General features: G+C 49.8%; 4 protein-coding genes across 14 annotated transcripts; 2 read left to right on the top strand and 2 right to left on the bottom strand.

Moving 5' to 3' along the window:
• The first annotated feature begins 39535 nt into the window (after positions 1-39535).
• Positions 39536-94489, top strand: LOC122386468 (potassium/sodium hyperpolarization-activated cyclic nucleotide-gated channel 3-like). Of its 7 annotated transcripts, none has more exons than XM_043375688.1 (13): positions 39536-39726; positions 42010-42783; positions 51053-51216; positions 51926-52062; positions 54647-54685; positions 56513-56650; positions 63149-63247; positions 66327-66476; positions 71722-71940; positions 82555-82701; positions 86589-86706; positions 88847-89120; positions 92547-94489. In XM_043375688.1, the coding sequence occupies exons 1-13, from the start codon at positions 39620-39622 to the stop codon at positions 92863-92865; spliced, it is 2685 nt and encodes an 894-aa protein (XP_043231623.1). In that variant the 5' UTR covers positions 39536-39619; the 3' UTR covers positions 92866-94489. The 7 variants fall into 7 exon arrangements, with proteins under 7 accessions (XP_043231623.1, XP_043231622.1, XP_043231625.1 ...); XM_043375687.1 differs by lacking the exon at positions 71722-71940 and adding an exon at positions 71451-71669; XM_043375690.1 differs by lacking the exons at positions 54647-54685; positions 71722-71940 and adding an exon at positions 71451-71669.
• Positions 94490-94748: 259 nt separating this feature from the next.
• LOC122386469 (mitochondrial inner membrane protease subunit 1-like) lies at positions 94749-96792 on the bottom strand. The gene is made up of 2 exons (XM_043375694.1): positions 96778-96792; positions 94749-95901 (listed from the first exon to the last, which is right to left on the bottom strand). Exon 2 carries the CDS (start codon positions 95779-95781, stop codon positions 95284-95286), a length of 498 nt encoding a protein of 165 aa, XP_043231629.1. The 5' UTR covers positions 95782-95901; positions 96778-96792; the 3' UTR covers positions 94749-95283.
• Positions 96793-99242: 2450 nt separating this feature from the next.
• On the top strand, positions 99243-111231 carry LOC122386467 (dual specificity protein phosphatase 12-like). Of its 3 annotated transcripts, none has more exons than XM_043375686.1 (9): positions 99243-99309; positions 105395-105523; positions 106175-106300; positions 106615-106711; positions 106891-106977; positions 107298-107446; positions 107746-107900; positions 109342-109471; positions 110029-111231. In XM_043375686.1, exons 2-9 carry the CDS (start codon positions 105487-105489, stop codon positions 110178-110180), a joined length of 933 nt encoding a protein of 310 aa, XP_043231621.1. In that variant the 5' UTR covers positions 99243-99309; positions 105395-105486; the 3' UTR covers positions 110181-111231. The 3 variants fall into 3 exon arrangements, with proteins under 3 accessions (XP_043231621.1, XP_043231620.1, XP_043231619.1); XM_043375685.1 differs by lacking the exon at positions 99243-99309 and adding an exon at positions 100490-100634; XM_043375684.1 differs by lacking the exon at positions 99243-99309 and adding an exon at positions 103628-105108.
• A 697-nt stretch (positions 111232-111928) lies between these two features.
• On the bottom strand, positions 111929-188739 carry LOC122386466 (homeobox protein extradenticle-like). 3 transcript variants are annotated; one of them, XM_043375682.1, is made up of 9 exons: positions 188336-188739; positions 185134-185222; positions 147574-147824; positions 141437-141627; positions 135725-135860; positions 123526-123628; positions 117171-117289; positions 115599-115660; positions 111929-112911 (listed from the first exon to the last, which is right to left on the bottom strand). In XM_043375682.1, exons 1-8 carry the CDS (start codon positions 188509-188511, stop codon positions 115622-115624), a joined length of 1104 nt encoding a protein of 367 aa, XP_043231617.1. In that variant the 5' UTR covers positions 188512-188739; the 3' UTR covers positions 111929-112911; positions 115599-115621. The 3 variants fall into 3 exon arrangements, with proteins under 3 accessions (XP_043231617.1, XP_043231618.1, XP_043231616.1); XM_043375683.1 differs by lacking the exons at positions 123526-123628; positions 135725-135860 and adding exons at positions 123659-123755; positions 135368-135503; XM_043375681.1 differs by lacking the exon at positions 135725-135860 and adding an exon at positions 135368-135503.
• Positions 188740-204517: the final 15778 nt, after the last annotated feature.

Below are 204517 nucleotides of genomic sequence, written 5' to 3'. Positions count from 1 at the left end.
CAAAACAATCGGATTGAAATACCAAATACCAACTTGGTATCGGTTTGGTATCGGTATACCAAAAAGTTGGTATCCGATTGACATCACTAGTTCTTACATCTAAAGGACAGGTCATCCGTCGCATTTTGCCATTTGCGTTTTAGACTTTGCGTTTTTCAGAGTAAACATAGGGGAAGTTGGGGGAACGCCGAATACTTTTTTTCTGACGCCCGTAGCACGCAAGGTAGACAACATAAGCTATTCTTGTTGGCGTCATTCGAGAGGCCAGTCTTTTGCCTCTCAAACATACCAGGCGCATTTGATGAATTCGCATACCGTTAAGCGCACAAACTAAAAATATCAAAGAAGTGACTTTTTCGGCGTTGCCCCGGACTGCGGGGAAAGCCGAAAATGGGAGAAATGATCTACGGGGAATGCCGACATTGATGTTTTGCCACTTTATCTCAAACTTTATCCAAAATTTATCAAAGCTGACACGCGTTTTAACCCTCGCCCGTAAACGGCGATCTGCCACCTTCGCCCATGCAGGGGGGGGGGGGGGTTGGTGCGACCCCCCCCCCTTGGCGTTTGAAAACGGAGCGTCGTAGAGCTTAGCGGAAAAGACCAACGGATTGCTCTCGCCGAGATCTCGCGATTGGTGGTATATTTTTTGGTCCTAGGTCAACATTTGACCTACTTTTGACCGGTCAAAGGTCAAATTTTCGGAAAAATAGACTTTTTTCAACTTTCCGCGGCGATTGCGGCAAAACGGTGGGAGATATCGACTTGAAACCTTCACTATCGTGTTCCTTGATCAATTCTCTATCGTTTGGTATGTATTTCGTTTCCCTAGCTCTAAAAATGGCGCGTTGGGAGCGCCGGAAGTCGGCAAGGTCACAGTCGGCGGCAGAAATTCGAAAAATCAAAATTTAAATTTTTGAAATCTGATTGTATTTTTGGATTTGGGAGGTCCATTTGCTCCCTATAGAAGCTAATTTTGCTGCATATTCCCATTGAGGTGACAAGAATTAGCAAAATAGTGGTTCGGGCGCTTTTCAAAAATAGTACCGGACGCTGTTCCTCTTGTGACGTCATAGCTCCGTGACCTGACCTGACCCGGTCAAGTTTCTTATACCATATGATAGCCAATACTTGCCCCAACATGCATGGGAAGTTTCATCACGATCCATCAACCGATGTCCGTACCACCGGCAGGAAACCTCGGGCGTTGGCACTCAGTTTGTGAAAATCCGGCCGGAGGCTGTTCCCTTTGTGACGTCATAACTCCGTGACCTGACATGACCCGGTCAAATTTTTTTTATCAAAAGATGCGCAAGGCTTGCCCCATAAGGTACCCAAAATTTGGCGGCGCTGCGCGCCGCCGTTTTTGCACTATTTCCGAAAAACCTCAGGGGGGGGGGTTGCACCAACCCCCCCCTACATGGGCGAGGGTTAAGAGCTTGAGGACGCTTGGTGCACACTGGAAGTTATAATTGTGTGATATAATTAGAAAATGCCAGGTAAATAATTCCTTATAGGTAACAGGCCGTTGTGTCGGTTGAAAGTGTAATTTGTGTGACTAAAAATTCGCGCTGCTATTCTACAGCAGTAAAGTCCACGTAGCGTGCTTTAACGTGCGTAATTGCACGTTTTCGGCATTACCCCAGCCAGCCATACCTTCATTTGCAGGCCCATAACTTTTCAACGTGCCGTATAAATTTCAAATAGGCAGCACACTTATGCAAAGACATGCTGAAGATTACTTGACCGAATTGGCCAGACAAACGGTAGCATAATGAGTAAGAAATGCAGCTTCAAAGGCGCATTGCAGTACAAGGAACGCGTACCTTGAAAACGCTCTTGGCGCCCTCACAGCCGAAGTATTCCGAACAGTGCTGCCAGATGGAGAAGGCTGTAATCCTTCATATCAGTTACAAAAATCCTCCAGATTCCTCCAAATCCTATTGGTAGATATAGAAAGGCGGTCTTGGACGCTGCGGGGGGCTATACCCCCAAAAAAGTTTCACCAAATTCTAAAAACTCATCGGATTTCGAATCTTTTCGCACTGCTGTGCAGTTTAAAAGATACTTTTTCTCATAAAAGTTGTTGAGTTTTCGTTTTATCTTAAAAAAACGAAAATTTTCGTCTATTTCGGGCGCTGCAGGGGGGCCGGGGGCATTTGCCCAAAATGTCCCCCTTAGATCCGCCAGTAGTTTGGTACCCTCCGTAGATTCATATAGCTACAGACTGAGTGAGACATTCTGCAGTCTCACGGTGATAAAGGACGTGATATATCCTAACGGGTAGGGTGACGCTGGGCAGGAAAATGCGTTTTTAGTCTTGAATGTGTTATATTTTTCCTTGAAATTGAATATAATAATCGGGCGACAAATCCTCCAGATTTTCCTCCAGAATCAAAAATCCTCCAAAAGCGAAATTTGTCCGCAAATAGAGTTAAAAATCCTCCAGATTTGCGGAAATCCTCCAAATCTGGCAGCACTGATTCCGAATGACGACTCGTAACAAACATGCGATAATTGTAGTCACTTAAGCTTCAGAGCATCACTGACAGGTGGCATCCATGTCTTACGGTTTTCGAAATATCTCGAATTTCGGCTTTGCCCCAACTCCGGCATTGCCCCAACTTCCCCTATGGTGCAACTTTACCCCACACACGTGGATTGCGTTGTTATTATGATTGCTAGCCTACTGCCTAGATAATGATAAATGGTTCAGTCCAATTTAACCCTCGCCCTGGCAGGGGGGGGGGTCGATGCGACCCCCCTAAGGTTTTTCGAAGATAGCGTAAAAACGGCGGCGCGCAGCGCCGCCAAATTTGGCACAGCCTATGGGGCAACCTTTTTACATATGACCTGAAAATTTCAGGTCCGGGTGACCTTGGGTCAGGTCACCAGGTCAGAAAAACCGGTACAAGGTCATGGTCAAATTTCAATTTTCTTTTTGCACCTGTCCTGCTCACAGTTTTGGACTGATTTCCTTCAAACTTTCAGGGTGTGCTAAGTTCACCGAGTTGTATAACATATAGTTCGGGTTTTTTGAGGTCACTGACCTGAGGTCAGTTAGAGGTCATTACGTCGTAATGTTAAGCCCATGGGAAAATACTAAATTCGGAAAATACTGGAGATATCCGCTTCGTTCTATCACTTTTGTGCTTTGAAACCACAGTTCTTAGCAGCAGGTCACTTGGTGCTTCTTTGTTTGGTGTACTTATCCATGGGTCAGGTCAAATGAGGTCAACTGAGGTCAAATGACGTTTTTGCCAATAACTTGGCACATAATGACGCTAGAGCTTAAAAAATGGTGTCATTGTGTTCCTGGTGATCAGCCGAATCGAATGATATGCGATATGATGCAATTTGGTTAACTTGAACTTAATTGATTAATTAAAGTTTACTTAAAAATTAAGAAAAACTTTAAGTACATGTAAGGAAGCTAACAAGTATATCATTCGACGTGCCTTGACGTGCTGAGTTTACTGGTGCTTTTCTTTTTGCTCTATCTTAATTAGATCAAAAGTTATAAGCGAAAAACTTTTGACCTGTTTTTAGCGAAATTTTTACATTTATACCCCCCAAAACCCCCCTAAATATTGACCTAAAGCAACCAAATTTGCACAGGGGCGAGAACTCCGGGGGGCCCACCTACCTACCAAATTTAGTGTTTCTAGGTGCCATAGGAGCCAATCGCGAGGGGGGGGGGGGTCGCATCGACCCCCCCCCCCCTGCCAGGCCGTGTTATGAAAAATGCCCTGCCATCATATTCGTGTACATATTCGTGTATTTCATATTCGTGTACGTCGTTTTGTTGGAAGTTTTGGATCCCTTGTGATTGAATTATATCATGTTAAAGAAACATGTTGACTGAAAACAGTTCCAAGTACCAGACATGTGCATGGATCCGAGAAAATGGATCTGGGATCTGATCCCACGGATCCTGATCTCGGATCCGTCGGGATCATAGATCCGGCTCTTTAATTTATCAAGAGATCCGTAGGGATCATAGATCCGCGTCTAGTATTTTTGCTTGAGATCCAGTGGATCATAGATCCTCATTTATTTTTGGTCAACACAGAAATCCCAAAAGATCACTCGTTGCGATTCACAAACGTTCTTATTTAGTGATTTTATGTGATAACACGTCATAATCCATAGTTTTATGGCACTTATTGACATAGAAACACTTGAAAACCTGGTTTCAAATGTTGTGCATGGTGGGATCCACTCAGATCATAGATCCATGTTCTTGGTTTATCGTCAGATCCTGTGAGATCATAGATCCAGGATAAATTTTTCACACCGGATTCGGTGGGATCATAGATCCGAGTCTGCAATTTGCCTCGAGATCCACTGAGATCATAGATCCATCACTCGGATCCATGCACATGTCTGCCAAGTACCCAGGAGGCTAAGGCTCCAGAGTCCTGAGCCCTGAGCAATATCAATTTGAATTTAGGAAATGTTGGTTGATAAACGCAAGTTGGTCTGGCTCACTTATCAGCAAGAAAAAGTAAAATTAAAAGAGCTTATTGGCCAAAAACAAGTTTGATACTATTGCAGGAGATAAATACTGAAGAGCACGCTGAGCAATATCAAGCCAGAAAATGCTGGCTGACGAACGCATATTGATGTATTGGTGTTAATATTGAATTATAACTTACAACAGCAAGATTAATTTGTGCTAACTAACAAGTGAAAAAAAATATAGAATGAATGAACTCAGGCAGCTTTACTTTGCAGAATGGTAATGTCGTAATGTGCATTACTCAGTGTCTGGCAAATGAAACACACAATCATTCCATTGCTACTGGAGGAGACAGCTTGCTGCTTGGATCACTAAATCAGCTGAATGTTTAATTTGATGTTCATCATTACTTTGCATTTCTTGAAAAAAAAAGATTTAAGAAGAATTGTCAATGTGACAAATACAATCCATGCAACGACTTGATTGTATGATGTGTTCATAGTCATTAGTGATTATTGGTCCAATATACAATAGCAAAGCTGTCAGCGTTTCTTTCTGTGGATGGCCAGAAATGACTCAGAACTTAGAAGTATTGGTTTTCTTCACAGGGCTGGGATAAAAAGTACTGAGGGTAATCTTCCAGCAAGGAACTTTATAGTTTATTTTTACTTGGTATGAGATATAGGCACAAGTAGGTAGGTACTTAGTCATATAGCTAGTAGTTGTGTAGGTTAGTTGGGTGCTCTTAGATCAGGTTGTTAGTTTTTAAATTGCCTAGTGTCCATAACAATGTGACCTGAGGGCTGAGCATACCTGACTAGCCTGACCTAACCTCAAGCATCACACATATTTGCAACCTACCCAAGACCTGCATAGCAGTAGCACTCAGTTATAGGTAGGTACTTACTCACCCTAGCTCCATATTCTCACCTGCTAACCTTCAACTTGCCAACAGTTAGCTCACCTTGCCAAGCCGTATCCAACTATCGAGGGAAACAATCAAATGAGGAACTGGCTCATTGGGTGGCTGGTGAGAGTCTGTGCGTGTCTCCTCACAGTGTCTCTTCTCTGAAGCTGCTCAGCACTACTGTATGCCATGTTAGATGCTCAGACAAATGTGGGAAATGATAACTAGGCTACTTTAGTGCTTTGTACATGCTCAAGACATCAACAAGTACAAATCCTGTGGGGTAAAGCTATGAGCTGGGTGAGTAATGAGTATGTTAGGTGAGTGTGTTGCTGGACTGTAATAAATATACAAACAAATACAGAGTCACAGACCACAGTTATATTCAATCTCCACATAAACATACAACAAAAACGCCCATAGCCTCACTCCGAGCACACAACAAATAGCTAAGCCTTGCAGTCACAAAAATGCTTTGATTTACAGGATAGGTATACAATATATCCTCTGTCCTTGGGGATCTTCCTGCCAAGTGAAGTAAGATGACTGAACTTCAGGATTGATCAACCTTTTCTTCTTAGCCACAGCTTATGTACGAGAAAGACTAAATGCTTGGTTGATTAACTGCCTTGAAAATTTTATGATCCATCTTCAATTCTGACATGAAGGCACAATGAAAGTAATTCCCCCTCCTCTTGGAATACACAAAACAAAATATGTAATATTGAATAACTTCTTAGTGGATGGACAACTGACAAGAGCAATTATCATAGCTTGAAGCTTCCCCTCAAGTTAACCTCTGGCACTGATGAACTACACTGACACCTCTGATCCAAGATAAACTTGAAATGTGTAAATCTGTCTAGTCAATCATGCAACGGATGAACTTGAGGTCAATATGATATTTTGCGATATACAACGTTACTTTGGAACACTTTGGAACCTTTTATTAGCTGCTTCATATTTTGTAACAAACGCGCAAAAACTGCAATATTACAGCACTATATGCTTTTGGACAAAATGCAATGGTAGTGAAAACTTAGCGCCGATGGTATTCATTCTTGGCCAAACGTAATCACAAAATGTTTTGTAGTAACTATTAAATTCCAGCTGAAAACAGTGTACGGGTTCAAAAAGAATCATTCCAATGGCGGTCCATTCTTGCGGTCCTGAAATCGCCACTATTTCCGGCCTCTCCAACGCAACTCGTTGTCCAGACGTAAATATGCTGTTTTTGTTTACAATTCCTAATGCAAGAATAGCAAATAAGTTTTTGTCTGATTACCTATTGATTATTGTTTTTAACATCATATTTAATTTTATTATTGATAAATTAAAACAATTAAGTCATTTTATATTAATACTTTGATAATTCACAGAATTAAAATATTTATTAAAGTTCTGTTGGTAGTAAAATGCAATCAAAGCAAGCAGAAAACTACAACTGCCGAAATTTATGCCCTCCGAGCTTTATGAAACCGCTCCCTCAGTGTGGTTGTAGTTTTGAGGGGTGAGAAATGCACCTAGGTGTAAATTACTACCAAACCTTTATGAAATCGGCCGCAGGGCGAGGGTTAAACGGGACGCAATTTGCAGATCCGTATGCAGACTTGGGCCGTCAAAATACGGATCAAAACATTAGCCGTTTTACGGTGAATACGAGCGCATGATGTCCAACGTTTTCGCCTCTATTCCTGCCATTCAAAATTTACATACAACAGAGCGCCGCACCCCACATCCTCTCGAACTTATTGGGCAGTACAAGTTATTCAGTACTTTGTCACCCGTAGGTATTCGCGCATTTCATTATTATCCCGCTGCCCTTCTCATTCAATCGTCGCACTTACTGGTTGATTCATTCACATATACAAACGGGTGTCTCTCGGGGATTTCACCACTGAAGCTGGAAAGCCGTCCTGGCTCGCACTATTCGAGCCGGCATCTGTTGCGTGCCCGTAGCCTGGGTTCCGCATGTACTGAGATCGCGCTACATCCTCAAGGGGGGCGGTCAATCATTCAGATAACAGTCAAAGCAAACATTCCACAATTCAGCACATGACCGATCTGCTTGTTTTCCGTTGAGGTTTATGAGTTGAAGGCGATCGACTAATCTTATGTCCAATGACAATGCCTGAAAAGGGATGAACTTGAGGACATTATTTGGTACCGCAATATCCAGGTAGACTTGTAATTGTTAAACTAGATCCGAGAAATATTCACGCATGCATTTAAACGGACTGCGTGAGAGTCCATCTCATGTGCAATATGCATTCTTCCACATATTAGATTGAAGGCTATGAAGAACTGTATAGAGCACCCTTGGACAGAAACCGTCGCACTCATATGACTGATTGTCAATGTTATTGTCTCTGCCAGTGATGTACGGCCCTCCAGGTATTAAGTGGTTGGTTGCCAACATCACAATAATCGATCTGCGTTGATGAATGCGTCTAATGGCTGTTGAAAACCACTGCCAAAATGTGTGCACGAACCCTCTTCTCATTTCTATTGAGTCATTTTACGGGAGTGTCTCTGTCATTTAAAGTTATTGCACCAAAAGCGCATAGGCTAACCAAACACTCTTTTGCTGGAGGGTCGTACGTCTACTTTACAGCAGACTGATCGGAGTTAGCAGCCTATAGTCTATGCAAAATGCAGTTATTTGCAATGTATGTAATTTGAAAATGCCGTCACTTGAGGTAAAATGTGACCATCCCTTGTGGAGCCACTACCACAGGAAGTGTTGTAATTTACTGGAGAATGGTGCACCTATGGTGTTACATATTTCATGCATCGTCAGAGGTCAATGGCTCAGAAAGGTCAGATCTGCCTAAGAGCAGATCATCTCTTGTTGAAACTCGGAGACACAATACCTGATAACTTTGTCGTCGCTTGCTGAGTCGAGTCGAGGCCCTTTGTTGGGGCTTAACACTGCCAGAGGCTTTGTGGACACAATAGTGGGGCTAGAAAGACATTCTAGCATAAGGGGCGACAGAGGCTGGGGTGGATAGCTGGTAGAATGACGCGAAGGGTGTCTGGCTGCAAGTCGCATTCTGTCTCTGGGCCAGCTTCGACCGTAGGCACATACCTATACAACGACAACGTGCTGACAGCCAGACAAAGTGAATGTGTGTTTCTCTTATTAACGTTTTAGTTCCTACGATACAAAACCGTGACACAGCCAAACTGGCCTCTAAGAGCCGACCTGAAAACGCCAGTCCAGTTTCAATCGGCCGTGAAGACGGCCTGGCCGTGGTCGATCCCCTGAGGCCAAAGCTCTGCTGACCGGGTCAGAAGGACGGGCCGGCCGGCGGCATCGTGCCTCCCGAAAATCAATGCCCGGCCAAAGAAGCGGGCGAGAGGAGGTGGCGCCACCTCGGCGTCGGCCCCTCCGGCGGCGCCCGTGCCCTGCCCCGCGAGTCGCCTCTGCTCGCTCAGCTCAGCCGCCCGTCCTCCCTGCGGAGACAGATAGCTGGACCGCACCGCCGCCATACGCGTCGATGGCTTATATCTGCACCTCACTGGCCATGGGGCCCCTACCGTGTATGGTCTAGTGGGGTTGAATTATGATTATTGTGATTATTCTGATTATTACATAGTTATGCTGGTTACGTGGTTTTACTAACGCCAGTTCTACGATTTGGTTATGTTGGGCCTTGCGGAGACGCTAATGCAACGGCTGATCTTGGTTTAGAATGAATAGAGCCATTCTGGCTCTATTCATTCTGGCTCTATTAGGGAACTGGCAATGGCAGTCATCTGATTGACAAATCAATGTAGCGTAGCCGATCAATGCAGATTCAATTGAAATTCCGGTGATCCAGACTGCATACCTTCGTGTCAGGTATCTTCGGGCCGTTTGGGGGGAGAGGTCACTTCTGACGTGAAAGGTCAGACGGTTGACAAAGACCAACATCATTGCCTTACGAGTCACGCCTCAGTGGAAGTCCAATGCCCTTTCTGTGACACGGACTGAGAGGCGTTGAACTTTACTACTGGGAACTGCTGCCTGTCTATGATGTAAGCATGTAAGGCATGGGATGTGAACAGGAGAAAAGCAATAATTCAATAGGCTGTGACACCCATACTTTGGAGGCGTACAAAGCAATATTATCCCAGTGATATGAGCGAAACCTTTCGACAAGTGTAGACGGGTGTGATACTAACGCCGCCAACGGAATAACTGGCGCAATTTTTTCAACATCTATTGATCTCTGCTGGATGATACAAATGGGAAGGCTCATTATAATTTATCACTTCGGATGCTAGCTGTTCACGATCAGACTTTGCCTTCAATTAAAACATATTTTAAACTGCATAGACGATTCCATACCTACATGCATATACAAATTACACAGACCTTGATTTTACTATTTGTCGGTTGGTAGATATCTCATCCATATTTCGGTTGTGAGTATTCTCAATTATGAAATAGTTGTCACGTTACTACCTTTTTAGATCATGCATTTCTTATTTCCAAGTCCCCAGTTGGAGTTGAAACACTCGAATAGACTTTGCAAACTTGTCACTTGAACTACGCTTCCTGGATGCCTGCTGGTTTTGTTGTCGAAGTTTGTGGTCGGCATCGAGCACGGCTATCGGTCTCCTGTGTCAGCTGATGTCGCCTCCGACGTCAGCTGATGTCGGATGTGACGTCAGCTGATGTCGCCTCTGACGTCAGCTAATGTCGGCTGTGACGTCAGATTCAGCCAGCCATTAGGACACACTCATGAATGGCTGAGAAACGGGCGCTTCTCAGAACCCAGCGGCCAGCCCGCAGTGGCTTTGGGCTGCCTCCGACCGGGCATGTGCTAGGTATTATAAAATGTTTACCGGTTTCGCCCTTTTACGTTACGTAATATGTATGTACGCAGATAATCTTTTCGCAGAAGTATGGGGTTTCGACTTCCGTTCCTATAGTTTAGTTACTTGCTTGCACCTATGATAGGTGCATGTTTATTGTTCACGTAACTGAACAGCTCTAAGCTCCAAAAGGTTAAAGGTACCCACATGATGTAATGCGAAAACAGACGCAGGTATGCCATTAGAAATATTCGTTCCCATTGCTTTTTGTCAGACCATAGACCTCTGTACACCTCCTCTGTGGTCTGACCACAGAGGTCTATGGTCAGACCATATCCCTGTACATTGTAAGTACGAGTTCGCTGAGCAGCTCGTCAGCTCGTGACTGCTGGGTGAGCCGCCGGGGCCGCCACGTTTACTGCAGTTCACGCTGGGGGCGGAGGGGGCCCCGTTAGCGGGCAGGGCAGGATCACTGGGCTCGTCGCCGGATATCGCTGGCTGGCCGCCGCTTCCGTGCCCTCGTGATCGGCTCCGACGCAGACGCTCCCCTGACCCTGCCCCGTCGCCGGCGACGGGCGGGGGCGGCGGGAGGCGGGCGGGGGCGGCGGGGCCACCGTTTCGGCGCGGCGGGCCGTCGGGGCGGGCCGGGCGGCAGTGGTCGAGTATTGATTGTCGGCCGGGCCGATTGCGTGAGCGCTAGACTCGACGGCAGCCTGCCGGCTGGCTGGCGGGTGGGCCAGTGGAGGCTGCCCGAGCTGCCGTCCAGTCAGCAGCGCAGTCAGCTTCAGACGGGCAGCTGCCGTACAGCAGCTCGTCGCTGAGCAAAGAGGACAGGCTCTATTTCATACCCGGATGCTGGTCCCGCGTGTATGTACTATCCGCCGTCCACCGAACCCCGTCCACAGTCAGCCATATACTATTCACTATCACCATCCACCGTCTACTGTCCTCCGTCCACTGTCCAGCGTCCATCGTCTACCGACTTCATCCACCGTCCACTATCCATCGCCCGTCGCCTATCCTCCACCCTTCTGTGTGCCTTGCTTTCTCCTTTCCTCCACCCTTCCGCGAGCCTTTCGTTCTTTCCTCCACCCTTCTGTGTCTGGGCCCAGTCATCTGCCCTCCCCTGGGGCTCCGTTTCGCCTCCCCGGACTCGGTGCGGGCGGGCGCAGTTGGCCGCTGTCAACAATCCGCTGCCATATTCCGAGTTCTGATTTATGCCGCAGCATTCTGGCGAGACTGCGCAGCGAGAAAGAAGACTCTTTATTGGGCGGCCGTGTCAGGGATCTTGTTAGTATAAACTGGAACGAAAATAGCGTGAAATCAGATGCGGAATGCGTTGGATTTCCATAATTTTATAGATGCTCCCCGAAAGAAGCCCTAAAAAGGCAGCAAGGGGAGCTGTTAACGTCAGCTTAGAGATAAACGTAACTTGTTGAACTGCAGTAACAAGTGGGCCGAAGAAGCATTTGTCAACTTTAGGTTTCGATGCTTCTGTAATCTTTGACAACAAAAGTACATTGATAACAGGAATGCTCTGCTGGCTGCGGCTGCAAAAAAGAAACTCCCCTGCAAATATGTGGCGAATGAGCGGGGTGGCGCTAATCCTCGCTTTTGCCGCATGTGTGCGCAGCATCGCTCAATCCCCACATACGTCATCAGTGATGACGCGGGGCTGTGGCGGCGGCGTGCGATAGCGCCGCCGTGGATCTGCGGCCGCCGCCCCGTCGGCACCGGCGCTGATCCGCCGTCTTATGGGGCGGATATCGGCGTCGTGTCATCCTATCCACGGTCACAGTCGGTGGCCGCTCCGATCGGTCACACGTGAATGGGAGGACACGGCGGGGATCGCGAGCGTGTGAGCTGTGGGTAGAGCTCCGTGCTGGGGATCAAAGCTGGGTGAGATGGTGAGAAATGCTGCACCTAGAGTCCTCTTGAGAAAGTTGGCATATGCACTTTAATAACGTCAGTTTCGCATTGAAACTTCTGCTAAGGTGTTGAAAGTTTTCCGGTCATCAACAAAAGTGGCGTGAAATTAAGCTTGAATGGAGCTGGAAGCCATATAAGAAGTACAAACTTAAATGTCCAACTTCCATATAAGTCCGGAATACCTCTGCATTCCGTGTGATCAGCTGCTGCGCCGGCAACGGTGCAGGCCGGCGGCCGGCCGCAGAGCTGTTGCGAGGCGCGGGCGTGCACCGAGCTGCTTTCCGAAGCAGTGACACGCTCCTGAGTGGAGGTCAGCCCGGGGCAGCGGGATGAAGCGTACCCCAGGGAGGGTACTGACGGTCCACCGGCTGGAAATTCAGCCGGCCAGCCCCATGTCGCCAGTTCCGGGTTCGCCACTGGCGACGGCTCATTCCCGTTTGCAGAGGTCACGGCGAAAGCCAATCTCGTCACTGGAATTGGTTTCGGATATGTTTTGGAAAATGTCGTACTCCGTGGTTTATAGGAGCTCAATAACTGTGTAATTGGGGTTCTATGGAATGTCTGTTCAATTTCGGTGAATCAATTCAATATATAATTCACACAAACTTTTTGAAATCACCTACGCTTATGTTCCATAGGTGTATGGTTGACCTGATAAGGAAAAATAGCGCAAGCACGCAGCTAGTTATTGTCGATGTAGGTAGGTATGTATGCAGTGTGGCCGATTGTTCGCAAAAGTTACCCATAAATTAGTGACCACTTGGCTTTTCTGCGTTGCAGTCATACAATGCATCACCTTCAATGAGACTGCCAACACGTAACGAGGACAAACGAGGCCGACGCTCGCTAGGGCCACGGTCGATGTATAAGCAATCTACATGCAATGTACATGACCTATTGACCGACTTTTGCCATGAATGACCTCGTGGTAGGATGATTTATGTCTGCAAATTATGTTTCATCAATGTCGAGCGTTGCCGACGCAATCGAGGTTGACAGGGCTACCCAAACGGTGCCACTGGTGCATAGCCACGCCGGGTGACTGTCGTGCACGAACGCATACCGTCACGTGCACATGACGTCACGCAATCACTGGCAACGTCACGTCGACACGCCACGGCGCGGCCCGATGTGGCTCGCAGTGCGTGAGAATCGGCAGTCGGCTGCGGCCGGCACGCCCGGCCTGGCCCTCCCACCATCGCGCCCCGGCGCCCGCGCTGCCCTCCCTCCCTCCCCCATCGCACCTGAGTTGCGGCCGGTCCGATCGACACCGATAGTCGCGGTCTGATTGAATGTGACCGCGGGCCGTCGTTTGCGGTCCGAGCACCTGCCAACCAATATTGGAACCGGTCGGTGATGGGGCGCGGCGCGAGCGATCGGCACCGTTTGACAGACTTCAGTCCATCTCGTCACCTGGGATTGGGTCGATACGGCCGTGCCAACGCGGCCGATACTGCATGGGCTGATTGGAGTTTTACGTTGGCGTTCACTTGAAGAAATAGATCAAGGATCTTATCGATTTATATGCGGTCATGATGCCTTGCATGTTTTGTTTGCTTATGTATCGCTCATAAGCACTCTCAAAAGTCATTTCAAAAATGAACGCAATTTTGAATTTGACATCGTTTACAACGGACCAACTCAACTAATAATTGAGTTGCTCTATCTTATTTGGAAAGTATTGCAACCAAGCCCATCGCAATCAACCAGCATTTTCTATTTTTCTGGAGACAAGTGTCTCGGTTGGTTGAATCGCCATATGGCATTGGATTCGTTAATTATTTATTAGGTAAACTTTGGAAAGGTTGTCAGAATCATTCTCTGGCTTATGGATGGCGCCGCCGAATCAGCCGGCTCTTGAAAAGCGGGGGCTGCCGGCTATGATTTAGGCTCGGGCCGCCATCACTATCGATTTGTTGCTCTATCGGGCGGCCGGCGACGACCGATGGCAGAGGCCTTCAATCGCCAAATGAGCCCGGCCGACAGCAAGAACGGCTCCCAGTACTTAGCGACTATTGGAATCAGCACATCCGCGGCACGGAACGGCGCAGAAGCTGAAACCAGCCGGCCGATATATGTAGCAGTGGGCGAGCCGATTGTCCGAGCTTGGAATGCGGATGCGGATGCATGGAAATGCTCAGATGAAGGCATATAATTATGTGTAAACTAAATAAAAGTGCAAACTGTAAGCCATTTAACAAATACTTTTGAGTGTCCATCTGCAACCTAAGTTGGCTTCACTAAATGAAGCTTGCTCCACATAAATACTCGTAAACATGAGTTGAGGCATCTCAATGCTCAGAACAACTCAGCCTGGTTGCCTCATACTTCTGAGACTCGACTCGTTTGAGTCCATCCGACCCGCGGGTCAGTCTCTGTGCCCCACGTGACCCCGGTCCGCCGCGGCACCACTGAGCCGCACCTGCCGTCGGCCCCAATCCGGCGCAATTACCCCACCCAACAGCCGTGTGGTTACCCAATTACGCCTCCGTCGACCTTCCGACGGCCTGGGGATGATGATGCATCGCGCTGAGGAAACACAGGGCCGTATGGTGACACTGTGCTGTGGTGTGACACTGTGCTGTGGGGGTGACACTGTGCTGTAGGGCAACACTGATGTGTGTGACACAGGGCTGTGGCGACATCTACAGTAGCATAATAATGTGATGCGGTACTGTGTGCGATAATGTGCTGCGGTTGATAGAGGGCCGTAGGGCATTGTGCTGTAGGTACTACACACACATCCGGTAGGAGTATACAATGCAACGGGGCCATTTGCGTGCGGGGTAAGTTACATTATGCAATATGCATTGCGTTTTAAAACTCATTGCTCATCGTACAATATTTATCCTCCTATCCGGATTTTTTTTTAATGAAGCTCGAATAGATATGCCCAATGGCTTGGGCGTTTCGAAAACAATCAAGGAGTCTTTCTTCTCAAAGATTGCCTGCTATCTGGCACTTACCACGATAATCGGTGGTATCGGCCTAGACCATTTTACTCCTGGTATGGAAGCCGACTGAAACACAATGCCTTCTATAGCCCCATAGAAGACAGAAGGCCTTCGTTAATGCCCCGGTTCATTTCAATTCAGCCGACTTGGGAGATACGGGCGAAGGCGACGTCCCAGCGCGGCGTTCCGCTGTATTATTAAAGGCAATCCATCAAGGAATCAGACCAAAGTTAGTAATTACGTCCATTGATATCGCCAGTTCTAGATGGATCGTCTACCACAGTGAATGTTCTACAGACATTCCATCGCCTGGCTGCACTCGGATTCACGACGACACGTATTTTTCTACCATCCACACAATCAAATTCCAGCGAGATGCGTCCGTCTCGCTTTTGTCTTCTGCTCGTCTGATTGCATAGATATTAGAATTGCAAAGCACGGTTGAGATGACCGTCCGCTGTGTTCCACTGAGCAGGGATGATCAACAACCAAAGCCCCCGGAGACCGAACATTGCCATAAACAGCTGCGCAAAACCGCAAAATTTAGGAGTTTTATTCACGCTGCCGTGCTAGCGGCCGATGCCCGTTTGCTGAGTAAAAGACAAATCAATTTTGAAGTTTTGTGATCACCCGTTCCTCTGGATAATCATGGTGAAAAGTTATCACGCTGCTCATTTCATCAGGCCAGTTTGTGCTCGAGTAAATTGGTGAAAATCCAAGATTATGTTGGTGGATTGACGAGCTGAAACCAGCGTTATCTTATGGAGGGGATTGACCTTTTAAAATTGCCTTAGAACCTACGTTTTAAATCAACTCGTAAAAGCCACTTTGTCTCGACGATGCCTGTATTGATTCCCACAAAAAGTCAATATATGGATTGGACCGTTTCAGCTCCATATTCGAGTCCTTTAGCATGAGTTTTTAAAACGGATTCGTTGGGCCAAAGTTACTGGTTTTTTATGGCGCCCAAGACTAACAAAGTATGTCGGATGTTACAACACCCATATTCCATTGCATTCTTACTGTCTTTACTACATCGAGACCTCTTGAACCAAACTACCTAGCTACGTAAAATCGAAAAACCGGTTTCAGAATAAGCTAATCTAACGGTGGTAAATTTGTTTGCAATAGCCCCATACATAATCCTACATGTGCTTGCTAAATTTTGCACGCAAATTGTTACATTTGAGGCTTGGACTGGGTGTGGGTATACCATGCAAAATAATCCAAGCATTGGTGCAAGCCACGTCTGCCACATCATTGGTGCAAGATTCGGTTATGCCATGTGTGACATCACTGTCTGCCACCGTCCTCGGCTACTTGCCTCCAATCCCACCCATTCTCTGTGAGGCATCGGGTCGGTTCTATTCTTATCCTGCTGAACATCGGGCTACAGAGGCAGTTATTCAGTGGTCGGAAGCTCATTAAATCGCCACCTAGGCCGAACCGACGTCATCGAAAAGGTTGCTACTGATTTATGGGGCGCCAGCAAAGACCCTGCCAATTCTTCTGAGAGCCGCCTGTTTAAATGACAATGATGTAAGATGCTGTTTAAGGGTTGCAAATCATAGGAATGCTGATAGCGTGGCGTAGCTAGAAGCGGTTGTGTTATGCTTCACGTTACCTTTAGATTTATATGAAAACTGAAGTGTATGCCGTGTAAACATGCTCATCTCTCGTTACATTCGGCAATGATATACACACGTGATGTCTCTCGTTGCTGTGTGATTTGTTCTCGATTGCCATGCTTCCCTCGCATTTCGTGTAAATGTTATGTTAGCTCGACAAACACGGACAAGTGCTATCAACCGGCCGGGCCGACACGTGTCAACGAACAAACCGGCGAGTTTGAACGGCGGTCCCGGCGTGGCTGCGTTTGTCCGGACCTGCAGACTTCAAATTACGTTTGCAATCGACGGGCCGGAGCCAGCGCGGCGGCTGTCCCGCTCTCTCTCTCTCTCTCTCTCTCACTCTCTTTTCTTCCCCCGCTCCGCTCACGTGGCTACTGACCCATGCAAGGTCAGACAAGCGGCCCGATGGACCAGCGACCAACGGAGGACATCTGCTTCACTGACTCTGTGCTTCTGCTCTGTTTAAGGTTGTCCCAAGACGACCCATCGGTTTACACCCATTTGCTGGAGAGGTAGGCAGGCGCCGACCGCCTCTGCACCTTCTCTCTTTCTCTGTGTGGCTCGCTTCGCGCTCTTCCTGCTCTCCCCACTGCGTCTCCCCGCCGCCACTGACGCGCTGTGTGCTGCACTGTGGATATGCTATCTCGGCTCAGCTTGGTCGGCTATAAAACTGAGACGGGGAGAAAACCTGCCGCTATCCGGGCAACATGTGGGCACACGCTGATGAAAAACAGCGCTGCGATTCGACGCCATCCAAACACGCTGACTCGGGCACCGCATGCTGGACACTGCTGGAGGAATTTTTAGCACTGGTGCACTTGATAATTCACAGAACGCTTTTGCATTCGTTTTCCCACGGCTTCAGCTTGCGCTTTATAAAACGGCCAGCCTCACGGGAGTAGCTGGTTGGAGTGAAGCGATTAAAGCCTTTGCACTTACTTTTTCGCCCCCTCAATTTTTCCCATTCTATGCTTCGGCTGAGCTAAGCAGCTCATTTAGCACATTTTCCTCATGCTTTGGGTGATCACAGCTGCTTACAGTTGGTCACAGTGTCATGGTGCATATGATGACACTGACACACAGCAGTTGATAGACCTTATCGCTCTGAGTTGCTCTGATCTATCACGATCTTCCAATCAGCACCATCACACATGCAACACCTCTTTGCTGATGTAGCACCATCGGATAGACAGTTGCAATGTGTCACAATGATAATGTGTGTTTAATGCATTCATATGTTCTTTTCAATCTCAAAACAAGCTTATCCTAATCGGTGATGACTTTTCCCGATCTGTGCTGACGGTCACCCTATCTTTTAACAACGGGGAGGGGGGGGGGGCTGCAATTGGGGCATGCCCTTCATGACGACCGTTTGGACGGCTGGGTGGGCGGTCTGCCTGGCCCGATGGGATGGGCTCAACACTGCATCTCACCATCACACCAGTCGGTGGTCGATCAAGCTTGCATGTCTACCTCCTATCTCCTCATCCCTCTGTCCTGAAATGGTCTCAATCGACCAAACGTTTCTGAGACTCTAACCCAACAAGCGCAATAGCGGTGAGCTTTTCATTCGTCGATCGTTTACATTTAGTTAAACTCGGTGGGGCCTGTGCCTATTCGTATTTAAGGTAATGTTTCCAGAAAAGTATCTGATTTTAACCCTCGCCGGCCGAGGGGGGGGGGCGGGTGCCGCCCCCCATAGGGTTTTTTCGCGATAGCTCCAAACACGCTGGCGATAGAGAGCTGAAACTTGGCATACCTGACCTTTGATCCAAGCCGCATCTTTTGACACCAACCGCATTTTTGGGTCAGGTCAGGTCACTGACCTATGACGTCATAAGTGAACCTCTGCACGGTCTTCAGATGTCGCAACTTCGCAACGCCCTCACTGCCAGAGGAGATGTCACAGGAAAATGAAACTTGCAGGATCTAGTATCCATTATGAGTCCCACAACTTGTATATCTCGGATTTTTCCTAAAGGTCATATGAGGTCAGGTCATTTTCGTGACCTCACCATTATAAGTCAATGGGGAAAAATTCAAATTGCTATTCTGGCGCCGGGAACGATCTCCAACTATCTCAAGCACACAGAATCGTGATTTGATGCACTCCTTGCAAGGTTAGATGCGTCACTTTTACAATGTTGACCTTGCGTGACGTCATTTATGACGTCATCAAGGTCATATTAGTTTTTCGTCAATAACTCTTGATCAAATTGAGCTAGCGAGTCGGGAAAGCCACCAATGGACTCAGGAAGACCTGCCGAATCGAATGATATGCGACACGACATCTTTCGACCAACTTCGTGACCTAGGGGTGCTGACCTGACCTTGACCTGAGGTCAACACCCCAAGTTGACCTGACCCGGACAAAAAGTATATCATTCGACGCGCCTGAGCGAGACGAACACGATGCTGCCAAAATCGGCGCTCTGCGGCCGTTTTTTGCGAAGTTATTCACCAAAAACTGAACCGTACCTTGGGGCACTTGACCTGACCTCAGAGGTCACCAGTTGACCTAGGACCTTAAAATCGGGTACCAATCTCTGCGTCTCGTAACGGCGCACACGCTCGTTTTTTCCGCGACGCGCTAGCTCCACCAGGGGCGAAACGGCGAGGGGGGGGGGGTCGTACCCGCCCCCCCCCCTCGGCCGGCGCGTATGTAGAAAACCAATAGGTCCGGCGAGGGTTAAAAAAGAAAACCACACTTCCGATGTTATTCTTAAAACCTACAAATTGTGTTATTTCTGTGTGAAGCACGCCAATTTATCTTCTCGGAAGTGGTTCTTTCGATAGGAACGTCTATTTACACTATCAAAATATCTTTCAAGATTTTTTTTTCACGCTATCGCTTTACGCATACGCGAGAACATGGAATGTGAGTTTGACCCTGTACGTCGCGTCGCGCAGCATAAGCTAGCAGTGCGACTGTAGTGCCCGTGTAATGCGGCACAGTATTCTTTCAGGCGCACACTGCGAGCGCCATCTATGAACTGGAACGCGCAGTACTCGCTGAACTGAGTGATAATGCAGACCTACGACCAGCCTTACACTGTACAATTTCCAGCGTGATGAGTGTTGATCCGCTGGAGCATTATCGGATCGTTTCACCTTCTGTTCGCTCCATATTTCAAGTGAGGCGTTACCGTGTTAGGTGTTGAATAATTGCCACACTACCCGTACTTCTATTGACGTCTTGCACTATTTCACGGTGTTTTACACTTAGCTTCCTATGAATTAGAAGAAAGATTTCAGAATTGGCACAGGTATAAACGCTTTTGCTTAAAAATACTTGATATGTGGCATTTACTTTGTCGATGATTTAGCTTTGGATACAATAGACCCTTTGGTGATAGACGGTTGTAGAATTGACGAATGATCATGGCAAAGACCGCATACTAAACGATTTCTTCAGCATCTAAATTGGAGTACAACTCCACCATTATATTTCATCAAGCGATCGACCTGGTTCTAGCCGCTACCTGGATGATCCATCAGCTGTGTGTGGTTTTGGAAGCAGCTGATAGAGGCAATGTAGTGGACGACGCTTTACGCCACCGGCTATCGATTGCTGGGGCCCGAGACTACCGACAAACGGTGTGGAACCTTTCGGACGAGCAGCAATATCAGTCTTCTGTCTGGCAAAGCACGAAACCCAGCTATAATTAGAGCGGTCGATGCTGTATCGCTAATCAGTTTGCATATCCCAAGGGCTGTCTAAATTGGAGCAGTGTCGCATCTGGGAATCGGATAAAAAAAGAAAGATCCCATGTTTCTAGAACTACATAGGGTGGCTGTTTTTCGCAGCCATCTAAAGTACTAGTGACTTTCAAACGATCAGCCATGCTGTTACGAAGGTCCAATTATCAGAAAAGTGACGCGCTGATTATAATCGGCAATATCTGGCGTCTAACCGATGTCCGGATGATTATGTCGATTGGGTGTGGAGTGATGCGAAGCTGAAGGGCAATGAAAAATAAGTGGTTTGTGAGCTAGGGAGCAATGCTCTTATTTCGTTCAGAAATGTGTGAAAATGAAAGAATTAAGCAGATTTCTCCAACTTCCAAGGCAGCGAAGGCCTATAGCATAAAAGAAGGAATATGATGACGATCGAACGATTTTAATGATTGATCGTGACATGGTTGGTTTGACATCTTGCCTTTTCTCGAGCGACTTAGTTGTGACCGACAAAAAAAGCTGGCGCTCCTATACCTAGCACCTCATTGCCACATGTAAGTACTTCGTCCACCGCTCTGCAGACCGGAGCAACGCTCGAAATTGCACGACCTAAATCTTGGGGGCTTTCCAGTAGGCTGCTTCATTTTCTCGTGAGGAATTAAAGGGAGGACATTTGTTTAATATTCACTGAATGATATCTGGCTCCACAAAAAGTTTCTCGTAAATTATTTCAGCATTATAGTAATGCGATCACTTTCCGTCTCAAGCTTGTGTCATAAATGGGACATGACATTGTTTCGTCGCGTTAGGTGCTGCCCTGTATATCCCATTCACGCCACCCCAGGGCGTTGTCCGTCACCCCCGGACACCACCCGGCGCGTGACCGCGGCACCTCGACGGGCCCATGCATATGCAGTGCGCGTGCCCGGCGCCGCCCTCAGCTCGCTACTGCACTGCCAATCAGTGGCATCTGTGCTCGACGACCGCCCCCGCCCCCGCCCCCGCCCCCGCCCGGCGAGGAACTCCGGCGCCGGGCGCGCCCGCCACCCCCACCCCCGCCCCCGCCTTCCACTGCCCGCCGCGCCGCCCAGACGTCCAGGGGCTGTAGCGGCGTAGCGCCATCTACATATCGCTCTAGGTCAGACAGTTGTCAACCTGAGGAGGGAGCAAATAGGTAAACACGGCAATCGATGCGACATAGTGTTCGACACAACACGTGTGCCTTGAAGCCAGACTTCTACATACAAATGTAGATGTAAATGGTTTGTACTAGGGTTACCCGCGTGCTCCGCAACGCGAAGAAGGGCTGTTTTTGACCCGTGGGTATTGGATTGGTCTGTGTCGATTTGGTTGGTATCCATTTCGTTCGATTGCTTTTTGACGGCCAAGCATTTTGTAATAAAACAAAAAAGATACATCGCATCGAGGTGCCCGTGTCGTATTATCATGCGTTCTACTTAAAGGAAATAGTTCACTTTCACGAAATTATTTTTTTTTTGCAACGATTTATTATTTTTTATGTTCAAAATAATCAGCAAAGAAAATAAAACCTTTTTATAACAAAAGATTTTTTTTTCTATATTTTGATATAGGAAGAACTTTTCAGTTTCTGTAAGGCACACGCGATCCAGTATGAAAAGAGCATGGGTCCCGAAAATTCTTCAGAAACAGAGAAATTATCGCAGCCACCGGCATTTGGGCGATCTGCTCGATCTGATAATGTTCCCCTGAATGTCCTAATTGATCAGTACGAGAATTTCTCTAGAGTTCTCGGGGTGCAGTTATTTTTTTACATCTTAGTTTTTGTTGCCGCGTTTTTAGACGTTTTTCGGCGCACTGTTGTTGAAGTTACACAGGCCTATTTTACAGCTATTTTTGATTCACAAAACTGCTGCAATTTTTGTCACTTTTTTTGCATATTGACATTTTGATGGAATTGGAATGCATTAAAAGATGTTTATCCTTAAATCTTGAATGCCAATATAATAACAATGTGAATCGAGCCACGCTCGTAACGAAATATTACGAATCAATGATAATAACAGTAACCGGCAGAAAATATGTAGTTACCGTGATCGTATAAGATAATACTATATATTCCGCGTGAAATTGACAGCAGATACTACAAGAATAATAGCCTAAACAAATATTGAAATAACTGAAAGCTCATAATACCCGCTTAGCACTGCTAACGCTGACCATTTTCTTCGAACATTAAATGCTTACCATACCCAAACATCTGAAGATAATGAACTTGAACCTCGAAAAGCGAGTTGTCCAGTTTCAGTCTCAGTTTGTGCGGTACTTGGATACATTCATTATCAGTGAATAAAATAAAAATTGTCCGGGGCATCATGCTGTGATTATATGAACCCGTTAATATGTATAAAATCTAGTTATTGGCCCAACGTAACGGCCACGGACCGTAGGTTGACGACCCCGAAATTTAGAGAAATGAAGTATAAGTTCAAGCAGTTTAAATAATGCTGGTGCTTGGAGTTGAATAGTGATGTAAACGTGACCACAGTCTACAAACACGATAACAAATATCGATTGCGCTTCGCTCAACCAGAGCCATGCTCGTTCTTGCTCATGAAACAGTGCATCCCCATTAAATGAAAAGTCTGAACGAATGCATTCAGGTTCCTACCTCTGAATCACCTTATATTGAGATCCGTTTTTTAACAAGAACACAAACGAGGCCCATCAATTTGTCAGTACTAAGGAAACAGCGTCTGACAAGTGACAACGCATCAAATGGCCAACTTCTGACACTATCTACCAATACGGTTACGGCAATAAAATTGCATTGCAAAATGCAAATAATATTGCGCCATTTCCAAGCGCAGCTTGAAACCTAGTGCGACCAGCTAGTGTCATTTTCACAACCAAGTGCAACCAGTTAGTGTCTCGAGACACATTCCAACTGCATAGATACCGCAGTAACCCATTAGGGGCGAAAGGAAACACATAACTTGTGTACGACCAGCGTTCTGTCAGCGTACGACGCATAAAGCAAACTGCTCAAACAACTGCGATCCCGAACAACACAACACAGAGCTCCGAGACGAATGGTTTACAAAAGTCTACGACTGACGACATCGAAACAGTACGTTCATCGGGACTAGTCACATGACACGCTCAACCCAGCTGGGTTATGGATACTAATTGCGCTTCAAATTGACCTCTGACGACTGACAGCCATTTACTTACGCCAGTCTGATGCATGAAACTGTACATTGAAACTCAAGCGGCAGCACATAGGTCTCCATCAAGGTGGTTATATACAACAGAGCACCTCGCTAAAACGAGCGCGAGCCGCACTGTCACACTGACAGTTAACACTGAGCCGCGAGTCGTGACAGTTGCACTGCGTCATATGCACGCAGATGTCGCACTCACGGCACCGTTGCTGGCACTGCACTGCGGGTGGACACGCGCGGTGCAGTAGCTCCACGGTGTGCGTCTCACCGGAGGGATTACCAGTCTCCGACCGGACAGTCCAGGCGGGAAGTGCGGTGTCTTCAATCATGACCGCCGTCCCCGTCTCCGCGGAGTGCCGCACGGCGGCGACGCGGCGGCGTCGGATCTTGAGCTGGTGGACAGTGGACACTGGACTCCTGCCACAGCTGCCAGCTTCAGCCCTTCAGCATCGTGTCATCAGCAAACTCCAGCAGAGCCCCAATGCAACTGGGAAAATAAAATTTATGCTGTTAAGCCAAATCAACCAAAACATTTCCTTGCACAGGATTCTCTTTGGCAGTTCAGCAAAATCTTCTGTGATATCCATGGCCGTGACCGTGACGTCACTTGTGAGGTGAATTATGAGGTGAAAGTTACTAAGAAACAGTTTTTTTTTTAACAGCTTCAATCCATGTTTGCCTGATTCCAAACTCAAGGCAACATCTCATAGCTTTGACAGCATGAAATTTCATATGAAACCATATTGAGGTTACAATTTCCATTATCTTGTCACAAACAGTGCACTTTAATATGGATAACTAACACCAAATCATCCAACCTTGTATCTTTATCTGGTGAAACTCAAGAAACCAATAAAGCAAACAATTTCTGAGCAAAACATTTAGGCATTTGACAAGCTCGACTACTGCCATGCAGCCTAATGCTCATTGATTACAGATTAAATGCCTACTTTTCAAATATAAATTCGGTAGTTCAATATATAATGAAATACCCAGCTCAATAGAGGCAATTATGATAATGACAGCATGTAAGCAAAGTAAAAATAAAATCAAATATTTCTTCTACAGAAAAAAAGCACTTGTACCCACTCAACTTAATTTTACTACATCACTTATTTGAATTATCAGTCATCACCAGACTTGTAAAAAAAACTTTCTAGATATTATGCCACAAAAAATAAACAAAGTACCTGAAATTGCACAATAAAGGCACCAGCCACTGGAGCGGTAGGTATGATGGGGTCTCGTAACTTGAACGTTCAGTCTGTAAGAGCATGCCTGACTTGACTTAACAGCTTTGAGGCATCACCTTTGCAGCAGCTCCTCCTATTCTTTTTTAACACAAAGTTAAACTATCATTACCATGCTATGATGATGAGGTGGCTGGTTTCGGGCGCATCAGCATGAAAAGTAGCAGCCTTTCTTTCATTCTATTTCCTTGTTTTCACATGCTCCACAAAACGTTTTTTTTCTTCCACGTTCCTTCTGTCATTATAAAAATAATAGGTATCATAACTGCTTCACGTCTTCTTTATATTCCAAGTATTGCTGCTGCAATTCATCACATCTCCCGTTAGTAAGCCATTGCCCTATGGCCGCTAAAGTAAATAAGTGGAATTCGCCAGAAATTGTCAAAATCGCGCCAAAATAGCAAACTAAGATGAGAAAAAATAACCGCACCCAGTTCTCGTAGATAATTTCTCTAGTTTCTGAAGAATTTTCGGGACCCATGCTCTTTTCATACTGGATGGAAATATATGCAAGGCACACATCCTCAACGCAAGACACCTTTTTCGGGACGAGAAATATAATATCTTTGCCTAGGGTGATCGTTGGGCTGTAAAAGCTCCTGATTTATGCTCGTCTCAGCCCAAGCTACGGAACTGCTATTCCAGTTCAAAACCCATGTTAAAAAGTGAACTATTTCCTTTAAGAATGATTCGAAAACTGGCATGAAGTCTTTTGAGGGCCATCGATGAATTTCGCTAAAAATGACAATGTAATGGTTTGGAACATTTACATTTTTAAGGATACTGTTGCTAATCATGCAAAAATGAAGAGTGAATATTGGACAGAATTGAATGCTCTTTCCAACGGTGCCATTTTCAATTGCCAAACGTATCAGGTTATGCAGCAAAACCCGTGTAATTAATAAAGTGGCACATCATCGACAAACACCATTTTCTCTAGCGATTTGTACCACCTTGGCGTCGATCAATTAGCTATTCACAATTTTTATATGAGAGGCGGTACCTTTCTCTTGCAAATAGGCGTTGATTCAACTCGCTCCATTTAACGGTCACCTAAAAATAAAATTAATTCCAAAATCCCTCAAAAACCGCAATTTTTCAAATAAAAGTGCCATCTCCGGTGCACGTGGCGCGTGCTATCCTCTGCATTGCACACCATTCAATAGCCCGTTCAATTCTGTACACGATGCTGTTTTCCCCGTGCCGGTCGGACCCCTGGTCACCAAGATATGGCACCGAGACCGGACCCGTGTCGGGCAAATTCGGCTGTTTTCGCCCGATTCCGCACGCCGATTTATACATGTAAAGTCTATGACGCGAATTTGCACTTTTTGAGCACGCGCCACGCGCCCCCTATCAATCCGATCGAGCCCAGACCCCTCAAAGGCACGTCGCGCATCCTTGATCTATAAGTTGTGCAAATTTCACCGCGCTAGGTGCAACGGTCTGGCCTGTAGTCCACGCAAAGCACGACCAAGTCGGGACCTCGGTAACGGACAGACGCACCCTCCTCAAATAGTAATATAGATTTGGTTTAGAAATTTGCTTTGAGCTGTTATTTTGAATTTGTAATAACATTTTCCCTAAAAATACGTTGAAAGTATTGAATATGCGATATCCATTCCTTTAGTGGACACTGTTGTTATCGTCATGATTCGATCGTAAATAGTTACCAGTCTCAAATTTGTAATTTTATTTTCATCTCATTGTAACATTTATCTATGTATAAGTCTGAGAGCGTAACGCGAGGATCTCTCGTCGTGTGACGGTGCCTGAACAACAGCACCTCTAACGCGAACCAGCCCTTCTCAGGCCACATCGACCGGTAAGTGGCATGTCTGTACCCACCGATAGTACGCGTGCCAGCGACATCGACAGTTAGCGCGACTGGTCGCCAGGGCAACCGGTGGACCGATGGCCCAGAACAGGTCCTCCCGCGCCTCCGGCTCAGCCCGCTTTTGTTAGTGCCGCTGTATCTGGCGCACGTACAAACCAACGTCGCATGGGGCAACTGCATGGGGTCCGCTAGCACCATAACATTTCTCATGTGCATTTGTAAACAGAGCGTCGACTATTTATAGACGCTGAACTATTGAAAATCTATAGATCCTGTGACGTCATCGCCCCAGTGGTGAACCAACGACCGAGGGCAGACATAGTCCGGAGGTATTAAGCATGCTTCCAACCTTCCTCGCTGCCTCTAGCACGGGACCCCGGGAGAGAAGAGTCCCTTCTGGCCCACGCGGCAGACCTCTCACGTTCAGTGCTGAGGCAGGAGGTAACTAACGGCAGACCGAGGGGTGCAAAAAGCGCCAGGATGTAGTTTTTGGACGATGTGACTCGAGGTGGCTCGAGTGGCTAGCTCAATCGCAGCCAGCCAGATATAGTTGGACAGACTGGCCAGACCGAGTGCGTAGGTGGTCGTTTTCCCTAACCCTTTTCTCTTTCTTCCTCACTCTCACTCTCTCTCTCTCCCTCTCCCCCCCTCTCTCTCTCTCTCCCTCTCCCCCCTCTCTCTCTCTCTCTCTCTCCCTTCCATCCCCCCCTCTCTCTCTCACACCATAGTCAGAGTGATGGAATCATTATAATACGGTGTCAGAGTGGAGCGGGTTTTATTGGCGGCCTGTGACCACTGGAGACAAATCTGGACAGTGGACAGCCTCCACAGTCACGTTCGTGTTTGAATGGGACCGACTGGACGACCGTTCGTGTCTTTGTGAATAGCTGAAAGATCCGCTTCAGCGGCACACATGACGTCAGACCCAAAGATCGTTCCAGTGTTGAAATGGACCCTGGACCAATACCAAGATGCTCCTATAACTATCAGGAAAAATTTATAACATCTTTAGCAACTTTTTAGGACAGCGGAGTATTGGTGGAAGGAGTTAAGTGAGAGTTCTTTAGGTGCATCATTTTACTCCGCGTTGGAGCGCCCCAAAAGATCACCGCTTCTGATCTTTCCAACTTGCTACCTATGACCATTCTTGCAAACTAGAGATCAGTTTCCTACATGCCTTAGACTTATCAGTCATCGCTGAAGTAATCAGCGCAAATGACTTGCTGTAAATAGTTCATGCTTATCAGTCATGAGCAGGTCGTCGTGCCTAGAAGTTCCACAAAGTAGCTAATGCGTTTGGTGATTTTCTTCAAGGTAGGCTATTACCACGAGCATATGATTAGTGGGCGGGTGCTTCAAAAATATTGGAAGCCAGATACGACGCCATTACGGTGTGCCCACCAAATAAATGGCCTTATTCTCGTGCGCGGAGCAGGCCTGGTACGTACCCACTAACGATCCGTTCTGTACTGGGGCCAAAACAGACCACCGTCGACCGCCATAGACCATATGAGTCCAGAGAATAAGTGTGAAATCAATAGTGATTTCCGGGGGACTGAGGCTGAGCCATCGGCCGGCGGTGAGCTCGGATGCAGCTGGGAGCGGGCCGTGCCATGCCAGCACGTGCCCCCTCCATATGGGCCACCGGGACGTCAGTCTGTCCCCACGGCCCCAAACTGTCTCTGCCTGAGGCGATCAGCGCCGAAAGGGCTTTTTGCCACGGCCGACGCACGGCGGATTGCATACGGTCCTGGCCAGAAATAGCTGCTATCGGGCGGCGCTATGGGCAGCGCCGGCATACTGGCCCCGATATTACGGCCGGAACAGGCACAATCGTATACGGCCCGGCACAATGTGCCGCTCCTTTCTGCATGGGAACTAAATGTTAGCATGGATCTATGGCGCCCGGAGTCTTTTATTGCTTATTTTGTTGGGTACGTTTATTTATTTTTCAAACCGAATCACCCAATGGTTGATGGGAGTGTCAAAACAAGAGGATGTGGGCCATACTGTCATGGGCTCGTGATCCCTGCCAGTAGAGATGGCGCCCTTCAGTCTCATGACAGCTGGATACAAGAGCATCTCTATTTTCAAGGATAAACATTGTTTATAGGCTACTCATATCTTTTCATCAATGGAAGAAACTCTATTAATCAATTATTTCTTTAGTTTTTAGAATGCAGACATGTCACTCGCCCTGAGTTTGCATCGCAAAAGAGGTTTATAGGAAGATAACAGTTCAATGATTAGATCGGCCTTTGAAATGCTAGCCTAAAATCGTGATCCATTTAAACATTATTTGTTTAATTTTAGCCGTAATGCATTCGTTGATTGTCTTCCGACTTTGCTACGTATAAACGTAAAGAAGCGAATAAAGCTGCAATAAGCTTAAGGACTCAACAAACCAGGGAAGCTCTGACCTGGAAACGTTACATTTTCTGCACCTCGCACAATCAGAAGCCGATTACCCAGTAAGATTTCAATGTTGCAGCTCTTGCGGCTTCTTATGTTTTCCTTTTTCAGCACGCTGGCATGTTCTTGGTGCACCGAGTACATTGTTTAGTTTTCCTCAGAACAAAGGTGCTTTCAAGTAGGTAGTGTTTCCAAGGTCAATTAGATGTGAAGCTACCAATCTCCTCATTAGTGCTCTTTACCTCATTAACCCTCGCCGGACCTATTGGTTTTCTACATACGCGCCGGCCGAGGGGGGGGGGGGGCGGGTACGACCCCCCCTCGCCGTTTCGCCCCTGGTGAAGCTAGCGCGTCGCGGAAAAAACGAGCGTATGCGCCGTTACGAGACGCAGAGATTGGTACCCGATTTTAAGGTCCTAGGTCAACCGGTGACCTCTGAGGTCAGGTCAAGTGCCCCAGGGTACGGTTCAGTTTTTGGTGAATAACTTCGCAAAAAACGGCCGCAGAGCGCCGTTTTTGGCAGCATCGTGTTCGCCTCGCTCAGGCGCGTCGAATGATATACTTTTTGTCCGGGTCAGGTCAACTTGGGGTGTTGACCTCAGGTCAAGGTCAGGTCAGCACCCCCAGGTCACGAAGTTGATCGAAAGAGGTGATGTTGCATATCATTCGATTCGGCAGGCCTTCCTGAGTCCATTGGTGCCTTTCCCGACTCGCTAGCTTAATTTGATCAAGAGTTATTGACGAAAAACTAATTTGACCTTGATGACGTCATAAATGACGTCACGCAAGGTCAAAATTGCAAAAGTGACGCATCTAACCTTGCAAGGAGTGCATCAAATCACGATTCTGTGTGCTTGAGATAGTTGGAGATCTTTCCCGGCGCCAGAATAGCAGTTTTCATTTTTCCCCATTGACTTATAATGGTGAGGTCACGAAAATGACCTGACCTCATATGACCTTTAGGAAAAATCCGAGATATACAAGTTCTGGGACTCATAATGGATACTAGATCCTGCAAGTTTCATTTCCCTGTGACATCTCCTCTGGCAGTGAGGGCGTTGCGAAGTTGCGACATCTGAAGACCGTGCAGAGGTTCACTTATGACGTCATAGGTCAGTGACCTGACCTGACCCAAAAATGCGGTTGGTGTCAAAAGATCCGGCTTGGATCAAAGGTCAGGTATGCCAAGTTTCAGCTCTCTATCGCCAGCGTGTTCGGAGCTATCGCGAAAAAACCCTATGGGGGGGGGGGCGGCACCCGCCCCCCCCCTCGGCCGGCGAGGGTTAAATAGTATTGTATTTCAAGAGTCGTAATGACATATAACCATTATTTCATTGCCGGGTGGCTTGTGAAAAAGTTGAGTCAATGGAAATAGTCTTGAAAGACCTACCTGGAATGATGCGTAATAATTTCATAAAATGTTATTCATCATAAAACTCACGCGGATATGTCTTTACTTTCACACTCCTTGAATTTCTTTTGCGATTCCCCTCCCCGTCAAAGTTCATTTTAATCAGAGGCTCTCCAATTCCATATCATTCACTTTACAGCCACATCTTGCTGCTGACTCTGCGAGCATAAGTTCCTCACTCGTCAGAAATTGACGTATACTTCACGTTCACATCTGGAGAATAGCAAGACGGGTGCGCGACCCGTGCGATTCTGTCTCAATACTTTGTGACCATTTTCCACTCGATCGTCAAGCGAAAACAAAAGGCTGTTTTGACTCTCTAACCTGAGCTATGTAAACTTCAGTTCATGTGCTTACACATTCGACAATGCAACATTGACCATTGCTCATAAGTGACCCATTTAGTGACTGTCAGAAATACGAGTAGTGGCTGTCAATAGGTATTTACTTACTCTATGTATCACGAAACAACCATTTGTACTAAGCATCATAGCTATTCCAAGCCCTTGACCTTCGTTATCACCTTTCCCGCCCACTCCCCCACCCTGACCAGTCCACCGAGTGCTCGTCTGACGGTCAGAGTCTGACCCTGACCGCGGGGCGGTCCCGGCAGGGTCGGTCCGGGCCTATCGATCGGCCAGTCCCGGCGGGCAGACGTCCGAGTCAGATGCGGCCTGGAAGGAGCGTCGTGAGCCCGCCACCAAAATCACCCCGCATTGATCAAAATAAACTAAACCGCTGGTACTGCGGGACTCCTTCGTGGCGGCACTGCGTCGTGGATGTCTCCGGTTCGCCACTGAACGTCCCTGTGCCGTAATCCGTGTATTGCAACTAGCAGGTAGTCATTAATAGCGAGGAGGCTGCAGCACCTAATTGCACTTAGGCAGGCGGTGAAAAAAGAGATCAGCTGCCAGTCGTGTGTACCTATATGAAGTCGCCTTTCTTTGAACTTTTGTTGCATGCTGCACCTTTGCTTGCACCAAGCATGTTGATGGTGCGGTATTCAGATCACCGTCTCTTTAGCTGATGCGCTCAATAGGTATTGCCAGCACTCTTCCAGACAACAAAATAACGTTCTGGTGATTTTATCACCCGAATTCCGAACTAGTAACAGTCCTTGCTACAAGGGTGAACGAATATTTGCGTAAAGGCATATGGCTCACTCAGATGCATCAGCACAGAAATGAACGGGCAGAAATGGCCCAAATGTGCCACAGTTAACTCCAGTCGCTGGCCCAAGGACCGTCTCACAACCTCTCGTCTGGATTAGGTATATGCAAATCTGAAACACCTCGTCATGTGAAGATTATCGTTTATGTAAAAATTGTCCTCAAGAGTCTCTGGCCACGAAAGTCATCGGAATTGATTTAAATCCAATCATTCCCTATACGCTCCATCGGTACTAAAATGACTGGCCTGAGAGCCTGTGAGCATTTATGATTTTCAATGCGTTGTAGCGCAGACTGGTAACAGTTCCAATTTTGAGTCATACGATTATGCGCACTCTGTAGTGGTATGTCAAACGCAGCGCAATATCATTATCTCATTTCGATCACTAGTGGTTTCCTTGTTAAACATCCTTAATTATTATCGAATGCAGGTAGATCGATTAATGCGCGAGTGCCATAGAGCCTTCGGCCGGGCTGAGTAGGTAAGTACCGCACTTCAGGACCTCGTCAGTGCCCGCTCGCAGGCCGCCAGTAAAGTTGCCGGATTCCAGGGCGGGGCCGATGCGTTCGCTAATCGTTAATCAGCCCACTCAAGTCGTAAAGCCGCGTGAGAGGCCGCCAGGCCGGCGCCTCGTGGGAGCCGAGTTTGGGAATCTCGCCAGAGGGCCGGGAAGTTGGCGGCGCTCGTCTCCGGCACGCCTGGTGCGCCCGGCGACCGGTGCCTGCCTTCCGCCGCGGCGGGGCGCGCGCCCATGGGCTCAGGTTCTGCCTCCTTGGCCGCGAGCGCCGGGAATCCAGTTAGGTGGGGCGGCTAAGTGTCCAGGTGCCGCCGACGAGAAAGGTCAGTGCCGTCGGCCGGTCAATGAGCTGCTCCTGATTGGCCACGTATGCGGAGAGAAATGGGCCACTGCGCTCTCAGGAAGGACTCGAGCTGGGAAATAAATGTGCTGCTTCGCGGTACATTAGGGACTGATTGCGCTGCATGGCTTGTTCATAGTCCAGTGTCCACCAAGGGAAGAAAAGCTGTGTTTCGTCTGAGAAGATTGTCTCTATTTTACTGGATCTGTGAGTGTTAGGCCCATGCATACACTCGTGGACAATGCTCCAAAGCCTGAGAGCATTGAAGATCCCCTACTACCGTAAGGGATCTTCTTCAAGTATTTACAAGTAAAAATAGTATGTTCCTAATATTTAGAACTAAGACACACGATGAAAACAATAAACTCACCTGCATCTCAATAATTTACAGGAAGCACCGAAATAGTGCGCCATAAACGCTTTCATGGGCTGTCTGCTTTTTTATGTCTCTGGAGCTCTTAGAAGAATAGTTCATGGGGCCACGGTGGTTACCAATGTATGGGACGATTTCCTTTCTGATCTGCTCTGAATTGATGAGCATTGGCACCACTCTTCTGGATTAGCTATAGGTACTCGTATCACAATATGACTGTTGAAAGTTTAAGATTTACATAATATGTTCATATAGTTAGTCAAACACTTCATTGGCATATAATCTTGGAATTTTCATTTCCTAACACGCATAGGCGTCGAAAGACATGCGGCGCCTCCCTACGTTTATTATTTTTTAAACAAATTTTGAGCGACAGAGTATTGTGCCATGTGCATTGTGCATACATCTTTCTTAAATTGTATCTGCTTGTGGCTATGTATTCTTTGAAATGGAAGGATAGAGCAACGCTTTATGTAACTCTAAAATATTCACAAAGCCGAATTTCGCAACGATTACAACTTAACCCTCGCCCGCACATGTGAGGGGTGGTTGCCACCCCCACCCCCCCAGGCAGTCTTTCTGCTCTGCACTCAACATTTTTAAAGCTAGAAGGCTGATTTTACGTATAGCTGCTCGTCTATCCTTTCTTGATGTTCACTGAAAATTTCAAGTTTCTGTGATTTTTGGTTTCGGAGATATGACCTTGTTTTTCAGGTCATGTCATGACCCAAATGGCCAATTCTCAACATCTTGCGTTTGCCATGGGCCTTGTGAGCTTTTGACACCCTGATTTCGGCCTTTTTGCCAGTCTTACCTCCCACCTATCATGGAACATGTTGCTCGACGATGTACAGGGGTCAAGGTCAGGGTCAAGGTCAACCTAGGTCATCTAAGATAATTGCGTTTTAGGCAAGCTGAATTTATTTTTTTGTGAAGTTTTTTGACTGCATTTTTGGTAAAAGCTTCTCAGATCATGATTTCATGTGATATGGACCCAAAAACAATCGGTGCACACATCAGTATACACACAGACACACACAGACATACAAACACATATAATTGACCTTGACCTAACTTGACCTGAAATGACCTCAGCAGCAAAATTCTGGTCGGATAGTGTGACAAAGAGGTTCTAGCTGGCTTGGCACCAGAAAACAGCATCGTCATCGGTATTTGATAAGCAGCGCACTTGATATCCAACGGTGACCCAAAACAGCAACATTTTTTAGTTTGACCTGACCTGGAAGGTCAATGACTGACCTGAGAAGGTAAAACTGGGTATCATTGGATTCGTCTCTTCCCAAAGAATCTTTTTGGTCCTTACTGCTAAGCTCTATCTCCAACAGGAACGAAATGGCGCGGGGGGGGGGTGGCAACCACCACCCCCCATGTGCGTTCTAGGATGGGAAAATGGCATGTGCGGGCGAGGGTTAATGAGGCACCGGTTTATATAGATACGAATTACCGAGAATTTCACATACCACGTTCTCTTTACAGTACCTGCTTCCACCAATGAACAATGCCCATATGTTCTTTGGTGCTTTGCTCCGAATGCTAAACTCCGAGGTGCCCTTTGAGCTTTGGGACCAGCAGACCAGTTGTGTTTATTTGTCTTTCTGACTCGACACCCACAGCGCTGCGTCACTGCTGGCTGCCCCACGCGGGCGGTGTCGGGGAATCTCCCCGATCACATTCCTACTGTGATTCCCTGCTTCCCTTCCCGGATAGGCAGACCAGCAGTAATTACCACACCATTTGCACCGGTTTCCCAGAAGGTCCTGATCAAGCACTGATAAACACTAATGCCTCCTAATCAGCCTAAGTAAAGCAAGAAAGAAGAATCTCAGTAGCAAGGATGGAATCAGGTACCACCCATAACGAGACTGAACATCAGTACTCCTTAGTTGTCTATCCCCATGATTGTCAAATGCTTGTACAAATTCATGAATTCTTATACCTCATGAAATCTCACCAAAGATCCAGGACGAAGCGAAATTCACTCACTTCAAAGCCCCAGTGTCTTCCCAACATCCGGCCTCAAAGGCAATAGAGCTGGATCTGCTCGTCACTAAACCAGAGGGCCTCCTCTGCCTGTCATGCGCCGGAGCCGTGCGTTCGGCAGCAGGTGCGCGTCTGACTCATGTCTGTCGAGCCCAGTGTCATTCCCAGGGTCAGTGCCGCGGCAGTAACCGGCGCTCCAACAGCAAACACGGCCGCGCTGCTTACCTCGGCGCGCCGGGCTGCGCGAAACAGCCGGCGGCCGTTTATTTAGGCGACTCGAGCCGGGTCAGGGGTCTGGCCGTGCCGTGCTCCCGTGGCGCGCTGCCGTGCCGTACCGCCGTGCCGTTCCGCCGTGCTGCGGAGCCGCGTGCAGCCGTGGCCGGCCTGACACATCCGGTGGGACATATCTGCCATTCCGCCAGCGGGCCGCGCTCCGACGACTGACGTCACGAAAAGTGGGCGGCGGCGGCGGCGGCGGCGGCGGAAAATATCGGGCGGCAGCGGCGGCAGCAGCGGGCTGATTTGAAGAGCGGACTTCCGGGCAGAGTCGGGAGGCAGAGCGGCCACGAGAGAAGGAGAGACGGAAGAAAACGAGAGCAAATGAGAGAGGCGGATATAGAAAGAGGAAGCGAGAGAGAGAGAGAGAGAGAGAGAGAGAGAGAGAGAGAGAGAGAGAGAGAGAGAGAGAGAGAGAGAGAGAGAGAGAGAGAGAGAGAGAGAGAAAGAGAGAGAGAGGATGAGAGAACGAAAAGTGATATAATGTTAAATATGAATGCAATGCAATGAAAAGATAGTGATGGTGAGAAGGCACCGAAGAAACTAAGTTAGAATCAGAAGATGAATGGAAGCTTGAGAACGATGGAATATCGGAGAGGAAAATGGCAAACGTGAGAGAAAGGCAGGGATTGAGAGAGAGGAGAGAGAGAGAAAGAGAGAGAGAGAGAGAAAGAGAAGAGAGAGAGAGAGAGAGGGGGAGAGGAGAGGAGAGGAGAGGAGAGGAGAGGAGAGGAGAGGAGAGGAGAGGAGAGGAGAGGGAGAAGACAAATGGATGAAAAGGTGTGAGGTGAGGCGCACGAGATAAGTCGTGCCACAGAATAAAAGAGCCTTCCCGGTGTCCGGTTGAGCGGGTTCATGGAAACGGGACGGCTGCGTGGGAGGAGCAATGGAGGATACGAGGGAACCCATTGGCCCCGGGGGAGAGGGAGAGGGAGGAAGGGCGTGGGCGGCACGTGTACCGGGCGTGATCGCGTTTCCGAGCGTGGAGGAAGAGAGGGAGGGAGGGGATGGGAGGGAGACTGCTCGTCGGCTGGCAGGGGTGTCCCAGGAACTCCAACGGATTACGTTGTAAAACAGGGAATCTCGGAAACAAACGGCTATTTGCTCTCCCCTCCCGCCTTCTATGTATCTCCCGTCACTCCTTCTCTTCCAGACTTTATCTCTCTTTCTCCCTTTCTTTCTCTCCCTCTCTCTCTCTCTCTCTCTCTCTCTCTCTCTCTCTTTCTCTCTGTCTCTCTATCTGTCCGTCTATCTTTCTATCTCTTCCCTTCTCTTTATTTTACTAATTCTTTCTCTAGTTCACCTTTCTTTGCTCTATTTTCTTCATCATTCTTATGCACTTTTCCTTTTATTTATATCATTTCACCTTTCCACATCTTGAGTTTTGATCTGCGACTTGTTTCGCTTGTGTACAGTTTTCTTGTTTTTTTTTTTCGGTACATATAGTTCACGCTTTCTTTTCATTCACGCTCATTCTCAGTCGCTTGTCCCTCCCACTTTCCCCATTTCATCTCTCCGTTTTCCCCTTTAACCCCGGCTCCCTCGCTCCACCTCCAATCCGACCATAACCTGGCCGGTGCCGACGGCCGGGCAGTCGGGCGCCACTCTCATCCACCGTGGTGGAGTGTCACGCGGGGTCGTATCAGGAGCGGTCGTCGGGTCGTATCAGCAGAGGTCGTCGAGTCGTATCGGGCGCAGTCGCCGGGCCGACCCAGACCCTGAACTCTTCACACGCCGCGCGCTGGGCGCAGTAAGGCCAGCTGGCGAACTGTTAAGGACACGATGGTAGCGTGCGAAGAGGTCATCTCACGGTCGGCAAAGTAATCATGGTAGTGGCCCCGTCATGACAGAGAAATTCGTTGATTGAATAGATCCTCCAAATATGGCACGCCAAAAAATATTTGTTTGTTTTTGCTATTGCAACGGTGGTTACTGTGTCACTATGAGGGATGGTGGCCATCTATAAGAAAGAACGAGCAAACGACAAAATGTGAGGGTGCATAGTGTAGGTAACATATAGTGAACCACTGAATCATGCAGAAGGCCAAGCTTCCCGCGCTTTCTTCATGGCAATGCCGGTCAGGAGAGCGTCCCCGACCTTTCAGTTTAACACTTGTGAAACTTTCTAAAAGTCTATCAGCCATGGCGATGATACCATCAAAGTCGCACGTCGCTACGAGAGGATGTCGACATAACTGTGAGTTCTCCACAACGAGACGGGACGACAGCCATCTGGATTACTTTTTGAAGATGGTATAAGGAACTATTACAACAGCAGAAGAGGCATGAAGATGAAGAGAGGAAAAGAGGCAAACAGGTAGAAGTGAGGGAAATTCTTGAGTATAGTTATTATGCAAGAATAAGGAGAAATTGCCCATGTGCATGCTCATACCTGATTCACAACCGTTTTCATATGCGAGGACATGAGTTGGAGAGAGAGAAAAAAGTGTGAATTTGGGAGAGAGAGAGAGAGAGAGAGAGAGAGAGAGAGAGAGAGAGAGAGAGAGAGAGAGAGAGAGAGAGAGAGAGAGAGAGAGGGAGAGATAGAGAAAAAAAGACATGCCACAGACGCTATGCCCCAAGTTCACCTCCCTCCCCCTCCCGCCTCACCGCCACCCCCACGCTTTCTCCGGCAGCCCGCTGGTGTCTGCCGCCCGGCCACCCCGATCGGGACAGCGCCGCGCCGACCTGAGATCCCGCAGCGACACCAGTCTGCCTCATTAGTGACCTGAGCTAGCACTGCGGCTGTCGTAATGATCCCTGGAGATGACAGTCGACGCCCCCCCCTCCCCACCACTCCCCCCCCCCGTCCTCGCGCTGAGCAGATTCCTGACACAGACAAGTCTGTGAGCTTAATTCAGGGTCAGCTTTAAGTTGGAAAGTTTCTTGATAAAGCGGTTTAGTGGTTCCGTGTAGGATCGTATCCTGATTTCTAAAGTCGAGTCGATGCTCGAGTTTTATTGTAGGACAGTGGCACGCATAACCGATATGCATGTTCTAAATTGTGACGCATTGACTTCGTTGTTGAACAAAGCATAGTTTTATTGTAAAAGTTGCAGATGAGTCATTCAACCTTTTATGTAAACAAACACTGTTAGCATGTTTTCGTAGCAAGAGGTTGAATTGGTGTCATGCCTCATGGAGCGCTCAAAAACAGCTCTCTTTACCATTGTAACTTATCCAGGAGGTCTCATTTTTTGGCAGAATAGCGCCCGGATGTAACCGCTACTGTAGAAAAGTTTTCATGGATGTCAGCCATGAAAGGGATGGGAAGACAAATAGTCCATTCGGAACGGGAGACCACGCTCCCTGACGACAGCAGCTCTCTTCTGAATGGCTGCCAGAATAGTGCAACATGCAAATGTAGTTCAGTAGCTATAATGTATTCACCTATGTTATCGGACCATCCTTTGCAAATTTTGCATTCATCGGCTTTCATATTTGAAGAAAATAAGCAGAGCAGAGTTGATTATTTTACGCATTTTGCATGATATTTGCAATTGCATACATACCTCCCAAGAGTGTGTTTTTTTAACCCCACTGGCCACTATCTACGCATCACCTAAACAATGTTGCGCAGATCGAAAAACTATTACGCATATTTCGAGCAAGTAGTTATTGCGGCAATGCCTTGACTTTCTTTTGGCGTATTTCATTATAATCTCAAGTCTATTGCAGTCTCTATGCAAATGATCTGACTTTAGCTGAAGTCGACGTCAGAGATGATATCGATGAAGAGCTTTTCTACATCCCCGCAGTTCTCGAAATGAGCCCATTCCCCGGCGGAATGGCCCTCATATTGCAAAAGGGCTGGTCCTTGTGCCGCTGGACCGCCGGAGTTGGCCAGTCGGTCTGCGTCTGAGCCATGGCCAGCGCTTCTCCCAGCCGCGGCTAGCCCGACTTCATCTTGCCTCCAAATCACCGTGGGCTCGTCTTACAGCTTCAGATGCCTTACTGCCGTCGAACCAGGGCTACCCTGTTTTTGAACTGTGGCTGGCCCATCCTTAAATCACAGTCTGACTGACTTTTAACTACGGCTTGACCGTTTTAGAGTAGACCGGTGCATTGAGACTTCAAACCGTTCCAGCATCCTTCCAAAGCGTTCTACACTGCTTGCAAGCCCTCCCATTCGGCCTGCGAGCCCGCCTATTCGGCCTGCGAGCCGCCGCGCCCAGTCTGCGGGCCCCGGTCCCCGGACAACCCTCTGTCAGCGCTGTCTGTGCCAGCTGGCAGGTGCATCAGCAGCACACCTGCCCCCGCCGACCCAGGCAGATAAACTCCGGCCGAGCGGCGGCCGATCGACGGCCGCGCGCGCTGCCTCTCCTCCCTGCTCTCCTCTCGTCTCGTCCGGTCGGTGGCGGTAGGCGGCCGGCGGCGGTCGGTGCAGCAGGTACCCACGGACCGGCGGCCGCGCTGGCCGTGCCCGCAGCTCCCAGTCTGTTCCCATGTGCACCCTGAGCCGGCCATGCAGACCGTGAGAGGGCCGGCAGAGGGGGCGGAGGAGCCGCCGGAAGCAGGAGAGGTGGAGGGACAGAGCGCCGAGCAGCCGCCGCCGCCGCAATCCCCGAACAGGTATGGAGAGTGTCAACTCGTCGTCGGCACAGACCCAGCGACCGATCCCCGATCCAAAGAAGTTTTGACTCGACCGCACCTGGCTGCAGTACCTAGTTGTCGCGATTCGGATCCATATAATAGGTACGGATAGGAGCGAAGTCCGCGGTGGTCGGCGGCTCTTGTAACATCCGGAATAAGGAAATTGTGATCCTTTTCGTCTCGTAATAAGTACTTAAAGTAAGCGTGTATTTCAGTTTGGTATTTTAGAAGTTTTTTTATTCGTTGACCAAGTTGTGAACTTCAGAAATTGTTCCAATGCGATTGGCTTGATATTGCTAATTGTTTGCTAATTTGTATTAGTTTTTCACTTTACGATATTTTTATTTTCTGACCCTTCTAGTAAAAGTGAATAAATTCTGGAAATACTAGATATGTCAAAACGGTATACATACCATTGATATTATGCAGCAATGCTATTCCATAGAGCTACATATGATGCGATAAAACTATAGTCAACGCATGTGAAAGCCTATTCAAATACATGGAAGCACGCTCGCATCAATCGCACGCACCTCCCGGCTCCCGATGCGGTTGATGCAGGCAGCGTTAAAATGTGTTTGAATAGGCTCTCGCATGCGATTTCCTGAATGCGGAAAGAGTCTGTTTCAGCGTTTAGATACCGACATGGAAGCATATATTGCATGATTCAAGCAATAAGAACTGATAATTACAACGGCAACGCTCTGCCATGACCGTCACAAGTTTGTCTGCTTCTCGGTAAAGATACGCTCACTTCGACCAAATAGCTACCGTCGGATACACCATCTGAGTATCTCTGCCCCATTGCAGTCAAAATATCGCTAACATATTCGCAGTATCATGGTTCAGCTACTGTGGAGGTTCGCGTTATTTTTAGTTGGACGCCGAGCTTCGTGCCGCGTCCCCCGCTGTATCTCGCTGGGCAGGTAGGCTGTGCCGCAGTACCGCCGCGTGCTGCGGAACAGCATACCGGCTGCATAACAATTGTCGGCATAGACTTGACCGCGTATGGGTGCACTCAGTGGTCTACTCGAGCGGGAAGCAAAACCATGAAAAGCTGTAAATGCTCAACGGTTAACTATCACTCAAACTGAATTAAATCGCCGTTCTACTTGCCTCTCATCTCGAGCCGCCTCCGTTTGCCTCTGTTTGTATTTTTGTGCATCTGTTTTTCGTGTGTCCCATTCCTCTCTCTCGTTTCCCCTCTCTTTGCTTTTCTATTTGTCTATCCCTTCCTTTTTCTTTCTCTTTCTCTCTTTCCCATCTTTTTCTGTTACACTCTCCATCGACCGATATTGACAAATGATATTATTCTCAGCCCTCATTTTGCGACTTTTGAGCATTGTATTTTACACCCAGACCTCCCACTTGGCTTATGTACTGTGTTCATTAAATCAAGTAAAAATATTTTGACGGGTTGCATGGTGTTCTGTTACCTGGCAAAACATCGTATCCCAACGGAGCTCCCGCAAATCGATTGATGTTTTCACGCTTTACGGTCATAAAGTTTTCTTTTTAGGGATGAGTAGCGGAAAAATGTTTTGCACTTCCGATTCAAATAAGGCCGGGAAACCTTCAAGCGCGTCCCAGACTCTTCATACGCTTACCTTGCCAGAGTAAACTTAAACTGTCGCTCTGATTTCATGTTGCTGCATTTGATTGTTATTTACCTATGTTTGACATTCAATGGATCCAGTTATACACTATTATGCATACCTATCTTTGACTTAATGTCATCAATCTCTTTGTCAGTCTTGATAGATCTGTGTTTGGTTGATAACACATCTAAGGAGTTTTTCCATCCTATGCCAGTATTATCGCCAACTCCTGGTCATTGCCAGTGAATAGTTTATGTAGGTACCTACAGTGTTAAAAGACATAGGCACGTCAGGTTTAAAATAAAAAACATTGCAAAGTTGAACGGGTGAGTGTGGTGTCCGGCAGAATCGGTGGCCGGCACCCGATGGACCTAGATATTCGGGTGGCTGCTCAGGGTGCGATCCGTCTCATGGGCTCTGACACAGACCAATGGCACGTCACCGCCGGTCACCGGCGCCGGCGCACATCCAACGCGCGCTGGCAGCCTGGCGCCACCCTAATGTCTCATCCCTAATGAATCCGCTCATTTTCCCCTCGCTATTTATCTGGTTTCCGATTGGCAAGAGACGAATGCCAAGCGGTGGCGATTGGTCGTTGGCGCTGCTCGGCGACCGGCCATTGGTGACCGAACGTCCCCCGTCGGGGCGCCTGCTCTGCCCACAGGGAGCGCGAGCAGGACTCGGAGCAGGAAGAGGCCGCGCCGGCGGCCGCCGCCCGGCCCGCGCCGCTCAAACGCGACCGCCGCCTGCCCAGTCTGCGGCTGGCCAACGGCCGACTCGGCGCGGCCAACGGCGCGAGCGGCGGCGGCAGCGGCGGCGGCGGCGGCGGCGGCAGCGGAGGGCTCACCGGCGCCGGCAGCGGCGGACTGGGCAGCGGTGGCATCGGCAGCCTCGGCAGCGGCGGCATAGGTAGCCTCGGCAGTGGCGGCATCGGCAGTCTCGGCAGCGGCGGCGGCGGCAGCCTGACGGGCGCCGTCGGCGGCGGAGCGTTCGACCCGTCGGCACCTCCCCCCGAAGGCGTCGATACTGCGCCGCGGCCCACGCTGCCCGCCGCCGAGGGCAACGGCGCCTCCGACTCGCTGGTGACGGCCGCGGACGACAGCGAACTTGTCAGTGACTATATCTCTCCCGAAATGAACTACCGTGAGCAGAAGGTGCGCATTCAGAGTCTGACGGACGAGGGTAGCCTGTACGGCACGCCGCGGGAGGAGGTGCAGCATGGCGTGCCTCTGGCCACAGTCTCGTCACCGCCCACGTCGCCGACGGCGCACTACGAGCCCAAACAGGGCTTCATCCGGTACCAGCTGTCGAACCTGTTCCAGCCCACCGACAACAAGCTGGCCATGAAGCTGTTCGGCTCGAAAAAGGCCCTCATGAAGGAGCGGATACGACAGAAGGCCGCAGGACACTGGATCATCCATCCGTGCTCCAACTTCAGGTCAGTCCAAATGCAACCGTAATTCACCCTCGTCATTTGTGATAATCTGAACACAAGACCATTGCTTTCATTGCATGTGTTTCTTCTGCAAATTTAGCCACGTTCAGACGCAGTTTTGGTACACCTCTAGTGTTAGCCAGATGACCTTATTGTGTGGTTAAAGTTTGTGTAACTGATAGATCATTTGTGCATTTAGAATTTGCTCATAATCGGAATGAACGTCTCATGAATTTCCTTAATCGTTGCAATCTGCATACTTATCACGCTTCATATACACTGAAGCCTATTGATTGCCGATATAATACCGTAAAGAGACCATTTCACTTTACAGTTTACTGTATTCAATCGGTTTTAATGAAAATCCGTTATCATTGATCAGTGTTGTCGTTGTTCACGAGACCGATTAATTGATGAGGAAGTATGCTAGGGACATACAAAGTAAACAATGTAACAAAAACGTGTTAGAAGTAAAATCGCTATGATATTTACATAAATACCATTGAGGATAGCTGCTTGGGATTATATTTGACTAGTTATTTAGTATCGATTGAAGCTGAACTGTTGTTGACCATGCCCCTATCCCGTGGTTTATGCTGGAAGGCTCATTTCGCGTTTCGCATTGGAGTGTTGTGTTTCATTTTGTAAAGCTCTGGTTAATTGGTATTCAAGCCAGATGCATTTCATCCTGACTCCATTCTAATTAGTGTTGCTGGTCCAAGCCTTTGCAGCCGCTCTAGAAATCGTTTTATTATCTGAAAGCCATAAACACGAGAGAAAACGTGCCCCTCAGTAAGTGATGGCGTTTTCCGAGCACAGTGCCTTTTCTGGTCAATGCTCTACATACATTTGTTGTGAAGTTTGTCGTGCTTCAACGGTAGCCACCTATGCAAGAAAACTATCTAATGAACCTAATTTCCAGTTGTTTATTACACACTGCGCACCACTTGCTCTTTTCATCGTCACCATTTAATAAAGATACGTTCGCCAATGCAGTACAACACCAACCAAGATCAGAGACGAGAATGGCCGAGAGCACATTATCATCGAAATCTCTGTGCGGCCGAACACTTCTGCCGCATATTCAGCCTGCCTTACCAAGCACTGCGGATCAAACAGAGGTCTTTGATGCCCATTAATATATTGTTGGTATGCTATGGTCATCGAGATTCCCGGGATGACTCGCAGCGGAGACCCTTTGACAGATAATGTATCAGCAGCGATCTTCTGCCCAGAACGCAGCATGAATATTGAACACCTGCTCTCAACTGCGCTGCGTCACACTCTAAGGAACTTGCGTGCCACTTCAATCGACCAGTGAGGCTGGTCCAGAATTTCTTATTCGGTAGTCCAGGTTTCAGACAGGATGATGCCTGTCATGGGCCTTTAAACGCAAGTGATGGCTTAGGCATTTGTTGGGGAGGCAGCTTTTACCGGGTCTACTCAGGCGGGTTTGCTTAGTAATTCTTGACAGTCTGCGCTTAGATCCTGGAAATTCATTTTTCTAAACAATTAGAACGGCAACCTGACTCGGAACGGGCGAAACTATTGCAAAAAATGCTGCATAGTTTAAAAGAATGCCGGAAGTCATTAATGAGGCTGGTTATACCTACGACTTCATCAATTCTTAAGTATGGTTGCAAAAATGCGCAAATTGACATATTGGCTCCTACTCCTACGCCTAGAATAAAAAAATCCTTGAGTGCTGTTTTGCACGTGGTGGGCAGTGTGCCTGCTGACCCTCAGTTGTGGTCGCGGCATCAGCCGGCGTTCAGAACGGTGCTAGTCGCCCGGGGTCATCACTCGTCCGCTCGTCTTGGAGCCGATACCGGAGATGGATGGCGACTCTCCCTTCTCTATGACGCACAAGGCTGCCGGCGCTATTTATTAGTTCTTCGGAGAGAAGGTGCACCTTCTTTCCACCTACGTCTTTTCCTCCTTCTCTCTCTTTCTCTCTCTCTCTCTCTCTCTCTCTCTCTCTCTCTCTCTCTCTCTCTCTCTCTCTCTCTCCTCTCTCTCCCTCTCTCTCCCCCCCCCTCTCTCTCTCTCTCTCTCTCTCTCTTTTCTTTTCTTTTCTTTCTTCTCGTCCTCAGACTTGCACACATTACTCATACATACACAACAATCATTCATTCATCTCTCGCCTCGCACATTCCATTTTTTCTTTCATTGCCTCTCATTTTACATCCCCTGCCAATCCCACGCGTATCCTTGCCTATGCTACACCTATCCTTACCCATCCCTTGCTCATCCCTCACCTACTCCTCCGACCCCCCCCTCTCTCTCTCTCTCTCCTCCTACTCCCTCTCCTCCTCCCCTTCTATCCATCGTCTTCTATGCCGCCTCGCCTCCGAGCCCTCTGAGGCCGGTGCCGTGCACTTGACCCGTCAGATAACGGTTCGAACAGGCCGGCCATTGTGGCAGCCACAAAGGCATCGCTGCCGCCGTCCAGAACGAGACCCGGATGGCTGGAGAGCTGGCCGTGGCAGGGACGACGTGGCAGGATGTGAAATTTTTGTAGAGCACGGTGCGAACGGATACAGTCGTCTGTCAGTCTAACAGTCGGTCTATATAGTGTCTCATTACAAAACTGTGGAGAACTGACGTAGCTTTGTGGCGTGCAGTCGTCTGACGGACAGGAGCAATCATTGTGGAGGGAGACTGCTGCCATGGGCTGCCTCGCATTTATTTAGAAGTAGCATTCCGATTTTGAATCAGTGTGGCCGTTGGACAGCGATGCCATCTTGAAATAGAGCATCATTTTTGCCAGAAAAGTATCGGTATGTAGTGGGCTTCCGCCATCGCTTTTGTGCATATGTCGAGCATTTCTTAAAATGCTATTTTCAGCAATGATGACATTATCTTTCATACAGCCGATGCATGTGACTTTTGGATGCGGGGAATATGTTCACCAATCGTGCTCGCCCATTCCAGCATATGTAAACGACAAGCGTGGTTCTGGCACACAAGAACACAACTGACCCTTTTGGGGACCCAATGATTTCCAGGGCTTCGAAGGCATTAGGACAATGCAGACCCTAATATAACCGTGAATGCTGACCATTGAATCTTGTCTGCTTGGCAAGTAACTAAATAATCGTCTCACAGCATAAAGACATAAAGACATAAATTTGCAGTACAACAAAGAGCCACTGGGGCCCATACTTGGTTGCACATTTGCACAGTCTGTCAAAATGCGTGCCACCTTTCCGCTTTTCTCCCTAACTTATGTGTGTGAAGTTGGCACAAAACAGCGACACATTGCAGGCATAAATCATACCTACACCACATTACACAGCATTTTGCCACTTCATCACTTCATCAATCATTTCGTCACAACTCTTCCCTGCCCCCCCCCCCCCCCAGCCACGCACTATCATCGCCAAATGTCTCACAAGTCCACTGCCATGCAAGGCATCTCCAAACAATTCGCATGTAAGCTCAACGGAACAGCATCAAACACCCGCAACAACATTCTGCACACATATTGCAACCTAATACCAGGCATAATTTTTGCTATGAATTCACGCACATCTTACATTGATCACATACACACATCAGTTGGCTAGTCCCACCTATATCTGTATACTATATCCCGCTCTGTAAAGTATTTGTCGAGGCTATGTTTAAATGTTTCGAGAGAGGTTGCACTTATTACGCTAGTTGGTAAACTGTTCCAATGACCTACCACTCTTCTACTGAAAAACGACTGCCTTAACTTTGTCCTGCTACGTTTAATGGCAAGCTTATATTGATGGCCCCTGCTTCTGCCCTCCAAATTGAAATCAAACATATCCTTAAGGTATCCTGTGGCTTGGCCATTTACGAATTTAAACACCTCGATCAAGTCTCCCCTAAGCCTTCTGTATTTGAGAGAAAATAGCTTAAGCGATTTTAATCTATCCTCATAATGCAGATCTTTCATACCATTTACCATCTTTGTCGCCCTTTTTTGCACTCTTTCCAAAAGCAAGCTATCTTTTTCATGCATTGGAGACCATGACTGAACGCAATATTCCAAATGAGGCCTAACGTATGCACAATAAAGCGTAAGCAAAACCTCTGCACTTTTGTACGAAACATTCCAGTTTTACAGCAGCAACATGACAGCACAAAATTTAGACCCACTTGAGTTTCATTTCCATCTGCCGCCTTTTCATTTTACCATCTCTCATTCTTTTCTGGTCTCGAATATGTCTGCAACGTCATTCGAATCTTGGCACGTTCAAAGTGAGGCCGATGCAAGTCGATCCTCTTGGGAGACGAGTCGAGTGTTTCAACGAATGTCGTACCAGGTGAAGTGTTCAGAAGCCCGTCCTCCAGTTTCGAGAGTGAACTGCATGCGTATATTCGACGGAGGTGAGAAGTCTCAAGGCGTTATTTTGTGAAATAAAGCTAATTCCAGGGCTTTATCATAGGGCGTGCCAGTTGGGCTGAAAAGTCGCCATAGGTTTATGTGCAATACTGCAACACTGCAGAGTGCAGATGTTGCCTAACCACCCCTGTGGCGCAGTTGGCAGGTGCGTTCACGTTTGGTGTGGGAGGTCCTTGGATCAAAGCTGACCTCTGGCAGCGTTTTCCTCGGCCGGCTCCTACCCAGGAGATGGCAGTAACTGGGGAGTGTTCGCTCGGTCGTGGGGATTAACGCTATGCCAACCAGTGCCCCCGGCCGCAGGTACACGGGCCTGATCCGCCTTTAAACAGATCCTTCGGTCCGGTGACATGTCCCGAGGGCACGGCCTCGCTCCATGTCCCGGAGCAGCCCTCTGACCTGCCGGGCCCGAGAAATCGGGATAGCCCCAGCGTGCGCACTAGTGCGGTGCCACCTGGGGCATGTGACAGGAAGCGTGCGGTCAAGGCTGTCCCGCGTAGCGGGTGCCGAAAACGATTCGTACCACTGCCGTGTATATAGTGTACTAACCCAGTATGAATGTGTGCTACTAACGACAAAAGCCCGAGTCGGGCACCAAAAATATTAAAAAAAAGAGTGCAGATGTTGCCCTTTTTTTGTATTTGTATGCGTAAAAATAAAGAAGTATGTGAATTGTGAAAGTAGGTACGATATAAGTCAAAATACAAAGTTATTATGAGAAGATAAATAGCTGTGGTACAATGCAGCACACAATTCAACATACATACTAAACAGCATATCGGGCTTTTGGCTACTGAATGACGACAGCTGTCTGACTAGCTGTCCCGCACTGAAGCTGATAGGACTGATTATTTCCCCTTGAATGATTACCGGGTCGGACCTCGCACTGCAGGACTGCTGGCCTGCTGACTCCCTGTTCAGCGCAGAGGCGGCCGGAAGCTGCGGCGGCCAGAGCAGGGGGAGGGGGCGCTGGGGCACGGGGTAATGAGCGGATGGCGTGCCGCCTGATCGAACCTCAGCTGACGACACCAGACACTAGCGAGTGGTAATCAATAGTGGCCAGCGGCGGCACTTAGCGCTACCGCCGCCGGCCGGTCTGCGCGCAGCGTCTTCGCAGGGGGAAGCCCCCGCTCACCCGCCCCAACCCATCAGAGCCAGCCGGGCGCCGGCCAGCGGGCTCATCAGTCCCAGGGCGGTCTGACCCGCGGCCAACGGACGACACTTGACCCACTGACCCGGCGCGCCGGCAAGGACACGCAGCCAGCGCTGATGGCCGCTCTGAGTCGGCCATAGCGCGGCGCAGGACAGTGCCGCCGAGCTGGAAGCACAGTTGTGTATTATCTGTCTGTCTAGTTTCTTTTTGGATAGACGGGCTCGGAAGTGAAGTCCCCGTGGTAAAGTCGTATTTAGTGAATGAATTAGCGACCTTGGGGCTGCGTTTGAAAATTCCATGAGATCCTGATAAATATTGAAGTCTCTTGATGTCGTGAGCAGCCAGCTGGGACAGCCTGCAAGGTCAAATCAGGTTGTCTGAAACAGCCGCCTTCTCGGAGCTCGCAGTCACCGAGGGCATCATAGAGTGAAACTGCGAAAGTAGCAGGACCGAGACGCAGTCGGTGAATAGTGCCTGGCACTCCAGCGGTGCGTGAGCCCCGGGACACAAATACACCGGGATATAGCGCCTGTTTCTCGTAAACCTATTAACGGCTGCTGCTTCCGCCTTTTGGCAACAGCATAAATATTAATGTTCATGTCTTGGCAGGAATGGAACATTTGCATAGTTCTTTAGCAACTGTAACAGGTAGACTTCTTTGATGTCAGATAGCATTAAAATAGAAATGTCTCGCTTTCACAACCGATTTGGAGTTGTAATGACACTATACCAGAGCAACGATTCGCTAAAATTGCTCATTTTGGGAAAATATGAAAATATGTGGGAGCTCAGTGACAAAGAGAGCTATGGAACATGTTCCGTGACTTTGTGCAGTAACCATGCTGCATCCTGTCATGTTCGATTTTTACAATCGAGTGTAGTCACATATGAAAGCGATTCATCCTTTGCCAGACCAACGCTAGCCGCTGCAGTGCAGTGATGGGCGTGGCCCCGCGTACCCCTGTCATCGCTGTCGCCGTATCATCCCATTCATCAAGACGACACCTGGACAGGCGACGGGGGCGGGGTCAGGTCACACAACCCACCGCCACCGCCGCCATGCACCACCGCCGCGGGCAGGGTCATTTTCCCCGCCGGCCCCTGCCCCGTCCAGTGGCCGCAGTGGGCGGCACCGGCTAATGGAGGCCGAACATGTTCCCTGGGAACAAACGACGGACCACCGCAGCCCGGCGCGCGCACCGAGGGCTCTACCTGAGAGAGCTCTGAGAACTGGCCGGTGCTCGTCACGGCCTTTTGTCACGGTTCTCCACGCACGAGGTATTGAACGAGCGGCACTCGCGGTACTCGATTTGTCCGTCACATACGAGTACGTCACATACGCCGGCAGTGCTTCCCAAATATCCAGCATCAACGGAATGGGTCGTCTATGAATGGCACTGCCGTAAAACACTGTACTGCACTATCATTACTGAAGTCCGGAAGCCATTCTCTCATGGCCCAAGGATCTGGGGCCAAAGTTCTAGGAACTCCGCGAGCGACTGGCGAGCTGCTGCCGGCATTAACGACAAAACGGCAATCAATCGGGTACTAGCGCTCGAGGTGGTGGCGTGTGATGGCGTTCGATCGGTCACATGGTGTGTCCGGATGTGTCAGAATGTGTCATAGTGTATCAGAGTGTGTCACAGTGTGTCAGGATGTGTCAGGATGTGTCACAGTCTGTCAGAGTGTGTCACAGTGAGTCAAAGTGTGTCACAGTGTGTCAGAGTGTGTCACAGTGAGTCAAAGTGTGTCACAGTGTGTCAGGGCGTGTCACAGTGTATCAAAGTGTGTCAGGGTGTGTCAGAGTGTGCCACAGTGTGCCAGGGTGTGTCACAATGAATCGGAATGTGTCAGAGTGTGTCAAGATGTGTCAGCGGGGCTGTGGGAATAAACGGGAGTGTCACGCATGTCATGACAATTGGCATGCAGTGGAAACGAGTATCGCAGGTGCTTCTGAAATGGCGAGCAATCAAACATGTACTTACATTCGTAAACGCGTGCTTTAAACCTCAAATATGCACCTTTGTTATCGTAATTCAAAATAGCCAAATGGAAGCAAAGACTACAATTCACGCAGCATTCGTTCACTTCTTGAACCATTGTCCCATTTGATGTAAGTACATTCAGACTCAGGCACCAAAAATGTCCAGTTTGTTGGCACATCTATCACCTGACGATGCTGCACTTGCAGTTGGCAACAGCACCTCCAAAAATGCGCTGCTTACCCACAAGTCTTCCTCAGAGATATTGCCCAGGTCAGGAATATTTTGGATGGGGTGAAGCTTCATATAACTCCTTAAAAAGATGCATTGGTAGTAGGGTGGAATTATCTACCGTCTTAGTCGTAAAAGTGAGGCAGATTGAACAGTGACAGTAAATCTTTAGCACGTACTGCTTTCCTCATCTCTGCTAATCATTCTCTCCTATCACGACGCAGTGAGAAAAATAATGGTCTTCATTAAACCAGCCGAGACTTCAGCAAGCTGTTACCCTTCACAGAATGGCCTCGTAACCATCTCTTATCTGAAATGATCTACGGACATTAAGAACCAAGAAGCCGCCAAAGAGCCCCCTACGCATCTCTTGAGTTGGATATCTAACTTGTAGAGGTAAAAAGGATAATTTCCATAATGAAATGATACATTGAAAGAGTCTACGAATTCGGTCAACAAACAACCGGGTCTACCCGCATTTGTTCGTCGCTAAGTGATATTCACGTGCCTGTAACACGTTTCCTCTCGTTTCAGGTTTTACTGGGACCTGTGTATGTTATTACTCCTGGTGGCAAACCTGATTATATTGCCCGTTGCGATCTCCTTCTTCAACGACGAATTGAGCTCACGATGGATAGCGTTCAACTGTTTGTCGGACACCATCTTTCTCATCGATATCATTGTAAACTTTAGAACAGGTGAGTGTCAATGACTTGTTACGCTGGTCATTTATCATATAAATAGCCAAGAAGTATTGCTTTGTGTTCAGCTATGGGGACGAGCAAAAGGCGTAAATGCAGCTTGTACAAATACGAGAACTATTTTAGTCTAAATACGACAGAGCGAATGATTTCACACTTTTGGTATTTGTTCGCTTTGAAGCCTTCATTAAGATATTAACTATGTATGCAACAAATCATATTTCGAATTTGTTGTATCTGTGACCAGTCAGTTCAGATTTATAACCTCCATGATTACTATAGCGTTAATAGTCGAGTTTACATTGCATTTTGACGAGGCTCTAGCTCATTTCTTTTGAGATAAAGTCGATGCAGTAATCTTTGCATATTTGGAGGGGATAATTCGGTAAATTGTAAGGCATCATTGGCATCTTTTGCAACATAACGGGTGGAGCTATTAGCTTGCAACAATCCCTATATAAACGGGGCTAATGAGAGGAATTAAAACAACCTTTCTATCTCATTAAGATAACACCCAATAAAGTGTTCGAAAACATTGGAAAATTGTGAATAAGTAAGTTTATTTGTGCCGAACAATAAACAGAAATCATGCAACTCATAAGTCAGCGCTAGTGTCATCCATCTTTTAAAGTTTTCTTTTCTTTTCGTTCTTGCTAAATAAATAGCTGAATATATATCTTTATTGAGACAATGCGCATTTTCGCAGGGATTATGCATCAAGACAATTCAGAGCAAGTGATTTTGGATCCCATCTTGATAGCAAGACATTATCTGCGTACGTGGTTCTTCCTCGACCTCATATCTTCCATACCACTCGACTATATTTTTCTCATCGTAAATCAAGTAAGTTGAGCTCCTTAGATGTCATCGTCATATGATCTTATGAAAGCGCTTTCCTTTTTCGTAGTGTCCCATAATATCTAACGTTGCATGATGAACCGGTGGACTTGTAATCATTGTAGCTCACTTTCATTAAGACTTAACTAATCGATTTAACGACAGGTCTTCACGACGGACGCGAAAATCTTTTCTTTAATTATGCGAAATTTTTCATTGTAACATCATAACATGCGTCTTTTTGTGCAAATAGTGTCCACATTTGTTCTCTAAGCTTGAGCTCATGAGGCATGCTAGAATATTTTGGCAAATCGATAAACGCACTACGTGGCTATTTTGCCTTATACATTCATCTTAAAGTCCAATTGGAGTGGTATAAATGAGAACATCTTTAACAGATCTTGACTACTTTTATGAAAGTTCCTTGCGTTATAAGCCTAATACGTTAAGTAAACAAGACCATTTTCCACAATCCAGCCGTGAGCCGAGTTCTCAAATTTTAACAACTCTTTTATTGTATATTTATTAAAAAAAACTGACCCTCAGGATTTCAAAATTTATTCCTGTGCTCGATACCCCACGCGAAATCATTACTTGTACTTGGCTGGCCCCAAGGGATGGGCTGCTGCGACTTTCTGAAATATTTCTAGGCAAGTCAATGAACAAAACAATTTCTTTATATATCTATCTCACGTGTTTAGTTTTCGTGGTTCCAACGCCTACTTCTCACGTAGATACCGAGGTCCACGCACGACTGCTCCAAATTTATCTGGTCGACCGGCGGCCCGATTGGTTTCCTGTTCGGGTGTCGCAGTCGGTGTGGTGCCGTGTCGCCGAGCGGCGGCGGCAGGGCTCGGCGTGGCGCGCGCGGCGCCGCCTCTGATTTGTTGACCCCGCAGGCCGGCCGGCCGGCCAGATTGATGAGGCCGCCTCCATCCCGGTCAGCCATTCGATTACGGCCACGGGCGCGGGGCACGCGCACAGCCACCCGTGTCCGGGCGACACGATCAGAGGGAGGGGGAGGGAGACGGCCGGCGCGCAGCACGCCACCGGATACGGAGATCTCTGGCCCCGGGAGACACGGGAGAGAGCGGCAGATCGAGCGCTAACAGCAGAGATTATCGAGCAACGAGCATATGTGAGGTGAATAGTTTATTAATTATTGTCAAAAGCCTGTTGTACCGGTGAAACGGGACCACGGCTTCCATCTGTGGACATGGTAAATGTTCAAAGAATTAAATGTTTTTGTTGCGAAGGCTCTGTACTTACATCATGCGCAGGTGGTTTTAGTCGCGGTGATCTGTGCGAAGACACAAAATCTGTAGTTGCAACAACGTTCAAACCACCTTGCAGTTGCTGGCGATTCTGCACGCTTATTCAATGCGCGGTGTGGTGTACATCACAAGAGGACGTGCTCTTTGATGTGGCTGGAACCGGGCCTCTGTTCGTTGTATCTTGAATAACGTCGATCGACGCTGCCGCCGTGAGAGGAAGCTTTACTATGGCCTATAACAGTAACAACGAATGTGATTTGCTGGGGATACAAGCACTTTAGTTGGTCTGGCGACACGTGCAAACTCAGACACACAGACGCACAGCAGCACACCGTGCTGGTGCTGGGAGCGTCTACACGGCACAGCGCCTCTGCCCGCCCTGCACAGAGAAGTCGGGTCGAGCCGCTCCCTCGCCGCGCCGGTGCAGGCGCCAGTGACCGATGGCTGCTCGGCCCCGCTATCTGGCCAGTTGTGATGATAATGAACACGCTGTGACACCGTTAGGCCTGATAATGATATTACTGTGCCGGTCCCAGTAATATTCGTGCGGTGAAGGGATACTTATACTCGAATGACGGAAGCTGCTGGGCGAAAGCGTATGCTTCTCATGCTGAGGTTTCGAGTCAAATTTACAGGAATCTCACGTTTGATAATTATTTTAGGAAGGAAATGGGAAAGGCGCCCGCTGATACTCCATCAACTAGATGATTTATGTATCGGCATTGCCCGGTTGTGTAGTTTGCTGTACCCTTCCGTAGAGCAGAAATGGTAACTGATCCGTAAGAGGAACCCTTACAATGGCCTATGGCTATGACCTAGACAACGAATGTGCTCTGCTGGCTTTATTTTGTTCACTGTTGCGCACCAGCGCAACTTAGCTGTGATCATCCGTCTTAAATGTTTCACCTTGTTAGCTTGATTTTCACATGCATCTAAGTGGCTCATATATGTAGCGCTGCAAATGTTCGTCAGCTCCACCTCCTCCCCCATTCACAGCCACACGTGCCGTTCCGTCCGCCATTGAACTCCTTTGGCATCCCTCGCCAGTAGGGTCGTCATTTGGATAACTTGAGCCATTCCCGCCGCCTGTCCCATCGATCTAAAGACGTGCCGGCGTCTCTCTGCCGGCGGCCGGTGAGATATAGCGCCGCACCGACCCCGCGGCCGGTGTCTGCCACTGGCCGGAGTCCGGACCCCAGACTCAAAGCCCGGCAGACAGAGGAGAGAGGTAGATGGAGAGATGAGAAGAGAGGAGAGGAGAGGAGAGTCGGCCAGTCGCGCCCCGTCACAAACGTCTCTGTTCTATTGTTCCCTAGATCTACAAGAACCGTGCCGCTGATGGCGAAGCCGACCAGGTCTGTGTCGAGAGTGGGCGACGACAGAGGTCGAGTCCGCGCCGCGTCCCTTCCCTCTTCCCGGGAATGCCTCCACGCCGCGTCCGCTTGCATGCTTCCTGTGCTCGCTGCTGCATGCCGCTCGCATGTGTAAAAAAAAAAAAATCAGCCAGCCAACGGTACTAATGCTGACACTACCAGCGAGTACGAAGGTAGGTTCACGGCATCTCAACGCTTTGTGTGTTCCACAATAGAGTCTAGTTAGATGTCGTGCTCACATCGTTTGCATTAGTTTTCATCCAGTTCCAGAGTATGTCCAACATGATCTTTTGGTGCCAATTTCGTTATTATGTACGGGCGTTTGATATGCTCTAGCCGTGTGAGAGTGGTATTGTGTCAGTTTGTGCCTAGATTAGGCAGGGTGCATAGTGTCCAACTGTGCTGGGCTGGCTCAACTTCCTTCAAGGGGATCTGAGCCACCCCAACTTGGGTCACCGTGTGTTGCATTTAAGGGCAGTTTTCATGCCATTGATGATTTGCATGATGGCTTGAAGAATTTACGATGATTCATCACTCTCAATCGCTGTGCAGGCTACGCTCTTGCTTGAGCAGTACATAAAACAATGCGAACGTTCAAACTCAGTTAATTTTTGCATAGTTGTTGCCTTACTTTGATATGGAACCATGCTCAGAACACCATGCTTAGCATGCAAAGGGTTCGTGTATGACAAGTTTCGAGCCCCTCCTAGAATTTGCTTATACTCACCGTGGCTTAAATTTAGAAATTGCTGGCTCACAAAAAAGAACCTGGAAACAGCTTTATATCACTCCAAAACTCTCACGCAGCTCTGACAAGCCCGAACAGACAAAATAACAGCAGTTATTTCAGGATTCATGGTTTGCCAGTGGTTGTCTTACAAGGATCAAAACAAAAATATCATGGACATAGGTATCTTTTAAAGTATCGTATCGTATCGTAAAGCATCTATTTTCTATGCAACAGTCGAAATGGAAATTACAATAAACCACTTTTATTGCACGTCCCAAAAATATCGCCACCAATATTTTCCTAAATCTGCATAGCATATTTTTTCTATTGAAGTCCAAAGACTTTTGCTGAGCCAATTGTATTACTTTTCGTCTCGAATTGTGTATGCCTATTCCAAATGCATTTATATTTTTTCGAAATTTGGCATTATGCACAGCACTGTTTGTGAATGTTGTTATGGCATAATGGCATGCAACTATACCCCATCCCCATGCAAGATCTCAAGGCTATCATGACTCAGCTTATTCCACTTTCTGATTAATTATTCTTGATAATAATTTGTGTCAAAAACCATCGATTGTTCTCATTTTATATCACATCATCCGACGGAACAGACACATTCATTTTCAGTGAAACTCATGAAAAGAATGTAGAACATAAAAGTTTGTTGGGATAACAGGTCAAAATTGCTTCAAAGCTATCGATTGACGCGTAAAATGTGGTCACACGTACCACGAAATGTAACATTTGGACATATTACTGTTTCAGTAAAAAAAAAACTGTTAGACATATATAGAGCTCCAGTACAAATGACACATTTTATGCCCATCATCAGTAGCCACCTCATAAAAGTGTGACCGCAGGGTGATTATGCTTTGGTTCGCCATAACCAAAATAAAACGTGCATAACGTCACAGCAGTATGGTCCTGCAAACGGACATCACAGTACATTGCAATACTGAGCCTATCACTTGACCTCTAGTTCACCACGCGACACTCCGCCGTCCGCGACATCATCCCCCAGCCGCAGGTCAGGTGTCAGAGGGCCACTAACCTGGCGTCAGTTCACGTCGTTTCAGGACTTCACGGAAAGCTTCCAGATCCTGCACGCCGGCCGCGCGCTGCGGATCCTCCGGCTGGCCAAGTTGCTCAGTCTGGTGCGGCTGCTGCGACTGTCGCGACTCGTGCGCTACGTTAGCCAGTGGGAGGAAGTGTATGTGAGTGTTACCACTTCCCCGACCGGCGTCCCCCTCGGTGCGGTAAATGGGTTGAGGGCTCCCGCGCGTCGCGCAGAAGAAATGGGCAGGTTTCTGTCAGGTCCTGTAGATCAATAGATATTGCGCCGTACTGGCGGGCAATGATTTCGGATTAGAAACGCAGATATGTAGACGTGGGTCAATGGGTTGTGTGTCCCCTCGGTAGTTTTTGTGTATGTCTCCTGTGTACACTAAATATCTCCTGCTTGGCTTCTTTAACTTGAGTTCTACACATCACGTATATTCAGTCATTTGGGTTAATTAAAATATGATTTCCAGTTCAGTTCATTTGCAGCCTCTCCTTTCTAACGGAAATCAGAAAATCAGAAGTTGTGCTCTAGAGTGGGAAACGTTTGCGTGATGCTAGTGTTATTATCTTCCTTTAATGTAAGGTGTCCGTTTAAGCAAGGGCCTTAAGTGACGGCTTTGCACCGTATTCCAAAACCCGGGATTATTCAGGTGACGTAACGAGCATATTAACATCGTGTAAATCGGGTCATTAACTCCGGTCTCTTTCTTTATGCCCCGGCAATCTTCTTTAATGCATGAGCATGCTAGCAAGGCGCTGGAGGGCTCGGCAGCCTACATTTTGTCCATAGCGGGAATTGTTACCAACCTCAGATTTTTTGGCGACGAAAGAAACAAAGAGCGAAGAAACGCTGCAGTTATTGCTATTGGCAGATGCTTGCCGAGTGTCGCAAAATGAGCTGGCGAAATGGTTTGGGCATGCGTTGGAACATTTTCACTTAGCGCGGATGTCACTTATGCATAGTTGTCCAGTCATTTACTTTCGAAAACCCAGCTACCTTACGGGTAAAGTCAAACATCATCAACCAGTTTATCGGACCTCAAAAACAAAGCAAAAGTGTGTCTCTTTCACTTTTGTCAGTTGAAACGAAGCTGAGATCTATCGCCACAGTGTGCAAAATAACAAATCAGTTTAGTTTAGTTATCTGCAGTTAAAAATAGGGTGAACTGATATTCCTTTTTATGTGTTGCCATTTTCTGCGGTAAACGAAATCAATTTCAACTGATGTCACGCTGAACCGTTTGAGCTACTTGACCTGAAAATGCTACTTGATTTTACGCTCGGCATAATGAATTAGGACGGACCCTGACATCACCGATAAACTTGCTTGCATCTTAGGATTCCTTTTCTTTAACAACGCTACCAACGCTTGCAAGGAATGGTATACATTTTGGTACAAAAAACAGAAGAGGTATAAAAAACTGCACAAAATAGTGACAACTAATTTGCTTCGACTTGAGTACGCAAACGATGCAAGAAAGTTATCGATTCGCCTAAAAAAGCCGCTGCTGATTTTCTGCTTGTTAGCTCCTTGCTTAGGTATGCACTATGCACTATGCAGTGCATCTGCCTCACAGGTTTCTGTTATTTTGGCAACGCTTCGATATTTTCCTCGTGGTCTTTAGTGAATACATCAAACGACATCCGCAAAATGTATGAGCTCCAGGGTTGTATACGACTCAATCAATAGCAATCAATTCAATCACGACAAATTTGGGAAACCAATCAAATCAATCAAGTCAGAGCAGTTTTCGGGAATTGATTCAATCGACTCAAACGCGACAATGAAAGGAATCAATCAACTCAATCAAACGACTCAAACCAAGATATACATTAGGTTTTTTGCCCCACCAACTTGGAAAAGTGTCCATAGCAGTCTGGTGTACCTACCTACCTACCTACCTACAGAAGAAACAAAAATATTGCCATTTAAAATTATAAATTGCCATGCCATTCAAAGTTTCTTTGTAATAAGGAAGGACAGTGGCGCAGCCAGGATTTCGTTTCGGGGGGGTCATCGCCTCCAAAGCGGGCCCCCTAGTGTGCGGGCCCCCCACCCATTTTTCAGAATCTTTCCATATTACATACGCATTCTGCTGAGCGGGCCCCCTTTACCTGTACGATAACCCTGAGCGAGTTTGAATCGGAAAATTTTGATAGAACAATAGCTCGGTAATCACCCAGTGTTCAATTTCTACGCGAATTGACCATGACAGAAATATGTTACTATGACGTATGAATTCGTATCTTTCGAGGGCGAAATGTGCCCCTTCCGCAATATGCATAGCATATATGCAAACGGAACTGTTGCCTGCTTCTGTCGGACAAGATTTAAGCAGTCCCATGTGCCTGTCCTAACTCCTAAGTCATCTATTGGCTGCTGTAGTAGATTGTGATTTATTCTTCTTCATTACGTGAATTCGCTCACAAGAAGTTTTAACCCTCGCCGGCACAGGGGAGGGGATGATGCAACCCCCTAAGGGTTTTCGCAAATAACTCGCGTAAGAAGCAGCCGATCACGACCAAACTTTCAGTACCCTCGCGTTGATCAGTTCTACCCTAACCTAGAAATTTCATGACCCTGACCCAAATGACCTTTGACCTGTGACCTACTTTCCGAGACCATGTTTGGCCAGAATCGCGATTCGGCGTATGCCGGCTCGCATTAGCCGCGCGTTTGCAGTCTTTCGTGGTTTCAAGCATTCAAACAACAGTGAGTTGATGCTGCTCCCATGCATTAGGGTGGATGTCAAGGTCACCTGAAGGTCAGGTCAGGTCATTCATTACCTATGATGACCTCGGTACTTTTTTCGAATTATACATGTTCCCAGGCTAGTTTTTGGAGCTGAATCCGAATTTAACAACCATTTGAACATTTACGAAGTAGTTTTGGTGCCTTCGTAACATGTTGCGAAGCTGCCAGAGGCGGCTGACACGTAGGTACTACGAATACCCGGCAGGACTGCTATTGGTTGACCTGACCTGACCTGACCCGACCTGGCCTAAATGCATACTCTTGCCTTGGGCCGGGTTTGTTGTGGCGTGGTGATGTGGTGACGTAGATTCTGTCTGCTATCGTGGTCCCGGCATGGTGTTACTTAGCGCGGGGTACGGGCCCGACCGTTGCGCCAAGTGCGCTGAAATTTGCGCAACTTATAGATCAAGGATGGGCAACGTGCCTTTGAGGGTCTCAGCTCGATCGGATCGATAGCGAGCACATGGCGCGTGCTCAAAAAGTGCAAATTCGCGTCATGGACTTTACATGTATAAATCGGCTTGCAAAATCGGGCGAAAATGGCTAAATATGCCAGACACTGGTCCGGTACCCATGCAGTATCTCGGTAACCGTGGGCCCAATCGGCACGGGGAACACAGTATCGTGTAGAGAATCGAAAGGACTATCGAATGGTGTGCGGTGCAGGGATGGCACGCGCCACGTGCACCCGTGAGGGCACTTATGCTGGAAAATTTACGTTTCGGACAGATTTGGGACTTAATGCTATTTTCGGGTGACTGTTTGACGGAGCGGGTTCAAACAACGCCTGTTGGCAAAAGAAAGGTACCGCCTCTCATGGAAAAATTGTGAACAGCTAATTGATCAAAAACAAGGTGCAGAACAAATCGCTGGAGAGAATGGTATTTGTTAATGACTTACTTAATTACATGGGTTTTACTGCATAACCTGGTACGTTTGACAGTTGAAAATGGCATAGTTGGAAAGAACATTTAATTTTGTCCAAAATCCAATCATCGCTTTTGCATGACGAGCAACAGTATTCTTAAAAATATAAATGTTGCAAACCTCTACAAAGTAATTCATCGATCGCTATCATTTTTCAATAACCTACGTCAACCTTTGTTATAAACTACACATGACATGTTCTATAGTAGAACGCATGCTTATCAGACACGAGCACCTCGATGCAATGGATATTTTTTCCCAAACCAAAATGCTTAGCCGTCAAAAAGCAATCAACCGAATTGGATACATAACCCACGGACACAAGACCAGCCAAACGCCCACCGATCGAAAATACCCCTTATTCGCTTTGTGGAGCAAGCGAGTCACCCTAGCGGGCCCCATTCAACCAGGGGCCCGGGCCCTATCCACACGGGGGCCCGAGCCACGTCCACCTGGGGCTCCGGGCCCCGTCCACCAGGGGGGCCGGGCCCCGTCCACTAGGGGGCCCGGGCCCCATTCATCCGGGGGCCGGGCCCCATTCACCCGGGGTCCGGCGTCCACCTGGGGCCCGGGGCCCGTTCTCCCGGGGGCCCGGGCCACATCCACCCGGGGGCCCGGACCCATCCACGGGGTCCCGGGCCCCATCCACCCAGGGGGCTCGGGCCCATTCTCCCAGGGGCCCGGGCCCGTTCTCCGGGAGGCCCGGGTCCGTTCTCCAATCTCCCGGGGGCCCGGGCCCCATCCAACCGGGGGTCCGGGCCCCGTCCACCCGGGGCCCGGGGCCCGTTCTCCCGGGGGCCCGGACCCATCCACGGGGGCCCGGGCCCTATCCACCAAGGAGGCCCGGGCCCGTTCTCCCGGGGGCCCGGGCCCCGTCCACCTGGGGCCCAGGCCGACCCCTCACCCGTGGTGTCCCAGTAGGCATTTCTCGAAGCGGGCTCGTCCGATTAGATTAGGGTCTCTCTCTCTCCTCCCTCCCTCCCTCCCTCTCTCTCTCTCTCTCTCTCTCTCTCTCTCTCTCTCTCTCTCTCTCTCTCTCTCTCCTTCTCTCGAGCGGGCCCCTGACAGAAATTTCGGGGGGGTCAGCTGACCCTCTGACCCCCCCTGGCTGCGCCACTGAGGAAGGATACCTAGTGATGGACAGGTGGATCATGATATTGAGGTTCAATGGGTAGAATTGGAGCAGAAGTTTCATTTAATGGGTGCAAAATAACCCAGTAGTTGACTTCAACAAACGCCCCTTAACCCAAACCACCACCTTTCACCTAAAAGTTGTCAATTTAATTTTGGCCATATTCCAGCTAAGTCATCAGGCCATCTACCCCATGTAAAGCCCCCGTCTGTCTCTTATGTGAGTTATGCGGAGCTCTTCTGAATTGAACCCTGAACATAATGAACCTAGCTAGGTTAGGGCCACACTGACACCATATTGATATGAAAGTGTTGAAAATGTGCTACAAATTTGACAACTTCATTAGGTATGCTTTATGAAGACAGCAGGAAAGCAGGTAGGTACCTACTTACCTGCCTAGATGTGTCACTGGCTACCAACAGTACCAACGAAGGTAGATAGGTTATATGTGAAGAATTCAAAACATTTTATTGCAATACAATTTGAAACTGTTAGGACTGGGGGATAGGGATGAGCATTAAAAATATATTTAAAAGGAAATGGAAAGACAGGGACTCTGGAACCACAGGATAAGTTAAGGACAAAGGAAGAAGAACAAGGAAAATTAAATGCCTTCTTCTTCTTCTTCGTGGATTAGGGCGCGTAGCCGTCAGGAAAATTAAATGCCGTTGGTGCGACTGCGAAAAAAAAAAAAACGTTTTGCCAAGAAGTATGCTAAGCTTTTATAAATCCTTATTTTACGTCTTTTGATTTTTTGGTAAGATGACGTCATTGATTATCATGTAGTATGGTAGATCATCATAAAATAAATCGGTTGTACAACACCAATTTCGTTTTAATTATTATTTCATTTGAAATAAAACCACTTAATAATATTCGGTAAAATATTTTAAGGAAAATGAAATATATTAAATATGTTATTTCTAGGCTCTCAGGAGAAAAGGATCAACAAACGTTCTGCTGCAAATTAAACAATGCAGCAAATCGAAAACGGCGCTTTTGTTTCAGTTATTTTTTGTAGGGGTTTCAGATATTTATAGAGTTCAGTGGGTTGTTTCTGAGGAGATGTGGAGATGTGAATTAGTAACTAATCACACTTTTTTAGTATATAGGGCCTTGCACTTTATCATCTGGATTAAAAAAAATTTCCTGCTGAGTGCAGAAAGGTAGGTGCATCGCCAGGTTCTATCACAGGATTGGAGCAGTTATTGCAGTTGAAAGTCAAAGTTGGCTGTTCATGTTTAGGCCCTGTTCTTTACTTGGCCATCTACCCCATATTGCAGTTGCGATGACAAGCAGTTTTCAGTGTAGTTTTGTGATCTTTGATGTCATCAATTGGTGTCATTATTTTTCGTCAACTAAAACTTATTTCAACTTTCCATTCAATCGACTCAATCATACGAGTCACTCTAATTTTCGGGAATCAAATCAGTCAACCAGTCGCTAAAGTCAAACGAGTCAGTCAACCAGTCATCTCGAAAAGTCAATCGACTCAATCCAATCAACTCAAAATACGCGTTGAATCAAATCAATCAATTCAATCGACTTGATTGGTATACAACCCTGATGAGCTCCAATGTCGCGTTTACGAGTACTGTTTGGCTTGGCAACCAAACACATTTGAATAAAAGATAAATAATTTTAACGTGATAGTTGTGCCGATATTTTCTTCAAAAAAGGCATCAATGAATATTGATTAGTAATGTTGTTGATTTGGCGTGTTTATGAATGTACCTTTGTGGCTTATAGCATCTGTATATGCAATGCGATTGACATTTCAACGATTCCAAAGATAATATCATAGTGTTTCTCACACAAGTATTGTTTGACCTATAGATATTACAGAAGCACCAAAAGCAAGCGCGTCAAAGACGAGACGCCAAGGCAGATGCTCCCAAAAGTAAAGCCAAGTTGAAATCTGGTGTGTTGGTGAAGGTAAAAGACCACTTTGGTTGCATGAGTCTTTTAACCTGCACGGCCTTGAATTTATTTACTTTATTTTGCAGTGTTCAATCGTAGAAATAGTGTAGTTTAGTTTTCAGACTTAGGTGGTGGAAAGAACACTGCATATACACACAGTGTATTGTGCAGGGCATCGATATTTTGCTAATGGCTACGAGTATATGCGTCGCTGAATTTATGAAAAGCGTAATTGACAATAGCATCTGTTTGCAGTACAAGTATTCCAGGTTTCAAACAAATACCGAACAAAATTGTTAAGAGATTTAAAAGTTTTTATTAAGGATGTATCATGATTTCCAGGAGCTTCAGGTTACTGGAAATGTTTCACATAACTTTAAACGTTTCTCCATTATATATTATCAGAAAAAAAGATTAATTATCCTGGAATCAGGAAATGAATGAAGAGACGAGGAGTGTGTGCATAATAAATGCTAAATCCTTTTTTCTGCAGCAGTGCTTCAATTTCCGCGTACCTATAGAGCGCTCCATTTTGGTGTATGCTTCGTGCGGAACTGTGGGGCGGCTTTTGCAGCACCTGCACGCGGCACTGTCAGTGGTTATGATGAGGAGCCGTTGGGTTGAGGCGCTGCGCTGCCGGCCCCGCTCGCCGGCGGTGCTTGCCGTAGTTGAGTGGCTGCCTCCGCGGGTCACTGGCGGTCCTGGCCGGCGGATCGCATGGCCCGCCCGCTCCGACCCGACCCTAGCATGCTGCGCGCGCCAGCATGCCCCATCCCTGCCAGCGTCTAGTTATAGGAAAGGAGTAGCCCAACTGACATCACGGAAACCCTGAACCACCAGAGGCGGACGCCACCCGATTTCCATTTGAAATCCTCTCGGAGGTCCTCTGATTATCCCAGCTTGCAGTTATATTTTCTTTTCTTTATTATTTTGTCATGGTTATGTTACATTTCGTATTGAGTTGATGCACATATTCTTACGTTGACGATAACCCTGGCGAAATTTCACGGAATGCTAGAATATCGTGTTTGTATAGACCGAAATCACAGCGCACTCACTTCACTAATTCGCACCTAACACCTATCAAGCACAGTGTAACACGCAACTAAACTGCATCCCAAAACCAAGGATATGGTCTTTCACTTACCGTCGCAGTCGGTGATACGGTAGCAATCGCTAATGCCAGGAGAAGAATATAGTTAAAGATGCATAGCGTACGATTATAAATAGAACTTATATACTCTTATATGAAAGTACCTAAGTTTCATAAGGATTATCCTAGCCAATGAAAAATAATCTATAAAAATTAGCCTATAAATTTAGCCTATACAAGCTATTTAGCCAACCGTTGCTCAGCCGGTAGAGCGTTGGATTCCGTGTATTTAAAGCACAGTCCCGGTTGCAAGAGTCCGGGGTTTGGGGCGAAATGGGCACTCGACGTCTATGGGACTCCTGACGGGTATGGTTGCGGTTGGTGGCAGGCCGTAGCCAGGTTAGGTCAGCGGGGGGGGGGGGGACCGGCCGTACGCGGCTACGTGCGCACATTAAACTTCAGACTATGCTGCCATAGGCCAGGAACAGCGCGATCGGAGGGTAGAGGGTAGGACCAACGCTACAAGCTCTGCTTAGCGGGCTTTTGTCAATATGATTCCTTCCATTCAAAAGTTTCTGAATAAACTACAAAAAAAAACTTATATTACTCATCAGCTAATGTGTTCGATACCTGATATTCTTTATCTTCCAGATGTAAATCAATCGATATTTGATCTCTGTGAATTTACAAATAGGTGAAGAAGGGCAAGTAAATATTTTTATTTATAACTAAAAAATGTTAATTTATAACCAAACTAAATCTAAATTGTGCTTTCCTAGGCCGGCAAATCTAGAAACCAGTTGCATTTTGATCGGCGAGCTACGCTAAACTATAGATTTCTCGTAAAGACACCCTCAATGCTATGCAATGATGGGCCACATTCCGGTCGAATTTCACAGATACTCACACATTAGGGGATTTACAAAATGGTTCTTACCCATCTGACAGTTATATGCACAAAGATTCTACTTATGAGTCGTCACTCGTCATTGGTAGAGCCCTGCCATCTGCATGTACCCCAGCTTGTCTTAGGGTTAGTAACCGTGCCTCGTGGGAACATGTGATACAATGAGACGTGTTGTCCATCCTCGTTTTTGTAAACTGTAAATCATGCGTCTTTTGTACAGTGTCATGCCAATGTTGTGTTTTGGATTATCAATCTATTGAATAGGAAAATACTGGTCTTGAAGGATTATTCCTAGTTTAAGTGTTAGGAATTCGAGTATTATTTGGTGAAATTTCGTCCACAAGACGCAAACACCTTACCAATCAAGAGTCTGAGTTTTTGCCGTGCTGAGCTTTTCTTGCAAGCAAAAAAAAAAAATCATAGCATTGTATCATTGTATTTTGCGCAATTGCCCACTGTTAAAGAAAAGGCACTACAATTGAATTGTAAAATCTCGTCCCTTCAGCCCCTATTCATAAAGTGGATGGGCACTGGGCAGGATGAGGTTGAAACAATTTTTCCCAGGCTTCTATGGCACTTCGATCCCGAAATTTTGAAAGAAATCGGTTAAAAAAAACTGTGTGCTTTGATGGTTGCGTAAATGTATGCTCCGAACGTGATTCTGATTATTCAACTGACGTTAGAATGTATGAGTTTTGAGTATGGGTTGCCAGCTACGAGTCATGCGGTATTGAGTTAGTTGAGATACTCCAGAAGACTGCAACTTGCTCAATAATAGTGCAAGGCAAGCTGAAGTTACTTTGCATGAATTTTTTAAACACTTAAACCTCTGCCTAAATTACTAGATATTTGGAAAAAACAAATGCGCTTCATAAACTATTCACACAAACCCTTGTAAACATGGTATTGTGCGGTTATTGTGCAGCGTCATGCTGAAGAATTCTCTAGAACACTTTGCGATGGACAAACCTGCCCCCGAGTTCCGATTCATTCATGACACTGTCCGTGACCCCCCTGGTGACATTCTTCAGGTCGCTGCAGCCCCGTCCCCGACCCCACCCGCACATCTTGACCGGCAGCTCGTGCCGTTGCAGTTCCTGAACATGGCGTCAGTGTTCATGCGCATCTTCAACTTGATCTCCATGATGCTGCTCATCGGACACTGGTCGGGCTGCCTGCAATTTCTGGTGCCGATGATGCAGGGCTTCCCGTCCAACTCGTGGGTGGCCATCAACGAGCTGCAGGTAAAACACAGTGCCAGAAGTCCCCTGTCACAGTTAATAGCCAATTACAGAAACTTAGCTGCACCACAATCACTCGCTAGCCAATGGTCTTTGTAGAGGAAATCGTAGGTAGACCTTTCGACTTTTGAGTTTTAGAGATCATATTTTTGCTTGTGTCACCGTGTGTCACCTTGAAATTACGAGTGGTTGTTTTGTGTGTCAAGTGATGTGTAATATTTTGTAGGATACACAAAGGTAGGACTATTTCAGCTTTCTTTGCTGAAACTTGCAAAGTCATACGCTTGTTTCTTTTGTTCTTTTGTACCATCCTAACGCATCAACTTGTCTATGACCCTGTCAAGGACAGTTTGAGTGAAAGCTCTCTGCGACACAGTACCGCAGTGCCGAAGTAAGCGCCCAATTCGACACGGGGCGATAGCAAGTGGTCGTCTCTTATCTAAACGAAGACTCATCCATCATCACCCACGATAAACTTCCATTCCCTTGAACATACAAAATGAGTGAGGAAGCGGGATTTGTGTTGGCTGTCAGGCACCTCGTTAGGCTAGCTGTGCTGTTTACAAATTCTAGTCCGTTGATGTTTTATCTTTGATGCGTAAATATTATTCATTTCCCACTTAGCATATGGTTTCAGTTACATACCAATCAGCTTTGACTGCATCGCAACACTACATAATTCCAACAGGCTCGGTTTTTGGCGCCCTGAGACAGCACATTAGACATCAATGCTCCGTTGTTTAGCCACGCAAGTTATCGATTTATAATAAATCTCGTCTCCGCTGTCATCAACGACCGCCAATCTCTGCACACAATATCTATATAGCTGTGTTCCACGGGCCTGCGCAAATCCAGACGCACGTGACGTTCAGACCTCCCTCCACCGTTCTGACACCGTCGAAGGACCGCCGCCGCCCAGACAGCGGCTCCTTGACGCGTCTAATGTAATCCGTCCATCGGTCGGCCGCCGCGCCGGAGCCGGACCCTGCGCAGAAGCTGGGACTTGCTGCGTGCCTGGAGAGGCTGCGCCGGTCCGGGCGGGGGCGGGGGCGGGGGCGGGGGCGGGCGCCGCTGCAGCCGCGGCCGTCTCCCTGTTTGGGCGGCTTGGGCGGCTGCCAGCGTGCTGGTGCCAGGTCGGCGGCTGTCTGTCGAACCATGGGCGTCGGCCGCCGGTCCGGTCATGGCTCAATACGAGCCGGATCGCCACAGTGGGTCGCCGGGACCGCCGACTGGTCCTCCTCAATGAGCGACGTGTGGATATCGCCGGTGTCACTAGTGTTCATTGAGAATGTCTGTTTAGTTTTGTTGTACGCATTCTACATTCTGCCTCATGTATCCATTTTAAACTTCTGTGAAGAACATCAAAATTGATCCCTTAAAAGTCGAAGATTTCAAAGAGAGAATAGAAATAAGAGAATAGCCGTCCGATTGCTGTCGCCCATAAGTCGTCGAGCTCCTTTTTGCCGCCGCACAAGAGCGGACCGAATCCCCGGCTAACCGACGAAATCGCCGACCAACGACGCGGCGTTCCATTCATTAATGGCTGACACAGCGTCGGAAGCCCTCCGGCTCTCCCTCCTCCCGTGAGGCTCACCCTCGGAGTTCTCGAGCAGTTATCCCTTCTTTCTATGAAAACCTCCCTCTGCCTCTGTCTAATTCTCCTCTCTCCCTCTCTCTCTCTCTCTCTCTCTCTCTCTCTCCCCCTCTCTCTCTCTCCTTCTCTCTCTCCCTCCCTCTCTCTATCTCTCTATATCTCTCTCTCTCGCTCCCTCCCTCCCTCCCTCTCTCCCTCCCTCCCTCCCTCCCTCCCCCCTCTCTCTCTCTCCCTCCCTCCCTCTCCCCCTCAGCGCCCCGTACGGTGCGGCGGGCTCGGCGGTGTCCGATGTCGGGTCGGCTCGTTAGTTGATACCGACACCTGATTAAAGCTGCCGACCAGGCAGCAATCGGCCCATCCCCGGCTGACGGATGGCGCTTGTTAATGAACTGTGGCGCTGCCTTTTGCACGCGTGTCGCACGCAGAAGACAAATGATACGGAATTCGGTGAGGTTAACAAAATGGATTCGTGTCCCCAGCTTTTTGCTCTAGCTTTGTCTCTTGTGGTAAAGTTAAAAGCGTTACATAATATGGATTTTAGTTTTGACGCATGAAGTACTCACTACTCACGTAAATAGACTTGCAATTTAGGTACTTCAATTTATGTGCTGAAATCATGTTATCCATTAGACCATGTGTTTCGGCTTTATGCAGGTATTTTGTTATTAATTGAAACATGATTAGCATCCTACCATTCTCTTTAGTGCCATGCTTGTCCTCATTCTATTATGGAAAATCCATCAGAGTGGCGTTAGTTGCTCGCCGCAACCACAGACAAGCACGGACGATCGATCCCTATATCCAGGGCAGGGCCACCTCTCCCCTCCCCTCCCATCCCGTCCCCACTGTCTCCGGCGGCATCGATCTGCACACAGATCAGTGTGTCGGACCGATTTCAAACGTGTGTAAAGTTCGCGGTGACTTGAATAATATACATCGGTCGATCAGCAGGTGGCATTAAAATAGGATTCGTATCATCAACTGAAACACAGGAGGGCTGAGGGACATTAAAGATGTGTCTCAAACTCGGTCGCGATTTCTGCAGGGAATTTAGCTTAAGAGCAGTCAGGCACTCCCCAGGAATAAAAAGATTTATAACGGAACTCGTTACCTGATAGCTGTCCTCAGCTGTTCAGGTTTCAGGCCCCATAATGCCACAAGAACGTCTTACGTCGATTGAGTATATTATGATTACAAGGAATTGTCAATCGCCTAGCAATCTGCTTAAGTATTTCAGTTGCATGCCTTGACCTTTAAAGGCTACTGGTTTTCCATTTAATGCAAGAACTGGACTTGAAAAGGCAAAGGATGTTTTTGCATTCCCACTGGAAACCAGACCAGAGAATGTAGGGGCTATGTGTTCAGAAGCAATGTAATTATCTGCTGTAATAATTTTATTTGCTTACTTTATCAAAGGAAATAGAACGTTGAACATGTAGTTGATAAGTGCACCAGCCAGGTTTCTTGCTATTTTGCATTTCGGAATAATATTTACGATATACCTAGTTAGTACCTACACAGCATGATATTTGTGAGTATGCACCATGCGTCAACGCTTGTTTTGCTCTGATTATCTTCATCAAGCTAGCACCAACTATGTAATTTTCTAATACCGTCACTTTTTATACTACCAATCATAGACCTCTGTATACCTACAAAAGACATTCTTGTCGCCTCTGCTCGGTTCCCTCGTCTCAGTCACACGGCAGTGGGGTACTAACTGGTGCCGACGGGCACCAGTCCGACATCGTGAGCAGGGGCGTCCCGACAGGCCGCGCTCCCATTCGTTCTGTGTGATTCCATCTGGCCAAACCGGCGACTGTGTTTGGGTGCTCGCTGAAGTCGGTCTCGGCCAGATAGCTGACAGTGGAGAATTGAAGATCAACGATCCCCACCGCCGCCACTGCGACTCCCAAATCAATACCATGTCTTGCCGTTGCCATAAATATTTACACAGTCCCTTTCGGTGTATAATCAAGTTTGATTTGTGTGTAAGCATATCGGCGAACTATGTGACAAGGCGAGTTAACTTTGTCTCTGTATTTTATGCGATAAATAGATCGGATGCAAGGTGGTAGATATAACTTATTTAGTTTTTGCGTCTGCTTTTTGGGACAAGAAGATCTTGGAATGCGGTGAATGCTCCTTGATTGTTTCTAGCGAAGATATGAAAAACTGGTTAATGCAGCATTCCTGGCTATTATTAAAAAATTGTCAGCATAAAAGCTCATCGCTGTCACAAACGTGAGCGTTGTTTTTTAATGTTTCAACAGAACATTTCGAACCCATATAAAGTAAGTATTGTATTTAATTATTTGCTTTCTGACTTAATTTACAGCACATAGCGTCTTAGAAAGTCGCCAATTGATGCCATTCAGGCCAGCACTGTCGTATCTTGTCGTAACCATCCGACACAACGCGGCCTTCGCCGCACGCCGCGGACATCAATATCTCACGTGGTGGCCAGATCATGAATCACGGCGCTGGCGAGGCGGGGGGGGGGGGAGGGGCGATCCCTGATCGTTGGGCGCCCGGCCCGGCGGCAGCTCCACACTGCTGACGAGCTGAGAGGGGTACGGGGAGGGGGAGGGGGCGGCCCGGCCGGCGCATCAGCGATCCACCTTCTGCTGACTGTCTCGGCCAGGGGCGACGGCAGCGGGCCGCCCTGGCCGACCGCCAACCAGATTAATATATCATTTTGTCCACGGCAAGATGTCACCGCCATGCCATTGGACGATATCGAACGGGCGCGCGCCGGCACGGAGAGGCAGAGATGGGGAGAGCGGAGAGCACTGTCCGGGGAGGGAGACGTCATCAGATGATGGTCTCCGCCGCATGACCCACAGACTCAGCGGAGGGACTCGGGGAGTCGGCCAACCATTCACAGATCCGACCGCGCACAGGGAGTAACCGTTCGCCTGATGTGTTATGTTTGGTTGAGAAGGTATTCACGGGAGAGGCGGCTGGGGATATATGCTGCACCGCAGCGCTTTGGTGTCGTGCGGTACAGTCTGCCTTCAGGCGACTATGGCAGAGACATCTGGCGACAGAACCGTACAATTACACGGCGCGCGGCGCAGCATCGCTGTCGCGCCTCTGCGGATGAAACGCAAACAAAAGGTTGCGCAAAATGCATCGTACAGTGTAAAAACTCAGGCATTGCAGGCTGCTCTTTACGCATTCAGTGTCACTGCTGACAAAAATAATATATTGTTCAGTGTACAAAATTAGAATCGCATTCATACATCTCACATATCACAATCATATCTAGCGTACCATATTTCACTCTACCATGTATCGTCTTTTTTGCCTTGCGTCCTGTAAACTGTGCTTATTAGTCATTTCGTCTGTCGTTTGACTGTGTAACCACGCTCTCTTCCCAGGAATCTGACTGGTTTGAGCAGTACTCGTGGGCCCTGTTCAAGGCCATGTCACACATGCTGTGTATTGGCTACGGCCGATTCCCGCCGCAGTCGCTGGCCGATCTGTGGATCACAATGCTCTCCATGATCTGCGGCGCCACGTGCTATGCGCTCTTCATCGGCCACACGACCAACCTGATCCAGTCGCTGGACTCATCTCGCCGCCACTACCGCGACAAGGTACACCGGCGCCACGTCCCGCTGACCTCGGTCCCTTTCTGCTCTCTTGCAGGGCGCCTATTGGCTGGAGCAGTACTCGTGGGCCCTGTTCAAGGCCATGTCGCACATGCTGTGTATAGGTTACGGCCGATTCCCGCCACAGTCGCTGACGGACATGTGGCTTACCATGCTGTCCATGATCAGCGGCGCCACGTGCTACGCCATGTTCCTGGGGCACGCCACCAGTCTCATTCAGAGTTTGGACTCGTCGCGCAGACAGTACCGAGAAAAGGTGGGGGCAGTCCCCGCATGTTGGCCACAGCGACCGAGCAGTCCGCGCGCTAGGCAGTGACCGCCGCGGCGCGCCTTAGGCAGCAGCCACTAGTCCCCTAGGCAGCCCGCAGCCGAGCCGCCGCGCCGACCTGTGTTCGTCCTCCACCTAGCCTGCGACCCTGCCGGCGCCGGCGCGACGCCAGGCGCGGCCGCGGTGGCTCTCAATCTCTCAGTGGGTGCACGGCCTACCTCCCGCCTGCTCGCTTTCTGGCCGAGTGTTGCTTAGCTCGTGCATGGCCGTAGGGTGCTGAGGCGCATGAACATTGAACAGGCAGTGGACTGGGTAGGGACGGGGCTCACCAGTTCCGCCAGCTCAAACTCCCCCGACCTTCCATCACCTGCACGCCTCCCCAGACATTTGGCTCCACCGCCCAGCGTGTGCCTCGGATTGCTAATAACTAAACTGGCTCGGAGTCCCTTTCTATCCGTGATAGCAGGGAGATCAAACGAATGGGCTTGCGTTTATGTTCTAACTTCTAACCCCACTCACTTGGGGTGCTCACGGACTTTTGTTTGGCCTACTACGTTGTTGCAAACTTCGGCGCCCCTTTTCTTGGTCATGCAACTCAATGTATCCGCAGGCCTTTGAGTCATGCCCATATTGAGCTTGCTGTATAGCTTTCGCCTGAACTTTTTTTTACTCAATCAAAGTTGGGCATCGTAATGTATTTTATGTATTTTTTCTTAGAAATGAGGGCGTACATGATAACCAACCTATGATAGATCGTCACCACAATTGTTACGGGTCGATTCCGTTCTAGTCACTGGTCTTGCTTGGTACATTTAGTCACATTCTTAGTATAGTTAAGCATGTCATCCATTCTAGCTAATATTCTTAAAATGGCGCAAATGGCACCGCATCTTTATTTCACTATGAATAGTGGTCAACTGAATCGCCATCGTCATAAGCAAAAATTTGATAAACTTTTCCACTTTCGCAAGTATAAAGTCATAAATGTCTTGGTAATTCATTGTTACGCTTTTTCTGAACTCAATATTGCTGTTGATGCTTGGCTTAATGTGGGCACCAGGCGATCACACCAGCACTTGGCCTTTAGCAATGTGTTTCAGTTGCGTATTCTATGCTTTCTTAGTCGCAACTTTTTACCATTTCCGCAACGTTCTAGTTCCTTTGCTCTTGATTGTTGTTACTTACTTTTACCTCCATCGATTTCTATTCCTTTTCCTTAGAACTGTTTTTTCTTCCTTAGGATGTGTTCTTTGGTCTCTCTGTCTGTCTCGTCACTCCCTGTCCTCTCTCTTGTGTGTTTTTTTTTACCCTAGCATGTCTATTTTACCATATATCCTCATTATTTTTCTCTTCTCGCTTTTCGTCGCTTCCTTTCATCTCTTTCTGATTCTCGAATTTGTACACTCAGGCGTAATCAGATCTATACGTCTTGTTTGAATCGCTGTTTGCAGATTTTCCTCATGCACGCTATCTAAACATCTACGCTGATTTTTCCGCTGTTTTATTGTATGTATGTCCCTAAAGCTTTTAGCTTATTTCACATCTCATTATTGTTATTATGTGGCCAACATGCGAGGAGAAGCCCCCGTCGGACCTTGTCACTCTTGCAGTCCTTCCAAAGACGACCCTCCCCAGACCATCGGCGCAGGAACACCGACCGTCAACCCCGTGGTACCGTCCCTCCCCGCCCCCTCCCTCCCTCCCTCCCTCCCCATCTGTGTGGTCTGAATTGTGTGGACTGTCTTGCTACATTAAAGTATCCGCTGCTAAGTGCTATCTAGACCTCCGCTAAAGAACCCATGACTGCGCTATGTGCTTATACATATAATGGTGTTAAACGTAAGTTGCAAGGTTTGCATTTCAATGAAAATGTGTTGCATTGAAAGTCACAAAATCGAGTATTTTCATTTAAAAACCAAGTTCCCAAGTGTACCTGTATATATTGTATAGACTAAATAGTTTATAAATAAGTAGATAAATATAACTGTCATCAATCTCAGATACAAGGGAATAGTTTTCTGAGCTGTTTAAGGGAATATAAGTGAATCGAAAAAGGAGAAAATGTTGATATGTTTTATATCTTAGTTCTTTTCATCTTTTATCTCATAAAAAACTTTTATGTCTTACCATTTTGTATGAATATGGGTATGCCGTTAAGTGAAAGCGTTTTCCGATATTTAGCGATTTTACAATTTATAGTTTTATATTTCTGTCATGTTATTAATCCTTTTTTAATGTAAACATATATTCATAATGACAAAATCACCATCTCACACATTTAATGATTCATATCTTCCCTTTCATAACACTGAAAACTATTCTTCTCTTCGTACTGATTGATGATAATGCCACATATGTATAATCGAGTATCGTTTGCCTTGACAGGGTGTATTGGGGTGTATACTGTTAATGCTGTCTTCTTGGCTCACCACTATATATTTATTGCATTCCAGTGCAAATATTTGATCATTTTCAGCAGCATATTTTAATGCCCGAAAGCTTTGCTAATGCGCACCAAAAACTTGTACCTATTTCTCCTAGCATAATTCAATTGGTAAATACCTAAAGCCAGTCTTTGGCGCATAGTCGCGCTCTTCATTCATTGCAACCTTATTCATTTTATGCCTACATGCAAAATGTTTGGATTCATACTGACAAGTAGTAGTATAAAGTTAATTCCTCAGTTATATTTATGTATTAACCCGCGCACCGACGGGGGGGCGGATATCCGCCCCCCCTGAGGTTTTTCGCGAATAGCGGGAAAACCGCGGCGCGTAGCGCCGCGAAATGTGGTATGACTATAACCTCATCAATTTTACACATGGTGTGCAAGTTTGAACTTCCTACCTTTTAAGGTCAGGTCACCAGGTCACTTTGAATGACCCAACCTCAAGTCACTTGTTTGCAACTTTGTCACCGTGCCACAGCTACAGTAGATGTCGGAGGCCTTTGAAAGTCGCAGGATGTTATTAGGTCATCAGTAGCTACAATTTGTATATCTCGGAATTTTGATATCGGTGACCTAAGGTCAGGTCAATTTCGCGACCTCCCCATTATAAGTCAATGGGGGAAAAATCAACTCCCTGTTTTTACCACTAAAACGGGTCGGAATGGCCCCATATACTTTACATGACTTCATATACGATCAACCTTCACTACCTTGAGGTCTGTTTTGCTGTTGGGCAGCTGTGAGGTCATGTGACGTCATCAAAGGTCACCAAAGGTTTTTGGCCAATAACTCCGTACAGGAACAAGATACAGACGCGTGGATGGTCTCATTGTGTTCAGCTCGTCAAGACGCATCGAATGATATACATGATGACCTCGAGGTCACGTGACCTGAGGTCAACCTTTGACCTTGACCTTTCGAGGTCAACATATATATCATTCGATGCGGATTGACGAGAGGATCACGATGATGCCCTTAGTTTGTTCCTATCTTGACTAATTCGAAAGTTATTCGAGAAAAACTCTCTCCATATCTAGCGCCGCCATTTTGACTTTTTCGACCCCTGTGATGTCATCTTTGACCTGACCTGAAAATGACTTTAGTAAAAATTGTAGATCTTGGCCGTGCGTATCCGATGCCGTTTACCGCTTGTCGCTATCTTGCTTCGTTCTCGAGATCTCAGGGGGCGGTCATCCGCCCCCCTCGTCGGTGCGAAGTTGGCGCAGACCCCCGTCGGTGCGCGGGTTAACAGACCAAAACGCGTTTCGAGTATATCTTTTTGAAAAAAGACCTACTGAAGACGATATTTTCGAAACTCGTTTTGGTCTGTTAATACGGTTAACCACATGCAAGTTATGCAATCTCTACCTTTGGGGGTTACAAACGCTGTGTGAAAGTAATTCAGTTCACATAAAGCCATTTGCGAGTAAAAATCCTGCCATTTCAGACTGATCTTTCAGCTCAACGTGGGACATATCTCGTCACTTTATACGACCGCACCCGTCCGATTTCAGCCGGTTATATACCCGCCGAAAACGGACGATTTGTCATCCGCTTTGGTCACAAATTGATTGCTCATGTCCGGAGCTCGATCCGTCAGATGTCGTTGGTGATAATATCACTGGCTTTATACACTGGCTTCTGCGACAGGGCCAGTCGAATCAACTAGCTGCAGGATTGTTTTTGCATCTCCAGCTCGGTTTCCATGGTTACCGAGGCGCGGTCGACGCGCGCGGCTGGTGGTTCGTTCTCGACGACCTCCGCTGGACGACAGCTGCTGGCCGGTCGACTGCCGCTGCCTCTCCCCCTACCCCCTCTGTGGCTGGGACCTCACCAAATTGTCTCTGCGACCTAATGGTTTTGTTTCCTGATGCGATTTTTAGCAAGTGGTGATTAGCCACCTGTATTAGGGTTTCTATTTTTCTGAATACCACATCACTCTGAAGAGCACCCATAAGTAGGAATGTGTGACTTGTGTTTTGATTCCAATGATATCTCCAAAACTTTTATCCATTTTTCAGTAAGGATCCCTAGAACAACTGGTTGATGCCTTTGGGAAAAGCTCACGTTAGGTAGGTAGTTAACTTTTTGTACCGAGCCATTTATCGGTATCTACTACATAAAACTTAAACCTTATCACATCAGGTCAGCTGCTACCGGGAGCCTGCTTGGCTGTGATAATGACCTCAACTTTCTTCGCGATTATTACCCGTTCCATCAATTATCAATGATCAGTATTTGTCTCACGATGACCACTGTACCTAAGTTTCTTCTCTGGAGTTTATACGTAAAATAATGTTTCTTGCTAATTCATTCGGAATCTTTTTGGTTATGTTTCGCCCGTAGAAACCATTCATGTCATCTATATGGTTTCGTCAAATGCTCACTTATCCGTAACTTATTAGGTGTAAGCTTCAGTTGCAGATTTTTTATGTTGCCAACTTGGCTCAGATGCCAAGAACTCCTTTGAAAGCAATCATTGTTGTCCTTCTGGATTTAGGTTCAATCGCCATTTGCTCGCATTTCGTTCGCTATAGCCCGACTAAGACGCGGCTCCCGATACAAAAAACGGCATTGACCGGAGCGGCAAGTCTCTTCCTGACAACGTCACTCCCGCTCGAACCTCCCCGGCCAGCCCACCCGCCCCCTGCTTCCCCCCCCCCCCCCGCGCCGGCAGAGGGGCGGGACGGTGCCGACGGCAGAGCGGCCGACCGCCCCAGTTAATGTGCCACCACCGCGGACATTATCGATGCCCGCCCCGTTGGCGGTGGCTATCTGCTTCTGGTAGCGGCCGGGACGAGAGACCGTGAATGGCCCGAGGGGCGGCCGCACCGCGCCGGCCCGCACCGCCGCCGGCCGCGCCGCGACGCTCGACGGCCGCCGCCACGCCCGCCGTACCATTTGCAGACCATTTCAGAGTCATTTACAGCCACTTTGGTGCCACGTGGGCCGCGAAAAATGCTCGGATATGGAGGTACTGGTGGCTGATAGACGCAGGCCGGCCCTGGTAGCGGGGCCTGCATACACCAGGCGAAATCTAAAGGCGGGACCGAGCGAAACTGAGGTGGGAAACTTTTAATCACCCATTGTTATCGGACATTGGCATCGGCAAAGCTGTCAACAAAAATAATTGTGGCGCTCGAGACCCTGCACTTATTCCGTTCTAATGAATACGTCACTCCAAGTTTGTTTTTACAACAAAACTTTGGTAATTAGCGACGCTCATTAATTATCACACGGAGGTCTTGGGTTCTTACTGGATATTGTTAAGCCGTGGGACAAAGTAGTGTACCGAAATCAGCCATGAAATGAAGCTGAATTAAAATCAAATAAAATTCAATTCAATCTACAGTCATTATTGGGACGCAAGGTACTTTAGCCTTTTTTAGGTGTCAAAGCATAGGGGAAGTTGGGGGAACGCCGAATACTTTTTTTCTGACGCCCGTAGCACGCAAGGTAGACAACATAAGCTATTCTTGTTGGCGTCATTCGAGAGGCCAGTCTTTTGTCTTTCAAACATGCCAAGCGCATTTGATGAATTCGCATACCGTTAAGCGCAAAAACTAAAAATATCAAAGAACTGACTTTTTCGGCGTTGCCCCGGACTGCGGGGAAAGCCGAAAATGGGATAAATGATCTACGAGGAATGCCGACATTGATGTTTTGCCAATTTATCTCAAACTTTATCCAAAATTCATCAAAGCTGACACGCGTTTTAAGAGCTTGAGGACGCTTGGTGCACACTGGAAGTTATAATTGTGTGATATAATAAGAAAATGCCAGGTAAATCATTCCTTATAGGTAACAGGCCGTTGTGCCGGCTGAAAGTGTAATTTGTTTGACTTAAAATACGCGTTGCTATTCTACAGCAGTAAAGTCCACGTAGCGTGCTTTAACCCGCGCGGGGCTGGGGGGGGGGGGGGTAAATTTTACCCCCCCTCGCGAATTTTTGCGATATCTCAAAAACGGCGGCGCGCAGCGCCGCCAAACTTTCAGTACCTTTTCTTACATCAATTTGACACGTTCCCTGAAAATTTGAGCGAAATCCGTCGGAAAATTTTTGAGAAATTGAAGTTTTAGTGACGTCATGTTCGCCATTTTCGCCTCAAAAACGGCAAAAGTTCAAACGCCGCTAACATCTTCATTTTTAAAGGAATCAAGACGTAACAAAAAGGTTATACGTAATTTTACTTTGTCTATCAAATGGCTATCTCGGTTTTTCGAAAATTTTGGATTTTGGCCTAAATTTTTTCAAAAAACTGACTTTTTTGGGAAAATCATTATAAAATCCAAAATTTTGAGTCTATCGAAAAAACCGGAATATATGTCAGAGAAGCGGTCTATGTACACCTACATACCAAATTTTAGAAGAATCGGTTCAAAAATGTGGGAGTTATTCAAAATTTTATGACGTCACGACACACAAAATTTTTTGAAAAATGACTTTTTTGGAAGTTCTAGACCTCGTACGGAAACAAAAATAGCACCATTCGATTCGCCGTGAAAAACTGCATCAGATAGACACCTTTGTAGGCCTTAACAACCAACTTCAAAATTCGACCTCACTTGACCTGACCTTGACCTGACCTCGACCTGAAATTCATCCAGAGGTGGTCCATATCACTTATTGAGTGTGCCTATTGAATTCTATGAGTAAAAAGACCCATAAAACATGTGTCGCACATGCCCTTTTCTATATTTTGTTTTTTGGTGACCTGACCTGACCTGACCTGACCTTTACCTTGACCTCTGAATGATATTGTATGCAACGAATATTGTCTTGGTAGCCTAAGAACACGTTTTGGGCGATCAGTCTCAGTCCATGACTCCATTCTTCGGCAACTACGGTGCAAGGCCGATACTGTAGAAACTTGCAATTTGTACCCTTGACCTGACCTTGACCTTGACCTCAAACTTTAAATTAAGTACATGTTTTTAGTAGTTCGTGATGAGAGCTTTCGATTGGCGTTTGAATTTTCCAAATCGGACCATTAGTTCGGGAGATAACAGGGGGGGGTAAAATTTACCCCCCCCCCCCAGCCCCGCGCGTTCGGCTGGAGACCCCAGCCCCGCGCGGGTTAACGTGCGTAATTGCACGTTTTCGGCATTACCCCAGCCAGCCATACTTTCATTTGCAGGCCCATAACTTTTAAACGTGCTGTATAAATTTCAAATAGGCAGCACACTTATGCAAAGACATGCTGAAGATTACTTGACCGAATTGGCCAGACAAACGGTAGCATAATGAGTAAGAAATGCAGCTTCAAAGGCGCATGTAGTACAAGGGAAACGTACCTTGAAAACGCTTTTGGCGCCCTCACAGCCGAAGTATTCCAAATGACGACTCGTAACAAACATGCGATAATTGTAGTCACTTAAGCTTCAGAGCATCACTGAGACGTGGCATCCATGTCGGACAGTTTTAGAAATATCTCGAATTTCGGCTTTGCCCCAACTCCGGCATTGCCCCAACTTCCTACAGAAACCTGAATGGCCGACTGCTAGAGCTGTGTAAGATAAAAGCCTCAACAAATAGTAGCGTATGGAATTGGATTTATTGCAATGAATTTGGCCCGTACCCTGCCGCGGGTGTTTGAACACCCCCTTGCAGTTTTCGCAAATATCTGAAAAACAGCGGCGCGAAGCACCGCCATTTTTTGCACAACTTCTGATGCATCTTTGATGCACAATTACACATGTTGTACAAATTTCAGACCCAAGTCGCTCAAGATCACGTCATCAGGTCACGTCAAGTGACCTTTCCTAAGGAAGTTCCAATGCTTGCAATAAGTATGTACACTGACTGACCGATTTATTTTTAACTTTCAAAGAATGGTAAGGGTGATAATAGCCGTTTTCACCATGGCCATCTGGTACACATTTGATGCAGATTAGATGAGGTGAGATGAGATACGGTAAGGATTTGGTCAAATTAGGTCCAGTGTATTTCTGTAGCTATCAGCTAGGGTTTCACTAATTGCTTGCATCCCTGCCTTGTCATATCATCAGACATAATCATCGATTACAACACTGAAATGAATTTAATATATGAAGATATTTGTTAACAAAAATATAAGATGCAGATTTGGTGAGAATTAGGTTGCATTCGCCAGATAGGCCGTCGTGAAAACAGCTAATATATATATAAAAGTAAAACCTTTCAAATCATAATTTTGATGTCGGTGACTTATAGTCAGGTCAATTTTGGGATCTGTCTATTATGTCATTGGGATACAATTTAACTGTGCTTCCTTTGGACGAGCGTTATACTACGCTCACTGAAACATCTGGTAACAGGGAAAAATAAAGTACTGAAATTAAAAAATGCACCCGTGACCCCTCTTTATACCCCTGAGGTCACCTCAGGTCACAAAAGGTCTTCAGCAGTTTTCGGCAATGACTTTTGATATACATGCTATGTAGGCATGCTAGAGCGATGAGGAGTGAGGACGTCTTAGTTCGGGTCAACGCTACGGATTTACTGATGTTCATCACGACCTTTATGGGTTATGTAATTACCTTGACCTGAGATCAAATTTTAACTTGACTTAAGGTCAAACTACATCGTAATCGACGCGTCTGGGAGAGGAGAACACGATGCCGTTAAATTTCTTTTTTTCGTGCGAATTTTGATTCAAAGGTTATTGCAGAAAAACAGTCCGCAAATGCGTCTATTTTGGCAGAGTATGCCCTTCGCATCTGGGATCTGCAGGCTAAACCGTTGATCTGAGGTCAAATTGGACAGCGTTGCTAAGATAGAGCGTTAAAAGGACTATCTAATGCCCCTTTTCGCGGTGCTATAGCTCTATTTCATATCGAAGTATGCGCCGATTTGCTTAAAATTGTTGCAGTTGGTGAACTTTGACCTTTGATGGCTTCTTGTGACTTGACATTTGACCGGGCCTAAAACATGATTGGAGTAATTTCGTCGTTATTTTTTACGTTCTATCGAACGTCGCCTACCTTGCGTTGCACGTGGCCCAGGAGCCTGTAAGATAGACCGTACAAACTATTTTTAGCTTTGTGGTTATTTGATTGCGGAAGAAGCCTTTTGACTCACATGCTACATGTATAACACATGTGTTGTCGTTTTGTTTTGTATTGTTAAGTCACCATTATAAGCAAGGAGGATTCTGCCAGCATATGTGGAGGTTGACGTTCGACAAGCGAAGTAATAAAAACTGTTTAATTCAGGTAAAAAGTGAAGTGTACTTTTGTATTGATTTCATGTCATTGTACTTTTTCAAGTGGTATACAGACGAAGTGTAGATATTGATAGTAAAACACGATGGAGAAAATTGTGAACACATAATTAGATTAGTCGCGATTTTTAGCAAAATGGTAGTGCTCTACCCATCCTTAGCCAATTCTGGACGTTTATGAGCTTTTAGAATAAGTATGTAGGTAATTATTTAGTTTCTTAGCCATATAAGATTAGGTAACTTATATGCAGCATAACTATAAACCATCTATCAGAGGTCTATTGTATTTAGTTCTCAGGACAGCAGGACATTAAAACGATTTTCATTTATTGTCAATGCCGGCTTGAAGCGCAATCTGATTAATGCTCACCCAAACCAGCGCTGTCTTTGGTGTAACATAACCTTAGCGACCTTTTTGGCGTTCTCCTTTTCCCTATTGAAGAACTGCTCCGAGATCACTTACTATCAGTTGTGATATGACAACCATTCCGGAAGTTTGCAACATGTGCATTCGCTCGGAGAACCATCACTAGAAAAAGTGACATCCGACGCGGGTGATTAAGGCCTTGGCGTTACGGTGGCATTTGCCACCGGATCAGCTCAGCGGGACCGTCTCCGGTTCGCATGTCAAACGTGGCGCCGATGTAGTGTGAAAATTGGCCTGCCGGTCGCCTTTTGTGAGCTTGGTTCAGCTACATAACTCGCCGGCGGCCGGCTGCATAGCTGGCCGATCGGCACCACAATGCCATTAGCGCCGGCTGACTGGCGTCTCCGGCTGGCACGGCGCCGTGTGTCGGGACGCTGTCTCGGCGCTGTTCCGGCCGGCCCCCTGCGCTGTCTCCGCCGCGGCGGGGGGCAGCCCTGCCGGAGGAGCGCCCCCGGCCGCGACAGGCCTGCCACCTGGCGGCGACCCTAGCAGCCCTCTGAGACCGGTCCCGTGTCCCGCCGCAGGTCAAACAGGTGGAGGAGTACATGGGCTACCGCAAGCTGCCTCGCGACCTTCGGCAGAGAATCGCCGAATACTTTGAGCACCGGTACCAGGGCAAGTTCTTCGACGAAGACATGATTCTCGGGGAGCTCTCAGAGCGGTTACGAGAGGTAAGTCAGAAACTCCAGAGCATTCAGTTCCCACTGGCGATAGAGCCATGGGCGTTTATTCGTTTCGCTTCGATTCTATAGATGTGTAACGTTGAGTAGTTCCTACTGCTGTATCTAATCTTTGGTCCGGCCGTTTCCATGTATAATCTCGTTTCTACTATCTCGCTCTCTTATTTGTTCGTACTGAGTGTGGTACGTTTCGTATGAATTGTGCCATTTTCGTTTTGCAGTACGTTTTCGCTCTTCCAGGAAGAAGCTGAGTGGCTATCGGGCAGATCGTGTCTTTGTGTAACTTTAAGGAAACCCTGATCTAAATTGACGATAAGCTTCAAATCGTTTTAATTATATTCTTTATTTTTTCATGACTACATATGCACATTTGGTACTAAATACCTATCTAGCACTGTTAGAGGGAACATTTTTTGAAACAGGGTTGAGCTATAACTGTCAGTCTTAGGTATCTCTCCAAAATGTTCATCTTATGACTGCTGAAATTCGTCCTTCCTCCTGACACCATCCTCCCATGTCTTGTGGACATCACAAATTTCACTGCCTAATTCTTTAGCATGTTTGCTGAATTATGCCGCTATCAAGACAACACCAAGCATTTTCGGCTTTCCCTGCTCCACTTCGTTATCAGTCAATTGGTCACTAGGCAACTGTAATCGTACAGTAGTCATTTAAAGATATACTTTTGATCGGTTACAATAGGTGTAGGCATAAATTATAGGTATAATAAACTAAAATACAAGCTATGAAGTCTTAAGATAGGTATCATACTTTTGTTGTTAATGTTCATGGTTATAGTGATTGTAAAAAGATGTTCAATTTATATCCATGCATTCCATACATCAAGCAGTATCTAGATTTGCACTACGCCAATGGTCAGGAAAGAAATTCTTGCTCTAATTGGCAAGACGACTTGCTGCAACAATTACTTTGTAAATTGCAAGACAAAGACCACAGCGGACAAGAAGACCACGCCTTATTGATTATTTCATCCACACAGAAAATAGCGGGGCGGTGCCGCTGCAGCCCTTCCGACTAACCAATCACCACCCGTGTGCCGCGCCCAGGAGGTATGCTTCCACAACTGCCGAAACCTGGTGGAATCCGTACCGTTCTTCATGAACGCGCACCAGACCTTTGTGGCCGAGGTGGTGACTAAGCTGAAATACGAGGTGTTCCAGCCAGGTGCGCGCCCGCCACCGACGCGCACGCCAGTCCCGCGCCCCTCTCTCTATCTATCTGCGCCCCCGCTCGACGCACAGTGTGGCCGAACACCAGTTTAGCGCGAATTTAATCCCAGCGCTGCTCGGATCCACTGAAAATGGTTCTCTGGTTCCAAAACTGACACTTACCCCTCGCCGGACTTATTGGTTTTCAAAATACGCGCCGGCCGAAGGGGGGGGGGGGGTTGGTACGACCCCCGTCGCTGTTTCGCCCCTGATGGAGCTAGAGCCCCGCGGAAAAAACGAGCGTGTGCGCCGTTACGAGACGCAGCGACTGGTATCCGATTTTAAGGTCTTAGGCCAACCTGTGACCTCTGAGGTCAGGTCAAGTGACCCAGGCGCGGATTCATTTTTTATTAATAACTTCGCGAAAAAAATGCCGCAGAGCCGCAATTTTGGCATCATCATGTTCGCCTCACTCAGGCGCGTCGAATGGTATACTTTTTGTTCGGCTGAAGTTAACTTAAGGTGTTGACCGTGGGTCAAGGTCAGGTCAGAGTCCTCCAGATCACGAAGTTGGTTGAAGGAGGTCATGTTGCATATCATTCGATTCAGCAAGTCTTCCTGAGTCCATTGGTGGCTTTCTCGACTCGCTAGCTCAATTTAATCGGGAGTTATTGACGAAAAACTCTTATTACCCTAGTGACGTCATAAATGACGTCACGTAAGACCAACAATGCATAGGTGAAGCATCGGACCTTGCAAGGAGTGCATGAAATCACGATTTCGTGTGCTTGAGATAGTTTATTAGGCTGGAGCCTGTCCGGCCGCGCCGCCCCCGACCTTGGTCAGGTCACATAGGGCGGCCGACTAGACATGTTCAAAGCTGAGTTGACGGCAAATAGGCAAAAACTGGCAGCTGAAACTTGCTCGCTTATGTTCAGAAAGGTGCGGAGAGTTCAGCCATGCCCTATTCGTCATATCCATTTTTATCCATTTTGACATTTGTCAACTTCTTTATTAAATACTATCGTGAGAACGATACACATGCAGGGCTCTTGTTCTAACTCATTAAACTCAAAAACCATTCATTGAAAAGCTACCATGATAGCAGAAACAGCTTCATCATGAATTGTGCTATCCGGTGATATGCTATTTTCTCATATATCTTCTCGAAACTTCCGTAAAATTTACGTTGAAAACTGGACATATTTATCAATACCATAGCCCGATTTTAGGAACCGGAGCGTGGGTCTACTTTCGGCAGGGATATAAGTCCTCAAATGGTAAAGTGGCTTAAAAATAAGGTTCTATCAGATAACTTCAGACAATTTCCTACCCACTGATAGGTATAAATAACAGTTTATCGAAAGTCGGGTTTTTGATTAAATTCGCGCTAATCTGGTATTCGGCAAGACCGTGCGACGGCCCGGCCGACTCAGCATGCTGCCAGCACCACGAGTTGCCGTCGGCCGCGGCGGGTCGCTCTCTCCGGACACCGCTTTCGTCGTACCCCTGTCACCCGCCCCCGTGAACCGGCTGACTGTACCCTGGTGTACTTTTCTGCAGCTCCCTCCGCCCACCCTCGCCACCGATTGACACGGGACCCGGCCCCATTAGGCCTGACGCCGCGCAGCCCGCACACCAATTGTTCTTTGTGTTTGAAGATTGTGGTTTTTGAATGTTGTTCAGTGATATCAGCACACAGCATAGGAAGGGGAGTCTAGGAAACGAGGAGGTAGCTGGTTGCTTTCAGGATGAAACTACCAAGCAAGAAACGTTTCTCAGGCTCTGAGCATTTCAGTCACCTTTCCTATCCCGTCCATTTTACTTTTAAAACGTTACAATTTTTTCATCAAATTCAACTATTTTACTATTCAATTGAACAAATTATTTAAATGGATTTATGAATGATGTCCGTCAAAGCAATACATCCATATCTTCTTATCCTTTACCACATGCCGAGATATCCCTTTAACATTAGCACGTGCATTTGGGAAATGACTTCGGCCCGCCTCGGCTAATGTTGAAGGTATTTGGGAAACGATTTGGCCCTAGGGCTTTTTGATTTTCCCAGACAAAGTTTTACTGAATATTCTGAGCGGAAGAACCAATTCCAAAGAAGATATTTACGAATTGTGTGTTCACTAACAGCATCAGCAAAAGTAAGTGACTGCGTGTTTACTTACTTTTGCTGTCAACGTACTTCAACTATAAACAAGGGTATCGTTCCAATGCCAATTTATTTATTGCTGCAGAACATGGTCAGAATAGTCATTATCACAACATAATGCACGCAAAAAACGAACACTTAAAATGCGCAAAGCATCTTAACGAGCCACAATGAAACATTTGATATTGTTCCAACTGGGATCCAAGACTCGTTTGATTCATGTGGTTACGGCATGTGGTAAATCTCTTCCCAACCTTGGGCTGTGAAAATGCAGTTTTATTCACCTCGGTTTTTGGCTACGGACCTCGTGCCTACCGGCACTCGGTCCTCCGCACAAAAACCTCGGTGAATAAAACGCATTTTCCCAGCCCCGGTCGGGAATATATATTCACAACCTTTGCACAGTTGTACTCCGAAGCCATGATTTTAGAATGGTAAGTTTCTGACACCACGGTATACCCGGCAGCCGCATCCCTGGCCCGAATCCTCCCAGCTCCAGCACCTCTCTCAGCGCCATGTTTAACGCCCTCTCCTTCGGCCAGGATGTCATCAACTATAACTGTCGAGCGCTGGTCGCGTCGGTGCCCTTCTTTGCCAACGCCGACCCGCAGTTTGTCACTGACGTGGTGACCAAGCTGGCGTACGAAGTGTTCCAGCCAGGTCAGAGCGGCTTGTTTGGCTGCGGGGCCGACTGCTAACCGCTTGGTAGCCGTTCGAGACTGGTCGACTAGCGGCCGGCCCGCGGGCCGCTGGTGTGGGCCCGCGCGCCGTGTGTGTCTTGTCTAGAGTAGTCGGCCAGCAAACGCGCCGAAGCATGGCTCGGAACGAATTGGCGCCCGGCGCGCCACGTCCATCTTGGTGGGTGGCTGTGGGTGCTGTAGATAAGAGGAGGACGCTGGTGTACAGAGAAAGCCGTGTAGAAGGTTCGGTGAAGTTGGGCGTCAGAGGAATGGGCACCGCATTTGCCGTGCTGGGTTTCGGTAGATGTTTTTCGTCTAATTGTCGGGTTAATGTAAGTACTTTATTAGTATGCCAAATCTCGAATTTGTTTTAAAGTCATATTTGACGCTTAAAGTTTGGTAAAACTCCGGACAGGTTACGAATTTTCAGATCGGTACACACGGGTCAGCTCAGCAGCTGAACACTAGATACACCAACGACTGAATAACTCTGAACCTTGGGCTATATTACAGCGGAAGGTAGGACATATTTCGCGGTTAATGGGACAGTTTTACTGGTGGAACGCTTTGCGCGGAAAATATATAAGGCTTTAATATATAGCCAGATGTCTGATGACTGCGCGATATGTCACTGCCAGGCCGTATATAAAACCGAAGCCAGCAGCCCACTGTCTGAACAAACGTAGCGTATCAAAATTTTGAGATAGACTTACGGTTCTAGGTGGCAAATGAATTATGCCCTAAACTGATTTTCTGTCGGGGATTACAAAGGTGATATTCTTAGCATCCATTGAAGTAATGTTATTGTAGGATAAAGAAAGTAATTGTGGGAACAAGACTTGTTACTAAGTAAGCATCGTTCTTCCCTAGCGTAAGGGTGAGGTGTACAAATAAAGCGACAAGAAAAGGGAAAATGAGGCATCGAAAGAATTTCGCTCGATTTTTGGCTTTCGTGTGGTTTCATTTATATGTTAAGTTTTACCGCCCTCTCGCCCCCTGATGGACATCGTACCAGATCAACTAATAGTTGGAAGAGTCATTAAAATCTAGCAATAACTCATCGCTAGCTTACCTGAGTGAAGCATACTCTGAATTCGGATAATGGCATGAGGGAACTGCGAAATGAACGAGCTATCAACAGCTTTTTATTGCTCTCACCTCAGTAGGTGAAGGCCATATCAGTATTGATTGAGATGACAAAGATGAAAGCATATGTACTATGTAGGTGACGCATAGATGCATGGGGTTTGCACTGTCCAGCTCACTGCATTGGGCCTGATTTCTTGAAGCGTGTGTCCATTGCAGGTGCACATGCTCAGTCAGATTACGGTGAATCCGCATGCTCAATATCAACTGCACGCTGTGTGTGACGGTCTCCAAAGTCGTTCTGTTTCCATAGTAACAATTGTATACAAGGATGCAATGTAATTTTGCTGTGGCTCCAGGCCTTGTTGAACGGTATGTTTCAGTGTACAATTTTAACTCCATCACTCAGCTTTGAGAAGCTAGTTGATAAAGCCAGATGATGCATTGCATTGATGCAATGCAGTTTGTCGATTACATCGTATGCAGACGTTTTTGGAGTTAATCGGCATGCCAGTTAACTTTACTTCGATGCACGTGCACGACATAAAGGCATGATTGCCCATGAACGGAAAAAATGATAATTGCTCGTTTATGAATGCCTCTACTGTCAATGATATGAAGCCCATGTTCACTATTGTGACCAGCACATTATGTTGCGCCTGTTGCTGTCCAGGGATGCATTTTAGACGAGTAGGCATTTCTCCCGCTTGTAATTAGCACGTTTTCCTTGTCTTCGGGCGAGGCGGGTCCCATCAGTGGCCTGTTGCTTTGAGGGAACCAGATGATGGGTCGTAGTGTATAACTCGTGATGAGTTTAACATAAAAGTAAAGGATTTTAGCCTGAAAGAAACACCTAGCAATGGAAACAAAGGATCAAACGAATTATACGTACTTGCTGTCCATTCTACTTCATGCAGCTATTTCGACAATGCAATTAAACGGTTCAAGCTGGACGGAAGAGTTACCCGAATGACCTTGGTAAGACTATCATCTAGAAACGCGCTCCATCTCACCTCTGCGCCGACCCTCTTCAGGTGACATCATCATCAAGGAGGGCACCATCGGCAACAAGATGTACTTCATCCAGGAGGGGATAGTGGACATCACCATCAACGGTGAGGTGGCCACCTCCCTCAGCGACGGCTCCTACTTTGGCGAGATCTGCCTGCTGACCAACGCGCGCCGCGTGGCCAGCGTCAGGGCCGAGACGTACTGCAACCTCTTCTCCCTGTCCGTGGAGCACTTCAACGCCGTGCTCGACAGCTATCCGCTGATGCGACGCACCATGGAGAGCGTAGCTGCCGAAAGGTGAGAAATGAACGAACTTGATGGCTTACCTGACCTGACCTGAAGCCTACCCTTCAACTTCTCACCAGGTCTGACCTGACCGGATGTTGTCGTTACTCAGTCCGAACAAAGTCTGGTAAAATTCATTGTTTGTTTTGTTTGTTTTGTTTTGTTTTGTTGGGTTAGGCCCTTTCGGTCGACAAGACCATTGCAGAGCCGGAAGGATGATAGGAATTAGGGGGAGACATTGGTCTGGGCAGGCACCCTAGTGAGTCGCCGGGGCTGAGCCCGTCCAGAGGACAGGCCACCCAGCCCCAAGGCACTCACTGCACCCGGCTACGGGGTGCGCTCCCTCAGGAGCAGCGGTGCCGCTCCAAGGGAGCAGCCCGCATGAGATAAAGATGCCTGTCCAGCCCGGAGAGGGGTTGCGGGGTGGAGGAGAAGGATTTCAGTATCCTGAGGATAGAAGCACGGAACGGTGAAAATCCATGAATAACGAACCAATTTATATACGAAAGTTTGGCAATCGTAATTTTGTAATTCTACAACACAATCGATGCAGCCGTCGACCTTTTTAATTATATGCAAGAGAGAACATCCAATTTGGCTGATCACCAGCCGGGACAACTTTACGTGATCTTATAATTGATTAGAAAGAACGTTAACCCTATTAGTGGCAGGCTCCTGGTATACCCCTATTAGTGGCAGGGGGGCTGTTTACGACCCCCCCCCCTTGATATCTCGAGATCTAACGGGCCGATTTTCAAAATTCAAACGGCATTCGATTTCGCTCAACGTGATCTACATTTCTAAAAAATAAAAATTAAAAAATGTCAACAGGGGGGGGGGGGGGGTAGAGGGGGGTAAAAACGGGCAAATTGCAGATACATTTTAGACTGTTTATCACGGCCAGGTTTCTGAACCAATCCTAACGCAACTTTTGCCGATCGATAGAGAATGAACCAGGAATTCACATGGATCCTAAAAATATGCATTTTCAAAATTCATAGGCGGATACAGATCATTGAGATTGGGGGTACACAAAAAGTATAGTAAATAAGGTTTTTGTTGGTACTGTTTCTAAAAAGGGTGGTAATGGTCTTGTTATGTTACAATTTTCTTATGAGAGAACGGCTACAATTGTATTGGTCATGCATAGGCGGTGTCAGGGCACCTATGTTGGGAGGTAAAACATAACCCCCCTTTTTGGACGCCTGGATCCGCCTATTATAGCAAAAACGTGTCAAAAGAGGATGCACAATAACTGTATATGTTATCACATGATACCTTTCATTCACTGTTCGTAAAACTGGTGCAGCATCGTGATCTTCGCCCAAATGACTCGCTTCACGAATAGGACCCCCAATTCCCAGTGCTCTGGAGCCGCCCCTGGTAAAGTTATGAACTTGAAATTTTCAGGGAATAAGCCCAATTTAGTTTTAGGAAAAGTCAGAAACTTTCAGCATCGTAGCTTCAGCGGTTTCGGAGATATTCCCGAAAAACCTGAGGGGTGGATAAAAACAACCCCCCCTGCCACTAATAGGGTTAAGATACCCACTAATGAGAATAAAAAAAATGTCGTTTCCATGAGACCATTCCATTGCACCATTCTATCACACAATTTCCGTCACATCTTTTCCAGTCCCATAGTTCCCATGCATAGTTTCCAGGATAAGTCATTGGTTACAGAGCACTGCCTATTACAAGTATCTAAATACGTTAAGTTTACGTTTTACCATGCCCCGTAAAGAAAGCTGATGGAAGTATGAAATTCGCTGCATAAAGCTCATTCTTTTTTTTCGAAAGAATTATGTCATTTCTCAAGAAGCTGCCAGGCTCAGAGACGGTAGGATGTGACCGAAAAAGAGCACCGTTTTGGTGATAAATGACACAGCTGTTTGTGAGGGCTTTTCTGGTAGAATTATTAAGGTGATATGGGTTCCGGTGCTACCGTTATCATTTCTGCTTGAGCTCTCTTACATTAAGGGGAAACGCGTGCTCCGCTCAGCGGATCATTTATCTCATCTGCACTGGTTTTGACGTGCCCAAAGGCTTTGATTTCAAGTATTATCAGTCCTGTGAATGAATACATGAATAATCTTCGTATAGGTATAGCCAGATCATGCCAATTTACATTTGAAATATTTGTGAAGCAATTACCCACTTATTAGTTATTACTATTATGAATACAGTAATTTATCTTATAATAACCCATTAAAGTCGTAAAACGGTGCTGTCATTGGGAAGCCGCGGCGAGGAATGCCATGATTCGAACGTGACAAAATCTGACGTAGGCACATGCCAGATTGTTGAAAACATCTGACATGTGTCAATTTCCCGGAATTCCGATCAGGTTGTTTGGGATTAAAAATATGTGACAAGCTTTGGTTATCAGTAGGTATGGTCTTAAAAATGCCCAATCAAAATCGCTAAAAAGGGAACATCTCATAGTAGGCATGAAAACAATGCAGCGTCGTCATTCTTGATGTGTACGGCTTTCGATGAAAATCCAGCCGCTAGATGGCACTAGTAGAAGCGCCTGCAGATAGACTGCACCGCCGAGCAGAACCAGTAGAACGGCTGGTCGCAGGCGGCCGACAGCCATCCGTCCTTGCTTTCCTCCAGGTCAACAAACCTCATCCTCATCCACACTATACCTTGTCCAGGCTGACGCCCACCCCGTGGTGAGGGCGTCAGATCCTTTATAGGATTCCACACATCCTCTCTCCGGGGTGACATTTTGAGGGGCAGGCCGGGCTGTCCCAACGGGACATTCCCGTCCCACCTTGACGGTCTCGCCGATGACCACTGCAGTCCGGGCGCCCTAACTCTCCACGGTCTCTACCACAGGCCACTGCGGTGAACCGCTGATTGTCAGCTAAGTTCAATGTCTCAGCCCTTTCACATCATCTGTCGTGATCCTACCCTACCGAACGAGGTAGGTTTCCCTCCCGTCAAAACTCGCTTATGTAAGTCCAGCAAAAGCGGCGGACGATATTCTAGAAACGTAGGAACGTAGAGGCATTTAGAGGCGTTAATTAAAAGACCAGCAAAACTGAACAATATTGTCCATTGAATCGTTCTTTTCATAAAAGTCTCGTTTCATTATTCAATCTTCTTTTCATTTCAAATTATGTCTCAGCATCTCTACTAAATCGTCAGAGACCAACAATCTGTGTGCTCTTATTTCTTCGTCTTCTCCATTTAAAGCACACTGTGCGCCCGATTCTCTTCGCTGTCTCACGTAACTCACTCTGCTCGGACAGTTGTGAGTCGGGTGTAATCAAATTAATTTCTTCCACCCGGAAAACACACAATAGAACGCGATAAAAACACCAACCTCTGGTCGTCTGCACCTTGAATTATCCAGTATCACTAACCACTTCTAATCGCCGGAGCTTTAGAGACTAGCCACCATAATATTGACAAACCCTTGTCTTTCCACAGGCTAAATAAGATCGGCAAGAACCCGAGCATCGTCTCGAACCGGGAGGACCTGCAGTCGGACTGTCGGACGGTGAACGCGCTGGTGAGCGCCATCGCCGTCCAGGAGCCCGAGGGACCCAGCTCCGAGGAGGAGTCGGAGCCGCACCACAACAGCATCAGCCTCCACCACCTCTCCATCGGGCGGGCGCTCGCCCGGCTGCCGCGGCCAAAATCGGAGAACAACTTCGCGAGAGCCGAGGAGGCGTGTCGGCGCACCGGGCACCGTCCCTCCTTTCACAAGTCCGACATCATCTTCAAGTCAGAGGTCGGGCCCGGCTGAGTGATGTGCGGGCCGCGCGCCGGCTGGTTGGCTCGGTCGCCGTCGCTGCTGGCCGGCCCGGTCGCTGGTGTTGTTGATTTTGTAAGGTTTTACATAGCGCTTGCTGCCGGAGCGGGTAGGAGGGCGCTGTGGGGGACGGCCGGCCGCCACTCCCGGCCGCGCCACGCCACCTGCCGGCGGTAGAAAGTGCCTGGTCCATGAAAACACTGCAGGTCGCGCGAGAGAGTGATATTATTGTTGTTGGAGCTGTGTGCGGGGTGCCGGCCACAAACCGCGTCGGCCGCCCCGAGGGTGACTGAGGAGCTACAGGCGAGAACACGAGCGACCCTAGGCCCGATCCGATAGTACCGTCCCATAACGTGCCGCGCGCGATTAGCGTAGTCGCCTGCCGAGCCACCTAGCTGCGCTGAGCCGGGTGTCGGTGGCGCCACCTGCAGTAAGGATGTCGCCACCTGCGTGGATGCTGGTGGCTGTGCGAGGGATGTCTGCCAACCGCCGTGTGATGCTGCGCGGTGACATAGCATGTGAACGGGCCTGTGGGATAACTGGCCGCTGATCTGTACATAAGGGGCGCTGCTGGCGGCGATGAGTTGCTACGTGCGATCCAGGGGTGGCGAGACAAGGTTCAAGTTCGTGGAAAACGTATTCCTGTGCGGTGGAGCTCATCTAGGGCGTTTATTTCCCGAATGCTTACAAATGACGTGCCCAGACCACGAGGGCCTGAAAAACTCACACGTACGTGGTAAATAGTCGCCGCTTGAAGTTTTACCGCCGATTGAATCAAAGGGTTTCGTAGTGCTCTAGCAGCCCAGTCAGTGACCGATAGTAGTGATTTACAGTGAGAGTAATGCGACTCCCGGGATGTTAGGCCGGAGCGACCTTTCGGCGCGCCTTCGGGCGGCCCCGTGCCCCCTGTGACGTGACATGACCTCGGCTAGTGACCTTGACCCGGACGGGGCCCTGCGATGGCCCCGGGTGTGTGCCCCCCAACACGCGCCGCCAAAGGGTAGGAGCGCGGGCAGTGGCAGCGGCAATGAACTTCGCTAAGGGGAGGCTTCACTGGAGCTATGCTTAGCCACTTCGATGAAAAGTTTTAGCCGTTCTGGAGAATCTCCCGCTCTCCATGTATCTCTTGTAGTGCTCATTGAAGTTTGGTTCGCATAGCTCACCCACACGATCACACTGTTTCTGAGGCTACGTAGCGGAGTGTGTCGATCTCCCTGGCTTGTGTGCGGCTGTCGGCTGGCTGCGCGGGTGTTCTCCCACTCGACAGTCGCTTCTTCGTGTCGCCCTAGCCATAGACAAGGCTCGTCGGGCCCGCTTCAGTGCCGCTCCGCCAGCCGCCGTGGGCCGCTCTCTCCTCTCTCTCTCTCTCTCTGCTCTCTCCTCCCCTCCCCTCCAGCCGCTCAAGTCGCGCGCGCACACCAGCCGCCCCGCCCCGCCCGCCCGCCACCAGAGGTTCGCATGCCTGGGGCGCCTCTCCCCGCCTGCAGACCGGTAGCCCTAGAGGGTAACGCGTACCTTTGTGTGGTAGGCACGAGACTCACGTTGTGATAGATATGGAGCAATATTAGCCTACCTAGGTGTAGTGCTCATTTCTGTATTATATCTTGTACAAGCAGGTATTTTTTTAAACAGAAAGAAATTATATATTTAAAGCCCGAAATGGTGTTTTGCCTGGAGCGTACTGACAAGGTGGAGTGGGTGATGAAAGGTAATGATGCCAAGTGACGGCGAAACATATAAGCGAATTGCGAAGGAACCGAAAAAAAGTTCAAACAATAATAAACTTATCCATGTTAGATGCGGGTTAAAAGCGAAACTGGAAAGAGCAGCGCTCTAGCGATGCATGGGACCACACGGCCTCACTAAGTGACAAGCAGTTTGCACATGAGTATGTATATTGTATTGCTGGTGGATTCATCCGCATTGCAAACAATCCGCAACGTAAACGGAGGGCGTAAACGGAGGACTCAAGACTTGGTGACACACTGTGTGAGAACATTTGGTGCTATCGTTCATGGCTCCGACGTGTGAAAATGATGACTAAATGTCCAACAACGCCGTCCTGAGTCAAAATCTGATTTAAATACTACTTACTGATAACACACATGATGAAAAATGAGGGTAACACGGCTAATATGACTACATCCAACAAGTCCGTTCGAGGTGACTGACCGAATCGCCCATAGCTGTTGTCAAACAATTCCTACCTAGATGTCGACCGAAGCGATGACGCTCCGTCCAGTAGGGTGGGAGTCATTTGTTGGCACCTGCCTCTGGCGAACCGCCACATCGTCCAGCAGTCCAAGCTGGTCCTGCGGACTTTCGGTCACAGGCGGCGCTCCCCACTGCGGCGCCTGCCTCCATCACAGCACATTGCCACCGAGTCCGACCTATCCAGCACCTACACCGTCCTCACCAGCGCTGGCGCTCCTCCCTGCCGTGCTGCCGCCGCCAGCCACGCGAGTCAAACCAGCCGGCGTCGGCGGGCGGCCACAGTTTGAGCACCGCCCGGCCGCGCACCAGGCCGGCCGGCACGGCGCCGAAGTTGCGCGAGTCGTTGGAGTTGGCCGCGTTGTCCCCCTCGAGCCACAGGTGGCCACGCGGGACGAGCACGCCTCGTGCACCGGCGCGTTCACCCGCCACGGCTGTCACGCGTTTACAGATATTGTTACGGGGAGCGGACGGTGAGCGCACCACGACAATGTCGCCGGCGGCGATCCGCTGTCGGAGCGGGCTGATCTTCTCTGTGACGATCACGTCGTGCGAGTAGATGGTGGGCTCCATGCTGGGCCCGGTGCAGATGACCACGTCGGCCACGTACTCGGTGGAACAGTGCACGATGCAGCCGTACTTGATGGCTGCGGTCAGGATGCCCGCGGCGCGGCCGCACAGCGCCGCCACGCGCTCCATGTCGCCTGGCGACGGACGCCGGTCGGCGGTGCGGCAGAGAGCAGGGGACGGACCGCAAACGGACGCGTTACAACAGCAGAAGTCGGCGGTCAACTGAGAGTGCCAGACTGCAGCTGCCTCCTGAAGCAGAAAAGGGGGCAAGTATAGCTTGAAACATATACAGAAGTAGTTTGATTGAATTCTACATTATAGCTGTAAATTAATTGTTTAGCAAAGGAGAATTGGGCAATGTATTTTTTTACAATGTTTAGAATGCTGTCCAGTGTCCTCTACGTCCAACTCCAAAAAGACTTAAGCCTTTGAGGCCTGAGCACATTGTTTGACCAGCTCAACAATAGAAGGGCTGTTCAAACCTATATACTAATACCTCTGTAGGTACCTTCTGATTTTTTTTAGGACCTTAGCTAAGAAAAATGAATGTAAAGACTACATATGATTTATATAGTGATGGATGATGCTACAAAGACCTACAAATGGGTAAAATAACGCTGATATACCTGTGTGTCTCTGTTTCAGATGTGTGCCCAGCATTCAATACATTAATACATGATTGAAATGTGCAGCTTGCCTATCTAAGGATCTAACAGATAGAGATCATCTTGAAGTTGACTTAGCAGCACAAGCAGTGAACCTGATCAGCCCATGTCTGTATTATCTCTCGCAGTAAGCCCTGCTCAGCATAATCAATGGCTGTTAGGATTTAGAACCAGAGGAAACAACCCCCAATTCATCCATCAAGACAAATCATAAGAGACATTAGTTCATCAGAGCTATTTTTAGAGGTTCATATTCACATTTCACATAATCTCAGGCTACTGGCAACAGAATAGGGATCGCTGCACTTTTATTTTCGAGGCCATCTATATATTTTATTCTATGAATATTGAGCGAGAGTTTAGGAGCTTCAATATTCTTACTTTCAGCTAGCATCGATCAACTAAAAATCACTCAAAATAAAGTAAAATGCCTCTCACCTATCACCTATAAATCACCCACTTTCACTTCTCCACTCCACTCTGACTCTTCCATCTCCGCAAACATATTGATATGTCTGTGATGCGCCATATACGACATCCAAAGAATTGTGCATTCAACGGAATCCGTTTGCCATGCTAATGACAAACAACCAATCAGATCGCTAGAAATTATATTGTAAGGACTGCCCTTTTTATGTTTTTTTCCAGCTTCCCTCTTCAAATAACATTTTATGCTTGACAAAACACAGATAAAATGACTAACTGAGATTATGTAAACAATTTGATGATAAAAACATAAAAAATAATCAGTTTGTGGAAGGTCAAGGCAAACTTTGCTTTTATTACTTATAGTTCCTGATACATTTTCTGCACATGATCCTCAAATGAATACGGTGTTGCTGTTCTCGCGCTGTATTTTGAACTGTGAGGTAGGACTAGGTACCTAACTATAGAAAATCATTTCAAATATGTAAGTTTGAGTTGTGCCAAATCTAACAAAATTAACAATTTCAAGCCATAACCCTCGCCTGGCGTTGATGCAACCCCCCTCAGGTTTTTCGCAAATAACGTAGAAACGGCGGTAAATGTCAAGTTTAAGTCCTAAGAAGATTTCATTGATAAATTTTTCATATTTTTACATTATTTGACATCCTGAATCCAAAAATGATACTCATATGTCTCGCAAATAAAAGAAAAAACATAATCAAACCTGACCTAACCTTTACTTACCTATAACCTACCAACCTATAACCTACCAACCTACAACCAAGGCTATATAAACCAGGTAGAACGTTCCCGACGAAAAAGTGGTGACAAGCGATAATTAGTAGCCGCGACCCTCACTTGTTCAAAACTATATCCGCAAGCAGCATTTACAGGCTAGCGGAAATCGACCAATCGGCGTTCGGCAATACTCGACGCTGATTGGCCCGATGCTCGTGACGAAATTGCGGGGGACTGTAGCTATTCCCCTATGGCGTTTAATAGACTTACGGCTTTTGAAGGGGATTTATACCAGTTTTTGTTGGGTTTGAGGCCATTTTTGAGCTTGGATATTCTTTCTGTGACTTTTGACTGTGTAATAACGACATTTAATCATGACATTCTATATACTACCGGTGTCACATCGGCCAAAAAGACCGTAAGTACATGGGATAGACGGACCACTGCTGATGGGGCCACACATGTCGGCGTGTGGTCATCGGAGGTCCGTGAGGGTTCGACATAGACCCTTCATGGGTCGGTATAGGCCCGGTGGGTCCAGTGTGCAAGCCTATCGGGGGCCGGTGCTGACCCAACAGGGCCCAGTGGCATATAATGTAAGGCTGTCTAGGCCGACGTTGAGGGCTCATGGGGGCCATATAGGACCAATAGGGACCACATCAGTCAATCAGGGGCCATTTAGGCCAATAAAGGCACTTCAGGGGACTTGAAAAGGTCATTCAAGAGCTGTGGTGGGCCCATGAGGGGACGGCATTGGTCCAGCAGGTGCAGTCAGGGGATGTGCCCGATGTTGTACGGGTATCTCAGTGGCCCATTTGGGCATATCAGTGACCAATTTGGACCCAGCAGAGGGCTTTGTAGACCTATCAGGGGCTGGTGATGGTTCATCAGGGGCCAGCGTTAGTCCATCGGGGCACGGCATATGCCCATCAGAGGTAATTGCGAGCCCACGCTGAACAATGATGGCCCTTCAACGGCCCCTAATGGATCTACATTGACCCATGGGCCATGATGTGTCATGTATGCCCCTATGACAGGCCTACTCAGACCCCTGATGGACATTCCCGGCCTCTGATGACCCTATACTGAATGCTAAAGGGGCTCTAAGTTTCTCCAATAACCCTTCGTCAACCCATTATTACCATACGCTGGCACTAGGGGCCCCACATCAGCCGCAGGGCAGTCCGTGCCATGACAGCATGTCTTTTCGGCCGATATTACATCGGTAATATTTATTAAAATCATGATTTTATGGTGTCATTATATAGCTAACAGTCATAAGAAATATATTTCAACTCGAAAACAGCTCCAAACAGCATATAATTTTAAAGAAACTCCTCCGAAATCAAAAAGCCTATTCGGGTCCATAGAGAATAACTGCGGTCCCCCGCAATTTCGTCACGAGCGTCGGACCAATCAGCGTCGAGTACTGCCGAGCGCTGATTGGTGAATTTTCCGCTAGCGTGTAAGTACTGCTCGCGGAACAAGAGTTCGTCGACAATCCTCCACAAACGTCTGTCACCATTTTTCGTAATGCTAAACAGCCGGAGCGTACCCCCCTGCCTACAACCTACAAACCTACCCTAACCTAACCTAACCTACAAACCTACCTACCTACAACCTAAAACCTACAAACCTACAACCTAACCTAACCTAAAACCTAAAATTTTTGCTGTTTCATATTTGTATCATCAGCGTCACAATTGTAGTTAGGACCTAAACTTGACAAATACCGAAATGGCAGCGCATAGAACCGCCAAATTGGGCATAGCCTCTGGGGCAACCTTTTCGCACCTATCCTGAAAATTTCAAGTCTCAGTCTTTTCAGGTCAGGTCACTAGGTCACAAAACATGATTCAAGGTCAGGGGAAAATTGGACTACCTAGGTTAGCGGCAAGTGAATGACAGAGTTATTCGTTGATAGCGTGGGTGCTATGGCTTGTAGCGCTACCTAGCCAGGTACCAAATTTCAGACACGACTTGGGGTATCTATTTGTCACTTGACCAGGGAGTTTTAGGTTCCAGTCCTATATTAATTTCAATTTCAACTCAAATTTGAAAATGCATTATTCCAGTGTGCTGACCTCATAATTTGTGGACTCAACAGTTGCCAGATATTCAGCTGAATCGATTAGTGTGTTCAAAGAGATTAAGGCACATCCTCACTGACACTTTTTTATAAATTTAGTCTGAGCCTTTTGATGGGAAGGATTCACAAGGACAGAGCCACTGCTAAGCGAAGAATGCTGCAGTGACCCTGCCCTCTACCCTCTGATTGCGCAATTCCAGTTCTATGGCAGAATTTAGAGTCCAAAGTTTAATGTGCGCACATAGCTGCGCACGGTCGGACCCCTCACTGACTTTGTCTGGCTATGGCCTGCCACCATCTGCAACCATACCTGTCAGGAGGCACATAAATGTCAAGCACCCGTCGTGTTTCGAACCCGGACTGTCATAACCGGGAATGCGTGCTCTCACCACGCGGAGTCTAACGCTCTACCAGCTGAGCTATGGGACCCGCTGAGCTACGGGAGTGACCGGGACACTGGATAGCACTGCAGATCAAAGCCAGTCCAAGCAATGGTGATGGGGGGGGGGGGGGCACGATCGGCATTGGCCAGACGGCAACAAATGCACGCTATGCCGAATAGTCTGCAGCTGGCGTACCTGGTGGCAGAATTGCACCGAAAATTTCAGCGCACGTTCGGCGTAACTTCGCATGCACCAAATTCAGCACTTGGCGGCGGCTGAATTTTTCGGCGCAGGGCAGCCACAGTTTTTGGTGAAAGATGGTCACCGAATTTAGTCGGCACACTGCCCACTGGTCAATCTAGCAGCAGAGTTGCCCTGCGGGCGGCTCTGGAGAGTTTTCGGGACGAGACGTCCCCGCCCTGGGTGGTGTTTCACCGGTGATAGCAGCACGCTAGCAGCGTGCTGATAGCAGCACGCTGCTATTACACGTGTCAAATTGGGGTTCCATGGAGACGTCAACAAGCCTATTCCTCCAGGCTCCAACACTACCAGAAGTGTGACGTCAGCTCGCGAAATGGAATAGCACCGTCCTGCTATCACCGGTGAAACACCACCCTGATCATCGCGTGCTCGAACTAGCAAGCCGCCCTGAGTCCACTCAGCGGAGGAACGGCCGCCCAGGTGAGGCCTCAAACCTCGGTGTGGAGATAGGCATGGAAGACCTTGTTCATTGTTGAACATCGCCGAGCGTCCTTAAAACATTGCAGGGGCTCCTGCCCACTGCGGTATCGAGGGGAATGAGAGCGCGGACGACCTAGCGGAACAAGCGGCCACCCTGCCCTCAAACGCCCGTTCGCTGACCAGGGAGGTCCATTTTGCTGCCTCTCATCAATGGCGTGACAACTGGTCCAAGTTATTGGTCAAGCCGCTCAATGGGAGCACGCCGCCCCTCCCTATCCCCGGAGAGGACCGAGAGGACGCCGTTTCGGTGCACCAGATGAGGGCGGGCCATTGGGGCCGCTCGCTCCAGTAGCTACGTGCACCAAATCGGCTGTCTCCACTCCGTGGCGTGCTAGCAGTGCCCAGATAAGCGGTGCCCCGCGGCGCTCTGTGACGTGTGCCGAGAAAAGGCTGATGTGCCGGAGCACGTGCTTCTCTGCTGGCGCCCGCCAGCCTCGAACACACCGCTCCGCCGATTTTTGCGGCCCCGGAACTTCCGGCTCTGGCCTTGTTTCACGGCACGACGCTACAGTGCGCTAAGCATATTAAGGTATTGGGTTTTAGTGGAAAAAAAAAAACTTATTCGGACGCTCAAACACGGGAGGGCGTCCATTACAGGGCATATTTTAACATACTGACTGCGTCCCATTTTGGGACGCAGCCTCCTGCCTTTGGGACGTAGCCCTCGCGAAATTTGGACCACTGCGTCCCACACTGAAATGCCATGGTTTCAGCAAAAAAGTGCGAGCAAAAATAAATAACATGCCTCGGTCTTTTACTGTGTAACAGATGTTGCCTTCCCGATTACTTGATAGTGGCATACGGTCAGATCAGTGCCGTCATGGCCGTCTGGCCATAGGCGGATCCAGAAGGGAGGGCACAGGGCCATGGCCCCCAAAGCGCCCGAAAATAACACAAAATCGACATATTTCCATGGACATAACAAGAAAACAAAGGAACTTTTATTTAGAAAAGTTTGGTTTATATTGCATTGTAGGCATTAACCCGCGCCCTGGTGGGGTCTGTTTATAGCGCGACCTGGTGGGGGGGGGGGGGGGCTATTTTTTGCCCCCCCCCCCTCGTATCTCCGAAACTACTGGACGGATCCGCAAAATTCAAACGGCGTTCGAAAGGCCTGTCAAATTTGTCGAGGGAAACCAAATTTCATTGACCTCGGGGTCACCGATGACGTCACAGGTCAGGTCAAAGATTAAATGTTTCACCGTTCACGGGTCTTCTAGGGAATGCGCTATAACACCGAGGAAAACGCATTTTGTCGAGAATCAGCGATAGGGCGTCAGTTGCCTAGTAGATATGTTGCTATTAGAGGTCACTGACAATACCAGGTCAGGTCACAGGTCAGGTCACCAAGGGTCACAGGTCAGGTCACATGAGCCCAACTTTACAAAGGTTGTGTGATGCATGTTTTATGGCCAATTTTTCATTTCCAACTCAATGGTGCTGGTTACAAGACTATCAGGTACGGCTTAGGTCACTTTCTGGTAAAGTTCAGGTCAAGGTCAGGTCAAGGTCAGGCCAAAAAAGGTCAAATTTTAAAGTTGATAGTTTTGCATAAAATGGGTATTGATTCGATGCAGCTCGTCACGGGGAGTCTAATGGTGGTCTTTGTTTTGCGCTACGGGGTCTAGAATTGCTAAAAATTGAGTTTGAAAATTTGACGTCATCAATTTTGAACAGTTTTTTCGCTATAACTTCGCCAAAAAAAGAGGTATCAATCTCAAATTTGGTATGTGGATGGAAGGTGGTAAGGACTATCACATATATTCCGGTTTTTGCGAAATTCAAAAAACTTTTTGGGTTTTTCGAACATTATATCCAAAAAAATTATTTTTTGATTTTTGGGGGTCAAAATCCAAAAATTAAAAAATCTGAGATAGCAGTTTTGTAGCCCTGTCGATTCTACAGCTTTTATGTCTTTATCATTTTTCTGTATTTGCAAAGCTATAGGCCTGACAGCTCTTCCCGCGAAACCCTTTTTTGGGTCGAAAACGGCAGAACATGACGTCACTCTGACGTCATTTCCGGCCAACCTATCATAGCCTTTGGAAAAAAAAAATTTTGGTCACAATGTGTAAAATTGATGTCCGGGAGGGTACTGAAAGTTTGGTGACGATCGGCGCAGCAGTTCTGGAGATATCTCGAAAAGTCTGGAGGGAAGGGGGGCAAAAAATAGCCCCCCCCCCACCAGGTCGCGGGTTAAGGAAACGAAATCCGAAGCATCCAAAGCATTCGTTTATGGATGGATTTGTTAAAATAGCTTTAACCCGGCAGTTGCTGGGGTATTTCACCACCCGCCGTTTGCTGGGGGGGGGGGGGGGGCGTTAAACGCCCCCAGCCGATAGCTCGAGAACCAATAGGCGTAGCGAAACGCACGAGGCGGCAAACGAAAGAACGCGACGAGACGCTTTAGATGAGTACTTTGAAGTTGAATTTTGAGGTCACAGGTCGGGTCAAGGTCAGGTCAAACACCTGAAATCGGGCTTTCAGTAGCAGGACTTCAGAACCTCGCGATAGGCACCTCTCGTCATAAACTCTGTCAAAACGGTGCACAACCCTTCATATAAGACCACAAGAGTGTCAGATACATGTAGGGGTCATTCAAACATAGGTCAGGGTCAAGGTCAGGTCAGTCAGGTAGGCACATATCCCCGAATATCAAAACTGGTATTCGCAGTCTATGACACATGTTTAAGGGGTAATTTTGGGTGTAGAACACGATGGTGACATTCATTTTGTCATATGTGTACGTGTTTGGTTCAAAAAGTTCAATTTAAGAAATGCATGTATCATGGTCGTGAAGTAGTCACGAGAAATTGCCAAGATTCAGTTCAAGATTTTTGAAAATGTGGAACGATAATCAAAAATCGAAGATAGCCATTTTATTGTGCATAGTATTGACAGTCTAATGGCGTTTACCGCATGTCTGTATGTCTATTCTGTGATTTTATATGATTTTTTGAACATATGCTGTTTTTGGTCGAAAACTCAGAAATCATGACGTCACTAAAACCTCGATATCTCAAAAAATTTTCGACCGATTTTTTTTTTTTGAAACTTTGTCACAACAAACTTCAATCAATTCCCTACAGGTATCTAAAATTTGGCGCACCTGCGGCGCGCCGTTTTTATGCTATAGCGCGGCGAAAAAAGTAGGGGCGTTTAACGCCCCCCCCCCCCCAGCAACTCGCGGGTTAAAATCCGATGATTCCTTGTCACAACTTAAGTGGGTATACTTTTTGACCTTAAATCATCATATCTTCAATGCGATTGGCAATATTTCACACGTCAAGCTCTATTTTGATTCATTTGATAGGGGCGAAAAAAACGCGTGAAGAGGCGTAGGTATGTATCATTTTAATCATGTGCATTGTGCATATTCATTTTTATTCTCTAAACATAGGTACATTTAGGTGCGTCAAAGGAGGTCAAACACGCCCAACGCCGTTCAGGAAAAGGAACGACTAACAGCAACGGAAATGTCATTCAATCGCCGGTCCGTCTTTTGAATGCGGATAAAGAACGCGCCACGAATGGGCGAATTTCGAGACTGGCCAAAAGCAATCACAGCCCGCTCCGAATATCCCGCTTGCTGCCCCTCCAACAGCACAAGTACACAATGACACATGTATCTGTACATTATCTCACACTTGCATTATTTACTATTTCGCTTGCAATGTGCCCTTTCCGATCAAAGCATGTGCCCTATGCGACCTTTGGGACGCAGTAAAAAATCCTTAAAATATGCCCTGGCGTCCAAGGCCCCGGACCTCTCTGCCTGGTTGATTGATATAGCCTTGATCGGTGTTTGTAGATGTGCACATGTGCTTTATATAAAAGTGGCCTAATTTTCGCACAAATAGGCACCCAATTTTAAACGCAAGTCATGCAGAAATTTGAGCGCAAAATTGCTTGCGCCGAATGTCGGCCTCACGGGCGTCCGGCGTAGTGCATGGATGTTTTCCAGTCTGGGCGTTGGTGGCCTTGCGAGGCAGCCATGTCAGTTTATCAGCCCAGGGCTGATGACACGGCTGCCAAACTTGTCCTTCAGCCATGGTGGCAGTGAGGAAAGTAGTTACAACTTACATGTTAAGTTTGACCATTTACTTTGAGAATTAGGTAGCTGTATTTTATTCATCAAATGCATGGTGCTTTATCATGGAACCAGATCTTCTTCTTCTCTTCTTATCCTTCATTCAGTTCCACATATCGGGTGCACCATCAGGCTGCGCTGATGACCCTCTGTTCTCCATTATCTCTACTTTTGGCCAATTGCAACTTTGCAAAATTGCAACAATTGAATTGCAACTTTGGGTTTGGCTGTAATGAAATAAACTGAAAACCCTGCGACTACCATCGTTGCGATGCAGGCGGCTATGCACTGTGATTGTAGCGGTCAACTTCCGCCGCAGACTAGGTACCTCGGCTTACGTAGACCCTCATATGTTTTGCGCAATGGCCAGTGCCAAGTAGATATGGGTGTCAACTGAACTTTTAGATACTATGAAGTACGAAGCTGGTGAAAATCAGTATCTGAGCTCATAGCTATTCACTCAACCATTAGGACTTGACTCATATCTTGACTCGATGAATGGTCCGTAAAATCTTTTGCTTATGTGTTTGTGTGCTCTGTTTAATACAGCAGAATGTTCAACACGGTATTGACGTGCAGTGCGACCTAACATGGTGCCTTGTATTTACAGGGATTTCTCTTCCAAGCTGTGTTTAAATGTACGGACTAGGGTTGCTATGTTTGTCATAGCGGTGGAAGAAATTGGTCAGATTTTCGTCTGCCATGGACTTTGATCCTGTGGAGGATGGCCTGTTTTTAGGTATGGTTGTGCGACTTGATATCGTTTTAAATACCAAAGAGATGAGTAAATTACGTGTTACAAATGGATTGCAATGTTAGTACAAAATGCGCTAAAGATAATCCGTTTATTATGCGTGTTTTCCTGCCCCTAAATCTCCGGTAATTTAGATCAAAGGGGTTGCCAAGGACCAAGGCCTTTGTACGCAAAAGTAGTTTCGAATTATTGTTCATCTCAACTTATGTCATGTTTGATAATCGTCTCTAATGCCGCTATTTTACGACGATCCTGCTCGAAGCTCGTCAGTATCCTCATTATTTTATAGCGATGGCGGAAAGTGCAAATGCGTGCTGCGTTGAGTAAAGGTGCTAAAACCACAAAATATTTTCAGAATTGTGACATCTCTTTCCTTAGGCAATGGGCAAGGTGCAACTAATGCCCAGCAGTCAGTCAAACCACCTTAGAGAATAGAGATGTTCATTCAACTGTGCCAACTACAATTCAAATCAATTTGTGTGCAACATGACCTTTTACGGGCTGTTCGGACTTTGTCCGAAGGTTCATATTCTTAGTTATGAAAATGATAACTGTAGAGTGACCGAGTGATATCGTCCTCCCACCGAGTACACTTCCACAGTGGTGTGGGCTGACTGGTGTATCATTCGCTTCCAGGTAGCAGAAGGGGACTGCAAGATTTTCTGCTCTCCCACACCAGTTCGACTGTGAAGGTGCTGACCATCGAGAGCGATGATTTGTCTCAGGTTCCTTCCGGCGTGTCGGAGCATAAATTTATACAAGGTTAGTGTGTGTGTTTGATTACCAAAGTTGCTGTCATCAATTATTATCACTAGCGTGATGCGCTCCGGCTGATGCTGACTAAAAGCGAAATAACTTTTTGCTTCAAATTGTGAAATAGTTTAGTTGTTGTTGTTGATGTTAGTTATATCATTTTTTGCTTCAGTCATTTTTTATTTGATAAAATTGTCCATATGCGATGCGAGTGATGATTCAAGAAACATTTTCAGTTCCTTTTGCTAGCTTTGCCACTAATAACATTTGATTTGGGTCATCATGAATTGTGTTGATATAAGGTGAGATTCTTTTCCTTTCAGTGGATGACTTAGTAACAGCTGATCTTCTCTCTCATTTTGACGACATAGTGTCGTTCATCAAGACTGGACTGCTGGCAGGTGCTGTATATGTGCACTGGTAAGTGACTCAGGCAGCATGCGGTTGTCAATTACATTCTTCCTCGTCTCGTGGCTGATGTAAACTCAATCCGTACTGCTAGCTGCCATTTTATTCAAACACCGATGCTAACGATTTAATTCCCCAGTGTGTGTGTTTGTCTCAGTTCACTGACTCAGCCCCCTTGCTGTATTCGGCAGTCGGCACGGCGTCTCCCGAAGCGCCACTGGCTGCGCCGCCTACCTGATGGCCAAACACGGGATCTCTGCCGACGACGCCGTACAGAGGTCAGTAGGGCTGGTGTTACTGAACGGCGGATTATCGAATCTAACATCTGTGATGAATCGCTGTATTCCTCTCCTCCGGACGCTGCAGATTGCATTTCCAACATTTCCAATCATTTCCAACGCAGTGCAGTGTCACATTACCTAACCTCTTAGAGTATTATCGAATCTAACATCTGTGATGAATCGCTGTATTCCTCTCCTCCAGACGCTGCAGATTGCATTTCCAACATTTCCAATCATTCCATCAGTTGTCGTCAGTTGTCCTCTCCACCGCGCCGTCAGGGTACGCCATTATCACTGACTCTCCCCTCCGCCACCAGACTGCGCCAGTGTCGGCCCTGTGTGAGCCCCAACGCGGGCTTCCGTCGACAACTGGAGCTGTACGAACGACTCGGGTATCGCACATCCCTCGAGCAGCCAGAGTTCCGTCGGTACAGACTCCGTGCCGCAGCGCAGGCCGCCGGAATGGGTGAGTCAACTGGAACGAAGTAGTAGGACAGAGAAACAACAGTTCGGAGCTTAACTATACCGAGACTTTGTGCGTTTCATGTCGGTCCAAAGTGTAGGCTGGTAGTTTTCTTATGCCCATGACTCATGAGTCTCGGTTTTGCCGTCAATCGCACAATGCATCGCATGGAGTGAAATCCTACGTTCGATCTATAAATTATTATCTGCAGCATGCTCCCATTTTCAACCCCCACTCCTCACTCCCACCGCCACCACGGCCACCACGGCCGGTGTCTGACCATCCCCCACCTGCACCGTCAGACCTGTCCCGCCTGACGACGCTGTCTGAACCGCTGCTGGTGGCTGACGCCGGCCTCCCGGGCGCGGCCGGTCCCCCGGCGGCCGTCTACAGGTGCCGACAGTGCCGCACGGCCCTGTTCTCCGAGCACTCAGTCATCAAGGAGCAGGAAAAGGCGGTGAGGATGGTGAAGGGATGGTAAGATAGGGGTGATGTGGGTAGACTGTGGGTGCAGCTGAGGAGTTAGACTGAGAAGCGCTGTTACGTCTGTGTGGTTTCGGCTCGGGTGTCATTAGTATTGATGAAAAAGTGGAACTAACGATAAAGTCTGAGGGGCAATTGTACTTCGAGTTACTCTGCCATTGTGTGTTCATCAGCAGTTGTTTGTTCGATTGTATCTTAGCCCAATTACTACTTGTGTGGTTATTGAGCACTCGCACAATTACAATTTTACATTCACTTGAATCATTACACCTTGTGACCATGGGTGGAGAATGTTTGAAAAAGTTACCCCGGCCGGCGACCGATAGTCGGAAAGACGACTATGCTCACGCTGTTGTCAACGATCATCATAAACAAACCCCTATTCTGACCCATGGAAATGGAATAATGGACGTTGTGTTTGTTCAAGGGTGAGCGTTGTATCCGACATTGTATCATTCATAACATTGTTGGCGATGATTGAAAAGGCGATTTTCTTTTAAGTGATTTTTTTTTACTTAAACTTATGCAATTTTACAACATATCCAAACCATACCTATCATGAGTCATGAGTAAATGTTGCGTTTTCAGCTTTTTATTGTGTCTCAAAATAGCTACAAAAAGGTGACAGCTCACCTCGTAGGAGCTTTACAGAGAAAATTGAACGTTCGAACCAAAGCACTAAAATGGGTCACTGACATCCAGGGACACAGTCTTTTTCAATGTTGGGTGGCTCAACCTCTTATAAGACAAACAGGGAGTCTATTCAGGGATATCGACCGGGATATCGACCAGTCCCGGTCTCGTAGCTCAATCGCTTGAGCGTTGGACTCTGGGTGGCGAGAGCACGCGTTCCGGTTACAACAGTCCGAGCTTGAAGCTTGACGGACGCTCGGTGTATGAGCAATGAGCATCCTGACGGCTACGCCCTGACGGTATATGGTTGCGGTTTGTGGCAGGCCAGTCGGAGGCAGTGAGGTCAAGCAGTGGTTCTAAAAAAAGTGCGCCGAAGGCGCGCCAAATTTTCGAAACTGAACACGATTTGAGAGCAATCTTGCAGGCAACCACACGCGGGTCCTAGGGCTCAACGGCACCGCATGGTAAGTTGAGTACCTAGATATATAGTGTAAATACTGTAAATACCTTCCTGATTTGCAGTATTACGCCCATGGCAGTCAACATCCGAAAAACGACAGTTTTCTTTTCTCGTGTGGCGACAGCTTTAAGGATTTACAAGAGTGGAAAAGTTACCCCGGCCGCGCCGGGGTAGGCTGAAAGTTACCCCGGCCACGGCCGGGGTGGCCGGGGCAGGTTCTCCACCCATGCTTGTGACCACTTGAGTTGCCAAACTCAATAGCAGCCTGTACTGCCCGAGTCCCTGATTGCCCCTCCCTAACCCCACTCCGCTCCGTCCTCAGCCTGGTGTGACCGCCGGCTGCATCCGCCTGCTGCCGCTACCCTGGATGACTACCGCGCTCTGCCAGCCGCGGGGACGCCTCAGCTGCCCGCGCTGCTCGCACAAACTGGGGTCGTTCAGCTGGCTGCCCGGTAGGTGGGCGGGGAGAGGGAAGGAGGGAGGACCGGAAAGAGAGCCGCGAAGAGAGAAAAAATTACGGATCGGTCGGCCGAATTCGTCGGACGTCAGGGTTTGATTTTCCTGTTTTGTTGGGAGCTGGCTATTTCGGCCTAAAAGGGCCATTGCACTATCAGGATGTTAGGATAGGATTGACATTGGGGTGTGCAAGCCATCGACATTGATCCGCAGCGGCGGTGGGACCGGATTGCCTCGTTGGGACAGTCCGCTCGCTTCCCTAAACGGTCACCCCGGAGAGGATTTAAACGGATCCCATTGTGGACCCGACATCAACCACCGGTTGTCTGGTGGGGGTGATCGCTAGCCCGGAAAGGGAAGCGTGAGGGGATGTGGATGGGTTTGTCCTGAGAAAAACTCCTTTGAGAGAAAACTTCTTTGGACGATCTATGCAGAGAAATTGTCTCGGGCCAGCATCGATTTCTGGTCTCTTGGACGGTTGCTGCAGGTGGGTTGTCCATTGATATGACTTTGGTGGCAGGGTGGCGCATTTAAGTCCGTTCATCTCTTTCAGACTCTGGTCTACCGGAGGAGGACTTTGAGCCGTCGTTTCTCATCACGCGGTCTCGCGTCGACCACTGTCCACCACGAGTTGCTGCGCTGTGTATAGCACAGAGGCCCCTGGCGGAGAAACCACGTACTATAGTTGCGAATGGCAGTCGATAGATGACACTGACCACAGTTACGGGCCTGGTGCCGTGCGAGAGACGAGTTTGCGTCGTTATGTTTAAAGATGGGACCATTTAATATCGGACCATTTCAGAAGTTGTCAGATTTGTCTGTACACACTCTCAGTCATTGAGTGGACACCCAAGTGGCTTCTCCCATTGGATAGTCCAAGACTCGTCCATGAATCTTCGACTGCTGCCTTGTTCGTTTAATCATTTAGTGTTCGTATTTTTGCTGGCCATTAGCGCCTCGAGAAGCATCGCGCTACATAGCCGTTTGGCTCCATTGGAGTTATAAGTGACATTGTGACTGGTGCCATCCGTGGGCATAAGTTGACTCAAATCCGACGCACAATGTCGGTATTGTTACACAGTGGAGACACAATCCCAATGGTTAAGGATCTCTCACGTGATGCCTGTGATATGTGAATGGTGTGTCTGGTGGAAAGAAATGGTACTTTCCTCCCGTGTATTGCCTCCACTTGAAATGAATTCCATCTCTCGCCCTATTTTACGATATTTTTCATAGTCACTTCAATGCACCACATATTGGATCAAGCCCGGAGCTGTATGGAAACCAGTAACCCACCGTTTGAGTCAGTAACGCGCCATTTCGTATTACGTTTGGGTGGGTTATTGCAGCAATTGGCCTTTCAGTGTTTTATGCATTCGCCACTTGGCAAATTGTACTGTGAGCTTTGAGCGTTTAACGAGCGTAAAGACAGGCAAGACATATTCCATGTTCACCTCAAATGGTGACTCGCACTCTATCAGAATTATTGAGGTTGTGTTTCCGCCGTTATGATTCATTGGAAAAGTGCAGTTGATTCCTAGTACAACATGCTAAAGAGTGGCGTACCACTCACTGCCTTGCCCGTCTGAATGTCTGAGTCGCTCGTAAACCGATATTAAAGGGCGTCGGTTGGCTTTAATAACCATTGTAAAGAAATAACTTCGCATACTTTAGTATCAAAGTGCATCGTATCGCTGTGTGCAGAGTGGCCCTTTGTCATGCAAGTGGAGAGGAAATACACAATGTTTCCATGAAACTGAACATTATTTCACTTGAAACGGGCAGGCAACTGTCGACGTTAAGCTTTCGATGAAGTTAGAGTGATTGTTTAACGACTGAAACTCCAGCTATCCGCCGGCTGATCGCAAATAAAAACACAAAATTCACGCCCAGTGTCACTGTCAGTCTTAAAAGTGTCGCCCCCATTGTCCTGCGCCCGTCTACTTCCCTTCGCCCGTGGCCCTAAAGGCACAGTTTTGGCGAACGATACGCACCAGCCGCGTCGAAATGGGCCCAGCTGCGAGCCCGTCGTCACGACGCCTCCATCGCTGCGGCAATATCCGACTTTTTGTCGCCGCTTCCGCTTTTAGATAATGGAGTTTTCGGTTGTTTTGGCCGACGCGACGCCACCGGGCGTCTCCTATCGAACGCTTGGGCTCGCTTCGCTCTCAATCGCTTCAACGATCGGGCCGTTTGAAATGGCCGGCTTCAGCGGCGAAACGATAGCGGCCTGGTGTTTCAAAAGGATAACTAATGCACAAATGGTTGTGTGAGATTGGGGATAGCACTGAACACCTCTCGGATGGACCTGCAGGCTGCAGACAGCGCTCAATGAGCAGCGTGGTGGTATGGGAGTTCCGAGTTGCACCGGTCATTGACGTCGCCTGATGGCAAACGAGTGACACATGTTCACACCTCCGTTCCGCACCTCGCAGCATGACAGAACACTTTGCAAGCATTGAGAATACTTTCTTTCTACTTCTCAGCACACATTCACAACACAGTCACTTTCATACGCAGCACGGGGGCCCTCAGATGTGAGGTTGCTATGTACGTTTGTACAAAACGTGGACACATTTATTGGGGCACGTACAATACGGTACATAATGAGTATACACGATACAAAACCGGGGCGGCAGAGCCGAGAACGTAACAGCTCCCGGGAGGGATCGCCGCTCCCGGAAAATCACAATTTGAACAAAACCTCTCGGCCGCGGCCGCGCCCCGGCGGTCGGCGCCGCCGCGGCCCGGCTCCGGGCCCGGGCCGTACGGCGCGCGCGGCACCGCCGAAACGTAATATCCATGCATGAGAGCGAACTGCCGGCTGGCCACACGAGCAAACAGCGCAACGGAACTGAGCCACGCCGGCGCAGCAGGGCATTACAAATGAAGAGCGGTGTGATCGGCGGCTGTTCGGCCCCGGCCGAGTCTGGGGAGGAACCTCCGACGGTGGGAGCTCGGCGGTCCGTCCAGCACTGTCACTGATCAGGTCACTGATGACGCGGGACGCCGGCCCGCTCAGTTCGACCCGCGTGTCCCCCGATCACTGGCCACCCAACTGGAGTTCACGGTCCACCCATCGGGCCACGGAGGCCCTCACAGTTCGCTGACTGACCCTTCCGGGGTGCACAGTTCACCGCCGGTTCGCCGGGCGCCGCCCGGTCGGCTGGCAGACTCCACTGTCCGCGGGCCTGGCTGTCCGAGTCGTGGGGCTGCCCCTGCCGACCGGCCGTGCCTCCCACCGGCTGACTCAGTCCGGACTGTCCAGCAGTCTGTCAGACCGGGGAGAACACGCGGCACGGCACGGGGAGCGTTCACCACGAGCGAGAAGAGCGCGACCCCGGCGGCCGGTCACGGCGACCCTCGGCGGGCTGCGGATTCAGAGCAGCCTCAGGTCACCGCGTCTTCCACCGGACGATCACGCCGCTGTCAGACTCTGCAACAGAAACCACCGGTCAGTGGAGCAGGGAATCTGAACACAAAGGCATCTCAAGTATACCACTTCACGACGGTCCTCCCAGAGACAAACTGTCCCAGTCATTCACACGGCCACTACATCAGGTCAAGCCGTGTTCGTAACACTCCACAGCGACTGGTATAGAGCGCTCGTGATTGCCGCATTTTTCACCGAGTCGGTCGGGATCAGCTTTGTCTGCCGTTTTCGCGGCATTTGGCGTCGATCGTCGGCTTGTTTCAGCCGTCGGCCGCCCGCCGGGACCGTCCGGGAGGCGAGCGTCTCTCAGCGCTCCGCCGACAACAAACAATAGCGCCGACCGGAGAAATTTCGCCGCCGCCATCTGGAAATTGAAAGCGGGACAATGGCGCACAAAAGCCGATTGTTCTCGCCGCATCGCCGTCCGGCCGGCCGAGCGGGTTGCGCCGAGAAGTCGGCGTCCGAGCTGTCGGGCGGCGCGGCGATCGGCCCGACCCTGCTCCGGCGCCGCCGCGCGGTGTTTGGTCCCTCGGCCGTCACCCTCCCCTCTCCCCGCCCGTTGCCGTCGGCCGCCATCGCGCTCGGCGTCTAATTTACGGCCGGCTCCCCGTGGCCGGGCCGGCACCCCGCCGCGCCCGCCGCTCGGCCGGTAATGAACGCCTACCTGGCCGGCCGCCGGCGGCGCGGCCCGACCGGCCGCGTGGTGGCCGGCCTGTGCGGGCAGATCGTACCGTGCCAGGGGAGATTGGAGATGGATGGGGCTGGTTTGAGCACACCCGTTACAGGTCGGGGACTGACGGGGTGGCTGCAGCTTACCGAAAACAGCTCGTAAGGTCGTGACTTGGTGATGCTGTTCGCCGGATGAATCGAAAGTTTTGGTGTCTTCAGTGGTTTTTGGAAAACATGTTTCTTATGAACATGTAAAATTTCGGAGTAATTTAGTTTATAAATGCCGTTCCAAGCGTGTGGCGGCATTCATCAATATAGTGCACAACTACACCGGCTACCGCAATAACTCATCGCCCAGTGTCACCAACCGTCACCACCCATTCCCTGTCTTCGCCATCGGTCTTCACTGTCACCTCACCACGGACAGCGTCACCGACCTCTAACCGGCCGTCACCGCCCGTCGGCGGCGTCACCGCCCGTCCGTCATCCTCGGCGAGGCGTCATCGCCGCTCGGCGGCCGTCGGCACGTCGCGTTCCGACACCGTACGATGATGTACCGACCCGCCGTCGATGATTAACGAGCTGAGGACGCACACGTCCGGCGCAGACGCGAATCGGGGGCGCGGCTCTGACGGGACGGTGCCCACTGCCGTCTCGCCGGCAGGCGTTGAGACAGTGATAACGGCTGTCACGGCCGTCACGGCCGACACGAACTGTCACGCTGTGTCGCATGGGTATCACACGCTGATGCGATGAATATCGATGCCGGAAGAGAATCCCATGCTGCCGCGTATGTAAGTACCGGCAGTTAGTATGTGGGAAGAGAGGAGCACAGAGTCTGTGGTTGCAGGCGGTGAGAGCAGCCAGCCACGGCACAGTGCACAGTATGCAGACAGCCGAGTGCACAGTGTGCAGACAGACTGAGAGGTGATTGGCCGCATGTCTGAGCAGGCTCCAACACATGTATCCTGGTAGTAATGTGCTTGAAGTAGGACGTCATTCACGGTCACGGATGATACACGTGGGCAGTTCCTACAAAATATTTGGCTCGAGGAAGAAATGAGTCTGGTTTCGATCGGACCAATGAGGACCAGCATCACCTCAGTCAAGTTTCACCCAAACTGCGCCAAATATCGACTTGAGGGCTCGCATCAGCCATCACACGCCGTCATCCCAACCGATCGTCTCAGACGCCGACTCTCCACCCCTAGAGCGGACGGCGAGGGAGCGACGTCTGCCATCGCGCGCCGTCTGGCCGGCCGGTCGGCCGGTGATGGGCTGTGGGCCGGTCGGCCGGTCGCCGCGCTGATGGGGCTGTTTAAATGCAGCGGTCGGCGTCGGCCCGATCCCGGGACGGACGAAGCGACGGCGATCCGACCGCTGGCCCGCCCGCCGGCCAGGCATACCGAATGGGCGCATCGAGCGCCAGACGGCGAAACACACGGACAGCACGGTTCCATTTCTGTCCCTAAATGCCGAGCCATAATTGCAATTTGGCCCGAGCAGGGTGTGTTACACCCTGATCAGTCACCGGCATTCTTCATCGCCCCGTTACATCCTGGGTGCGTCCCTTCCATCTCACAAACCTCTTGATCTCTCGACGCCATGTCCCGTTCATGTTTTTACCAAACCCGACACCCCGTCCGCCCGGGCTATCCGTTTCGGTCGGGCCGGGGACAGCGCTGATAGTATCACCGATCGCGTCGCCTCCCCACCTGCCCTCACGAGCCGCTAAGGCCGACGCTATCAGATGGAGCTGAGAAGACGAACGGCCTCACCCGGCCGGCGTAAATACGCTGCGCCGCAACGTACGAGCGGCACGCTGACGGACGAGCCACAAACACGACGCATGGCCAGGCGGAGACAGTGACAGTGGTGACGACGGCAACGGCGGTTTAAAGTAGACAAACTGTTTGATTCACCAGAGAGTGCTAAGGACACTGACCCCACCCACCCCGCACGTCCCTAACCATTGTCGCCGCCATCACCGTCGGTACTGATGCATCGTTGTCGACACTCACCTCGGTGGGCTGACGACGCGCCGTTAGTAGCCCATCCCCGGTTGTGAGTCGGAATAGCCGCCCTGAAAACGGCAGACGGGATGGGTCGTCAGCGTGGAATGGTCACTGGACTCCCGCTCAGAGGTCAGCGCAGCAGGACCGGAGGAGCGTATCGAGAGATGGCCCAGATACATTGAATGCACGAGACAATGACAGAAGCCACTGAAAACGTTATCCACAAATAATGAATGAAATATGGGCCGGCAAATGGTGAGAAATGTAGGGGAAGGTGGGGTAAGACGGACCAGCTAAGGTTTGAGGCCGCATATCTTGCTACACTGCTCTCGTAATTCATATTATTTATAGTCTTCGGAATGCTCAATCCTTCCTCTGTTGACATGTGTAAAGACTAAATTTCAACTTAAGGACATCTAGGTGGTGGATGCTCTTAAAGAGGGACATGTCAAAAACTCAGACAAGAAAAAACGTGGGGTAAGACGGACCACCCAGCAGTGCCTGCTATCCGTTCATGTGTGCTACACTTCTGCTCTGTACTCTTGTAAGAAAAAGTAACCAGAATGGTAAAATAACAAAATGAGCCTTTATTCTTTACTCATGTGTGATGGAAGTGCAGCTAAAAGCTGGGAACATGTGTGTTGATTGTCGTTTGGCATGAATGCATGCTAACTGAGCACTTGCATGCATGGCTCACATGCAACAAAGACTCCTTCCTGAAAAATTAGCTTACTTAAACTTGTGTCAATGTTTTGGAAAAGAACTTTCCATATGCAGGGTACAATGGACCACCACAGGGTAAGATGGACCACAGTGGTCCGTCTTGCCCCAAATCTAAATTCTGTCATTATCATGACGTATATGTCAAATAGCCCAACATTGCAAAACCTTGTCTTTCCTAAAGTGTGACTATAACTAAGTTTATAACTTTGTTCTTCACAGTTAAGTGCAAAATAGAAACTAATCGTGCAAGAAAGGCGCCGTAATTGAATCACCCATAGACCTCTTATATTAGATCGGTTTGACGAAAAACAACATTTTTCTCAATAACTCAAAAGCTATGCATCCTAGCAGCATGAGCTCAAAGTGGCCATTGTTACGAAGGAAAACAAACATGTGAGTGCATAAAGCAGTAGATACCAGCAGCGGTTCAGCCGGGAGGGCTGGTGGTCCGTCTTGCCCCGCTGGGCCATCTTACCCCACCTTCCCCTAATTGTGAACACAAAATTAATAATGAAAATTCATAACAAATTTCATCGAGCGATTATGTACACGATCCATTGAGCAGTGACTCTGTAATTTCATATGTGCTGACAAGTAGCGTGTCATCATTAATCATCAATATCCGTTAAATAAACACTGTTTGCTTTCATTCGTGTGAGTCTGTTGTGGCGAGTGGCGCCTAAATCGACGGCCTTGGGTCCGCGCCGGCAGTGAATAATGTTCTGTCAATCACGGGTTAGACGCAGGAGGGACACGGTCGGCCGGAGCGCCCCAGGGTTCCTGTGCGACCCGTCCGTCCGTCCGTCCGTCCGTCCGTCCGTCCGCCCGTCTGTCCATTCGTCCAGTCCAACTCACCTGGCTCTGACTGTTGTACTGGGAGCCGTTCATGGACATGTTGTAGCCCATGTCGGCGGGAGGAGGCGACATCATGGGGCCCGGCGTGCCGGCGCCGCCCATGCTGTACGGTGACGAGCCTGTGGGACGAGACAATGGGTCAGTTGAAGTCACCAGGTCACGCAGGGTCACAGCGAAAAGAGGGGGACGTAGGTCATAACAGGTTGATTTGTTCCGAATAGTAGCCGACAGAACACGTCGTTTGCCGTCCGTGCTAGGAATTCGTAATGTTTATCTGGAGTGTAACGCTTCCTGATATTTGTTACGTTATGTCTAAACCCACAGACGACGATGATCGAGCAACGTCTGTGTCCCTTTGCTGACTCACTCCATTGATTGATTAACTCGGCGCACCTTTGACGCTTCTTACCTAGCTGTACGCTACTGCACCACATATAACTATCACACGAATAACCCCAGCGTAATATCTGACCACCTGATACGGCGGCAGATCGCTGTCTCAGTTACTCGCCGATATATCTGCGGCACGTGTCGCCCTGGCGGCTGATTCCTGATCCACCGAGCTACATTAGTCTCCATGTGACACAGGACTGACACCGTCCAGTGATCGCAACTGACGGCAGCCACCATCGGGCGGCCACCGCCGACCGACAGCGACTCGCCGATATTGCGTTCGCCGCCGGGGTGCCAATGTGTGACATAGCCGGTGGCCATCCATCAACGGAGGCCGTGCCGGGCAGCTGTGCCGGCCACCGCCGCCGCCGCGTCCCATAGACCTCCCGTTCCACCACTACCGCGCGGCCAGCCTCCCGGCGGGCGGCGCAGATCCCATCAGCAGCTGAGAGCAGCCACAATATCAATGACGTCATAAATTGCTACTCTGAGTAATTAAAAGCGTCGTCTTGACACGGCGGCGCGGGCGTGGCGGCTTGCGGGCCATCGTAACTCTCTGCGGCCGTCACAGCCGGCCAAGATACGGCCGGATGTGCCGCGCCGCCCGGCCGGCGAGCCGGCTCTCTGAGCATCCGCCCCGACCGCCCGAGACGCCGCCCACCGCCCACCGCCCACCGCCCGGTCAAGGACACACCAACAAAGGGGGAACTGCAGCCCAATAATGCCCGAGCCGTTTCTTGACGCTGGAAAAGTATACAATACAATGTGATGGCCTTTGAGTGCCTCGAGATGCTCCGGAAAGTTATGAACCGTTATTCATGGCAATCTCATTGCAAACTGATGATGGGCACTCGAGATAAAACAAAAATAAAAACAGTGGCGTTATTGAAGTGCCCCGAAGTGAGATAAAGGTGTGTTTATAAGTGTGTGCCGTAAAGAACCAAAGAGCGCTATCTGGTTTATTAACTTTTAACTTCTCACGTTTGCATGTTGCCTACATTTTCGTGGCAATTCCAATCTTATGCAGAAAAAATGGCATCGTGTAAATAATTAATCCCTGATGGCATTCCTGTAACCAATGCGCTGGTTCCAGCGATTCGAGTGCACAGGCTAATTCATTATCAATTTATATAAGTTGCTTTGTCATGAGGGTTAGCACTTAGCCTGATGAAATGGAAATGCACTAGGACATAAATGTTCAGATAACTCTGTCAAAATCTTCACTGAGCCCATATAACTTACAGTAAATTCTCAAGATAGCGTGGAAGTTAAGTACTTAAGAAATAACGAAATAATATTAATCGCCCAGAAACGTACAAAGCAAAGAATAAATATAATTTTTAATTTCAATGTGTTTTATGGTAGTAGCCGCTGTTTGGTGCCTTAAATACTCCAACAGGAGCTAAGAAGCAAGCAATCAAAGAAACCCAGTACCCAACAAAAATCATGTCATTCCGTCAATCACAATCGCGCTTCCCTGCCGCGCCGTTCTTCGCACCTCTATCCGTAACATGTTCCTCACATCATGTGTCTCGCACCCATCTGCCACTCGACGATCACGACTGAAGGTGCCATTACCGACAAAAGAGCCACCACACCGGCCGACGTAATTCCAAACAGACGGGCTAATTTATCGGCCATCTGAAGACGGCCTCTATTGATTCGCCCTGATTTAGGCGGCGGCGGTACGGCGCTTCGCTTTAGCGCCGACCGAATAACGCTTCCACAACGAGCGGACCGAATGGCCCAACCGTGACGCCCCGTACTCGCTCGTGCGCTTATGAGCGGCTTGCACGAGCGCGCCCAACCGCTCGGGGTGATCACTGAGACAGCGCTCCGCAGACATTTCGGCCGACAGCGCCGCTGGGCTCACTGCCGACTGCAGTGGCGGACGACAGATCAGCGCCATATATCGGCTCAGCCGGGACATAGAGCAGACTTTATAGGGGCGGAGAGATGCCCCAAGACGGCTCACAGGCCACGAACTATGGCGGCTTCCGGGTACTTCTAGTGACCGCCGTGTCATGATAAATTTTAACCGCTCTCAGTGCATGTGATGCCCTTCAGTATCCTGATCGACTAGCTCCCGTTGAGTTCCGATTTCGTGTAGCATCTGTAAAAAAATGTCGCGGTGCTGGGTAGCTCCTTCCGTAACTCCACTATCCTTCCACCTTCCTGGCTCTTTGAGGCCGGTAGCGGCTCCCAGAGGCGTCGTTAGCTCAAGTAGAGCCCATGAATGTCTGATGCCAGAATAGTGAAACGCACAGGTCACACGAGACTCATCCCTTGGCAGCCTTCCACCAACGCGCAGCACTCAACAACCGCGGCACTTAACAACGAGCTATCGACGCAGCGCATGAGGACATCATGGATAAGTGTCCAAATGTCCATAAAAGGAGACGGAATTTGATCAAGCATGCCACGGCGATGGCGGCTCGCGTGTCGGCGCGGTGTTTGCCAGTGTGATGCTATTATACAAGGACTGTCTGACAGCTCGGCGATGGTGGGCCGGGCGGTCGGGGCGGCGGCAGACACTCGGGTGTGAGTTCGGGGCGGAACTACAGGACCAGAACCGGCCACTCGGCAGGACGACTCCGCCCTCCCCCGTCTGCCGGACGGCGGCCATACTGCTGCATCAAACACCCACCAAAGCCGACAACCGCCGCGGCCGTCCGCCGGTCGCCACGGCAGTAAAGACGGGGACGGCGGCGGCGGCGGCGGTACCGCAAGATTTACTCTCACGACGCGTATAAAAGTGCGCAAAACACACTGCAATGCTCAGCCGGCAGATGCAAGAACAGGTCACCTGAGGTGCCGATTGTCCCGACAATGTGAACTGTATTGTTCTACATAGTAACCTGCAGGATGGCAGTAGTTAAAGGTAGTGTGCCACCTTTGAAAGATTTCCCATTTTATTTTTCCTAGGATAAGAAGCTTCTGTTTTTACCTAATATCGCAAAAAAAATCAAAAATGGGCCTGGAATAGTGCCTTTTTCGCCTAAAAGTTTTTCGGTTTTTAGATATGTATAACAACTGTAGTGGGCTCACCTGCAAACAGGCGTCGGGCAACAATCGCGAATGCGGCGCACTTGTGACAATAAGCAAAGGTCATTATAGTGTTACGACCATACGACGTACGGGAATGAGTTATCAGCTGTCTAATCGTAGATAACACAATGTCGAGCCTTAAACTGTAAGCCCGTATTGGTATTGTTTCTTTTATTTGGCTGTCGAACATTATTTATGGTTTGAAATATGATTTTATGTAAAATAATTGATATGAAAAAGCCGTCTTATAAGTTATGACCCCATTTCACCACACGCAAGTGGCAGAAATGACAATGATCAGCTGACGCATTTTTCTTGGCCGAAGTCAGAGCGCGCGGCCCGACGCACCACGCGTATTTGGAAATTCCGACCTCGACGAGCATCAGAAGCCACCTAACAGGCGTGTTCGAAACCGCAGGAGATGATGATGAACGGGTTTATCATCATAATCATGCTCAAAAAAACGTTTCACACCATTCAATCATTAGAAACTTGATTGGATGAGCATATCGGTAATAGCGATTTCAGTGTGTGCATTTATTGTTCATAGTGGTGTGAAATGTGGTTGGGGTACGACCGACAACCCGTCGGGGCGAATTTCGCACTGGGGTACTCAAAATTTGAAGAATTTAAGACGTTTCCATGAGTTTTGAAGGTATGGATAAGTTCTAAAAATCCGGTTCTCCTTATCTGGGCCATTAACTCCATACGGTCCAAGAAAGCTGGCACACTACCTTTAAATCAAACTACAGAAGATAAAACGTCGGTTTATCTGCTGCGGTTCGATCTAAACGACTTGACATACGAGTCGTGTCTCGTGCGTGTCTCGTACGACACGCACGAGACACGCCAATTTCCCTCATGCAAACATTCTCCAATGCATGTTGCAGCGACCTCCCATCGCGTGGATTGATACATTCCCGGGATGACGCGTCCCTGACGACCTGTGGATGATGTCACTGACGTCGTGGCATGCCGCGCCTATCAGATGAGACGTTCGAGTGACGCCACCCCAGACGTCGGACACAGGTATGCCGGCGTGCAGCGCTCCCGCAATGTTAATCGGATGGGTGGAGGCATGCCAATGTCACTAGCATGCCACAGCTTTACCACCCACATCTCAGTATCGAGTGAGTCAGCTATATTAACCCGCGCCCCACTGGGGTCTGCGTATAACACGCCCTACTGGGGGGGGGGGGGGGCTATTCATAGCCCCCCCCCCCCCTCCTAACTCCGAAACTACTGGGCCGATCGTCAAAATTCAAACGGCGTCTGATAGCCCCGGAAAAACTGTCGAGCGAAACCTAATTTCATTGACCTCGAGGTCACCGATGACGTCACAGGTCAGGTCAAAGTAAAAATTATTAGCATTTTGGCTTGTTCACGTTTTGGGCTCTGGCCGCCGACTTACAAGTCAGATCAGGCTCATTTTTGGTTCACACACTCGTGAACAGATGCTCTAGATACTCTGAGGCTACCAAACTTGTACTTTGATTTTCAGGTCAAGGTCAGGTCATCACAGGTCACGAAAATATTATATCATCCATCGGTCACGTGACACATGTTTTATGGTCCATTTAGGTCAGAGATTTCGAATTTGATGTCGTCTGTGTCATTCGAGGTCATTTTGAGTCAAATTCAGCTCAGGTCAGGTCACTTTCAGGTAAAAAAAGGTCAAATTTTGAAGTTAAAATTTTTCAACAAAAAAGGTGTCTATTGGATGCAGTTTGAGCTCAGGAACACGATGGTGCTATTTATATTGGCGTACGATGTCAAATTCATGCTGAAAAATTGATTTGAAAAATTAATAATTGTTAATTTTTTGCAATAATGCGTATAACTTGGCCATTTTTGAAGATATTTAGCTAAAACTTGCTAGAGTTAGTCATAATAATGCGTTCTATCACATATATTCCGGTTTTTTCGAAAAGTCAAAAAATTTTCGAAAAAAATGTAAAAATATAAATTTTGAGTTTTATTATATAAAATTTTCGAAATTTTCAGAATGTTGAAAATCCGAGATAGCAGTTTGATAGCGCAGTCTATTCTGAGTCCTCTCATGCAAAGAAATTGGATCTAGCTTAAAAACTGAGCTCTTGGGAGCGATTGCCGCGGTTCAATGTTTTGCGTCGAAATCGGCCGAACATGACGTCACTCTGACGTCATTTACGGCCGACCTATGGTAGGTACGAAGTTAAAATTTTGACACAAGGTGTCAAATTGATGCAGCCGAAGGTACTGAAAGTTTGGCGTCGATACGTCAAGCGGTTTGGAAGTTATTGCAGAAAAACGGGAGGGGGGGCTATAAATAGCCCCCCCCCAGTGGGGCGCGGGTTAAGGACAAGCGAATGGTCGACACAAGTCAGGGTTCTCTGATAACCCCGGGTCGACAGAAGTGTGGTGTCCAGCCACAAATGATGTGTCGATGCACTGGAGTGTGGGCGTAGCCTATAAATTTGCATATAGGCATTGTTAAAAACCCGGACAGCTATAAAGGGCAGAAGTGCCATTCTGTGCAGGTATGAGGGTAAATTTAAGGATAATGTTGTAATGTCGCTAATTCGAAACATTATTTTGCGTTGTCTACAATTGTTCCCTGGGCGCTAGGAAATAATTTTGCTTGCGATTTGTTACATTCCTGCCTGATTTCATTTCCTTCATGCCAGCGGGCGATTCATGCAGAATCTGCCGTGTGAGCAATCCTAGTGAAATGAGCAGCACAAAGCACGGAACAACACAAATGTGTTAGATCAATATACAAAGTAGATCGAAGCCCCAGCCGATTGCGATTAGCGAAAGCATTCGCGAGATCATATGAAAACGATCCCAGCTCGAGACTCAGTCCGCGCATTCGGCCGCGCCCGGCAGCCGACGGGGCGGGGCTGCCACACCTCCTAAAAGACGTGTCACCTACCTGAGTTGGCCGCCTTCTTCGCCGCGTACAAGTTGGCCTCCTCCTGTGCCTTGGTGATGTTCTTCTTATATCGGATCCTTTTGTTGCCGAACCAATTCGACACCTGACAAAATACAAAAGACACTTAACTAACCTGCCGCTTTTTTCGCTGCGTATAGGTTGGCTTCCTCTTGGGCCTTGCCGATGTTCTTCTTATATCTTATCCTTTTGTTGCCGAACCAATTGCAAACCTGACGAAGTCGGGGCGGCTCAAGCACACGCCGCCGGTGCAATGGGCACACGGTCGGGACACGGTGACGTACCAATATCGTCCTAAATGACATCAACGGCAACGGAGTTTAGGTACATCTTTTTTTGTTTAGTGAAAACAATGGAAACAGGTCGCAGTATTCATTGCAATGAATCAAGGGCGGCGCCACCGTGGGGGCAGTGGGGGCAGACTGCCCCCACTGGCAGGAGGCCGTGGGGGCAGGACTATGTTTTTGCCCCCACAAAATTTGGCTGATGTTGAAATGGGAACAGAAGACCGGTGCAATATTCATGATAGGCGGTTATTACGAGCGAGCGAGCGCAGCGAGCGAAGCGAAGTCTTTTCAATATAACGGAAAAATCTCAGTATGAGCGGCCCGGCCCGGCCCGGCCCGGCCCGGCCTGTAACGCTTTTGAGAGGCTTATATCTCAGCAACCGCTAGACCGATTGGCCTGCGGTCTTTTTTGCTGGGTAGCCCCATCCCTTCTACCCCGTAATTGACTACTTTTGATACACCTCAGTGACCGCCGTGGCACGTGCCACGTGAAGTCAAGGGTGTTCAAGCAGTTTTGCAAAAGTAATGATTTTGAGAGGCCCATATCTCAGCAGCGGCTTGAGCGATTGTCTTGCGGTCATTTTTATAGGGTAGCTGCATCTCTTCTACCAAAGGTCGGATACTCTTCATCTATTAGATGTGAGTGACCCCCACTGCACGTGCAAAATACAACAATAAGAGGTGCCAAATTTGTTCCCATTTCAGTAACTCGGTAATTACTGGGGCGATTTCGCTGAAACTTGGCATACAGGTAGGCACCCACCAGGCAATGCATTCCCATGTGTTGCGGTTAGGGTGCTACTGCACGTGCGCACGTGCAGGGGGCGTTTCCAGATCTCGAGAACGGCTGGGCCGATTGCGCTCAAATTTGGTACACGGTTGGGGACCGGTTAGTAGGGTGCCGTGCAAAAGTCATTTTGGACCCCGTTTGCACGTGCGCACGTGCAGAATGCCGCTTCCAGATCTCAGGAACGGCTGGGCCGATTGCGTTCAAATTTGGTACACCGCTAGCGACCGGTTAGAAGGGTGCTTTGCACAAGCCCGTTGGAAGTACCCTCTCGCCCTTCTGCACGTGCAGGGCTCACTATCTCGCTCGCTCGTTCTTCGCCCAAAAGGCGTTTTACTGGTAATAGTACGCCTGTTTTTGACGATTCCCGTATCAAGTGCATCAGCAGAACGTTCGTTCTCAGACCGTCTGTCGCATATCTCCTACTCCCACTCATTCTCCTACTCATTTTCATTCACCAGAAGGCTGCCCTTGAGCTTGACCTCGAGGAGGTTGAGAGGCAGCTTGTCAAAATCGGCCAGAGAAGAGTTCACCCTCTTTTGGGAACCCTTAGACTGAGACTGAGCTCGGGGAGGTATGACAAAATGTGATAGGAAGGTATGTATATCCGGGTTATCTGGAAATGTATGTGGATCGCCCTAATAGAGCTTATTCTGGTATCAATCGTGTGTGGAGATTGGAGAATCACATATATTCGCACTACGGTAAAAAAGAGAACTAGTTAGGTACTGATTACTGATTACTGTCTACTCCTAAGCGTTCATGTGGTATCGCAAATATTCGCCAGGGGAGGCGAAAACGCCCCCCCCCCCCGTTCCGGGCCCGGGAGGGTTAGTGCTTAAGCTCAATACGTATGCATGAAACCTGAAACCATGATAATTTCTAATTGGCAACATCTAGGGGCAAGGACGGCAAGGAGCTCATGGATTTTGCAGATCGGTTATCAGACAACAGTCGGGTCACCTGAAGCTTGCCCCCACTGGCGAAAATTCGTGGCGCCGCCACTGCAATGAATTGATAGTCAAGACGTCAAGCTGGATGCGTTTTTAGCCGGATTGGTATTCATATTTTATAGCAATCTGTTCGGTGTACGTTCCAACACTACTTTGACAGACCTATTTCCATTACGAAATTAGCCGCGCGAACTCGCTAATTCACACCGCTTAATATGTCAAACTGATTGGTCCAAAGTGGTACCTAGCTGGTAAGGTGGATGCCGAACATATTTATCATTTCTGTCTACGCAATGGGGATGTCGTGAGGTACGTACACATAAGGCACAACCTAATAATTTCGAGGAAATTCTTTAGACGCTGTATCCTACAACCGCGCCTTATTGGCCCACCGAGCCGTCAATACAGCTTCTGAGTCGGGATCAAGGGGGCTCATGAGATTTCGGTCGGGGTCAGGAGCGCTTCTGAGGGTCCAGTCGGGATCAGGAGCGCTCCTGAGGGTCCAGTCGGGGTCAGGAGCGCTCCTGACACCCCGGTCGGCGTCGGAAGCGCTCCTGAGGGTCCGGTCGGAGTCAGGAGTACTCCCGAGACTCCGGCCGGGCTCAGGAGCGCTCGCTGAACTCCGGTCGGGGTCGGGAGCGCTCGCTGACTCCGGTCGGGGTCGGGGAGCCTCCCGTCGGCCGGCGCCCGGTCGGGTGGCCGCGGCGGCGCTCGCAAGCCGTATCGGCCGATCCCAGCGGCCGTCTCCGTCGAACATGGCCGCCCATTAGCCGGCGGCGCCGACCCGTTCCGAGTCAGCGAGGCGCACCGCCGCCGCCCGACCGGTCGCCGGCCGCCGATCGGCGAGGCCATTTCGCCGCTCGGCCACCGACCGATAAAGCACACATCTCGCCGAAAACGGCCGGCCACTCGCCTCTATGAGTCGGCCGATCGGCGGCCGCGCGGCCGCTCCGACAGATTCCAGCCATTATCTGAAATTGCCCGGCCACTCGCCGCCTAATGGACATTATTATTCGTTAACCAGCCAGAAATCGAATTTTCCGGACGGCGAGTCGGACTAGTTGCTTGATCGGGCAATTGTTCAACCGGCAGCGGTGTTCTGAAAAGTGGCCGCGGCGCTGGCCAACTCGAGCCGACCGGTACACGGAACCCATTAGGCGCGGTGGCCGGGCACGCGCCGGTTAGCGACGAGCGGCATTAGCCGGATTACGGCGGCGATCTGTCGGCCGCCGACGAAACGCTCCCGCTTCCGGGCCGCCGAGGGACGGCACGGAGGGCTGGGAGGGACGAGAGGGACAGCACGGAGGGCTGAGAGGGACGGCACGGAGGGCTGGGAGTGACGAGAGGGAGGGCTGAGAGGGAAGGCATGGAGGGACAACACTGAGGGCGGAGAGGAAGGGCTGGCAGGGACGGAGAGCTGATAAGAACAGCACGAGGAGCTTGGAGGAACAGCTGCTAGGAGAGGTGGGAGGGATCAGATGGAGAGCTGGGAGCCCGGGACGAAATGGAAGGCTAGGAGGGGCAGCACGGAGGGTAAGGAGGGACGGCACGCAGCTGCTGAGGGATGAGAACTGGGAAATAGTATGGGACGGGAGAGAGCTTAAAGGGACGAGAGGGATATGGGAGGAACGAGACGGAGCTGATTGAGGGGATAATACAAAGTTGGGAGATGGGAAAGGACGGGAGACAGTAGGGAGTTGATATAAGAGGGACTTAGAAGATGGGACGGAACGAAAGGAAGATAAAACGGGTGGAAGGGAGCTGGTAGATGAGATGTTGCTGTGGGACAAAAGGAGACTAACGGGAAGGAGGGGAGGGGGGCTGGGAAAAAGGAAGGAGCAGAGCTGAAAAGCTGAAAAACGGGGAAGTGTCGATGTTTTTTTCCCAATAGCTGGGTGTGGAATCAGGAGCTGGGTGAGATCAAAATGACAGCTTGAATACGGGGATTTACCTACCTATAGGAGACTTGCAGAGGACACATGGCGCTGCAGCTAATAGGTGTTTGTAGGTATAGATGCATATCACAAATCTTAACAGAAAGGAATGTAAGGACGTTTTTTTTTAAGTCGGACATAAAGATTTGACTCGCAGTTGACTTTTCTTATTAGTACGAAAACTGCCATTCTTACTAAAACTTTTGTTCATTTAGCAGGCTTATCGTCAAAACATAACTGAAAACGTCAGAGCATGTTAACTTCTCATGGCAAGCCGATGTGAAGAGAATCCCGAAATCGATTTTGCACGCTGGGTACGTACGGCTCTCCAGTAAAAGTCTTGTTGGTTTTGCTTTTTCGGACATATCTGGTCCTATATAATGTTTAAATGCATAAGTATCAACCCGAATTATGTGTATGCACATTTACCACGAGGCTGTGAAATTTCATCGATGTATGCCAAATGCTTTCCGAGATATCCACCAAAAACCTCATTTTCTGCCGTTTGGGGTATTCTGGCCGCAATCTTCCTGGGATCGCCTATGACATCCATGGTGCCACCTAGCGAGAGGGACGCGGAAACACAGAATCATGAATGAATCGAGCGCGTAGTAAACGGTGTATGGAAGAGAGACTCGGCAGAGGCTATCCGGGTGGCCGGCGCGCGGCGCGCCCTTAGGCATCGGCCGACCCTTCGGACCGCGTGGGGTCAGAGGTCGCGCTCGGGAAGTCTCGGCTCTGGGTTTTAGCGCTGTGCAGTCAGGAAGGGAGGGGAGGATAGCGCTAGCCCGACTGACTAGTATCTCGGCTGATTCGTGTGGGGTGGAACGGATCACAGAACGGGATGGTGGCTAGTGGTGGATGATGGGATGGTGGTTAGGTTAGTGCGTACTGCGTAGAACGTAGCTGAACATGCTTTTTTCATGGCAAACAACATGCAGCATAATGTGCGGGATTATGCCAGAACTCATACAAAAAGGAACTAATATTTCAGCCGAGGGAGTGGATGAGTGCCGTGACAAAGCATGACGATGCTGCCAAAATCGGGATGCTTGTTTGCTCCCATTTTTTTATTTATTAAGTTTTAACCCTAACATGCAGCGCTTGATCCGAACTTAGAGGTCCCCGACTAACCTTGGACCTTAAAATCGCACCCGTCCGGTGCGCCACCTTTTCTTCAGGGGCGCTCTTCTTGGTTGTATCTGTTCTTACCAATAACTAAAGCAAATCGAATGTATAATAAAAAAAGGCATACCTCAAACACAGTTTAATTCACATCCGCTCGTGTGCATACTTGTTTTTACCTATACATTGTCGCATCATAATATATCACTTCAGTGCTTAACCTTCAACGGAATTTTGGGTTTTCTGCATATAGCCCGGCCGAGGGGGGGGGGGGGCCGATTACGACCCCTCTCCGTCTTTTTGCCCCTAATTGAGCTAGCGCCTTGCGGATAAAACTGAGCGCGTGTGTCGTATGAGATGCAGCAACTGGTACCCGAGTTGAATGTCTCAGGTCCACCGATAAACTCTGAGGTCAGTATAAGTGCTCCAAGTCGCGGGATCGGTTTTTGGTAAACAACTTCACCTTAAGTGGTTACAGAGCCAAGAGTTTTGCATGCTTAAACGCGTCGAATAGTTTACGCTTTGTTTTTGTTGAGGTCAATTTAAGGTGTTTACCTCAGGTCATGTCAGGGCAGAGCCACTCAGGCCACGAGGCTGACTCAAGGAGGTCATATCGCTTCTTCGATGCGGTAGGTCCTTACAAGTCCACTGGTGGCTTCCCGACTCGCTAGCTCAATTTGATCGGGACTTTTTGGTGAAATCTCCTGTGACCTTAGTGACGTCATAAATGAAGTCGCCTAACTTTAAGAATGGAAAAGTGAATGCTGGCCGCTGGGGCTTGCACAAATTGCATAAAATCGCGAATTCATGCGCTTGAGACAGCTTTAGATGGCTCCCGGCGCCAAAATAACAGTTTTCATATTTCCCAATTGATTAATAACCGTGAGGTTGCGTGACCGACCTGACTTCAGGTGACGGAAAAGGGCCACCTTCGTGAAATATGGAGATATCGTTGTTTTTCATTTTGACATTATTATTTTTCATTTTCTTTTTAAAACTGGTGCCAGAAGTGCACAATTCGCGAAAAAGTATTTAAAACTATTTAACATATTGGTACTATGTTGATACTCTCTACGGCACCTACTGTATGATGGCATAGCGATGACGTCACACTCAAGCCAATCAGCGTTCAGAAGACAGACTCGTCGGATTGTGTCAGATAAGCTGATTGGTTAAAGCTGAGCTGGTTGGAGCTGATTGGTAAAAAACCAAAGCCTCGCCGCGGGTGGCTGTATTGTCGGATAAGAACGCATTCCTGGGATAAGGACGCATTCCTGGCGTAATGGAGGCCGACATCGGCCGTAAGGAGGTAGACAGACAGGTTTTCGGACACGGGCTACAAGATGGCTATCTCAGTTTCAATCCCCATGTTAAAGGTGGCCCTTTTCCTTTAAGAAAAATACGAAATAGCTACATACAAGTTGTGAGGCCTCTGGGAGATAGTGATCATACCTATAAGCTTCATTCCCCGTTGAAAAGTCCCCTGGCACGAAGGGTGCTGCGACGTCGCGACATTTTGGGGCCTTACAGAGGTTCACTTTTGACGCCATTGGTCAACGGCCTGACCTTAACCTTCGCACTTGTAGGAGGGTGTCGAACAGACCTCCTACCCTCAGTTTTTCGCAAATAACTCGCGCAAAAAGCGGCTGATTGCGGCGAAACTTTCAGTACCCTCGAGTTATTCAATATTACGCCTTCCCTATAATTTGCATGACCCTGACTCAAAAGACTTTTGACTTGTGACCTGTTTTCCGAGACCATGTTTGGCCGGAATCGCGTTTTGGCGTGTTTCGAGTAGAACGCGTTTTATTGTCTTTTTGTGGCTTTAAGCGATCAAACATGTGAAAGGATGTTGATCGCATGGATTCTAGTGGGTATCAAAGTCACGTGAAGATTAGTCAGGTCACTGACCTTTGATGACCTTTGTTTACTCTTTCGAGTTCTACATGTTTCTAGGGTAGATTTTGGAGTTGATTTCGCATTTAGAAACCGTTTGAACATTTAAGAAGTAGTTTTGGTTCACTCGTAACATGTGACCTGACCTGACCTGACCCGACCTGGCCTAAGTGCACAAAAACATCATCTGTGATCAAAACTAACTTGAATTTCGTGATCAGCACCCCGCAAAACCCTATAACAGCTTCACTTTACGGAGCTCTAACAGGTCCCGATTCCCCGACTTTTGATCACCTATCCGTGCTTCTATCCTCAGGATACTGAAATCATTTCCTCCACGCCACAACCCCCTTCCGGGCTGGACAGGCAACTTTATCTCATGCGGGCTGCTCCCTTGGAGCGGCGCCGCTGCTCCTGAGGGAGCGCACCCCGTAGCCGGGTGCAGTGAGTGCCTTGGGGCTGGGTGGCCTGTCCTCTGGACGGGCTCAGCCCCGGCGACTCACTAGGGTGCCTGCCCAGACCAATGTCTCCCCCTAATTCCTATCATCCTTCCGGCTCTGCAATGGTCTTGTCGACCGAAAGGGCCTAACCCAACAAAACAAACAAACGACTTTTGAGTTATATTGACCTGTCAACCAATGACCTAGGACCTTAACCCTCGCCGCACAGGCCATTTTGCGTCCTTCGACGGCACAAGGGGGGTTGGTACGACCCCCCCCTCGCGTTTGGCCCCTGATCGAGCTAGAGCTTCGCGGAAAAAAAAAAACGAGCGTGTTGCCCGTCACGAGAGGAAGCCGATGATACCCAATTTTAAGGTCCTAGGTCATCGAGTGACCTTCCAGGTCAGGTCAATGACCCAAAAACCGGGAAAATCGGGACCTGTTAGAAAGTCGTAAAGTGTGGCTGCTATGTGGTTTTCCGGGGTGCTATCACGAAAATCGTATTAGTTTTGATTAGAGATGATGTCTTTAAGCATTTAGACCAGGTCGGGTCAGGTCAGGTCAGGTCAGGTCAACCGGTAGGGGTTGTGACGGGTATTCGTAATACGTGTCAACCACCTCTGACAGCTTCGTAACATGTTACGAAGGCACCAAAACCAGTAGCGGCGGAACACCTTCAATTAAGGGGGGGGGGCACTGCCGACTTTTGGCCCCATTCTTTCCATGCAACGCCCATAGGGCTAATGTTAAAATGCCAAAATCAAAGGGGGGCACGGTGCCCCGGTGCCCTCCCCGTTCCGCCGCCTATGACCAAAACTACTTCGTAAATGTTCAAATGGTTGCTAAATTCGAATTCAGCTCCAAAAACTAGCCTAGAAGCATGTAAAACTCGAAAAAGTGAGCCGAGGTCACCCGAGCTCACCAAAGGTCAATGATCTGACCTGACCTTCAGCTGATCTTGAAACCCACCCTAATGTATGGGAGCAACATCAAATCACATGTTTGAACGTTTGAAACCACGAAAAGCTTGCAAACGCGCGGCTAATGCGAGCCGACATACGCCGAATCGCGATTCCGGCCAAACATGGTCTCGGAAAAGAGGTCACAGGTTAAAGGTCATTTGGGTCAGGGTAAAAAAAATCAGGGTAGGTGTAAAATTGATCAATGCGAGGGTACTGAAAGTTTCGTCGCGATCGGCCGCTTTTTACGCGAGTTATTCGCGAAAAACCTTAGGGGGGTTGCATCAACCTCCCCTGTGCCGGCGAGGGATAAAATTGGGTATCATCGGCCTCCTCTCGTCACGGGCATGGGCGGCGCCACCGGGGGGGACGGGGGGGACAGGTCCCCCGCTATCGAAAGTTAGGGGGGTACAGTACCCCCCTATCGGCGAGGTCCGTTCAATAGTTGATAATAATGCATTGTAGAGTTATCCGTCGCATTTAATGCATCGTTGGTTAATCAAGACAGGTTCTGAATAAAGATTGCTGTTGGGATGTATCGCAGGGGGTCCTGGCCATCTGCAAAAGGTGTGGAGCTGTGATGCCTGTAGTCATAAGGTGATCGGCAGGGCCTCGGGGATCGTGCCCCCCCCCTTTTTGGGGCGCCAGACAGGGTTTATTACCTCCCCACCCCACTGCCAGACCACATTGCCGACAAAACCAAGTTTACTGAAATTCCATAGATTTCCGTTACTATATGGATATTTTCCATTCCTAATTAGTCAAATTCAAGCATGGCAGCTCTACCACAGGAACCATTTGAAATATATGCCATTTAACCCAGCACTTGTGGGCAGAAGTGTTCGGATAGATCACAGGCAGGACCAAAAAAGCACGCCGTAGCCCAAGATCTTATAATTGGGTAGCATCGGCACCCTCTCGTCAAGGGGTTCGATAGCACTCGTTTTTTTTCTGCAAAACTAAGTTCGGTCGGCGGCCGAACGGCTGGGGGTCTAATCAAGCCCCCTTCCCTCCCCTTCTTACGTCAGCGGCTGTGAAAATGCCATTACCAGCTGTTGAAACATGGCAGTTGCTTTTGCATGAGTGCACGAAAGGGTTTTAGGTACGTGATACGTGAAAGGTTCTACATGAAATTGAGATACACCAGCTTATCAAATTGTGCTCACTGTGGTGCGCTCGGTTTTACCTTGACTAGTCTTTGAATTCTGGGGTGAAACAGACCAGTCAAGAAACCTGTTCCATAAGGAGAGCCACTGATGCTAAAGAGATGAGGGATGAGGTTTCAAGAGACCTTCATTACCTCCCAAAGGGGTGCCACGCCATTTGCCAATCCCTGCTGTAGTTGTTACGATTGGAGGGTGAATATGAGAACGATGCAGGTCGTGACAGCTCGATCATGACGAACACAATGGTGCCGACATCACAGCTCTATGTACCGCAATTTTTGACGAAGTTAATCAACAAGGACCGGAATCCTACCCTGGGGCACTTCACCTGCAGAGGTCGCCGGACCTGAGACCCTTTCACTCAATTTTTTCAACGGTGCATGCGGCATGCGCTCGTTTTTCCCTTGAAGCTCTTGGTAAGTAAAATCCATCAGAAAGTGTGATCAAATAACGGCTGGTGACCTTCCATGACCTAGCATGACCTTTTGAGTGACCACCGATGACATGACCACTGACGGCTAGCCATTAGCTGCACCCTGCCCGTTGCATATGGATCAGGTGGTGATGTCATGATTCTGAAATTATATTGCAGTTTTGGCGCACTTGTCAGAGCAGAAAACATTCCCACTTTTCCTCCATGACTATATGATGATGAAGCCATGAAGCTGACCAGACGCAAGATCGAAAATTTGAAAGTACGAAACGTAAGTAGTTGGCACTGCTACTCATACCTAAGCAATTCGCAGCTTGTAGGAAACCAGCTTTGAGTTGGCAAGACTGCAAATTTTGATTTAGAGGCAAGGATGCTTGAAAAGGTGATCGATCTTATAGTTGTCCTATGATAAGTTTGGAAACGGGATGCACCATTCGATGTGTTTTGGGCTTTGCCAAGTTTCGCGGCGTTACGTGCCTCGTTTTTTTTTTTGCATACACGATCAGTATCTACTTTTGGGATTCTCAGTCAGGCAAGCCCCCGTCCCCGTCCCCCCCTATCGAAAACCCGTGGCGCCGCCCCTGGTCACGGGCAACACGCTCTTTTTCCGCGAAGCTCTACCTCGATTAGGGCTGAACGGCAAAGGGGTCCAACGGACCCTCCTCCCCCTCTTTACGATAGACGCTGGCAAAACACCAATATGGGCGAGGGTGAAAATACAGCTGCTGTCATAAAAATTCAGCTTGAATCAAAGGTCAGGCTTGCCAAATTTCAGCTCTCGCAGCTATCAACAAAAATAAACATGTGGAGGAGGCAACCGCCTCCCCCCTCTCCTCTCGGCCACTGCCAGCGAGGTTTTAAGCGTATCATACACGTTACAAAGCATCATATCAAGAGGACACGCCCCAGCAGTCATATGCACTGAACACAAACTTATTACCCACGCTAGTGTATCGGCACCATAGCACATGGTCGAGACTGTCGTCAGCCACGGACTCGCACTCGACCAACCCTCTGAGCCCGTTGACTGCGGGTGACCTTGACATGTCAAGCCTGATCGGCGGCCGGCCGCTGTCGTGCGGTCGTTACACGCGGAGGGGAGGGAGACACAAAGCTCTACGTTAAAGCTGACCTCTGACCTTTCCCTGCGCCCTGGTCACTGACCCCGCTCCATGTCGCTGGGCGGTGGCATGGCGGTGGAAACCGGTTCTAGCCTCTACACATGCCACCATTCTAACCCTCCCCTCCCCACGCTACTACGCGGCGTGGAGTACGCTCGTGCGTAACTGGGCGGAGCAAGGGGTCACGCGATACAGGGGCGGAACTGGTTGCCCTCCCGCTCGCCGAGCGACCAACGACTAATACCCTGGAGAACCGTACGTCCAAATGATTTCACGCTCATCGCTCAACTATTAGCCCATATTTTTAGTCAGATATGACGTGAGCAGAGTTCCTTTCCTAACAAAGGGCATTGTTTAGTGGCATTTGACAAACGTTCCCGCCGCAAACTGAAGACATTCCCGATACAGCAAATATTTCGCGAATGCTAGGCACCGCCAAAGTGGAAAGACCTCGACCAGCATTAGGAGACCACCACGGGTGGCATAGCATAGCGCTGCACGACTTCGCAATTGATGAAATGACCTGTCACATCGCAAAACAAGCAACATTCGTTAGCACATATTGCACACAATTATAATAATGAGCGACCATTATCCGCCACTTCCAGCGTACCAAACCGGAGGTAGGCCTGGCAGTAACTAACAATTAAATGGTGTAGAGGACGCCTCAGATAGCATGTCTGTAATGACGGCGCTAATGCCGCAGAGTCACGGTGATCGTACCTGAGACACCGTGATATTACACTTTCTGGCCAGCTCTTCCTTGACCTCCTCCGTGGGGTAAGGGTTGCTCAAGTTGGCGTAGAAATACTCATTTAGCACCTCGGTGGCGGTTTTGGTAAAGTTTCGTCTCTTTCGCCTGCAAAGAAACGAACAAACTTAAGAAGCGAGAGAGGGAGGTCGAAAAACATATCGCGAACAAAATCCGGGTGCCTTCCGGAGGGAGGAGGGGACGAGCAGGAGGGTCTGGAGCGGACCTGGTGCGGACGGGAGGGATGCGCGGCAAACGAGCCTGGCCAGAGCTGCCCCGACCGCGGCGGAGGTCAAGGCCGGCGGCGGCGCGTCCGGCGCCGGCTGTACCTGGCTCACGGTAATGCCGCACTTCTTGGCCAGCTGCTCCTTCACCTCCTCGGTGGGGTACGGATTGGCCAGGTGGCTGTAGAAGTACTCGCTCAGGATCTCTGTGGACTGCTTGGTGAAGTTGCGCCGCCGCCGCCTGCAAGAGGGACAGACCGCGGACGGGCTCAGCGGGGGCCAGCAATCAGTCAGCCCCTCCCGACCGGCCCTCCCCGTCAGCCCCCTTCCCGATCCCGCAGAACCCAAGGGAAGTCGTCTTGCTACCTCCTTTCCCAGCTCTCCACGTGCACAAACAGAGAATCAAAAAGCAGGCAGCCGAGATCTGGTTGACCTGGAAACGAACGGTGGCCGTCTTTGTGTCAAAACTGGCGGCCGGAGCAGCGGGGAAGCAGGCGCACCAACAGGGTAAGGCCGCTGGAGGCGCGCCGAGCTACTGAACGTGCCGGCAAACACCCGTGCAGGCGAGCGGAGGTCGAATGAGGGGCGACACGGCGCAAGCGAGCGAAGGTCAAATGAGGGTGCGACAAGGCACATGCGATACGGTGGTGGAGTTTGACGATCAGGGAGCTGTCCAGGAGGTTAACAACACTCGGCAGTCACGGATGCAGTGCGAGCATGATAAAATGCTCACGGTGACACACGATAAATTATTAGTATATTCAGACACACATTGCAAATGGTCAACATTCCGACATGGACGCACGGTTCGGAGAAAAACTCACACGAGTACGGCGGAGGCCAGAGCAGTAATTAATCATTGGGTGACAGATGAATCTTACGAGGCCGTGTTTACTATTTGTGATTTATGACCTTTTAGAGACGGGACAGTTAACTACTTAAGCTCAGGCACTAAGTTCAATGCTAAGATAACGTCACCGTTCTCCAAACAGGTGATTAAGAAGAAACGTGGTGATAGTTGATACGAAATAGGGTAAATGCGCTTTGGCATAAAAAACAATATCATGCTGTTGAGTGCAACCAATTGCAACCAACTGAATTCGACTAAATTTATATAAGTCTGCAATGTGCCAAGAACAATAAGTTCAGTTTACATGAAAAGAAACATTTTTTGTCCCTAATTCCGAAACAAGTGAGCATGGATAAGTTAACAAAACCGTTTAGTTAGAGAAAATTAAATGCTCAATGCGGGAAAGTTGCGGTCAGTTCTACTCACTTCTTCGTTGTAACCTTTCGATCCCTTCAAAGACATAATGACAGCAGATTATTTATTCCTCTATGACCGCAACCTATCAGCCTGGACCACCGTGGTCGTATCGCACCCTTTCCGCTCTGCAGCAGCTGTATCGATATCGGTGGGTCGCGCACCGCTGACCACTCGCCGTCGGCTCGTGTACCTGCCGGCCGCCCCACAGGCCGACAGACCGCAGGCCGGCCACAGTGTCGCGCCTGTGTCACCGCCACCAGGCCACCGCCGCCGCCGCAGAGACCACAACCGGGCGGCTGCCGCGCGCAATTACCATTTGTCTAATTGCCGCTCCAAATTCGATAATGGCGCCATCGGGCCAGCTGGGAACGGGAGCCGCGCGCTCCCGCCGGACACTGTCATTAGTGGAGGCGGGGGCGGCGGCGGCCGGGGCGGGGGCGGCGCACACGGCTAACGGCCGACACTCACGACAGGCTCACGGACTCTCACAGGAGACTCACGGGCCCTCAGGAGAGGTTCACCAACCACTCAGAATATACACTACAGCGATCCAGGATGTAACAGTCGGAAACTTACGAAATATCCGGCAAACACAAAAGAGCTGAAAGGACTACGATGATTCTAAAACCGCCACCAATCTAGTTAGTCACGAACAACAACCAGCGGGCCGCACTCTAAGTGGTCGGTGGAACCGAATCTCGACCCGGCCTCGACAGACACAGGGCCGTCCGTGGCGGCGTGCGGCCGGCGCCAGCCACCGGCCACCCTCGGTGACAAAAACCTGGTCACCGGCGGACATCGGCTCGCCGATCAGCGGTCGGCCGTCACCGCGTGACGAGCAGCCGTCACTCGACGGACGTCACGCGTCAGATGGGACAGCCGAGGTCAGTGGGCCGACCGGGCCGGCCGTCACTGGGACTCCGGCGTACGCGACAGCACAAGAACGTATACGAATGTAGTGTGGAGAAAGTAACGGGACAAGTGTCTCAAACTTTAAAGGGTTGATAATTGACTGGTCTTCGATGTGAAGGTGACTACTTTATAACGGACAACGGCCTTGGGGACACGTAACACGTAGGCCTTGTAAGAGCCCTGCAAACCGTCGATTGTCGCCATTCCCCAAAGGACCTCGCCGGATCCCAAAGGCTCCCATCGGGTCCATAGGTCCGCACCTAACCTCACCCATTCCAAGCTTGCCTTCTCCAACGCCCTGCCCAACTTTACCGGGTCTTCCACATCCACCGATCCAGCTGGAACGGCATCCCTCAGAGCCCACCACCCCAACCTAGACCCCACCAGCTCCCATCGTCCCCACCCAGCTCCAGCGGGTCCCACCGTGGGTCCCACCGTCTCTGTAATGTCACCAGGTGTCGACGCCCGTGTTCCGCGAGCCAGTTCCCACGCGGGGCGCAAACACAGCCATTACTGCCGCCGGACCGCCCGGCGCACCAACACGCCTGTCAACAGGCACAGGGACCGTACCGGACCGGGCCGCGAGCAAAGGGACGCCGGAATGCCGAGCGACTCTGGAGCACAACACTCGAAACGCGAACGCGGACACAAGGGCCGCTCGTTCAGGCCTCGGCTGGAACGCCGGGGGCCTGTGGCGGTGCCGCGCGATCCCGAGCGGCGCACCTTCCTCAACGCAGCGCGTCTCCTCTGCTGGTGGCCTCGGCTCGGCGCGGGCCGGCGCTCTCTGGCGGCCCCCCGCCGCGGGTCTAATCCCGCCGGCCGGGCCTGTGATTGACGTGCAGGCCGGCCTCGGCGTGCCGCGTCGGCCGGCGCCGCACGCACCGACACGCACAACATCCAGTCGACACGCGCACCACACCGCGGGGAGCGAGCCGACCGCGCCCGGGGCACTGGGCCGTGAGATCAACACGCCGGCCTCAACTGCGGAACACACCACACCGACCAAACGGACCACAACTGCGGAACAGACCGACCACAACTGAGGACCAACTAAGAGTCGACGGTGTTCAGAAAAATGTGCTCGCTTAGCTTTTACAGCGAGATAAATCCACCCGCTCATGAACTGGTTAAATTGACTTGCATCCTGTGTCCCTATACAGCCAGTTTCTGTCACTCTGCTAGCAGCATCCCGACTCAAACCGCTGTCGCACGTCGCATCCAGATCCATCTCTCGCCAGTAACCATTGCTCGGGTCATTTCGCCCCGGTCTCCATCTCTGCATGACTCAATGACGGCAGTGAGCGCCATCGGTCGGCCGTCCGTCGCCGGCTGACGGCCGTCGCGGTCGGCGCCGCCCGCCGGCCGGCGATGGTGACGGCCGGCCGCCGCGTCCGGCCCGCTCAGTAACGGCCGTTGGCCAGCTCGTTTGCTCCAGACTGCGATTGATCCGGGCGATTTCCGGCGCCATCAGCGCGTCTCCGACGGCAAACGGCGTCCGTCAGCTCTTCAACGAGCCGCGCCGTCGCCGGTCCGTCCGTCTGTCCGGCGACGGCGGCCCCGAGACCGTGACATTTCGGCCGCCGCCGGCCCGGGCCCAGCCGTCTGACCGGGCCGGCCCTGCAGTCGGCCCGACTCAGCGGCAACCGGCACAGCCCCGCCGCTCGTTGACGCAAGTTGAGCGGCCACCGGCCGTTTCACGGACAATAGACCTCCATCGGAGTGCACCGGCTCGGACACACAGCCACTGTCGTAAACTGCAGCTGCGGGCCGCCGCGACCCGGCACGTCGGGCAACACACACAGCCGTGTCTCCAGAGCAGCCGGCCCGTGGTCCGTTTGCGGCTCCGTGACTTCTTTCAATAAACACAAAACGGCTTTTGTCTGCTGCTATTCTCGGCAGTCGGGTCGGCCGTAAAGTTTGTTAATTCGGCCCGTTTCCTGCACCACCAGGTGCCCGCGGCCACCCGACCGGTCACGTGATTGGCCCGTCGGCCGGTGTCGGAGCCGACGCGGCACCGGGAGCCGACTCCGGGCCATCCGTCGAGCCCGACGGACGGCCGCTGACGGCGCCATTCGCCGCTCGGGGCTCGTTCCAGCTCCGCTCAGGGTCGGCGATGGAGACGTTAGCGGGGCCGCTTAGCGAGTCGTAAACGGCGGCACGAGCGGCTGACGAGAGTCTGATGGCAGAGGGATGGCCGGGCGGCTCTCAGGCCAGCCGGCGCGGCAGTCACAGGACAGAGCGGGACGCCGGGTCCCGACGGCGATATGGAACGGCGACCTAGCGGAGAGGGCTTAGGCTGACGGTGTTAAAATTTGTCGCGGATGATGCATGATTGCAAGATTGAGCGTCAATTGGGTCGGTGTATAAGGGGAAGATAATTCAGCTACAATCGAAAATGAATAGGTTAACAATAGCAAACTACTGAAAATCATTCTCACATAGCCTCTATCATCACTCATCAACACTAAAGAAGCAAAAACAAACCACAATGACCACCAAAAACAAACGGCCCACCAGCACACGACAAACATATCGACCACATCTACTGAGTACAGCAGCATCGCACACTACACAGACAGACTCATCCGATTCAGTGAGCGGAGCCCTGAGTCCCCTGCAGCTCGGGATGAGATAAACAAGGTCCTGCAGCTAGGAGCGAGTGGTAAACACACGGTTAGTGCCAGTCGGTAGCAGCGTAGGGTGCTGGAAAAGATACGGTGCTGCACTGCTGCGCCGCTGAGGCTCCTGTGAAGGGTCTGCTTCGTCACTCAGGCTCCTGTGGAGGGTCTGATCGTGGACTAAAGGCAGTGACCGAAGAGGTGACGATAATATGTCATGAATGCCAACAGCAGCGGTCAGCAGCCGGCGCCGGGACCAGCAGCTTCACCACCAGCAGCAGCGGCAGAGCGACAGACAGCCAGCAGACAGACATGGCGCTCTCGCAGCTGCCGCCGGGCCGCATTCGCAAGCCGCGCGCAGGAGGGTATATGGGGAGCGGGGCAGGCAAGGATGTAGCTCGGGCCGGCACACAGGCACACACACGCGCGAGCGAGCGAGGCAAGCAGGCACGCAGCTGCAGCAGGGCGCGGGACGGCGCCGGGCAAAAAGTCGAGCGGCGCCGTCCGTCAGCGCCGGCTGACAGCGCGACATGGGCAAAAACCTAGCTGAGCCGAGCCGAGCCCGAGTCGCACAGGGCCCAGCCGAGTCGCACAGAACAGAGCCAGTCAAGCAGGGCCCAGCCGGGTCGGCTGGGGCTCACACTATTGCATAGTCGGGCTAGGGTTCTGGCTCGGAAGAAGGCTGGGCGAGGCCCTGCAGACGGGTCGACCCACAGTTTTCGGCTAGGCTAGGCTCGACTCGGCTAGGTTTGGACAAAAAAGAAGAGCTGCATTATCAGAAAACTATTATCAACTCGTAACTCTACGAGTACGTATTTCATAGAAGTGATATCCAGTGTAGAATACCATGTCATGCATGAATATGAATGAAAGCGTATTTACACATCAAACTAACGCACATCAATCAATTAATAGTCCCTGTGTCCCTGCCCCCCCCCCTCCCCCTCGTCCGCGGTAGACACGCCACGAAGGGCGTGACAACTGACAGGCTACCACCGCCGAGCCGAAGCCGGCACTCACCTGGCGTCGAGGAACCGTGAACGAAGGATCATGACAGCCTCGCACGTCGACTGCTTGAGCTGCACCTGGATACTGGAGAACTTCTTGTGGATGATCTGCACCATACGCTCGATCTCTTTGGGCGTGATGGGCCGTGTCCGCGACTGTTCTCGAAGGAGGTTCATCACGTGCGTTGTGAACTCGTTGCATGCCTGAGGAGCAGATATAATAGCCTGTCAGTGTAAGTCGAAAGATCACACAATTTCGGCAGTGTGTGGTGAGTAGCTCTGTCATAAATCCGTTACGCTCAAACGAATATATGGTCTACATTTCCTCGGCCCGTTTTTGTTGACAGACTCGTCCGTGTCATTTCTAGGCTAGGAATGGGGTTGTATTTCATCTGCGTCACTGGACAGCGGGCGGACGGTGCGGCCGGTCAGGACGGTGGCAGGGGTACTCCCCACCGGCTGTGTATTGACCATCGGCGCCGCATCGATCTAACACGGCCGACGCAGCGACGGCCGCACCCACCGCGGCGCGCCGCCCGCCTGGTGTCGGGTGCCGGACCGCCGCACCCCGCCCGCCGCGACCACGCCCACCGCGACCACGCCCACTCGACATCCACTCACGCACATCAGCCTGTCAGCCAGGCTAGTGCCGATGTCGTCTGGTCCTAGGACCGTTCAACAATGCCGTGCCTGAGTCTGCAAACCTTCCAACTTTCTGTCGTGCCACAGGCTCGCCGTCAGTCTCATCAGGCTCTGAGGAGATTCAGAGGCATAAAGTATGACAGGATCAATGATCATGAAGGCTTATGGTATCTTTTACCGTATCGGTTAATTTTGCGTCTGCACCAGGCATCCATTCGAAGCGGCGAAAGGCTACCACTAGGCACCAGTACCTAAAGTGCCGACGAATGGACGAACGTACGGACGGACAGACGGATGGAAGGGAGGACGGACAGTAGGACGGACGGTATAGGACGGACGGACGGACAGACGGGGACGACCAGCACGAGCACCTTTCCCCGTCCGGCCGTAATGACCACTATGCTGGACAGGGCCATCATTTGGAAAATGTGTGCTAACTGCGGCCTGAGTGGCAGCCCACACCGCATGGGAAGTCAATAAAGACAGGTGGCAGGCGGCCGTCCCTTCACATGACGAGTTGAACACGGGACATCCGCTCCGGAGCACTAATGCCCCTACTTTGTTTCCATTTCAGAATGTGTTGATGACGGCCGATGGTGGAAGTGGTAATGGTAATTTCGGTTTCTGGGCGCGACTAGCAATGGGGTTATATCGTTCTAATTGGTGCTTGACACCGATAGGGATGAAATGAACCACATGGGTACACATTTGGCTCAAACCTCCACCCGAGAGCCGGATCCAGCCATTGTAAACCACTCGAGATGTGCGACTTTTCTAGTAAAGCGCTGGTGAGCGGAGGACTCGAGTTGGAGCTCCGGGCAGCACGTGTCTGGCGCAGCGGCCACACTGCTGATGAAACTCATAAATCGCCTCCGGCCGGCGTATTTCAGTCGGTCGTGGCCACCACCGGCTGCGACCGTGTGTCCGAGCACGTCCAGAGCACGTCCCGGGCACGGCCGGCCGGCGGGGACCGGACCCGGGGGACGTTCTGGAGATCTGCTGAAGGCTGCGGCACGCGGGCTGCTGTGCTGTGGCTGATAAGGTGTGTTAGTGCAGCTTCTTTTGCCACCGTTCTGGCTACCGCCCGCAGCTGGCTGCCGTGATGTGGCAGATATATACTCGCATTAATTATACGCTGTGGCCCTTATTCAACATTGCTGTTGCGGACGTCTCTGGCTTTCTTGTGTGGACTGTATAGTGTTTGTTACGTCTCGCAGCATTCGGGTTGGCGGCCGGGGGAAATTGTGAGAGGATGTAGGATTAATAGAGGCAGTGAACGAATAATGAAGAAGGGAAGTATCTAATCGGTAAATAAATAAACACGGATGAATAATTTACGGATCAAAGGTTCAACAGCGCCCGTCTCAGAGCGCATAAGGAGCACACCTCGCGGCATGCATGTTGGGTCGTTCAACAGCGCCCGTCTCAGAGCGCATAAGGAGCACACCCCGCGGCATGCATGTTGGGTCGTTCAACAGCGCACGTCTCAGAGCGCATAAGGTGCACACCTCGCGGCATGCATGTTGGGTCGTTCAACAGCGCCCGTCTCAGAGCGCATAAGGAGCACACCTCGCGGCATGCATATAATGTAGGATGACAGAGGATTGATAGGAATAGTGAGTAGACCCGGCCACCGTGAGAACTGTGAGCTGCGCGCCGCTCTCCTTTCCTCCACTCGCCACTTCGGTTTCACTCACACCACCACCACTTAAACACAGTCTTCTAAATAGAAGAGTTCGCTATTGACCGAAGACGGCGAGATGGCAGCAGTACAGCACAGACACAGTAGTTAGAAAAGTTAGACGTGAGCGGCAGCAGAGCGCCACCGTTCGCGTTTGAGAGCGAAGTGAACTCGTCGGCGACTAACAGTGAAGTGAGACCGAGCAGAGCTCGGTATCGGTTCAAATACACGGCCAAGAATGTCATGCGATACAGGGGTCATGACATTACACACAAAAAGGCGGCAGGCACGCCGCGTCCCCTCGCCCGCCCTCTTAGTTCCCAGGCTCGGGGCCCCGCCGGCCCCATTCGGAACAGGTCACAGGTCAGCCGGGTCGCAGGGTCACAGGGGGACGCCAGTCCACCGTTCGCGGCGTCGATATGGCCCATTGCTTCTGTCTCAGAAAAAGCCATGCGCGGCGACAGGTGGCCGCTGGGCGGGCGGCGGCCCGGCTCGGCGGCGGGACCGGCGGGGCGGGGTGACGGGCGGCGCGGCGGCGGCTCGTTTCGGCATCGGCGGCGCGACATTTGCCTAGTTTGTCGGCAACAATTGCTGATGCTGTTCATAATAAGCAACATGTCATTACTGTTACAGGCAATGCTGATTTAAATGCTGCACAGTTGTAGATACTTTGTTGTGCTTGTCATAAGCAGAGAAACATTAGGTAGCGCACTAATAAGTGTAGCTAAATTGTTAATGTTCTGTTTTCTTTTTGCCCTTAATTCCCTCATATACGTTTAACACAATGGCAGACAAAACTACATGCACATTCTCCACCAAAGATATGCCCGTCTTCCTAAAGGTAAATGTGGTGCCAAGAATATCCCCCACCTCTCCCGTATTTGCGTGATGTTCTCGCTCCAATGGTTGAGCCGCTAGCGACATAAGGGCCGGCAGAGAAAGCCAGGTGCCGGGTTCTCAGGGGCGGTGGCGAATCGAGACCGGCCCTGAGCTCCACCCACCCCTCCCTACCCCCTCGTCGGCGTCGACGGGTCGCCGACCGTCGGGTCCGGCGCCGCTCGAGCCACAATATCCTCGGCGACGATTAAAGCACATAAATTCCGCCAGCATGACAGCTGAGAAAATGGAAACTGAACTGTGAGACAAAGCCGCGCCGAAAGGATTATTGGCGGCCGAATAAAGGCGCCCGGATGATAAGGTGCGAAATGAGGCGGCGACGCTGCAGCGCAAATAGCAGACAATATAGGCCGTTCCAGCGCGGATCTCAGGCCGTCTCTACCAAAAGGTACGAGGCACGCCAAACAGCGAACAATCAGCACAGTATTGTGTGATCATTTTACTGCTACATTATTTCCGCACTGCATTACCTGAGTCCTGACGCATTCTTGTTACATTTATGTCCACATCACTTAATCATTTGGAGCATTTTGCTGTAAGTGATAAGTGTTATAGTTGCCACTTCGGTACTGCGTCATGACGCACTGCCATCAGTGCGTCAAGCATTGAAGCGGCCGCTGGTGGGATCAGCACGAGCCGCGATGGAATGATCTGAGTCAAGCCGTCGCTCTAGTGTCTAATGTTCTGTGAACATGCCGAGTTTCCGCTAATTGAGCGGACAACGCTGGCAGTCTGACATGATTTACGTGGACACGTTGGTAAATTATTAACTGCGACAGACGGGGGCGAAAGTCGGCTTACAAAAACGACCTTCAATGGTCTTAGTGATATTGATGTTTTTCCAACATAAATCGTAAATCGTAAAATAATTGGTCAGAATTTCAGCGAAAGTTTCAGCTTGATTGGCAGCTTTTACAAAAGCTGAATGAGATCAAGAAAACAAATTAGCGAGTAACTCGCAAAGAACTGGAAAACAAACACCAGCAATCAGCCGTGATCAAGGATGATCAAGTTACTCATTATCATCTCGGGTGACGTCACCGCACCAGGCGGCCGTTCTAATGGCTCGATGACGCCACGTGGGGTCCCGGCGGCAGCGGCGGTGGCGCGTCACCCTGACATCGGACGGCGGGTGCGGGTCGGCCCGCTTCACCTGACAAAACGGCTGTCTGTTTTCCGGCCGCCGCGGACCGATCATATCGGGCCTCGGATCACGGTAGCGAATTGAGGTCGAAAGACAGACGTTACGTCAGGAGCAGTCTCCGTGAAAGAACCACGAGTGACAGGCGGTGTGTTGGTGTATCGTATAAATACATTGGGAGGGTAGATAAGATGCGGCAGCGGCACACCGCACAGCATTGAAGCCCGGTAAACGGCCGATGACGTTATTTCAATTCAGGAGACTGCGAGCACGAGGTGAGCATGGGGCGATCGCCGGATATTAATTAGGTAATTCCCGTTATCAGCCATCGGCTGGACAACCCATGAGATGGCTTTTCAGATAACAGCCGCTTTGGAGCTCAATGGGTCACAAGATTTAGTCCATGCTTCTGTGTCAGGATGTCAGGATAATATTCACTTCAACTGGAGCACGCGTTTCAATATGTTCATCATCCTACAGCGGCCGATAAAGACCTGCCATCGCAGCGTTCTTCGACAGTTGGTGCCACCCCTGCACCCTCGGTCCCATCGTTCTGCCATTTTCCGTTTAACCAGCACTTGGCACGAACCTTTTACAGTCGCGGGAGTCGTTTACCGAATCATCGCCACTTCCTTCCCGACTCGAGGGCAGGTTTTATGCACTTTCACCCCGAGCCGGGAGCACCCATACGCGCCCGAGATGGCCCATTTCGCGCCTGGCTCTTCTGCCCCAGAAGAGACAATGTCTCTCTCCTCACTGTCGTAAACGACTCGACGAGCCGGGACACGGTCCGTCGGCCGCGACTCGGCGGCCAACTTTTACTATCGGTCTATTAATTCAAGAGCCTGTCGAGGCGCACTAGCAATCAATGCGCGGTCGGCAGAGCGCTGTAAGGGGCCGTTTCAAGCCGGCAACGCGCTCGTTGCGGCAATGTATGGGAAAACTGCCGAGCAGGGACGGCCGTCGGCACGAGCACCGACTGAGAGCACGGCATGCCGGCAGCGCGGGGCGTGACGCCAGCAACAGATGAGCTGCAACATTGACTCAATGCAAGAGCTTGCTTTAAATAAGAAAATAGCTGGCACAACAAGACGGGAAAGGATTGGTGGAAGCAAAACAGCCACTACAGACTGGGGACCACATACAGCAGTGTATGAGCATACTGAAGTAGCAGCACAGGCCATCTTTTAGCGGCGCGCCATGTGCACCATGCACTGCTTAGTGCACGGACCGCCACCCAGCCGGACGTGCACGGGAGCCAGCCACAAGGCGGCTGTGAACCGGCCGCAATCCAGAGTGATTAAGTAGCGCCGGCCGGTCCGCACGATGAGCTGATAATGATGCCGCGGCGTGATTTGTGCGCCGAGACACAGCCGGCGTGTGACGCGGCGAATTCGACGGCCCTGGTCACTGGCCGCGCCGCACTGCACCGATCCCAGTCACCGGCTATATTTAGCGGCCGCGTAATGGCGGAATAAATGGCGACACGCCCGCGGGCGATGGAGCGCGCTGGACCGCCGGTTAGCGCGCTGGTTGCATCGCCACGGCCGGCGCTCCTGCTAACCACTGTAGCAGAATTGACTGCAGATCACATGGTCATTACGTTGCAATTTGTGTCTTCAATCTGCTCGTCACGTACTGAACCCGGATCTCAAACGTTCGTCATAGACTTTGTTTTTATTCCATTTTATTCCCGTCAGCTGCACTGCACCTTAAATGGCGGCAACTTTTCATCCTCTTTCATTCTACCATCCCTTGACACACGCAGACGCCATTCAGCGGGGCTCACCTGTTCATATTTCTCCAGCTCCTGGTGGTAGATGGAGCGGATCTGGGCGAGCTTGGCGCGGTAGTCGGAGTGTTCGATGGTGCCCTCTGCGGAGGCGCCTCCTGCCGCGGCCGCCGCGCTGGCGTTGGCCGCCGCCTGGGCTCCTCCGGCCTTCTCGGGGCCGGCCACCCCCTCTGCGATCAGCATGTTGTCGAGCCGCATCAGCTGCGGGTCGGGCGGCTCCTCCTCCTGTGTGTTCCGCAGGTTTATCACTGAAAACACAGAGATGAGAACAGTCAGCGGACTGAGGAGCTGAGGGCCAATGGTGGAATGTGGTGGGCAGAACGTGGGGCCAGCAAAAGGCATTTATGATTTATTGCTTCTGCGTTGTGCGTATGCACTAAGCACTCATAAGCAGGCATATTTTCAAACGGTTTGAAGTACCAGTGTAATGTACGAACGAGAACGATTCATATTCATAGCGTAATTATCTCATGCCTCAGAGCGAAAGCCCTGGGGACCAAGGCAGTTAGTTGGATTGCGCACTTTACATTCCAGTAACCGTTCGCAACGTGTAATGGGAGGCACACGCGCATTGAATGGGCCATTTGCTCCATCCGCTTATTCCAGTCCGTGTTCCGTGAAAACTACAACCCTTTACTATCATTTCAAACGGCGATTATCCTTTCATTAATGCGTCATTTCGCCGAGAAATATGAGATCGTCGAAAATTCGCGCAATTTCACCACGAACTAACTACGGCCAACAATTAATCCATCCGCCGGGCAGCCGGCGTCGGTCGTCACCGCACGGTCTGCTCACGGCTAACGAGCACCGCGTCCGGTACAGAGTCGTTCTCCGAACGGCAGTCCCAGTTCCGGGACCGCGGGCCGTGCTTCGTGACGTTGGACTCACGGATCAGACACCGTGGAAGCGCAGGTTCAGCCGTCGGTACCAGAAAACGACCCCCGCGGGGCTTCGGTCCGCCACCGGCCGACCCTGACCGATGGCAGAGGTAGCTCGTGAGGTCAAGTAAGAGTTATGTGTATGGATCCGCCAGTGAGTGTGGGATGTTGGCGATACAATGGCAAACCCGGACCTGGAAAGGAAATTCTCCCAGAAAGTGTCGAACCAGACACCCGTGTTGCTGCCGCTGCCGCGCTGAGCCGCGTACTTTGCTCGCAACTTGCATACAGGGTCAGCAATCCGCTCGCTTTCTGTGAGACTGGGTGGGAAACTCACAAAGAGATGCAGCAGTAATGCAACGCAGCACCAGGTGCCTACATTGTGCGGGAAACCCGGGTGGCTTTGGACCAAACTTCGGATAAAGAGGTCACGATCGGACGTTGTTTGCTGCAGCTTGCAAGCTTGTCATTGCAACTAGACAGTTGCAGCATGGAGCTCAACTTCGAGATGTTTGGGAGGGCTAACCTTTTGAGGCCTGATGCCACTGCTTACATGCTTTGGCATTCTTCGGTAACAATGTTGAAATAACAGAACTCGTCAGCAAGTACGAAGCAAACTAACGCCAAGCTGAACTGTTATGACATCTGAAAAAGTCCAGTGCGTGACGGACGCATGTCCAGCACCATGCCATGAACGACAGGCGACACCTTTAACTTGCTCCCGAAGAACTCAGTTTCAGTCGATTCCGATCAGTCGCGGGACATGGGCCCCCCGGCTGGATGGCCAGTTGTGGACGCCAGTTTGTCACCTGCCACTAAGGTGTGACGGAGTGCTACGTGACGATGGACGCGGACAATGGACGTGAGTGGTGGCTGAGGACACGGGTGGGACACCAGGACAGTGACGGACATGAACAGCGGACAGAGAGACAGGACCGACATGGACAAAGGACGGCGGACAGGAAACATAATAGGAGCTGACACGGAAATTAATACCGCCACGGACGGGAGGGTAGCGATTGATAATGACATAGATCAAACAGGAAAGAAGCAATAACAACGATGACCCAACATGACACCGAAGTCACGATACATAGGTACAGACTATTGACCCTTCCCGACGAACTCGGCATTCACAACAACTGGAAACCCCAGACCATCGTTCCCAGTCCCACGTTGGCGCGCGAGCACATCCCGGCTACCGCAGCTGCACGCGACACACACGGACCCGACTGGCGTGTCATCCTGCGTGTCACAGCGCGGCGGAGCGGTGACACCGTCCAGTGTGTCGGTGCAGTGACCCATGCCAGCGCTCTCAAACTGTCCATTACTTGCCATAATGACGATGATTGCGAGCGGCCGCCGCTTCCGAGCCGCCGCGTCACCTAACGACGCTGTGAACACCCGGCCACCCGACTAGGCCGAGCAAAACTGATTGCATGGTATTGCCACGAGGTGGAACCGACGACGCCCAATTACCGGCGCCGGTAACGGCCACTAACGCGATCGGACGGCGCGCTGCGGCCGGCCTAATCGCCTCGCAGGCCCGCCGGCGCAGTGGTACACGAAGACGGCGTTGCAGGCACACGGTACGGCACGGGGTGGATATGGCACACAGTGCACGGCACGGGGTATGGACACAGTGCGGACACAGTCTGGGGACGGCTAATGGAGCGGCTCTCTAGTTGGCAATCATCGTAAAACCCGAAATAACTGCTGTAAGCGTGCAGCTTTCGGTGAGGCCGCGCGGCCGGACCTGCCGATCGGGGTGGGTTGGTTGGCGGTTAGTTGAGAGACGCACTCCGGCTTACGGCAGGTCTACCAGTGGCCTGAGGGTGTGTAGAAGGCACACTTCCGTGCCGCTGCCGCCGGGTGTAGACGGCACACTCCTGCCGCTGCCGCCGGGTGCAGCATGGCGCCGAGCGGCCGATCGCCGCCCTGGCAGCCATCAGCGACGCAAGACGCTCTTGCTTAATGGCCAATAAATCACCGTCAACCGGCTCGGGCATTAGCGCGCCGACCACATAATCGTTGGGACGGGTCGACGCGCCGGTCTGGCGGCGACCACGGTCACCGGGTCAGCGCGCCAGGTCACGACCGGTCACCAGGCGTCACGACGCCCTCCCACACGGCCGACCCGGCACCGGCACCGGCCGCCTGGAAACACCGCACACGCAAATAGTCGGGAAACAGGCCGCCCAGCTTTGCGACTTGCACTGCCGTATGATTGCATAGTGGTGCATAATTGCATGCGATTTTGATCATAATGATACCACTTATAGGGTCTTTAAACGATCCAAGTGGTCGTTTAGAGACAACAGGTCATTCTGGTTCGCGCCGAGCGGTCATTACACAATGTGGCCCGTCTTGTCGGGCATGCTTTACGGTCGACTAGGATCAGTGATGTACCATGGCATCGTGAATGTTTGACGCGGACCAGCGGGCGCCGGGCGCGGTCGGCTGTCTGGCCAGCCTGTAAGTAATGCCTGCAGCTCGGTAATGTATCACATGGTCCGTCCCAGTTACACTGGTGGCGTCTGGATGCATCAGCTAAGAACAGGCAGCAGCCGGGACGATGAGCCGGCTGATAAGCGGATCACCAGCGAGATGCAAAAGTCGGAAACGGACGGATGGGGTAATGGCCCGAGATAAATTGGCGTGTGACTAAGCATGAATCAGGTTATCAAACTACGCGGTAGAATAGTTTAATGAGAATGACCGATGTCTATTTTCGTTTCAGATATTGTAACATCCGAGTACTATGAGGAGAATTTAACGAGTGAGCACACTGGAATGTGACGGCTGATTAGCCATCTCACATTAATGTCAGCGGGCCGGGCGCCGGTGATACGGCGGGCCGCGGGTATCGCTTAGCCGGCGGCTAGCCACGATCCCATTAATCCGACCGCTGCGGTCGTCATTTAGTCTCCGATTCAGCGATACGCGATCGGCCGATGGAGTTGGTCGTCGGGCACTCCGGTGGGACCGCCTGTCCCGGGCCTGGCGGTCGTGAGACAAATACCGACCGCCACGGGCGGCCGATACGTCCTGTCAGGCCAGAGCAGCCGCCGGGCGCCGACCTTTCTCGTCTGTCTGTCCCGACAGATTTGTGGTGTTGGGTCCAGGCGCGTGCTGGCCGCTCAATACCGCTCTCAGACTTGCTCCCCGATGTCGTCTCCTTTCGCCTCTCCTCTTCCCTCCTCCTCGCTCTGCCTCCGGCTCTGTTTTCGGCTCCTGCTCTCCCCACCCACCCCTTCCCACCCCGCCCCGCTGGTTCCGGCCCACGCAACTCTCCGGCCTCCTCATCCCTCGCCGGTGCCGAGCTAACTTCCCGGCCGGCCGGGCGGCGGCTAAATTACAAACTTATCTGGGTCCGGCCGGGTGCGCCGGCCCGCCGTAAAGTGACACCACTTGCGCCGAGTTTGCACATATCTTACATACGCGGCGGCGGTTCGGCCAAACAGAGCACGACGGATGGCCGGCGGCCGTGTACATTAGCAGCCATATCAGCGCCGCGCCGCGCCAGGCAGCCCCTCCCTGCCCTCCCTCAGCGGGGCCTGGATCTACTGTGTGGTATACCGAGCGAAATGTCCCTGTAGCAGGAATAGACGGGTCAGGACCAGGGCAGATGATAGACCGGGAGAGTTAGCACTCAGTGCCGATTAGCGATCAATGATTAACGGTAAATGGTCGGCAGTCAGCGGTCAGCGGGTAAGCTCAGCTGGTGAGTAACTCGTGTGGGCGGTTAGCGGTTGGCCCCGCGTGGCCGGCGCTCGACGTCCGACTGTCAGCTGGCGCGACAGACGGACAAATCGGTCCGACTGGACAGCGGCGGGTGAACGGACATTCCATTTCCATCCGCACCGCTCCACCCCGCACGGACAGCAGCGTGCGGGGATGACCTCAGAGCGGCCCCGAGGTGCGCCGCCGGACCGCAGTGCGTGCGGCGGCTGCTGTGTGTGTTGGAGGCGATCCAAACACGCCGCAGAGCTGAGCCAGTTAATACACCAGCCGGCAGCTGGTGAAACGTCATTCTGACGCCGAGTTATGCAGCGGATTGGTCACGGTTTTGGTTTGAGCTGTCGGAAGTGAGAGTAAGCTCACGCAAACAGTGACGCAGGGCTGAGTGCCCGAATGGGACCTCTCTGACGCCACAATCACTCGCAACTGCGCCAGACATCGCCGTCTGGGCGGACACGCTGTAGACAGAGTGAGCCAGGGACCCGACACTCCCAGACCGTCACTCACAAACGAGTGCCAACCGTCGCAAAAAGAGTGCCTATTCTCGCCCATGAGTATCCGGATCATGACTAGAGAGTGCACCATTCAAAGCAGTCACTCAGTCTGAGTAACTCTTTGAGTGCCGCACTCCTCTGTCTGCACTCACTCGCTAAGCTCCTCTACCTGTGAACCTCCCAGCACGACCTGGTCCAACCCTGCCCATCAGGGTCACTCCACCGTAGCCGGACTCACCGACCGCGGCCTGCAGCGCCGCCGCTCAAATCTGCGCGTCAAATAACTCAGCCGTTATGGACATTGATTATATTTAAAAACCGGCGGCCGAGCAGCGTCTGGCCGGCGCCGCGCCGCCGCCAAATAAAACCCTAATTGTTGCTCGCGTCCAGGATAGCGCCGAGGTCTGATGATGGCCGGAGGATGATGATGGCCGAATCATCGTCAGTGAGCCGGACAGGTGGCTGATAGGGAACAAACAGTGAAAACACATCTGGTCCGTGAGCCGATCGAGTTCACTGCACCACTACTCGAGCCTAGCTCCGCTCTGCAGTTCATATCCGGGCGGAGGGGCGGGTCGGTCCTGGGTTCACACTGGCCCGTGTGTTATGTAGGGTGGGCGTGTCCCCACGTCATGCCGTGCACTGATCACTGTGCATCACGGCCCCCGGCCAGCGACCATAAATCGCTGTCGTAACGACCGCTGGAAGGAACCGCCCCAATCCGGGACACTCATCGGCGCCCAGTGGAAGGCACGCCGCAGCTCCGGCGGCTATTCGAGCGGCTGTGCGTAAAGTGGAGAATGCGCGAAGAGTGCCTATCGCACTTCGCTCGGCATCCGTTATTTCAAGTAAATAGATGAACAATTGTCGGTAAACTATGTAAAGCTGGCTCACATGTTCGAAGCTTGTTGGTCATTGGTATAGTGCTAAAATGCAAGATAATATCAACTTTCGACGCTTGTCGTGAGTTTGTCTTATCAATTCGTTTTCAGGAACGTCATACGTCGATCAACAAAACAACAACTCGCCGTAATAACTTTTTATATAGACCAACAAGCATGTAACTACACAAAACTAATTCCAAACGTCAGGGCACGAGACAACCAAGCGTTTCAAATGCAAAGAGGCATCAACAAGGCTCTAAAATGTCATGGCATCCAAATAGCCTGTGAGTTACACATAGCTCGTAAAAGTAATTGCATAGTTAGCATGCCAGTCTGACATGTTTAACACTGTACTCTAACACGAAAGGCTCTTTTCCTTCTGGGAAAGGCAACTTTACCACCGGGAAAAGGCAAAGGAAGCAGCGTACAGCAAAGGCAGGTAACGAGTAAATTCAGTGTGCTGATTCAAGCGCTGATAAGCGTTCTGGCTCAGCCCGAGAGCTGTGTTAAGCATCGGTTTTACATCCCTTCATGCACCTAGGACATGGTTATTTTGCAGCTGACGCAAGTCTCTAATATCCGCTCGTCTCAGGATAATACAGCAATTTTGGGGATGGATTTCCGATACTCATAATCGATCTTGGTCTGTGAACGCATGCAATGGCGCAGTGTACACAAATTAATCAGAATGTACGTCGTAATTCAGCGAAATGTAGCGCTCAGAGCTGGCGTAATGACCGCCCTAATTTACATTAATTGATATGACAGGGCTTGCATGCCACGTAATAGCATCGATCGACATTTTCCCCGTTTCACATAACTTGCACGCTTCAGGGACTTCCGAAAACAGGAGTCTATACGTTCCGTAGGGTAGGCGCCAACCTTTTACGAATACCTTGCTGAAGACGTTTCGGGATTACGGTCGCCGTAGAGGGTCGAATCGGCCTAACAGATCTCGGCACTTCGATGGTCATAACCAAATTTGCAGAGTGAGTTGAGTGCCACCATGCTGGCTTACGTGCAAACGTCATGTTTCGAAATGCTCAAGGCCAAGTGGCAATGAAATGGCGTCCAGCGAAGGGCGAAGCCGAGGCTGTAATTACGTATGTATATTACATCCTCCATAATAAACCACCAGGCACAGCCAGCCTCATCAAAGAATTAGAGAGCACCGTGAAGTTGACCGATCACTGGTGAATAATTTTCGTGAGAAGGTTGTAAGTTATTTAGACACAACTCCGGCTCAAATTAAACAAAACATATCAAAAGTCATCACAAAACTCACATCCCAACCCCACAACACCGGAATCAAAAATAGTTAATAATTGCCATCCATGCTTGTGTGTGTCATCATCCAACCCGGCGTCTCTGTCTACCGGCATGCCAGATACTCTCCCCGCCACCGCTACTCCCTCCGTCTGCGTCACCCAGGCGTGGTGTCTCCGCGGTAACGTATCTCCCGCGTCTCGTCCCGTCCCGGCTCGTCCGAACTCGGCGGCCCCGGACAGCCTGTCCGAGATGTCCGTTTTTGCCGAGACGGCCGTCTGAACGCAGCCCATTCTGCCGCCAATCACGTCGCCTTTTTCGGCACCGACTATTAAACGGAAACCCAGTGGACACAATTAATTCCGGACATAATCCGCCGACACTGGTGGCGATATATGGACGGTGTGTGGGATGTCACGGATTTAAAACTTGACCGGGGAGATCCGTGCCGTACAAACAAGGCGTATATACGAACGGACGGACGGACGGACGGTCTTTGCACGACCCGCGACTCGGGCTCAGACAGGAGTCACCAAGCCTGCGTCCGTCTTCCAGTTTTCAGTCAGGGAAGACTAGACAGGTGGGACAGGACGTGAGACATGGTGCGGGTAAAAACGGCAGGACACACACCGAAGACATGGGAATCCGGTGGTGTTGTGAAAAAGGGCACGCGTCACACGGGCCGGTCTGGCTCCCGAGGACGGACGGGACTGGGAGAGATGGCCAGATTATTCAGGAATGTGGCTGTCCGCCGTCGGCCAGCCACTCGGTACCAGTGACCGATGGCCGAGCCGTGTATAGAGACAGGATTAGACATGGGCTTCTGATACGGCCAGCTCCCGAACATGGCAGGTAGCAAAAACCGCCAGAAGTGCCATCAAATAAACACAAGCTAATCTAAATTGAAACGGAACAAGAAAAGACAAATGACGAGGCATCAGGCCCACTCCTGCACAGATGCTCGTGTCGAGCGGCTCATAAGCCCGTCTGCTGCTGCGGCGCGGGCCGATGCATCTCGAGCCGTTTGGCCCGGGGCCGGTGGTGTTGCAGATCAGCCTCTGTGGGCCGGACCGAGCGCCGTGAGACAGTTCAGATTTATCGCCGGACAGCTCCGTCATTACACCAGCCTTTCATTACGGCCATTCATATTCAAATGCCGTCGCGCACACCTCTTTGTGCGCCGCGCTATAATGCAGCGGGCCGCGGCGGCGGCGGCGGCGGCGGCGGCGGCAGGGGGCACCGCACCGCGCCGCGCGACAGCTTTATGCCTCGTAAATGAAGAGCCGATGCCGTTGGACACGTTCGCTCACGGTCACGCGGCTAATGATTGAAGCACTTCTCGGCAGCCGAACCGCGGGAAGCCCCATAAACAGCGGCCGGCTCCGAGCGCAGAGATCAGAAATAATGAGCGCTTCGCCAGTACTGAGGCGAGCAGAGATATCAGGAAAGCAGCCACGCGGTTCACAAGAACGCCCCGCGCTCGCAGACAGAGAATTACATCTAGGGAATCGGTGTAATCATACACGGCTTCACTGCATTTCGTAGAAAACAATGTAATGCACAAAGAATCCTCGGCAGTGTAACAGTGTTACGTGTAATGACTGCGGTTAAATTATGGTGCATGCACTGATGGCTCTCGAAACGCTGAGCCCACATAATTTGCCGGAGTGGCGCTAAACAAATGAAAAGCGTCCTATTCAACTCGGAAATAATGGGGATAATGGCTGTCGTTTCAACACGAATGAGACCCATGAACGAGCTGGTTCAGTGAGAAGCAATTTCAGAGTTTGCATCATCCGCTATGAAGAGATACATGTAGTTATTGCATGTTATCATTTCAAGAGTTCCAGTGGCCAGTGAATGATCATTAGAGTAGCGACAGAAAGAAAGAAAGAAAAAATAATCACGCTGTGGCGAGGCAATAAAGCTCCCAAATAATCATTAACGATTATATCAAGCTCAGTCTAAATAAAATTAATACGTACAACTGCATAATCAACTGTGCCATTTTTCGACTGTAAGTTCTGTAGAGACTCCTTCATGACAACTCTTGTAAAATTGACAGGCAATGCCTAACATGCAGTGATAATTGGCAATGTAACTACCGAATTGACTATAGGTGGTGCTTATGAAATGCTATTCGCCTTCTTTCAGTTTATTTTCTCGAAGTCATGCTATTACTAAGTTTCGAAGTAGGTATCTAGCCAGATGCTTCCTATGCTCAGCTTCTGTAGCTAAAAGCAACCAAGCTGTTCCATGCACAAAACCACATTACTTGCATCGCAAGTAACAAGAGAAGACTTTGAAGTACTGAGTGGAGAAAAGGAAAGCATCAGGATCATGGAAGGCAGTTTTGCCGACACTGTTCCATTTCCTCCACACAAACACCCTTTGATTTCCTTATATTTATCAGAAATTCTGCGGCAATGTTGTGCCGGTGCTGCCATTTGGCCACCGGGCCGGGCGGCGCTTGTGGTGCATTAGAGACGCCACCGACGCGCACCAAATCCCATTTTCGCACCGCATCGAGTCGGCGGCCAACGTAAACAAACGCTACTCCGGCGGCGCTCACCACTTCCGACGCTGAAACACTTCTCATGTTTATCACTGGCTCAGCCGAAAAGTAAATTTGATCGCGGCCAAGTAAAAAATACGGACTCAATCCGACGATGGCGGCGGCGAGCGCGTCAGGCAGCGTGGCGAAAAACGGCGCAGCGCGCGCGGCCGGCGCTCCCGCGGGGCCGCAGCCACCGCCGAAATTTATAGCACCGCGCCGATGTATCGACGCCGCATTCCTTCTCCTTTTTGCCCGTTGCCATGGCGACACGGCCGATTGGCCCGCCGGCTAATGGAGAGTGCAGCCAGCGCGCCGGCCCACTCAGTCACAGCAGCGACCATGCACGGCGCCGGGCGCGGCTCGGATACCATGGGCCAGCTCGGGTACCATGGGCCGGCTCCGGGGTGCCTTGAACCAGCTCCGGGGTGCAATGGATCAGACTCCGTGGTGCCATGGACCAGCTCTGGGGTAACATGGATAAGACTCCGGGGTGCCATGGACCGACTCCGGAGTATGTGCCATGGATCAGCTCTGGGTAACATGGATCCGCGGTAACATGGACTATGCTCCGGAGACGGGGTAGTATGGACCAGATCTGGGGTAACATGGATTCGGGATACACCATGGACCGGCTGCGAGATACCATGGACCGGATTCGGATACTACTGACCAGATCCGGGATACGGAGCGCCTGCTTGGGTAGAAAATACTGAACAAGATGCCGTATCACCTACCAACTGCACTCTGGAGGCTGCATCACCTCCAGCGACCTCTGGTGACCTGGCCCTGCGCATCGGTGCCCGGTGGAGGCAGCTTTATATCGCATCTGGAATTGACCTGCCAGCGCTGAATGATTTAACCGACGGCGGCATCGCGCCACGCTGGTTCGGCAGCGTAGGGTGACAATACCGGAGCGGCGGCGACTAAACTGGCGACAGCACCGCGGCGGCGACTAAACTGGCGACAGCACCGCGGCGGCAGCCCTGCCGACGGCACCGAGGCGGCAAAACTGACGCTCGTGTTTGAGGCGAATTATTTTCATAAAGTTAGATTTTTAACTGCATCTACCTATGATGATATATTTACATGTCGGCGCGAATTTTGCTGAGAATTTAGTAAAGGTGCATGTGCGCGATGATGAACAAGAATGAACAAGGAAGGGCAAAATTGCAAATTACGTTTTTGTGAATTGTAACTATAGCCATTTTCAACATAAGCCGCACGATCATGACAGAGCACCGTAAAAAAGGAATTTGATCACTTGCCAACTGCGCAACAAATTCTCTTGTGGAAGAAAAATGTCAAACTCTGCCTACCGCCGCATGACAACCAAATGCACCTATGTAAAACAGCATTTTTCGGGATACGCTGTCAGATGTGGCAGTGATGGCGGTTATCGCGACCATGACTGTCAGCCCTGACTGTGGTGAACGACGTACGTACTGCGCGGACCTGATGACCTTTATGCAATACGACGCAGTCACCACTACCACCGCAGGCCGAAGCGATGTGTTTGTTTGTCTGCTGGGCTTGCGGGCGGGCTTCTGATCGCAAAGTCAAATGCACCCATTATGAATGCATGTGAACACTAAAAGGCCACAAGAAAGTTGTGCACTAATAAGAGTGTGAAAACGGTTAGGTAGGCCTTTAAGGGCAACAAGACACAATGGCAAAGCAACCTGAATTAACGAACCCTGAACAGTGAAGACCAATTGGTCACTAGTGTACCACGGCCCCTCGCTGCCAGAAACAGAGGAGCGGCAAAGACACACCACATATAACTCTCACAGACCGGCTCATAACAACACCCTCAGAGACTAGTTTGTCGCTTGGCTCGGGCATACGTCGTGGTTACTGGCTAGGGGCTACGGCCGCGATGAGAACACCAGTGGTGGGCAGTGGAAGTCAGAGCAGCCCCTGGGCCCTCAGAGGGATCGGTGTCGGTGCACGGTGGGCTGGGATGGGTAGGTACAGGGCCCAGCCGTGCAGGAAGACGAGCGAGGCTGATTGACACGGAAACTGAATTGGCCGCAGGAAGAAACTTCCGCCAAACTTCGAAATTTTGGAAGTGTTCATATCTCATGCCGTGTCATTCATGGACATTGGACAGCAGAAACAAAATGCAAAACCAGACTTCGAAAATGTCAAGTTCACATAGAAGTGCATTAACAGCAAATAAATAATATATCAATTATATTGGCGGCTGATTTGGCCTATACTACAGCTGTGCCCGCAGTCCGCCGCCGCCGGCTGGCCGGCCGGTCTCTGACTGCTGCGGACGGCCACCCGCCGCCGCCGCAGCCGGCCGGCCATTCGTCACCGGGCTGATTGACAGCTGTCGGCGCCGGCCGGCCCCGCCCCCGCCGGCCCAGACGACCAATCAGCGGCCGCAGCGGCCGGAAGGCCGACGCCATGTTGGTCGCCGCACGTGCTCCGTGCAGCCAGTGCAGGACAGTTGCAGTTGCAGAGGCCCGCGGCCGGCTCCGGCGGCGGCAGACGCCAGTGATGCGCCAGCGGGTCTGCTCACAGCGGGCACTGCGCGACTTTGGGCAGCCAGAACACCCAACCGCCAACTCCAACGATTAACGAATCAGACAAATTCCTACCAAGAAATAAAATAGCTTTAAAGTTTAAATATAACAAAAGATTGTTTTGATAGCTCATTAGCTGCACTTGTTGATAGGCAAGACGTTTAGAGGTCTTTTTCACTCTTTTTCCCTGATTCACTCCGAGCAAACATAGGGAAATATCCCTTCATGTCAAAATTTCTGGTCAAAAATCAAAATAGTTGGCAGCAATTGCTTACACATACATACCTGGAATAATTCCTTTTATGTACAATTCATCCTCGTCTGGAAAACTGACCTGACCGCACTGCCATTCAGGTGGTTTGTGATCAATAAAGAAAATAACCACCTGCCAAAACGACGCTCGAGATATAGTCGGTCGAGTACCCAACTACCATCTGGCATCTACCAAAGCACAAATCATCGCCCACAATCTAACCTCAGCACAAGGTAGGGGAAGTTGGGGCAATGCCGGAGTTGGGGCAAAGCCGAAATTCGAGATATTTCGAAAACCGTAACACATGGATGCCACCTGTCAGTGATGCTCTGAAGCTTAAGTGACTACAATTATCGCATGTTTGTTACGAGTCGTCATTCGGAATACTTCGACTGTGAGGGCGCCAAGAGCGTTTTCAAGGTACGTTTCCCTTGTACTACATGCGCCTTTGAAGCTGCATTTCTTACTCATTATGCTACCGTTTGTCTAGCCAATTCGGTCAAGTAATCTTTAGCATGTCTTTGCATAAGTGTGCTGCCTATTTGAAATTTATACAGCACGTTGAAAAGTTATGGGCCTGCAAATGAAAGTATGGCTGGCTGGGGTAATGCCGAAAACGTGCGATTACGCACGTGTTAAAAGCACGCTACGTGGACTTTACTGCTGTAGAATAGCAACGCGTATTTTTAGTCACACAAATTACACTTTCAACCGACACAACGGCCTGTTACCTATAAGGAATGATTTACCTGGCATTTTCTTATTATATCACACAATTATAACTTCCAGTGTGCACCGCGTCCTCAAGCTCTTAAAACGCGTGTCAGCTTTGATGAATTCTGGATAAAGTTTGAGATAAAATGGCAAAATATCAATGTCGGCATTCCCCGTAGATTATTTCTCCCATTTTCGGCTTTCCCCGCAGTCCGGGGCAACGCCGAAAAAGTCACTTCTTTGATATTTTTAGTTTGTGCGCTTAACGGTATGCGAATTCATCAAATGCGCCTGGTATGTTTGAAAGGCAAAAGACTGGCCTCTCGAATGACGCCAACAAGAATAGCTTATGTTGTCTACCTTGCGTGCTACGGGCGTCAGAAAAAAAGTCTTCGGCGTTCCCCCAACTTCCCCTAGCGATTAGAAATCAGGCAAACTGTTTCAGATCTTATCGCCTCGAGTGCGGCTCTGTCCGGTCTCTGATTAAACAAGTTTATTGCACTCTCCTGAGTCCTGTTGAGATATGTTTTATGGCACTAAGGCGATGTGTGCTCAGTGCTCAGTGTTCGATAGTATGCGGGACAATATCCCAGGTAGCGTGTGTCGGAGAGCATGATCTGTTTTATATACCTCAGCATTGGAGCGAAGTCTGCACCGATTGGGCCCCCCATTCATGCGACGAAGGACAAAAACAAATACTACGTGTCACGGTGGCAGCTTGTCGCGACCGGCATGTGTCGGTGGAGGTAATAAATTACACTGGATAACCGGTCCAGAAGTCAATAAAATCGCAATAAATAGGTCAGACAGAAGTAGTTGTGCAGTTTGGAGCCTCCCATATTCATTCAGAAGTACGTATCACCCACACGAAACCTAACAACAAATCAAATGACGTCTAAATATCACGTCACACCTGGCTTTCATGAACAGTAAACATCCACAGTTATCAACCACTGCCTGCCTCAATGGCGAGCGGTTAGCGGAGGGAGGAGGCTGTGCCTCCCAGCCTGTGGTATCCCAGGTGTGTACTACATATGTCGGTCTGTGGCGGTAGTCCGTCGCGGATACCATCTGCCACCCTCCCCCTCCCCCCCCCCCACCGCCGCTGGTGGTCCCTCGGTGTACCGTGTGCACGCGCGGCACTTCATTCCGAGCCTGTTCAGAGGCATCATTTGTTACCGGGTGGAGCGGCGCCGGAGCACTCATGAATACCAGAGCGACGCACACCGTTCCGCCTAGCGGGCCGGCCGGTACCGAGGGCGGTGTGGGACGCACTGAGCTGCAGACGGCGTGTCGGGGTCCGCAGTCGGAGCGGCAGAGGCTAAACGGTGACTAAATAGGCTGTTATACGTTCAGTAGTTCAATAACATGATCCATATGAAAGTATATAGAGTTAGTTCCCGCGAAGAATAAAAGGAGGGGCTTCCTGCCGAGCTCCAGGTTCCAGCCAACTCTGAACGAGGCAAAAACTAAAAAGGCATTATTTTCACAGGGTTACCTTACAGGCTACAGCGTGCCCAAATATACAAACTGACAAACCATCTCCCTCATAAACATTCCCATACTTGTTATCTGCGTCGTCCTAGATTTTCGCACACAACCTTCAATCAACCAAGTTCAAAGGTTCCATAGGATTCAGGAACCAAATCGGTTGAAGTGAAGCAAGTGAAATTGATCAAACAAATCCCTCGGTAAAATCTCTGTTCAACAAATCGGACTTGTACCAGCTCCACCTAGCAATCCAAAACTACATGTCAGAAGCTCAGTCGCGTATCGTATCACCGATAACCAGAGTCGCAGTCCAAATCACACCCACACATACATTTGGACAAGTTGCATTGCTTCAGCAGGCCACTTGAACCTCTGACCCGTGCAGTGCAGCTTACGTATCGCCACACGCTGCTCGTTTATAACCGGGATAGGAGGTATGCAATATGCATGCCACTTGTTTGCTTTAGAAGATAGGCTATCCGCTCTATCTCGGCTACTGCTTCCACTATGGCACCTTGCAGATGTGCATTGCACACCCATCCGTTATCATTGGCCGCTTGTCCACCAGTCATTCGTCTAAAAATGCCTGCTTGAAGACACCAGTACCATTATGCCGTATTCAAGCATCGACAGTTGTCTCATGAAATATGACACTTACTCTCTTAGGCTTATCATGAACCCAGGATTCCGAATCCACCATAATCATAAGCATTGACCAATTCATCTTTCAAGAAACCGATACAGCCAATCTCCGATATAGGGGTGCCTACTGTCTACTGTCTACAGCAGTGCGACCTTTCGAGTCCCCACGGCTCCATTACGGAGAGTACCGGCTGGGGGGGGGGGGCGCCGTTGACGGGCCGACGTCGGCCGTCAGCCGGCCCGGCGACCCGTCACCCCCGTCAATCGCTCACTCCGGTCAGCGCCGGCCGACCACCAAATACATTATTCAAACGCCACCGAGCGGCCATCATCCGCCTCCTTAAACGTCAGCTCAGACAATAAGGATGAACTTTTAAATTCAAATCCATCACGATATGAATATTATATCAGCTTGATGCTCATGACGATGTGCCTTCTATATGAAACTTGCCGCATCGGAGCGGCTCGCTTCGGAATTCGTGATGCAGTTCCTGTACTGAGTGAGCCTCCATCGTCATGGGTGGTCGGCCAGGACTTTGTGAAAGTCCTGGCGTCCCTCCACTATCACCGTGTCTCCCACAATCGTCTACCAGTCTCCCAGCGTCTCCACATCGTCTCCCTCCATTGTCTCCCCGTCTCCCGTCCCGGCGCGGACCGGGGATGCCTGTGTCGCGCCATTTCGGCTCAATGGGCGTCGTTACACCTGCAATTACAGGCCGTCGATAGCATCTCTGACGCCGAGCCACACTGGGCCAATTAGGAAGGCCGGAGCGCTGGGCAGTCACTGCAGGGTAACAGGCGCACGGCCTCACAGACGCAGTTACACAGGAAGGTGCGCGCAGTGAGATGGAAATGCGGAAGGAGAAATTCGAGTAACATAAAATAAAATGTTTGTAGACAATTGAGGTGAGCTTAAATTTGAATCAAAATGTTTAAAAAAAGAAACAAAAAAGGATAAAATAGCTATTTCGACAATAGTCCTGAGCTCAGCTTGATCACATCCTGGTCGTATATCACTGACCAGTGACCGTTCATCGATCCAACGTAACATTTATTTCGAAAGTCCCAGTTCAATCCTTGAAATAAATGTCAATTGCGGCATACGGCCGAGGCCAGCCGACACTATTTCACCGAACACCTCATCACATGACAGCTCGGTGTCCTCTCGCGGCTGGGGTGAGCTGGGATCTGCCTAGTCCGCCATCACCCTCTACCCGGCCGCCTCGGGCGTCAAGCCGGCCGGCCGGCTCGCCCTCACCGGCATTCCTGAGGGCGGCGGCGGCGGCGGCGGCGGCGGCCGAGGGCAGGGCGGATGGCGGACAACAAAGGGGCAGCCACATACCGGCTACGGGCTGAATGAGGGCCAGGCTCAATGCCGGAGTCACGGCTGTTTCCACCCCGACCCGGCGCCCGGGACACAGCGTTCCACCAGAGACTGGCTACAGAAGAAGGGAGGATGGCGAGAGGGATCAGGGAAGCAAATTTATCGGTGCCCAGACCACTCAGAGGTGGGGTAGTTCAATCAGAGGGTTTGTACAGATTGACTTTGTGATGATAGCCCGTCCAAGGACTGAGCCAGTTTCTATTTCAATTGTTATCCCACTTCACAGCTTGAAATGTAATTCCAAGACCCAGCCTCCACATCAGAAGCACCCTCCCTGCACACTAAGATCCACGTGCCTCAGAGAGCACAGAGAAGCGGGGCTTTGATCTGCCGCGTTCCCACTTCCCAGCACTCTCGGCGCCGCCTGTGGCTCCAGTGGATGGCCGTCACGCTGGACTGACTCGCAGGTATGTCTGACTGTGGCGGCGACAGATATTGGATGAATCGAACTGCCACGCTCGGCGCCATCAGACGAAGCGATGGAGAGTGGCGGAGTGCCTCGGCTGTCACGGCGAGTCTTTAGCAGACAATGAACAGGCCGGCACATCTGCGACGGCCAACAGTCAATGGCACAAGTGGTGATCAGGGTGGAGATCGGGATGTGAGTCGGTTTAAATGTCCTGCACTGCTGAACGCGAGAGTGAAGGAACGATGCTCAGAATGACGGAGATGCGACCGCATCCAAGTGACGCGTTCGCTGACGGGCTGGCGTGCCGTGACGAACAACACACAGCGACAGAGTGACGCATCGTGACGGAGTGACGCGTCACGCGGCTGAGTGACGCCCTAACGAGCCAGCGCGACCGGCGTCACCTTCGTGCTTAGCCGACAGCCGCGATCGAGAGAGACAAAGCGACCGGCCGATAGTGGCCGGGAATGCGCGGCGGGCCGGTCGAGCGCACACCACCGCCCACCGGGGCCGGAGGTGACAGCGCTCTGGCCCGAGGCCATGGGGCGGCCACCGGGCCCCTCCCGTCCCATACGACACGGGCAGCGTGGCCGCGATACGAGCCCGCCAGACCCGTCTGTGTTTGGATAAGCGTGTCCTCCGAGACTGCCGGCCGAGCGGGCTCGGTGTCGACCACGCGGTGCTGTCACGGCCGCTGGTTCCCAGTTCACGCCAGGCGTCATGGCCACAGCTCCTCAGGCCGACACCATGAGGCGGAACGTCCAAAGAGGAGGGGAAACGACCGGCAATGTTCAGATCGGGGTGTCCGCCAGCCGTAAAGTGACGTCATGTCGGGCATTAAACGCCGAGCCATTCCACTGTCCGGCGGACAGGGGGCTGAATGCGTCATAAAACGGCCGACAGAGAGCACCGTTAGCAGGCCGAAACAGCATTTCGGCTTTACGACGTCTTACTCATGGTCTGCAGCGGCCCGACTCCATTACGATCGGCTGCCCAGGTGGGCACGGCCGCGGCGCCCGAACGCCGGCGGTTAATGCACAGGTGCGGAGCGGTCGGTGGCGGCGGCGGGCCGACAGAGGTGGATGGGTACAGGTCACGACATGTCACCATCGGTCACGCCCGGAGCAGCGCCCCTGGCCGTATAATCCGACAGATATGTGGTGCATACAGTAGGCCAGCGCTGATTGTGACCGGTAATATCAGCCCACACAAAACGGTGCAAAGCTATGCTATGCTCCGTCTATGCTAAAGCTATGACACAAGGAAGGTTTAGCACCTGCATAAAAGACAGGTGTTCACCTAGATTTGGAATGTAATAGTTTAAATGACATTTCCAAAATGGTATGCAAGGACCGGTAGTTACAAACGTTAACAGCAACGTAAACGACCCATTTTTGGCCATTTTCCACCACCTGAGTGATAATTAAGTGCGCCGTCCGAACGCAGACCCGTCATTACCCCGACCACCACCATTACCCCTTTCCCCCCCAGCGCAGAACCACCACTCATGACCATCAACAGTGCGGAACAATCGGCAAAACGGCCGGGAAACCTCAGCGCCCCCACACCACAACTGGAAACCAAGTGAGCACCTCTTACTGCACGTCATCCTACGGCAGTTATAGTCCCATTAGAACATAGGGGAGGGTCGGGGAGCGTGGACTGGAACGGGATGCGTCACTGGAGCATGGATGGCAGCACTAGAAAAATAGTATGGATGATGTCACTGGAGTATGAGTGGCGTCACTGGAGCAGCAGTACGGGAGCCGGCGGAGACAGCGGGAGGGGCCGGGGTGCCCGGCAGCCGGCCGCGCGCGCCATCCCTTTGTCTGACCGGCCCAATTAGCCTGTCTGTGTAAGATATGACCGCCGACGGGCAGGTCTCCGGGTTCGAGTCGGTCCGGCTCGCTCCCGGCGGCTCCCGGCGGCTCCAAAACGGGCCGAGGGAGGATACGGGTCCTGTGTAGACCCCTGATCGGACCGAGCGTCTTGGGCAGATCCCTGGCCGATTGGTGGAGGCGCCGCTGCTCTGGAATGTGACTAAATTCACAGTAGAGCGGCGGGAGGGTCATCAGGGAGGGATGTAAAAACGACAAATTTGTCAGGCGATTACGAAAATGAGGAATTTCTAGTGTGGTAGCTTGAGAATCATTTGACATGAGCCTAAGTGCTGTTGGATGGTTAAAAACAACAATTATTTTACAGATTGACAAACAAAAATCAACACCTTTAAGATGAAAAATGAGCTAAGCAACAAAAATGTGTCATATCACGCACTAATGCACTTAGGTATCATTAAGCCTTACTTGGAAACGAACATAAGTGAGTGTAGTTCTGGGCACAGGACTAGGCCCTATATTGTTTACACAAGCATCAACTTCCGTCCTGATAGTGAAAAGTTAAGCGTGTAGGTCAAGCACTAACGCCACATCTTCACAAAATAGTATTCAAAGAACCGGCTCGCTATCTAAGGACTAAGACCACGCTGCATAAACACAAACAGCTCACAAGTCACGCAAAGCATACTGACATGGGAAGACAGAAGTAAATAAGAATTTACTTATGTGAATAAATGCTAGGAAAAAGACTTTAAATCGGGTCTGTTGAGTGCGAACATGTTCACTAGACGCACGTAAACACTTAAGGGTAACATTTCGCGCATTTTTATCACGAGCAAAAACATAAATGTGTACCCGAGTGGCATACCTACCAAATGACAATTATCTTCAGTAATCATCATTATTTATCACCTGTAAACACGCGAGGATAAGCGACAAAGACAACAAAAGGTTAAGCAAGTCTTGTTGGACGAGGCCGGCTGATATTTGAACTACTCGTAATCCATGCCTGGCATTCAGTTTAGTCCCTGGCGTGGCACCAGCGCATTAACCTGGATTAAGTGCCTCGTTCATCGTAATCCTGGGAGTTATCACCGCCGGCGCTAAGGTTCGGACCTGACGACTAATTCTGAAAAATCGCACCATTGTTCCGGCTAGATCTGTAAAACGATACTACGCGACCCACTGTCGGCACCGGATCAGCATACTGCAGTAACGCCGCCCGCGCCATTGGCGACGAATCTCCGCCTGTCGGCTTTGCAGGCAAATGAAGTCAAACCATTCCGGGCGCGCAATGAACGGCCAGCGTCGCAATCGCTCACCAAACCGCGATTATACGGTGAGCCATGGGCCCATTTCGACAAAATACATCCTCAAGGCGTTTAATAACTCCTCTTAGTCCTCATAAACATATCACGTCAATGACTTGCCATTTGGATTCATATTTGTAATGCACGACAAAACGCATCGGCGGCCCGCGTGTATAATTCAGTGGAGAACAAAGGGGTATTTCATGAGCGGCCATCGATGGCATTTGTCACCTCAAGGCTGGCGTCCCGGTATGGCGCCGGCCGGCGGCCCGGTAAGGGCACACACGTCAGTCGGGCACACGCCGGTCCGTATTGATGGTCTGTCGACCGCGCGCCATCGAGCACGCCGCATTGGTGTCGGGCTCAGCGGACGGGTCAGGCAGGCCCGGCGGCGGGCGGGGGCTCTCAGGGGGATTCCATGACGGTTTTTCGTCCAGCAGATTTTCGTCGGATAATTTTTCGTCCGCAGATTTTCGTCCGACTTTTTTTCGTCTCGCATTTTTTCGTCTGTACATTTTTTCGTCTGTGCATTTTTTCGTCTGTTCATTTTTTCGTCTGTACATTTTTTCGTCCGGACATTTTTTCGTTCGTATATTTTTTCGTCCGTGCGTTTTTTCGTCCGGACATTTTTTCGTCTACAATTTTAACGTAACCTAACCTAACCTAACCTAACCTAGCCTAGCCTAACCTAACCTAACCTAACCTAACCTAACCTAACCTAACCTAACCTAACCTAACCTTACCTAACCTTACCTACTGATGTTTGCCTACCGGGGGATAAGGAAAAAGTTACTTGCATGAATAGATTGCAAGCAATGGTAAGTCAAATATTTTTAGGTTAAGCGGTTATGCATCAGGCTTCAGGCCTTCGGCCTGAAGCCAGATACACAACCACTTAACCTAAAAATATTTGACTTACCATTGCCTGTAATCTCTCCTAAGGCATTGCCTTCGGCACTACACTGCTTCGCCCCGAGTATTATTATGACGTCATTTGCCTCACAGTTGAATAGCATTGTATTATGTTTTCACTCAACCTTGGGTGCACAGACGTAAAATTTATTGAACGAAAAAATGTCCGGACGAAAATATGTACAGACGAAAAAATATACGAACGAAAAAATGTCCGGACGAAAAAATGTACAGACGAAAAAATGTACAGACGAAAAAATGCACAGACGAAAAAAAGTACAGACGAAAAAATGCGAGACGAAAAAAAGTCGGACGAATATCTGCGGACGAAAAACTGTCCGACGAAAAAATGTCAGACGAAATTTTGTCCGGACACGCTCAGGGGCGGCACCGGTTGACCCGTGTCGGGAGCAGCGTCTGTACCCTGTACCATACCGACCCCAGGTGCAGCGCGCCGTCTGCCACTTCCCAGCCGGGATGTAAATGGTGGTAGCGAAGCATCCATCAACCCCGCCAGATGAACATGCCGTATTTGTCGGCCACGGGCGGCATTTCGACAGAGACAGGACGGACGGCGGGATCTTGCCCAGTCTATTTGTCCCAATCAAACGTCACTTACTCAATGCAATCTTGTGATGAAGTCACACCGAACCAAATGCGACGGGCACCGGTGTCATGTTGCATGAAATGCTCCGTATATATTCAGCCTGGTGGTTCCAATCAAGTTACCTACGTGACCGTATTACATTGCTAATGATGACGTTGGTCGGCGAACGGTCTGAATTTCAGATGCATTCAAGTAAACCAGACGGAGCTATTGCACAAGCCTGAAGCCATATGACGAAATAGATAGCAAATGTTATATGATCGAATGTAGCAAAAAAACGACTGGTACAGGAACATGAAACATTAGGCTTAGAAACATTTCAGCAGAGAAAACAACAAAATTACAAGAAAGTCATTGTTTCGACAGTACCTCGAAACGATGAGCCATTGGCATGATCTCAGCAGTACAAAATAAAAAAAAGCTGAAAATGGCTAGACGATGTCAAACTGTATCCCATAACTATTCACATCCATTGAAGCGCTCATCTCTACCGGTTTCATTCGTCTAAACTGATCTTTCTCCACATAATTCTCTCATACACAAAAAGCAGTCGAATTCGGCCGATTTCGGGACATCTCCGTCCATCCGTCCGTCTGTCTATTCGACCGCCCGTTCGTCTGTTTAGTCGTCCGTCCGTCTATACGTCGGTCCATTCTTTGGGCGTGGCTCCGGTCGGCGCGGCGCCCGGAATTTGTCGATTATCCGGACATACCTGCGCCATGTAGCTGGGCGCCCCGATTCCCTCCCCAGACACGACAGAGCTCTGTGGAGCGGCTTTTTGCCGTCATTACCCGAATTATGGGAACAGTCGCCGCCATTATTACAGACGGCAACAAAAAACGGCGCGACAAAAAGGCGCGGGACTGTGGGCGCCGGCGCGGCCAGGTATCTGTGGACTGGCCGCTCAGTTCGGACGGGACGGGACGGCCACGACGGGCGGTCTCAGACCGCGTGGTGTCAGAGGCGGACCAGACGAGATTTATCGCCCGGCTGAACGCCCACCGAGCGGCTTATCCGCCGGCCACGCTGAGGAATAGCGGCCCTTCCCGAAATCGCATCCCGCCGCGCGCGACGCCCCTCTGATGAAAGTCAAAACTCCGTCTGCTCAAACCAGTTCAACAGATGACATAGGATTCATCGTCATACACATCTCCAGCATCACGTCACCGGTTATGTTGTTTAGAGCCACTAAGCAGCGGCGGCGGCCGTTGCCGAGCGCCTAACGACGCCTGCCGGGGGCTGCTCCGGTGTCAGCCATTCATCACCAAAACGGCTCCTTGGCGAGGCAGAGCGCGCCCGTGCAGAGGCGGCGCAACCCTCACCACATCAGGGACGGCCTTCACGGCGCGCTGCAGACGCCGCGCGCTGACGGACCGCCGCCGTCGTCCCCGTCTCGGCGCGCCTCTCTCGCCCCGTCCGCGTGCCGTCGGCGCCGACGACCGGTGACGTCACGCACCTCCCGGGCAGTAGCGACGCGGAACAGCGCCGCCAGCTTTACGGGCCGTTCTGCCGTTTTTACGGTTTGGTAATGATTTGAGTGGGACGTAAAGCTGAGAAAACAGAGAATAGCGCGGCCGGATGAGCGATGGCCGGTTTAACGGCGAGTTGCGGCGAATCCGGCGTCGGGAGCGGCGCTCGACGGCTTTCGGCGGCGTTCGTGGGCGCTAAGCGGTCGTTTCCGATGTAGACGAGGGAGTCAGGGACTGGGGAAGGTAGCGGAGGTGTGGGGAGCTATTGACACACCACAGTAGCAGATGGCAGAACGGACGGACGGAAGCACTGACGGGACAGGGGGCTCTGATTCCGTAAAGAGCAACAAGAGGCTGATGTGCTTTCTCAGAGGCAGAAAACGGTGCATTGCTGAGATAAAACCGAGGAGGGCATAAATACCGTGATGAAGGATTTATAAACAGTGAGAGCGATGACGCGTAACGCTTGTCGATATTTGCTGATTTTGGTTCATAATTTCATTTACGCCGTGCCTTACTGACCAAACCCTGCTGTCAATGCCCCGACAAGCCACGACAATGCGGTGACCACCCGCGGTCGTTATTAGCTCGGTCGTCTATAGACACCGCCCACGCCCTGTCCGCCAGCGCTGGCGCCCGTCACCGGACGCCGCTCGCTCGACCGGTCGGCCGATCACAGATTTATCAAACATGCATTACAAAAGGCCTCCGCCCGAAATGGCAGGCCCGACGAGCGGCGCGATTACTGTCCGAGCGATCCGAGCCGATTGTCCCCCTGTCGTACTCGTCTAAGCCGCCGATAATGAATCTTCAATGTCAACAGACAGTCGGCACAATTGCGCTATTGAATGAAGATGGCATTTACGAACCCGGAGTTCACAAAAGAATGCACACAAATGCGACAGCGTTAGATGGAGCATTACATAGGAACTGTACACCTGCCGCGAATAAAACTTATTCTAGTGTTTATCCGTGCATGTATCCATTGTTTAAAGCCTCGCTGGCACGAGAGGACAAGCAGCCAATCACACTGCGGGCTCTCCGAATGACATCACTACGCCGATATTTGCAGGCGCGCTGACCGCAGACTGACGCGTGATGAGCGCGCCGCATACCGAGATGACAGGCGGACACCGCAGACGGCCGCAGCAGGGTGCCACTGCACACTCGCAGACCGGCGCGACGAGTGAAGAGTAGTCCCTCGGCGGGGCTGCGAGCTCGTAGCACCCAAAAGACAGCAGAGAACAGCCGGAGCCCAGCCGGAGCACAGCTGGAGCACAGCAGTTGGCAGCTGTCCAGTGTGACGACAGCCGAAGACAGCTGCCAGCGATCCGCCAACGCCACTATCGGAGAGCTGTCATGTGCGCTCCAGATGGGCTCCGTTCTTCATAAAACCTAGCCCACTAAAAAAAACGTGTCTGCCTGTTCCCCTGCTTCGATCCCAACGGGCCTACTTTTTTCACCAGAGCAACGACCCCACAGCCACGACAGCTGCACTCACGCCCGTCCTCCCCCGTCAACCGTCACCGAAGGCGTCTCCCGCCCCTCTGCGTTCCCGGGGTACCCTTGGCCTCCCCGCCTCTGGCCGGCGCCTCCTGTCCGTTCGCTGTCCCTCCCTCATTAATCGGCATGCGGCGCCCAGAAGCGCTGACGACGCTGGCCGTCGTGTCGCTAACGACGTGCGCTGCCCGGCCGGTGTGGTCTCGTCGGGCCCTGCGCCCTCCCCTCGCCCCTCTCAGCCCTCCCCCGCGACCCCAGTGAGCCATATGGCGACTGTTTGTGACTTGTCCCCTGCACCGTGGGCCGTCAGCGGGGTGCGCTATGTCGGCGAAACATCCCGGCTCGACTGTGCGTCCTGTGGTGAGTGACGGGTGAACACGCTGGTGGCACCCCGCGGTAGGCAGAAGCGTTTGGACGACGTAGTATCTCCCTCAACGAGCGAGATTGCAAGGGAGAAGCTATCAACTATCGAATCACAGAGAAGACATGAAGCATCATACCTCAGGTCAACGCGGTCAATTCATCCCACACCGTTCCATTGCGTCGAGCCTTATAGGCATTTCGCCGCTGCATTGCTGCAAATCACATCGCCCTGCCTCAGCTTTTCCTTCCTCTCAACCTCCTCCGCGTCCCGCCCAGTTTCAATCACAGCCGCCCGGATCTTTTCACTTTCTGGCCCATCCTGTCGGCTCTAATCCAGGGGCGGACGTAAATCACATAGGTCGTTATGCAAATTAACTTAATCCCGATGTGATTATTTTTAAGTTGGCGCGGCGGCTCTGTGCCGGCCGGCCGGTCGGGGCAGGGCAGCGGCTGCGGGAGCGGCCTGCTTGCCGCCAGCGAGCGTCTGCCATTAGAGCCGGGCCCGGCGCAGGATGCTGCAGGAAATGAACACACTCTCCTCCACTAATTGCCAGCGGAGCCATTAGGCAGTCAGGGGCCATGCCGGTGCCGCTCGGCCGCCTCCCCGCCCGCCGCTGCTGCACCGCCGCCGCCAACGACAGTCAGCCAAAACGAAACGATTACGTGACGAGAGAGACTAGGCCGTCGGCTACCGTCGCTCGGCACCTGTGACAGACGGCGGTGGAGCGGCGGTGCCGGTCCGCGATGCCGCAGTTGATACCAGAACGGTGCAAAGCGGCGGCGGCCGGCACAGGGGACTCAGCAGAGCGCTATCGGCCGCCGATCGGCTGCATTAAAGGCTGCACGCGGCGGCGACCGGCGGCCGGTGTCACGCAGCTATCGCCGCCGATCGCGCCACTATCGTCGCAGATCGATAGTGTGTGTGTGTGGATGACGTCACACCAAAGGGAGAAGGGGAGGGGTACTCACGCCAGCCGAGGCGCGCTGCAGCCGCTACGGCCGTCTCTCCACTCACCTGTAACAGAATAGGGACGGTTTGCGTCAGACGGAGTAGTGACAGGCTTGCAGGGCGGGGACGTACTACGAATAGTACTACAATGACAAGTACTAAAAGTGGGAAAGGTGCTCAGTCACATAAGGACAGCTAGTGGCTAACTTTGACGCAGTGCCATACATACAACGCCCATTCCTTCCACTCAAGACAATGCCACCCACGACGAAGTACCAGCTTTAGACTCGATGGGCCGTTCGCGGCTCCCGACAAGTTCTCAGAGCCATCAGAAGGGCCATCGGCCCGCCTCTACACGACGTACGCGGCGCGCTGGCTCCATTAGTGGCGCGCACCAATGCGGCGCGCGGCGTGCGTTGGGCTCGCCACCGCGCCGCAGGCCGCCGCGCGATCCGGCGCGTCCGTTTTCAATTACCATTTATTTTAGTTTACGAGTGACGGTGTGCAAGCGGGATCTTGTCACGCCAGGTATACCGACCCAAACCAGCCTCGGCCAGACAGACAGACAGACAGACAGACAGACAGACATACATACAGACATACAGACATACAGACAGACAGACAAGGTAAAACAGTTCGCCCGGCTGGTGCTAAACTGTCGGCAGGGAAGAAAAAAAAATTGGCGGTCCACCGCGGTCAGTGCTAGGAAACATATCGCACGAGCAAGTTCGACGTCTCTTTATCGCATTCTGCTAAGCTTGTGAAAATAAACTTGCCAGATACCAGCGTGTCCAAACTTACATAGCTCAGACCATGAGCGAACGCGAGCCAACGTCGATACGGCAGATCAAACAGAAAAGACATATTTGCTGGCTGTTTGGCGTAGAAGCGTCAAGATCGAAATCTATTGAACACCACAATCGAGCAGGGATTTAATCAGCACAACACCGGCTTAACAAATTGGGAGATGAGCCACCACTGGCAAAAAAAGATAGGTACTTCCGTGGTCTGGTCGAAGGCTGACCAAATAAAATATTGCCAATGCATAGACTACTCCATATCTGTAATACAGTAGTCTATGTCAATGCCTATTAAATTGATATCGCCAGTCACTACCCTTGAAGTGAAGAAGAAGAAATAGACAGACCCTACCACCGCGGGCCGGCCAGAGGTCACCAGCTCCTATATCGGGGGTCGCCACTGGGGTCGTCGATCGTTGGTCGAGCGCAGCCGCCGGGCCGCACCGTCGTAATTCAGTCCTACAGATCACTGGCTTAGTTTCCATCGACGTGGCCGACATGTTTATGGCTGCGGCTATATTGACGTTCGGTGGTGCGCGACCCCGCGGCTGTCGGCCCGGCCGGCCGGCCGCGGGGCGCCGCATTGTGACGGGACCGAGAGGCGCCGGCCCGACCCGGACCGCTCCTTATGGGGAGATGGTCCGCATGGTCCCCGACCGCTCCATATGGAGTGTGGTCCACCGCAGGAAACAAACCGTTCCTTACAGAAGGATGGTCCGCCTGTCGGGACCGTTCCTTATCGAGAATGGTTCAGATGGTCCCACGTCCACCATCCGAAGCCGTTCCTTCAGGAGGGATGGTCTGTCCTACGGAACTGAATTCCTTACAGGGGATGATCTCCTTCCAGGACTACTTCTCAGAGAATCAGGCCTCCACAGGCCATTCCCAGGGAGGGACCGCCACCAGGGAGCATTCCTCCCGGGCTGGTCCGCGACCAGAGACCATCCCCGGCCAGTCCGCCGCCTCCGCACACAAGCCAGGCAGAGATCAGGGCACTACAGAGCAGAGATCACACGTCCATTATGCGGGCCATTCGAGGCCGGCCGAGCCGGACTGAAAGCCTCCCGGCTCAGAGTTCCTCTCAGTTCTCAGCTGGGAAGGCCGACCGGCTACACAAAGGCGCCCCTCCGACCGAGCCGGGCCGAGCTCTGAGCCAGCCAGCGCCCGGCGGAGGTGTCTCGGTCCCGGCTGGGAGTGGGGAGGCCCTGCCGTCGTTAGCACACACAGTCCGCTGCCGTACCCTGCTGTTGTACAGCCCGCTGCCGTATCATCAGCTGTCGTACAGCTCGCTGAGGCCAGGCCCGCCGCTGAAGACGGTACCGCGGCGAGCAGGCCGGCCACGTCACTTATTCTGAGTTATTCGCCGCCGGCACGCAGCAGCCGCGCCGGGAGATGAAGAACGGCCCAGCGAGACGAGCCCGCCGCACCTGAGACACAGATGGCGCAGCCCAGGTAGCCGCGGCGCAGTTGATGTCCGGAATTCTCTAAAGCTGCTGTCAGCTTTAAGCATGTTTAATGTACAAAGGATTGGGCATCAAGTTTTCAAGGCACAAACAAACGTCGTTGGAAGTAATTGCGCTTTAAAAGTTCTGGGTTCTGCAAGCCGTTGAAAATTTGATTCATCATCTCAATGCGCATTTTACGAATTTGCAAAGCTACGGCAAATTCAGAAGATCGTTCATATTTGGCCTGCTATTCAATATTCATAATTCATAAGCATCCCTACGTAAACATGCAAAAATAAGAAATCAATCTGGAAAATTTATGCGATTTGCGTTTCCTTCTACGCCACTTGCTGCTACATCAGGGTTTGCAGATTGGCCCTTTTTACATTTTCTCACATCAAGACAACTATCTCTTCTACGATGCCGTTCCTCCAACAAGAGATGACATCGGATGACGGAGCGATGACATCGGATGACAGAGCGATGACATCGGATGACGCAGCGGCGGCGATCGGGCTACCACCAGGGGCCGCCGCGCCGGTCCGGACGAGCGAGCCGCCAATGATGTTACAATGACGGGCGGATGACGCCCGGATGACGCGGCGATGACGGCTAGATGACGGCCGACACACGCACACCTGTCGGCCGCCTCCGAGACGCTAACGAGTCGCACTAATGACCGAGTGAAGCGTGTTTCCATCGGGCTGAGCCGACCACCAGGCGCTGACAGCGGTAGAGGCACTTAGTGTTAGAGCTTAGGGCTTAGTACGAGTATAGTCAGTGGCGGTGACGAAGACGGACATGTGGACAAGCTCTTCCTGTGAGCCAAGGATACAGCGATAGGATGTCTCAGCCCCGTCTCCGACCATTCTAGAGCTCACATGGCTGCTCTGGTGGGACAGGTGGAACCTCAATATCCCCAAAATGACACCCGGTCACGACATACAAACTCCGCGTCCGTCCCAACTGCCAATGCCACCGCTGCAGCCGCCTCCGCCAGCCCATCCCAGCCGGCTTAATTCAGCAGGGCCGCATTAGCCGGCCTCAGCCTTGATACCGACCGTCATCAAGGCTGGCCGAGCGCCCAGTCGCCGCCTCCAGTCGCCGCCGCCGCGGTGGCCGCTGCCGACCGAACGGTGTTGGTCGGTCGGTCGCCCCGCCGACGCCGGCGGTCACGGCTACACCGCGTGCCACGCTGCCGTCAACGGCAAATTGACGGACGGCGCGCCGGTTCGCTAGAAAAGCACTGCCGCTAGCTGGAAAGGCGGCCGGCGAGCGGCGGCTCCGGCATAGGCCGAGTTCGAACCGACGTCGGCCGGTTGCATGCAGCCGCCGATTTGCGGCCGAACGAGGTCGTTACGGCGCCGCGCCGCCGCCGGCGACGAGAGCGGCGCGCAGCAAACGCCGCCGCGGCCAACGCGGCGCCGGACGATAGCAGACCGCCGCGATGCAAGTGTGCATCAGCCAGAGCCGTGAAGCCAACAGCAGAGCGGCATACCAGCGAAGCGATCCCTAAAACCGTACCAGCAAAACACGGAATCCGCAGAGGGCATAAGAGATCAAACATAACTGCCAGGTCGACCTTGACGATGAAGTCGATCGATGTCAAACTCGGAACTGGTCAAACACAGCCAATATCGATGAAAAGCATCCCATCGATCAACAGAGGAAGGTTGGCATTCATCACCGTTCGAAGCGACCGTTTCAAACAGTCGTTCCCCAAACCCGCTTTTGCTCGGGCTCATTCTCCGACCCACACCGACTCCGACTCCCGGCGACGTAATGGTTCAACGACCTGCCGCGTCGCCGGTATCTTCCTCCGCCGACTGCGCCGCGTCGGCCGACACACACACACACACACACAGACACACACACGCACGGCGGCCCCAGCTGCTGCCGCTGGAGGGGCGCTGTCCCCAGCCCTCCTCCCCACCCGTGCCCATCAGCGCCCCAGCGTCGGAGGAGCGCCAACAGAGTGACGGGTACCACACCAAGGCCGATGGGCGACTCGGAGGCAAGACGTCGACAGTCGAAATGGGACGCTGAAATGACTAGATACATGAGGGAATTGAAAAGAGGATTAATTTCCGGGTTCGTTTCGATGTGCAGAAATGAGAACCGACTACGTTTTCATGCTTGGATGGATGACAAACGTTGTCTTACATACCCTAGCGTAATTGAAGGGCGACCACAAATGCGGTACGTTTTGACGAGCTCTGTCTTCCGCTCCATCTATATGTCTAGTGGTCCTGGCCTTGTGGAATCCCCCTCAAAGTCATTAGCAGACCCTCAGCATTCAATAGGAGTGCAGTAGCCTCACGAAGTCATGTCATAGCATATTGTAGCCATCCATCCAGCAATTCCTCTGCAGGTCCACAGGAGCTTTTCACAGTTCCTCATTCCCCAGAACTCATCAAACAATCCCCAAGCAGTCCCTCGCCAGCTCCTTCCCAGCTTCTCCTCAACCCCTCCTCAGCCAATTCGGTGCCGCCGAGCCGGCAGCAGCGCCCGCTCCTTTCCATTTCGTGCCCGCCTCCCAGCTCGCTCATACATCCTGGCCGAGGCGGCTCACCGGTCCCCGACACGGCACCCTCTGCGGCCAGCGAGCCGACCGACGGTTCGCGCAGCCGCAGATCGCCGCCTCGATAGGCGCTTTACGACTCAATAAAGTAAAAAACATGTGATGGGGCCAATGTCATGGTTCCCATTGTGGCCGCATTAAAATGCGCGGCGCGCCCCGAAGCCGAAGAAAAAACGAGGCCGATGGGCGGAGTAGCGGGACGAGACGGGACAGGGCGGGGTGGTGGGACAGAACGACACGAGACGGGACGAGAAAAAGAAATGGTATAATGTCACGGTGGTATGTGTGCGACGGATCTAAGCTCCTGTCTATCCAACCACGACGGACAGGACTCAGGAGAGGGGCTGCAACAGGAAGTGGGGAGTTGGGGACTGTTCCGGCCGACTGCAGTCGATGAGCGCCGTACCAGTGCAGTGCAGGGGTGTGCCCCGTGGTGACCCCGCGGCCCCAGGCTCGTTCGATGCGGCGCCACCCAGTAACCTGACCGTCACGGTGTGGGGAGGGACGGGGGAGGAGGACCGCGCCACCCGGTGACGGGGGCCGACGGTTTACGAGTGCGGCCCGCGGACGACAGCGCCGCACGCCAGTGACGGGACTGGGCCGGGGCGCACATCGACCCGTGCACGTTTCACCGGTCCTCCACGGCCGGCCCTGTTTACTACAACACCAATCCAGCCCCTCCCGCCTCAAATCCCACCTAGGGAGACGGGCATCCGGGCAGCGACTGGTGACGGTCTATGGGGGACGGCGACGGGACGCGACGGGAGGCGACGGGAGGCGACGCTCCCCGCCTCCCCGCCAGGCCGACTCGGCCGGCGGGAGGAATGGTTCAGCCATCGATCTTTCAATGTGCCGTCGGCTGGGTGGCGCGGCGCGCCTCGGCCGACGGTGACGTCACGGGCGCCATTACTGCACCCAGCCGGCCGGGCGCCGCCGCCGCCGCCGCTGCGCCGCCGCTGATGCATGCAAATTGTATGCCGCATGATGGAGTGATAGGCGATCTCCGGTTGCCGCAGTCGGCTCGGCCAGAATCGGCCGGCAACGAGACAGGAGGACTAAAATAGCGAGAGGAAGATCTAGGAGGACCCTGGCAGCCGCGGAGGAAAGGTTGGAATGGAGGAGTAGCACGAGAAAAGGATGGAAAGATTGAGTTGGCAGGAGAGACGTCTGAACTGGAAGGAGCGGCAAGAGGAATGACTGGGGGGACTGAAATGGCTGGAGAACAGATAGTGAGGAGTGAGGATCAAGTGCTCAGAGGGCTGGGACTACTGGAAAGACCACGAATGGGAACGCAGATAGGTAGACTGACTAAAGGTTCGATATGTTTGGGAAGCAGAATGAAGCCGTAAGTATCAAAAGACTGCAATTCTAAAAAGATACCGATGAGAATAGAACTGTTTCACTTGTATCATTTTCCTCACGACTTATCATCCAATCCAGTAAACTTGCATGTATATCGCCCACAACCAGTTTGAAACGTACGCTTTTCGGGCTCATGTTGAGTTACTGCGACGATCCAGAGTTGAGAGAATACTTCGGCCGGCTTAACCCAGGCCCCAAGGCTAGTAAAATGTTGCGGTAGCTTATGGTAGTGCTGCCAACGAAGAAGAGGGCGATAGGAATGGTGACTCGAGCATTATGAAAACGGTACCAGCTGCAATGCCAGCTATGACTGTCACATTTACGGTCAGATTCAAGCGTTAGTTAGAGAAACTCTTGCTTGATTTTGCTTGATTTTATGTATTTCAGCAGATGAGAGGTCCCTGAGAAACTTGTTCTTATACGATAGTGCCACACTCGGGAAACGGTTTTAAAATGAAGGGAAATCTTGCGGGGAAAACAATGAGCAAAAACATCTCGCCTGGAAGCCGTGCCAGAGAAAATACAGAATCCAGTACGCGGAAATATTAAAGCACATCGCTAAATCCGACCAGCAAAACGTGTTTGTCTCACTCATTCATCCGTAAGATTACGTAGTTTCAGAGTAAAACATGAAAATACCAAGAGTTGTGTGCTAAATGTGAGACATGCCCGCTTGCATAATACAAAGGCTAGTTCGTCGAGAGACTGGATGAATGCTTCTGCGGATCTCGAAGCCGAAACAATGTGTCGCTGGACCGTAGTGTGCATATGTAGTATCCCCGATTGAGAGAACAATAGTGCGAATATAATTCCTCTGTCAAGAGGAACAAATACAAACCTCATTGAAAGTCGGAACAAACTGCGACAAAAAGTCAGCCATGACCGTGCTGGGCAGTCAGCACAAGGCAGTTGAAAATACTATGTGATCGGCTGATATAGGTACGAGTACATAGCATACGAGGTTATCAAGCGTCCTGTTGTCCTCACCGACACTTTGCATGCTGCAAATCATGAATAAAACAACAAACTGTTGACTTTCACAAATGATTCCAGTTCCATGCATCGCTTAAATCTTGTTGCAAAACATGTCCTAACCCACGTTCTTGCAATGAAGCAATTTGCAAGATAAGTTTTGCAATAATGCATGAAGAGCCAATGACAATGGTATTTATCCATCAATAACGGGAAAAGATCACGTCGCATTTTGCATAAAAAAGGGAAGCACCAAGCACTGACATCTCTACATTCTATTTGCATATCTATTCTCTAAGTAAAATTGCATTGATTCAATCTGGCCGTCTATTTTTATTGCAGTGTCAGCGTCAGTTGTGGGAAGTGCCGAGGGATGACGGGCAGAGGGCCGTTTCAATCACCATGCATCGTCCGACATCGACCAAATTAATCTGCAAGGTCAATCTCAGTCGGCCGTTAAACGACCATCGCTCGCGTCTGCGGCCTGTCATCTGCCCCCCCCCCCCTCCCAGCGCCTGTCTCCATCGGATCTGGACTCCATTATTGGCTGCCGCGTCACCACTTAACCTATTACCTCCTCCATCATTGAGCGCGCCCGAGAAGACCAGCCGACCGAGATGAGGTCGCCGCTGGCCAATTATCATACATTGTGCAGATGTGGCGCCGGTCGGTATCTCGCTCCGGTGGCCGGCTGACACCTAATCACGACCCAGATAGACCATGTTGGGGATTACACGACGTAATTACACCTTGTCCGGCAGCTAGACGCTCACTGATAATGTCGGTAACGGTAGCAGACGTCACAGTTAGTTGACAAACACGATTGCCAAACAGTCACTAACAGCCCTCTACAAATGGCTGATAAAGTTTGTTGCCAAGTGCCAGAGCATAAGCAATAACAAAACAGTGATCAACGGCATTGCTGTTGTATGTTGTCAAGTATAACGTCATAGGATGTTACGTCATTACAATGGGATTGGGCATCTGACATGCTTAATTGTGGCTGCTTCATTAGTATCTTTGGATAAGTGAATGCAATGATATTAACTGAGCCTCTCGCAGTACCTACAAAAAGAAAAGAATCCACACTCTTTATGCCCAGCACTCAAAAGGTAATCTGCCTGAAAAAAATATCATTGCACTGCGGGTTTACAGAAAAAAATAGTACAAAAGCGAAAAAGTTATAACACTGAGTGAGAAGGCCATATAGCCCTGCATTTGAACACTCCATTCACAAACAAAAATTCATCGAATCATATAATGGTGTCGTACTAAATAACTCCTTTTCCTTGAGCGCTGTCCACTGTCTATTGTCCATCGTGCCGTTTCCATACACCGCTCCTGCACCAAACGCAGCACTGGGGCTGCGCTCCGTGCTGTGTGTGACAGTCGCCAATGTGTCATGTGTGTGACAGTGGCCGATGTGCCGTGTGTGTGACATTTGCCTATGTGCTATGTGTGACAGTCGCCAATGTGCTGTGTGTGTGAGTGACGGTCGCCAATGTGCCGCGTGTGTGGCAGTCGCCGATGTGCTGTGTGTGACAGCGGCCGACGTGCTGTGTGTGTGACAGTGGCCGATGTGCCTTGTGTGTGACAGTCGTGACGGTCGCCGATGTGCCGTGTGTGTGACAGTGGCCGATGTACCGTGTGTGACGGTGGCCGTGTGTGACAGTCGCCGATGTGCCGTGTGTGTGACAGTCGCCAATGTGCCGTGTGTGTGTGTGACAGTTACCGATGTGCCGTGTGTGTGACAGTGGCCTATGTGCCGTGTGTGTGACAGTCGCCAATGTGCCATGTGTGTGACAGTGGCCGATGTGCCGTGTGTGTGACATTTGCCTATGTGCTATGTGTGACAGTCGCCAATGCGCTGTGTGTGTGAGTGACAGTCGCCCTATGTGCCGTGTGTGACGGTGGCCGTGTGTGTGACAGCGGCCGATGTGCCGTGTGTGACAGTCGCCGATGTGCGGGACAGGTGACGGACCGTGCCCAGTCACCGTCGCCAGCGGCGGCCGGTCGGCCGTCAGTTCAGACGTTTGTCTTGGCACTGCAGACCAACTCGACCGACTAGGGTGGGGAGGGGGGGATGGTTCACGGCAGCTGCAGTCAGAGACGGCAGTGGTGCAGAGCTCGCTTTGGGAGGATGAGGTTAGAGAAGAGGACGATTGAATAGTTCAATACAGCCGTCCAAATACCATGCGACAGGCACGTTTGAATAATTAATTGGATAGCTTCTATCGAAAGCACTCCTTAGCCCACAGAGTGAATATTTTTTTTAAGTCAAAAACATTGAACTTCGAGGCCCTATGTCATTTTCACTGAAGCCGGAACCTAAATAAAAAAGATAAAAATAATGAGTTTTCGCGGCACCATTTACTTTGCCTTGACATTTTGAAATGTCAGTCGGTCGGCCTACTGGAAAGCGGCAACGAATCACCATCGAACCAAAAACTATTTTCAAAACCCCACTCAAATACAAAAAGCCTATCGCACACTAACATTAGCAGTGATCTAAGCCCAACTTTTCCCAGCCACTCAGCCGCCACGTTAGACACAGGTTGCCGATGCGTCTCTGCGTCTATCAGTCACACCCCACTCGTGTGTTTGCCGACTGCCAGAGGCGGACAGTGGGAGGCGACGGAGCGTGGACGGACGAACACCAGACGTCGCCGGCGCCGACACCCGACCGTCGGCCGGAGACAGCCGGTACACGGCGTCTGTGACCGTCACAGCAGACCGGGAGCAGGGGACATGGGACAGGCGAGCACAGACATGAGACGGTGAGGACTGGGACAGGCTCAGAAGTCGGCGTACTCAGCCAGCCAAGTCAACGTGTTCGATGGTAAAATGAAAAAAAGCTTCATCATCGACCAGAACGCGTGGAGCAAGATCCTAATCCAATCGAATGTTGCGAGCTCCTTCGTCTGAACTAGGCTTTTGACAGTCCCATGACAGCCACAAGCGAGCAAAAGACACTGATCCTTCCTAACAGGATCAGTCAGTGTCAGAGCTGCGTGGAACCCTGAGCGACTCCGCGGACCCGAGGCTGGGCGTTGACCCGCCCAGGGTCGTCTGTTTCACCCCGAGCTGCAGGGCGCAGTGTGCCCGCCGCCGGCCGCCTGTATATTTAGTGTCTGTGGTGTTTATTTATAGCGCTGCTCTTCTCACCGCCGCGTCGGTCAGTCGTAGAAACAAAGCCTGGCAAGCTGTAACGGCGGCCACAGCGGTCCGGCCCGGAGCCGACCGATGACCAACGTTTCATCACGACCGGCCCGTCACGAGACACATCACGACACGGTCATGATGACACGTCAGGGTGACGGTCGGCCCATCAGTGACACACCACAGGGAGCCGTACAGACACATCAGAACAACAGACCCCTCGTCAATGTTGTCAAATGACGGGACGGCCGTACAGACCCGTCAAGTCGACGGACAGCTCCCAAATATCTCATGATGGATTATGGAACATCCACCAGTCTTCGTAGGCTACGAAGCTGATCAGGTCTTGTCCATGCAGTCAATGGTCGGAAGCAAAACAAAATCGCATTTGGTGGCTAAATTCCCGGCATGATCATAAGGAAACTAAATCACGAACCCCAAGCATACTGGAGATATGCGTAGCTCAGCAGTGGTTAGGCATAACGCAGACGAGCATAGATCTGATGGTTAGTTAAAAGCGTTAATTGCCGAAATCACTGATCAGATCACTCAGCCGTTGTAATATGGCCCGAATCTCACTTTCTCAGAAAATGTCAGAAGTTCGCTCGCGTTTAACACGCACCATATAATCCTTCGTTTCGGGCCAACTTTACGAGCCATGGAAAACAATCACCTACTTCAGGAGCACATTCAAGCACCAGGGACTTTCAGATTCTTTGTCGCAGAACGAGCTAGAGACCACTTGAACTTTAGGTTAGTGGGCTCAGCTCGTCGGCAAAAGCAAACCGATGACCGACCCTTATCAAGGCCGTTCAAATCGCGATCAAGTCATAGAACTTTGAAAATAAACAGCACACTGAAAACAAGCCGATGGTAGGTAATAGGTATTGTATATGTAGGTGGCAAAGATTTGAGTATGTTCCCCTGCCTGCCTGCTACAAGACAAACGGTCAGCAACGACGAACTAAAAATCAAAATGCTACGCACATACCAAAGTACAATGTTACGAATAAAGAAGCTCGCGAATATTTGACGATCCTTACCTGTTTTCTCTTTGATCTCCATCAGGACGGAGAAGAGGGCATTCTTCATTCGATGACAGTTCAATGTGTGCTTTCGAGAGAATTCCGTACTGAAATAAATAATAAAAGGCGTCAGTGAACGAGCATACGCACACAAACACACATTTACATGGTGCGTAACAGGAACGAAAAGCATTTAACCTGTAAGAGGATCGACTGATCCACGCCCTATGGAGACGCGATTCAAGGGCCAGGATTATTTCGTATTTCAGCCCACATATGGCACTAGAGGCGTACGCCTGAAGCTATGCTGTGCCGCATAGCCCAGAGCCTGGTGCATACTCTCCATTATTGCAGATGACGGAATAACACTATAATACTCGTCTTCAGGGCTCCGTATAAAAGGCGGAGTAAATTCAGAGGATATTGATTTGCATACCATACACAATGGTACATGAGACACATAAAAGATCTAACCTGATAGTGATAATAAATGGTTCTTCCAAATATAGGTACCATTTTAGTAACCAGGCATGTGCATTTCACAGTTTTCACGACGGCACATTTGGTAACATTTGAGCGACTTGATCAAAGTAGGCTCATAGTTTGGTAGTAACTGTTCCTTATAAATCTGATTTATCAAATTACCCTATTATTTTCGATCTGAACATTGAAATAAATGATGATATGAAGATATTTGCTGTAAAAATAGGTTAGATTTAGTCAAGTTTGGTGGATTCGCCACACGAGCCGTCGTGAAAACGGCTATTATTCTGAACAATGACAGCAGATTAGCAAGAGTGGCACAAGTGTGGTTCACAAAAAGTCACATCGCAGCTTTCGTCGTTATGTCAGGTTTTGTTTCAAGGCGGTTTGCAAAAAATAAACTTTGTTTTTTTTTTTTTGCTGGCATAATGAAAAGCAAAACCAAAGGAATTATGCTTGTAGGTTCTTTTTTAATCTTCTTTGTTGTTAACCTATGCCGTAATTTTGTTCTCAATTGTGAAGGCATTTGGTTTAGACGCATCACAAGAGGGTGTTGTATCAGAAACATCACTAATTCAAACACCCTTATCTCACTTAAGTTAGGTAAGTAGGGTTTCGTGACCACTGTTTTACGCATATGCATACCTACACCTGCATTTTCTATGAACGTTCTCCCCACAAGTGCTCTTATTCCATATACCTAATTGCAGTTTGGCATGCTTGATGTTATACAGCTAAAACGAAATACCATAGTCATCGTTATATTTCACCGTTCAAGCTTTATCTCGCACGATGGTCGATGAGCATTTACATGCATAGAATATCGCAAGACGGAGGTGAAGCACGCTTTCTTTTATTAGCAAATAGAATACACCAAGACGTTTGTCGGTATGGATACGTGCTCCACTATAGCCAGTGCAGAGCGACTGTCCCGGTTGCACCAGCCCCCGTCCCGGGCTCTGCGGCGCCTATCGTAAAGCCCGGGCCCCAGCCCGCGATTAGCGAGCACGGCGCTGTTTGAGCGACAAACATTGTATCTAGCTGATCAAGTGTGTGCTATCGGTGTTAAGGTCAAGTGGCTCACGAGGGAGCAACTTCACACCTCGCCTTCGAGCTCGACACACTCGAACGTGGCTACTGGTGTTCAAACAAGAGAGCTGCAGAGCGGTGCCGCAAGTGAGACATTGTGCGAGTAGGTAGGTATGTACCTTTTATTATAACAGGCACTGGATGATATTACATGATTGATGTCTCAATGGTATAGTTTTTAGAATGAATAACTGGGATGCTCTCTTGAAGTTGGTCGTTCCCTTTTTAAAATCAAATAGCTTTTTTAATTTATGTTCCTGCTTCCGTCTTCGCGGAGGCAAAACAATATCAAAATATTCCGGATTTGAAAATGTGAAATTACACACAACAAGACAATTAGGTCAACTGAAGATTAGAGGAAAAAACAAAAAATAGAAGCAGTCGTTCGTCAGCATTATCTAGCATGCCAGGAAAGAATAAAGGTGCAAATGAGGATAGGCCACCTTAGACAACGACGCTTGACAATATAAGCTGCTTGCTGCTTCCGTCTGAACGACGAGCCAATTGTTGAACGAAGATAAAGGTAGAATTTTGTCTCAAGCAATGACTTGATAGATTCAAATCAGAACCAACTCACCAAAATCAAAGTGAGTTAGTGAAGCTATACTGCAGCCAGTGATCACATCACATATTTTATCCAGAGACCATCAATATGACTGCCAGTTCAACTACGTATCAACTATCAGCAGACAACCTAAGCTCCTGTCCTGAATAGAAACATAGATATTGGATAACTAAATAGGTATGAAACTGTTGTAACCTGTACGCAGTAGCCTGTAGGCGATTGTGTCCCTTGGCATGTAAGCATCCTGAAATTTGGACTGTGGCTCCCCAGCTTCTAGTTCTGTCCACTAGGAAAGAGCATAACTGCATGAACGAGCATGCCAGTTTTGTCAGGGTTTATACGGAATGCACGGCAAGACACAACAGACGGATAAGTTTCCATAAACACATAACTACACCATCGCAGTCTGTTTGCTGGGACCACACGCCACGCCGCAAGTTGATCCACAGGTTCCTCAAGTTAGCCGAACCAGAGCAAAATTTCGCGAAACACGACCTCGCCGGCTCCATTCGGTTGTCGTTTCATGCGACATAAGCGGCTCAGTGTGGGGATAAACCCAACGGAGCGAGAAGGACACTTCACGCCGGCCAACAGCCGGGCGAGCGAGCGGGGCCGCTCGCCCGCGCGGGCCGCGCGGCGGCGGCGGCGGCGGCGGCGGGTCGGAATTCCCGGCTCTCGGCCGGCCGGCCGGCCGGCCGCGGATGGCGCACCGCGGCACCCTTCTCTCCCATACAGCGGGGAGACCAACAGTGGGCCGACTAGACTCAGAATCGGTGGCGCCGGCCGATATTGTTTTCATGCCCTCTACGTTGGGGAGAGGCAAATGCAGCGGAAAGTTGTCACAATCTAGTTGCCTGGCAAGGTGTTGGAAAAGGTGACTTGGTGAAACATCAGAAAGGATTATTACATTGAAATTTGAACTCAAATAGATATCAGCCACTGATATGAGCCTATAAAGCCTAAGTATCTCTCAGTACTTATCAATCAAGCAACATAACTGCGCTTTTTTCTATTTTAAGAATGAGAAATGAAAATGATGACCAAATGCGTGGGACAAGCACGGGGCACAGCGGCTCTACTGACCTGGCCTGAGCTTCATCCAAGCTCTGTTCGGTGATGGTCATGATCTGCTGCAGAATTTCGTTGATGTCCTGTTTCCGCGGCTCGGACTCGCCGTTATTCTGTTGCTGCTGCTGAGAGTTCGGGTCCACCTGAGGCTGCTGCATCCCATAGCCCATGCCATATTGCTGACTTTCCATTATCAGACGCACTCCAATTCACTCCAGCGCGCACCACACTCACAATCACAGCCTAACGGTACTCTCACGTGTTTCTTGATGTTAGAACGTAAGTCACAGATGAAAATAATAACTCATTCAAATACAGGACGTCAATGGTATGATGACCATAAAATCCACCGTCTAGCACTCATTTACGGCCTCGGAGCCGCGCTCGCCGGCCAATGGCGTTCTTTGTTTAGCAGTCATTCTCGGCCAACGGCCCTGAGGAGAGCCTCACGAGTCGGCGATGCGCGCGCCATCTACGCTGAATAACGTGGTGTCTATTTCTTATGATATTTTGAAACACAGTGATCATTTATCAATCAAGTAAGCATGAATATACACAATAAAATATATATTAAAATGTTAAAAACTGCGCAATATTTTTTGCTTGAATAAACACGTAAATATTTGACATATTTTTAATGTTCTTGTAAAGTGACTGCAATTTTAGGGCAAAGAAAGGGAGCTTTGAGTTGTTTTTATTTCAAATGATAATACCTTATTGATCTGAAAATATTTTTCTTCTCGAATATGAGCAGCTGTAGATTGGAAAGTTGTCTCAAAATCCGACCACGTTGACACTAAAAGGCTGCTATACCACATCTCGCCCCTCGAAGGTTGTTGTTCATTGCAGATAACAAGCGCTAAGACAGTTACACTTTATAACTCAAAGAGACATAATATCTAGTTTATCATGTTACCTCCCTTGAATTTACATGCAATGCTCTCAATAAAAACATCCAAGTTCACATGCCCTGTTCGGTTTCGCGGCCGGCCGTAGCGACTGCCATTATTGCAGCGGGGGGCGGAGCAATGGTTGCAATAACTCAATCGCCTCCTCCTCCCGACGAGGCCCTGCCCCCAGCCCCGGGCAGCACGACCATGGGTGTACGGCACCCATCGGCATCCTCACCGCACTTCTGAGGACGTTATTTTGGGTCTTGGGTAGTGGGTGAACAGCCGTTCTGTTGATTCGGTTCGAATGATAAGAAAACACTAGGTAATTGGCGCTATTCAGTTAAGACGTAAGCCGTATCTAAACAAGTTTAAACGGACATTCGTTCACTACACGCCATCAACTAAGAATTATTGTGACACGCTCAGGGGGAAAGGAGCAGGCGAAAACGCCCTCTTTACCCTACATACATACCTACATTTGTTGCTAATCTAGGTAGGTACTTACCTACATACCTACACCGAAAACAAAACTAAAAGCACCGTTCGCTTGTCGCTCAATTATCATGGATGAGCACTGTAAAAAGGAAGTAGAAGGTATCCTAAACCAGATTTCAATTAGCTAAGAGCAATGCAAAATGGCTTTAACAATATCCTTATGCATATTTACCTACAGTAGGTATTCGTTGGCCACTAAGCCATGAATTACGCCTTCCAGCGCAAAGATGCACTGCGGTACAGCATAGCAAAGCAGTGTCCGGCGGCACAGTCTATCCTATACACTATACAGATCACTAATAGAGGCCTGGATGCCTACAAATGTATGCAGGCCAGGCAGGTATGTGTTAAAAGACGCTTTAATTGGTGCGGTGATCAGGTCATAATGGTTTTGGAGATGTTACTTGGCTACTACATAATACGTAACCAAGACGCGCGGCAGAGACCTTCGTTAAACAGGTCTGAAGCCATTATTAATTGAAACGTACTTAACCCGGCACCGCCTGGGCTATTTCCGTACCCACGACAGCCTGGGGGGGGGGTCGGATCCGACCCCCCCCCCCTGTTATCTCGAGAACCAATGGTCGCATCGAGCCCCGCGAGGCGGCGTTCGAAAGGTCTCTACGAGACCTTCCCAAAGCACTCTTAAGATTTTAAGATTGAGGCCAACTTTCGGGTCAAGGTCAGGTCAAAGGTCAAATTCTGGGGTTTTACATGATTAGGCTTACGGACAGCGGAATCGATAGCTGCTGCTCGAAACTCACCAAAAATGACCTCAAAGGCCTAGTGAAGGTACCATGTAAGTATAGAGGTCATACTAAGTACGGGTCAAGGTCAGGTCAGGTCACGAAAGGTCACGGTTTTCACTTTCTGCTACATGGGCGTGCAACACATGTTTTATGGCTTATTTTTCACGCCGAATCCGATGGTAATGGTTATATGTGACCCCAATTCACTTTGCTGGTGATAAGTGTGCATTGAAAGCATAAAAAAATCGTTTATACTAAACGAGGGCTGAGAAAAAGGGTCATTTTTCAACTTTTTATTTTTGACATAAAAATGCACTTTTCTAGACGAGCTTTGTCCCAGGAATCTAGTGGTGCCATTTGTTTTCACATGCGATGTTCAGAAGTGCCTCTAATTCACGAAAATGCTAATGACGTCACCATGCCCTATGCATGTTGGAGCTATTTTTTACAATTTGGGGGTCAAAAATCAAGATAGAAAGTTGAAATTTGGGATATCTAATGTTCTAATAGAGCTCTATAACATATATTCCGGTTTTTTGGAAATTCTCAAAATTTTGGATTTTATTAGCTGTTTTCCAAAAAATGTAGTTTTTTGAATTTTTAGGGGTGAAAAACGCATTTTATGGAAAATCCGAGATAGCCATTTTAAAGAACTCGTTGAGCTGCGTCTATTCATGTCCTTAATTTGCAATTTGCTTTAAACCTTGATTTTTGGCGATTTTTTAAACATTTACCACTTTTTGACTAAAAACGCCATGTAGTTACATCACTAAAATCGATATATATATAAAAATTTTGAAAATTTTTTCTTAAAAATTACACCGAAGACGTCAAATTGATGGGGGAGAAGGTATGCCAAGTTTCAAGTTGATAGCGTAAGCGGTTCTTGAGTTATTTAAGAAAAACGGAGCGGGGGGTCGGATCCGACCCCCCCCAGGCGGTCGCGGGTTAATATTAGGCATCCAATCCGGAAGGCATCCCTAGGCATCCTGAGGGCATCCAATGCAATATGTTTTAGTTTAATGTCGTACAGCTGGTCCTAATAAATTTACAATCTATTAATATTATTTGATAGCGACGAGTCGACGAACGATTAAAACTACCTACTATGATTTACCTAGGTGACCTGACGACGTTGATTTAGCGAAGGTCATTACTGCATTCAATTTACGGTGCAATTAAAATCAACCAGCATTTGGTTTACAAAAAAGTACCTACCTTTATATTTATATATAAAGCCTACCTTTATAGTTTATACCTTTATATTTTTATATATTTTATACCTTTATATATATTTATACCTTTATATACCTACCTTAATATTAGGAGACGTGCCACAACTCAGCAAGGCTTACATACATAGTTATGTAAACATATTTGAACTACTGCGTATCAATCACCAGCATACGGTTTCACGTTATGTCAAAAAATGTCGAAAAAATAGTTAAGACCCAAATGCAAACCTACGTTCAGTCGACGAATTATGATTTAGCCCGCGCACGGCTGGGATGTTTTCCATTACGCCGTTGACTGGGGAGGCTCTACAGAGCCCCGTTCCCTCCTATCTCCGAAACTACTGGGCTGATTGTCAAAATTCAAACAGCGTCTGTCATATGTCAAATCTGTCGTCTGAATCTCTCAAAATGCAAACAGGAAAAACTGTTACGAGAAATCCTATAGTTTCATTGACCTCGAGATCACCGATGACGTCACAGGTCAGGTCAAAGCAAATGTTATCATCATTTTTGCTTGTTCACAATTTAGTCTTTGGCCGCCGGCTTACAAGTCCGATCAGGCTCATTTTTGGTTTACGCACTCCTTGATATATGGGTTAGATACCGTGAGGTTACCGAGCCTAATTTTTTAAAGACAAGACCAGGTCATCCTAGGTCACGAAAATCTTATTTCATGTATCGGTCGCGTGGTAATGTCGCCTGTGTCGTTCGAGGCCATTTTGAGCGGAATATAGCTGAAGCATGGATGATATAACACTGGATTGGTGTCTCGTGGAAATTGACATTGGGATCCGCGACATTGGGATCAGGCCTGCCATCTAGCGAGAGAATTATCGTAAGTTAGGAGCAAGCCGAGTGAACGCCATCTCTCAGCATTATGACACACGTGGGTGTGGTGTGTTAGTTGGCTTCAAGTGCATATTCCCACGAGTTGGAGGTAATCTTACTGGACTTGAGACGATAAAAATGTCTTAACCCTCGCATGTGTAGGGGGGGGGGGGTCGGATGGACCCCCATGTTTTTTCGCGAATAACTCGCGTAAAAAGCGGCCGATCGCTACGAAACTTTCAGTACCCACACATTGATCAATTTTACACCTACCCTGAAAATTTCATGACCCTGACCCCAATGACCTTTGACCTGTGACCTCTTTTCCGAGACCATGTTTGGCCGGAATCGCGATTCCGCGTATGTCGGCTCGCATTAGCCGCGCGTTTGCAAGCTTTTCGTGGTTTCAAACGTTCAAACATGTGATTTGATGTTGCTCCCATGCATTAGGGCGGGTGTCAAGGTCACCTGAAGGTCAGGTCAGGTCATTGACCTTTGGTGACCTCGGTTCACTTTTTCGAGTTTTACATGTTTCTAGGCTAGTTTTTGGAGCTGAATTCGAATTTAGCAACCATTTGAACATTTACGAAGTAGTTTTGGTGACTTCGTAACATGTTACGAAGCTGTCAGAGGCGGTTGACACGTAATACGAATACCCGTCACGACGCCTACTGGTTGACCTGACCTGACCTGACCCGACCTGGTCTAAATGCTTAAAGACATCATCTGTGATCAAAACTAACACGATATTCGTGATCAGCACCCCGAAAAACCCTAAGCAGCCACACTTTACGACTTTCTAACAGGTCCCGATTTTCCCGACATTGGGTCATTGACCTGACCTGGAAGGTCAACCAATGACCTAGGACCTTAAAATTGGGTATCATCGGCTTCCTCTCGTCACGGGCAACACGCTCGTTTTTTCCGCGAAGCTCTAGCTCGATCAGGGGCCAAACAGCAAGGGGGGGGGGGTCCAACCGACCCCCCCCCTACACATTAGAAGCTGGCAAACGCCGCACACATGCGAGGGTTAAATACTTGAAAGTCAAAAATGTCAAGCAGCATTTAGGTAATAACGAAAATAAAATGCTTACGACGGTGTGTATTGAAACGCCCGGTCCCATCGGCTTGTACGACCTTTTCAATGGTCATTTACTCACAATGGTATAGCAGTTTGACAACATGTCATACATATTTGGTAGGCTTATTCCTTCTTCTCCGAATTTCGCTCGATTTTCTTCATCTTAGTTAATTGTTACGGCACGTGCCACGTGCCAACTTAGGGGTGTCGAAATTGTTCCACATAAAGTATCTCCGCAATGGCTGGGCCCATTACAGTAAAACTTCGTTGATAGTTAGGCACCCAGTGGCCAATGCATTTCCATGTGTCACTATGAGGGTACTACTGCATGTGCGCACGTGCGGGGTGCCGCTTCCATATCTCAAGAACGGCTGGGCGGATAACACTCAAACTTTGTACACAAATGTCATATCGATGCTCGCATTGCATTGATCAGTGCTTACATTGGTGCAGAGTCGTAAAGAAAACGAGGAAATGAGATGCGTGGTGTTTATGCCTTTCTGTTCCAGCAGCTGATTGATCCGCAACAGGAGATCCTTGTTTGTGAAGGCTTCGTCTCCCTTTTCCACCCCTTGTTTAAAATAACATTAACAATGTACGTACGAAGAAGATCACACATCAAAGTTGTTTTAGGCGGCTATATTGGGCCAGGGCTGCGGAGTTGTAGTCAGAGCCAGCGGTTCAGTTCCGACTCGGAGTCGGTTGATTTTTAAAAGCTGTAGTCGGAGTGTAGTGTAGTACCCCTCCCCGGGCCCCCCGCCGGCTGGCAGCGGCGGCCGGAGCCAGTCCGACCTTTAGCCGGCCGGGTCAGGTAACCGGGACGGCCGCACCGCGGCGCCGCGCCCGGGCTGGCCGGGAGACGGAGTCGGGTGCCCGCCGGCGAGCCGTCGGCAAGGGCGCGGGGCACATTAGTTCTTGTATGTTCAGTCTTGAGTGCGAGTGATGAATGTGTGAGTGCAAAATACTACAAGTGGCGACAAGAGGCTGAGATAAGCGGACTGCATTCAAGACGACATGTTCCAGTCACCGGCGCCACCGGAGTTCCTGTCGCGGCCGGGACAGCGTCCTGGGAGCTGGCGACAATGGTACGAGGACTTCCTGGTCTTCGCTGAGGCCAGCGGGTGGTTGGACTGGACGGACGGTCGTCGGACAGCGTTCCTGTTGACAGCAGTCGGAGCGGAGGCACGTCGACTCTACCGAGCTGCTGCTTCAGCTACCAAGCAGGAGAACATCGAACCTGGAGTAAGTGACACTGACGCCGGCGGCGCTGGTGCTGCAATTGTGTCTCAGTTCGATGCTGCTGTAGCTGTTTTCAAGAAACTGTTTGAGAGCGATTCTGATGTTCGTTCTGCTCGCTTGAAATTCCGGAAATGCACCCAAGGCCCTGATGAGTCATGCGTGATTTTCCTGGCCAACCTCCGCGAGGCAGTGGCCTGTTGCAGTTATGGTGCCCTGACTGACGACATACTGCGTGATCAGTTTATCGAGGGTTGTCGCTCTGACCAGCTTCGTGACAAGCTGATAATGATTGATGACCTATCGTCGGCCTGGCATGCGTCTGGGCGTGTCAGAAGTGGCACAAGTACCTGTGGGGCAAGGAGTTCGTTTTGCGGACGGACCACGCTGCCCTTCGCTCTCTGCTGTCTGCTAAGGGCATCGGTCGGGCCAGTATGCGAATGTCTCGCTGGGCCGTCAAGCTGATGAACTATGCGTTTCAGGTTCAGCACATCGAGGGGAAGTTGAACCAGGCTGATGGCATCTCACGCCTTCCCGGCAGTCATGGGGTTGCAGAAGACGAGGACCAGCTGGTCGCAGCCCTGGAGGAGATGATGCCGGCGGTGAGCAGCGCTGATATCGCCGCAGCAGGCCTTGAAGATGACGAGGTCAAGGCGCTGATCTCGCAGATCCCACAGCGCTGGCCGTCGAAACTGAGGGAGGTGCCGCCTGTGCTGAAGCCCTACTTCAGGTACAGGAACGAGCTGAGCATCGAGAAGGGTGTGGTGTTCAGAGGTGAGAGGATACTTGTTCCTTCTGCCCTCAGAACTCGCGTGGTGACAGTTGCCCACGAAAGCCATCCCGGGATAGTGCGCACGAAGCAGCGTCTGCGCGCAGTCTTCTGGTGGCCAGGGATGGACGGCGAGGTGGAGACAGCCGTCAAGAACTGTCCCACCTGCTCTGTTGCGGACAAGTCGACCAAGACGTCCAGGACGCCTCTCATTCCGGTCTCGCTGCCTACTGCGCCGTGGGACAAGGTGGGAGTGGACTTCATCGGTCCGATGCAGGGTCCGGCAAATCAGAGGTACGGCATAGTGCTCACAGACTACTACTCCAAGTGGCCGGAGGTGGCGTTTGTATCAGAGCCAAGTACAGACGCCGTGATTGACTTCCTGACGTCAGTGGCGACCAGAGAAGGCTGGCCGAAAGAGCTGGTGAGTGATAATGGAACCCATTTCACGTCAGCACGGTTTGCATCGTTCTTGCAGGCTAACGGGATCAAACACATCAAGGTGTCCCCGTATCATCCAGCAGGTTCCGGAGCTGTGGAACGCTTCAACCGCAGTCTGAAGTCTGCCATCCAGATAGGTGAGCAGCAGAAGGCAGACAGGCGGCGGCACGTTCAGCAGTTCCTGATGGTGTACCGGGCCACGCCGCACGCCACGACGGGGCGCAGCCCGTCAGAGCTGCTGCACGGACGCCAGCTGCGGACGTCACTGGAGAACGCCGTGGTGCAGAGCAGTGACTGCAGAGGTGACGGCGCCATCCAACAGCACGTCCGGGAGAAGCAGCGAAAGATGAAGCGGTATCATGACCGAACGGCAAGGAAGCCCGACATAAAGGTAGGCGATCTCGTTCGCTATCGCCTGATGCCAAGGCCGCGCAAGGGAAAACCTCGGTTTTCCAAGCCATGTGTCGTCACCGCACAGCGTGGTCCCGTGTCGTTCGAGCTGGAGGGTGGCATCAGAGTCCATGCCGAGCGACTCTCCCCGTGTCATACATCTGTCCGCCGGCCTGACGTTCCCGGAGGAGGCGGGCGAGAACAGGCTGACGAGCCTGATCCGCTTCCTGACGACGCCGGCGGCGGCGCCGAGACTGTCGGCGTGGAGACAGCCGAGAGAAGAGAGGCTGTCGGGCCTGACCAGCTTCCTGACGGCGCCGGAGGCGGCGCTGGGACCGTCGCAGTGGAGACAGGCGACGGCGGAGCGGCCGAAGTCGACGTAGGTGGAGACGTCTGGAACGACTCTGCCGGAAATGCCTCTAACGTCGACGTCGAGGACGCCGGAAACATGGAGGGCCCGTACCGCACGCGAGCGGGACGTGCAACGAGGCGCTGGTGGAGATGAGCGCTTCGGGGGGAAGGGAATGTAGTGTAGTACCCCTCCCCGGGCCCCCCGCCGGCTGGCAGCGGCGGCCGGAGCCAGTCCGACCTTTAGCCGGCCGGGTCAGGTAACCGGGACGGCCGCACCGCGGCGCCGCGCCCGGGCTGGCCGGGAGACGGAGTCGGGTGCCCGCCGGCGAGCCGTCGGCAAGGGCGCGGGGCACATTAGTTCTTGTATGTTCAGTCTTGAGTGCGAGTGATGAATGTGTGAGTGCAAAATACTACACGGAGTATGAGTCGAACGTCACCGAAAAGTCATCGCCTCCACAGACTTACCAGGGCTTCAGAGTCGGAGTCAGAGTCGGAGATGTGTGAATCGACAGTTCTGCCCGGAAGAGTCGGAGTCGATATTTGGATACCGGAATCGGAATTGGAGCCAAAGTCTCTGAAATTTCATCGACTACGCAGCACTGAGGCCATTATTATAAAATAAATTCCGAGCCGGCTGCGAATTTTATTCCCGATTCTGAGCCGTTGATTATCATAAAAATGCAGCCTGAAAAAAATCGAGCGGTAAAAAGAAGACAAAGTCACGTGGCGGTGGACGCAAAATTCCGAGCTACTGATTATTATAAAAATGACTTTTTTACTATTTAAGGCGCATAAACAGCGCCACAATTGTACAAAACTGCGAATTTTCAGCAAATATTTGCAGTCGGGTACCAGCGTCGTAAAATTTTGCAAAGCTAGTCTTATGACGATAATTTCACTCGTAACCTATCAAATATTTCATAATATGTGCATTCCATGCATTTTTAACGCTTCTAGCGATAACTTTAAAGCTATTTATGAGCCCTGGGACATAAAACAGCTTGTCTAGCAGGAAGAGAAGTAAGCGGCATTCATCCCAGTTATGAAGAAGCGTTCAAACGTTCTGTCAACTCATGGGCGCAGCATTGGCGTGCTAAGAATTGTGACCATAATGTGAGTATATCAACTGCCTCAGCACGCTGTAACTTATTTAACATATATATTATTTCTGATTTTGTCCAGCTTGTCAAGGTACCTAATTGATATTTATAACTAACATCAGCTGACATGGTCTAAAGATCGAACCAGGAAGAAAGGTATCTATTTGGGATTGGTTTTCTTTCGCGAATGTATAGGAGGGATTCCCTTATCTTTACGATTCGCGTGAAATTTATTTATTTATTTATTTATTTATTTATTTATTCATTCATTTATTCATTTATTTATATTTTGATACATACTCCTTATAAAGTCAATAATGATCAATACTACTAGAACATAGAAAATGGAATATAAGACTGTTTTCGACCCGCAGCTAACTAGGCCATTTTCCATAAAGTGACCGGATAGGAATACTGTAAGGTAAACCCTGTAAAGGTACTGTAAAGGTATACCCAGGTACAGTAAAGTTTTCCAGCAGGTTAAGCGTATAGTGAAGGTCGGGTCAGGGTCATGTCAAAATGACCAAATTAAGATGCGATGAATGTAAAAAACTGTGTGTTTCAGATGCAGTTCGAGCTGAGGAATCCTATGCATTTAGTGGAACGTTTAAAAGTTGCAAAAAATAGTAGGCAAGTCTTCGAAGGTGATGTTTCAGAAGGCGGTGCCTGTCGAATTCTGGCGGACTCCAAGGACTAATTGAGGACAATGCAGAGCTCCCAAGATCTCACACCCTAGAGTATATCTGAGAGAAATTTAAGCCGGTTAATGTCAACAAGTCAAGGACGCGGCCAGAAAAGGTGATGATGACGCAGTGCGCCGACCGCCGGTTGCGGCCGGAAACATCTCGCCCCGCTTGGTAAACAGCGCCAGGCATCTCTGCGTCAGACCTGTAGAAATGGAAACTGAACACATTAACTCGTGTCAAAAAGCGAGATTATGTATCCAACTGGTCACTGGCAAACGCCGGCATGACCACATATCCAGCTCATTTAGAACAGATATGGTGGTGCGACGCGCAACAGTTATTCACTTTTCACATGGTGTGGAATGTGGATGTTGGAACGTGGCCATTTTGGACAAATTTCCGGCATTTGGGACAAATGCCCGTAGGACAAATGCCCGTATACAGCGCCTGAAATCGACGATTTTTTCTAGGATAGAAAGAAAACGAAAAAAAACTTGTATGAAAAATATTTTTATTTATTTTAACTACACAGCTGTGCGTAAGGAATCCAAATCCGATTAGTTTTTTTTTTTGGATTTGGAGAAACTTACTTTGGGGATATGCCCTTCGCCGCGTTCGAAACTTTCTGGATCCGCCCGTGGTTACCGTCTTTATTGGGTTACTGCTCAATATAGAGTGAATCTGGTCGAAAACCCGACATGTTATGCGGATCTCTTTCAAATACACAAAATGTCAACGATTGTAATGTATCTTGCTGAAAGATTTCTCGTGCTACTTCTTTTTGTTCGAAATATACATCCAAATGAAATCCGGCTGTCCTTTTGCTTAATCCAAGAACATAACTGATGGTTGAAATGCAATTTTCGTAACCAAAGTATGTCTTCTTTTAGAACTAAAGCTTTCCTATTTTTAATAAATTGAGCGATAAATTTGATCGCACAATTTATTCATAAATACGTCTCCAACTTTCTCAATGCCAATCACGAACAATGCTCAACGTTTTGAACCAGGCATACCACAGTTGCTGTGATAACCCAAGAACTTTTGTCATCAATTCACCTTAAAATGTGACATGAGTTTTCTTACAAAAGACACGGAAAACGTCTTCAAATATGTTTTATCAAAAGACTTAGCATAAATGTATCCAAAAGATTTTAAAAATCGGAATTATAATGCACATTATCACATAATATGGAATATATAAAGCACTTGAAGTATGACATCATACATTTTTGGCTCATTTTTCGCAGCCAAATAATGAGCCGGAAGATGCGTAAAAATGAAGCACGAGAGAGTTTTATAATAATGAGAAAAGCAGCCGGCTGCTTTATTCGGGTCGATTTTTATTTGCAGCCAGTGTCTCGATTTTATTTTATAATAATGGCCTCTGGTTGGGTCCTTTTCAAAGAGCGTCTTGAATGACATATTGAGCGGCAATGACGTTAGCAATTCCGTTCAACTTTTTCATTAGACTGATAGATAGTACTTAACGTTCGTTTTGTTCTTTGATCGGGCAATTTGTTTGATTTAGGCCAAGTAAAGACTCGTGTGAAAAATAGCGAAAACGACACGTGCTGGCGAAGTCTCCAATAACTCCCTGTTTCACGATTTAACCCTATTAGTGGCAGGGGGGGGGGTTGTTTTTATCCACCCCTTAGGTTTTTCGGGAATATCTCCGAAACTGCTGAAGCTACGATGCTGAAATTTTCTGACTTTTCCTAAAGCTAAATTCGGCACATTCCCTGAAAATTTCAAGTTCATAACTTTACCAGGGGCGGCTCCAGAGCACTGGGAATTGGGGGTCATATTCGTGAAGCGAGTCATTTGGGCGAAGATCACGATGCTGCACCAGTTTTACGAACAGTGAATGAAAGGTATCATGTGATAACATATACAAAGTTATTGTGCATCCTCTTTTGACACGTTTTTGCTATAATAGGCGGATCCAGGCGTCCAAAAAGGGGGGTTATTTTTTACCTCCCAACATAGGTGCCCTGACACCGCCTATGCATGACCAATACAATTCTAGTCGTTCTCTCATAAGAAAATTGTAACATAACAAGACCATTGCCACCCTTTTTAGAAACAGTACCAACAAAAACCTTATTTACTATACTTTTTGTGTACCCCCAATCTCAATGATCTGTATCCGCCTATGATTTTTGAAAATGCATATTTTTAGGATCCATGTGAATTCCTGGTTCATTCACTATCGATCGGCAAAAGTTGCGTTAAAATTGGTTCAGAAACCTGGCCGTGATAAACAGTCTAAAATGTATCTGCAATTTGCCGTTTTTACCCCCCTCTACCCCCCTATTGACATTTTTTAATTTTATTTTTTTTAGAAATGTAGATCTCGTTGAGCCAAATCGAATGCCGTTTGAATTTTGAAAATCGGCCGGTTAGATCTCGAGATATCAAGGGGGGGTCGTAAACAGCCCCCCCCCCCCTGCCACTAATATGGGGTAGCCAGGAGCCTGCCACTAATAGGGTTAATGAGGAAATAACATGGAACTGCTTATCTTATTACTGACACTGCACATAAGTCTATTAATTTCTTCGCTTTTACTGACATATATAGACGTAACCTTTTGAAAAATTGCACAACAAGCCCGCTTCTACACCACACTCCCGTGTGTCACAAGGCTAATCAGCGGCGTTCACTCGGCTTGCTCCTAACAGTGGCGGATCCAGGATTTTCACTGGGGAGGGGCTGCAGGTCATAATTGGGCGCCACGCCCCGGATGGGCGCCATAGTCGCATCGTATTGGCGCTGAAATATTGGCGCCCAGTGGCCCTGACAAGAGGCGCCCAGGATCAGTATGTACAGTGACACCACACGATTGGAAATATCGGTGCGGAGCGTACTGAAACGACGTTATTCGACTGATTTTTGCATCCTAGTCCTAGTATGCGGCACTCCGATGAGTGTGGGGGCTGCCAGCCCCCGCAGCCCCCCCCCTGGATCCGCCACTGGCTCCTAACTTACGATGATTCTCCCGCTAGATGGCAGGCCTGAGCTCAATGTCGCGAAAAACTGCGAAGACACCAATCCATTATTATATCATCCATGGCTGAAGTCTGAAGTCACTTTCAGGTAAAAAGGTCAAATTTTGAAGTTGAAAAATTTTTTCAACAAACAGGTATCTATCAGATGCAGTCTGAGCTCAGGTACACGATGGTGCTATCCATTTTGCTGCACAATGTCAAAAACGTACCTACTGAAAAAAATGGATTTGAAAAATCGATAATGGTGAAATTTTGATCAAAATGCTTAGTTATTTCTGAAGATATCGGTAACATCTGCTAGAATGAACATCGACATGTGTTCTATTACCTACAAACGTTCCGTATTTTTTCTCTCTGGCTCTCTCTCTCTCTCTCTCTCTCTCTCTCTCTCTCTCTCTCTCTCTCTCTCTCTCTCTCTCTCTCTCTCTTGAAAATTCAAAAACTTATGTGAAAAAATAAACAATATATTTTTGGCAATCGTTTTTATATACTTTTAGAAATTTTCAAATTTTTGAAAATCTAAGATAGAAGTTTGATAGCCACTTGTATTCCTAGTCCTTGCATGCAAAGAAATCGGATCTAGTTTTATTCACGATCGATGGCAACACAAGTCAAATTCCTAAAGCCAGACGTTTCGGCCACAGGGTGCCTTCGTCAGTGGACACTAGTGATTAAGTTAAAAACACATATTTTCAAAAACAATCGGTATAAATCGTTCGAAGTCGACCCATCGGGCACAGGTTTCGAAATGCATTCTTTGGTTCAACGGTTCAACGGGTTCAACCAAGGTTCAACATTAAAAAACCTAAATTGAGAACGGCATTCATCACGCTATTGTTCTTGTCGCGCTCTTTTGATATGCTGAAAATTAAGTTATATAATGAATGTACCTACAGGTCACAATGTCAATGTCGGAACGTTTAATTCGCTCGCCTTTTCTCAGAGTCTTTCAAAGTTCGCCAATCACCTTTCGTTTATAAATCGTTTACGTTTTGTTTCCTAGTGCCATCATTGCAGCCGCTTTTGCCCGGGTAAAGAATCCAGGTTTTTCGTTCACTGTATCTTGGAAACAGATATGAGCTGCTTCCAGCACTGACGAAGGCACCCTGTGGCCGAAACGTCTGGCTTTAGGAATTTGACTTGTGTTGCCATCGATCGTGAATAAAACTCAACCATGTCTGATTATTTACAAATCGGATCTAGCTTAAAAACTGAGCTCTTGAGAACGATTGCCGTAGTTCAACGTTTTGCATCAAAATCGTCCGTCTTGACGTCCCTCTGACGTCATTTCTGGCTGCCCTATGGTAGCTACGAATTGTTATTTTGCTTAACCCGCGACCTGGTGGGGGGGGCTATTTTTTGCCCCCCCCCCCTCCAGACTTTTCGATATATCTCCAGAACCGCCGCGCCGATCGTCACCAAACTTTCAGTACCCTCCCGGACATCAATTTTACACATGGTGACCAAAAATTTTTCCAAAGGCTATGATAGGTTAGCCGGAAATGAGGTCAGAGTGACGTCATGTTCTGCCGTTTTCGACCCAAAAAAGGGTTTCGCGGGAAGAGCTGTCAGGCCTATAGCTTTGCAAATACAGAAAAATGATAAGGACATAAAAGCTGTAGAATTGACAGGGCTACAAAACTGCTATCTCGGATTTTTGAAATTTTTGAATTTTGACCCCCAAAAATCAAAAAATAGTTTTTTTGGATATAATGATCGAAAAATCCAAAAAGTTTTTTGAATTTCGCAAAAACCGGAATATATGTGATAGTCCTTACCGCCTTCCATCCACATACCAAATTTGAGATTGATACCTCTTTTTTTGGCGAAGTTATAGCGAAAAAACTGTTCAAAATTGATGACGTCAAATTTTCAAGCTCAATTTTTAGCAATTCTAGACCCCGTAGCGCAAAACAAAGACCACCATTAGACTCCCCGTGACGAGCTGCATCGAATCAATACCCATTTTATGGAAAACTATCAACTTTAAAATTTGACCTTTTTTGGCCTGACCTTGACCTGACCTTGACCTGAACTTCACCAGAAAGTGACCTAAGCCGTACCTGATAGTCTTATAACCAACACCATTGAGCTGGAAATGAAAAATTGGCCATAAAACATGCATCACACAACCTTAGTAAAGTTGGGCTCATGTGACCTGACCTGTGACCATGGGTGTCGATTTGTATACTTTTGGGGGTGCTGCAGCACCCCCAATGCTCAAATGAGCACCCCCAATGGTTTTCCGGGCACCCCCAAATGTTCCAGTTCATTTTGTTCATTCAACCCCAATCATTTTGTCCCTCAATAACTCCCACTAACTCTGCTTGAGGAAAATAATTCGTTCCGCAGTCTTTCACTACTAAAAATAAAACAATTACGCAATTTACAATGCATGAAATAAGATGTAAAGAAAAGAAAAGTTAGTCTTAAGAAGGAGGGCGAAAAAAGACGTTCAGTTGCAAAGACACTGGTGTGGGTCCGTCGTACACGAGTGTCTGATCCTTAGAGCTGATAACGCGTACCCTTTACAAGCCGGCAGGGGGCTCCAGAGACCGGCGACGGGCCCTCAGAGGCCGGCAAAGGCCATCAGAGGCCGGTGGTACCTTCAGAAACCCTGTGGGGTCGTCTTTAGAGACCGGCACGGACTCGGACGCCGATGGGGCCCTCAGAGTCGCCGGTGTGGGGCCTTCAAATGTCACCGGTGGGTGGCCGTCATGTGCACTTGTGGGGCCCTCAGAAGCGACGGTGTTGGGCCCTCAGAGCCGCCGATATAGGGCCTTAAGAGGCACTAGTGCGGGGCCCTCAGATATGGCAATGTATGGCCCTCCGAGGCGCCGGTGTAGGGGCTTCACAGTTGCCGGTGATGGCCCTCACAGGCGCCGTTGTGGGGGCTCTCAGAGACACTGGTTTAGGGCCATCACAGGCGCGCGT

The sequence above is a fragment of the Amphibalanus amphitrite genome, unplaced genomic scaffold, assembly GCF_019059575.1.
Source record: "Amphibalanus amphitrite isolate SeventyFive unplaced genomic scaffold, NRLGWU_Aamphi_draft 000252F_arrow, whole genome shotgun sequence".
NCBI lineage: Eukaryota > Metazoa > Arthropoda > Thecostraca > Balanomorpha > Balanidae > Amphibalanus > Amphibalanus amphitrite.
This window is presented reverse-complemented; position numbering and strand designations above follow the sequence as displayed.

Coding starts and splice junctions, on each gene's coding strand:
- LOC122386467 (XM_043375686.1), top strand. CDS start 105,487: ATGGACTTTGATCCTGTGGAGGATGGCCTGTTTTTAG. Junction 106,712..106,890: donor GGTGCTGTATATGTGCACTG/GTAAGTGACTCA, acceptor TGTATTCGGCAG/TCGGCACGGCGTCTCCCGAA. Junction 106,978..107,297: donor GCCGACGACGCCGTACAGAG/GTCAGTAGGGCT, acceptor CTCCGCCACCAG/ACTGCGCCAGTGTCGGCCCT.
- LOC122386468 (XM_043375688.1), top strand. CDS start 39,620: ATGCAGACCGTGAGAGGGCCGGCAGAGGGGGCGGAGGAGCCGCCGGAA. Junction 39,727..42,009: donor CCGCCGCAATCCCCGAACAG/GTATGGAGAGTG, acceptor CTCTGCCCACAG/GGAGCGCGAGCAGGACTCGG. Junction 51,217..51,925: donor CATTGTAAACTTTAGAACAG/GTGAGTGTCAAT, acceptor GCATTTTCGCAG/GGATTATGCATCAAGACAAT.
- LOC122386469 (XM_043375694.1), bottom strand. CDS start 95,781: ATGGAGCGCGTGGCGGCGCTGTGCGGCCGCGCCGCGGGCATCCTGACC.
- LOC122386466 (XM_043375682.1), bottom strand. CDS start 188,511: ATGGAAAGTCAGCAATATGGCATGGGCTATGGGATGCAGCAGCCTCAG. Junction 185,223..188,335: donor TTGGATGAAGCTCAGGCCAG/GTCAGTAGAGCC, acceptor TATTTATTTCAG/TACGGAATTCTCTCGAAAGC. Junction 115,661..117,170: donor AGTACAACAGTCAGAGCCAG/GTGAGTTGGACT, acceptor TGCCGTTTTCAG/GGCGGCTATTCCGACTCACA.